We start from the raw sequence: 288,358 nt of genomic DNA, 5'->3' as shown, positions 1-288,358 counted from the left end.
GGAAAAAAATGTTATGCATAGCACTGACACAAATACTTTGTTAAGTGCCTGCATTACACTACCAACTAAAAAATAAAGAGTATTTAGACTGGATGTGTATTTCCTGCCATCCTGCATGCTAGCAGAAACATCCCACCCAGAAACAACAACAAGAAGCCTATCTCCATGTCTGTGAGTCTGACTTTTGTTATAAATCAGGCATCACTAGCTCTGGCTTGAACAGGAAATTCATACCTCCCAGCAATGTCTTGATTTGTGTCTTTGAACATCTCTCAAATAATCATCTCCAATCCATTGTGAATTAACCAAGAATTGATGACAGATTTACCAGGACCTTTACTGAGAGTCATCTTTCATTTTAAACTCACCATCAGTAACACACATTGTCCTATTCTAGTGTGGCTTAATATAGTTCAAGCCATGAAAGCATTTGCCCCCTAAAACACTGTGTTTAATGATTTTTTATTTTTTGTTTTGAAAATGTGATCTAAGAAATAACACACAATAACATTTTTTGTTACAACATGCACAAGCTGTCTGTCAAACACCTGCAAGATGCTACATCATTTATTAAGAAGGGACCTGGTTGTTTCCAAATTAATTTTTCCCCGTCTATTAGCCCATTTAAAAATACATATTTAGGTACTGAATATTTGGCCTGGCAGTAGGCATATGTGTTACTAATAGTTGGTCTCAATCACTGCCCCAGATTTTCATACAAAATACTGTTTTTGTAATACTGATATAGGTGTGCACGAAACACTTAGAACTGATATTTTGGGCTGGTTTGTTTGTTTTTTTCTGTTTTTAGATGTGTTTATGTAAAACTATTGATTGAGTCATATGGTCAGGGATGACAAATCTGGTGGCCTGTTTAGCCCTCACGGCTACAGCTGCCCATTGCAATAAAACAGGGGGTTTCCATAGCCCGCCCCAGCGACTTAGCGAGGCTATCTGGTTAGGCTTTTTGTCTCATACTCCTGCTTCAACACACAAGAAAAAAAGTCTGAACATGCACTGCTTTTTTTTTTTTAATTTATGACAAACACAAAGACAAAACCTGTCTGCTTGTTTGGCTGTGCTCTCCTTCTTAACTAGGTTTATTTTTATTTGATATAAGCCTATGCTTAAATCTATTTGTTACCACCGGTTTCTTCAAAAACAAAACACAATACTACCATGCAATCTCCTAGTAACCTTTGACGACAGCAAGATTTTCCAAGATTGGTCAGGCTTGGAAAAAAGCACTTACATTTTGGCGGCTAGCCGTGGGCAGCCAAAGCCTCTACTAACAGGCAGTGGAAACAAGGCATGAGTCACCTAACTGCACTACGATGCCCCTTACTGGTCAGACGTCCATTGACCTAAGACCTAAGGCAGTGAGTGACCTGCATGGCTGGCCCTTGTCTCCCAGTCTTGCTATCATCCATTGAAATGATTGATTTTCAATTCAGATGTATCCATATATTGAGGTAACTGGAATTTACTTTTAATGCAAAGCAAGAAAAAAGGGAAACAAAATGAGAATGTTAAATAAAAAAAATGAGTCGTTCAGTTCAGTTTCAAGTCTTTCTTTAAATGAATGAATGGGTGGAGAAAAGGCCCAGTGTTATCTTACTCAGTGGAGTAAGTATATATACAGTGCCTTCATGCATTTAAATGAGGATTTTTTTCCAGTTATCTAAACACCATACTCCACACTGTTAAGGGGAAAAAAGTTTTTATTGAGAAAAAAATTATATATTAAAAATACAAAACTGAAAGTTCATAATTGGATAAGTCTCCACCCCCCTGAGTTAATACTTGGTGGAAGCACCTCTGGCAGCAATTACAGCTGTGAGTCTGTTGGGATAGGTCTCTACCAACTTTGCACACCTAGATTTGGCAATATTTGACCATTCTTCTTTACAAAACTGTTCAAGCTCTGTCAAGTTCCTTGGGGAGCGTTGATGGACAGCAATCTTCAAGTCATGCCACAAATTTTCGATTGGATTTAGGTTGGGGCTCTGACTGGGCCAGTCAAGGACATTTACCTTTTTGGTCCTTAGTCACTCCAGTGTAGCTTTGGCTGTGTGCTTTGGGTCGTTGTCATGCTGAAAGGTGAACTTCCGTCCCAGTTTCAGCTTTCTGGCAGAGGCAGAAGATTTTCCTCAAGGACTTCTCTGTACTTTGCTCCATTCATTTTCCCTTCTACCCTGACAAGTGCCCCAGTCCCTGCCAATGAGAAACATCCCCATAACATGATGCTGCCACCACCATGCTTCACAGAAGGGGTAGTGTTCTCTGGGTGATGTGTTGTGTTGGGTTTGCGTTAAACATAACACTTTGCATTTAGGCCAAAAAGTTCCATTGTAATTTTGTCAGACCACAGAACTTTTTGCCACATGGCCATAGAATCTCCTGAGTGTTTTTTGGCATACTTCAAACAGAATTCAAGGTGGGCTTTCTTGAGTAATGGCTTCCTTCTTGCCACCCTACCACACAGGCCAGATTTGTGGAGTGCTTGGGATATTGTTGTCAGATGCACACTTTGATCAGTCTTGGCCATAAAAGCCTGTAGCTCTTGCAAAGTTGCCATTGGCCTCTTGGTAGCCTCTCTGATCAGTCTCCTTCTTGCTCGGTCATCCAGTTTGGAGGGACGGCCTGATCTAGGCAGGGTCTTGGTGGTGCCGTACATCTTCCACTTCTTAATAATCATCTTGACCATGCTCCAAGGGATATTCAAGGCCTTTGATTTTTTTTTTATACCAATCCCGTGATCTGTGCATTTCAACAACTTTGTCCTGGAGTTCTTTTGAAAGCACCCTGGTGCTCATGGTTGAGTCTTTGCTTTGAAATGCACTACCCAGCAGAGGGAACCTACAGGAACTGCTGAATTTATCCTGAAATTATGTGAATCTCTACAATTTAACACAGATGGAGGCCACTTAACCTGGTGTGTAATTTTGAAGGTGATTGGTTACACCTGAGATCCAATTTAGGAATACTATTACAAGGGGGTGGGGGGGGGGGGGGGGTGGACATTTATCCAACCAAGCTGTTTCAGTTTTTATTTTTTAATTCATTTTCTAATTTTAAAATTTCTAGAATTTTTTTTTCCACTTGGAAGTTGTGGAGTAGGATGTGTAGATAAATAATTAAAAAAAAAAAAAAAAGAAAAAAAAAACTGTTTTAATGCATTTTAATTCCAGGCTACAAGGCAGCAAAAGGTGAAAATGTTGAAAGGGGGTGTAGACTTTCTATGGGCACTGTATATATTTTCTAGTTTTCAGGATCATAGGCCCTTTTAATAGACCGAGACACAAGAATTTTAAGTTTTTAAGCACTTTTATACAATTTTTATTAATTATAAAAACAAAAGAACTGAAAACAAAACCCTAACTCACAAATGGAGTACTTACTAAACTTTTTTTCTTTCGGTCCCTAACTAAAATCAGATGATTAAGCCATTTAACGATTAGAACAAAACAATTTTCAATCCCGCACAACACAAAAGACAGACTACCTTTGTCCTGGATACCACACAGGTCAAACAAAAGTATGCAATGTTATTATAAGAGCGAAAAAACTGAAATGGCAGTGAGCCGCACATGTAGCAATTAGAAGAGACCATCGCTGGACCAAGGAGATACTAGACTGGATCCCAAGAGATATAAAGTGACCAAGAAGAAGGCCTCCAGGAAGGTGGCAAGATGAAATTAGGAAACACGCCAGAGCAACGTAGATGAGGGACACAGCAGACAGGCTTTGGTGGAAGAATCTTGGGGAGGCCTTCATCCAGCAATGGATTGAAAAAGGCTGATGATGATGATGATATATTATTGCGTAGCATTATAATATAATGATGTTCAGTAAAACAAAAAACACAATATTGTCTAAAGTGCACGAAAAATTTATATTTTAACCAAAACCCTAGATTCAACATTCCTGTATTAACTCCTCAGAGGAGTCAAGTCTCCATTATAAACTCTTATCTGCTATTAGCCACAGTACGAGCAGTAGCAGATCATGTGATCTGAGCACAGGTTTTAATTGGAGGGGTCCAGAGTTTTTTCATCAGAGGAGACAAGCCTCTGTTATAAACTCCTATCTCTATAACCACAGGACTAGCCCAAGTTTTAATTGGAGGAGCAACTCATACCCCCCGCCTCCTGCTAAAGTACTGCTACTGTGTGCTCAATTATGAGTGAAGTGTTGAATAATGGAAATTGCATAATTCTACTTTTTATTCTGAAGATTTTTAATAGTGACCCGAAAAAAAAATCCATCATAATGGTAGGACAAATTTAAAAACTTGACAGAAAGTTAACTATGAAACCAACAATAAGGTGCTACTGGTGCAAGGAGCTTAAGGGGACTCCTAGCCCTCTGCCTTTTTTCTGCTTCCCCATTTTTTTGGGCCACCAGCCATCACTGATCATACTGTAGTATGAGTTAACAAAAATCTCTCTTCAGTTTGGCCACACAATTTTCAAATTACAGGCAATGAAAAACATACAAGGATGCATAGAATAGCAATCTAAAACCGAAAGGCAGTAACAACACATTATTCTAACAAAAAGCAGATGTTGGAGGGAGATCATAGAACCCTTTTCTGACACTAATCAGGGTTGCACTACACTGCTACTCTAGCGTGAGCCTGTGGCATAGATTGATTGACTGAGTCTGTAATTTTGGTTGCACACAATCTAAGCCATTCACTGACGGGGTTGTAAAGGAAATGGAAGGTGACCTCTTCTCAGGATCCTCAGTTCCCTCAGCCTACACCAATACTGTTCTTCCTGGCGTAAGACTATCCCAGCCACTTTACTAAAGTGGTAGCCATTACCCATTGTCACATCTCTAAGTAATGGTGTAACAGGATAGCGTCAGGAAGGAGACTTAGTCAGGAAGCTGCAGAAAGCACTGTTGCACATGTTTATTTACAGACGAACAATAAAGCAAAACAAAGAAACAAAAAGGCACGGGCCAAAATAAAAGATTAAACAAAACAATACACTGGGCACTCAATCAGTGGTGACGGCGCCGGGCACTCAGGCAGTGGCAGCACCAGCCATGGCGCGATACACTGGCCAGGACTGATGCTAGCAACTTGACACTGGACCTTCTTGACATGCTGATGCTGGAGCCTTGGGATGTGCAGGCTGGAGGTCCGCCTTCTCATGCATTCAAGCAGGTAGCTCCTTCTCCTAATATTGGAAGGGGCAGCATACCACCAAGTGCCCAAACTCCCCGCAGCCGAGGCACCAACATGGAGCCATTTAGAGGGAGACATTCATTAGTCGACTCCACCTCGTCTCTCACGAATGTCTCCATAAATTTAGGGTCTTCGTATAGGCACACATCTCGAAGATGCCCATCCTCTCCGCAGACTCCACAACCCAACATTTTTTTCCCCACTCCAGGACGTGCTATCTCACATACATACACCACATGTAACAGGATAGCATCAGGAAGGAGACTCACATTTATTCAACATAAAAGTTTAAACAAAACAATACAATAATTGTGTTGCAATAAATGTTTCTACTTGTCCAGGCTGAGCCAGGCTTTCACAAGACCATCTCCCCTTTATATACATGTGGCCATTCCTCAATTAGCACTCAATTACCTAATTAGGGATTAGCCCCATCCCCGCCAAACTTAAATTCAAAACAATACATCTTTATTAATATAACATAGGGGGGGATTGTGAAATGAGAGTAATAGAATACAATAAGTGTATGTTGGTACCTTTTCGTTGCCATTATGACAAATATATCTGCATATGATGGATAATAGTAAGTTGACTTCACTGTTGGCTTTATTTTAACTCTTTCTTCACCAGAGTTTCCTCAAGTCACTTCTCAGTACAATTTAGAAATGAACTAATTGAGAGAGATAAGACTTATTTAAGTATGATTCACTTTATAGCCCTCTTGCTCAAAGTCCATGAGATCTCCCTACACACAACACATTAACTTAAGAGTACATTTTCAGCAATTACAAGCACTGATTTTGCACAGGTTAGATCTAGTTGTTGTGTTGTGTTTTAGCGCTGGTTCATGCTGGTTCACAAGATGGCAATGTTGTGCAAAACCCCCCCAAAAAAACAGCTAATTTAAAATGTTATGATATCAACCAAAATAAGCCCTTGTCTTTCTTTACAGATATCTTTCTGTAGAAGGCTAGCTTTAAACATCAGAAAAAATTAGATAGCATCTCAATGTCATTTCAGAGTTTAAGCCACTACAGTTACACAAATGCCATTCTCTTCATTGGAATTTGCTGTATTTCTTCAAGCTGCTGTAAACATGTGCTGGGTTTTAATAACCAGCAAGAAATCAGTAGATACCAGTAATTCAAAACCATTATAAGTCAACAGCTGCTGCAATTCCTAGTGTTAATTATCTATTTTCAAAACTGAGTGTAAAATGAGATAGCGATCACTCATAAACATTGAGCCAAGTGACATTAATAAACTAAAGAAGGTCAAAAGAATGCAATAGAGCTCTGTGCGATTATATTGAGAACCTGTAGGTTCGCATGTGGCTTTTGAAGTTTACATGTGCAGTCATATCCTCTTAACTCAACTCATGCAAGAAAACAGCTGTGAACGTTGTACAGCATAATATCAAAGCAGAAACTTTCACATATTTCTAAACAATTGGTTTACATATTACAGTACCTGCTGTCTGGTCATTCCTTAGATACCAGTAACAAGTCATACAAGAAATGAAAACTGATTTTTAAGCTTTGTTTTTAACATACAAAGGGTAATCAAGCCCAGTATTTCAGCATTAAAACCACACAGAATTGAAGAACTCTGCATCTGTAAGTTACCCAAATACTTTACAGAAATCATCAGTTAATTTGTATTAGCAGGGTTGTATGCTGGATACAACATATTGCCCTGCTTTGTGAGTTAAGCAAAGTCACTTGTATTGCTGCCCAAACACTTGATTGTGTCCTGTAGTACCTGTACTGACGCTTGCAGCTGCATTTCTAATTTCCCTGAAATGAATCCAGATCCTGACAGTTTTTGCAGCTTTAGGTTACAAGGAAAACAAAGGAAAACAAACTTGGAACAATGTAAGATAACACTGTCCCTGCTATAAAGCGCAAGGAGTTGAAAGCAGTAAATGTCATCTTATAGTTAGAACAAAGTGGGCCCCAAGGGGAACTTATAGTTGGGCTTTGTTTGAAAGCAAACGGTCAAGCCATATATCTAAGAACTCTACATTGTTGCGACTATGGGGCTGGATTCAGATCACCAGATTATGGAGCCTTCATATAAGCTGGTCCTTAGTGTGCAGCTATCTAATTAAAGACCCAAGAGAGCAAAGGCCAATCTATCCAGAGTTGCATGAAAAATACGCTCAGGCATAATCTGAGTACCCATATATTAATACAAGACAAGACAATACAATATAGCTGCCAATAACATTCAATACCACAATAAACACCATGCTTGGATTAAGATATTTCGCATCCTATAGGTTCTCAATTAATGTTTGGTTTGGACTCCCTATCTGTGCAATGTAAGTTCAGAGGTATAAGGTTTTGATACTCTATAGTGCATGTAGACTTATACAAACATTCAGATGTATTAACTCTTACGAACTTCCAGTTTTACACATATTGTACACAAGCTTTAACCCAGCAAGGCTAACAGGAGTCCATTCACCTTTGTCATCCTTTAAAATATGGCTTCAAATCAAATTACCCTTCTCCTCTGCCTTACTGGGGAGCAGTATCGTAGTTTATGTTAAATCTAGCTCCAGTTCTCTCCAACAGGGTGGGTTAGCCCTTTTATGAAAGACTACAATACACTGAGCATCTAATATGGACTACTATTATCTAGAAGCCAATAGATGCTGTGAAGGACAGTATTGGATTTGGTATTTCCTGGATACCACCCAGTTTTAATAGCAATGTCCTGCCTGAGTATTGACACTATAGGGATGAAGGCTTGAAGATGAAGACTTTTGACATTGGTCCATCAATATACACACAATCAGGGCAAACGTCAGCCCTAGAAAGCAGCCTGAAAAGCTTTTGACACATTTTTTTGTTACAGTGTTCAAATATGTACCCCAGTCTGAATCACAGAACTGGTTACAGTAGAAAGATGGCCTATGCAGTACTCTCCATGAGCCTGAAGGTACAAAAGGTACCAAAATATCCACACTGTTATTATTACATACCACATTTCTAAGGAAATTTAACCATGGTAGATTTTGGCTAGCCAACCACATTTTTATCAGCATATCTTCTTACATGACTGAATAGAGATATTTCCATAATAAACAGAGGAAATTATCTAGAAAAACCTTATTGTGTTTCCACACCAATTTATTCTTTATTACTGCCAAGGGCTTACCGATATTGGGACTGATATCAACAGTTGTTACGTGCATAAGCCTGTGCATCAACTGTGACTGGGAACTGATCTTGTCAGTTCTCAAAGATAAGCAGGGTAAGTATTTGCAAGTGTTTAGTAAGCAGTGTTAGTGGCTCAGTAAGTTGGTTTGGTAGAGTTACAAAATTCAGTACTAGATCCATATATGAACTAAGCGAGCCAGTTCTTCTTCTCCCCTACCTTCTGCCACATCTTGATGAAGTAGAGCTCTCTGGAGAAGTTGAAGTAGACGTTGGTGTCATAGGCATCGTCCCCGGCGTTGGAGATGGAGACATTGAGAGAGATGTTCTTCACGGCCCCCAGTGCCAGGTAGGGCTTGGGGTCCACGCTGTCGGGAGAAAGGGGGGATACAAGAAAAACAAGAATTGAAAGGCGTCCCCATCTGCCGTAGGTTCATTTTACATCCCAGTTAAATGATAAAAAATGTTTTGGTATGGTTTGAGCTGAATGTGCAGTTACCCAAACAGATTTCAAACAAGATTCTTTCAGTACCATTACTGCAATTGTGGGTGGACAGAAACTGGTTTTTGTTGAGTGACAACATGTGAATAAAGCAGAGGCATTTAAAAAAAAAAAATGAGACTGCAGATGGAACCCGACTTGATATTGGAACAAGCTGAAGTCTACTTTTACAGTCAATTGAAACGTGCATACTAGAATTGACTTTGACTGACTGGTCCACCACCGAAAAAACACAACTTCCCGAAAAAACTGCACCGTAACTGCATTGTATGTTTCTGCACTGCCTACTGCTTTCATTCACTTGGTAAGGAAAACATATTGAATTCTGTGAGGGATTTGTCCAGACATACTGCAAAGAAAAAAAGCACTATGAAGAATGAAAATAAATCTTACAGAATAATAAAAACAGCATCTGAAGTTGTACCCTCTGTTTTTTCTAGGTTATCTAGAGACGAACTACATCGACCATGACCAGGAAAATCCTTTTACCCATGCAGAGATGTTATTTATTCAAGCATTACGCTCCACTGCTTGATTCTGGGCACCGGGTCAAAATCTGGTTGAAATTGAGTGAAAGTTTAAAAAGAAACCATAGGCCTCCTTTTAGAAGGTAAAGCTCATTTCAAAAGGAAAACCAATCTTCCAAAACTTCTCGGAAGAATATATTCAATCTCTCCATAATATTTCATGTTACTTTTCCCCAGTCTGCAGGCTTTGGCATCGTTTTAAATTCAACAGAGGAATGTCATAAAATATGCTTTTAAATGGAAATGTAATTAAACATAGAATTGTATCAAAAATTAAAATTGTATGTATATAATATTACATGACAACTACACAAATATATATATATATATATATATATATATATATATATATATATATATATATATATATATATATATATATATATATATATACAGACACACACACACACACACACACACACACACACACACACAGTGGCTCTGAAAAGTATTCACACCCCTTGGACTTTTCCACATTTTACTGTGTTACAACATGGAATCAAAATGGATTTAATTAGGAGTTTTTGCCACTGATCAACACAAAAAAGTCCATAATGTCAAAGCGTAAAATAAAATCTACAAATTGATTTTGAAATCTACTAAATTAATTACAAATTTAAAACAGAAAATTATTGATTGCATAAGTATTCACCCCCTTTGCTATGACACACCTAAATAAGCTCTGGTGCAACCAATTGTCTTTAGAAGTCACATAATTAATTGAATGGAGTCCACCTGTGTGCAATTAAGGTGTTTCACATGATTTCAGGTTAAATACACCTGTCTCTGGGAGGTCCCACAGTTGGTTACTACATTTCCTAACAAAAACTACATCATGAAGACAAAGGATCATTCAAAGCAAATCCAGAATAAGATTCTTCAAAAGCATCAATCAGGGGTAGGATATGAGAACATTTACAAGGCATTGAATATCCCCTGGAGCACAGTATAGTCCATTATTAAGAAATGGAGAGAATATGGCACAACTGTGAATCTGTCTAGAACAGGTCGTCCTCAGAAACAGAATATCCGGGCGAGAAGGGCACTAGTCAGGGCGGCCACCAAGAGGCCTATGGCAACTCTAAAGGAGTTACAGTCTTCCACGGCTGAGCTGGGAGACACTGTGCATACAGCAACAATAGCCCGGGTGCTTCACAAAACTGGCCTTTATGGGAGAGTGACAAAAAGAAAGCCATTGTTGAAAAACACTCACATCAAATCTCAGCTAGAGTTTGCCAGAAGGCCTGTGGGAGACTCTGAGACCAAGTGGAAGAACATTCTATGGTCTGATAAGACCAAAATACAGCTTTTTAGCCTCAACACTAAGCGTTATGTTTGGCGCAAGCCTAACACTGCACATCATCCTGAGAACATCATCCCTATCGTGAAGCGTGGTGTTGGAAGCATCATGCTATGGGGATGCTTCTCTGCGTCAGGGCCTGGAAAGCTTGTGAAGATAGATGGCAAAATGGATGCAGTAAAGTGCAGAGAAATCCTGGAGGAAAACCTGCTGAAGTCTGCAAGAGACCTGGGACTTGGGAGAAGATTCATCTTCTAGCAGGACAATGACCCCAAACATACAGCCTAAGCCACACTGGAGTGGCTTAAAAACAAAAAGGTCAATGTCCTGGAGTGGCCCAGTCAAAGCCCGGACCTCAATCCAATTGAGAATATGTGGAAAGAGTTGAACATTGCTGTTCACCAAAGGTCCCCATCCAACTTGACAGAGCTTGAGCAATTTTGCAAAGAAGAATGGACAAAAATTGCAGTGTCCAGATGTGCAAAGCTGGTAGAGACTTATCCAAGTAGACTCATGGCTGTAATTGCTGCTAAAGGTGCCTCTACCAAATATTGACTGAAGGGGGTGAATACTTAAGCAATCAATTATTTTCTGTTTTGTATTTGTAATTAATTTAGAATTTATTTTTCACTTTTACATTATGGACTTTTTTGTGTTTATTAGTGGCAAAAACGTCTAATTAAATCCATTTTGATTCCATGATGTAACACAATAAAATGTGGAAAACTCCAAGGGGGTGAGAGCCACACACACACACACACACATATATATATATATATATATATATATATATATATATATATATATATATATATATATATATATATATATATATATATAGATATATATATAATACAACATAGTAACATTGATAGTCCATTGTAGTTCACCAAATGTTTCAGGAATGAATAAGACATGTGTTTTACTATTAGCATGAATACATACTCTCCCTAATCTCCCTATTTCATTTTTGTCTTTGAACAAAATGGTCCATTTACTGTATAATATAATATAAACCCATTGTAACCAGTACTGTATTTACTGATAGAGAAGAGAATTTCATTTATTGTTCTGATTTCCTTGAGGCTGGGATCATGAGCCAACCGAACTGTTTAGTCTAGTCTATCGATTGTTCTGCAGGGTGGTGATCTCAGGAAATGAGAGGTAAGGTCTTGTGATGAGTGTGTAAGTGAGGTAGCACCTGTAGTGAGAGCTGGGAGAAAGTGGGCAGCAAAGGACACGGTGGAAGACGCGAAGGCTGCCCTTCGTATCAGTGATATCATGGGGCAAGTACAATAGGGAAGAGGAGGAGATCCTGACCGGAAAAGGTGCCCACTGGCTGCCAATCAGCCAGACTATAGAGTGCAGGTGAAGCCAATTACTTTTAACTCGTGAAGGGATAAAAGGACAGTTCAATATTTGTTGAGTGAGAGGGCAACAGAGGAGAAAAACGCTGTTTGTGAAGGTTTACTTTGCTGTGCTTTATAATACTGACCAGTAAACTGTATTTTGGACTGGGTTTCCAATTCTGGTCTGTGATTCAAGCCTGATGCTTCAAAATCTTTGTTTTTAGCCGCTCAGACAATTCTTCCACCTGCTGTACCGATAATTTTCTTTGGACATCCACTTCTTTCAAGCATTTCAGTAAAATTTGTTTAGTGGTACATCTTGATTATTGCTCTGAGCGTGGATTTTGGTACTCCATGTTTCTTTGATACTGTTCTGCAACTATTTTCTTTATTATATTCTGCTACGAGTGCTTTTCTCAAATGTTAATCCAACTCCTTTATCTTGACTATCATCTGCTGTGTTACCAAAATGTTCTTCTTCAACAGATATTGGAAATAATTACATCTTTCTGGCTATTGACTTTATAATGCAACTTAGTTACCGTGTAATGGTTTTCAATCTATCTATCTATCTATCTATCTATATATATATATATATATCTATATATATATATATATATTTATATATATAATATATTTGTCGGAAAACATTTTTACAGACTAATAATGTAAAGGTGCCAATACTTTTGTCATGAACAAATATTTGAAATTGCTTAAGCACTTTTTTTTTTTTTAGAAAGATTGTAAGTTAAACTACCAGAATTGTGCATTTTGATCATACTAATTAATGGTCATATTAATTAGTGTCTAATGTTCAATACATGCTTGTGTTCAACATGTTTTCTTGGATGGTCTTATATTAAATGTAGGGTGTCAATACTTTTGTCAAATGATTGCAAGAAAATGTAATAGTAAAAACTCCCCTAACCACCCTAGTCATAAGTCAGGGTATTACTGGTTTTAAATATAAATAACTTCAGATACTGTATAGCAGGCTTTTATTTTCCTGTATTTTGTGATATATTAGTACTGTACTGTAGTATACCGCTTGTATGGCTGCAAATCCATATGGATCCCAATAAAGCCACTGCTATTTCTATGATACCCATATTCCCTGGAAGTCATATTAATTCAAACAAACTGTAGAGTGATAAAGGCACGTTTTCTGTATAACCCCATCACCATGGGATACACATCCCACGCTGTGGATAATATTATGCATTTGGGTGAATTATACTGACTGTTATACATACAGGATTTATTTTCTAGTGATTAACATTCTAACTTTATTATAATTAAACATACAAAAGCAAATCAGAGTTTCTTTTTTTTTTTGTAACAGATATCTGCCTCAGTTTGCATTCTCTGAAAACAATATGTTTTTTATTCTTTGATCAATAACATCTATTGGAGTGAGTGACTTATTTAGAATTTAATTATTCGTATTAGCTCATGTTTTCAGCTTGGATTTGGCCCAGACTTAACAAGGTGCCAAACAAACTGTAATTGTTAGCACCAGGCACCGTTAAACAAAACGGCCCCTAACAGGCGGCTGTTCATACCTTGGACTCACCACTAGGTGGCAACAGTATGTGTTACACTGATAAGCAAAAGAGGAGCAATTTGGACATAGTTACAGATAATACTTTCATTGTATAATGATTTGAGCTTTCAGGTTCGGTATGTCAGACACATTCTTTGACAGAACAGTGAAGTAATGTAAACCAAGGGTTATTGTAAATAAAGCTGAGTGCTGTAGGGTTGGGAAGTTGTGGTCCGGGAGGGTCATTCCAATCCAGGTTTAACAGGTAAACTGTATAAGATAATTAACTGCTTTAAGGTCTGGATGGAGTTTTAATTGGTTCAATTAAACAATTTAGAACAGGGCTGGAACAAAGACAGAAAGAAAGTACAGACTTTGGCCATCATTCCTTTAATGCATGTGTGGCAAATATGTGGTGACGCCCATCTGCTACAAAATGAACTTACCCAGGCAGCAATAACCATCCACGGAGCCTCAGGTCTGCAGCACAGTCGTCTGATAGGCAGTTCCTCTCAAACACTGTCTGAAAAGATAAAGGAATTAAATGTGCCATTAGACTATAGAAGCTCTAGGTTGTGGTATTTGATATATTAGTTACAAGGTAAGGAAACATGGTCATGAAAATGTTACATGTGTTATTAGGACAAGACCAAGAGATTTGATGAACATACTTTATATCGCCACAGAAGTCTTGGACCATTGATGCTGACACTTATCAATGTAAGAAATGTACCATTCTCATGCAATGGAGCACTTAAATCGCAACTTGGTACTGGTTTAAATATCAGTTATCTTAACTAAAGTAATGTTATTGTTTAGATGCACTTTATGTATTATTTTCTTCTTCAGTCATCACCCATTTGGCCTTAAATGGCTTTCTAAATATGTCCAGCAAATGCAAGAAATATCACATTTGCTTTATGTGGTATTTCTTACTTAAGTGATTTTTATATCCACTAAGGGCAGTTCCTATGCATTATTATCTGTATTAATCAGCATTATCACATTCTCAAACTTGGGGGGGGGGGGGGGGGGGAGCCTTTGCATCAAATTATAGCACACAATTAAATATGTATAGCCCTGCACAAACCTGGATCAAATCTGCTTTAACTTAACCCAGTTGACCCTGGCTCACATCTAGTTTGTTTGAAGCAAAATGCAATCACCCATGACATTCAATGGTACATTTATATTATGTAATGAGGCACAACCTATTTAACAGTATGCTTGTTATTAGCTTGTTAAAATGTTGTTACTTACACCACATTTTCCCTGTAATAAATTAGCTATTAAAGAGTGGTGAGGGTAGTAGCCAGTTTGCAGACTAAGGGCCTGTCCACACTATGCCTTTAAACCATATTATTTGCTTTTACGGTATTAAACAGTGTTTAATACTGTACTCGAGACCACCTCGGGAGGTAATCTAGAGTCCGGTTCTAATTAGATCGCAACAGGTAGTACAGTTTGTCAGAAATGCGGATGCTGTAATACCAAACTAAATTTTTTGTGTATCTTCTAATATCCCAAAATGCTTTGTGATATGCTTTGTGGTATGTTGAAATACTCAAAGCAGGCTCCTGAAGGACTTGCTAACAGTGTACAATCCGCACTAGGTATTTATTTTTATGCTTAAAAGGATATTTCTGTCAAACTAGTGGGAAAAATAACAAAAGCACAACGTTAAATTAGGCGACTGCAAAAGTGAAATGCAAGTTAAAAGTAGGATCTGGGATGAACAATTTACGTAATTTGTCAGCCGTTTGAAATAAAATTAAGGGGACCAGAATTAGGCTCAGGCAAGATATGAAGGTAAAAACAAAGATTGTTTTGTAATTAACAGCTTTTTCTGAGTTTAATTATGAAACAGAATCAGCTCAATTTGTTTAAAGGGACATCACCTGATTAAAAATAAAAACTGAACACGTACGAGCCCTATGTGTGTGTGTGTGTGTGTGTGTGTGTGCGCGCGTGCATGTGTGTATATGTGTGTTGGCATTTACTTTTTCCAAATATGGACCTCTATTAATATGGGTCATAACACATTATTTTAAAATAAAATACAGAGCATGGTGGAATACTATTGTACTCATTTCCACTGCTCATAGCGCTACTGGGAATTGTAACCAAACTACTTTAATAGTGTGTGTACGCATTAAGCCCAACTAAACATGAAACAGTGCTTCAGTGTGGATGCTTTGAGCTGAATTAATTAGAACGGTTTCGAGTACGGTTCTCGAGATCGGTTATGTAGTGTGGACAGGGCCTAAGCAATTCTAGTAGTTGTAAATGTGTCTCTCTGAAAGTGAACACCTGAACCTGTTAGTTACCATTTATTAAGATGTATTCCATACTGTCTTAATCATACTAGATTGTAATAGGATTTGCAATAAAAACTGAAGCAGTTTTACAATGCTGAAAAAATGTCTCTAAGAATGGCAATGAGGCAATATCTGCATATCCTGTTTATACAGTTTGCCATGGTTACGGTTAGAGACAGCTTACTTATAAGACTGGATTCTCCTGGATTGCCAAGAATTCTAGAATTAGTTCATTGTTCTGTTTTTAAGTAACTTTTAATGTACTAAGAACCACATTTATCAAGGTCTGTGTGCCAAAATGCAATTTGCACCATTTTTTTGTGAAAGGAAAATAAAGCAGGATGTGTGTTAAAAGAGCCACAATAAAAGCATGCACTGTAAAGTACATACAGTATTTAACTCACAGTGATTGTATTATTTTTAATAAACGTTTAGAGTAGGAGCTGTAGGTTTAATTAAATTAACTTTACAAGCCCAGGGTCAGATCCATCCTCATCACCCTCTATTCCCTGCTGAGTTGAGTTTTACAACAGGGCTATTCTATTAATAGACTCATTAGGTACTAGCCACAGAGTGCAAATGATCTTTTCCTCTCGGCTGTTTGTTAATCACCTCAATACAATGCAGCACTGTTTCATGCCCTCAAGGGGGTATAAAGCCGTTTAATTAGTTTCCCTGGACGAATAACATTACATACAAATTAAAATAATGAAGAGAAAAAAAAAGTTTACACTGCCTCTTATTTGGATAGTTTTGCAGTAAAACAGCCCTTCCCATTACATACCTTGGTAAAGATTTAAAAACTTTGAACTTCAGACTTTTTACACAGTACGTTTTAAATAACAGTTTGCTCAATACTTGTGTGAATTAATTGCTTTAGTTATTATTCAAGAAGGGGCCACTTGGAAATTGGCGAAAATCCATCTTGTGTAACTCCTGTACCTGTTTGCATTTGGTGTTATAGTGGACATGACTGACACCTTTCTGATGTCTCTGCAGCCATAGTCTTCCCCTATCAGTAACCATGTAGGCTTTTGTGACGACAATCTGATCACTAGATATTTTCTATGTTTTTTGGCATTATTTAAAAGCCTCCCCAATCCACCATTACATTTTAGTACTGCATTAATCATTTTTAGCATTTCAAAATAATTTTATCCCGAAACACTACAGGACCTGATTCGTAGAAGTCAGCATGGGTTTTAGAAACATTTTTAATTAAAACCAACACAATTTCACAACCCACTTACTAAAAGAAAAAAAGCTGCTGACCAATATAAGGCACTTTGCACTTTAAAGAATGTCTCCACAAAGAGAATAAAGAAAACACTTTTTTTTTTTAATTTGCTATGTGTCAAAAAGTCTGAAAAAAAAAAGTGTTTTTTTTCTTTGTTCTGTTTCAGTCAAAATGTTTTTATGCAAACAACGTTGCACAACGTCAGTGGTCATGTAGAACTGATTTTTTGAGTGTGCGACCATTCCCATCTACACAAATATCAACATGAAGCAGGTATGTGCATGGATAGTTGGTTTGCTACTGATAAATCAACCAAATACTTTATGAGAAATGCCGAAATACCTAAATATATATATATTATTATATATTCATATATATTCAGCACAGGTAACAACAGTTTTGCTTGTCACACACGTAACAAAAGTTTTGCTTTTGTGGATGAGAAAAAAAGTTGTAAGAAATAGATGTCTACAATTATTAATTTCAGCAATTTCTTTGCAAAACTCCAGAAATGCTAATTCAAAAGTATTCATACCCTTTGATGCTATGATAGTATTGTCTACAAGGTGCTAGAAATTTCAATATGATAATACATTCCTCTAATGACACAGGAAATTTAGTTCCAATACATGTCAAAATGGATTCCACAGCATACCAAAAGATATTGGCCAATCAAACCCACTGCTACAAAACTTGGTTTAAAGCACAACTGAACGTTCCAACACAACAATGATCCAAAGCACACATCAAAATCTACTTCAGAATGATTAAAGAAGAATAAAATCAAGGTTCTGGAATGGCCTAGTCAAAGTCCCAATCTAAATCCGATTGAGAACATTTGGTATGAGTTGAAGAAGGCTGTGCACAAGAGAAGTCCTTAGAATTTGAATGAACTAGAAAAATTTTGCATTGAAGAATGGCCAAAAATCACTAAAGAATCATACCAAAAGCTCATTGACAAATATTATAATTGTTTAAAAGAAGTTATTATTGCTAAAGTTGCTTTAAACTATGTATTAATTTAATTTTCCTGTCAGGGTATGAAGACTTTTGAATTAGCATTTTTGGAGTTTTACAAAAAAGAAATGCTGAAATAAATAATTGTAGACATCTATTTCTTGTAGCTTTTTTTCCTCATCCACAAAAGCAAAACTTTTGCTACAAAAGATTTTTCCTATGATTCTTTGTTTTTGAGAAATTTCAAGAAATGATAAATTTCCATTGGGGTATGTAAACTTGACAACAACTGTGTGTGTGTGTGTGTGTGTGTGTGTGTGTGTGTGTGTGTGTGTGTGTATGTATGGTATATATATATATATATATATATATATATAATATATATATGGGCATATTATTTTTCATCAATTACATTGATACTAATGAGAGCATAAAAAGTACAAAAGAAAAATGAGGGAAATGCAGATCTTTCAAGAAAGCTGGGGGACTTTGTATAAATGGATTTGAATATGTCGAGGATCGCCTTTAGGTATAGTTTTATTTTCTGGTATGCCATTAAAAAGTGGTATGCAGCGCACTATGCCTGCTCACACATTCCTAAACAACTTCCACTAACAAATCACGGAAGTGCCCATTCAAATCCGATACGTTATACTGTTTTTGGTCTTTTAGATATTTTTTATGTAATTTATCACATTTTTCCACCATTAAGAAAATGGTATGCGAATATTTATCATATGCAATACATTTTTTTTTCTTTTACTTCTGCAGCTTCGCGGTGGACTTCTCATGTTGTCTTGATCGTCGTGAATTGTTTTTTCTTTTCAGAGAAATTGATTGTCTGTTTCCAGTTTTAGTTTGCAAAAAAAGTATGTATAATTCATGGTCTGCAAAAAATTATGTATAATTGATGGAAAATGTGCCACTGTTTGACAATAGGAAAATACTTCACATCGCAATTGATTGCAACTGTATCAAAAAATCTCACAGTACACTACTTTCTAACATTACATGGGTATATTGCAAGTCATTCCCTTTCATATGTTTTAAGTAAGCAGGTATTAATTAAAAAAAGAAAGAAACTAACTTGAATGATTTTCCCATCATTTTTAATCTACACATTATTAAGGACCAATCGATTATACTATATTATATTATGTAATGGATAAATAACAATCAGTGTTGAATCAGTAAAAATAATGCATTGTTTTGAGTACTGTTAATTATTTTTGATTATTTTCTTAGCAATTCAACAATTTGAGTTTGACTTAAAAAATGTCTTCCTAATTTATCCTTTGCTTAATTAGACCGTTTTACTTGTTTTCAGCTCTTAAACAGTTGCAGTTAAAGTTACTTATAAAATGTTACAGCTAACTTTAAATATGCAACTGTTCAAGAGCTGAAAACAAGTAAAAATATCTAAGCAAATTATTTGTTCAATTATGGGACTAGTTAAGTAATTAAGAGCTTGTTTGGAATGAAAACCAGCAGCCACAGGGGGTAGAATATGGAGTCAAATTGTAAAATACAGGGGGTAGAATATGGAGTCAAATTGTAAAAGGGAGATACACAGGACCTCAAATAGTATGTCGTTTTTACCCTGGAATCTAGGTAGCCATTACAAAAATGGGGTGAAAAAAATAAATGTAGTTCTAGCTGTTTAAATGAGGAATGAAAAACTACATCTCCCAGAATGCCATAACTATCAAAGAACACTGAATGACTGGCAATCAGTTAAGCTTATACATCTGTTTGTAATTTAACAAGCCAGGCATGTATAAAAGGCCAGGTTTCAAAGACAACAGCTGTGTGTGTGTGTGAAGGTAAGGAACTGTGTATAGATCTAAATAGTATGTATGTATGTATGTATGTAATGGCGTAACGTCGTTAATACGCATGCGACCGTTATGCTCGCCCTCACCAATTTAAGTGGGCAGCCCGCCGCCGCGGTTTAACTTCATTATAAAGTATATATATATATATATATATATATATATATATATATATAATATATATATATATATAAACGCACCCTCAAATAAATGCTGCTATCAATAAAGAAACATTAAGGTATTTTTTTTTTCTCCACCTATTAAAAAAACAAACATAGTAAGCAAATAAACCAGCAAGACAGACTATGTACATGTAACGTCCCCGAAGAAACAGGATCCTTAATCTAGCACGTACTTTACAAACTAATGTACACACACACATAGTAAGCACATTTTATTTTATGGTAGTACAGTTCTGAAAAAATATCCAAGATAAACTACGTACAGAACAGCAGTCCTTCTGAAGTTCTTCTAGGTGGTTCTGTTGTTAGTTCAATTGTAATTCCCGCACTCAATCCCTTACAAATAAAAACAATGTGCTTACGATCTGAGAAGATTTAGTTTCGGTTTCTCATGCAGAGAAGTTACAAACAAGCAAGTTACAGTGATAAAAAAATAACCGAGTAGAATATATTGGACGTACTGGATTTAACTGCCACACCAGCATTGTTCCGCTCCTTGACAACCAATACACACTCCCGATTCGCTGGTGTATTCCTCCCCTGGCTTTCCAACACACACCTAATGAGCTCTCGGTAACTGTCACCGATAAATGTACTGAAGTCAAAGAAGGTTAGCCACATACACTGCTACATACAGATAGGCTACCGTATTACAGAAAATAAGCAGACGCGATACTTCTAAATATGTCATAAAACACGTAATAAAATATTGCAGCGTTTTAAAATCGTAGAATTCTTAATAAAGGTCGCCCTCGTATAAAGGCCTAACTCTTTTAAGCGTCGTAGTAATTTTCAACAATTTAAAATAAGCGCCGCGGCCCCAGATTGAAGTGATATGGTATGTCTAGAAATCTGTGATTAGCGGTCTGACTTAAAGTTAGGGATCCTGTTAAGAGTTAGCGGTCCAAAACAGGAGCTGGGATTTATTTTAGTTTGGCTAGTTCCGTCCTGTTTAAACCCATCCTTTGTTGACGAGAGTACTTTATCCACCAAAGACGAGTTTGGAACCCAGAACTGTGTTCAGTTATACTGTACATAAATAATTTTTTTTTATTGTTAATGTATAATTGTATTACTTGTAGCAAACAAGCAATATTGCCCTTTTTCTAAGTATTACGTTTGAAATTTGTAATACTATAACTAACTAATCGGTGAAATTATTGTTGCATAATAAAATGGTATTTGCTTTTCTGTTGATTGTTCTGATTCAGGTTTTGTTGACGAATCAACAGTTTTCTGTGGATCCCTTCATCAGCACTTTATCTGCGCTGCACTCCCCCCTTCTCTTCAAAGTCACACAGACACATTTAGTTAGATTTGTAGAATTAACCAATTAAAAGGGTCACAGAAATGTTTTAAATTATATATTATATTATAACACTTCTTCTGGCAGTATGATTTTATTTTAAATGTTTGATAGCTTGTCAGAACCTAATCTATAAAAAAATAGGATATGAAATATTTTTATTAATAAACAATTATTTGTCTAAACTTTGTTTCAAATTTTTTTGTTTGATAAACAGATATATATATAATACAATATTAATTAACTATATGTTATATATATATATATTTCTAATAACACCATTAAAACCCATCGCTTTTAATTAGTGTCCTATTATTCAGAAGTTGCAGTAATCAGCACTTGTGACAGTTAACTTCCTTGTTCAGTGATTAAAAAGCCAGTCATTCAAAATGTACTTGAGGACAAAAATCTAAATTTGTTTAGCAAATACAGATTCACGTCATTATGGACTGTAAACAGTGTAAACAGAACAAGGGCTGAGATGGGAGAAGTGACATGGAGTGCGAACAAACAAGAACTCAAGGTAGGCAACTGGTTGACACTTTCCATTCACATGTTCTGTGTCCCTCCTACCTAACTTAAAGTTTATAAACTCCAGTTAAGGAGTTCTAGTTCTGTACCATTAACAGATAGTTTTCTTTTTTTAGGAAAAAGCCACACAATGTCGGTCCTGGATGAAAAGATAAAACATGTACAGTAGCATCAGAAACACAGGCCTTTCAATAACCTGTGCTCTTTGAGTTGTGTCTTGAAGCACTTACTGTAAAGCCAAAAAGGGTTATTAAACTAAATAAATATTTTATTTGTTATATTTAACAAGGAGCTTTTATAAAAGGTTGTCTGCGAAAATCCCAATACATTTGCAAATCTGTGCGTCTCAGGGTTCTGACTTCTCTTCTCCAGTGGCGAGCTCTGCTTGTTTAAAATCCACTGTACCAGATTGGTTTGGATTTATGATGTAACCGTAACGGTTAAGTGAGTAGCACTACCAGGGAATTCTTGGAGCACACATGAGTGAAAGTTTCACATTGAAACCTGAAGCACTGTAGCCATTCCAGTACAAACATAGAAAACACAGTCTCTGAACCTGGAGAGACCAAATGGCATCTGGAAGGCATCTGGAAGTAGTATCAATAAATTTACTTTGTATTCCTAGCCTGACTAAGAAACCATGCCAGACAAAAAAAAAACAGCTCTTGAGAGGTGTCTCTTTCTAAACAAGTAACTGTTAAAGCATTGCTGCTTGAGGTAAACTAAGCTCCATTACGTGGGCCAGTAAACTAAATGAAATTACATCTCCATATTGATGTAGACAACCTGATACCTACTTGTGTTAGGAGCCAGTCTTTAAATGCTGATGCAACCTGGCCCACTGCTACATGCTATAAAAACAATTCCAAGATCGGGTGTTGATTTTTCATAACAAACACATTGGGGGTTATTTTCAAAGGAGATCCGCTGGAGGATCGCATTATTTTGACCGTTTATTTTTTTTTTTTTTGCACCTCTGTTTTTCCCATAGATCTGGTATTTTCTAAAGCTGCGTAAAACACGACGGGACTCTATCCGCTAGTTCAGTTCATTAGTTACTCTGATGGTTTCTTTTGGTGAAATACGTAATGATCTAAGAATCTGTGTCTATTTTCTAAAGACCAAAGTGGTGGACAATGTAAACTACCAGTTAGCTTGCTGTACGACTATCTGCCAGTAAAAAAACTGTGACAGCAAGTCAGACCAAGTATCCCTGGCATTCAACGTGGATCCTATGTGTGAAGCAGCTGTGTGTGTGTGTATATATACTACAACAGACCTGAACAAGAAAATCTAAATTTAACAAAACAATCTGGAGGAAACTTTGAGGTCTATAAATATACTACGGAACTAAAATATTACTTAGGGGAGATTGATGTTCAACAGTGATACAGTGCACACATTGCTTTGCACTTCAGATACATGTTGGGCTTACCTTTGAAAAGTAGAAATAAAAAAACAACAAGGAAAACATGTTTTCTGTATGGTGCAGAATAAAGTAGTAAACTTGGACAGGTGACTTTACAACAGAATGGTTTGTTAAATTGACTTTTTCTCGTTCAGATCTGTGTGAGTATTCTATATCAAATGGGAAAAGCACGAAACTTAAAAATGGATTATTAGACAAGATAACAAAGGAAAGCAAATTCCATGTTAGACAGGGAAGAATCCAATGGATCACGCACAGGGTTTCCACTTCTGGATACCTGCTTTGAAATGTTGCACTAAACCCGATATTCTCTGTGTGCCATGTTGCCCTCTGTTCTTGTACCAAATTCCATTATGGTAAGGCCAGGAATTTCACACCCCTGTGGAATTCTACTAGTAAAGTTTGTTATCTAAACAGCTCTTTTTTTCAATATGGAGGGGACAGTCAATGAGTAAATGGTCCTAGACATTTAGTTACCTGTTTTGTGATGAGCTATGTACAACTGAAAAAACTTTCCTAATGTAGATTTTGAGAAAATACATTAGCTTTGAGAATCTAGCCCTTGGTACTATCAGCTTCCATCCCCTCTTCTCACCTCCTAATATCCCCAAAAGGCCAGCACGTCTGTGGTACTGGTACCAAGAACATTTTATTGTTAATATCTGTAGCATTTTAACCATTGGTCTCACATCAGAGCAACCTGTATGGGAAACGACAGCTTTGATTCTCAAACTCCAAAACAATATGAGTATTTTCTGTTTCCGAAAGGAAAACCATACCCAATAAAGCTCATTCGATTTAATTAAGGGACATGTAAATGGTGAAACATGGTGTAAAAATTTAAAACATGGTGGTATTTCATTTTTTCAAACATTGTCTTTGGGTTTACTGCTGAGTTAAGGCATTTTGTAAAAGTGCAAAGTATACTGCTTGTGTAAATCAATTTGGTTGGGGCAGACCCCAGTGGCAGGGGTGATCAGCCTAGCTCTCACCTGGTTTCTCTGAGCTATCTTGCCTCCTTTCTTCCAGCGTAGGATTGGCTTCAGTGCCGGCAGCTCCTTGTCATCTTTGCTGTCAATCACATGTTCACCCAGGCTGTAAGCAGCTTCAAATATGATCGGGGAAAAGACGTCCTTCACCTCTTTCTGCAGGAAAATGAAGACAGCAACCATTAGGAAACAACGCTGAGGAACTAGTGGCTGTGCAAACTTAGCCAGGAAATGTATGCTGGTGCAGTCAGTTAATACACTAGCCGTTCAGTTTAGGAATCAAATGAAACACAATCTACAGTCGATAGCAGTTAAAGGGTTACTTCATATCATCTGCATGTTCTCGTGTTAATTTTTCTTAGATCATTCTTAACATGCTTACTAACTATTCCAGCATGGTAAATAATGATCTAAAAAGAAACAGCAACTGAAAAGTGCACAAAACATGCACATGACATTAAACAAGTACGAACATTCAATACAGTAGAATCTCCCTAATGTGAACGAATCGGGACCACACCCTGTTTAAAGGAATGATTTGGTTGGAGTACTAATCGTAATCTGTAGCATACTTAAAAATATTTTCCAAGTTCTTGTTTTATGTTAGTTACATTTCATCAAAAATCAGTAGTAACCATTTAAATACAAATACAGAGTCAACTGTAGATGTCACATATTATAAAATGAGGATTTTGATTTTTTATACAGTAGCTGCTAGGTCAGTTCAGGTAACTGGGATTCAGATTGGTGACAGTCTACTGTATTCAGAAAAAGTATCCCTTTATCCAAGTCAACACCACATAGTTTGGCACATTACTGTCACAACCTCAGCCACCTCAGCTCTGGAGATCCTGTGGGCTAAGAAGCAGGGGTAGTCATTCATATCATAGCCTGGGTGAAATTACTTCCACTGTGACTCACTGTAAGCCTCACTATTGGTCACTCACTTTACTTTACATCCACAAATAAATTACAACAACAACAATTTACTACAGCTAAGGTAAATTTACACTTAAGTCAAACTGTAGTCAAACTACTGTACACTCAGCACTATCTAAAAATACGTCCAAGCATACCAGGGGTGCGAGAACAATACCAGAAACAAAGAACTTCAAGGTCTTAAGTCTCATTCTTTCAGGTTTTTTTTCCAGTCTGTAAGGGCTTGATCACAGCCACATCTGTCAGGCGTAGGCGGGAGTAAATGAGTCAAGAACAATGAACCCCTCTAGCAACCTTGCAGTCTCAATTAAAGCATGGCAGAGTGAGAAACTTATTGGTTTTGGCCAGGGGTGGGAAATAGGATCCAACAAAACAATGCAAAAATGAGCCATCCTAAAAAACTGAGGGCATAACAATATGTCTCAATATGCTCACCACTGTATGTCAATTAACAGTGAAATCACCTGTTGATTTGTTTAACCCAGGAGCCTACACCACATTCTTAGGCAGTAGCCACTGTTATTAGTGCAGGAAACACACATCAGGGTGCCTGTTCTAAATCCAAGCTAGATGACCGATTCCTGTCTCAGTCCACTATGAAAAAACTGCAAGCTCAGTGCCACGGCCCTCTTTACAAACACTTGCCCATTACCGTTATTTCCATTTCAAATACACCCAGCACCCCCACTTTCTTCTTTTTCTTTTGTAAGTGCTTTCCTGTGTCCACCCATCCCCTTCCTTTTTTCCCTGTATAAAGTAATACTGTATATTAATATTAACTGCGATGTATCATATTTTCTGTTTAGGATTACATCACTGGAAAAAAACAACTTAATCATCCTCTCACAGCAGGATTTTATTTAAAGGGCCTAATAAATACATTCATTTACATCTTGATTTTGAAAAATATGTAGCCAACCAAATAAAATCTATTGAAAGGAAGATAAAGATGTAATGAAAAAGTGATTCATAATACTATTCTCAATATTTTTTTTTGGTTTGTTTATTGTCCTATAACATTTTACTGTTTCAGAAAAGACTTGTGATAACTGCACTTCAAAAGACTACTAGAGGTGTGCAGCTGTTTCTGTCCTCTCTGAAACAGTGATTTTGTATTGAGATTTTTCATTTGCTAACTCACAGTTGCACACCCCTTAGTGGGCACTTCTAAAACCTCAATTCATAAAAACAGTATACTGTATTTTTTATTTTATTTTTATTTTATTTTAATTAAGCTATTATAATATCCTGCTGCCGGAGACAGGAACTGGTAAAATACAATTAGAATTAAAGAGGAAATTATTTTGTCCATAATATTATTTTATTTAAATGTTTTGTTGCTAAGCCCTACAGGAAAATGGCCAATGCGTTAACCTACAAGTTGTGACAGGACAACCATAACATGTGAACTTGACTTATTTTATTGAACAGTAATACATATTTATCCCCACCCCGTTTCCCCTTTTTAAATCTGCATACACACTACATACCGCCTGCATTTATAGGCTTTGAAAGTCCCAATGCTCCAGTTGAGTCTAGACTTACTGGTGTTGTTTGCCTGTAACTCCTAATTGAGGCTGTGGTATGGAAAGCAATGCAACCCTGCAATGCATATCTTTAGTAGCAACTGGAAGCCCAGGAGCACTGCTAATTATGGCAGAGGGGGTATGTTATAAAGATAATCGCTACGTAAGGAGCAACACATGACGCCAATTAAGGGTGTTAACCGGTCAGTATTTGTTAAGGCATTTTTATATTTGACTGCCAAAGTCAAACCCTATTTCAGATCAGTCTCAGGTCATTCCTGTATACTGAGCCGGGAGGAAAAGACTTTGCAGCTTTGTATTGACAATGTTTTTTCTCATTCATAAAAATATAAATTTTACAGAATATGATTCAAAGGCCGTAGCCACTAGCTGATAGCATCTTGAGTCACACCTCTTTGAAGGTTGTATCTTTGTCTAAGAGCCTTTGGGACATCACAGTAGTCAGTCAACTTACTGACGGAAATGAAACTGCAATTTGATGGTGTTGTGGATAGCTACAAGGAACAAGAGGGACAGTGTCCTGAACCAAAGCCTTGTCTTTTAGCTTGAATCCCAGCTCTGCTACTCACAGGGTCATGAAATGTATGGGGCATAGTACTGAAGTCACACAACATCAATTAGACAGCGGTAGGAAACGGCAAGTGTCACCAAGTCATACGGTTCAAATCATAAAAAACATAAATAAAGCTGGATTGATTGGGGGTTCGATCTTTCTAATGTAAACACACACAAACTCTGTTTTGCAACAATAACCTAAGACAATTCTTGACCAAATGAATTCATGCCGCCCGTTCCATCTGCAGCCTACAATCAGATCTCCAAACGGACATTGGACACAAGTCTAAGATCACCTACATGTACCATGTTTTTGTATAATTACAGTAAGGCTAAATGTTTGATACTGGTAAAGGTAACTGATATGGGCACACAGAATAATACTTTTTTATGACAAATAGAAAGGGAATTGGGAGGTAACTGGCTCTCAGTTTAAGGCTTAAGTCATTCCACTTCTTGTAACAACACAATGAGAATAATAAGATAATTAAAAATGAATCAAATAAGTTAAAAATACAACCCTGCTTTATTGAGCTTGAGCCTATTATAAACCGTATTGCAAAATTATTTCTATATCTCCTGGATTCCCTTTTAAGGAGAAAGCTGGTAAGAGCTATTCCTTGGGCACAAACAGTTCTTACTAATGTGATCAGACCCATGATTTATTGAGCCCTTCAAGAAAATCTCACCTACACCTGTTTATTGAGCATTAAACTTGTGTAGAAACAAAGCTAATCATGCCTCTAGAGGATTACGCATAAACCTTTTTTGAGTGCCTCTTTCAGCAACTGAAATGGGAAACATTTTGTACACTGATATACTGGATTACTGCTGCACACAAATGTATGACATAGGAACACAGCACAGTTATTTTTGCTCATTTTGTCATGCTATAACACTAATGTCTTAGGAGGCTGTGTGGTCTAGCATTTAAAGAAACAGGCTTGTAAGCAGAAGGTACCTGGTTCAAATCCCAGCTCAGCCACTGACTCATTGTGCAACTTCAAAAAAGTCACTTGTGCTCTATCTTTCAGGTGAGATGTTGTTGTAAGTGACTCTGCAGCTGATGCATAGTTCACACATCCTAGTCTTGTATCTCGTAAAGCACTTTGTGATGGTGGTCCACTATGAAAGGCCCTATATAAAGATTATTATTAATAAAGAAACCCCTCTGTCAGGTATTAAATGTCTAGAAAGATTCAATGTGTTGGCTAATTTCATTTTCCAACATGGGCAGTATACTGTACGTAGCATTTACAGGTTTGCTTCACAGATGTGTCTGGGGAATGTTCTGTCATTAGATCATTAAAACAGACCCAGTTAGCTTAAAAGGCATTGTAATTAACAAAATAATTTCAGGCATTTGTGCTATTTTGCAGTTGCGCACAGGTCTCAAATGTGCATTTTTGAAAGAGATACAAGTTATACCTTCAGGATAGTCTTCAGGATCAAAGCATGTTGCTGGATGAAAGTTTGTTAGTCAGTAGGGGAAGCAGCTGACTGGTTATTGACAGGAAAGTAGCCAGTGACTGGGTGGGGACAATTTCACTCTCTAGGTGAAATGATCCAGGAGGAGCACGACTGTCTAGAGATTTCTTAAACGAGTGTAGTACCAGAATAATGTTTTGAAATGACGTGTTTCTTTAAAACTGCACATTTCTAAGCCTCCTCAGAAAGACACCACACCAAAGCAATGATCTTATTAAAACCATGTGGCTGTGCATGGTTGTTTCTCTATCCCTGAGCCAAGATGGCTGTCATCCATGTTCTAATGTGCAGAGCCTCTGCCCTGCCACACGTATCTTCTGTACAATTTACAGTGGATAATGGTGCTCCGATACTACCTTGTGCTGCATATAGAAACAGGCTTGTAACCAAGAGGTCCCTGGTTCAAATCCAAGCTCAGCCACTGGCTCACTGTGTGACTCTGAGCAAGTCACTTAACTGTGCTCTGTTTTTCGGGTGAGATGTTGTTGTAAATGACTCTGCAACTGATGCATAGTTCACACACCCTAGTCTCATATCTTGTAAAGCGCTTTGTGATGGTGGTCCACTATGAAAGGCGCTATATAAAGATTATTATTATATTAGGCACTCTCCACAAAGATGTCAAAGGGGTATTAATGAAAAGGCCCTATTGCTAAAAGAAAAAAAGGATCTCAACATATGGAACCAATAAGAGCCTTGAAAGGATAGAAGTGAGCAGAGAGTTAGACAGAGAGATGAGTAATAATCATAAAAACTACAAGACATTATGAAGAAATTTCTGGCCAGGCACATGCCAGGTTTTGTTACACTAGGGAGCTGTGCATAATTTTATGTTGGCTTATAAACTGTCATTATTTGAGAGGTCTGTTGCTATAAGCTTATATCTCTGTCATTGCTATGTGAACTTTCCGTCCATCATGTGTTCATTTTACCAGGTCTTAAAGACACAGAAGAACACAGATTGTACTGGGCAATACAGAGCTGGACAAAAAATGATGCTGGATTAGACTTACTTTAAAAAATCTAATACTGTACATAAAAACAAAACACACAAAAAAAAAACATGTTATTACTATACATACCATACACAGTACAATAAACAATAGTAATTTTGAAGTAAACTTTAAACACAGTCATTTTTCACTATGCTCTTTTTGGGTTGGTTTTGGTAAACGTTCATCTTTTTTGTTAAGTGCAAGTTTTCTTTCAAGCAATACAGTAGCTTATTATTCAACAACTGCACAATTCAAAATGGTGCAGGCAGGACAAGTATAGTATATTCCCAACATATTGGTTTTGTTCAAATGCAACATTCCTATAGCAACAGCAGTTGTGGCTCCTCCTTACAGGAGGCAAGGCTTCGGTATCAACTTCTCTGCTATTAACCACAGTACTTGCAGTAGAAGATCACGTGATCTGAGCACAGGTTTTAATTGGAGGAGCAACTCAAGACCTCCCACCCCCTGCTGAAGCACTGCTTTATTGAGTATGTGCGACCATGAGTGAAGGTGAAGGAGATTTTGACCAGAAAAAAAAGAAATCCACCGTAACGTCAGGAAAAAAAAACAAAAAAACATCTGGGATGGTAGACAAAAAATAAATTGCGTCACTGCCCGATGCGTGGAAAATTCCTTGACTGTTTAGTCCTATTAAACCAAAGTTAAAAAGTGAAGCCAGTGTGGTTGACATGCGTGGATTATTGGAATTGTAGTTTTCCTCTGCATTTCTGTGGATTGTAAACACTTTTCAGCATGTACAAGGTAAACTATTATTCCCAGAAGACACTGCATATTTTCCCAAGCACAGGCAAACTTGATCTACCCCTACTACTATGCACTGGACTTCCCTGACCTAAGCAGGATCCTCAGCTGATGCAATATCCTTGCATTGTTGCACTATAAATATGTCATAGTAGATGTAACTTTTTGTAATCCTAACTTGTTGCATTGTGGTTCATATTGTATTTTAGTAGTATTATTTGCTTTTACTGTAAACTATACTTACTGTAAACTGTACTTAAATATTGACCTTGCATTGTAACCATATACAGTACTGCCCTGTAACTCACCTTAGATAAAGGCATCTGCCAAATAAATAAATAAATTATATGAAAAGTGTTGTCAATCTACTGTTGCCGGGGGCTTAATAGGACCTCCAGGCTCTCTGACTTTTTTCTGTTTCCATTTTTTTGGCCACCAGCTGCCACTGTAATGCCGGTGCTTTCTAATCCTGCACAAGCTTAGAAGTTGACATAATGTCGATAGTCTGGAATAGTTAATACTAAAAGCTGACCAGCAGAATACTCTGAATTCAGTAAGATCGTACACCAAGCCAACTTCTCGTAATATAAAATCCACCAATTTCAATGAATAATCACAGTTTGGGTTTCATGTGTGTGACAGTCTGAGCTCACCTGCAGTCTAAAGCCCCTTTCACACTGGCACTCCTACCTGGGTCCGGACCCGGGTTTTGGCTACTTGGGTCACAATCTTGCGTAGTGTGAAATCACATACCTGGATCATACCCGGGTTAACCCGGGTCCCATCGATCCACCTCAGGATGTGGGTCAACATGGTCAACAGACAAAATGCTTGACGGTGGACTGTCACAAAGACGGCTGTAGTGGGTGACGTCAGACCAGAAATGAATACACAGCACCACGAGTAAAATAATGAATGAATGCGCTGCTGCATGGTTTATTATTACCAGAAAATAAAACAGTTGTACAAAAACACTGACACCAAAACAAGACACGGCACTTGCAGCCAAAATAAACAGACAAACAAAACGAGTAGACACTAATAAAACAGGGTGGACTAACGCTATACAAAACAAGTATGGTGCTGGTCCTTACAGCACTCGTAGCAATTGATATCATTTACTTTACGTTTCTCCTCTCGCTCTCTCCAATTCTCCACTCCCGAACACACAACCCTGAGTGAGGGAAAGCATGCTGCTTTTATGCAGCTGTACCAAGACTCAATTGCTAATCAATCATTCAATTGGAGTCTCGATACAACTGCACGTGAATTAATAAAAGTGCAATTCCCCGTGCTCGCATATTATTACATTTTACCTGCACGTGAAGTGCTATGCAATCCTCGTGTCTAAAACAAATATACATTTTAAACCACTCGTGTTACACAGACCCATTTATATCCCGTGTACCAATGACTATACACCAACATTAACACACTACACGTAACATACAACACAAACAAATAGCCTGGGGGCGGGGCACTTTGCCACATGGACGAAATAACAAACAGCCACGCCTGCGTGAAGGTTCCTTCTGCAAGGAACGTTTTTGTTTATTCTGTTTAGCCATATTTGTGTTGCTTGAGACAAATCGTAAGCCAGATTGCAGCAGGGATGAAAAAACTTTACTCTACTCAACATTTGGGCTGACGGTTCAATCTAGAGAAGCCTGGAGCGAAGCATCTGTAACAAGCTGCTTCCGGGGCATTGATAGGTGCATTGTTTACTTGCGTCTGTCCCCCAGGTCAACCCTGCTTTATCAAAAGCAGTATGAAATCGAGTCGCCAACCCGCATGACACCAGGTCCTGACCCGGGTAGATTCCGACCAGAGTACAGAATGCCAGTGTGAAAGGGGCTTAAGATATAATCTAATCACTGTTTCTTTCACAACTTCTTGTCCTCCCCCATTCCAAAGAATGTGGTCACTCCTACACTGGACTTTGACTGACTTTTGAGAAAACAGACAACGGAAAAAGGGGGATCCTAAATCTTTACTGCAGATGAAAAGAAAAAAAAAAAAAAAACATTTACACAGATTTGCTCTCCATGGAGGCTATAACCTGAATCTGTAATTTACTACCAGTGCAGAGATGATTGTTTTTCATGTTACACAATGCGTTTGTGCAGAACTGCTACAGAGTGACAGAGAGGCAAGCAGGTTTCAAGGAGGTACAAGAGTGTGCCCGTACAGCTAAAATTGCCTTTGGGAAATGGAAACAAAGCGATAAAAATATCTGCTTGGGTAAACTTGACTAGACAAAAACACCATCGTACAGTAGAAGCTAAAAGTTGCAAACCCCACATTTGAAAAATGACTGGTCAATCAAACACGGCTCACTTGAAACCAGAAACAGGGTTCATGGCAATTCTGAGAAGATCCAACACTGGTAATAATACAAGTTTCAGATTTAAACACCTTTACAGTGGGATGTTTGTCACTTTGAGGTTCTACTATATATTATACATGGCTTAGAGGACACTGTATCTTTAAACTAACTGGTTCCACGGGAACAGTCAAATTCTTCTCCAATGTCTAGATGTAGTGCACCCCCAATGCACTTCAAATGCTCTTTGCTTAGATTGAATGCAGATGTGGTTTACAAACTGCTCATCTAGCAGTTTACCCCTGAAGAAGTCTCAAAATATCCCCCATCTGCTTATGTTCCCTGTTAAGCTATTGCTACTTGTATTTTCTTGTAACAACTAAACTGCCGAAGTACAGAAAGGCAGTTTCATCCACTCCGGCTAATGAAGCCAAAATGTCCCTGCAGTTGATAGAAATCAAAATGAACTTACACACTCGCTACACAAATTCATTTAAGCAATTGGGTTTACCAGAAATGCTAGTTTTATACAATTTAATATATTTTATTCTTCCTTAAAAATTTACTGTTGCCCTTCAAAGGACAATTGTCTTAATAAAACAGATGACCGGGGCATCAGAAGCCTTCATTGCAAGTTAGAGTTAACTCTCTTAACCGGAGTTGAGATTCACAGCTACAATGCAATCAAGTGCCAAGGAATCCTGGTTTGATGGAATCTGTTAAACACTGCCAAGGAATGTTAATGCTGATTGAGAGTGAAGGGTGACTTCAAATAATCTTTACCAAGGTTTACCATGATTCATTTGTATTGTAACTTTTACCAAGCTTTTTCAATGCGATACTACAGTATTTACATGGTTCACATCTTGATTTATCATGTCATTAGTGACTGTTTTAGCTGGTGCTGTACTAAACTGCTATGTTTTATAACCGTGGTAAATGTTTAAATTGGACTATGAAGGTGCAGCTAATTTCTTACTGCTTTCTTATTTTACACACTGGCACAGCACATACTGTACAGCAGACATAACCCCCAACCTGTAGTGAAACATAATTCAAACCCTTACAATGGCACTCAACACCACCTTCTTCAGACAGCTAGTGGGTCTGCAAAACATAACTGTTTTCTTTTTTATTCAATACATTATACAGTCCATACTCAGTTCTACGGGAACTATATGCTGTAACACATCTCTCAGCATACACAAAATTAGAACCCATAAAGATCATTTTATAATGTTGGGAAACTTCTGAATTCGTCTACAACGTACAGTTCTCACTGATGTAAAAACATGTTAAAAAATACTCAGGGCATTCAGAAACAAATGAGCTGTTTGAATATAAAGGGGTTGGAATCGTTCAGGGGTGCACAGTCCATTTTCGAGCAAAATTACTTGTTACTTCTGGCATCAGTTCTGTGCTTGATATGTTATAAAGACTTTTTTGTTATTTAATATTTGGTGAACTCTAATTTTATAGATTTCAACCCACTGTTCGAATGAGTCAGAGTGTGTGCCAATTTACAAATTCTTCATACATATTTGGAGTCCCTTTGAATCTTCTGTTCTTGGTGTTATTCTGTTTCCTTTTTCATAAAAAATGACCACTGAGTTGTTCAAGTTTTAGATGTTAACACATATTCCTGTTTAAACAATTACTGCTTTATTGTTTATTAGATTTGTAACTTTTAAATGCTAAAGACAAAAGCTAACAAAATGCAAATTTGGTTCAGGGGTGCTACTGCTATTATTGCTATTAAAAAGGTTCACCTATTTTAAAACCTGTCTATTTTAAAAACACTTGAGGTAACTACTACAGTATAATGGCATGATACTACAAATCTAAACATCATTACTGATCTGTGTGGACAAAAATCATTCTTCCTCTAGCAGCGAGACAATGGGAAACATCGATTCTTCTTGTAGCTGGGGAACACTGCTTATAATCGTGCACCCTCGCCATGGAAACTTCAAAACATACCGTCTTTCAAGACGACACTGTTAGCAAAGGAACGGTATAAACACACATGCATTAGCAGATGATGTATAACCTGTGAAAAACTATAAAAACCTGGGCAGATGTTATAAGGACACATTGTAAAGGTTGAAATAAAGGAATCAACAATAACATGAAACTATCCAAACCCCCCATGTGGTTCCACCAGTAAGCTGGGGTGAAAGCTAAAAAGAATAAAGACAAAGTGCATCTGGTATTGCCCTGTACAAGGGTCATCGTGGGTAAAAGTGCAACAGCTTCTAACAGTCAGACCTTCTCTCACTGGATCATGCACACTACTTTCTAGCTATGTTTCCATAAAACTAACCCCAGTAATTAGGGGTGTGGATAGTTTAGGGTTTAAGTGTTAGTTTGTTTTAAATGTTAAAAACATTTCCCAAACACTTACAAAATATCCAACCTTAAGCTGAAGCTCCAGGCATAAAACTAACAGGGGTCAAGCAGTGCCCTATTACCTGTACCACAGGAAGTACAAAGGGGGAGGAAACCAGATACAGCACTAAAACATATAATGAGTTTTATCAAAGTAAAAGGAAGTAAAAGTAAAAACAACCTTGTGGGAATGTTGTTATGCAAGCAAGAGGTAAGATTTGTTTTTAAACATGATTATTACCCCTTTAGTATATTATTGCTAAATAAATTTGAAATTGAGGGAAAGGGAGGTGCTGAGTTTATTGTTTTTAAAAGAGTTTAACAATAGCACCGTTAAACATCACTTTTATTGAATTTGAAAGGGCTGGAAACTTTTTTTAAATTTATTTTTCAATTACTGAGCATGGTCTGAAGAGATGCCGAACTCTAACCACAAAATCAGGTTTTAAATTTTCCCAACTTTGGGTTGTGGCCTTCAGGAATTTGTAAAAATGACAAGCCCACAAATGAAGCATTGTCAAAAAAGGAGTGGACTAAAAGTTATTACAGAATACTTTAATTTAAAATGGTCCTCTATTTTGATACCCAAAGGCTGCTGAAGCAGAAAAGGCTAGATAGTAATCCTTCTGAAACACTGGGCCCTAGCATAAAACTTGTTTTATGGAATGTTTTGTTAAGTACTGTTTTGTTCAGATCCTGTTTTCATTTCAAATAGAATCAAGCTTGCAGTACGTGAAACCGGGTTTCAACTGTTTTTCATTGACATTTTTCAAAGCACTGTTTAATCTAAGGGAATGTTTATAGCTTTAAAAAAACAGTTCTTAAAATAATATTTAATGTGAATAGGAACCACTAATAAATATATTCTTTAACTATTCCTCACTAACAGGTTGATCTGGTCGATTTTGTAGATAAGCATTTGACGGCACCTTGACTGCATCAACCACTTATCTTAAGGGGTAATCCTGGTTTAACCACAGATAGGTGGCTGATGCTAGCTACGGAGATTCCCCAGTGAGTATAAGATTAGTATACAGGTTCATTCTGTTGGGTGAAGTTATCTGTCCAATACAACTAGAATGGTCTGCAGTTTGTGGAGTTATGTATCCTGAACCTGAACAGAGGTCTGCAGTGTGGATACAGTTAGTAAAGAAATACCCCAAAAAAACTATTCAGCATAATCACTGTTGACTACAACTTGAATATTTAAATAAATCCATTCTCCAAATTCCAAAACAATTCCTTCAGTGTTAGCCTCCTCCTTAAATCAGAGCTGTTGTTGCTAAATCGAACTGGCACTTTCCAGGCACACATAAGGGAAAGAGCTAGAGTTAAGCTGGAGACGACCAAGGTTAATGTGTTCTGTTCTTGATAAGCCTTAAAAACTGTCATCTGTAACTTGTGCAAAAGCATCTGAGGAAAACCTTGCATGGAAACAGTTGGCTGCGCATGCCGTTTGTACACCAGCGACCAGGGTGAAAGGGCACATGTCCTTTTATGGCGTCAACTTTGGAAGTTCACAGTGCACTGCGCTAATTCACTGTTTTCTCATCAGATACAAATCTAAATATGTAAATATTTTATGTTTTATAATAATAACAGAATAAATAAAGTGGTGACAGATCCACTACGGTTAATCTTTTCAGTGCTTTGGTGTAATTTCTGTCCTGTGAGTAAAGTGCTCTGTAAATCCACACATTGTACTATACATTTATTCATGTCATTCACAATATAGGCTTTTGCATCATCGTACAGAACCTAATCTACACGCATGTTAAGCAGAAGCATGACACCATTGCACTGAACTCAATGTGTTTCCAACCAACAAATACATATTTAGTTTAGTCCAGATAACTGTTATTCATATGCAAAACTGCAGAGACTAGCAGTCAGCTCTTACAATGACTCATGCAAACTGCCTTGAATGTTCCAGTCTTTGGACTTGACAAATAAATAACCAGATAGATTTGTCATCAGCTGCCTCTCATCACTTCCGCCCCAATTCAGTTTCCTATTTCCTCAAAAAGGAGAAAGATCTTTTAGTTTTCCAAACATTGTCAGATTTTACAGGGGTTTAAAATGTATTGGCATAAACCACAGAGATAGCGTTCTGCTGACAGTACCTCTGGATTAATGTATTCTTATTGGTGTATTGGCAGAGTCTGTTTAAAAAAGCAGTTATACTTTCAGTGAACTTTAAAAAACAGTCACTTCTCAATTTTCCAAATTGCTTAAATTACTGTACTGTCAAACAACAGAAGATTGTTGTAGAGCATTTGGAACGATAGCTTAAATGTATCTACTACCTTTCGAATAACTGAAAGGGATTCTGGTGAACTAACTATTTTGGTATATAGCTGGTTATGGGTACCAACATTGTGCCAAAAGCTGATGTCATTTAGTCTACCAGTTATAAAAAAAGATAAAGGTTGGGAGTTGTTATTGATAGTCACTGAGCAACTGTGTCCTCTCAATGTCTGCTGGATGACAGTGAAACAATCCAGCTGGAAAACAACTGGAAAGGCACATACAAAGAAATCTTTCGCTCAAGAGCTTAACCCAAACAGTTTATTTCATCAAACATTAAATGATCCAGTTGACCTTTCCCTTCCTGTGCTCCATGTCTGGCAGTCAGGATTCGTAAACAGTTTGTACAGCTTGAAACTAGCCATAACAAAGTAAACAAGTAGAGTCTGCCTGCAGTACATGGGTTATCTATGGATTGTTGCCTTTCATTTTGTATTGTATCATTAACTACACAAAATTAAACTCTTCTTTGGCCCAGTAGTTGCAGGATACAGATAAGTGTTTTAAAATTAAGAAACTAAATTGATTATGGTGGATATACTGCTAATACTTACTTATTTTTAATTTTTACAGCATATATTTTTTGAAATCCTTATAAAAAATAGCACTTTCTCATATTATGTTACATATGCTAGCAAAATACATGAATCCCAGACTTTAATACTGCATAATCTTAATTAAGTGTTATGGAATATACATGTATGTATGTATGTATTTATGTATGTATGTGTGTATGTATGTATGTACTTGTGCACTGCACATAGGACAATCATTAGGCAGTGTGAGGGTAGACTAGGAAATAAAAACTATGGGTGATGGAATACCACCAAAACACACAAACATGTAATGGTCAGATTTATATATACCGTGGTTACCACTGGCTCAACTAAAGGAAATCCTGGTATACCAAAAGCCCACTCTAAACTTGGTAGACTCTGGTTTTAACTGTTGGCTCGATGCTAATCATAGCTCTAATCAGACTCACTTTCTTTCTTTTTCTCAATTTCTCTCACTCTCAATTTTAATTTCAAATGGGCTTCGTTGGCATGGCAAGATTATTCTTTTTTCCCCCCAAAGTAGAGATTACAGCCAAAAAAAAGGTAACTTAATGCAAGCATTCATGTTAGTAGGAATATTGTCACAATACAAAAAACAGTACAAACAGAAAGTACAGTGTTTCTAAATTGTGTCTCTCAGTAGGTGGCGGTTGAGTTCTGCTCTTTTCTCTAACTCACTACCTCTCCCATCCCATATTTGTTTGTATCATGTTTCACAAAGTCATTAATCTGATTACACAATCTGGAGAAGCCTTCTCTACAGAACAGAACAAAATGTAGTTTCTGTCTTTCACATTTAACACTGGTTACATAGCCTTCTCTCCGGCAAAACAGAGGCTAAAAATGGAATTACACACAGGTACTGTTCACATAAAACAGTATACATTAGTAGGCATTACAATTTAAATGAATAACAATATCTCCTATGTACAGGGTTGAAGTATCGCAATATGCTCCTTTTGTGAAAAAAGCACTTCTAACCAATTCTGCTGTTCTAAATATTCTCTTGATTAAGGAATCCTTCATTGACATCAGGTCCTTCAATATGCATAACATAGCCCAAGAATTTTGTTGCCCATCATTTGATGCTTGCATCTGTCAAGTTTCTTTCTTGCCAAGTGTCTTTGCTCAGTGGTCAACGTTTGTTCCATAGCATTGGAAAGTGGCATACTAACTTTGTAACAACCCTGTACTGTACATTCCAACTATTAATAGTTTGGCTCATTAGAAGCCATGTCTCATTATAGCATGGACTCCACACAGGATTCCAGGCTTGTTGTGACAGTGTTATAATGAGGACCAAATATTTTTTATAGGCTATAGACAGATCATAACACAGTTTAACAGTCCTGGCAACAACCCCACGTGTGTAATATTATTTTCCACTCACAAAGCAGACTTTCTGCGATTGTCGTACACGAGAAACAACCAGATATGAAATACTGCCCACCATAATGTATTCAATTATAGGGCCTATATACAAATTGTCAAATCTGTTTTGAGGGACTTAATACTATTTTGTAAACATGAAACTTTTAATGACTCGCAATTAAAATAAATCTAGACCAGTTTATATGAATATCAAACAAATTTAAAACTGTATTTATACTTGTTAGCTTTCTTATCAAGATAGCTTTTTTTATTTGTTTTCATAATAAAATCATTCTGACTGGATGGCAACTTGTTAACGTTTCTTTTCCGCATTGACTCTGGAGCATAAACATCATCATCTAAGCATGTGGGACGTGAGCTGAGTGACTCAAAGCAGAGTCAAAGCAGAGACTTTTTATTGTTCCCAAACAAACATTATTCACAAACACAGATATGAAAAAAAAAAATGAATGAATTGCTGATTGGTACCTGATATTTTATTTTTCACATAAAATATTAAAACAAAATCTGTGGAAACAATCCAGAATTTCACCAGGAAAAACAAAAATATAAAAGCAAGTATATTTGTCAGCTTAACAACCAGGTTTAGCAACACACACGCTATGATGGTCCTTAAAATGCATACCGGTACATTGGATAAATATGTTGGTATTTGGTCTTGATATATTTTGAGTGGTTTATAGAATTACCTGCATGGTTAATCATTAGAGTGCTTGTTTATCCCAGGTTTCAAAGCTTGCAACCGCCACATCAAAGAAAACCTGCTCCTACAGTTTGTGTATGCGTCCCTGAAAATATGTCCTTGTCCCAGAAGTTCCTACAGTAAGACTCTGGGATGCAAACAGAAAGAGTTGGCAGCACTGTATAGTGTCATGTGAAATATTACAGATGTAACCACTTAACATAATAATACTGATCAATCTGTACCATACCAATGTCTAGTCTTTGTTTTATGTTTCAGATACTTCCATTTTGCATGTGTACTAACCATTTGAATAAAACATACAGATACAACTGTAAATGTTATACACATTCCCCACAGAATTTTGCTAATGAAGTTTGGTTTCTACAGCAGCTACCTACATGCATTCATCATGACTGGCTTCAGACAACTGGGTTCTGATTAGCATGATTCACATGTAGTGAAATATCAAATGCAACACAGCAACAATGTAAGGATATCTAAACATTCCTTCTCAAGACTTAAGAGTTATCTAATTTTGCTTCATAACATCGAATGAAACAGGAATAATGTTACGTTAACTTACTGAATTACATACCGCTTGTACTTTTCCATATACTTAGCAACAAGTTGAAAAATGTGACATTTTTAAATCTAACATGAAATATTGTACTACTATTATGGCTTCCAGTAGACTTTTGCAAAATAATTTTGCTGTTTCTTTGATTATACAATGTTAAATAAAAGATCTAAATTATGTTTATATAGTTTTTTTGTTTTAAAAGATGTCACAATCCTAAAATTTTAGGTAATAGATGGCCAAACCGTGTCTCCTGGGCAGTTCAATCGCAGCTCCTGGTAAAACGCTGGGTTTATTATTTTTGTTCTCTGTATTCATTCATGTTTATTATATTCTTTCTTATCCCCCCTTCTCTATCTTCAGTTTTGTTTAACCTGCATGTTCACTACAAGGACATTTCATCACTTGATGACCTTCGACACTGTGCGCTGGCGCATGCGTATTTCGACCACCTCGAGTGAAAGCTGGATGTGCAGTTGAAAGTGAATTTCATAATTTTGAATGAAGTGCTCATTCGTTTTGTTGAGGCAACGGCATTGAGCAAACCCTCCACGAGTAATAAACTAAAGTATGAGGCCTTAAGCCAGAATGGGAAGAACAGTTTGCTTTCACTGAAAACAGTGGTAAACCTGTTTATGAAACAAATCAGAACACATTTTCATCTGAATATCCTCCTGGATCAGACTTGAGGAGAAACAAGCTATCCTCTTTTAAAAGCATGCCTCAGCAGTCACCTCCTTTTGGTGGACATTTAGTAAAGAAACTGACGTAACGACGCAAGCGATACAGAATATTGCTTGTGACAAACGTCCTTATTGAGATGAATGAATCTTTTTATAAAACTGGAGTGTTGGCACTAGACTAGAGAATGCATGTTTACATGTTATATAGCAGGTCTAAAATGAATGTTATATTTACATATCTTGCATCTCGTCATGAGCAGGTACTCTAATCCCTTTCAAAAAATATACACTGCATTTGTCATCCACAAACCTTTCAAAGGTATTTAATACACACAGCAGTCATACAAAGAAATCTGTTTTTTAAAAACTGACCATTCTGATATTCAAAGAAGAATCCACACAAAAATGTGGTGTTTCTGTTGAATTGAATTTATTTTAAAGTGTATAATATCGTAGCGAGCTGTGCTACAACACATACAGTATACACAGAAATAAATAATGGAAAAACACATTTCAATTTGAATACACTGTACAATAACAACTACACAAACTGTAAGGCTCTGCAATGCTGTCCCTTTTTATTTTTTATTTTGCTGCCATCAAGAGATAACAACTACTGCACTGCATAGAGTAAGTGCAATACTTTGTTATAATATTCGAGACAAATAAAAAAATGTTTTAAACAATGCTAGTATTTAAAATACCTTGCTCGCAGACATTTCATGTTTTACAGTATGTGTCTTGCGGCTCTCTGCCATATGAAAATGTTGCTATGCGGCTCATAGGGTCAGGAAGTTTGGCCACCCCTTTTTAGGTGATACAAAACCTTTGGCCGTAGCTGTAAACACAATTTGATCGGCTCTGTTTCAAAGACCCAGGCATCTACACACTCCATCCTTCACATTTCTATTTAACGTGTAGCTGTGGAGTCTGGCAGTACAGCCGCTCTCAGGTGGTCTGCAGGTGTTCCTGCCTGTGCAAGTCTAGCCTTCAGCACTGTCCCTCTCCCACTGCCATAGCCAACCAGAGTGGTACACTAGGCCAAGCCATGTGCTGAAGATTTGTTTAATTTTACTTAAGGTTACTGCATATGTTAATGGGGAACCTTAAGATGTAGAATTTAATGAGAAACATCCAACTGTTATTGCAGTATTTGAAGGTGATTGCATTCACTTTCTGGGCTTCCTTTAAATGAAAACAGAAAGTAAAAGAGGTGTAAGTATGTTAATACTGTACCATAAAAAAACCACAAGGTCAAGACGTTTCCACGTTTTACTCTTCAGTGACTTTGAATAACTGCAGCAGCAGTTGAGAAACACAATGAAAACAACAGGCTACATACACATGGAATTATGTGCAGCTTGTTTTGATTAATTAAATTAAGTCTGGTATTCATTAAACTACTACAAATGCCAATGTTTTCTTTAGCAGCTGTCTAATTCATAAGGCTTTGCAAATCTGGTCCAGTGAAACAGTGTCACCAAACAGAAACACAGACCAGTGCTATAAATATATACTGAGAGGTTATAAGAAAGTATGCCACTTAGCTGAAAATTAAAACATAAAAGTATATTTCTGAAAAAAGCCTGCTTTGCACTGTTTAGATGTTATCATGACATACTGTATAAAGTGTGCAGGTACAAAGAAGTGCAATTATTCTTGTAGGTGTCAGATACAGGGCCATGATGAGAGCTCTAGAAAGTTGTTGCTGTCATTTGTGTATATTAACTGAACCCATGAAAGGGTTAAGTTTCAGCCTTGATTTAAATAAAGTACCATTTCCATGTAAGAATGTTGGCCTTGATTGGTGGTCCAATTAATAAAATTATTCAATTTGGCTCAAAACGATGCAGGTGTGTATACAAGGCTGCAACAAGCCTGTACTGTATGTTCAGTCTTGAGGAGGCTGGGGCTTAAGAATGAGCTCCAGTGGGTGACTAAATTGTTATTATTACCTGCCTTATTGCCTGATTACTTTTGCCTAAAACTCCTCTCTCTCTCTCTCTCTCTCTCTCTCGCAGTCCCAAATCAAATGAATTATTAAAGGTTGCAACAGATTCAAACACACAAAGGTGCAAAGGGGATCTTTCTATTAGATCACCCCAGAGACCGCTTTCCTGTCAAGGTCATTGAGCTGCACCATATGGTGTGAAGACAAGTCCTGCCATCAAATTGAGGATGCCGTCGCAACCATTAATAAGCAGAGCTATGCCAGTGGCAGTGCCATAAACTGATTGAATTCAGGCTAGGGATTAAAATGGAATGTAATAATATAATAATGTTTTAATATTGACACATTATTGATAGTAATTCATCGACTTAAAGTTGAAGGGGTAAGCATTTAATATTTTTTTATGTAGATTATAGCGGTAATTCAATAGGAATGTACACACACATTGAGAGAGGATTAGCACAAATATTGAGTGAGTTAAGTATTTTTTCTTATGAGTTTGCCTTTTCCATTCCATTCCACATTATGAGTTACATGTGTGTCAGAATATCTTTTTCATATTTTTCTGGGATGCCATTTGAAGGGAATAGTTTCAACAATTGGAAAAGGTGCATTATCAAGAAGTTGTAAATATTATCCAACATAGTACACATTGGGAACAAATTAAAGGTGTAATACCTTGAAAGTATCCCTAAAGTTATCATAGACTATTCATGTGGTGATGTCAGACCAGGAACTAAATGACATATACAGTAGTTGTGCAGTGAATGAGCTGCTTGCGCCAGTTTATTAAATGAACAAATAAAAGGTTTAAACAAAACACTGAACAAAACAAATGGCACGTTGGCCAAAATAAATAGAAAGACAAAACAGACAGTGGACGAACCCCAAGCAAGTCTCCTCTCTTTCTCCTGCACAGTGAACACACCAACCCTGAGTGAGTGATTCGTGCATCTATATACACAGCTGTGCCGGGATTCAATTACTAATTAATCATTCACTTGAATCCCAGCACTTAATCTAATCTGTGCATTCCCTGTGCTCACATACTAATACATATTTTATCTGCACGTGAAGTGATTGTGCAATCCCCTTACCTAAATACAAATGGGTGCACCCCGCCACACAGACCAACAGCCAAACCTGTCAAGTCAGTTTTAGACATAAGCCTGGCAGCTCTACAAATTGTATTTGAATGTTCATAGCCCCAAATAAAAATAAACAAACAAACAAATAAATAAATAAATAAATAAAAAGAGAATGTGAAAAATATTTTTCCACTGCTGTCCATACACTTTCCCAGATAGGCATTACAAATCAATGAGGTGTGTCTATCATTTTTACATGCCTCTACTGCATTCCTAGTAGAAGTGATTTGTGAATCCTGACTAAGTCCTCTGGGAAATGACTTTTCTGTTCCCAGTGTGTTTTGGCAGATGTTTACAGGTTTACTAAAACAAAGAGTAGGACTGGGTTTGAAACCAAGCCAATAAACAAATACAGTCCCATTTAGAGCTGGCCGGCTTGCTTCATGGATGGTTGAAAATAGTAAAAATAAAACAGAGTTGCTCTAAGTGGGCTTTAGACACAATGTAGCTAAATCACCTAATTTCGAAATCTCCTTTGATGGGAATCTTTTGACTCCATATAGTACTGTGGGACATCTGTGAATCACTATGGATCCAGAAACATGACTGCATACCCACATTAGCTCAGTATAAAGGCCTAATTTTATAATTTGAGGAACACTGTCAAACAGACCCATTCTATCTGTTTTGTTTGCTGGCCTTCGCGATTCTCAATGATACTGGCTCCAATTTGTTCAAAATGTTGCAGCCAGAGTGCTTCCTTGCTCTCACCATCGTTCACAACACATTACTCCGATACTTAAATCACTACATTGGCTCCCTGTTACATTCAGAATCAATTAAAAAAATTACCGTACTACTTATAAGGCCCTTAATGGCTTAGGTCTTAGTATTTGCAGGAACTGTTGGCATCTTATGCCCCTAGTCATACCCTGAGATCAGCTAATGCTGGACTTCTGGTTGCTCCTAGAAGTTGGCTGAGATGAGGAGGGGCAGGGGTGTTTAGTTATGCTCCCCGCCTCTGGAACTCTATCCCAAATCATATCAGGAACGCTGGCACAGTTTGAACTTTTAAATCATTTTTAAAAACATAGCTGTTTGAGTTGGTTTTATTGTAAAGTGCCCTAGGATGCTTTCCATAAAGAGTGCTATATAAAAGTAAATAGTATTGTATTGTATTGTATGTCTATGCCATCCACAAGGAGACATTATCCTGTCTCAATCCTTTTTTTTTTAAGAAGTGTTGCCTTGGGATGTATACGTACAGGCCAGAGGTATAGCGCTATCCATCAACTTTATAATTCCCCACACAAACGCTACAAAATGATTGCAGTTTTTTTCAAGCTTTTAGCAGTAACATACAGTACATATATAACTAGCACTCATTTAAGTTATTAAGTTGTAAAACATGGTATACAAAGGCATGGTAACAGTTTTATATTTGTTTTGGAACAATTTTCCATTTTTGTTAAGACGGCCATATGTTCTTTAAGACATTCCAATGTGCCATATCATCAGTACTTCAGCCAGGGAACAGGGGGTTGGCACAGTTTAACTCCAAAAAGATGCCAGCTTTGATCGGGTTCCCACTCTCAGACGTACCTGAAAAATGCACCCACCACAAATGGGTGTCTGGAACATGGTGTCTGCTCCCACTCCCCATTCAACACACTCACCTCATTTATAGAGAAAATAAATCTCCGCTTTATAGAGAGTAGCTGCACAGATCTTGGCAGGGAAGATCAGTAGATGAATCGACAAAGAAAGAAAGCCTCAGATTGTTCCTAATTTACCAATTTTCCTTAGAAGTTTTCTCACAAACATTCAACTTCTATCATGCTCTCTATATGGGGCATAGGCTGCATCAGAACAGCTAGATACGTATATGAAATTAGGTGAATTTAAAAAAGTTAAATTACGCAGGCGTCTCACAGGTCTAACTTTCATAATTGATAGTCCCCTCCCAAACGAAACCTCACATTAAAGAAAGATTTAAGGGAATTAAAGACATTTTAATTGAAGGGCATGAGTAAAATAGTGTCTATTATAATCAGAACTGTCAGAAGCAAGAAAATTGCTATAACTAACCCAGGAAAAAGACTGAAAATTAGAATCACAAACCATTGGGAGATTTGACAAGTCTGATCATGTACAGTGTGTTTAAAAAATCAGTCACACAACCAAGGGATAGATTAACTTCACCGACCTTTAAAAGCCCTGGTCACCTTTCAAAATGCAATCCTACTTCCACAAGCTAACCTCACAAGCAACCAATTACACAGACTTATGCCACTGGTGAAATTGACATAGATGCCTAACATAGTCATTCTAGTGGAATGCTATATGCTATATTCAGTCCCAGGGTCCCTATATATAAAGGTACCCGGGAGGACCCTTCTCATTTCAACAGCTGGTTTCCATTAGCATTCCAGGGATTAGGAATAAAATACACTCTAGTAAGACAAATGACTGGACAGAGGACTTGCTCTGCACTCTTTTTCATCAGCCAGATTTCATGTAATTACTCATAATTTCATCTAACCACATGAGTCTGAGTTTACACTGCTCCTACTTTAAATATATATATACACACACACACACACATACACACACACACATACACAGAGTATATACTGTATATATACCGTATATATATAGAAACACACACACACACACACATATGAGTGTGTGTGCGCGAGTGTATGGAGTGTGTGTGCACGAGTATATGGAGCGTGTGTGCGTGTGCGTATGGAGTGTGTGTGCGCGAGTGTATGGAGTGTGTGTGTGCGTGGGCGTATGGAGTGTGTGTGCGTGTGCATATGGAGCGTGTGTGCGCGAGCGTATGGAGTGTGTGTGTGCGTGGGCGTATGGAGTGTGTGTGCGTGTGCGTATGGAGCATGTGTCGCGAGCGTATGGAGTGTGTGTGCGTGTGCATGTGGTGGGCGGACCCTATCCCGAGGTTATAAGTAGAGGGGGCGAGCTGTGAGCAGGAGAATGCGTAGATCGAGACTGGAGCGGTTGTTATGTATGTGAGGGACAGAGTTTGAGGATGAAAGAGAGGACCTACCCTAAGAAACAGAAACAAGTGCCCAAGAATGGAAAGAAAGAAGAAGCAAGTGCGTGTGAGAGAAAGACGAGTAGAAGTGAGTGAAAGAGTAGGGAGTAAGGAGATAGTTTTATTATTTTGCCGTGAACCCCGACCCGAACAGGGATTCACTGTTTATTTATTTAATTTAGTTCACAATATAGGAGAAAATAATTAGTGATTACTAGATTTTTAAAAGGAAAAAAAAAGAAGATTGCTTATCAGGAAAAGCTACATTGAGATCCTGTTTCTAAGAACAAAGGCCTTCAATCACACATGACCTGATGGTTTCATTAATTTACAATGATGTACTTTGAGCTCAGCAAGTTAAATAAAAACAAACTGAAAACAGAAAGTTAAGAGGCATTTTTCATTCTTAAATGTGTGGAACAGTCTACAGAGTGGTGCCACAGAGGTAAAAACACGCAGGGCAATTCAAGAAGAATCAGTCGTAACCTTGGAGAAATGATGCACGAAAACAACACAAATGCTGATGGGCAATACATCCATTCAAACTCAACATGTCCTGAAGCACACAGGTGTATTTGGTGAATGAACATATTGCAATGGAACTTGGGGCTTTGGAGGGCCATTTGTTTACTTTAACACAAAAATAAATGTAAGATTATTGACCTGCTCTGTCCAAAATAACCTCTTCTAAAATTACAGCAGATTTCCTTATTCCCTAAAGTTGCATTAACAACAGCCAGGCAGTGGAGCTTCATTCCTGGAGATATGACACAAAATCTTGGTCCGATATTAACCTAAAAAATATAAAATACAGTCTTCACATACTAAATAAAATAAAAAATCTGTATTCTTCGCCATATGGGAAAAAAACTTATGGGACTTATTCCACAGTTCAGTACACAGAGACAACTACCTTCAAGGATTTAAGACAGTGACAATGATTTCCCTTTTTCCTACAGAATGTACACTCAAGCTGGCTTTGCGTCACACTGAAAACCTTTCTGCCATTCACATTTTTCTGTAAATCATGAGAAAGAAACATAAATATGTCACGTTTCCTAGGCACTTTAAACCAATTATGAACAAAAAGATTAAACAAGTACAGTAAATAAATACACACAGGCCAAAGTTTCATTTGCAAATAGCCATTGCAAGCCTTAAAATAAGTCCCCCCGCCCCCGGTCCAGATAAGCTGCATACCTGCTGTTTTTATGCATTAAAATTCGAAACATGCATTAAATTTAAATTTAATGCGTAAAAATATGCGTAGCAATTTTGCTGCACAGCTTGTCTGCATCCCCTCCCGCCTCCCCTAAAACTACCATTAACAACTACATCTCCCAGAATGAAATGTCTTCAGTTACTAGGAAACCGCACACAAGAAAAACAAACCCAACAAACATGATCCAGTCTCTGGCTAGCCCTGTTGTCTTTGCAGCCAATCACAGTAAGAATAAGAAAAATTCGAAGCTACACAGGTTGAAGTGTAAACACCGCAGTCCAGCTACAAATCCAACTGGAACCATCGTCAGAGCCAATCACTAAAAAAAGGTGCCAATAATATGAAACAAACTGTTTTATAACTTATGCATTTCCTTATTTTATTTATCTGTATGGCTTTATATAGAAGCTTAAACATGTTCACTGAGTTTTTAATGTTAAAATAGAAGTTCTGTTTCTGTGCTTATCTTCACATATATGTTCTGTTTCTGTGCTTTTCCAAAGTCTGTGGTCAATAAAGTGAATAAGAATGGTGTCTCTGATTTTATTTTAATACTAAGTTGTTCTACAGGATTTCAAAGTAACATTGCAGTTACAATGGAAGGCTCTTTTTTAATGCCTACCCGATTACCATTAAAGATTGCGTAGTATTTATCGAGATTACTCATGACTTCAGGGTAATGTTGCATTTTACCCCCTGAAAATACATTTTACTCTCTCAGTGTTAAAATTAGAGGGTAAGTTACTCCCAGACCCAAAATCTTATCTGGAGCGTAATCATTTTGTCAATTTCAATGTGCTTTTTTTCTACTGTTTACTTACGAGCTTAGTGAATTAGATGAACTGCCATATAAAAATAGTCAGTGGTACAGTTGTACATAACATTTAGGAAAATTCCACAGTGATTTACACTCTAATGGTCAATGTTCAGTTCCCATGGGAAGGTCCATTTTTCCATGGAAATTTGGCATCTGTAGATTTCTAATAAAATGACCCTCTAAAAATAGCAGGGTTTGTTTAGTCCAATAGTGCATTACTGTTCTATAAATGAAACTCAACAAACCCATGGCTCTGATCAAACGTTAGCTAAAGCTGTCCCATACAGCTAAACACTTTGTGTAAGGAAAACTATTACTTATGGAATTTTTAAAAGGTTATGCTTTCAAATCCCAGATAAACAATCTTTTGGCATTCCTGAATCTGGTAGGTAAAAATGTGTTTGGCTTAACAGCTCCCTATCAATTTAACCAGTTTAGATTGCAGATTTCAGAGCTATCAGTGATCAAAATGTCAGTGTGTTTAAACAACAGCAACCGAATTATTAGCAATTATTCTGCTGTGCAACTATCTGAAACTATCTGAACTGCTGAAAACATAAAATTAGTGAAGGGCCGGGGCTGCCGAGTGGAGCATCCAGTAAAGGCGCTCTGCGTGGAATGCAGGATGTGCCCCATAGCCTGGAGATCGCCGGTTCGGGTCTAGGCTATTATTGGATATTCTAAATTGGGAGAAAATAATAAAAACAAACAAATGGTGACTAACTAAATTAAAAAAAAAAACAAAAAAAAAACTTACTGTCAACATGGGCTAATTGCGAATTAACATATACATGAATTATTAAATTGTGAAATAACAAAGGAGCACACAATAAAAAAACATATATATTCTTTCTGAGACAGCAAAATCTATCTCATACTGTTCTCTCAAGACTACAAGTCAGGAAAACATTATTATCATAACCCTAATTCCCTGAAATATAAATGTAACCATTACCGCATGGGTATTTAGCTCCTAAAGAAATTGAAACCTCGATATATTGTATACCACAGCTGCTCAGCAAATCTGTGATGGCTGCCCCAAGGGCATAAAAGGACTGCGCTCACACATCTCAGCAGGGAAGATGTTTTGAGTAATGAAAAATTAATCTCAACAGAATATAAGGGCTCAAATGGAGGCTTCATGAGTGCATTAAGCACCATGTTTAGCCTCCAGCTAGGAACAATGTCCTTCATAGGTTGCCAAAGCCGCCAAGCCCCTTTCAAAAACTGCCATGCCTGGAAGTAAACTCCTGGGGAGGCCAAGTCAATTTTGACACGGCAAGTGGAAATGGCTGCCAGATAGACCTTAACATGGATGGGGATTTCCCCTTGTTAAAAAAGTCCTGCAAAAATTGAAGTATGGGTATTTACAGCGGGTGGCAATGTACAGGGATGCAGGGATACAGTCAGTACCACACACAAGACTGATGGAAGCCTGCTTGTTAGAATGGACTAACAGCTGTCGCAAAGGTGATGAGAAATAGCTGTCACCTGCATGGCTTCAAGATACTGTGGTTGAAATTGCTTAAAGCAACAACAACCGTTGCAGACAGATCTGTGTGTAGAATTTCTAAAATAACAGAAAACATACAAAGAGAACATACTTTCTAAACCAAAAAAACCATAAATTAAACAATTACATAAATAATACAAAACGTCTCATATGGTGTTCGTATGTAAGATTGCTGTAATGTTACTGAAAGAGGACGCTGCAAATGTTTGTGCAGAGGAAGGTGTTAGCCTTATTATAAAAGTTACGCATAGGTCTTTATTTATGTATTTATGTATTTATTTGTTTGTAGTTGAGTCTTATACTGAAAAAAAGATCAGCTCTACAGCATTTCCAGAAAAATATTTATATACTTTTAGGGAATGCAAACCGACTGGGACAACAACAAGGCCCGAAACAGGTAGGTTCTGATAAAAAAAAAAAAAGTGGAAAAAATACTAGACAATGGAAGAGTGTATTGAATAGACACCAGGGAGTTATAGTTTAGTGCACAATAAACTAGACCGTCAGCAAGTTCTGCTTTCTAACTTCTGATACAGTAGTGTGTACTGAAGGCTGAACTGTGGTAGAATGTGATGAACAGATGCAAATGAATGATATTTTACAGTAAAATGTAACTTAGTTGAGGGATCCTGCTGTTTGTAAATAAATAAAATCCATGCTTCAACGTATATCTTTCACTCTTGTAGAAGAACCTGACACTGTTTCTCAACCTTCATATATCTTAACTTTAAGTCTATTATACAAAACCTTTTTTTCAACAAACACATATTTAAAAAAAAAAAAAAATTGCATCCTCAACACGTGATTGCCTGCTTTGTAAGGCAAATGCATATTTTGCTCCACTACAGTAATACATACACTAATTAACAGTACAATGTTGTCTGGTCTTCAAAAATAAAGAATGACAAACAATTATAATGTCAAAGCAATATTGTTATACTGGTCAGTATATTGCACATTGTTATTCTAGTTGTCATTTGCAATATGCATAATTGTGCTGGAGTCGCTATTTGGCAGGGACTGGCTCATTTCTAGTGTGGATGAAGGACTGTTTTGTATTTGGATGGTTCGTTGTCTCTGACAGTAAGGATAAGTGACCATGTGTTTCTTTCTTCATGGCTCGCTTGCCAGTTACTTCTGATGTATGCCTTATTTATTGTGACCTGTTGTGGATACCAGCTATGGTGATATTGTGAAATGGTTCAATTGGTGGAATGTTGTGATTAAGCAATCGGAGAGCAGCATCTCTGCCTGCTATTTTTATAAATTGGAATAACATACAGGTGTTATAGATATTATGGTGTTATTGGTTTAGGATATTTAGGCCTACATGTACAGTACCGGTAGTATAACGAACTGTACACAATCACTCAAAAACGTTTGGTCATAGAACTTGATACTCTCATGATGAAAGAAAACTAATGAAAAGAAATTCTAACAGGTATGCAAAGAAGCATCAAACTGAAACATAACAAAAACAAATGACTCAAAAATGATGCATAAATAAATACCTTCTTAATTATTCACTACCAAGGACACTGTCCATGCTGCCCTTATACAGGGTAAAGACCACACAGCACATTTCTGAAGCAGCATCTTCCAATTATGTCACAGCCATGTATGCGTCTAACTCTAGGAGTTCATTGATACAGGATCAGGCATGATAATTTGTACTTTCATTATAATTACACCACAGACCACAGGTGTACAATAAAACAGTCGCCTTACTTTGAATTTTTGCTACAGTAATATCTATAGCAATGTTATCAGCCAGCGCAACAGTCCACACATTTTCAACACATACTATTACAAAAGGTCTCTGTCTTCCCCGCTGTGGGTACCAGCTGCTTGGCTACCCTCCCACAACAAGCTTCAGGAAATCCCCATGGCCTCCACTGTGGATACTGCAGCCCACAAGGAGACCCTAAAACACAAGAGTCAAGCTGTGTATCATGACAAGCATTGCATCTCCTAATTAACCCTAGAGGTCAATTAAACAGGCCCGTTTCACCATCAAAGTGGCCAGGTGCTCTCCCACTAAGTCTTTCAGATTTAAACTAACAACTGCAGTCAGTAGGATCACAATTAAAAGACTGAAATGTGAAGAGTTGGCGTCTGCCTCACCCAGGGACAAGCTCCAATATGAACTCTTCCTATTTGTTACCATTGCTTAAACTGTTCAAGTACATTTCCAGGGTTTCCACTACCCAATTTACTCCTACAATTTCTTCTTGTGTGAAATAATCCTTTTAAAAAGAGATTTTAGTTAAAATAAAATAAAAATATTGTATTTAAAGTGGTTTACATGTAGTTAAAAAGATTTGATGTGAATCGTATTATTTTTTTCCATTTGACTCAGTACCACATGGAAATAACAGATGGTTTCAGGAATGCTGTTAGATCAGTGGTTCCCAATCTTTTTCAAGGTACGGACCACCCTGTTGTTTGGATTTTGGAAAGAAGTTTGAATGCAATATAAGATACACGTGTTTGCAGGTTTGTACACTGTTAGTTTTAAAAGGAGATTATCAGAGGAGGTATAGTAACTGGTAAATGTGAGATTGCAAGATTTAATTTCATTGCACTGACGACGACCGTCTCGCTGCTGGAATAAACACCATTGCACATTGCTGGAGGAACCGATGCCCTCAAGAGATAACATAGGTTAAGCACAAAAGATCAAAGGGCCACAGCAAGATAACACCATCTTGGGCAGTGTGAGCTAGAACCAGTTTTCTTTACGACACGCATATGAGACTCCACAGGGGGTTGCCAGGGGTGATTGAACCCACAAAGAGAAGGAAGGACGGTGGGGCTGAGGTCAGTGGCTACTTAATCAAGGTGCAGCTCAGCTCACTTCTCTCTTTCATTAAGACTAGTATTGGAGACTTGTCGATTGAGAAGTCCTGGAAGATCAAACCTACAGTATTGAATTATATTATTTTGTTCTGTTATGTTTTGTTTTGAACTTAAGTTTTGCACCGTGCAGTTTGCATATGAAATTGTGATCTGTACTGTTTTGCTTTGAGCATTCTGTGGTTTTAATGTTTTATTTTTTTAGTTTTTAATTTAATTATTCCAACCGAGTGTGGAATATTCAATGCAGTACACTGCTTTTATGTGGAGCAAAAATGCTGGGACAGCCAGACTCCATTTTAGTTTCTTTAAATTCAGTGAACACAAGCAGTAGAAGGAGCACAGATTAGAAAGCAGTGCATTTACTTGAATGCTAGATTTTTTTTTTTTTAAATAATGCTGGCTAAAAAAAACAAGTCAAAGTTTTGCAAAGACAAATGTGCCTTCATAATGTGTAAGTTATTTACTTAGCATTTGCTTCACATTAAGCTGTTTCAGTTAATGGCGGCATTGAAGGCGATGCTTGGTATTGCATAAAAGGGAGCAGTAATGTACATTAATTTATAAACACACCCATAATAAAAGAAAACAGATAAAGTTATATATAATGTGGTTGAAGCGGTTTGTTGTGTTGCTTAGAAATACATATTGTAGTAGCACAACGTGTGATTGTGTACAACTGTGTAACCGAATTTTGGGAGTTGTTTGCGGACCACCTGGAGTTTACTCACGGACCACATGTGGTCCGTGAACCACTGGTTGGGAACCACTGTGTTAGATAGTTTGTGATAAGATTTACAAGTGCAGTTTTTTTAGTAGTCTCTGAACTACATACATACTACAAGCTTCAAATCATGAGTACATTTTGGAATATCAGAATTTTCAATCTGTGTATTCAACATTTGCAGAACATACTGGATCAATTTTAGGCACAGAATCCTCCACATTAGGAGGCTGAAACTTTAGCAAATGCTAGGCCAATGCTCTTTATTGTCTTTGTACACATTAGACCTGGCCTGCTAGAACATTAATCAATTATTGTGAAATGATTGGTTATTTGATGAATGTTTATTATTTAATTTACTGAAAAATGATTATTGATTATTACCACTAATACTGTCTCTGAAAGTCATCCAAAGCTAAAATCATTGTTTGCAAAGGTAGAGCTGTGTTCCTCTCTCTGCCTGCAGACATCTTATTTGTCATTAAAGGGAAGTGCCAAATAATTAAACTGAGCATCGGAACATTCCTTTAATTCAGTCTCCCATGTCTTGTGTGAGAGAGTACTTGTATGAGTACATGTGAAAAAGCCAAAAAGATGCTAAACAGGCAGAGGAGAAAAAACAAGGAAACGTGTGTGAGAGAGAAAGAATATGGGATAGTTGCAATGAATTGGAGTTAAAGCATGATTTGAGGTACTAATCATCATTATCATGGCTATGTAGCCAATAAACAATAAATTAAAGTGTCACTAATGTCCAACATTACATCCATACTATTACACTAGAAATCACTTAATATGAGTTAAAGCAATCTTTGAGGAAATGCCATCCCACCAGCATAAATGTGTGGGAAGCTTCTAATCCATTACTATGACAAAGGACAGCATACAATAGAAGTTGATGGAGTCATACCATCTCCACTAGTGTAGCCACCTAAGCCGCTCAATACAAGTTGTACTGGTTGAGAAATGTCTGTCACTGGATTACAAGGACAGAATTCTGCTAGGTCTGGAACCAATTATTCAGATTACTATTCTTTTCTATATTTCCAATATATGTACGGCAGGGAAGCTTAACGTCTAACTAAATAAACATTTACAGGGAATTATACGCACAAATATCAAAACAATTTAGTTCTATCATCTCTGTTTAAAAATAATGCTATACTTGATGAAAATAAATGACCCCGCTGTCACCTCCAATCAGTATCATCTTTCTCATACCCTGCAACAGCTGAAAACAGTTATGCTCTGCAGATATTTAAAGCACAATACAAGGGGCCCAATAAGCCACAGGTTATGTCCTGCCCAATCCACTCACCCGGACGTAAGCCACGTAGTGCCGGCACTTCTCCTCGTTGTAAGAGAGCTGGATCTGCTCGTTCAGGTGACTCGTCAGCTCCCCGTTCAGCACGAAGACCACTCGGGACTGCTGCCCCTTCTCTCTCTTTGTCACATCTGCTGTCAGGTTGTAAACCAGCCCTATGGGAAGTGATGTAATACGTTAGCATAGAAGGCCAGATCACTAATGTGCACAAAAAGTATAAATCAGGTATTACCAATGGAGTCCTGGGGGAACCCTTCTGAAAAATTGTTGTACCAGAAAACTGTAGTACCCTTTATTAAATATTGCTGGAAGTTAACAGTGTACTGTACAGTCATTTAAAGGGAAATTCACTTTACTCATTTTACATTAATGAATGTGTTTCAATAAAATAATCCTCAATTATTGATAAACTGATAAAGGCAACTGATCGGAGGGGGCTTGTTTGTGTTGCAGTAGTTGCCAAGGGGCAATAGTTAATGCAGGCTCTTACTAAGGCTCTAATACATGTATACTCAGGCAGTGTTTACACAGTCCTCTACAGGAGGTCACAGACGACGGTAAGTATCCTCCAAAAACAACAGGGCTCATTAGGATTCAGGATTTTCTGAATCACATTCCCCCACATGCAATTCAGTTCTGAGCTGCCCCTAGTTTAATGAATGCAAAGTGCTTTCAGATGACTCATGGAGAAGCCCAACACTTGGTTTCAAACTGAAGTCTTGCACTACACACACACACACACACACACACACACACACACACACACAGTCTGAAATGATACCCGAGAGTATATAAACAATGTGCCATTGACAGCATAGCATGGAATCCACAATATTCCAAAAATTAAAAGGAAATCAGACTTTAGATGTTGACAGCAACCCTTAGTCAATTCTACAGTGTGTTATTTAAAAAAATACACAGGATTTGAAGAGTAAGTAACAAAAGGTGTAGTGGTGTTTGCAGGAATGCCAGCGTATTGGATTAGGACATTTTAATTTTAATGAATTTTTACAATCTTTACTCTATTTCATTGGGTTGCTGTAATTTACTATGGGTAATTATTGTCTCCCCCTATGCTTTGTCACTGTTTCGCTGTCCTTTACAAAACTCTTACCATGGCATTCGGTATCGTTTAAAATTTCATGTGCTCTCTGTGATGTCCAAAATAGAACTCGGCAGCCCTGAAAATAACTCAAGCTCTCACATGGACTGTTCTAGGAGGAATGTGCATTGTGTCATATTAAGAAACAACATTCAGAGTGATTTAGTGCATGCTCTGGAACCCATAATGATCTCATTAAATGTAATAGTATAATGTATAATGAATAATGTGCAGTTGTAAAGTACTGTATCACTGTTGGATACCATGGTCAAACCAAAGTTAAAATGTTTCTGAACAGGCTATATGGTTTAAAACACAATGCATTACTTTCCTTATTTTCCTGCTTTGTTGCATGCATTGCTGCATTCTCTTTTTCGAAATAACTGCGATTGTTTTCATATTTTTATTAACATATTCCTGGTCATGAATCAGTTTTGACCCATTATTTTTGTTTCGCATTAGGGTCTTCCCGTCAAAATGTCTTCTGAATGTCTTCTGAACATCAGTGGTTTCAATCCAGCTTGTTCAATCAGAAACATTTCACTGGTTTCTAAAGTTCAGCGTTTTGATTCATCTGTCCTACCTCCTCACTCTGGCACAGGTTCAGAGGGGCAGGAACAGTTCTATGAATATGCATGGCAATCCCTGTATAATCACAAAACCCGTTCTCCAGACCCCAGCCCGGTTACAGTGAAGCTGCAAGTTGTACAGGCATACCTCCAACCATATCAATACTTATGTTTGTACTCAAAACATGCAATAGGTCATTGTTGTCCAATAGAAATCGCTGACAACACACAGGTGTGGATACAGTGAATACATTTTAGCCACATACTCTAATTTTAGTAGAACATGCCTTACATACGCTTACAAGATACAGGTAAATGTACTTCAACACTGTAAAAACATGTGCTACATATAACACAAACATGGTGTTCAAACAGGGACAACACAAGTTTGTGGCAAAATCAACAAACACCACAATGTGTTTTTTTAACACAAGTCTATGTTAGTGGTTAAATCATCAAAAAATAACACAATAATGTTTTGGGTTTTTTTTAACACAAGTTTACATGTTTATTTACTGAATAAATATCTACTTAACAAACAGCTACCATCATTCAGTCTTTTTCTTTCACCAGTTTGGAATTCAACTGAATTTAATCAACATGCTGATAAAATGCAGCAATAAAGTATAACTGTACCGATGATACACTAATCCAAATAAATAGTACTCCTTATTGATCACCTTGCTATAGCAATATAAAGCTTCCTGACTCTCTCCACACAGAATATTGTATTTATTATATAGATTTACCTCCCAGGTAAATTGGTAGGTTAGGCTGAAGGGTACTAAATTGGCACTAGGAAATCCTGCAGATGAAGAATCCAGTCGCTTACTCACTAGTCACAAACACGCATTGCAAGTAAGTGGATTCAACAATATTTTCCTTCTTTTTTTCTCTTTTTTTAATTGAAAACCCAGTACTACAATTACCTGTCCTGGCATTTCTATGGCCCATTCTCTAGCTACTGCATATAGTGTATTCACAATTGACCACAGAGACACCGGGAACCAACAAAATACAAGAAGCTTGACAAAATGTTTCTGACTTGACAGGTTGGAAAGAAGCCGTCGATGTTGTGAATTCAGAAGACATTTTGGCGGAAAATCTGGTGCATAAATGATGCTAAATGAAAACGACTAGTCAAACTGAAAGAGATTTATAAAAGTATCAAAACAATCACAATTGCGTTGATAAAAGCAATAGAAAGCTAGCTGAAGTAATGCTTTGGTCCATATTCATAAATCATGCCAGTAATAGTGTTGAACATGACAGCATTCATCGGGTGATGCAGAAACAGCATTTACCATCCAGAAACATCACTTGTGTTGACTGTAAATACTGGCCGGTATTTTTGTTTAATGGTCAGAAATTACAGCCATCTTTTAAGAATATGACCCCTGGTGTATTAAATATATATATATTTTTTAATTATTATTATTTTGCAGCATTGCTCTTGGTTATTGCAAATGTCTGCCAACAAAAAGAGAGATTCCATCAAGGAAGCCTTCAGGAAGGGAACTCCTTTGGCACTGCAGTGCAGAGGTGTGTTTGTCAAGGTACAGTACAAGGTAATACATACAGTTGACAATGTGTGCAGCTGTGTGACCCCTACTCTAATGAGCTGCAATGAATGTTTCCTGCAGTTCCATCAAATCCTGTCAGCAGAAGCTTTGTTACTGTGAGTTACGGACACTGTCTGAACTCAGCAGTGTGTGTAAACAGTGCAAGCTGCTTCCTGTTCACTGGGAGAGTGATGCCTGCCCCCACATGATAGCGGTTCCAGCTCTGCCAAACTGCGTCCGTGTGTTCATACGGTCATTTTTGGCTATATCTATGCTATATAATCATACTTATTTGTGATTTACCTTGCTCGCTTTGCATACTTTCACTATGCTTTCATATTACCCTTCGATATATTTTTACGATGGTATACTGCTGTAAACATCTCAAATCCAGTCAATCTAAACTTTGAACCATTACATTATGAGCCATCAATTTAGTAAAGGCTAACTTCAGCGCAGTGCTAGTTCCTATTCTTGAGAACGTTTTTTTTTTTTTTTTTTAATTGGCAGTGCTTTAGATTACAGGGCATAAATAGCTGTCTAATTACATTGTAATAAGTGGATAATAAAAAATGACTCTTACGCTTACATCGTAACTACTGTGTAATTACAAGGAGATGACCATGGCACAGATCATTCCCTTGTTATGTAGTTTCACATGGTAGAACAATGCTGGTAACCATGTTATTACCATGTTATTACATGGCTATGTATGACCTGTAGTCTAAAGTGGTTTCAGGAATATGATTTACACTGATATTCTAGTTGCCACTCACAGGGGACACAGCAATTGGAAGGGCTATTTCACATCTGTTAAGGGATCTTCCTTTAATGTGACTATATAAAAAAATACAAATAATGTGTATTGGTTCATATTAATGTCATATTTGGTATGTCAAATTCTGAAACATTTACCACAGATGTAACATTCTGAAAATGGCAGCCATACCATTGCCAGTGCCCTGTAATACAGAAGTGTTTCCATTGTGGTGCCAGTGAAGATCTTTTGATAAGGGCTTACCTATCTGTCCGGGCACTTGTTTTCCTCTGAAGCGCAGGCAGGCTGACACGTTGAGGCAGTTGAGGTGCTGGGAGCCATCGTGACACTGAGGAGCTGTGATGTTGATGGAGACGGGGAGGAATATCAAGATGTCAATCGTGATGACTGGCCGGGCCCTGCAGGGGAGGAGAAGCACATATGTGGAGAATCTATAGACACAAAGCAGTACCAGTAATGCTACAACAATAATCCCATGATTGCAGTATAATGGCTAAAAAACAACCCTGTCATTTCCTAATTCTCTGGTAATTCAGTGTAATATATTGCATCCCATAGGCTCCTTTCAAAAAGTGATGCATGTGTAATTTTCCATTCCACAAAACGAGGCTAGGAGGGATAAAAAAAAAGTAAACATAGATGGCGTGTCCTGACGAATAATTGCCAACAAACAAAAAATATGTCTTGACTACACTGTTGATGCTGCGTGTTCAGTGCCAGGCTGCACCAACAGTGGTTACAAAAATCCTTGTATTATCTTTGTGGACCAATTTAACAAGAGTTATTGTGAGTGACATGTTTTTTGAGATACTGCATGTGTAAAACATACAGGAAATTACTATAGTAAGTGAAGGTGTCCACCTTGCGGGCACATTAAATTCACATAAAGGTTAATTGTTTGTTGATTTTTTATTAAACTTAAGAGAAAGCGATTAACTGTAGTCAAGCTAATTGTTTTGACTTTGTAGCTGCAATGAGCCTTTGATGATGATGAAGATAAAAAATACATCAAATTCAAGCCTAAGTTTATATTTACATTTGACTTGGGGTAAAAAGCCGGACCTGGAATGGCATTATAATTAATTATATTGCATTTAAAAACAGCAGAGTAAGTTGTTTATTTTGGGAATGAGAACCAATTAATTATTAATTGGTTGTCATCCTTAAAATATTATTCTCAAGGGGGGGCGCGTCCGGTAAAGGCACTCCGTGTGGAGTGCAGGATATGCCCTATAGCCTGGACATCGCCGGTTCGAGTCCAGGCTATTCCACTGTCGACCATTGGTGGGAGCTCCCAGGGGGCGACGCACAGCTGGCTGAGCGCCGCCTAGGTAGGGGAGGGCTTAGGTCGGCCAGGGTGTCCTCAGCTCACCACGCACCAGCGACCCCTGTAGTCTGGCCAGGTGCCTGTGGGCTTGCTGTAAGCTGCCCAGAGCTGCACTGTCCTCCGATGCTGTAGCTCTTAGGTGGCTGCATGGTGAGTCTGCAATGTGAAAAGAAGCGGTCGGTTGACGGCACACACTTCGGAGGACAGCGTGTGTTCGTCTTCGCCGCTCCTGAGTCTCCCGGGGGTGGTAGTGGTGAGCTGAGCATAAAAATTATTGGATATTCTAAATTGGGAGAAAATACTAAATAATTACTGAGAATATTGATCAAATATTGATTTCTGAACTCTTCCTAAGTTAAAACATTAGTATTGTGTTGTTTAAAAATGAATATGAACTTATTTTCTTTGCATTATTCGAGGTCTGACAACACTGCATCTTTTTTGTTATTTTGACCAGTTGTCATTTTCTGCAAATAAATGCTCTAAATGACAATATTTTTATTTGGAATTTGGGAGAAATGTTGTCAGTAGTTTATAGAATAATTAAAAAATGTTCATTTTACCCAAACACATATCTATAAATAGTAAAACCAGAGAAACTGATAATTTTGCAGTGGTCTCTTAATTTTTTCCAGAGCTGTATATATATATATATATATATATATATATATATATATATATATATATATATATATAGTGCCTTGCAAAAGTATTCAGACCCCTGACCAATTCTCTCATATTACTGAATTACAAATGGTACATTGAAATTTCGTTCTGTTCGATATTTTATTTTAAAACACTTAAACTCAAAATCAATTATTGTAAGGTGACATTGGTTTTATGTTGGGAAATATTTTTAAGAAAAATAAAAAACTGAAATATCTTGCTTGCATAAGTATTCAACCCCCACACATTAATATTTGGTAGAGCCACCTTTCGCTGCAATAACAGCTTTAAGTCTTTTGGGGTAAGTATGTACCAGCTTTGCACACAGTGTCGGAGTGATTTTGGCCCATTCTTCTTGGCAGATTTGCTCCAGGTTGTTCAGGTTGGTTGGACGACGCTTGTGGACCGCAATTTTCAAATAGTGCCACAGATTCTCAATGGGATTGAGATCAGGACTTTGACTGGGCCACTGTAGGACATTCACCTTTTTGTTCTTGAGCCACTCCAGTGTTGCTTTGGCCTTGTGCTTGGGATCATTGTCCTGCTGAAAGGTGAATTTCCTCCCAAGCTTCAGTTTTTTAGCGGACTGAAGCAGATTCTCTTGCAGTATTTTCCTGTATTTTGCTCCATCCATTCTTCCTTCAATTGTAACAAGATGCCCAGTCCCTGCTGATGAGAAGCATCCCCACAGCATGATGCTGCCACCACCATACTTCACTGTAGGGATGGTGTGTCTTGAGGCATGGGCAGTGTTAGGTTTGAGCCACACATAGCGCTTTGAGTTTTGGCCAAAAAGCTCTATCTTGGTCTCATCTGACCACAAAACCTTTTCCCACATCGCAGCTGGGTCACTCTCATGCTTTCTGGCAAACTCCAGACGTGCTTTCAGATAGTATTTTTTGAGTAATGGCTTCTTTCGTGTCACCCTCCCATACAGGCCAGTGTTATGCAGAGCTCTTGATATGGTTGACTGGTGCTGCACCATTACTCCACTCCCAGCCACTGAACTCTGTAGCTCCTTCAAAGTCATTGTTGGCCTCTCTGTGGCTTCTCTCACAAGTCTCCTTCTTGTTTGAGCACTGAGTTTTGAGGGACAGCCTTTTCTTGGCAGTGCCTGGGTGGTGTGATGCAGCTTCCACTTCCTGATTATTGATCCAACTGTGCTCACTGGGATATCCAAACACTTGGATATTATTTTGTACCCTTTCCCTAATCTATGCATTTGTATTACTTTATCTCTAACTTCTGTAGAATGATCTTTGGTCTTCATTTTCCTTCAGATTCACAGCCTTACCAATGACCCTTCAACAGTGGGGTTTCTATTAGGGCAATGTCTTTCATTGTTGCAAACTGGGAGCTTCCACAGCACAGGGGTTGAATACTTATGTAAGCAAGATATTTCAGTTTTTTTATTTTTCTTAAAAATATTTCCCAACATAAAACTAATGTCACCTTACAATAATTGATTCTGAGTTTCAGTGTTTAAAAAATAAAATATCAAACAGAACGAAATTTCAATGTACCATTTGTAATTCGGTAATATGAGAGAATTGGTCAGGGGTCTGAATACTTTTGCAAGGCACTGTGTATATATATATATATATATATATATATATATATATATATATATATATATATATATATATATATATATATATATGTAGGTTTATGTTGTGATTCAGCTGTTTTTTGCGTGTCACTTTCTCAGCTGTTTTTTTTTTTGTTTTGTTTTTTTAATGCCATTAGTATTTTATTAAGTAAAATGTGATTCCGGGCAATTTCGTCTTGTTCCTGTTTTTACACCATCCCAACATAAACTCTTTCCGCTATTAATATACTGTTATACTAATATATTAATGGCCTATCCATCCCAGTACAATCACTGTGCTTACAACAAACTAGCACATAAAATCTTTTCACCAGGAATCGGCAAAACTGTAAAGAAACCAGCCAGATGGCAACTCTAGCAGAACACTGGATTCAAACTTACTATTCTCTGCCAATATACAGTTGTTGCCGATTCAATCAAACTGTCCCTGAGTGAAGACAGAAGGGGGAATGTCTTGATAAAAATGTCGATGCAGGGGGAGGGAGCCATAAAATGTATTCTATCTGTGTAGTTCCCCTTGTTAAAAGATTACAATTCGAGCGCTCTTTATCGCATGTGAATACTGTCTACATTGTAGTGTCTACACAAACCGTAACCAAGTGTGAGAAATTAATGCTGCTCAGATGTGTTATAAATTGCATATTAACTCACCACAGAGCACATGCACATAGGCCTCCTTGTAAAACTGTACACCCTTGGAAACAAGCTTTTGTCCAGAGTTCTTAGATTTAGTTTTAATGTAAGTTTCCACTATTAAAAATGTTAATTCTGGGACAAAAGACACATCACGATCGCTGTAACTAAATTAAGAGTGGCCTATTGTCAAGACACTTAGCCACCCAGCTACACTGTTGACGAGATTCTTTTCAAAAGATGTGAAAATATCAAGATGATACAAATTACACAGGCGTGGCTGGGGCTTTAGTTAGCTCAGGACATTTGTTCACTGTTAATGTAAACTCCCTTCTTGGCTCCAGTACATGAACATAACATGACTGTGATTCTCCTGTTTGAAGCAGAGATTACAGCAGTGGCTTAGACTATATGTTGTTAGCTTAAAGCATGGCATGTTGTATGTGTTTTCGAATATAATCCTTAACTTGCTTAAAACAGCTTCAAATGTAATTTTTATTGGATTTTGTTCCTTACTATTGTATGGTGTTTGCAATTGTTCTTAGAGGTTCTGGAATATATTGCTCCAATACAGAATTAGTATTATTTTCTTCAGCCATTACCTTGTCTTCAGAACACTGGGACTAAACAGCCTTCCTCATCCCATTGATTCACATGACAATGTAACGCTGCCTGTTTTTTACCTGAGTTCAGAAGCTGTCTGCTCTTCAGTTATAGTTGCTTGCAATAGATATACGCTCAGCTTTTTTGAGAATTTCTCATAGTATTAATGGCAAAGCACTGCTGAGCACTACATCTGCTAGTGTTTACTAATAAGACACTTTGGCTGGTCTAGCCCAGATAACATATGTCTATGACAGGCAACAAAAACTGAAGAGTAGCTCATACACTCACAGTCAAAACACCTTAAAACAGACTGGCTATGTAAAAACAAACAAAAAAAAAAACAGTATTTGAGTAATTCCATTGAAAACCACATCATAAAAAGGTATGGGGACAGTATACAAAAACAATTCAAACTTATTTTGAAGATACTTACTGCACTGCACTGTTTAAACTTACTCCAGTGAGCAATCCAATTTTCAACGTGGAATAACAAAAACAAAAAAACTAAACCAAAAAAAAAAAAAAAAAGCCCATGTAGCTTCTATAGTAAGTTAATAACTGCATGAAAGCTCACCTCAGCAGCACCACATTATCTGACATAAAGGCTCCAATGGTGACATCTGGAAAGGAAGGTACAGGACAGATCAGAAAATACTGCATCACAGTAAACTAATATGCTGTTTTCTATATTCCTTGGTATTAAATGAAAATGTGGGCCTTATTCACAAAACTTTAAGGAATGTTTTAAGGAATATTTTGTTAAACACTGCTACAGTTCATTTCTGTAAATCGCTGATACTGAATCAACTTCAACTGCACTAAGTCTGTTTCTGTAGAAGTCTCCTGGGCGCTTTTAAGGGAAAGGTGACCCTGGGGTTATGAAAATAAAACTACCCAAATACGAGATCAAAAAGCACCATCTACTCAAAGAAATACAGAACATTTTTCTGAAGGCTGTCACTTATGAAGCTGTTCTGGCAAAAGACTGAAACTGAAACGTAGTGGAACAGGTATTCTTGTGGAGCCAACAACTGTTCTACTATTCTCTTTCTCTCTGTTGTCATCTGTTTTCAATTTGAAATGCTTCTGATGGTCTCCTGGTAGAGGGACGGAGGCCAGGAGGAGAGGACAGGAACTTTTCAGAGACTAAGAAACCAAAACCAAAACTATGATGTGATCTTACAGCAAAGTAATCAAGGAGATAATCAGTGCTGTAGTAGGTAAATGTCATGTTGTCTGAGGCCAGTTCAAGCACTTACCTGGATAACCATTTCCATCCATGTCCACATTCCCCGATATAGACTGACCGAACATCTGCAGCGCTGGGTTGATGTTTTGTCCCGACAGCCTCTGAAGTTAAAAACAGAAGATAGGAGTTAAAGAAAACAACCATCTTTTTGGAACTTTATAAATCTTTTGAAAATTATTCTTTGGAAAATCTTACCTGTTCTTCACTTACACTTGCAACTGTATATACAGCAGGTCTCAAATGTATAGTTTTGAAAGACGTTATAGCAAACTTGTATTTTCATTTTAAGACCTGGTATATGGTATTACACCTGGTTACATAAATCTCTTTTGGTATTCAGGTAGTGTTACACCTCCTTGGTCATTTCACTTGTATTAAAATGAAAATACATGTCTGCTGTAGTGTGTGTTTCTTTCAAAACTGCACATTTCAGACCTATGTAGCAAACGGAAGTGCTGACCAGTAAGACTGATGGAATTATTTTGTTCACTCCAACCCCTGTAAGAGTATTTACCATGGAATATGTTGCTACAATCCCGCGGGCGTCACCGTGATAGATATAGACAGCTCCCGCAAAATCCTCCTCTTTGGGGGCTCCAATGGCAACATCTGTAAATGAATACAATGTTGAAATGTCTGAACTGCATACACACAAGCCCAATAAAACCATGTTTCTTCTCAGTTAAAGTAATGGTCGAGTAACTCCCTGTTAATTGACTTCATAGTCACTTTACAGCAATCAGCTCCTGTGTAAGACCTGTAATAAAACCTGATTCACTGCTTAACATTAGCAGGGCCTGTAAACATTTGTCTATTAAACAACTGACCCAAGATGGACTCATGTTTTGTATTTCAATTGACAGTATACTGGACCATGTTTATCAATGTCTTAACAGCAAAATGCAATTTGCTAAAATTTTTGTTTAAGTAAAACAAGTAACAAGCAACTAGTAAGTATATCGTATACTGTTTAGGCACTGATTGTTATGTATAACATCTTATACATTCTCAACAATTTATATTTTATTAAAAAAATTTCACGTAAAAATATAACCAACAATTTTTATAGAATCATACGTTGTCTAGATTTCGACAGCTAAATTGTAACACTATATATATATATATATATATATATATATATATATATATATATATATATATATATATATATATATATATATAATATAATGTGTGTGTAGGAGTCTGTAACAAATCTGTAAAATTGTATTGTTAGATTAAATTATATTAAATAAACACTAGAAAAAAGTAAGCACTCACATGAAAATCATCTAAAAACAATGAATGCATTTTGGTACAGCTGTCTTTGTCCTGGTACTTTTAAGCTAAATGTCAATGTAAAAGTAGACTATTACTACTATTCTCTTTCATACACTTAAAAGAACAAAAGCACATAAAAAATCAACTGGAGGCTTCTCAAACCCTCAATGCTTCTCCAGATCACAGAATAATTCTGCATCAACAACATAAGTAGCTAGGAAACCCATTCTATACCCTACCACTCTGTGTAACGAAATGTTTCCTACCTTCCTGTCCTAAGTCTGCATTCATGTCTATTATTTGTGTTTTGCTGTACCAATGGCAACTTATAATACAGTACCATATAATCTGTGTCGGTGTCAATGGCCTTTAAACAAGACCATTGTGTCCAGCTTGAAATGAAGGTAAAAGTGTGCTGTTACTAAAGCTGTTAACCAAATCCGCCTGGACTGGCCTGCTATAGTAAACATAGTTTCAATAGTGAGTGGAAATAAAAACATTTCTCTCTAACACAGTGGTATTGTATGGTAGCGGGGAAATGAATGGGGGTCTGCTGAGAACAGTGTTTCCAGCCTTTTGCAGCCGTTGTTTTCATAGTTTAAATGGTCTGGGCTTTTAAACGGGGAGTTTGAACTAAGAAAAACCTGTTGTAAGAAGACCACGTTAGTAAAGGTAAACACACACATACATGCATGTGCGCCTATCGATATAAGAAGCTCATGCTTTTAAAGAACACATTACACAAGTAAAAACAAAAGCTGTGCAACACAGATATTGTGGTGATGCTTTGCTCTTAGTAATACTATACGTACTGGTTTCTTAAAGAACAGTTCTTCCTGTTACATGGGTTGTAATGACCAGTCATTAACAATACTTAGCTTTAATAATAGGGCTTCCTGTTCTGTGTATAGCAATAACCATTTGGTAAAACTGCTGTTCTGGAGCTTAAACACCCACCCGCCAAAAATAAAACAATAGGGCTCTGTATATGTTGTAGTAGATTCAGACCTACAGAGGAGCAACACTTGTTTTTGTGCTGTATATTTCTTGAATGTTATACAGTGTTAGGGTTAACTTTCCCATGTTATCATCACCCCAGCAGATGAGTGTACAGTGGAGGCGGTCGTAAGTAAAAGCACAAACACGGAAAGCACAGAGAAATATAATAAGAATGGATCGTGGCAGATCGGATTAGTTCACTAGCCTTTTGTTACTTCACCTCTGAAGGCCTGGGTTTGAGTCTCAGGTCACATGTAGAATGACATTGATAGTTTCCATACATTTACTCACTAAACAGCAAAAGCTGACTGCCAGGACTGAAAGGCTGGGTGTGTTCAGGTCATGCTTACAAAACTGTGATCTCATGGTGCCTGACTACATCCTATTCACAAGTATGAAAAATGTCACGAGAAAACTAGTACCCATGAAAAAACCATCCTAATTTTCATTAGTGAACTAGTTTGAGTGTGGAGACTGACCTGGGAAGCCGTCGTCGTCGATGTCTCCCAGCATGGCGATGCTTTCCCCAAAGTGGGCGTTGTAGGCGTTGTCCCCGTTCAGGAGCACCCTTTCCTCCAGGACCCCCTGCAATACACAAAGGAAACAGCACAGGCCAATGAAAACACAGTATGCTTTGTGAAGCTCAGACTCAGCTGGTCTGCAGGAGACAGCTGGCATCTAATCCAGTCGAGGAAACACCTGTGTGACTGCATCTCCCCTCTGGAGCTGCTACACATGAACAAGCTCACTGTGCTCCTGTGCATAGCACCGCATTAAAAATGACACGGGACTGGGTTTGTATGAAAAATGTAATAGTGGATTTATAAAGGCATATTCGGGGCCAACATGGAAATAATTTAAAGAGCAACTTCATACAGGTCTGAAATCTTGAATCCCCCTGTGTTTTATTTTCTATTCCAGTCCTGACATATTGGTGACTTTTTAAAAAGTCTAAAGCACCCCTGTGGCCCCTGCAGAGTGTCCTTACTAATACTGCGATTAACCCTGTCCCTCTGCAACACTCTGCCCTTAGTGCAGGGGTGTCCAATCCTGGACCTGGAGGGCCGGTGTCCCTGCTGGTTTTTTGTTCCAACCGTACCCTAAATTACTTAGTTGGACCAATTATGTGCTAATTAAAAGATTGCCTTAGTTAAATTAAATAAAGAAAATTAAATAACAAGTTAATCTAAACAATAAGAAATATACCTGTGTCAAGATAACTGAGATATTACGAAGTTGCTTTCTAAGCTAACAAAGTTAATTAAACGGATACATTTGATGGGTTTCAGATTACAATAAAAACCCACAACCTTGACCAAAAACAAACATTTGACCTGCTTGTGTAATATAAAAAACAAAACATGAACTGCACTTTGTTCACGTGGTCCGAAAAAGGTTTACATGTGGTCCACATACCATTCATGTTTTTGGTATTGTGTGGTTTCAAATGCTGTATTTCCACACATGAATCACACATGGTTTTCATGTGGTACTTTTGCAACGGGGAACGCGGGTTAGTCACATTGACAACGGTTTACGCAATATGCTGTTTTTAAAAGCTATGAGCTGAAAAAGATTAATTCATAGATATTACTTGTAAATAACCACAGAGAGGATAGGAAAAAGCTCTTTTGAGGTAAAGCAAAACTGCCTTATTTGTGTGAGAAGGACAACTAGTGATTCTCTAATACAGCATTAGTACTGAAATAACCTCAGTAGCAGCCTCCCAGTTGGGGACAAGATCAGAAAAAGGTATATTACTGCAAGTCATTTTTTGTACATCTGCCAGTGGATTCTTCATTGCTACTCACGTTTCCCTTGTTGATGAAGACAGCTACGTGGCCCTCGTCTCTGATCTCGCTGAACATAGGGGCCCCGACCAGCAGATCTGACAAGCCGTCCTGGTTCAGGTCAACTGCACATAAGGAGGAGCCAAAGTAAGAGCCCATCTGTAACCAAGCCGAACCACAACAGAGCATTGAGTCAGGTTACATTGCCAAGATAGACCATCAGTTTTCCCTTTTTTGGGTTTTTGCTTTTTGTTTTTCTTATGTTTTTGGTGGTTTAAGTGGTTAAAACTTCATGTCAAGTAGGCAATCATTTCAAATAATTTATTAGTGTAAATAAATAGAAGTTTCAACCAAAAAGAAAAAAAAAAAAAATCAGCCTCTCTGTGTTTCTTGGTTTAAAAAAAAAAGTGGGACTTTTCAAATACATACACAGACAGCATCAATTGTATTCCAAGGTCTACGCAACAGCTTCCAAAGGTATTTTCAACATTAGAGAATGTAAAATATTACAGGCGGTATATTTGACAAGCAAAGCAAAACTGTACATGTGTCACTTAAGCAAATACAATCTACAGAGCTCAGTTCAATCCAGGGTAAGTGACCACTAGAGCATCAGACCACTGTTTAAATAAATAAAGCGTCAGGGCTTGTTTTTTATCTTGCTATGTGTTTGTTAGGGTCAAAAACACCTTCCTAATACGATAAAAAAAAAAAAAAAGAGTTCATTCCCTTTTTGTAAAAAAAACAGAGAGCATTTTATTTATGTTCTCATATGTCCTGCAGGGATGGTAAGATTATTTCTGAAATATTTCTATTAGATTAAGAATTCCATTCCAAGTTAGCAGCTCAAACTGTCTTAAAGCTCTTTTTGATGTCAAACAAAATAAAAATAAATAAAACATAAGTTATTTTAAGGACAGTTTAGGTTATTTACAACTGACAAGCCATGGACAGTGACAAATCACTGTTCTGATATCAGTACAGTCAATTATGACAGTGACAAATCACTGTTCTGATATCAGAACGGTCAATTATGACAGTGATAAATCACTGTTCTGATATCAGAACGGTCAATTATGACAGTGATGTCAGAGCACCAAATTACTACTTCTTTACATGTGAAAGGATGCAGTTATAAGTACTATCCATGTATTATATACATGTAATGCTACAATAATAATAGCCTACTTTGGTATAGTGAGGTAAATGATTATTGTAGGAAAGACTTGCAGGAGCATAAGTGTGGCAAAGCTTTGTAAAGATCATGCTTAACCATGATAAAGCAGGCTAAAAACCTGCTATAAGCATGGAACAAAGCATTGTTAAGCTGCTGTGCAAATTAACAGTGGTTCGCAGTTATACAGAAATTCAAGGTTATATTTAATATGGTTACATATTTCAGGGTCCTATTCACATTGTTTTAGTTATTTGATTAAACAGTGCTTTGAAAAAAACAACAATATCTTTATATTGCGTCTTTACCTAGTGGACCACCATCACAAAGCGCTTTACAGAGGTAGGCTGTGAACTGTGCATTACATGCGGAGTCACTTACAATAGGACATTGATTTAACAACTCATCTACAAGGAAGTTAAGTGACTTGCTCAGGGTCACACAGTGCTAGTCAGTGGCAGTGGTGGGATTTGAACTAGTGACCTTCTAGTTACAAGCCCTGGACTTTAACCACTGGACCACACTGATTTTTATTTTATTTAGCAAAATACAGTCTTTAAAACATACCCTGGATAAGAAATACATTTTTTATACCCTCGGGTCATTTCAGTTTTTTAAGGAAAGTAAGATTTCCATCTTGTATGATTACCTTTTTCCCTGAGGCTTGAAAAATCTTCACGAGGGATCCCCTCTCTGTTTTAAAAATGTAAACCTACAAAAGACAAACATTTGTAGACAGTAATGCAGGTTTAGTAATGATGGTGTTATCATAGCCAGGACACCTAGTCACTGAAAGAGTATGACGTCAAATAAAACTTCTGTTTTAAAAATGCCTGCAAACATTCTCAGTGGTTTTGAGTTCTCAAATCTCATGGTTAATACCAAGGATTCCCTAAGCAAGCTCAGAAGTTAGTTTGAGACTGATATTGAGAACAAATCATATTCATTATTAAATATTTTGAAGATAAATATATTTAACAATATACAATACAAAGGTAGAGGCTAAAACAGTCAAAGGAAAACAAGAAAAAAAGATGTCTGCTATGTATTTTGAATGTGTATAGTATTACATATATTTTTAAATGTAAGATTTCTAAACATGTATCTTGTCTGAATACAAATTCTTACTGATTGTTAAAATAATGACAGCTAGTCCACATGAGCCTATTTGAATACTCTGATAGCTGTTTATGTACCTGAAGCTGAATCAAGTTGTCCTCTAGATGTATAACTACTTTATGTAACACTGGTATCATAAGTGTGTGACATGGTGGTGTTTATTGATGAATAAAATATGTAACAATTTACAAATAACATAGGTTACTCGAGCACTTTGGGTTAATATATATATATATATATATATATATATATATATATATATATATATATATATATATATATATATATATATATATAAAGAGTGGCCCACCTTTCCTACTCCCCCATCCTGTGGAGCACCTCCAACAACATCAGTGGCAGTGGGCAGGGAGAAGTGACCGGCCGTCACAGCATATCCTAAACAGGGAGGGGGCAGAGAGAGAGGAACAAGACTGTGAGGAACTTTCCAAGTCAGCTAAGTTGTGTTACAGCTGTAGGGCTGGTTTATAGAGACACCTCCTCTTGCTGCTCGATCAATCCAGCATCCGGAAAGGACCAGTGATATGACCTTTCACCTTTGCAAGCGCTCAATAAACACACTGGGAGAGTGACTCAGAACTGTTTTTAGCAGAAGCGATAACATAACATTTGTAAAGGGGTGTGCATCCTCAAGTTACATCATGTGCAGGATGGGATCTCATATTGTTCTGGTGCAGAGACTACAGTTCCTGCCCTATACAACACAGACATGTTCACTTTCATAATCTTCAACTGGATTGAGCACAAGATTATCGCATGTTTATTGTTTTGTACAAACTACACAAGCCCACGGTACAGTGCCATACAGTGTGGATACCATTATAAAAGTTTACCAAAGTATTTTTGCAGTATTTTAACCAGCTAGTGGTTATACTATGCATTTACCATAATTTGCCCTGGTTTGCCATGTTTATTAATATGTTTTACCATATTTACAATCCTTACCTATGCTTTATCATACATTCACTATGTCTTATCACACTTTGCTATGCTTTTATACTGTGGTAAACTTTTATCACGGTAAGGCTGCTGTTAAATGATTAACACCCAAGCTTACCAAAGACAGGAAACTGTCTCCGGAACTGTAACCAGATCACCCACTAATAGGAAACTAACTCAGATTGTTTACAGATTACCAAATATATACATACAGTGGCTTGCAAAAGTATTCAGACCCCTGACCAATTCTCTCATATTACCGAATTACAAATGGTTCATTGAAATTTTGTTGTGTTTGATATTTTATTTTTAAACACTGAAACTCAGAATCAATTATTGTAAGGTGACATTGGTTTTATGTTGGGAAATATTTTTAAGAAAAATAAAAAACTGAAATATCTTGCTTGCATAAGTATTCAACCCTGTGCTGTGGAAGCTCCCAGTTTGCACTGATGAAAGAAACTGCCCTAACGAGGATACAATTACCTTACCATTGGCCTCTACCTGTGAACCATTAAAGTTGCTGTCACATATTCTGGATAAAAACCCCACTGTTGAAGGATCATTGGTAAGGCTATGAATCTGAAGGAAAATGAAGACCAAAGAGCATTCTACAGAAGTTAGAGATAAAGTGCATAGACAAATGCATAGATTAGAGAAAGGGTACAAAATAATATCCAAGTGTTTGGATATCCCAGTGAGCACAGTTGGATCAATAATCAGGAAGTGGAAGCTGCATCACACCACCCAGGCACTGCCAAGAAAAGGCCATCCCTCAAAACTCAGCGCTCAAACAAGGAGACTTGTGAGAGAAGCCAGAGAGAGGCCAACAATCACTTTGAAGGAGCTACAGAGTTCAGTGGCTGGGAGTGGAGTAATGGTGCACCAGTCAACCATATCAGGAGCGCTGCATAACACTGGTCTGTATGGGAGGGTGGCAAGAAAGAAGCCGTTACTCAAAAAGTACCATCTGAAAGCACGTCTGGAGTTTGCCAGAAAGCATGAGAGTGACCCAGCTGCGATGTGGGAAAAGGTTTTGTGGTCAGATGAGATCAAGATAGAGCTTTTTGGCCAAAAGTCAAAGCGCTATGTGTGGCGCAAACCTAACACTGCCCATGCCTCAAGACACACCATCCCTACAGTGAAGTATGGTGGTGGCAGCATCATGCTGTGGGGATGCTTCTCATCAGCAGGGACTGGGCATCTTGTTACAATTGAAGGAAGAATGGATGGAGCAAAATACAGGAAAATACTGCAAGAGAATCTGCTTCTGTCCGCTAAAAAACTGAAGCTTGGGAGGAAATTCACCATTCAGCAGGACAATGATCCAAAGCACAAGGCCAAAGCAACATTGGAGTGGCTCAAGAACAAAAAGGTGAATGTCCTACAGTGGCCCAGTCAAAGTCCTGATCTCAATCCCATTGAGAATCTGTGGCACTATTTGAAAATTGCGGTCCACAAGCGTCGTCCAACCAACCTGAACAACCTGGAGCAAATCTGCCAAGAAGAATGGGCCAAAATCACTCCGACACTGTGTGCAAAGCTGGTACATACTTACCCCAAAAGACTTAAAGCTGTTATTGCAGCGAAAGGTGGCTCTACCAAATATTAATGTGTGGGGGTTGAATACTTATGCAAGCAAGATATTTCAGTTTTTTATTTTTCTTAAAAATATTTCCCAACATAAAACCAATGTCACCTTACAATAATTGATTTTGAGTTTAAGTGTTTTAAAATAAAATATCGAACAGAACGAAATTTCAATGTACCATTTGTAATTCAGTAATATGAGAGAATTGGTCAGGGGTCTGAATACTTTTGCAAGGCACTGTATATATATATATATATATATATATATATATATATATATATATATATATATATATATATATATATATATATATAATTACAGACACACACACACATATACACTGAACAACAATATAAACGCAACATGTAGTGTTGGTCCCATGTTTCATGAGCTAAAATAAAAGATCCCAGAAATGTTCCATACACACAAAACCCTTATTTCTCTCAAATGTTGTGCACAGATTTGTTTACATCCCTGTTAGTAAGCATTTCTCCTTTGCCAAGATAATCCATCCACCTGACAGGTGTGGCATATCAAGAAGCTGATTAAACAGCATGATCATTACACAGGGGCAACTTGTGCAGGGGACAATAAAAGTCCAACCGGCCTTACAACCGCAGACCATGTGTAACCACGCCAGCCCAGGACCTCCACATCCAGCTTCTTCACCTGCGGGATCGTCTGAGACCAGCCACCTGGACAGCTGATGAAAATGGGGGTTTGCACAACTGAAAAATTTCTGCACAAACTGTCAGAAAACGTCTCAGGAAAGCTCATCTGCGTGCTTGCCGTCCTCACCAGGGTCTTGACCTGACTGCAGTTCGGCGTCGTAACCGACTTCAGTGGGCAAATGCTCACCCTTGATGGTCACTGGCACGCTGGAGAAGTGTGCTCTTCATGGATGAATCCCGGTTTCAACTGTACCGGGCAGATGGCAGACAGCGTGTATGGCGTTGTGTGGGTGAGCGGTTTGCTGATGTCAACGTTGTGAACAGAGTGCCCCATGGTGGCGGTGGGGTTATGGTATGGGCAAGCATAAGCTACGGACAACGAACACAATTGCATTTTATTGATGGCAATTTGAATGTGACGAGATCCTGAGGTCCATTGTCGTGCCATTCATCCGCCGCCATCACCTCATGTTTCAGCATGATAATGCACGGCCCCATGTCGCAAGGATCTGTACACAATTCCTGGAAGCTGAAAATGTCCCAGTTCTTCCATGGCCTGCATACTCACCAGACATGTCGCCCATTGAGCATGTTTGGGATGCTCTGGATCGACATGTACGACAGCGTGTTCCAGTTCCCACCAATATCCAGCAACTTCGCACAGCCATTTCTGATCCGCGCCCTTACCTTCTTTTTTTTTTTTCTTTTTTTAAGGTATCTGTGACCAACAGATGTATATCTGTATTCCCAGTCATGTGAAATCCATAGGTTAGGGCTTAATGAATTTATTTCAATTAACTGATTTCCTTATATGAACTGTAACTCAGTAAAATCTTTGAAATTGTTACATGTTGTGTTTATATTTTTGTTCAGTGTGTGTATCTATATATATATATATATATATATATATATATATATATATATATATATATATATATATATATATATAATAACAAAAAGAAACAACAAAATACTGATGAAGTATAGGATTCAAATGAAAAAATAACAATTTAGAGTTTATTTACAGTGTGTTTTTGATTTGTCATTTTTCTTAGGAAGTGCTAATAGTGGGTCACAGTGCCTAATGCAGCTAAACAGCTGGGCCTCAGGTAAAAAAAAAAGGTGGGGAAGCCCTGCTCTAGCTGACTGTACCTAGATAGCTGTATCTGCTTGCTCCGATGGACCCGTCCCGCAGCTTGTAGGAGGTGTTGTCAGTCAGGTTTAACACTTTGACTGTGCCTGTCCAGTAGTATGACCCGGGGGCTCCCATCACTACCAGCTCCTGGAAACCATCAGGAAAGACAGGTGAAAACACTCCCCTATACATACACAGTCAGCCAGTATACATGAACACACTGATAAACATTTTGAAACATAAACACTATTGGCACTACAGAAATAAAAAACACCCCTTTATAATTGCAGTGTGTTACTCTGAACAAACCCTAACAGAACCACTAGCAGCATTACCCTCAATGCATGTGGAACAAATATAGCAGTGGTCTGGATATAGCAGCAAACTGGTACAGATATGAAAATAAGAACATGCGACGATAAGAAAATGCATGAGTGAGAGGCAGCCATTCAGCCCATTAGTGCTCATCCAGTTCCTAGTAGCTGATTTATCTGAAAACTTTGTCAAGCTGAGCATCAACAACATGACAAGGTTACCCATTCCATACCCTCACTACTCTATGTGTGAAGTGTTAAGTATATCTGTCTATATGGTACCATGATACTATGTGGTCCAGTGGTTAAAGAAAAAGGGCTTGTAACCAGGAGGTCTCCTGTTCAAATCCTAGCTCACTCACTGACTCACTGTGTGACGCTGAGCAAGTCACTTAACCTCCTTTTGCTCTATCTTTCAGGTGAGACATTGTTATAAGTGACTCTACAGCTGATGCATAGTTCACCCACCCTAGTCTCTGTAAGTCACCTTGGATAAAGGTGTTTGCTAAATAAACAAATAATAATAATAATAATAATAATAATACTGCAATAGATTGCCAGCACTATGTGATACCATTAATATATAAAATACTATAACATTGTAGTACCATTCAAAATCACTGGCCTTTAGTACAGAACCACTGCATTGCCACTGATGTGCCACTACTGCATTGCCATTGAAAGTACACTTTGGTAAGGAGAAAATCAGACAACATTTCACCAATAAACAATGAAAAGATTATCTCTGTCCATATCCTTGCATCATCAAAGCATTATCTCAGGCTTTAAACTTCTTTGTCTTGCGTGATTGCTTGATCTAAGCAGGATCCTTGTGCTTTATCTGCAATCATAACTTGCAATCATAAGGTGCAATTAACAGCATTTAAAATTGATCTTGCTATACCATGGCCTCAGGACATTTGCTTTAACTTTAAACAAAAAACAGATTCTGGATATAAAAAGTGGTTGCAAATGATAAGAGTACTGTTCATCATAGCAAATATGAAAAAGTTATTTGAAGCCATGTTTTTGCCATATTTTTCAATATGCTTTGCTATACCTATCTGGACTTTACATTGCTTTACATGCTTTCACTTTGTTTTATTACACTTACACACCATGCTCTTACTGTGGTAAACTTTCATAAGAGGTAGACTGCTCCCAATTAGCATGTTTGGTTACAGTAAACATGTAGTGGAAGGACTATGTTTGTTTATACTGTAGTACATAAGCCATTACGTACCTCAGTAAAGAAGCCTGCAATTCCAGCTTGGCATGAGCCATGTTCTTCTCCATATTTCTTTTTATACTCTACAAGAAAAACAATCCACAATTCATTTACTTTCAAGCTCGGCCAGCATCCCAGGCCAAGACTAATTTGAATTCTTCCTCTATCCCCAACACAGGCATTCACAGCCAGTGTCATATCCAAAGGAAATATGTGTTAAAGCAGCCATATTTAGCTAACATTAGCACTTTTTGGGTGCATTCTCACTTTACAGCAAATATTAGGCTTGGACCATTTCAGGCAACTCATTAGTATTACAAGTGAAAGTGGTGCACTTTGGAGATATCTGTCTGTCTGGGGTAATGAAGGAACTGCAAGGTTGCCTAAATGAACAGAGAGTTGGATTTCATTGAATATCTGCTGTACAAAAACTCTTGTCAGGACAAATCAATGTGTAATTTAACATATGTAACAACAGGAGGAAAATTACAGAGGTCTTTAAAAGTTGAGGTATCCCTTTTAAAAGGACCATGCCTATTTTCCCAGAGCCCAGTCTAAGTGTAGGGAAAGAAGCCAATCAGATCACTTCGGAATGTCTGTTGATTGGCAGTTATACCACTGTTATACAATAATGGCACGCCTGTGAGATACCTGATTGCTTGAAAAGTGTGTAAAACACCAATAGAATCATTTTAAAAGGCTGTGGGGGCATTATGGTCCCAGAGGTGTATATGAATGGGCCTAAAACAATAATCACAGTAAATATAAAAATAGCAAATTCATATGAGCATTATCCTCAATTTAGTGTTTAAGAGAATTTGTTTCTTTAAGCAGTCTTTTTAAATCAAGCCTTGACAATTTCAGAGAACTAAAATTAGGTTCTGACCTATTTTCACACATGCAGCCAATAAGATAAAGAATGAATTGGTCTCCAACATAAAACTTTTCTGCTTAGTAGCATCAGTGTACCACCCAGGCCAGTTAAGAGCACTGACACTCTAGGTCTTGGCACAGTTATCTATTAGTCTTATTAATTGTACTGCATTATCTGCAATAATCATGTTTCTAACAGTCATATTAAGCTAAAACTGATCAGCGCCACTACTACTGAAATGTTTATTTTCCTGAAGACAACCCCCCCACCCCCCACCCCCATGGCAAAATCACAATTGATGGGAATTGGAATGTGAAGATGTTATTATTATCCTGCCCTAACACACTCATTTACACACAGACCAGCAATGGCAGTGCTGTGTTTACCTTCGTAGCATGGAATGAGATCTCGTCCTTTGCGCTGCAGGTTGGGTGGGATGATGGAGCAGAAGCCATGTGGCAGGATGTGTTCAGACCCATAGAAGACGTTCTTCCAGCGGTGAGCACAGGCCTTCAAAACACATAGGAGGTTTCGTTAGGGAAGCGAAGCAAGTTACAGTACATTTATGAATTTATAATAAATATTCATTGATTGATTGTTAATAATAACTGAAAAATGTGTCCTTTACAAGTGCGTCCCAGATGACTAGACTAACGTTTGTTGCCTTCACAATAGGGAAATCTATCACCCACATAAAGAACATCCAGGTAACAATGCTGATACCACTTTTGTTATTTCCATATAGGCAAGCTAGTGTTTTATATAGACACAGACCAAAATAAATGCCTTTAGCTGGCTTTAGAACTTTGTATTTTGTTTTCAATGTTTAAATGTACAGTGAACGAGATTATGAAATCAGTATTAAGAAATCAGAATGTTTTGGCTAGTTGGAAAAACCTGTCCACTGGGGTCTTTGCAGGTGCTTCAGTTGTTTTTTTATTATCAAAATACAGCTATGTATTGCAAATCTTGCACAGAATTAATATAATGCATTTTGTGTTAACATATTTAATTACATATCGCTTTGCAGTTTTCCATATACAGTACTTAAAAAAAAAAACAGACAGAAATAAAAAAAGTGACATTTCGAAATCTAACATGAAATACTGTACCACTATTATGGCTTTTGCAATATCATGTTGTAGTTTCTTTGATTGCATGATGTTAAATACAATATCTAAATTATGTTCATATAGTTTGGTTTTTGTTTTTGTTTTTTTAATTATGTTTCAATCCTAATATTCTAGGTGATGCAAAATTTTGTCCATAGCTGTTTACATGTGCGCCAAAGTCTCCTGTATTCAGAGGTGGAAATGTAAAACTGAGCCAGTGGTTGGAGGTAAGATAAAGATGAAAGGCATCCCATTATGAAAGGTTAGTGAATCAGCCAGCTGTGCAACCTCTCCCCATGGGATATCTACTTTAACCTGTACTGGGCCTTTGGTCTGGACATTTTACTAATGAGCCAATGACAGGTCATAAAACTATTGTTAAACAAAAAGGTTGTAAGTGTCCAGCCTGCAAAAAAAATGTGGTCTCTTTAAAATTACACTGCCTCTATCAGGCCAGGGAGTGTTGATCTTGTTGGGAAACTGAAATCTTGTGAGATGGCACAGCTAACCAGGTTTAATGCAAGCTAAAGTTTAAAATACAGTTTAGGCCAATCTTCTTAAGAAATTACCTAAAACAGTAATTATAACCCTTAAATACTATGCATAAAACACACATTAGAAATCCTCCTTTCGTATAATGATTTGCGTTCATTTGTGTACACAATCAGTGTTTGACAGCACTGTTTCTGAATCTGTCAACAACGCAGTCAGAAACTCCCCAGTTGCTACTGATTTTTTTTCCCCGTCACTGCATTTTCTTCTAGATTACATTAACACGTTCATGTGTTTTAATAGAACGCTGCAAAAAGTGCAATTTGTTTCAGCTGAAACAGAAACATTATATTTTCATGGCAGTCAAAAACCTAAAGAGCTATATTGTTGTTTTGTGGTTTGTGTTTTTGGTCATTTATCATACTTGATGAAACAGAACTCCAGTATTGAAATGAATGCTTCTATATTGGAACCGACAGTACTGTAAAACAGAAAAAACAGGCAACATAAAAGTATTTGAAGGATGATCTACTGAATTCCTAAATTCTGCCAGAGTTCAGAACATTATCTGGTGCCAAGTTCCAGATTGGCTAGGCAGCTGAGAGTGCTGCATAAAGATCTGGGAGGAAGGTAATGTGATTTCAGGATTAACACAGCAAAAAGTTATCAACAAATAGTGCCTGGACATTACAAAATAGGTAGTAAGGTGTTTAGTGAGATTTTAGCAGGATCTGGATATACTCTTAAGAAAGTGGTCGCACCTGGTATTTAGATATGTTTGTAATAGTTCAGAGATCGGATATTTTCTGTGATATGAAAAGCCTCAATTTGAAATGGGGTATGCTGCTTCTCTTGGAGTCCTTCGTGAGCACACGCAGTACAGCACCCAGATGGAGCAAAGCAGACACACTCGTTATCCCAGGTGCATGACACACAATCCACTGTGACATCACTCCTGAGATAAAGAACGCAAACCAGTGACCACACAAAACACATGCGAGCAAAAGACAGCAGTTAACTATCAGGCTTGGCATTGCCAAAGAGAATTACATCATGGCACTGCAACAGCATTGCTGTGTAAAAAATATGAAATTATTACCACATTCCTGCATGAAAGTCACTGAGTCACAATGTAATGTTTTGGTTTTTTTTAGTTTTTTTTAAAAATGTTTTTATTATTAAGTACAACATTACAGAAACCCATTAGATGGGAAAAACTATTGCAGATACAATATTCTTTATTCAGGCTGTGGAAAAGCTCCTTGTTGGATTCCCTCTGGGGAAAGAGTAACTCCACTAAACAGAATGCTGGATTAAGTCAGAGAAGTATAGTGGGAGAGGTTCCATCTCTCTGTTGGCCAGACTGTTCACAGAATTTACAAAACGACTTTCTAAACTCTATTTATAGTTCTGTTCTTTGATGCTGCTCAACTGAAGGGGAAACCGTGGCTCTTCCCCTGGGAAAGCTTTTCTGTTTTTTTACTTGTCTATTTGTGCTGGGTTCTAAAACAGAATAATCTTTTTGCCTTCTGTTTCTAAAACAGAATAATCTTTTTTGCCTTCTCAGTAGCACTAAAATGTATATATATATATATATATATATATATATATATATATATATATATAATATATATAATATATATATACAAGTTGGGCTGTCTGGGGAAGACTGAAGAAGCAGGATAAGTTCAGTACACACTTGCTGGGCCTGATCAGTCTATATGTGCTCTGTTATACCTTTTCTAATTCCATTAAGAACGGGATCTGTTTTTAGGTAAAACATTCCTAAACGAATAATGTGAAATGTTGGCAGCCAGTTTAGATTACTGAAAACCTTTGACATAGACAATAGTCATCGATTTCGCACATTTATAATAAAATTGCTTATCCAAAACTTCAAAACTTCAAGCAAAATGTAAGGTATCCATATTCTTTATAGCATAGGCAATAGTTGGATATAAAGAAACAACAGCAAGGTGTGATACATTGTTTGCATAGGGATAGAGCATCAGAGAGAAGGGCACTTTAATGTTTGCCTGCTTTTCATTTAATACATCACTCCGAGATACCTGTTATGTGTGACTGAAGTGTATGCATTGTGAGCAGTCTGACAGGAACAGTTGTTAATATAAGGCTATGCACCCCTGACAAATGTAAGTGGCGACCGAGATCCAGGAAAAAAGTGTCTGTATTATTTAAAAGCAAATACCAATACAAAATGTTGACTTTAGGTAACAACTAAGTTACCTACCACAACAAAAATACAATCCGCCCCAGCCCCACTACACCCCTGATTTTAGCACAGCACAGGAAATGTTATGTTTACACGACAATTTATTTCACAACTGAGAAAGCAGTTCAGTACAATAGCCGTATAACTATATACCATTAGAATTTCTACCCACTTATTAGGACATCAATGGGTTGCTCAAGAACAAGCACAAATTAATAGTCATTCACTCATCTCAGCCACAAACAGTATGTTACCACATGACCTTAGTGGACAAGGGTCAAAGTAGCATCCAGAGTTTATAGCAGGTAACAGTCACAGCTTCTTCAACTGCATGTGGCCATCTTTCGTATGGCCAAGTATTTCATCAAACCCAATGTGGACCGCTGCCCAGTTTTCTAACCACTATCCAACCCGGGCCTCACTGTAAGTTTGCTCAAGTAATGAACTTGAAATACTACCACCACAGTATAATAAGCAACAAAATACAAGGGTGAACTACATGAAATGAACTCACTTAAACTTCAGTAGGCCTCAAAACATAAACCACAAAGAAAATGGCTGGTATTCCATGTTTTGTTTTGTTTTTTCTTTAAGAAACATAAATATGTTAATAAAGAAAGAACAGGATTTTAGATCCAGATTTCACCAGAGGAACATGTGGGCTACACTATTAGCGAACATAGACAAATTAGAGAACAGACAACAACATGGAGCAGATATATAATGACGTTTTCTGTTTTATTGTTCCCACCATTTTTTACATGTGCAAGCAGACCCACAAGGACAGCGGTACCTCCATAAAGGCTTTGAAAATGACTTGAACAGATGCACTTACTGCCCCTGTCACCCTAATCAGTCTCCTTTTTTCTTACTAAATACCTTGGTATACCTGAATAAATAATCATACCAGCTTCAGAAATAGGTAAAAGATTTTAATAAGCAAGATGCAGTGGTATCCCATTTACTACTGATAGACAATACAGCTGGATGATATCTTTATTCTTTATAAATGTAGAGTTTTGGTAAATACTGTGTTTATGAAACCGCTTTCTAGCTTCCCTGTTATTAAGGTCCCATTTTGGGCCTAGTAGCCAAACCACCATTTTCAAATTTGGTGCCCTCTATTAATCACCTTTTGCAGGTTTTAAGTTCAAGTTCATAAGTTTAAGTTCATAACCACAAATATATTATGGTTTTTGAGTTAATCAGTCAACATTTCTTCCAAGGTGGTCAGTTACAGTCTTTTTCTTCTCTTGCATTTTGAAGATGAAAGAACCATGACTCATTATGATAGGACTAACACCCCACTTATCAACAGCAGGCTCTCCCACTACTCCCCTGGCCTTGTCTGCAGAACTCAGGGGGCTCATTACACTGCTGCAACAGGCAAAGGAATCTGAAAGACTGTTTGTTCAATCTCTGCCTTTGAAGCAACGCAAGCTGGCAACCTTGGCACAAACTGGCTTAAAGTGAGCAGTGGATTACCTTGAGCTGGCAGAAGCCCCATCTGCTTAAAACAAGGTGCTACTCAACTTCTGAAGTTGTATGACCTACAAATTTCCACTGTAAGTGTATTGTCTTCTGTGTTTTCAATAAGGGTGTCAACAAATCTTCACTGGCAGGAAAGACAATATATCTGTATTCAAACATGCCACTGTTTAGATCATTAAATAAGTCTCAGATCTGTTGTTAGTTTGTAAGACATGTATTTTCTTCATTTTAGAAATAAAAACAATGTTATGCTAGCTAGTCCAGAGATGATGATGATGATGTTTTTATTGCGATGGAGAAAAAGTATATTAACTTTGACTGTACCGTGTATATCAATTGACAAATGAATGTATATTCTAAATGGCAACAACATCCCCTCAAACACATGTCATCATTCATAAATTGACACTAAATCAAATATTACCACAACCAAGCATACAGGGCTTGTCTTCATCCACCATTTCATCAGAATGGACATCGTGATGAGAATCAAACATTTTGAAAGCTAATCGCCAACTGAAATGGTAAATTGAACTTGTGTCATTTACTGTACATTCCCACTGTAGTCACTCACAGACTACATTACATGCATAACATTAGCTCTCATCTGTATTCTGTTTGACTATGGTCAAGTTGAGGAAGGAAAGAGATTTATTTTGTAGCACAGCCAGACTACTGTAAGAGACAAAAGCCAATGGAATGCATGGTGCTAAAGTCCTGGGACTATGTGGAATAAGCCAAGGACACATGGAAGGCCGGTGATGATCAGTAAGTGTTTGCATTGTGTTGGATATATGTTGAATAAGTTGTGTGTGTGTGTGTTATATATATGTGTGTGTGTGTGTGTGTGTGTGTGTGTGTGTGTGTGTGTGTATATATATATATGTATATATGTGTATATACACACACACACACACACACACACACACACACACATATATATATATATATAATATATATATATATATATAAAGCAAGCAAGAAAAGTCTCAAGACCAATGCCTCTCCAACGGAGCTGAAGCTTGACATAGACTCCTTGTAAATTATCAGATGACGGTATTGATGTCTATTGTGTTCTTAAAAAGTCTCTATGGTCTCTTTAGCAGAAGAAAGACCTGACTTTGCCAAAACTTATAGGAACACATGCATTTTTGAAGCAGAATATTTTATGGAGCAACAGGGCCTAAAATAAACAAAAATGTGGTAAGAAGGCTTAAAACCTTTGGATTGTTTTGCTAAGAAGGAAATAATGCTAGATTTTTCCAAGTGTTTAATAATAAGATAATGTTGCTAGTGCTTGACCAGCCATAAAGTTGGTCAATGACCAAGGCTTGTCTCTTAAGGGTTTTTATTCATTTACAGAGCTTCTTGCAATGGGTATAATATATCAGCGTTATCTTAACTAATTTATTCTTCTGTTTGTTTAGTTCACTTTGTATCATTTTCTGTTTCAGTCATGACAGCCTTGTGATGTTTTAAAACCAGTTTTAAAAAGTAACCAGTATCAATGAGTTAAACAGACAAAAGGGCGATTACAATATCTGTAACCTACAATAAAGAGGTAACTCACACTGAACTGTACAGTTATACCGTTTCCCTCTCAATCCCTCTCCTATGGTCCAAATTGTGAAACTAACAGGACTCATCTGCAGGTTGCAGCCAAATGATAGCAGGGGTGTGGAATTCCTATCGCCCGATGTCCGGAACAGGAAGAAGTTTTATGGTTATGCTTTGCACATTGGACAAATATATATTTGTTTTGTCAAGCTTATGAATCGGATACTTGTTAAATAAGTTACATATTTACAACATTTTACTAAGTTTTAAAAAACACGCTGCATCTGAGTAAGTACAATACCTTTGTGCCATGTCTGAAAAATAACACATTTACCACAGATATAATGAACAACATTATATATTTAAATGAATAGCAATTATGGAAACAATTGTGTCGTCAGTACATTCTATCTCGCTTTCTCTTTTTTTATAGGCAGAGTTGTTGAAAAAGATAGCCTAGGGGTTAACCTGTGGTAGAAAGACAGGTCCTATTTACTGATATCAATATACAGAAATAAAATGTCATTTTAAATTAACTGAATTGAATTTAATCTATCATTCGGAAGCCTTTTATGACAATACATTTCTACGGCAAACTAGTGATCCTATTTTTATAGTTTTATATATATATATATATATATATATATATAAAACTCAGCAGGGGTTCCAATTGACACAAGATGTGCCCTTTTCACTAGCAAAGAATTTTATACTACTGACTGCCAGTAATGAGACTGATTCATATACCCATATAACAGATTTTTCTCCCCAGTTTTGTATGGCCAATTATTATCTGTATTCTCGACTCACCGCTTTCAACCACCCCAACTCGGGAAACGATGTCTGGAACACACATGCTCCTGCCAATTCGTCATTTTCCACACTGCGGATTCACAGCGGGGCCACCTGACTTATAGTGCTGGAGGACAACACAGATCTGGCGGCTCCACTGCAGAACCACAGGCGCACTATCAGCCACAGGGGTCGCTGGTGCGTGGTGAACCGTGGATTCCCCTTGCCGACCTAAGCCCTCCCTATCCGGGCAGCGCTCGGCCAATTGTGTGCCACTCCGTAGGAACGCCCAGTCACGTTCGGCTGTGACATAGCCTGGAATTGAATCTGCAATCTCCAGGCTATAGGGCATATCCTGCACTCCACGCCGAGTGCTTTTACTGGATGCGCCACTTGGGGAGCCCCTAACAGATCACATTTAAATAAATCATTAGGAAATAACTGTAGTTTGAGGCAAGTAGAGTTTTCTAGCACTAGGAAAAGAAGTGTTTTTCAAATATTTCACACCCCTGTGACAAAGTGTATATCTTTATTTTCAAACACATTAAAAAAAAGAAACAACTGGGAAAATTATTGAACATCATAAATCCTTATCCTGCTATGTGTCTGTCAATTTAAATGAGGCGCCGTTCATAATTTTTTTTAATATCCACAATTACATTGGAATGCTAGCATGTTGTGATAAAGACAAACAGAATCAGAACTATAAATCTCCCGCTCAACCAGAAAGGGCGCTGTGTAAGGCTGATGGTACACTTCCCCATAGAGGGTTGACTCTATGGTGGGCGGAAACCGGAAGTCGGCCATCTTGGAGGAAGCGCGTACGCGAAACGATTCCCTTGCGATCAGCTGCGGGCCAGGCAGTGATTGAATGAACCGGGGCTACAAAGGGGACGCAGCTACATGAGTACGGCCCCTTACACTGAAAACGTAACTTACAGCCGGAGCTGTTGTTTTGTTCATTACGTGTTGTTTTCTTTTATAAAGGAAGAGTGAGAACCCAGGAGCTGTCGCCACCAAGCCAGCACAAACCCCCGAACACTTCCTTCACGGCACATCACCAACACGCACCCTGACCTCCTGGATTTTGAAAAGCACTGTTTTGTGCACCTTGGACATAGGGTTGGATTACTGTGTCTTTGTTTTTATGGGGGTTTTGCATCTTGTCCCCCTGATAACCACTGCTGGTAGTGGTGCAGCTATTTATTTTTGTATTATAATAAAACACAGACATTTTTAGGAGCCATTACTGTCTGGACCTTCACTTTATACACCGCACGACTCGCACCTGATCACATATGTGTATTAGAATTGAATTGCACAACTGTTGGCATATAGAAGTAAATGTCATTAATGCTATTTGTTTTAAAAGAATATTCAAGAACAATGTACTGATTATACAGAACATATATATTTTATGTTTTCCTGATAATTGTGTTTTTAACTGATGGACCCGGGGCTGTTTAAATCCAGCCTGCTTTTAAATTCTTTCTAGTACATTTTCACTCAGCCCAATGCAAGTAAATCAGTACAGTTTTAATTGACAGCAATACATACACCAGCTAACCAAAAGAGTTGTACATAAACCAATAGTTGCGCTACAATTCCAATACATTTTCCAGCAAAACAATAGGTTTGCAATTAAATTCCAATACACATGCCAGCATTCCAATGTAGTTGTGGATATAACAAGTTTTTCCAACAGAAATCCTTGATTTAGTCATACAATACTGCAACCCAGGCAATCAGCTGGGCAACTAAGAAACAAACAGCACTGCACACCATGATTTATGAATACAGCACGATTACAGTATTTATAAGGGTACTGCAACATGGACTGTATGCTGTTTCATTAAGGAATACATTCACACACAAAGGGTGGGTTCCACAGACTCTGGTTAGTACTAACCATGTTACCTGACTACTTTTAAACACCTTGCCCCCCCCCCCCCCCCCCCCCCCCCCCCCCCCCCTTGAATTAATTAAGCGGAGGCCCATGAGTGCAGCATGAGGAGTATTTGACACCAGTACAGTGTTAAGGGTGCTCTCTTGTATGTCAGCCTGTTTCGCAGTGAGAAGATGGGAAGGAAAAGTACCTACTTACCAGCACGCTTCCATTGGCTCTGTCCTGTCGAGCGAGGCTCACTCCCATCCACTCGTTTTCCCTGTCCCCCTTGCAGGTTTTACCACACGACGAACTCCGCTCATTACCTGGACAGACAATCAACAGAGCCACTCTTAATCTTCGACTGTCATTGGTAACACTTTATTGCAAAATGTTAGTGACTGCTATTAGTGACATTATGTATTGAAATGCATTTCAGACATGAATTATAGTGCTCTTTAACAAAGCTTTAAAAGTTGGGGTTTTTTAAGCCTATTTTTGTCTTCATAAAATAAAGTTTGATATTTATAACTGTTCTTGACCAGTGTTAATAAAATCCATCAACAGCCCAGAACAGTTTCAGGAATATTGAAATAGATTTTGTTTAAATAAAGCTTTTTGATTAGTTAAATCAATTTTGCAGATAGTTGCTTCACCACAGCTCTCTGCGCTTAACCATGCTTTCACTGTACATTCTGCTTTGCTTTTATTAATTTACTTCTTGTAAACTTTAGCTGTGCAGGGTATGAACCCTTGAGATGCCCCATCTTGGGGGTTCTGGGGTGCAGCAGCTACACACAATCCAATTATAGGTCCCATACTAAAGATTACAAATATATTTATACTCACAATTTAAAAAACAAAAGTGTACACTTAAACATACAAAAAGTGTTTTTTTAGCTTTAGAATTCTGTCGTACATTCTATGCACAGGACATCTCTACACAAGATAAAATGAACTGGAATTTTGACAAAAACAACATTATTTAGTTTATAAAATGTAGCAGATTGTATACTCTGTATACTGTTTAATAATTCTTGGCTCCAGTTCAAACAAACACATAAACCATTACAGGACATCAGGATCATATTTGACTTCTGTAACAACAGTTATGCTATGGCTGGAATAAGTTGCTGTTGCAGTTGCAAAGACAGCGGTTTCTGCACTTGTAAACAGCAGAAATATTTTTTTGAAGTCTACTAGCAACTGAACCAAACAGCCTGAAGCCTATCAAACCACTAGCAGGGTCTGCCAACTGCTGGAAACTCAAATCTGCTGCCTCTTATTTAACAGTTGTTCTCAATATTTGCCAGATATATCATGGAAATACATTTTATTGTATTTCTTATATAAAGATTTTGTTAATGTCCTTTTTTCATTTGTGTCTGCATCAAGCTTTTAAGATAATCAATAGCAGTTACCAAACATAGGGAGTTGGAAAAAAATTGCTTGGCTATAACAAAGTTTGTATGGATGTTTGTGTACACTTTTTGGCAGTTAATCGCTAAATAATTCATTTTTGTCTTGGTGTGTCTGCCGGCAATACAGCTATGCTGAGAGATAAGTGTTTTACTGATTTTATCATTAAATACAGTTCATTGTTTTCCTTGTTTAAACTAGACTGAACTTGAAATAAGGTCAAACCTGACATCCCGAAAAAAGGTTCAAGGTCCCTTTTCTTTGGCTCAGTAACATTTGATCTTGTGTTTGTGTAATGACGTAATTGAATCTGTAAAATCCATTCTGACGGTTCTTAAATGTGTCTTTGTGTTTTCATGTTAGTGTGTTTGTTTTCTTTCTTCTTTGTTTTATTATTTGTACACAACTCTTACACCCTGGAGTTTTTTTACACGTCTCAGTTGTAATTTAATAGGTTGTTTCATTGCATGTATTTATTTTTAATGGTGCACACTAGCAATACTGGGTCTATGACAAAAAAAGAAAAAAACAGCTCAACAAGGCCATGCCTTTTTATATTATGGTGGCTGCAGAACTGTACCTACTAATATTTTAAGCACAATATTAAAATAACTTAAATCAATAGTTATTTAAAATGTTTTAAAAATAATTAATTTGTAGCCTATGAGCTGAGTAATTACAGGCTTTACTGGTATCTAATGATTTTCGTTTCGTTCAAGTTGATTTAGTTCTGTTTCTGTTACCGTTTTTCTTTTAAAGTAAAGTCAATTGCTTTGTCAGATTTGGGAAATTGATCTTCATACCATTAGTCAAACATTTTTCCTTTAAAAAGACACACATTTGATTGTGGATCTGTCATTTTTAATGATAATTTACAGATATTAAACATTGCAGAATAATAGTGTATGAATTTAAATTAAAAGCTTTTGGTGATGCGTCTGCATTGAAAGGTTGTGTGGGATTAACGTATGGGTGATAGAAGGGAGCTAACCAATCAGAAAGCAGGATTTTTCCACGAAGGTTTATATTTAATGTTACAGGCATCCATTGTCAATTTTCTGCTACACAGAATTATTTTTTTAGATATACAGTTAGCCAAATATGCATGGGACTAAGAATCGCCACAGACAATGACCCGTATCTTGGTGTTTCTTTCAGATGTTGCACTGGTCTACATAAAAAAGTCAACTCTCATTAATACGAATTTTAAGGGACCAGCAAAAAAATGTATCTTAACAATAATTATTATTAACAGGAGTCTAAGCCAAATGAATACTGTCAGTGAAGCTACAGTAACACTGAAATCAAATTTCAATGATATTACAATTCAAAGTATTATACGTTTAAGTACTGTGTATTTTATTGAAAATATGGTTACAAGTGAACTTTGCAACTTGAAATCTGAATGTCCCTTTCTGATCACGGGCATTTATAAAAACAAAAAAGCAAGGCGTCCTCAACATCAGGGTGATAGCAAATAGGAAACGCTAACGACTTGCAGCCACAGTTTCGTTGTTCATGAGCCTGTATTTCTCGATCCTGGTTTTTCAGAATGGTTGGCAAAGTGTTCGCGGGAATGATTTGACATCTACAGCAAAATCTTTCTATCCCTTGTACAGTGGTGAATTATCCACACATTCAACACCTCCACTTTTGTCTATAAGGATAATACAAGTTTTTAGCTCTGGTTCACAGAAATTACAATGAAGCGTGAGCCCTATGGCAACTCGAAATGCATCACAGGATCAGTAGTCCCACAACAGCACTAAAATACAGTACAGAGGCACTAATCTGGATGCAAGTTAATATATTTCCCAATATACTTTACATTCAGCTGAACCAGCACAATGTTTTATTTTTCTGTGATACATTTTTTTTTTTAAAGTTGTAATCATGAAAAAATACAACAAATGAACAAAACTATATACAAATGAACCAGAGCTCACAGTACATAAATAAAGAACACAAGAGGAAACTACACACACCAGTCATGCCATAACAAAGTTAGCCAGGGCAGCAGAGACCGAACTCTGCGGCTTCATGCTCGCTGGTCACACCCCATTCAGCCTGGCAGTGGTCCACTCTAAGTGCACAATATCCCCTAACATACAGAGCCAAGATCGGGTCAGAGTTAAATCTCATGATATCCAAAGCTATAAAATGGATTTTTTTGCAGTTGTTAGGCCAGCAAGTCGAGTTCTACGCTGTTAAAGAGACATTTACCAATGAGCCATTATTTAGTTAAAATAAACAAGGTTCACTTGCTAACTGTGAACCAGTCAATTTAGGTAACACCAAAGCTACATAGCTCCAAGAAATGTGAATGATGGGACAGTGCCAGAACACTGTGAAAAGTGTACAGATGTTCCCTGCAGGGTCCGAGATACTTTTAATTTGGAAATGTCTTTACAAGGTTGTATAAGCTCCATGAATAAGTTTAAAATGTATTAGTTGATGGACAGGGTTTTTAGAAACCACAAATGTATTTAGCCATTAGGAATATTACGTAGACTCTCCAACTCCCAGATTTTTGTGACAGCTTGTGGCTTATACAATTTAATTAGTAAATGGTCATAAATAGTAGATAATATCCCCTGAGAAGAGCTGGTAGGATTGATCCAACCTACCAGAGGTGGGAGCATTAGAGCTGTATCCCAAGAGACACCACAGGCCTGTGTAGCTGATCTGAGCCTCAAGGACATAAAATAAGAGAAGCGGGGAAGGGTGCAGGCGTCCTTGAGGTCCTGGAACATACGAAGAGCTCAATATTTTTTGAACTAATGCCACTGAAAGAGAGGTCTTGTAGCCTATTAAGGTAGCAGAAAAGCCTCCTCCACATGTCGCCAACGAACCTGAGAATCATGATCCAGCCAAGTTCTCAATGGTCTAATTTGTAAACAGTGGTGTAGTCCTAAATCAATTTACCAATTAAATTATAGCTTTTTCTAAAACAAACTATACAAATTGACATTTTATTTGTACACTGAACTTGAGGTAACATTGAATAGGTAATGCATGCGTCTTGCATAAGACTTTTAGGCTACTCCCCCAGTAATGCCAGATTGGCATTTTTCAAGCCAAATTTGGCTTGTTTTGAAAGCATCTAGCAGGTTAATGTTGTCTTTGATGGTTTGGTTATTTTTTTGGCTATTGCTATCATACAAGTTTTTTTTTTCTATTTCTTACGATTGTCATCACCGGGGCAGAACTTCAATCACCGCGATGCCCTGTAGTATTAGTATATTAGTATACCACGTCCTCCCCCATCTTCTTTCTGGAGCTCTGCATCCAATACAATTAAGAATCACACAAACTCAGTTATTTTTTATTCGGCACCAATGTAAGAACTGTATCAGTACAATTAAAATTGTTTTTGTTTTTTAAATGTATTTTTAAAGTCAACAGTTTCTGGACAATTTAAGTGTACAATACTTTCTTTTTTTTCCTGGATCAGACAAAAAAATAAATAAAATGCGGTTCTGGTACTGTAAATTGTGAGAAAAAAACAAACAAAGCAGTAAATAAATACTTTATAACATTACTTACCAGGTTTTTTTTTTATTATAAATAAATGTTTAGCACTTATTTATGCTCTTGTAATATATTATTAAATCTTAAAAGCAAGGGCAGAATGAATGATTGCAAGGGCAGGCTTTCACTCTAGTTTCCGGGATTTTGTGACCGATGTACAAAGCAGTTTGAAACTTGTGTTTCTGGCCACAGTTGTAGAATGCACTTTTGTTGTCAGCTGTCCTTATCAGCATTTTTACAAATAAAAATATGCGCCAGTTACCAGAGACCCCGATTCGGAGTGTACCATCAAAACTGGTATGTAGGGAATCGGTCATTGATTTTTTTGTTCCTAGTGTGTATTCAGTGGAAAGACTAACCTGATTTCCCAACGGAAAATAGATTGCTTCATTGATGCCCAGGCACTGAAATTTGAGCTATCGGGCACTATATACGCATTTTCATAACAAATCAGTAAATGTTCTTAAGTTAATTCTTAAGTCAAGGTTCTGCCTATAGATAAAAGTACTAAAACGTTGTTTTGGTGCGTTCCAGCTCGACTACATCGCTCATTCGTAGAATTCCAAATTAGGCAGTGTGACAGGGTCTTGCTCATATCACGTGTGTGGGTAGCCGCTGACTAAGCACGCAGAGAGATACATAGACGTGGAGCTGAAATGCCGGCACATGCGCTCAGGTTTTATTAACACAAACATAAACGAAAGTAAATAAGGCTGGTCATGTGATGTTACCAGCGATGGTAACGCACAGAGGACTAATACAGCAAGCTGTACAAATATGCAAAATAAAACACAATACAACAAACTATAAATCAAAGGTGAAGTGAAAACGGCAGGCCTTGCAGCAGCCCCGAGCTATCTCCCATGGGGGTTTTTGAGCTGACGGACACTCGGTCAAGACGTACCGACCAGCTGATTGACGACCAGCACAGCCAATCACTTGCTGCTATTCCCCTCAACCAAACTTAGCAGGCAGCAAATCTCAATCGAGTGCCCGTCTGTAAACAATAATTCAATTACACAAATCCACTCCAAGAACACACAATAAACCCATTCCCTCATACAAAATACACCAACACTAATTACCCAATTGTGCAGGACAATCGCCCTGCCACAGGGAGAGACAGCCCATCCGATAATTTAAGCTCTTTGAAGAGTTGAAAGCTGTATTCGTGGGCGACAGCCTCCCAATATAAATTTGAAAATCAGAAAATCGGCTTCATCTAAATCTTTGGGAGGGGGTGTTTGGGGCAACATGAAGAACAAAAAAAGTATGCGTGGTAACACATTAATTTGAATTGTTGCTGTACAACCTTGCAAAGAGAATTGCAAATAGACCATCTTAAGGGATCAGCCTTGACCTGCATAAGAGTAATAAAATTGACACTACAAATCTGGCTTACAGAGGAATACATCTGTATGCCTAAATAAGTAAAACACCACTCTATAGGAACAATAGGGGGTACCCGAGCTGCAGTACTCAAGGGCATCAAAATCGATTTAGTCCAGCTGACTTTGTAACCTGACATCCTTTGAAATTTTTTGATCAGGGTGAAGACATGGGTGATAGATTCTGATATGTTAGACATATATATAAAATAATATCATCGGCACAGAGAGAAATATGTGTTTTGAGAATTTAACTTCAATTGGAGAGATAACTGTACTTTACCTAATAGTCAGTGCCAAGGGCTCCAAAGACAGAGCAAATAATAAGAGTGACAGCGGAGATCCTTGGGGTATTATACAGAGTCTGCACCATGCTAATAAAACCATAGCCAAAACCGAAGTGTTCTAAAACTAATCACAGGTTGTCCCATTCCAGATAATCTAAAGCCTTTTCAGCACCTAGAGAAAAAACTGCATCTGCTGCAGGGTGTGTCCGCTGAATGGATAATATGAAGCAAATGGAGAATGTTGTCTGATCATCCTTTCATAAAACCAGATTGGTCAAAATGGATTAGATTTCTTATAGTAGCTTCCAATCTCACAACCAGAATCTTTAGCATACAATTTGCCATCACTATTAATGAGAGATATAGGCCGATAGCGTGCACATTCAAGAGGGCCTTTGCCCCTTTTTAACAGCAGAGATAGCAATGCATTTTTTTGATCACTGTGAAAAGAGCCAGTTTTAATATAATTATTTATAGAGCCCAGTATCAAAGGGCCAACAATGTCCTAGCAATGTCCCAAATTTCAGTTCATCCAGCCTTATTGGGACATCAAGCTGCTACCTAAGTTCAGCCTCCAGTTTGGTTAAAGTCTAACTATCTAGGACATTTATGCAGGAGCAATGGTCGATTTGTATTTCAGATTCATATTGGTTGGAATAAATTAGTTGAAAGGCACTATTTACCTCCTCTGGCTTTGTATCCACAACACCTTCCTCTGTTTTGATTGCATTAATAGAGGCCAGGGAATCATTGTGCTTTTATTTCAAGGCTAATATTCTACTTGGTCTCTCCTCCCCTGAAAATAATATTTTTCTTTAGTGCGGTGCATAACAGATTCAGCTCTATTTAAAGACAAAGCATTTAATTCACCCTTTATTGCATTCAGTTCCTTTGCTCTGTCTTCAGAAAAATTTGTCTTCTGAGCCCTTTCTCACCAATATTTGCCTTTCTACATAAGTTTATTCCGAGTGGTTTAAACATGAAAAGTAGGCAGTATTAAATTGCAAAAATTCCACTCATTTGAAATAAAGTTGCACTACGAATTCTGCATTTTGCAGCAGAGAAGTACTGAAACGCAACCTAGTGGCATGAAAGGTTTTGTTAATGGGAGTACAATTACAGAGCACTGGGGAATGGTCCGATAGAACAATTGGAAGAATGTCAGTTTTCAACACAGAATTAATGAGCCCTGGAAAAATAAAAATATAATCAATTTGAGAATAACACTTGTATCTGGCAGGTGATGCACATCTACTATATTTAAATAATTTATAAACTTACATAGAGCCTGGGATGAATAAAGTGTTGAAATATCGTTATCCAAATTGGGGCTGATTATTGTGTTGAAATCACCTCCTAATAAACATGAGTATTCTGAAAAACCCAACATACTATCAGCAATCCCTGATAAAAAATAAATAAATGAGCGCCTGTGGCAATGTTGCCCCGCCTCTGTGTGTATTTAGGTGGTGTATGTTATGTGTACTGTGTTGATGTTGGTGTATAGTCTTTGGTACACGGGATATAAATGGGTCTGTGTAACACAAGTGGTTTAAAATGTATATGTGTATTTAGGCACGAGGAAATCCACAGCACTTCACGTGCAGGTAAAATGTAATAATATGCGAGCACGGGGAACTGCACTTTATTAATTCACATGCAGTTGTTCCGAGACTCCAATTGAATGATTGATTAGCAATCGAGTCTTGGTACAGCTGCATAAAAGCAGCATGTTTTCACTCACTCGGGGTTGTGTGTTCGGTGAGTGGAGAACGGGTTTGGAGATGGAGGTAACAATAATAAGAATAGTTTAAGTTAAAATATCAGCTCACTGTGTTTGTCTGTGTAGTCCGTTTTGTTTGTCTCTTTATTTTGGTGAAAGTGTCATGTCCTGTGTTTTGTTTGTCTTACAACCTTTTATTTTCTGCTTGTGTAATCATTAAATGCTGAGCGTAACCCACTACAGACGTCTTTGTGACAGCACCATATTCATTAGGGGCATAAACTGACCCAAAAACTATTTTAACATTATTTAACATGGTCAACAAACATACAAATCGATGACCCCCAAACTCTTCAACAGATCTATGCCATGTTCTATCTATAAGGAAAATAATACCCTTGGTATTGTTTGTAGCACAGGGGCTGCAATTCTAAAAAAATGTATTTTGAAAAAAGTGATTTAAGATGTGTTTCTTGCAATAAGGCTATAGATACTCATTTGTGTTGGAAAAATTCAAGGCATTTTGTACATTTAATCATAATAGAATTTCCTATGTAGTTATTAACCTTATGTGGTAAAAATTATTATTATTTTTTTTTTTATTACAGCAGCAACTATAATAAAATAACAAAGAAAGAAAAAGCAAGGGGGAGGGGGCACAATGAAAAAAAAGTATAATTTGAAAAGTAAACAGTAAATCCAGGATGATCCGTGACTATGATCCAAAACCGTGCTGGTCGAACAGCTGCCAGTCATACCACCAACATAAAAAAATAAAAAATAAAAACTACAGAAGACCATTTTAGATTTTTGGAATACAATCTCCCAGTCCAGTAGACTACTCCTCAATAAGGATCATTGAAAAAAACACAGCCGCTATCTCCATGCACGCTAGAGGCCGCTTTCTGACTAGGAACTGTCACAGATTACTACTGAAATACAGTGTTTCGCCAGGAGGTGTCACACATTGAAGCTTGTGAATATGTATTCTTACCTTCTCCTCCCTCCTCAACCCCCCCCTCCTCTATTTCCTCTGACGACTTTGCCTCTTTCTTCTCCTCTAAAATCTCTGATATCTGCAAACTCTTTAACACCACCCCCTCCCTCTCAAACCCCAACAGCCTCTGTCTCCACTACTAACTCACCCTCCTACTCCTTCTCTCCCGTCAGACTTTAACCTCTCCTACCTCCTCCAGGGCAACAAATCCGTCACGTGTGCCCTGGACCCCCTCCCCACTCACCTCTTTCAAGCTGCTGCTCCTGCTCTACCCCCCTTCATCTCCTCCCTTCTCAACACATCTCTCCTCTCTGGCCTTTTTCCCTCTGCCTTCAAACAAGTCTCTATCATCCGCCTCCTAAAAACTATCCACGACTACCTCCCTCCAGAACTACAGTCCTGTCTCCCCCTTACCCTTCCTCTCTAAAACTCTCGAGCAGGCAGTACACCGCCAGCTCTCTGCTTTCTTGTCTAACCACTCTCTGCTCGACCCTCTCCAATCTGGTTTCCGCTCTGCTCACTCCACTGAAACTGCTCTCCCGTCTGTCACTAGCTCGCTAAACTCTGCCCGTGCTGCCTCTTTCTCCTCTGTCCCTAATTCTCCTCGATCTCTTTGTTAAAGGGACCTGATGGAGAACAGCCTCTGCAGACTTTTATTTATTTACTTATTTTTATTTATTGTGCCAAATCGTTCCTGTTTTCTTCCAGATTTAGTGGTGCCTAATTCTATGTACTTCAGTTTCTCAGTCAAGCTTCCTCCTGTCAGCTTGAGGAGCCCCAGACCGCCACGGTCCTCCAAGCCACGAGACCCTAGATACTCTTTTTCCACCAGAAGACTCCAGGTGTGAGGCAGTGGTTCATAGACAATAATAATGTTTGCAGAGGTTGGCGCAGAGTAACAACATAAACTCCATCAAACCATTAGGCATCAGTATCTCTTGTTTCGGTGTGTTTGCTCCATACCGGCTAGTTTGTGTAACAGCCACCCTCTGTGCTGTACAATCAATGTGCCAGAGCAAGCATACACAGACAGGCTCTGATACTTACTATGAGCAGCAAACACATGCTTAAACTAGAGACTTCCATCAGTATGGTCCAAAATATATGCTTGAATTTTAAACAAAAACAAAAAAACTAAACATTTTATTTGTAGATCTATGATGCTGTCTGGAATCTCCTACTTAAATGCAGTACAGAAAGTTGCATGCAGTAAGTAGCTATTAAGCACTGACCTCTGCCCATGTCCATCTCTGTGCACCTCTTCTCGGGGTTGCTGTGCACTCTGCATTTGAAGATGGCTCCTGGGGAACTTACTGAGATACTGAAGGTGGAGTTTGCTTTGGGGGCTCCTACTATGACCCTGCAGAAGGGGAGAAAAATAGCACAATGGAGTTCTTTATTTAGACATAGAGTGCTATGTTCTTAGAACTAGGTTTCTTCACGCTGTGATGCGTTTCAATCTCTGCCAAGACAACGCTTTACATACAGCGTGCTTGTGGTTTCAGACCTGCATATCCCCGCCATGCGAGCGTGGTAACTGACAGGACTGGTGCTGCAAAACCCACGGAGTGTAAAAACAAAGTCAACTACTATACAGCATTTAATTAAATCAGAAGTGTCCAGACTTTTAGGATAAAATATGACTAGTGGAGCAATGGGGCATCAAGCTAAAGATACTGAAAATCATACACACAAACTGAATGAATTGTAAATACTGCTGACTGTGTCCTTAAAAAGGTGTAAATTGAAAAAAGACTTGGGTTTGAATCTGGCTCAGTTCACAAGTGATAGAAGTTTGGTGGTCTCAGTTTCCTATCTCTATCTTTATAGATAGATAGATAGATAGATACAAATATATATATATATATATATATATATATATATATATATATATATATATATATATATATATATATGTGTGTGTGTGTGTGTGTGTATCTAGGACTGAATAAATGATGAAGGGTGTACAAGTCAGGGTTTAGGTGTACTTATGTCATGGCATTAATATTTTTGTACTACCGCACTCCCTGTGTAACAGGTACAGTACACTATCAGGGACCCCATCTGAAACATGACTGATCCTTTGCTGGACTCCTAATACCTGCTGCACTGGGCACGAATCTACACTGCATGATTAGCACCACAAAAAAATGTAATGCAGTGGTCTTTATTATCTATTTCTGACTTGAACAGCAACAAAAACTGTGAAATACTAAAATCTGTGAATTACTGAACAACCTTAAACAGTATGGCACACATGCACAATTTACTGTTGGCATGGCCCACCAAATCAAACAAATGAACCAAACTGATGAATTATCCAATCGTTACATTTGAGACAGGCCCTTATCTAATAAGAAATACATTTTAAAACAGGTATTATTTGTGTTTCCTTTTGAAATTGTGGCAGTCTCTATTAATGGTTTCTAAATGTGCATTATTATTGGAGAGGAGGGCTATAGTGGAAAATTATTGTCCCCCGACATACTATTGTTACCGACAGCGGGCTATAATGCCCAAAGCCACAGGGGCATTTAATGTTCCACTATGAGCTGAGTCTGCAGCACACATTTAATATATAAATCAGTCAAAATAATAAGTGAGGATAGTAAATATGACTACATATTTTGTTTAAATATATTGATACAGCATAAGGCAATAAATAAATAACAGAAATAAATAACTGAAAATGTTTTTGAAGTTCATACCACATAGTTATCAGGTTTTTTTGGCGCACAGCTGTCAGTCTGGCTTGCTGACTGCCGCATAATTCAATTTAGTTCCCAGTCGTCATATTTGTTTACATCGTCGGGTTGAATTTGTTTGAATTTCATTTGAAAGTCAGAAAACAGTGACAGTGGTGTTTGGAGCATCTTTCTTTTAAGGCAGCAGCAGAGCTGGTAGATGACGTACTCACATACAAAGACATAAGCCGGCTCTTTTGTACAGCGGTATCCGGGCTGTGTTTCCGTGCAAGAGGTTCTCGGCATGTGTGTGGATTGTCACGCCCTGTGTGAGGCGCCTGCCTGCGGGAACCGGAATCGCTACAGTATGTTTTGCAATTCATTTTCTGTTACGTCACAGAATCGCTGTTTAACAGTTTTTTCATTCAGCCATTTTCTCTTGTTTATAGGATTGGAAGTGAAGAGTATTCCTTTGAAAAGGCGCGGACTGATAGTGACGTGAACAAATCACATGTCAGAGGGACACTATTGCCCTGTGCTGTAAAGATGTTCGGGCAATAGTTTAATCTATTTTTGCTCTTTTGATTAGGTTTTAACCAATCACAAACCAGGATTTTCGATTTTAATTCGACACCATACTTTAACTGATAAAAACTATTAAAAATACTAGTGGATAAGTCGGCACTGTAGTTTCACATGACTGAACTACCTTACACTCTTGTTTCACTTCTGACCTCTGTCTTGATGATAGGCTTAAATGGCGTAACCCAATTCGAAGGGGAAAATAAAGCATTGAAAATGAAACAAATGCAGATTTGCAAGAAAACTACAGTGCTAATGAGATCTACAATCAAAATGTAGCTTACTGATTCATCTAATTAGTTGCAATGGTTTTGGGTCACTGGTTTGCTCAGTGGTAATGTAATTCTTTATTTCAACAGCAGAGTCTGGATTTATAATGTCACATAGCCAGTATTTTAAGCTTCTGAACATTGGCGGCTTCAAGTGTATTGGTGCCTTGCCAGTATCCCTGCTGTCTGCAACACCCCTCCCTACTGCAAAGCAAGGGCCCCCAGAGCAATGGTGTGGACTTTAAACCTGTGCCTATAGGGCTGAGCTAGCAAGCTACCGCTACGGCCAAATGTTTTGCATCACCCTGTAAAATTAACTACTTTTACTTCATAAAGTCGAATGAAACCTTCTGAAGAATATTACGTCAACGTATTTAATTTTATAACGCTCTGTAGTGTTCCATATACTTGAAAACCTGACGAAAATTTAAACATTTGACATTTCAAAAATCTAACATGAAATACTGTAATACTATTGTGGCTTTCTGTAGACTTACGATATTATTTCCAAATTATGCTCGTGCGGTTTTTATTTGTATTTTTTATATTCTTGGTGATGCAAAACTTTTGGACATAGCTGTACACATTTCAAATTAATCTTCTTTACTTTCGGACACTGCCATCTGCTAAATGTGTGAAAGAGCACAACTATCACAAAATACCTTAAAAGATTCCACAGCATTCACAAAGTATACCGTTTATGAACAGGTAGGTAATGATAGGTAATTATTTTACTGTGTTTAGAAGAATAAAAAGAACTGTTAATGAAAATGACTATATATGTCTAGCTTGCTCTCAGAATATTGATTAAGAAGGATAGTCAACCTATACTTAATTTAATTTAGAACAGTAGCCTGCAATGGCTGTCCTTTAATTAAAAAATATGGTACCATCTACATAACTTTCAAGCACATCTTTGAATTAAAAATTAAGCTAAGGAGAAAGACAAAATATTTGTTTATATAAAAAATCATTAACGGGTAATGAAGTGTTATAAATATCAATGTTTTTGATATATAGTTATAGATAAGTCTTGCACAATTGCAGTCCAATCTGATTTTGCAGTATGGCACTATATGCATATAACCCTATTTATTCCACGTATCACTATCAACCCCATAAAAAGTGAAAATTAAAGTTCATACAAGATATCCATCAACTTCATAATGCTAACATGGCATTATATTGACTGGTTTTCCTACCACTTTATTTAAAAGACTAGTTTCACAGACCTAGATTAGTTCTAATCTTGTATTTACCTTGTCTAAATTAATACTTAGTGAAACCAACTGAAAGGTAATTATAGTACTGTCCAGGGTTAGTGCTCAACGTGGTCTGTGGAACCAGACAATTAATCTGAATCAAATTAAAGAGTTGATGGACCTTTTAAAAAGACGCGTTGTGTGTTTCCTACTCATTTATTGCAAAACGGTACAACCATACAATGCAGGAAGTGCCGTTATAAACTGAAAATATGAATTTCAGGCAAAAATGAAAATGACGAGATTACCTCATCACTTAATCCAACATTCAAGCTTTAATGAAAACCAAACGAAGTCTTAGTTACGAACATTTAATTCGTGGTTACTTCATATGGTACCATGTGTTATAATAATAGAATCCTAAGCCATTGGTTTAGCCTGCCCATCTGTCTTGTGTTAGTTTTAGTTTCTTGTTTATTTGAACCGGTTTGAAACAAAGTTCTCACACCTGAACACACATTTTAATAAACATACGTACAGTTGCATTACAGTAGGATCTATGAACAGCGTAAACCAGCACTGTGTAGTATCAGGGCAAAAGGATTCGGAAAGCCAATCCTGGCTGTACTAGTGTCTGGAGACTGCGTTAACGGTAACGCATTGGAACATTAGTTTGAGTAAAATTTTTGAAATTAACATGATTTCTTAAGTTTGATGTTGTGTCCCTCTACAGAATTTGTAAAGTAACTTACCATCTTGTATTGTCATGGTAGTGCTCCAGGACAGAATATCCAAAGAATGTCCCTTTGGGTCCCTGATAAACCACGGGATGGTCCAAGTCGATGTTGTAAGAATAAACCAAAGAAACAGAAAATAAAGCCACAAACATTTTTAACACGTCTCTTCTGCCTTTGGTGACCTTTCCACTCATCTTAAAACTATTCATCCCCGGGGCCAAAACCAATACAAAAACAATTCAAGAAAACAAATTTTCAGTGCAAAAAGAAATAACGCTAAAAACACATGAAAGGAGACTCTTTATATAATAAAAGACAATTTAGACCAAGAGAAAATCTTCAGAAAAAGTGAAAAATAGAGTGCTGCTGAAAGTATACTATGCGGATCCTTTTAAACCACTTTGTAAGGGATACATAAGCGGTCCAGAGTTTCACTGTGTACGTCTTTCTGCCTTCCTGAAGATGATAAAAACTGCTCTATTGCTTCTGGCAATTAGTATCCATCTACAGCCTGCAGGGAGGGGGGATCTAACTGAGAGTAGCTAGCATCACGTTACAGCCAACAAATCTAAGTTGCAGCATAATGTAATCACAGGCGCCCCCTACGGGTTCAGCAGGGTCGACACAAAACACTGCAATTTACTGTAATAGTTAACTGATTCTGTTATGGTTATCTGTCTGGTGCACGTCTCGCGGCCGTTGTTTCTCACACATATGCTGCAATAATAAACTGTAAAGTCAATGCTATGCAATGCTATTATATGATATTGTGTTGCAGTAAAACCTGTAAGTACTTGTAAAACAATACCTTACAAAATTACCTTACATCTATGCATTTTTACCAAGTTGAAGTTGGTATCTGGTTAACAGTTAAACAATTGTACTTATTGTAAATCAACATAAATTCCAATGAATGGCATTACACTGGGGACTCTTGAGAATTTGTAGTCACTGTTTAAAAATGATTAACTACTGTGATACAACAATCACTGAAAATCTGGGCTCCCAGACAGTATGTTACTAAATATTTGATAGCGCTGAATAGATAAACAACATTCAACAGTTTTGTTTAATCTAATAAATGCAAGTGTAATAGCTGAAACAAAAACACACTGGAAATGTGAAAAAAACTCCAAGTTACAAAAATGCCCAACCATTTAAAGTAGAGATATCAAAAACACAAGCCACGTTTCGTTAAACCATTGGGGCAACCTTGCCCAGCACAAAGCAAATAGGCACAACTGTCAAAGAGGTGGGGGTCAAAGTTGCCCCAATGGTTTCTATTAACTTGGCTTGTGTTTTTCATGCAAGCCAAGTTAGTTTGTTAGTTTTTGATATCTCCACTTTAAATGGCTGGGCACTTTTGCTAACTTAATGTTTTTTCACATTTCCAATGAGTTTGTTTCAGATATCACTTCTTTTTTCACTGATTGGATAATAGCACACATACATTATGGGAATAGCAAAATTGTTCAACCTATATTGAGGCAATGCATTGCCGTTTGAATAGGGTAAATCTAAATAGTAGCCTGGTCTGTTGAAAGGGTTAAAATGTGAATCTGTGTAGCATAACGGTTTTGTAGTTGGAGTGAAAGTACTGTAGGGTTCAAATCCTGCCTTTATATATAATATCAACTATTTTTTTTTATGTAAAAAATGTGTTTGTTATACATAAATAAAATACATTTAACTTTGCAATACAAACCCTGTGTAATAGAACCCAAGACATGCTTCCAATGCAAAAGCCCTAGCTTTCACGTCACGAAGTGTACTTCAATTTCACAACATTTGCACGTAGTATATCAGTAAAATTGTCAGTAAAGTTTTTTACAAGTAATGAGACGCACAATGTTTTGTAAATAATGATTATGTATTATCAGTAGTCCCCCAAATCGTGGCGGCATAGCCCCCAGTAAAAGTCCTGTTGGAGTCGCCGCAACGTCTTGTGGACTCCAAAATGGCCTGTACCAGGGGTGCCATGGTGCGCCTGCAGCATGGTAGACTGAAGGCCCCGGGGCACGATCACCTGCCAGTGAGACCGCTGACCTGTCGGAGCCTCCCATCGGCGCTGCAGCACTCCTTCTCGGACCACGATGCGGGGGCCACTGCGACCAGAGCCCCTTGGTGGTGATGTACTGCATGGAGATGGCCCCCCAACAAGGGGATGAGATCGGGATCCTGTTCCTGGAGCTGCCACCATTCCGTTGCCTTGGTGATGGTCAGCTGCCTGCAAGTAGGTCCTGAGTCGCTGCCAGATGAGCAGCTCCTTTTCCCAGTCCTCCTTCCTCTGGCAGTGCTGGCAGCCTTCCTCCACACAGGGCCTTCGCGTCGGGGAATCCGCATTGCTGTGGCAGATCCCAGCACATTGCTGCACCGCGAAGTCGAAGCAAGTCCACCGATGTGTTACTGTATCAAAATAAAACTGTTTAATTGAGAAGGGTTTGTGGATTTCCGGGTGGAGATGATCAAATTTAAAATCCAGTATATAAGTCACTTAAGAAAAAAAAGTTTCCTATGTAAGGATTTTTAGATCCTCTGCTGTTTAGATTAGTAGGTTGGGTGGGGAGTAGGTCAGAGTTCAGCAATTCCAACGATGAGGTGTGCCCAGAAAACTACCCAGAGGTTTTACTAGACCAGGAGGAGCTGGAGCTGGCAGGGGGGGTCCTGCCATTGGGGGGGGGGGGGGGGGGGGGGGGGGGGGGGGGGGGGGGGGGGGGGGGGGGGGAGTAGAGAAGGAGACCAAGTATAGCTGAGGAAGCCTAATGTAAACAGGAAGCCTCAGTTTCTCTGGAAAGAACACAAGTAGGTTAACCAGCAGATCTGTTTTGCGTTAACCAAATGATCCACTTGTCAGTAACATGTATTATATACATCATGGCTGTATTTATTTCTTGTAACGACTGACACACATTTGTGGACAACAGTAATGTAAATAGACCTACATGGATTAAAAAAACTGCCATATATTGAATATCATAAAGTGATTTACATTGAAATGCCACATCTGTTGTAAGAAATAAAGCCAACGTAAACCTTAAAAGCATGTTTAACACCTACTTGAAACATAAACAAAGCTTAAACAACCCCCAAACCTTAACATGTCGGCATTTAACAGTCCAGTCAAACCGAGTTTTATTAATGTATTGTTCTGAGGTGTCTCATGCTATTTATAAGTACGGAATTTTGATTGAATGTATTGTGTGAGTATGTAATAACCATACCGCAGGAAAAATTGACTCAGAAAGCTAATGAATTAGAACAATTTGTAGATTTTATTTTTCACTTTGACATTATGGACTTTTTTTGTGTTGATTAAAACAAAAATACCTAATTAAATCTATTTTGATTCCATGTTGTAACACAATAAAATATGGAAAAGTCCAAGGGGATGAATACTTTTGAGAGCCACTGTACTTTGACTTCAATTCAGGTATTTAGACATTGCCAGAAATGTATATACATTATACTGTGTTCTTCAATAGTACATTTAGTATGATTTTTATTATTTGTTTTGCAAAACAGAAACGTTATGTTTCATTTGCATTGCATTTGCACTTTTATTAAGTCTGTAATACAATGCATTTATCAGATTGTGCTTCAGTTCATTTGATTAGTGATAATGTATTTATCTTTTACACAAAAACATTGTAGTTTCCCTTTGTGTAGTTTCACAATGTAATAAAAAAAATGGTAAACACAGATTTCTAGGTTGACGCTGCATAGTGTATTGTTAATGTGTTTTTCCTGCATCCATAATAAATAATTTGAATTTTGGTAAATTAAGTGGTATTAAGTTATTCTGTTGCTATCAATCAGTCCTTCTGTCATATCAGTCTGATATAGCTGCCTGTTTGACGGTAGGCAATTTTGGATTTGAGACTTGCAGGGCTTCTCAAACTCAGTCCTGGAGATCCCTTGTGTCTACTGGTTTTCATTCCAACCGAGCTTTCAAAAACTTAACAAGACCCTTAATTGAACTAATAATTTGCTTAATTAGACATTTTTACTTGTTTCCAGCTCTTAAATAGTTGCAGTTCATGTTACTATCAAATGTTATAGCTAACTTGAAATATGCAACTGTTCAACAAGAGCTGAAAACAAGTAAAAATGTCTAATTAAGCAAATTATCAGTTCAATTAAGGGTCTTGTTAAGTAATTGAGAGCTCGGTTGGAATGAAAACCAGCAGACACAGGGGGTCCCCAGGACTGAGTTTGAGAAGCCCTGCTCTAGTGCTTAGTTTTACACTTACTTTGCCAGGTGAATTCATTGACGTTGCTTGCAAATAGTGGTGGCGTGTGCTGGGAATGAGTGGAGATTAGAAGCAAAGCACAGAATATTTAATCAACTCTCTGATATTAATTAAGAAGCTCTAAAAGTATGATTATAACTTATGTGGTTATTCTTTTTTCATTAATTTTTATTTTCAGTAAACTCAAAATTATTAACGTGACCAACATTCAATTGTTTTCAGTGCAAACAAATACATTCTATTCCAGAGATTCAGGGAGCTCAGCAAAACCAAACTATGCATTTTTCAAGAATGCAGTTTTAGAAATGTATTTCTATAGTGCTTAAACTTAGAACACGGTTTAAAGTAGCAAAGAGAAAGTCTCATTAAAAGTCAAACGATTACTTGTTTACCATGCTGACATTATTTATTCCTTATAAAACTTAATGCAAAAGAGGAAAGAAAACCTTAGTCTGCGATGGTTGCAGTTGGATTTGTGTGGGAGGCGTGTTTACGTTACAACCTAACATGCTTCAATTTCTTATTCTTAATATGATTGGCTGCAAATACAACAGGGCTAACCAGTGATTGGATAATGTTTTGTTGGGTAGGTTTTATTGTGCACAGTTTCCTAGTAACTGTAATATTACTTGTGTAATAGAAAATAAAAATTGACATATCCTCAATATCGCCAAGTCACGGAGCCCAAATGTTCGAGTTCGAGTCATGAAAAATGCAACTCGAGTCCTATATGAAGTGACCATGGAGGGTTTTACAGTAACATACAAAGTTAAATAGACATTATATAACATTGCAAGCATGTAATCATTTAAACCCAAATGTGAGGAATTCTATGCCTCAGACCATTGGTGGTTGTACATGCAGTACCACAAAAACCCATCCATTTGCCAAAACTTCTTCCTCTTTTCTTCATTGAGTTTCTGTTTTTTGTTTCACAATAAAGAGGGCCCCTTGTAGGAAACACAGCTGGATTTGTTAAACAGCACAGCCATCTAAAATGATCTCTTCAGAGTTGTACGGTGCTTGAAGGTTGGTTTCTGCTTCTGTACTCCATGTGTTCTGCTTGCATACTACAGACAAAACTCAAAATAGGGAACCAAACATCACAGGTCAGTGCAGCAGTGGGAAAGCAATTTATAGGAACAGAGATGCAGTATCTCACAGCCAAGCAATATTGAATGGGAAAAGCTAAAGTAATTATATACTTCATTGTTATAAGATCATTCAAGAAACATGACATGTTTAACATTAACATGACTAAGATCAACATACACAAGTTCTGGTAGTTTAACAAACAATCTTTATAAAACAACAAAAGCACTTAAGCAAGTGAATTTAGTACCTGTGATGCATTCGAGCCCGCCCCCAAAGGGCATAAAAGACTGCTGACACAAACATCATCATTTTTCCTTCAAGACTGCTGCAATATGGACGCAGCATCCTTAAAGGTTAACAGCATATGGAGCTACCGCTTCCTGTCAGACTGGAAAGGAGATGGATGAAAAGCTTCAGGCTTCTACCATCTGGTTAATGAGGAATGCCGAAATGTTTTTTTGGCAAAAAAGCAGGATTGATACGAAGAGTAAATTTCACCCTGGCTTCTGCAAAAATTAAGCAGGCTTTCACAATCAAAAATGCTTGCATTTCACCTACCCTCTTAGTGGATAAGTTCTTCAAGCACCACATTAAGCCTCCAACGAGGGACAATGTCCTTCATGGGCAGCCGAAGCCGCTGAGCTCCCTTTAAAAATTGCCCAACCAGGAAATTAGCTCCTGGGGAGACTGAATCAATATTAATATGACAAGCCAAAATGGCTGCCAAATAGACCTTTAATGTGGAGGGAGATTTCCCCTCATCAAATAGGTCCTGTAAAAATTGCAGCATAACTGCCAAGGGACAGGTCATGGGGCCAAAATCCTTAGGCAGGCACCATGTTTGGAAAACACTGGGAATTCGTGGACTGCACTCTGACATTCTGTAAGGTGTCAATGACCCTACTGAATAAACCCAGATGGCTCAAATGTTGCCGTTCAGGGGCCAGAACCAAAATTGCAGGCTTGATGGGTCGAGATACCACAATGTCCCCCACGCTGGACTGAGCAGATCACTGTTTTTTGGCAAGCTCAAGAGCTGTATCAGGGTTGAAAATCAGAGTCTCCTGGGCCAGTAAAGAGCTACTAATAGCACCCTGGCCCGGTCCCTGCCTCATCTTTCCCAGGCACAGAGGAAGCATAGCGAGTGGTGGAAAGGCATACAGCAGCTGCCTCGGCCACTGGTGCACCAAGGCATCTATTGCCAACGGGTTCCATGCTCCTATTATGGAGAACCAATGAGGACAATGAGTCAGTTCCTGGGAAGCAAATAGGTCTACATGTGCTCTCCCAAACCATTGCCAAATGAGGCTCACCACCTCTGGGTGAAGCCTCCATTTTGAGGCACTGGGGCTCCCCTTGAAAGGAAGTCCACCACCTAGTTTGTCAACTGGGGCAGATGTTCTGCTCGCAGTGAGAGGTGATTGTGCGCCCAGAGCAACAGCTTGCAGGCTACCCGATGGAGCTTGGGGGACCTGAGGCCATCCTGGTCTATATAAGCTATCACAGTAGTGTTGTAGTCTGGACAAGCACGTGTCTCCCTTGCACCTGTAAACAATTCTGCAAGGCTAGAAACACTGCCTGCAGCTCCAGAATATTTATGTGGAGACCTTGTCACAGTGTTATCAATACCCCTTGCACTCCCATGCCATTCCACATGGCACTCCAGTCGAGGTTGGACGCATCTCTGGTGATAACCTCCCTTCTGGTGACGCTGCCTAGTGCTATGCCTAAGCGCATGTGAACAGGTTGTGTCCACCAGGATAGCGCCTGCAGACAGTGCCGAGACATTGTCAACAGGCGGCCTGAGCTCAATGCGGGCTGAAAAACCCTGCTGTCTGAGGCTGAGAATTGATCTGAGGCCACCATCCCACTTGGGCACCAGGAAGTACCTGGAGTAAAACCCTTCTTCCAAATGAAGAGGATGGACCGTGCAAATAGTCTGCTTTTGTAGCAGGGCTGTTACTTCCTGAGACAACACCACCAGGTCTCGCGGGTCCGTGACTAACGTTGTAGTCACGCCCCAAAAAGGAGGAGTGTTTGAATTGTAGAGAATAGCCGATCTGTACAGTATCAAGCACCCAGGTGTCCATGGTGCATTGAAACCAGTACTCCAGGTGACTGAAAAGGTACGGTACTGTACACACGGTATGGTGCACTACTGGTATGGTAACCTCGTTCACTAAGAACGGTGGTAGATCAGTGACCTACAGTTACCGAAGAAGCAATGTACAGGGATGCCCACCAATATAGCTGTTGGCTTAACACAGCCCCGACAGCATTCGCAATGGCACTGCAAGCAGAACCAGAGCGGCAACAAAACACTGTGAGAAAGACTGCAAACAGTCGGACCCGAAACAGAGAGAAGCTCAATGACTGCTAGTGAATCGGCAGAAGGTAACCGTAATTATAGGAATGCCCACTTATAACGCTCCTGGCTAACCAACAGTCCAAACAGTGAGGAAAACCTACTGCTAGAGCCTTAACAGTCTTCACACTGATTCTGCAAGCAGAACTAATGTGGCAACAAGACACTGTGGGAAAAAAAACTGCAAGAAGCTTAACCTGAGCCTAGCAGCTGCGTTAGTACTTCTCTGGAAAAAAAAATTCTCACATAACAAAAAACTACATTTTTATTTTTAGACTTCAACAGAAGCTAGCAGCCTGAGAGAGAACTGATTTAAGGTTGTTCGATCCCGGGAAAGGGAACATTACTTGACTGATGTAAAGTTTACATAAACATGTAAATTTTTTTTTTTGTTTTTGTTTTTAAAACATAACTTTAATGATTCCTGGCACAACAATTGTAATAACCACATTTACATTGTATTTTGCCTCTGCTCTCTAATTGATGATTAAATTATTTACAATAAATAAATAAATAAATAAATAAAAGTTTGGTGAGCACTGGTACAAAATCAAGGCAGTTATTGTGTTCACAATTAAGGGTGATAGACAGCAGGAAATGTAAATGACTTATACTTACATAAGTCCTACTAGACACTATTTTATTGAACACTGATTCTAACCATGTAACACGTTCAATGAAGATGCATTGTATTGTTATTTTATAAGTATTACACATATATTTTTCCTCATTGAAATGTATTTTTCTGTACAGTGAACTACATTGTGATGTCCTCATGTCTAGACATTTTGTCTCTTTATTTCATCAATAATCAAAATATACTGTAACATCATGCAGCTGCCAACCCAATCCTTGGAGCCAATAGTTATTTGGATATGCTCCATTTTTTTTTGTAATATATGAATGTGAGGCGAGAGTGTATTAAATGGAATGTCCAGACAGTAATTTATGTGTACAGAAATAAAATAATTTATTTTTATTTTCTATACACAACAAAAGGATTAAATAACAAACGAAAAACAAAATGGTGTGAGGGAAGGAGTGCAGGGGTGGAATCCAAAACAAACTGTGATGACTCGTCTTTAATTTGTCTTCGTGGTGACCATACATAAACAAAAAAAAGACAAAAGAAATGTTAGTGTTTCAAAAAAATCCCGCTGCACAAAACCAGTCTCTCCCTCCACCCGTTACTCCTCCTACTTTACTTTCGGACCAACCCCGAACACAGTAGTACGTTCCCTTTAGTATGTAATGTCCCGCCTCTGTAGTCAGTGGAACACCAATCCCCAACCGACACGTGTCCTTATCCTTCACTTGACTCCAGTGGCTGGAATTTACATACTCGTACTTCCGCCCCTCACCAAGGTGCCGCCCCTCAAAAGATGACTTTTGCCATGGTCACGAGATCTTGGTAAGGGAAGTCCCGAGTTGGTTTGATGCCACCTACTGTCGGGAGGCTGAATCACAGACCGAAACCCCTTTGACTCATCACATATCCCACCCCTCAGAGTGGAGCCGAAGGAACACTCGGAAACCTCTAACCCTTCCCTTTTACCTCCCTCCCGGGAAAAAAAATCAGCATTTTGATGTAACTTACCCGCACGATACCTTATTTGAAAGGCGAAGGGTTGGAGCGCCAGGTACCACCGCGTAATCCTAGCGTTTGAATCCTTCATCGTGTCTAACCACTTTAAAGAAGCGTGATCTGTGATGAGTACAAAGGGTCGTCCCAGAAGATAGTATTTTAAAGATTCCACTGCCCATTTCACTGCCAGGCATTCTTTCTCCACTACCGAATACCTCTGTTCTCTGGGCAGTAACTTCCGACTGATGTATAGTATCGGGTGTTCTACACCATCTCTCTCCTGGGACAGAACCGCCCCCAGACCAGTCTGCGATGCATCTGTCTGCAGGACGAACTCTCGGCTGAAATCCGGGCTTATTAATGCTGGGGCCTGACTCAAATTAGTTTTAATAGATTCAAAGGCTGTCTGACACTCTGCACTCCACTTAATTTTATTTGGAGCGTTCTTTTTAGTGAGATCAGTGAGAGGGGCGGCTATAGTGGAAAAGTGTGGAATAAAGCGGCGGTAATAACCAGCCAACCCTAACAGTGATCTCACCTGGGTTTTCGTGGTAGGTACCGGTGAATCCAACAAAGCCTGGACTTTTGAAACCAACGGTTTCACTCTACCCTTACCCATTATGAAACCTAAATATTTAGTTTCTTCTTTTCCAATAGCGCACTTTGCCATGTTCGCTGTGAGCCCCGCCCTCCTCAGAGACTGTAAGACGGCTTCTAATCTAGTCAAATGTTCTCTCCAGGAAGAACTATAAATGACTACATCATCGATATACGCAGCTGCATACTCTCGATGAGGTTGTAAAACCCTGTCCATTAGTCTCTGAAAAGTAGCAGGCGCTCCATGAAGTCCGAACGGCATAGTACAAAATTGAAAAAGACCCTCTGGGGTTGAAAATGCCGTTTTCTCACGAGAGGCTTTCGTTAATGGAATTTGCCAATATCCTTTCGTCAGATCCAGAGTTGAAATAAACCGAGCTTGCCCCAGTTTGTCTAAGAGTTCATCTACTCGAGGCATGGGATATGCATCAAACTTGGAGATAGCATTCACCCTCCTAAAATCGATACATAATCGTAGTGACCCATCTGGCTTGTCTATTGGTACTATTGGGCTACACCACTCACTTCGGGAAGGTTCAATTACCCCAAGTTTCAACATACACTCCACCTCCCTTCGAACAGAATCTCTCCGACTCTCTGGAATGCGATACGGTCTCTGTCTAACTCTTAGACCTGGCGGAGTGATAATAGCATGTTCGATCAAATGCGTTCTTCCAGGCACGTTAGAAAACACATCACTGAACATTTTAATTAGATTGCTTACCTCTTCACGCTGATCAGGAGTTAATTGTTCCCCCATCGGGACCTCAATTGCTGACTCTGGCTCAATTGAGGGTCCAAAATCCTCTCCCTCCTGTACAGGAGATATAAAATGGACTTCCCGTTCTTTCCACGGTTTCAGGAGATTAACATGATAAATTTGACTTTCTTTCCGACGCCCAGGCTGTCGGATCTCATAATTGACTTTACCAATTGCTCGAATAACCTGAAAAGGACCCTGCCATTTAGCAAACAACTTAGATTCCGATGAGGGCAACAATAACAACACTTTATCTCCAGGTCGAAAGTTCCGAATTCTTGCATTTTTATTGTAGCTTTGTTGCTGCTTCTGCTGTGCCGCTTTGAGATTGTCATGTGCCAATCGACCGACTAATTCTAAGCGATCGCGTAACTGCAACACGTATTTTACTACATTTTTAGACTCCTTTGACTGTTCTTCCCAGCCTTCTCTTATGAGATCCAAGATACCCCGCGGCTGCCGACCGTACAAGAGCTCAAACGGGGAAAACCCCGTTGAGGATTGTGGTACCTCGCGAACTGCAAAGAGCAAGTAGGGAAGCAGTTTAGCCCAATTGCGTTTTTCTTGATCTACAAAGCGGCGCAACATATTTTTCAAAGTCTGATTAAATCGTTCAACAAGCCCATCCGTTTGTGGATGAAAAACTGAGGTTCTAATTGAACGAATTTTCAATAATTTATATAGTTGCTGAATACAGTCTGACATAAAATTAGTGCCCTGATCAGTGAGAATTTCTTTCGGGATTCCCACCCTAGAGAATATTTTTACCAATTCATTCGCTACAGCTATTGCATTCATAGAGCGTAAGGGAACAGCTTCTGGATATCTCGTTGCGTAGTCCACTACTACTAAAATATACCGATATCCTGACTCTGTTCCCTCCAGAGGGCCTACTAAATCTACACCAATCCTTTCAAACGGTACCCCAATAATTGGAAGTGGAACCAGAGGTGCGGGGCGAACTGACTTAGGGGCAGCTAATTGACATTCAGGACACTCCGATACATACTTCCGCACCAGACCATAAACCCCAGGCCAAAAAAACCGGGCCAGAATTCGTTCCTGAGTCTTTTCAGTTCCCAAATGACCTGAAAATGGAATGTCATGCGCCAATCTCATGATTTCTGACTGAAAAGGCCTAGGAACCAATAACTGTTTTACGAGCTGTCCCGTCCCGGGAGCCCGGGTTATTCTATATAATAAGTGCCCAGATACAGAAAAATGCGGAAATACCACCGGTTGTCCTTCCTGCATATCCTTCCCCTCGATATATCTAACCCGTTTCCAAGCATACTGTAACGTGGGATCATTTTGTTGTTCATATCCCAAGTCAATATCTCGGTCCCAATGGTTAGGTACACAGAGAGGAGTGTCTTTTATTACATGACCTTCCACCTCAGTAACCTCGCAGCCCCGGTTACACTGAATACCTACTCCCTTTCCTTGCCGTTTCAGCGATTGGTTTACTTTTGTGTCAGACCCCTCCCCTTGTCGTCTCAGAGTTCCCTCATATTTTTCCACCCGACGCTCTCTTTTTGTTTTTCTTGGGCGGATTTTAGGGTTAAACAGGTCGGATTGCAACGGAAAAATCTCGCCAATTGTTTTCTCCTGTTGCTTTAATTGTCCCCTGGTAGAAACTAAGACCATTTCCCGACCTAAAATACGATCAAAAAACGGCCAGTCTCTTCCCAGGAGAACAGGGTATGGTAAACATTGCGCTACAGCCACTTTAACGCAAGCTGAATAATCACCTACAATAAGTCTAACTTTAGTGGTGGGATAAACCCGAGTTTCTCCATGAATACAGGAGATAGCCACTTTACCCTGTGGCTCCCAGGCTACCCCATCCAAGAGAGCTTGCCGAATCAATGTTTGTGCACACCCAGAGTCCGCAAATGCGTAAGTACTCTTTCCCCCGACCTGTACTCTTAACTGATAAGGGCCCTCCCGACATTCCCCAGTGTTCCTACCTGTTACTGCTGACCAGGATCTTGTCGCCAGGTCCACCTTTATTACTGGACAATTCCTGGCAATGTGTCCAGGCTCATTACATTGGTAGCACACTTGGTTAGGAGGCATCAACGGAGTTAATCTGTCCTGCGAGTCCGCGACCGGCAGGTTAGGGGGATTCTCTCTCGCCCAGGATGGGGCTAACCTCGACCTCCATGGTCTGAAGGTCCGGTTACCCCCTCTGGGCTTCATTGGTTGGTTGGTCCGAGTTAGTTTAGGGGCAGGAGTGGGGTCTGACCCGGCACCTTCGTTTGCGTCTTCGTAGGCCTCCGCCAGGAGGAGGGCATCCTCGAGAGTGGTAGGTCTATTCCTCTTAATCCACTCTCGATTCCCTGGCGGTAGTATAGACGCAAACTGTTCTATAACTATTTTCTGCACCAGTTCTTGGGGTGTATGTTCTTCTGGCCGCAGCCACCGGGTGCACTGATCTAAAAGATATTGTCCCGCAACCCGGGGCCGCATCCCCTTGGACAGCTGGTATTCCCGAAAACGGCGCCGGTATGTTTCCTCCGTGATCCCGAGGCGTGAGAGAATGGCTTCTTTAACTTTAACATAGTCCCCTGCATTCGTGGCCGTCAGGGCTCGATACGCTGCCTGAGCTTCCCCTGTCAGGCAGGGTGCCAATTTCATGGCCCAGTGTTCCCTAGGCCACTCTGCAGCCTCTGCCACTCTCTCAAAAGTAATCAAGAAAGCCTCGGGATCATCTTCCGAGGTCATCTTCTGAAGATTAGGCTGAGCTGCAAACATCCGGGCAACCGCTCTCTCTGATGTTGATATTGATAGTTTTTCTACCAGCTGTCCCAAGAACTGGGCGAGCTGTTCCAGGTGCCGTGTCTCTCTCTCCTCTCGCTTCTCCTCCTGCTCCCTAAACATTGTCAAAACTGTAGCTGGATCCATTTTCACTTCTGACACCACGTGTGAGGCGAGAGTGTATTAAATGGAATGTCCAGACAGTAATTTATGTGTACAGAAATAAAATAATTTATTTTTATTTTCTATACACAACAAAAGGATTAAATAACAAACGAAAAACAAAATGGTGTGAGGGAAGGAGTGCAGGGGTGGAATCCAAAACAAACTGTGATGACTCGTCTTTAATTTGTCTTCGTGGTGACCATACATAAACAAAAAAAAGACAAAAGAAATGTTAGTGTTTCAAAAATCCCGCTGCACAAAACCAGACTCTCCCTCCACCCGTTACTCCTCCTACTTTACTTTCGGACCAACCCCGAACACAGTAGTACGTTCCCTTTAGTATGTAATGTCCCGCCTCTGTAGTCAGTGGAACACCAATCCCCAACCGACACGTGTCCTTATCCTTCACTTGACTCCAGTGGCTGGAATTTACATACTCGTACTTCCGCCCCTCACCAAGGTGCCGCCCCTCAAAAAGATGACTTTTGCCATGGTCACGAGATCTTGGTAAGGGAAGTCCCGAGTTGGTTTGATGCCACCTACTGTCGGGAGGCTGAATCACAGACCGAAAACCCCTTTGACTCATCACAATCTTAAATAGTCTTTGAATGACTATAATATTAATAATATATATATATATATATATATATATATATATATATATATATATATATATATATATATACATACACACACACACACACACAGTGCCTATAGAAAGTACACCCCTTGAACTTTTTTCACATTTTGTTGTCAGTGCCTCAGAGTTTCATGCATTTAAATGAGGATTTTCTTTCCCACTTATCTACACACCATACACAACACTGTTAAGGGGAAAAAAGTTTTATTGAGAAAAAAATTGTATATTAAAAATACAAAACTGAAAGATCATAATTGGATAAGTCTCCACCCTCCCTGAGTTAATACTTGGTGGAAGCACCTTTGGCAGCAATTACAGCTGTGAGTCTGTTGGGATAGGTCTCTACCAACTTTGCACACCTAGATTTGGCACTATTTGACCATTCTTCTTTACAAAACTGTTCAAGCTGTCAAGTTCCTTGGGGAGCGTGATGGAAAGCAATCTTCAAGTCATGCCACAAATTTTTGATTGGATTAAGGTCGGGGCTCTGACTGGGTCACTCAAGGACATTTACCTTTTTGTTCCTTAGCCACTCCAGTCTAGCTTTGGCTGTGTGTTTTGGGTCGTTGTCATGCTGAAAGGTGAACTTCCGTCCCAGTTTCAGCTTTCTTGCAGAGGGCAGCAGGTTTTCCGTAAGGACTTCTCTGACTTTGTTCCATTCATTTTCCCTTCTATTCTGACAAGTGCCCCAGTCCCTGCCGATGAGAAACATCCCCATAACATGATGCTGCCGCCACCATGCTTCACAGTAGGGATGGTGTTCTTTGGGTGATGCACTGTGTTGGGTTTGTGCCAAACATAACTGTGGCAGAGCAAAGCTCTGCCCATTTTAAATTGGTAGGGATGGTGTTAATTTCCCCTACCTGCCTGGGTTTATTATGTTCAGGTGGCTGGGGTTGATTAGTTGATTAGGTTAATTAACGATCAACCAGCGCCCAGCCACCTGACATAAAAGGAGGTCTCTGCTTCTCATTTGGGAGGACGGAGCTGAGGAAGCAGGTTGGTGTTTGTGAAGTCTACATCCAGTTAAGGCACTGCCCAGCCTGGAAACCTTTATTTTTGTAAGTTTGTTTTTTGTACTGGTCTTTTTTTTGTGTTTAAATCCCTTTATTTTGCCCTTGTGCACTTTTATTTTGTGTTTATTTATAATAAAAGTATATATTTTTTGAACTGCAGACTGTCTCTGGGCCTCTATCCACTCACCAGCCTGTCACAATAATACTTTGCATTTAGGCCAAAAAATTCCATTTCAGTTTTGTCGGACCACAAAATTTTTTGTCGCATGGGTAATGAATCTCCTGAGTGTTTATTTTGCATTCTTCAAACAGGATTCAAGGTGGGGTTTCTTGAGTAATGGCTTCCTTCTTGCCACCCTACCATACAGGCCAGATTTGTGGAGTGCTTGGGATATTGTTTTCACATGCACATTTTGACCAGTCTTGACCATAAAAGCCTATAGCTTTTCCAAAGTTGCCGTTGGCCTCTCTGATCAGTCTCCTTCTTGCTCGGTCATCCAGTTTGGAGAGAAGCCTGATCTAGGCAGGGTCTTGGTGGTGCCATACACCTTCCACTTTTTAATAATCATCTTGACTGTGCCCCAAGGGATATTAAAGACCTTTTGATATTTTTTTTTTTTTTATACCCATCCCCTGATCTGTGCCTTTCAACAACTTTGTCCTGGAGTTCTTTTTGAAAGCGCCTTGGTGCTCATGGTTGAGTCTTTGCTTTGAAATGCACTAGCCAGCAGAGGGAACCTACAGGAACTGCTGAATTTATCCTGAAATCATGTGAATCACTACAATTTAACACAGGTGGAGGACACTTAACTTGGTGTGTGATTCTGAGCTGACACCTGAGCTAATTTAGGATTGCTATTACAAGGGGGTGGAAACTTATCCAACCGAGCTATTTCAGTTTTAATCTTGTTTATTTTTAAAGTTAATAATTTTCTACAAATTTCTAGAATATTTATTCACTTTGAAGTGTTGGGTAGGATGTGTAGATAAATGGGGGGGGGGGGGGGGGGGGGACAAAACTATTTTAATTCCAGGCTATAAAGCAACAAAAGGTGACAATTTTGAAAGGGAGTGTAGACTTCCTATAGGCAGTGTGTGTGTGTGGGTCTATAAGCAGTGTGTGTGTGTGTGTCTATATATAGTATTGTGTTAAGAATATGAAGTTAAACTGTGAAGGTCTAAAAGCCAACAGCCCAAAACCTTTTCCACTGAAGGTAATAACAAGCTGTACTATGTCTTTATGTTGTTAAGTTTAAACACTTATGAACCGAGAAGCTTCTCAGAATTAAGTCAGTGCACTCTGAAGGGCAAGTCAAAGTGAAATTAGAGTCCCAATTCCACAATTAGACACTTACTACAGGACACATCTGAGATAGAAGTCTTCTGAGACAGAGTTTAGGATATTACACTGCTGAGGGGAACTGCTGTCTCCAGATACCAGTTGATTCACCCTGTAATTGTAGCTATTATATGGTGACTTGTTTGGTCAGTTAAGAACTTAAGTGGTGCTTCTGCTTAGTCAACATGCTAAGCTTTCAGTGGAGGTCTTTGTGGCCTCACTGTACATGAAAACTGCACTGTGGCTTTAATATAGGATATAACGATTTGGAATCCTACTGAAAGGCAAATATTCTATTTGTCAATGTAATAATAATAATAATAATTAAGCAACAGAACCCTGATTAGAGGACACCATCTGGTATTTGACCGTGGTGAGAAGCCACCAGCGAGAACACTCCCCTACAGGTCAACTACCAAGGTATTGCCTGCCATAGTTTTTTTTTTTACATTTTTTATTGCAGTTAGAAACTGGTAAACAGTGCCTTTATTGTTATTAACATTTTAAATCTTTCATTTATGGAATTATTTATCTTCAAGCTAGATATTTTATCTGAACATCTACTGTAGTGCTCTGCAATGGAGCTTCCTGATTGGTGGATGAACGTTCTGAAGTTTTTAATATGATTATGACACAGCAAGGACAGTATATTATATATACAGATTGTGAAGCAAAATCGAATTACCTACAATATGTGTCTAATTAGAACCCCATGGTCAAGGTATGGGTTTTTTTTACTCATAATTGTGCACAGCGATTCAAGATAAGGCAGTATTCCGATAATAATGCCCATGGTAGCAGTTTGACAGCTGAAATTTCAGGGTTACTGTTTTATAATTGTGGACACCTTCTGTTTGATCTTCTTACAGACATGTCTGTCTTTAAAACTACACTACACATACTTCCTGTGCATCACTTGTGGATTTCTATACTTCTCAATCAACATTGCTATCAATCATGACTTCGCTTCATGACTTGGCAGACTGACTGTTTTTTGTTTTTTCTTTAAAGTGCTTTGGGTTCATTAATTAACACATATTTAGTTACTTTTATGATATTCAGTAGACAATGATGTTGATGACTGTTAGCATTAAAGTATGAAGAATTTCATTCTTTTAGAGTTACATTTTTAGGGAAAGCCAGGTGTTGAATCTTTAGGAGGTACTAAGCTGCAATGTAATTGTATGATACACGCAGTATCCCGATGGTAGTATATGCTGCTCCTATACAAATCTAATTTCTGCTATAGACCTTGTCTGCTGTCGATCTTGTTTTTATTGTGTTATAAGATTTTTAACAAATCACATTAAGACTTAACTTTGATTTACCAGCATGTTTTGTTTTATTTAGTAAAAAAAAAAAAAAAAATACATATTACATACATAAGATAACAGTTGTGACTTGTGATTTGTTAAATGTCTCATTTTTGTTGTGAGGTCAGTGTTCCAAACCGATAACAAAAGCATTATATAATAAGTGGAATCTGTAATGCTGACATATAACCAAAATAATTCAATCTTCATATTGTTTATTTGGACACAAAAACAAACATTTATGAAGTCACTGGTTAATCAAACTCCTAATAGCTCTCCAGGTTGATGGAGTGTTTCTCTTCCTGTCGGCACTGGATAACTCCCCCTCTCCCTCCTTACCCCACTACACTGAACTGTGACGTCACACCCAGAACATTTAGGGACTGATGTAAGGATAGGCACAGTGCAAACAATTGCACCTGCAAAATCCAAATTGCCTACGGCTAGGCAATTAGTTTGCATTGTAAGCTTAAGAGCAATGCAAATTACTCAACACGCACAAATAATGAGCTGCAATCATGATAATGAGGGCCACAATGAATGCCGTCTGTACAGCAGGCTATTTAGCGGCCACACTTACAGCCCAGAGGCAAGGTGAGTTAGGACAGAACCGAAAACCCAAACCAAACAAAAAATGTGTGTCAGAGGAAGGGCAGCAAACTCCTCTTGGGACACAGAAAAGAAAATAAGTTTTCTTAGAAGGAGCTGAGAGTTCTTCGCATAGAATTGAGTAATTTGGAAAAGCCTCAGCCAACACCAGTTATGTTACGAAAGAGACCATATGGGCCTCTATAGTGGAGAAAGTCAGTGCTGTCGGTGTTACCGGACAGTCAACCAGGTGATGAAAAGGTGAAATTTAGCTATTAGGTCTAGGATGACCTGAGGAGTGAGACGACAGCTCCTGACGACTGCATCCTTCGGCATCCCAAACAAAGTGACCCTGGGTTTGAATATGTAAGGTCTTCTCCATCTTGCCCTTCTCCTCCAAAGGTTTTCCTGCCTGTCCTCAACAAGAGTCAAGCATCGCCGCATGAGGAAGTGTACCACAGCAGCCATCCTGAGGCCAATAACAGGTCTCTGAAGGTGTGTGATTTTATACAGCTCTTAATTACTTGCTTCTACAATGGTTTGCAGTTTGTTAGAGAAGGTGCAAAGTTTTTGGAGAGTCACCAATTGCCCAAGTGCAAAGCAAAATTCTTACATCTCATTATGTTTGTATTAGTATTAGTATTCCAGATCCCTGCCCAATTCCATGCTCATTTCATCCTTTGAATAGATTTCAATAACATTTAAATGGATTAACGATGGCACGCTGCTAATTTGACAGCGGTTACAGAACGCCAGGTGAAAACCATTCTTACATACACCGCATTTTTAGCAGCTGCTAAAGACCCACTTTATGCCAGCTAAACACAGTTTACATGTGCAAAATGACAATTCTGCGTATGCTTACATCAGCCCCCTAATGACTACATCTCTCAGCACATCACAACAAGAACCATGGTAGCATGCAGACCTGTAATCACCAGACCTTGTTTGAAATAAGTGAAAACAATTTCAAATGTGCATTTTCTGCATTTGAATTTGATGTTGGACTACCGTTAAAAAAAAAAAAAAAAAAAAAACTGTATGAAATAAATCATAATGTTTATTATATATATATATATATATATATATATATATATATATATATATATATATATATATATATATATATATATATATATAATGTAACTGGCATGTTATCCCCGTTAATCATTTCAGAATAGCTGGAATTGACAGTGACATTGTTATTTAACCATGGATCTCTTACACATTGCCTGACAGATGCATCAACTCCACCAGTATAGGAAACTATATGGTAGCCAAATGAAATATTACCAACAAATGGAAGTGTATGTGCTCAAAAATTATATTTTAGTTAAACATTTAATCATTTATTCTTACATCCATCCACCTTCCCCATCTTCACCACTGTAGCAAGGCTATGGGGTATTTTTTTATTTTGTACAACTTTACAATGGTAGACAACAATTTAAAGTAAAACGCTTTTTTAAAAACTTGTTTGTAAATGAAATATAATTTCCCACGGATAAACTGTAGAAAACAAAATTAATGGGTTTGGCTTAAATTAACACAAAACATGCTGTAAATAACATTTTATTAACTGTTCACCAATGTGCCCTATGGTACAGATATGGCCCTATGGTACAATGTGCCCTATGGTACAGATATGGACCATGTACTTACAATTTACAGTAGTTTTTTTTTTTTTTTTCCCCAGAAATGGGGAACCGATTGGAGCAGAGTAAAATGAACAAACTCTACACACACAAGTAAAATGGAAGCAGCATGATATAACAGGAAAGAAAAGGGGAATAAAAGATTACAATTATTGCACAATCCATCAACCCATACTAACCCTAAACAGAAACAAAAGGAAGAAATTGATTTCAATTAAAATGTATATAATAAACCTTTATTATTGATGGGAACTAGACTTTTTTTTTTCCTCCAATTACAGACCAATTAATTTTACAGAATCTCTGGACCGGATTTTCCACTGTGGGCAAATTTCCCATGTAGTTACACTACACTTACTATGCAGGGGGCAGTTTGTCTGCAATTTGCCAATAGTGGATAAGACGGGCCCTGGTCTTCATGTGCTGGGCTACAAGTAAATCCCAGGCTTCGGTTAAACCGTGTCTGGCAGGATTGGCCACCACCGTGTCTGGCAGGATGCTGCGATTACCACATTTTCCAATGGTCTTCAGGATGCTCATCGTAGCCAAGTCTAAAACAATGAAAGAATAAAGTGAATCTTAGTAGATTCTTTTGTACAGTATTTCACGAAACACAAAAACAAAACGGCTGATCAAACACAGATGCATAATGCAGAAAGGAACACACTGCATGCAATAAACATTTTACAGGACACCAAAAGAATGACAGATTAAAACCTGTTCATTTCACAATGAAAAAACAACAAACAATTTGGCAGTACAGTCCAACTCTGAGATATCAGTTGAATGGTACACATTTTAAAATGAATATGACAACAAAAACATTTAAAGACTTACCCAACAGTACGCGAGGCCCATTACCACATACAGCATTGTTTTCAAACTGAAACTGTGAAGCAGTCGGACACCTTTACATGAATGGTAGTGATTTGGCATTGCTAGTTGCCTAGTTTAACTACCATTACTACATACAAAATGAGAGGTATCAGTCAAATGAAAAAATAAGTTCGACAGATTGCTGTATATGACCTTAGATTAACTTAAGACTAATTTTTGAGTTTCATGACATTTGGATTTATTTGTACAATTGTAAGGGACATAAGCAACGACAGATTTAATATATCACCATAATATGATACACTCCATACCTTGTGCTTTTTTTCTGACGAGATACTACTCCCTCAGTAAGGGAATAGTAACTTTATACATAACCTGCTACTTACAGACTCTGACAAAAAGGAAATTGGGCACCCAAGTGAAATATTTCAATTTCCTGGTAATATATTGGCTCAGAAATGGAATTTGATTTAAACGTTTCCAGACTTATCTTTAATCTTTTATTCTTGCATCCATCCACCGCCCCCATCTCCAACATTGTAGCTATTCCATTAAAAAAAACCACACACATTTCATTCAACATTGGATTTGAATGCCTTTTCATGGGTTGATCAAAAAGGCATAAATGTTGGTGTTTTTCCCCAGTAGACAACAATGGAAAATATATATGTATATATGTATTTTTTTATGTAAATGTACTATTGTTTCCATGGATATCAAATTGTAGCAAACTACATGAAAGGGTTTGGAACTCTGGAGCACAGGCTCGGATAACAAAAAGTCTTCTCATAGTACAGTAGATCAAAACTTTCAAACCTGCAACTAAACTTCACCTTAAATGCTATTTTCCCCCTCGTAATATCGGAAACAAACATGAAATTGCACCTTGAAGAAAAGAGTGCCAAAAGTTATGAAAGAAAATGGATTTCTGGAAAACTTCAAGATGAAAATAATAAAATGTTTGTTTAATTATTCTGCAAGAAATAAACATTTTTGTTATTTATCCAACTCCACAACAACCCAAAGCGCATGGCAAAAAACAAAACAAAAACAAAAACAACAAAACAAACAAAAAAAGGCATTTAAAATACCAGACACGCAATAATCCGACACGGTAGTTACAAACTCCCCCAGCCCCTTCACAGTGCTTTAAGATGAAAACTTCAGCATGTATAGTGGAAACTGCTGCCACAGAGTATACAAATGTAAAATGTGGGAGAAGCAGCAGAACTCCACCGACAGCCTACCCTCGGTAAAACATACATTATCAACCATATCTTTAATTTCTTGTGCTGGAAATAAGCCTAGTTAAATATCATGGCCCATGTAGGGTAATACGAATCTGTACATACAAACTGTACACACATGTCAACACTATATAAACACTAGCTATTTTTAACTAAACAGAAAACATCTGAGTTTAAATAAACATTTTAATTGAATTTAAGTATGTATGTTGATCCAGTATGAAGATGTTTTGAGGAGATCTTTCAGGTTAGTAATGAACTTCCAGAAGCACCAAACGATGAGCAAAAAGATTTGAGGGTCCATGATTCATAGAGGGCAATGTAGCTGAAGACCGCAAATGTGATATTAAAGTGGTTCCCAAACTGGCTTTGGGGGACCCTTGTACCTCGTTTCCATGGACAGTCAACTCGACTGCGCCCGAACTGGCCTGTATTCTTCCAGAACTGGAGTTGGTGGAAAAGGAGGCGTTTCCATGCTTTTCCAAGTGATCACGTGAGTTGCAGGAAATACTACCAATTTTCCCCAGAAACAGTTGAGTAAAAGGTCAAGACGTGCATTCGCTGCAGACGGTATTACAGTCAAATTGTCAACAATTAAAAAGATATATCCTTTCGCATTTGTTTTACACAGTATATACTAGGGATGAGAATTTTAAAAGTATAAACTGTAAAGAAGTGGTTAAATGTATTTATTAATAATTTATTATCATATTCAGTAGTCCATTGTGTGTCCGACTGCTGTGGTGCTGAAGGGCAGATATTCTTAAAATGAAGGGATTTGGCAATTGCCTCAAAGTAGTTTTTGTAATTGGTGCAACAGAAAGGTTGACACTGGGGCAGGTTTTGTTCAAGGTCGATCTGGCACTGTAAATAGGTGTGATATGGTATCCAGTCCACGTGGACAAAATTACATTGTATTGTACACCCTCAAGTATAAAGTGAAAATATTATTACAATCTTTTTTATATGTACTGGTTAACAAGGATACGATATGCAAAACGTTGGAAAATGAACAAGCAGAAGTACGAATTTGTATTTAAAAACGGAATTAGATCTACAATTGTTAACAACAACAGTTAAATCCACCAAGACAGCCCTGTAGATATCAGAACACAGGCATGTAGGCTACGCTTACAGCACAATGTTAATAATAATAATAATAATAATAATGTAATAATAATAATAATAATAATAATAATAATAATAATAATAATAATAATAATAATAATAATAATTAAAAATAATAATACAAACTTCTAAAATGTTTTTAAAAACAGCAATACAAGCAATAAGTATCATTATCAAAAACAATATATTGTTTCACTTCAAACTTGTTAATACAACAAAACATGTTGTTAATACAGTTAAACTACACCAAGAGGTTTGTTTCTGGCCTACTTTCAGCACTCTTAAAATGATCAAGACTTTTAATAACATAATAACTTCATTAAACAAATATGCATTACATGTAGACCTATCTTAAATTAAGATTTTTATTATAATTATTTAATAATCCTGAGAGTCACTTTCATCACTGTCACTTATTCGCAGTTCATTACGCTCAAGCGTCTCCTCATCTTCCTCAGCTTCAATGGCAATGGCAGAAACCCGGCATTTAATAGACAGTCAGCATTTATTTACAATATCTGGCAGCAGACCCGGCGCATATTAGAGATTATCTGATTATCTGAGACCCGGCAATTATTTGTAAAGCTTTACAGTATGTAATTTGTCAATAGTAGGGGATATTTAAAAAATATAAATAAATAAATAGATAAATAAATAATTTTAAATAATAGATTTCCCGTTTGTGGCATGTATCAGAATCTGTGCATTTGACAGATTCTGTAACATATGTAAGCTGTGTTAAAAAATAAAAATTAATTTTATTATTATTATTATTATTATTATTATTATTATTATTATTATTTGTATTAATATTGGTTTTGTTTTGTTCTTTGAATATAATATACGGTAAAAAAATTAAAATAAATTAAGTTTATTTTATTCACTTTGTGCATACAGAGCCAGCACAGGTACATCTCAATAGTGCAGCACTAATACAATAAGAATAAGAATACAAATGCTTTTAAAAATACCACATTTCCATTGGACATATTTTATTTATTTTTCTTACATTATATAGATTTTTTAGTATTACTATGCAGGGCAGCTCCTATAATATTGCTATACCTTTATTAAAAATGTGCACATATTAAATCTACCAGTTAAATCAACTAATGCCCATAAATTAACAATCAAAATTTTTAATCGAGTGACAGCCCTAATTTCAATATATATACTTTGGTGTCTACATGTTTCTTTTTACTTGATAATTAAGTCTGTGCAATGTTAAAACATTATTTGCTTATTTAGGGTTTCTTTGCTTAGAAAATACTAACCAGGGCTGTCACTTGCATAGCATTTAAATGTTCATAAAAACGTATCTAAAGCATACTCCTAGTATATACCTCTGGCAAACTGGTATGCAGAACAGGGAAAGCAGCGCTGGACAAGGGAAATAATGTTTCAGATGTCAAAGTGGATATGAGAATGTATCGCAAAGTCCATAAGGGTGAAGGGTCTGGTTTAGATTTATGACTTAAAACTGATCTGCTCAAATAAGAACAGTAATACAGTATATCTATTAATCAATATCTCAAAAACCCAGCGGCACTGTAAACTGAGCCTGCTACTATAGTAAGTCTGTTTTTTTTTTTTATGGTAAGCATTTTGTGGGTTTTTTTTTTTTTTTTTTTTTTTTTTTTACAATGGTTTAATTAAGTAACAGCCAAAATTGTTTATGCTAGACTTGCTAAAGTCTGTAACAAAAATGGTTGATTAGTAATATCTACAACGTATCTACAACAAACAAAGACCCCCACCGTGCAGGTATCGCAACGTCCATAAACCAAAAATTTTGATTGACATTTAGCGATGTAAATTTCCCCCCAGCCCGAATTCAGACTTTAGAATTCAGGCCAGCCCGAGGAGTGAAATCAGACTAGGGAATTTGGGCTACTGCCCGAACTGGGAGCAAATCGAGTAAATTTAAAAACTGGGAGCCAATCGAGTAATTTAAAAACTGGGAGCCAATCGAGTAATTTAAAAACTGGGAGCCAATCCAGTAATTTGAACACACTGAAACGGAGGAGTGGACAGGGCAGCTCGAGTACGTTCCCAGAGTTCTGTGGTTCATCGAAACACGGTATTGGTGAGCCACAGCTCACTTAGAAATATTCCCTTTCAAATGATCAATTTATACGTATGAACGTCTGGTTATTTCAAATGTAACACTACCCTGACAACAGCTCTACATTTGCAATATTTATTTATAATGCCTATAATAATAAAATGTACCATTATTAAAAAAAGGGATAGGTATAAGGAGAACAAAATTGTACACTTCCATGGCTTGATTGAGTGCGAGTCCTCCTCTTTTCACAGCAGAGATGCAGAGAGACAAAGCAACTTTATAACCACCCTGTACGTTGTGGAAAGAGTAAAAAGGATGCACGCTTTAAAATCATTAGGTTTCATGCAGATTCACACTAAAAAGGTTAATGCTCAACTCACCGCCAAGCTAACCATGCACTGCCTGATCTGACTCTATTCAGAAGACACCACTGTGAGGGGAGGCAAACTACAAAGCCAGAAAAGAACAGTTTATGACTTGGGTTATTGTGTGCAGATCTTGTTAGTAAAAGGCAGACATGGTTACAAAGAGTTAGGAGAAGATACTACAAGTTAGTCAGGACACATACCATTAAGAAATTTAACATACAGGGTTCTGAACAAGCTCTATTGTAGCACGAATTTACATCTCCACCTATTTGCAGGTTGTGCAACAGGCAATCTTTTCAAATCCCAACAGCATTAATTTTACAGCCGATAACAATATCAAAGCATGTCTTGCATAGTAACCATGCCTTGTGATTTTTATTGATCGTTTCAGGGCTGTAAGTATTAATTTCGAGCTGCAAAATGCATCCAGGTGTAGAAAAAAAAAGGGAATTTTAAAATGACCTGTAGTCATAGATGCACGAATACAGACTGCAGTTACATTTATAGTTACTCAACATGGAGCCTTATTCACATTACATAACTGTATGTGTTGAGCTTGATGGCATGGCTGCATTTATAGACACTGTGTCCTACAACTATGCTTTACTGCTACAACTTGACATCTTAAAAGCTCTGTGGTAGCTCGGGATGCAAAACAGAAATAAAAAAAAAAAAGTACTTTACAAAAGGAACGCAAATAAACCCAGAGTTCATATTTTCAAAATTAGCTTATAGAGGTGTTTTTGAACCATATGGGTCACCACTGTATCGATTCAATGCATGCGACAGCTTCACATTAGCGTTTCATTTTGCTTTGGTTATGGTTAATAACACTAATGGGAATGCAGAACTGAAAAACATTAGGCTGCCCTCTTCCTAAGCTACTCTCAATCAGCTGCTGTATGCATTCTATGAAAAAAGTTTTGCAACAGAGGAAGTTTGATTAAAATGGCCTACATGTTGCATACTGCAGTGTGGACAGGTGCCAGCCTGTCAGGGAAAAGGTTGTGACACCAGGAAGAATTTACCATGCAAGGACATAACAGGCCAAGGGAAGTAATAGAAAAATACTCAAGGGCGAAGGGTCTGGTTTAGATTTATTATTTAAAACTGATCTGCTCAAATAAGAATAGTAATATAGTATAAGGAACAAATGATCAATTAATCAATATCTCATTCTGCAAATTAATTAAATTTAACCATTCCTTTTTTTTAACATTTAGCATACACGCAGGATTACATGGATAGCATAATGCTTGGTAGTACTTTATTTCATTGTAGTAAAAGGTGATATTTTTACAAAGTAGTTACTCTGTCCTTCAGTGGAAAAAAAAACATTACATGCAGATGAAGGCTCTACTACCATAGTGATGATTCACCTCAGAGGTGGTATTCTATGAAATTCTATAAAAAGAGATTGCAATAATTCAGCAAAGCTTAATTTTTCTACAGCAGCAACAAAATGGCCAAGTGATCTTTTTTGTAATACATTTTCTTCATCATACAGAGAAGTATAAAGTTAATAGATTGTGTGCAGACAAAAGTTCATGTAGTGCAATAGATCACATGCCAGCTTTTGTCAATAGTGTTCCTTTAAGTACAACATGGGAAGTAAAAAACACATGATCAAGCAGAATACTTTGCACAAGGAAATGTTATGTAATCACTAGCTGCCACTGACAAAGCAATAACTAATGGGAAGGATAATGGCACAGCCAGCAGTCTTTAAAGACTTATGTGGAAAATAGGCCACAGTTGGACGATAATATTGTTAGGGCTCTGTCTAAAGAATGCTATAAAGCTGTTTAGCTGCAGACTTAAAATCACAAGGTATTGTTTTTTTAGGTTTTTTTTTTTTTTTTAATACTGCTGGTCCAAAGGTGGAGGAATAGGAAGATGAAAAAGATCTTAGATCAAATGTTGTCTGACAATGTTTTAAGACATAGGACTGCATCATTATGCCAAGTGTGAGAAGTGCCTCAACAAGTGGCCAGCGCTAATGTTTGTTTGCACTCACCAGCGGTCGAGATTCTTCCTTTTCTAGGATCTTCTGAGCCTGGTCTACTGGGAACTTGAGTACTGTAGTGATGACCTTAGCCATGGTCTAAAGGAAAGTGAAACACACATTTACCAAGTGATAGCCACTCGGGTTTAAGTTTACTGCACAATGTATTTAAAGTGAACAGTTAGTTAAGAATACTGGGATACTACGTGTTCAACAGGCAATAAAACTATTGTAGCCAATGACAAAGCCAAATGAACAAATCTACACCATAAAAATATGACACAAAAATACAAAAAAAAAAAAACAACAGCAGCAAGCTTTCAGTAAGAGATAAATAACAACTCATTTTGTAAAAGGAAAAGCAGAAGATATGAAAGTTTAAAACAAAAATTGGACAGCAATCCACACCAAAACACCCTATAAAAGTGGAATAGCCACTCAGATACAGACCGAGCTACACTGCTGGAGCCTGCCTGTGTCAACTGTAAATTGTGGTTTCACTAACTGACCAACTAAATCAATGTGAAAATGAGTATATTCCTTAAAGATGCAACATTGTACAGGATGTCACACTAGCTGCCAGGTAAGGCGGTTTTCAATTTTTAAGCTATTTACTGCTCCCTTTGCAGCCATTTTATATGTATAACACACTAATTGACTTCCCTGTTCCATTGTGGAGTGCTGGTGCCGAGGAGAGGAGAGTGACTTATCTTCACTTCCTGGTTAAATAGCTTGGCTATTTCAGCAGCCAAAGCAATACTCAGAGGAGAAATAGAGGGAAGGATTTCATATGAGGCAGACAGTCCAGCTTCTTGCATTTAAACAGAGACATGATGAAATGCATAAGATATGCACTGTAACTCATTTTTAAAGCTGAAGAGTACCTCTGGCAACAAACACACAATAAAATACATCCCTAAGAAAAGAAAAAAAATCCTCCTACATGTGCAAGCATATACAGAATACCACAAACAAAAATAAGGGTGGAAGATGGCTATCTTGTCAGAAAGCTTCGCTTGTGGGAAACAGCCTTACACTTATTCCCCATTACTCTACATTTTCAAAGTCGGCCTGCAGGTTTTCAATTACAACACATACCCAAGGGCAGTCCTGGAATCTGAGATTGGCTGTTGGGCTAGTGTAAGTTTGTAACTAAGAACAGCTTCAAAACACAAAACAACAACTGCCATCACCTTTACAAACCATCAATATACAACAATAAACTTCTGTGACTTCAACACCAATACATTCCAGCAAGATCTAGGGATTTGTAGCTTTTTATTGCGAGTAATATCTAAAACAAGGCCTCTCAAACTCTGTCCTGGGGACCTCCTGTGTCTGCTGGTTTTCATTCCAACCAAGCTCTCAATTACTTAACTAGACCCTTAATTGAACTGATGATTTGCTTAATTCAACCTGGTCTCACCAGAAATGCGCTGACTCATTAGTGCAGTTTTACTTACAGTTTGCATTCCTGGGAGCACGCATTCTAGCTGCTATCACAATGCTTGCGGCTGTTCTTACCACGGAATCTTCCGATTTATTACGAAATGAAACGAAAAGCAGCCATATTCCCCATCACTTCTGATTTTTGGAATTGCTAGGTAGCTATATTTTACTTCTCACTCATATTCTTTTCTAACCCAGTTTCACTAGAGAAACGTTAACAGATTAACGTTTCTGTATTCTGGAGAAAAAACGTTTTCACTTTCAACCACAGTGCTTTGCAGCGGCTTTTGTCAATTCTCTTTTTATATTAATTTTCTGTGAACATTAGTGTATGGATAATCTTGTTTGCTTTTTAACCAATGAAATTGTTACAAAAAAATTAATAAAAATAGGCAGGGACGTTGAAAAGAATTGTGGGAAATAGCATTTTAAAACCTTGAAATATACCTTGCTTTTATGGACTCGAACCCACATATCCCACAATTCTATTCAACGTCCTGTCCCTGCCTATTGGCTGAGCGCCACAGAGCAAGCAGGGGTGGCACATTCAAATTTCAGACTGCACAGATAGACATGGAGCATTTAGCTTAAATGTGTTGAAGGTACTGACTGTCTCTGTTGAACCGAATACTGTTTTGTTTTCAGCCATATTTTTATTTTCATCGGCAGACATGCTCTGGATGCAAGTACAGTACTGACATGTCGTTTCCTAAAATTATATTCAGGTAAATATATAAAGAAAAAAGGCAGTGTATATTTTATCACTGCTACAACAAGACCATGTATGAAATTAAAATGAATGGACTAAAGAATTGTATTTATTTTTTTGTAACAATTTAATTGGTTTAAAAGCAAACAAGATTATCCATACGCTAATGTTCACAGAAAATAGATCTAAAAAGGGAATTTTGACAAAAGCTGCTCCGATACATTTTGGTTGAAAGTGAAAACATCCTTCCTCCATAAAGCAGTAAAGCGCAACATCGGTGATGTGTGCAGCACAAAATCCAGAATGAAAATGTTCGTACCAGACCATTTTGAAGTTGTCCTACCTTTGTCTCTCGTCCCATCATGTACTCGAACATCACTTTTCTCAGGTATTCAAATTCTGTTGGTTCTGTCAGCCCATCGCTGTGGTGTTTTCCACCTGTCAATGTGAAGAGATCCTATGAGTTACTGTCAGTACACATAATCCAGTGACTAGACTTCATGGAAACATGGACACAGACCAAATTATAAAATGATAACATTCCTATAAACCAATTCCAAATATTGTTAGTTTAATGTAAACATGAGGTTCCTGTCTTCTCTCTAAGAACTGACCTTGGATGTTGGGTTTTTCAAAAGCAGTATTACTACATAGTTAAAATAATATAATATAAATTAAAATAGACTACAGGCTTTTGCACCATTTTGGAGGAAAATATACAAAATGACTGCATTCTTGAAGAATGCTTTTCCCTCACTTCAATGTCCCATAAGACCCTTTTGCTTAGCTTGATAAATATAGCTCTATAATTAAAACCAGGGCAGACAGCCCAGCTTTCACTTCTCCAAATGTTTATTATCTGTAATCAGCAGTGTGGGTTTGTGATTGTTACATATCAAAAAGCCGATGCTTGGCAGCTCAGCCAGCATATCTGAACTGTTTAAACAAAAGGACCTATATAATAGAAGTTACCTTAGTCTGTTCGTCCTCCGTAATTGTTTTAACAAGGCACATTGTACTGTATTTATGGTGCCAGGCTACCTCTACTTAACCATGGCTCATTTTCTTTGAGGATAACCTATTCTGAAGGTTTAAGGTGAATGGTACCATAAACCTAAGGCCATTTAAATAATAAAATCTCATTGTGCTCTATTTGCTATCCCTTGTTTTGGATAAATGTGATTATAACCAGGGAAATTATTTTTAAAATCGCTTAACAATGTGATCTACACTATGTGAAACCTCACTGAAACATGCTGCACATCATAGGATCTATTAAATTGATGTCATTATATATATATATTATATAGTAGATATATTTATATATATATATATATATATATATATATATATATACACACATATATCTCATATAAGTACACACACACACACACACAGGCTCTCAACCCCCCCCCACCCCCCCCCCACCCCCCCCCTTGGACTTTTCCACATTTTATTGTGTTACAACATGGAATCAAAATTGATTTAAATTAGGAGTTTTTTTCCATAATGTCATAAGTGAAAAATAAAATTTACAAATTGTTCTAAATTAATTACAAATATAAAATCAAAAATAACTGTTTGCATAAGTATTCACCCCCTTGAGTCAATATTTGGTAGAGGCACCTTTGGCAGCAAAATTACAGTCATGAGCCTATTTAGATAAGTCTCTACCAGCTTTGCACATCTGGACACTGCAATTTTTGCCCATTCTTCTTTGCAAAATTGCTCAAGCTCCGTCAAGTTGGATGGGGACCTTTGGTGAATAGCAATTTTCAACTCTTTCCACATATTCTTAATTGGCTTGAGGTCCTGGCTTTGACTAGACCCCTCCAGGACACTGACTTTTTTGTTTTTAAGCCACTCCAGTGTGGCTTTGGCTGCCTGCCTGCCCGCACGCACACACAAAATGGTTTCAGCCTGTGTGTACCCAAAGTGGTTTAACTTGTAGATAATTTCCCTCAGGTATATAAAGACATTCAAGCTGCGACTCACATAGTGATCGAACAAAGCATCCATGAAGATAAAGGAGCTTTCGAAACAAGTCAGGGATAAAGTGGTTGCGAGGCACAGTAGAAGAGTAGGGTACAATAAAATTTCAAAAGGCGCCGGTTATCCCTCTCAGCACAGTGAAGTCCATAATTAAGAAGTGAAAGATGCATCATACCATCAACACACTACCCAGATCAGGTGGTGCTCCCAAACTGAGCACCCCGACAAGCAGGAAACTGGTCCAGGATGTTACGCAGCCAACAATGACCTTGAGAGATCTGCAAAGTTCTGAACCTGAGATGGGAGTCAGTGTTCACACATCAGCAATAAGCAGGTCCCTACACAAAGCTGGCCTGTATGGACGGGTGGCAAGAAGGACGCCATTACTGAAAAAGCCCCATCTTAAAGCACGTACGAAGTTTGTGGAAAAAGCATGTAGATGATATTGCATCCATGTGGAAAAAGGTTTTGTGGTCAGATGAGTCTAAATTCCAAGCGTTATATCTGGTGCATGCCCAACACTGCACATCACCCAGTCAACACCATCCCTGTCAAGCATAGTGGTGGCAGCATCATGTTATGGGGATGCTTTTCATTGGCAGGGAATGGGAAACTTGTCAGGGTAGAGGGGAAAATGGATGGAGCTAAATACAGGCAAATCGTTGAGGAAAACCTGATTCAGCCTGCAAAAGACCTAAGACTGGGACACAGATTCACCTTTCAGCAGGACAATGACCCCAAGCACACAGCCAAAGCGACACTGGAGTGGCTTAAAAACAAGAAAGTGAATGTCCTAGAGTGGCCCAGTCAAAGCCCGGACTTGAATCAGAGTGAGAATCTGTGGCAAGACTTGAAGATTGCTGTCCACCAACGATCCCCATCCAACTTGACAGAGCTTGAACAATTTTGCCAAGAAGAATGGGCGAATATTGCACGATCCAGATGTGCAAACCTGGTAGAGACTTACCCCAAATAGACACACAGCTGTAATTGCTGCCAAAGGATAAGTATTGAATACTAACCAAGGCATTTCAGGTTTTTTTCATTAACTGATTTCAAAGTGTTGAGTAGGTTGCGTAAATCAAAGGAAATAAAATAACATTTAAATGCATCAAGATTTCAGGTTGTAACACAACAAACTGTGAAAGCATGGTTAGTAAATCTGGAACTGGTAATGAAAAAAGAAAGCACATTAAAGTTTTAAGTGCATGGTACACATTTAAATAGTATTGTACATATATACGTAGTTCCTTCAGATCTTTGGCCTTTTTAGTACTGAAATAATAATAATAATAATACATTTCAGTTTACAAAATTAATCATGTTAAATGCTGCATAAGTGTTTGTGACATCTAGTGGCCATATCCCGCTGCTGTATTGGTTGTATCTAAACATGGCATACAAGCACAGAAGCAGCATGTGTAATTTCTTTACAAAAGCAAAAGAAAACGCAATTTGCAGTCTGGAGTATTATTTATTTTGATTGTTTTGCAACGTATGATAACTTGTTTTGGGCTACTTATTTAGCCTATGATATTTAATTTTATTTTACTGCATTTTTTTTTTCAAAATGTAATTTTTAATTTAATTGAATTTACAGTAATTTGTTTTAGGTGATCAGGGTAAGGTGAAGTACAAAGGTGTCCAGCTGATCAAGGATAAACAACTGCACAGATGAGTCTCTGCTCCCCACAGTAAAGCAGATTGTGCACCACCGAAGTCAGACTTCAATAAAATAATTGATAACACAGTGAAGTACATGGATGAGAGATTCCGGAGCTTCTCCCAGAGGCCCCTGTCTAGCTTCAGCGTGTTTGACACATCTCTGCTGCCAGAAGACGAGACAGTTGAACTAGTATAGCACTTTGAAAAAGTCCTGACAAAGGAAGAGTTTGACCTAATCCCAAAAGAATGGACTGATTTCAAAATCTGGTTGGCTGCTCATAGAGGACTGACGCTTCATCACATGTACACAGATTTGTTGCAGGTCAACCCTAGTCACCAGTCTCAGATTCTAGTTCTAGTGAATTTACTCCTGACACTCAGCCCTTCAACAGCCATCTATGAGTAATGTTGCTGTCCACAAACGGTTGTGATGTTACCAGCTTCTCTACAGACAAAGCTGTCAAATAATTAGTTCTTCTCAGGCAACGGGAGCAGGCACCTGACCCATAAAACTCCAGTTCGGAGTTGACTAGGGTTGACTGCCAGAGTGAGGATGAATCTGTGGCTACCATCATCAGGATGTGATGAATGTCATCAGCTCATTCTGTAGTCAGTTAAGATATGTCATAGAATGACAGCACAAAATTAGGATCAATAATGTTTATTGTGTTGATGACAGCAAATAATCTTTTTCAGACCATTAATGTGCAATTTAGAAGTTTTGTGCACAACTTAGAAACTGTGACTTGAAACAATGTTTCACAATGTCAATGACTTTGTACAAATCACAGTCCATGTGGTCAATTATGGGCAACTACATTTTTTTGGACAACCAAATGTCTACAACAGCCTTCCCGAATGGTGAGTGTACCAAAGCTGTTGCAAGGGTAGGACTGCAGGATGACTGGAATACTACAAGGCTTAGCTGAAAGGCTGCCTTCTGCATTACCATACGGAACCCTAGTAACAAGTAGCTGGGGTGCTTTTGAGGATCCATGACAACAAGTCTGTAGAACATAGTAAAGGTATGGGGAGAAGCCCACACCACTGCATTGCAAACATCCTTGACAGATGCACCCTGGAATAAAGGCCACAAAATTGCCATGCCCCTGGTGGAATGGGCAGTGAGCTTTTTTATAGGGGCAAGTTGGACAGCTCATAGGCAGTCCTGACCATGTCTGCTATCCACTTTGACAGCCGCTGCTTAGACAAGGCTTGACCACAAAACTTCACCATATAGCAGACAAAAAATTGTTCGGACTGCCTCCAACTTTTCGTCCTATTAACATAGTACGCCAGGTCCTGCACTGGACAGAATGTATGGAGTGGACACTCTGTGTCAGACTGGAAAGGAGGTGGATGGAAAGCCTCCAATTCCACAGATGTAATGCCAAGAACGTCTTTGGCAAAAAGGCAGCATTGGTACGTAGTGCAAACTTTGTCTGCGTAACCATCTCACTCACCCACTTTTCTGAGGCGACAGCAAGCAAAAAAGCTCCTTTGAGTGATAAAAATTTCAGTTCAGCTGAATGTATGGGCTCAAATGGAGGCTTCATGAGTACATTTAGCCTCCAGTGAGGAACAACATCCTTCATAGATGGCCAAAGCCTTCGAGCCCCTTTAAAAATTTTCCCTACAAGAAGTGTACTCCTGGGGAGACAGAGTCAATTTGAGACGGCAAGACAAAATGGTTGCCAGATAGACCTTTAACTTGGAGGGGGAGTTCCCCTTGTCAAAAAGGTCCTGCAAAAATTGCAGTATAACTGCCATGGGACCGGTGAGACAAAACACCCAACTCCACTGCTTGTTGGTAGGATCCTTGGACAGCAGTGCTAAATTAGGCACCTGGACCACAGTGACAATAGAAGACTCCATCGATGGAATATGGGCCAGGTCCAGCTTCTCTGTATCCATCTACCGGAAAACAGCAGGAGCTGTTGCCGGATGATCCTGTTAGGACTGGATTTCAAAAAGAAATTCCGGGTGCATGGGGGTGGGGATGGACACGTGAGAAATGGTAGGCTTACCATCAAACATGCATTGCCTTGTTTTGCTTTCTGTAGGCCTGGGCACTTGCAAAATTGCAGTGGCCCTCTTGATCAGTGGCAGAGGAGGACTTAACTGCAGGGGATGTGCTGTCAGACTCCAGGTCCTCAGACGGGAACGCTAGCTCCTGTTCGCCCACCTCCTCAGAGGCGGCAATGTATAGTATGTCCTCCTGTTGCCTAACTGTGCTCGTAGCTCCCTGGATCCCCAAGGGGACAGGTGGGGCAGGTGCCGCTGAACGTTCTCACAGTAATTCTGCAAGAACAGTTCCTCAGTGAGAAACAGCTGCCCACAGCTTTTCCATTTGCTCCGAGTCTGCCGATCACTTGGAACAGCACCGTCTCTTCTTCCTCGGGGGAGAAGAAGGAAAAGCAGAGGAGGATGAGAAAGACCGTGAGGACAGCCTTCTGTCTGGGCTACTTTCCTGAGTGCATCATCCGCTCTCTCTTGTCATAGAGCCATGGGGTGAGGGCGCAGCCACCTGCTCTAACAGAGGGTGATGGGGGAAGAGCACTGAGCAGGAGTAAGGGACACGGAGTACTTCATTTGGAGAAAGGTGCACAAAACTCACAGAAGCTGCGATTAGCTAGTGCCTCCTTGGCGTGCTCAGGCCCCAGGCAGGAAGACCATCTTCCGGGCTTGTCCTCAATAGGGCGGGGAGACTGGCCTTGCATGTCTCACAGGGATAAAACCCACACATGATGCAAGAACCAAGCAATGCAGTGTGGAGTATACAGTTTCTCCCTCAACCTCCTTACAGATATCTACCGGGCGGGTCAAGACCCGAGCAAGACCGGTGTGGTACCGGATTGGTGACTTGAGGAGAGGTCATTAGCAGACTGAAAATGAATCGGTACCTAAATTGGGTATCGGGCTGGTTAGTTACCAAATTGATGTATTTAACACTGGGTCGGTACTAGTTCAGGACTGGTGCGGTACTGGTTCAGAACCTGGTTGGCATCAGGCCGGTTCGGTGGCTTTTGCACAGTATAGGACTGGGTCTATACCGATTCGGTGACTGTAGCACGGGGAACTGGTAACCTCGGTCCCAATAAGGTACTGGATCAGTGACCTCAGTACTGGTACAGGTCCACCGGTTTGCATTCACCACTGGTGGCAGTATACAAGGATGCCCACCTGTACAAGCCACTGGAAAAAACAAACACTCAGCCAGTACCACACACGAGACCGAGGGAAGCCTGCTTTTCAGTAACGGTACAAGCAGCATTCGTAATAGTAGCAGGATACTGTGGAAGAGATTGTAAGCAATCACCACTGAAGCAAGTATCTTGGTCCTACGCAGTGTTGCTGAGCCCAGCAGCTGCTTCTTTGAGGACCCACGACTTATTGTCCACAGGACCTAAAAAAGTGTGCATGCTGTAAAAGGCAGACTGAATATCTGCCCTTAGCACTGGTATTAAAAAAAAAAAAAAAACAAACAAACAGGGTTTTGGGGATCTAAAACATTTAGGGCCTAATTCACTAAACTGCAGTAAATGACCAGAATTACTGCATGGCAGGAGGAAGCAGCACCTTGCGCAAAAATGAACCAGTGGTAGCTCAGTTCAGTAAGCTAATTATATGCACAAATAAAGAGAGCTAAATGATTAATTTGCAAGTTGTCACAAGATGCAGAATTCAGCATGCAGAATTATGCATGAGGTTTACACACACTGTCTTATAGTACATACATACACACACACACACATATACATATATATATATATATATATATATATATATATATATATATATATATATATATATATATATATATATATATATGGTACTATAAGGGTGCTCAAAAGAGAAGGTAAGGACAGAGTGAGGAATATAAAGTTTACAGACCAGGAGTAAATGTATTAGAAGAAGTGGTGGGGAATTATAAAATGCTTTTTGGTGCTGAATCAGTGAGAACATTAACTTCAATGAAACATTAAGGAAAAAATAAATGCGCTCCATAGGAGGAGGGCGGGGTCTTGTCCCAAATCACAGCATCCTGCGAGACAGTCAAAGCAGAGAAAGTCATTGTTAATGGAAATTAACTCTGCAAATCAAATCAATATTTGTTTGTTCAACTTGATCTCCCTTTGATTTATTCTGTAATATTAAATCCAAGTCAACAAAGCACTCACTCAGTCAATTAGAAGTTCACTATTTACATTTCAAAAGGTGTTTGGTGAAACTTCATTGTTTAACATTAGATGCCGTTTGATTGCTTGTATTTATGACTGCACCTCAACTCTCACTCTGTGCACATTCATTTATTGGACATTTACAGTTTCGTTTGTATATTTTAAAGCTATTTTAAGCATAGCTTACTTAAATATCATGGTGACTATATAAATACATTAACATAGTTGAAAGTGTTGCATATACACCTGCCTTGTAATCTTCACATATCCCAGACTGTCTAAGGACGTATGAGTCCATTATAACATTGGAACACGAGTCGCTATTGAAACTACCTTTAAAAATGAAACAAACTTTTGATTAAAAGGGACTGTGTTGGCTGCAAAAAAAAGTAATAAACATACAAAACAGATTTTTTTTTAAAACAACCTTGAATTACATATTCAGCAACATTTTTGAGTTTTGTAAACCTTTAAAATGGATGTTGACACATTAATTACAATGACTGTGCAATTCCCACAGACTATTTTGCTGCTTTTAATCCCAAAATATACAACGGAAACAGACTCAGAATCATTAATTTTTACATACAGATACTCTCCTCTGAGTGTGTCACTCTTAGGCATGGCTCCACAATTCGGGATTTTTTTTCATTTAAAAAAATTGGTAATATTTCGTTGACCAGCCATTGTAATCGGTATGTTCACTGCACTAAAGGCTTCCACTAATTCAAATGGGTTGACATTACGTGTTTCTCCACTTTCTGTGCTCTTTTTAAACAATCCTGTCATTGTGACTGGCTTGTTCTGTAATTGTTTAGCCTGAACTGCAAGATTGTTTTTCTTGTGTTTGTGTCCTTCGCTGTCAAGATGCTTGTCAATAGTACCTTTTCTTAGATGATCCAAAGACACATTATAAGTTGAGCAAAACAGAATCCCGCCATGCAGTGTCTCCTTTTCGTAGCTCTGAACGCAATCTTCTGTTGAAATGAATTTAGCTTTTTTTAATTTGTCAGCTGACTGCATTTTAATGTTAATCATACACAGCAAGCTAATAAACCAACAGACCCGAAAGTCATTGTACAGCATGAGGAATTCACCAATCATGAAGCCGGTATTTGTTTGACCCTGTTGCCCTAGTAACCAAATGCATGGCATTGTACTGTGTACAGCTACTCTAGCGCTGTTGAAATGAACAGGGGAGGTGAAGAGAAGGAAAATAAAATGCATACTTTTCACGGTAGGCAGTCATATACACTTTTTCTGTGACATTCGTGAGATTGTGGATTTCCTGGGGCCCTACATATAAGGCTAGTATGATCTGTGCTCAATCCATATACCTAGTTATTACCTCCTCCTCCTCACACAGCCCTAGTAATGTCTGCCTGATCCAAAATACCATCTCCCTGACTCTTCCCGCTCTCCTGTGCTGGTCTTCTGCTGGTTCTGTGACACCACCTGGTTTCAATAAATGGTACTTTTAACACATGCTGAGGCACCTAGTAAAGTTAGCACCCTTAAGTGAATATGGTTTACATATCAAATGCCTCCCTTGCGGTATTTTGTGATGTGATTTGCATACATTGACACATTAACATTATTCATTATACTTAAATGACTCTGATGCTGTACTTTTTTCACATGCTTTTTTCCACGCGCACTGGCTAGTGAATACAGCAGCTGTACAAAGCATGCAGTAAAGAGAGACAGATAATAATGCCCAAGAGGTTGCGAGACCTCTTGTGGATTTACCAGTGGGGGCAGGCTGGCTAGATCATAGGCAATCCAGACAGCTCCCCCCAATCCACTTTGACAGCCGCTGTTTGGACAGGTCTTGTCCAGGGAACTTAGTCTCGTAGCAGATAAAGAGATGCTCTGTTTGACGCTAACCCAGAGTCCGGTCAACATAGTACACAAATGCCTTAACTGGGGAGAGCGTGTGGAGCTTCCTCTCCCTGTCAGATTGGAAAGGTGGATGAAAAGCCTCCAACTCCATTGACTGGTTGACATGAAAAGCAGAGATGCTTTTAGGGAAGAAAGCAGGGTCGTAAGATGTGTGACTTTAGTCCTGGTCTCCATAAAAATATGCAGGCTTTAGCAATGGAAAATGTTTGCATTTCAAATACTCGCTTTGCAGAATTGATTGTGAGTAGGAAACCCCCTTCAAATATAAATATTTCACCTCTGCTGAATGCAGGGGCTCAAATGGTGATTTCATAAGCATGCTAAGCACCACTTTCAACCACCAGCGAGGGACAAGATCCTTCCTAGGAGGACGCAACTGTCAAAAACTGTTCTGCCAGGAAATGTCTATTTGAATATGGAAGCTGAAATAGCTGCTAGTTTGATCTTAAGAGGAAATGGCGATTTAAAAAAGGTCCTGCAAAAAATGTTAGTAATATAAATATTACTCTCTCACTTGGCGCTAGAGGGAGAGAAAAAGAAATACAAAGTAAATGCTCCTGAAGGAGAGCAGCAGCAAGGAGCACAGAGCTAGCCCAGGGGGGTAACTGGTCCTGGGGAAGGAGTAGCAAAACCTGCAGGCTTCCAGCGGTGCATAAGGTCGTGTGGGAAGTAACCAGAACAGCTGGCTAAAGGTGCAGAAAGCATGCTAAAGTATGAGGTAAACAAGAAGCGTGACTATTTTTCCCCAAAGGAAGAGGGAGAGAAGTGGAAAAGCTTGGCTTGTCTCACAAAACAACAATAATGTCAGCGCAGGCTCCTACTCAGGCAAGGCTGAAGAGATAATTGGTGCTGATCCCTTGCTTGTAGCACTATTCCCTCGGTGGCAGTAACTTCAGGCCTGGTGCAGAGGGGGGATCCATGAGCAGCTTTGACATATGTGCTCAGATAAATTGGGCTACACAGAGGTATATCCCCATCGGAAACGGAACAACATTCATAAGGGTTACGGTATTAATGGTTTTGCAGTGGCCTTGGTTTGGAGACAAAATCTCAGTAAAGGAATGAAAAACACAAGCCAAACCCATTCTTGGAGGTCTTCCACTATAAAGTTACAGAAAGTGCTCTCCAATCTGCCGTCAATCTGATCAGTCTGAAGTTAGTCAACAAGTTCATGACCCAAATTCTCAAGGGGCTTTGAAAGATTTTTGTTCTATCAAGCGTAATACCACCTTTAATCAAACACAAATGCTTGGCTTTCATATTCCACTTGTGGGAATTCATTCCAATCCTAAATAACAAAATAAGAAAATAAATACTGCCCTTTCTATTTTTCTATTGCTCCACAATTCTCAGGCTTAGAAATGTAACTCCACTCAGACTTGTTGCTTGACATCTAAATATTTACTTTTTAGCTTAAACAGTACATTTTGATAGTTGCGCAAGCCATTGTGGTGACTAACACGAGATACGCAATGAACTGCGGGTACCAAATCATTCTCATAATTAACATGACACTTTGAGTGTCTTATTTTTTAACTCCAAAATAGCATTTACAATAGAATCAAAATGTGTCTGTCAATCTTCTAGCTCGATGTTGCAACAACTTTACCTTTATAAATCTTTGACTTTTACCTTTTGACAGCTTTAAAAATGAGGCACGGTCACATTCTTGCAGATCAGTTTATACACCTTGTAGACTCATCACATCCAATCAGTGTTAGCTGTGCACATAAAGCATCTACACCCTATTGACAGTGTCAGGGCAGGGTTTTTTTGTATCAATAATGAGCAATATGTTTAAATGATAAAATGATATTTACATGTATGAGAAACTGGAATAAATATGTATTTTAACATTTCCTGTTATAAATCACAAAACCCCACATTTGCTTACATGAATAGTCATTTAAAAAGGGTCAAATAACATTTTAAGTATCAGAAATGCTGCACAGGTTTTATTTTTCTTTTCAAATGACTTTTCTGGAATGAATTCATTTGTTGTCAGTTAATTTAGATCTGGGTTTTACAGGGAATGGGAAACTTATCAAATTAAAAAGATGGCCAAACATACTATTAGGCACAGCTCATATCCAATCTGGTCAGCAAAGTCAGCACAGCTATAAAAAGCATCATGAAAAGTGCTGTGCTAAGAAAGCAAGTATCGATGTATTACTTTAACTGGGACTATATCCAGAATCAACTATCTCCCTTCTAAAAACCGCACATGTAGGTACAAACACCATTAATTAGATGTGCCAATCCACACTGAACATTTAAAATAAAGTCTTTACACCAATAATATTTAAAGTGTACTACATATGCAAAACTGTGGAAACAACATGTGAGCAACAGATCCAGAAGTTATTTGTTTTTAGGCCCTCTACCAGGTCAGGCTACTTGTTTCTCATTGGTTATCAAGGCCATCAACTTACATCCCTCCCAGTACCAACACTCACCCCTGTCCAGAACAAGAGGGGAGTCAACACTGCTTTACCTACCTCTGTATGGTGTTCCCAGATGTGTCACAACAGAGTTCTTAGGAAAAGTTCTTTGCTTATCTTCAAGGGAATGGACCTGAATACAAAGCAAACAGGATGGTGGTCACAAACCTGTATACAATTTACAAGTATATTTTATTGAATGTTATTGTACTGCACAGGACATAATTATCTCTTTTAGCACCAAGTAACATTTGGGGGGAAAAAAACACAATTGAAATAAGTTGTAAATATAGGGATATAACCAAGGCAAGACCACTTAACTGGTCTGCTGTGTTGACTGGATTTACCTTTCCTAGCTGCATGCCATTTTGAGTGCTGTTATTTTTGCTAGTGCATTGTTGAAAAGTTAAGACTCTCACTGCACAGCAGTTTAAGCAATTCCACATTTTAATTAGATATACTATGCATATTGTGCAAAGCTGACATTAAACTAGGCCATAGCTTCATGTTGATCTACCAGTCATTATATCACTGTTTAAGGACTAGATTTCCCAGTTTTGTGCTTTTACTCTCATACGGCTAGTGAATTTCAACTCTGCCGGTGCCGTAAAGATATTTGTATTTAAATATTTCTTCAGAAGCATGAGTACTTAATAAACCAATACAGGTTGAAAAGGTAAGGCTTATAATTTGACAAAAAAAAGCACACCAACTTACTCTTTCCTGAAACTCCTGTTCCTTTAGTTTTGCTTCGCTGAGTAGTGTTGTTTTAAAAGCGAGCTGTGCCTGCAACAATGCAAAACACGTTACAGATGTTCTACAAAAGATCTCAATATGTCAACCGGGAAAAAACAGAGAGAGAGACAAAGTGCTATTTTAAAGAATTCTAAGTGGACTTGTTTCACATTCAGGAGGCATGCCAAGATTTTTTTTAAATGAAATGTCAATGCTGTATCCCCTTGTAAAACAGGCAAAAAGGCAAACCCACTCATTTAATCTGCAGCCAAGGATAAGTAGTCTGATAAAAAATACACCACAGAATGCCATTTCACAAAAGAAGAAGTCGGCTGTAACTCTTACAAAAACCCAAAACTACTGTAGGTTTCTCATTAGTCCAGGGCAGTCATACTACAACCCCCATCCTCCCCTAGTTACAGATAATCCACCCAGAGAGAGTATCAACCCTATTCTTTCAACCTCTGTAAGCTGAAACTATGCATGTCTGAATAGAGTCTGTTGGATTTAAAGTAAACTAAAGATGGTGAGTCATGTGTAAAACAGAATTACCAAGCTAAGTGTCACAAAGACGGTTGGAGTGGGGGACGTCATACCAGAAACAGGAACCAGGAAATAAACAAAGGGATGGAGTTTTGGGGAAGCTGAGCACTTCCTTGCGCTCAGCATTTAATAAATGAACAGACAGTAAATAAAAAGGTTGTAACAAAAGCAGCACCCAGCACGTGAGGCCAAAATAAACCAACAAACAAAACGAACTAACACTTAAACAAACAGTGGACTAACAGACAAACACGGTGAGTCAAAACAACGGTTATATATTTTACTTTGTCTAGTTTTCTCGTTTTTAATTCTCCATACCCGTTCTCCACTCACCGAACACACAACCCAGAGTGAGTCAAAACATGCTGCATTTATGCAGCTGTACCGAGACTCGATTGCTAATCAATCATTCAATTGGAGTCACGGTACAACTGCATGTGAATTAATAAAGTGCAATTCCCTGTGCTCACATATTAATACATTTTACTTGCACGAGAAGTGCTGTGCAATCCTCGTGCCTAAATACAAATATACATTTTAAACACTTGTGTTACACAGACCCGTTTATAGCCTGTGTACCAATGACTATACACCAACATTAACACACAACATACAACACAAAATACACACAAGGGCAGGGCACTTTGCCAAAATAAGGTAATGGTTGGATGAATCAGACTATATGTAATGTCTGTAATTCAGTATTTGCCATAATTAATATGTATGGCATGAGGAAGTGGGGCAGGGCAGCCTAATTCATGAGATTTAAATAAAAAAAGGCACCTCTTACCTTCAGCTCAGACACAGAATCCTGTAAATGAAAGAAATACAAATGTTTGAATATATTCAATTACATTGCTCTGGAAACAATATATTTGTCAAACTGTGTTCTGGAAAACTTACATACAGTAAACTGCATCCTTGTGACCAGTGCCATATAAATTTCAGCACATCGTTAATACCATTGATATATCAGTCCCATTTCAATATAGAGAATATAAAGCTCTCCAGCTTGCTATTAAAAGAGGTTGTAGCGAACAAAAAACAAAAATAAGAACTTTCTTTTAACCTAGTGGAACACCAGATATATTTTAAAATAGATTTGTATGTTTGTTAACATTAACATATAACATTTGTCTGCATACTTTCGACAACATACGGAAGCAAACAGAAGGGCACGGCAAGTAAGATTTTAATATCAGGCTGGAGAAAGAAAAAACATATATAAATGCCACAGAACAGGAAAAAAAAATTGTATAAAATCTGAACACATCTAAGGTTCCCTATTCATACAATAAAGGTCAGAAAAATGGAAAATGATTAGAAAATTAAGACAAACTAGGTTCTGAAAAATACTGCAAAGCCTATATATTTTAAATAACTAATCTGAAATACTGTAAGGATGAAACCAAGGCAGAGTGACTCGCAAAAGCAAGCTGAATACTTGTCAGATTGTGATTATAATATTCTATGTGACCATTTTGAAGGATGCAGGATATGAGGTCATTTATATAGGATGTAGCAGACTTCATTTTTAGCTGGAGGTTAACACAGACCATGATCACGTTCTGAGAAGGCAAACAGAATACAAACTTTTTCCTAGAACATGGGTAGATTTTGTATTTTTGCAGAGTTCTACGTCGCGCCAGTAAAGTACAGCAGTACTTGCATTGTACATTTATTTATTTATTTATTTATTTTTTTAATAAGATCCCACATTGAATACAATTGCTGGATCATATTTAATAAATAGCAAATTACTCAGAACAAACTTTTATTGATAAAGTAAATTGTAAATTGATAAAGTAACATTTTAGTTGAATGGTTTAAAATAGTAATAGCACACTCACTGTCAAGCATTACACTGGTAGCTGACCTGTTCTGCTTGGTACATGTTTGATGGAGCCGCCCTTTAACCAGGGCTCTGTTGCTTGATGGTACAGTACCTGTTCACTGTTCTGATTCTTCTCGTCATTCAGCCTCTGCTGTCTCTCCGCTTGGAGCTCCTCCAGTTGTTTCTGTAGTTCTTTCACTCTGCACGACATCTCCTCCTCTCGGTTCTGAGGAACAAAAGGTTTCAGCTTTGATTCTTGCATTGCAGCCACAGACAAGTTAACAGATTCACTACTGTTACACTGTCATACAGTTCAGAATATTTCAATGTTTTTTGTATGCCTTTGTACTTGGTTTCCATGTGCTAAATTGGTTTTGAATAGAATTGGTCACTTTCTATGACACTCTCTGCAGATCGTGGCTTTAGCATGAACTCCAGCTGCCCCAAATCCTAAAAAGTCCCAATGAGAACTAATGAATTAATTTATGCTAGAGCAGAAGTTGGTCCGCACACAAGTCAAAAGAAGTTGCATGTAAATTTCATAATTTAAATTTCACCGATTGTGACCAACGCTTACTAAGGTGCACACCACACAGTATGCTGATAAACAGCATAAATTACCAGATGGCAGCGGACTTCATGGAAAACTATGCAGGCTTAATAAAAGGCGCCAGTCAGATGCACAGCGCCATCTACAGTCAAACATGCCTGGAGACGTGTCAGCATAAACATTTGTTTTAAGTTAATACATACCATATAAAAACTGGAAATTTTGGCTGGTATTAAATTTGGCGGATTTGCTACCTTGGGGGATATTTTCACAGCACGTTCACCCAAAAAAAGCCCAAATAAATGATCAGCTCTTTATACGGTAACCTAGGTTAAGATTGCGCTGTAAAAAATAAATAAATAAATAAATTGAAAATTTGAACCTTTTAACGCCCACAGACCTTGCTGGGATTCTGATTTAAACTTGAATTTTTAAAAATGATACACACACACACACAAACCACTTGAAGAAAACTTTGTCTTCCTAAGCAAGGCAACAAAAAGGACAAGCCTGTAAGAGAATAATGTACTAATCCATGAAACCAGTAAACAAAGGCAACTGTAAGTTAGATACCTCTTTGTGCTTTTAGAAAAATAAAAAAGAAACTCATTTAAAGCAATTAGAACCTATATGCATCACGTTCCAAACACTGAAGTGTCAATGCTCAATGATAGTTTGTGTGCTTTCTCAATGTGGAAAACTATTAGCTAGGTGCACTAAAGCAAGCACCAACGCAAGTGTTGTCTCTTAATATGGCATAAACCTACGAACGAGTTAGCGGCAGCCAAAAACACAACTTAATGGATACTTGAAACAAAGAGAGGCTGCACTTCCTATTTAACTTCACTAAATATCACCAGCTCATTACAGGGTAGGACAAAGTGAAAATGAAAATGAGCTCTTCCACCTAAAAAAAAAAAATGGTTTCTTTACCTCATTAAATGCCTGATTGAAAAGTATATTTGACAAACGCAAAACTTTTTTTTTTTTTTTTTTTATAGCACATCCACATGTATAACATGGTCTAGTGCTAATCTATAAAATCAGCCCCTTTAAAAACAAACAAACCGTGAACGTGTATTTTTTGGTAATGCACATATGGTGAACACATCAATGACAGGTCTCTGCTCTCTAGGATGGAGGTCAAATAACAGTCATTGGAATCCATAAGATACTAAAATTTAGGGAGAATCTGAGAAGGGATTGTATTAATTCACGTAAGTCATTTGTGACATGGAATTGTACTAACAGTCTACCCAAAATATTCAGTAAAATTAGACAAACATATATTAAAAAGACACATGGTTTCTGTGCTATTACCATTTACTTTTAAACAGATTTATACATTTGAACAACAACATAACTGAAGAACAACGTATTTTCAAATAAAAGTGCTTAAGCTCATGACACGATTATCTAAGACTATAATCTTCTTTATAACTTATTTTCCGATTTTTTTTCTGGAATTATGTGCTTCAGACACAATAAATGTAAGCACTGTGTAACGTGCAGCTACCTGTAAAATCTGCTCGTAGCTCTGGGAGGTTTGTTTCAGCTCATCCTCTTTCTGTCCGATCTTCCTGTAGAGCTGACTTGTCTCCTCCTGATAAGTATTCAACAACTCCGTCTCCACAACCTGGGCCTTACCTAGAGAAATAAAACAGGGAAACTATGAACTACTCACAACACTGTTTCCAATATGACCTAGAAAAACCCAACATGTAACTCCTTAATCCTTCTTTTAAATGCCTTCAGTAACTTTGTAATCCTTTGACACAAAGGCTGGTCAGTTGAACAATTGAAACATGTAATTTCTTAAATCGCTAGTTTCTACTGCATGCTGCTTTCTCCACATATGGGATATATTTCAGGGTCTCAGTTGACGAATTTGAAGTGCTGCTTTGTAATTGAAGTCAGTTCTTGATTACTGTTTGAAAAGACATGACCCTGTTTATGAGGCTTAAAGAATGTTTTAAACACCACTAGTCAAACAGTTCACAAATAAACGGTGGTCTTTATTCACAATGTTATTTTAAAGAAGAAAATGAAGTCTGACATTCCTGAAAAAAAAGGCTTTCATCATCAACAAGCTAAAACTTTGACTTTGTGAATAGATACCTATGTTTCATTCATTAAAACAGAATTTGAAAATACATTCTTTAAATAACGCTATTAAAAACTAAAATAAAAGCAATTTGCAGTATGTGGAAATTGTACAAGATTTCTAGTGATAAAACAGTCACCTTCAGCAGTTTCTCAACCATTTACGCAACTGCTACTGAAAGACACTTGGTTTGTAACGTATGTTAACTTTGAATGGTAAGAGACAGTTTCCCAATATGCAATATGCTTCCGAGGAAGCTTAATTATTAGACTGATGAGCTTTCACAAACTAAAAATAAGTGCTACCATCTGGCTCAATTTACCCAAACTCCTGCCATTCTGCTATAAAAATATTTTCTAGCGTTGTCCTTACCAATAGCTTCTTGCACAGCAGAATCCAGATCTTGCTCCTTTTTGGCTACCTGGGTGTTAAATTCCCTTATTATCTGTTTCAGGCTGGAGTTGTGCTTTATCGCCAGATCCTCAAGCTCTAACCTGCAATAAGACAAGCAGAGATATTAAGAAACAGATAGTCCCAGGGTTTGCTGGTGTGGAGTCTTTAACAGAATATAATTCAGTACATCAAATTAAACCAGCCTTGTCCCACAATTATTATATCAACTAAACTTCCTACCCATTTCCTATCACTTGATATACAGTAGAACCTGTCCTATTTGATCCTGGAAGATACAATACCCTGTATTAACCGATGGACCTCTGGCAGATGTCATTTACATATGCCATTACCAACTGAACAGTACAGATGTAAACTGAGCAATGAACATTTTATTGTGGGTCTAAAAAAGTTTTCAGCTCTTAGCAGGACAGAACGGATTCACTTTTTACGTGACGACACAGACGTGTAACTGCCCAGTTCAACCATGTGAAGTAAAGGAAAACAAGAAAGCCAGGAATTCATTTAATTACCTCCAAAGCCAGTCTGTGCACTCTGAGGCTGTTGTTGTTTGTGTCTTGGGTTAACACCCATGGTCCAATAAAACCTGGCAGATTACTTTGGCAGACTGAGAAAGCACGCCAAGAACTGTTTTTGGAATGCTAGTTTGTAAATTGTCAAATACTGTATGGCAGTGCTTTGTTTTACAAGAAGTTTCACTGATTTTCTCTGTGTAGTACACGTTCAGTGCCGTACTTTGGTGTTTTAGAGCCCTTTCATACCTAATTTATTTATAAAAGATTAGATTTACAATTCACTTCAAAACTAACTAAAATATTGCCATTTTGCAGACTAGTTTCACACCAGAATTCACCTCCAAGTGAATTCAAGTTAATTTGCTTTCACATTGTAATTTTTGTAATGAACCTCATTGTCTGGATATGTGCATGTGACCAAAATGCTGTCAGACTGCTGTTCAATACAGTGTACAGCGTTCAATATGTAGTATATACTGTATATAATACACATGGAAAGTTGCTGTGCTAGCTGTGTTTATTCTTTTATTTGTTCACAATCTCCCATTGGTAGAATGGCATCACGGAAGTCGGATTAGAAATATCATGGGGTAACACCAACGTTTTTATGCCAGATTATGCGCAATGAGATATTTTCAAAAGCAACATACCAGGAGCGATACTTTAATCTTTGAAGTTCTGTTGGCTACTGCATTGCCACTGGCAGTCCCTACTAATCCATGTTTGCCAGTCTTTCAGGTCTCAATATGATTGTATTTTAATGATACATAATCGCTCGTTAAACACCCCTATGTCAATGAGGAGCCATCTGAGACCAAAGTGTGTCAAGGCAGAGAGTGAGACCAAGTATGCACAGCGAGAGAGACCAAGCCATTTATATATGTAACATGTAAAAATATATCAAATATGGAGAAAGACTCTACACATATATACATTTCACACAGGCATTGGCTCTGTGGGTGCTAGAAAATTTCAAGCCCTATTTCCTGTCTCACTAAAACAAGTAAAACCATTAAGGCTTTTTACAAGTCTTTCTACATAATATATATTTCATTATTATTGTTATGTTATGTATATAAATGGCTTTGGTTTCTCTTGCTGTGCATCACTTGCTCTCTCTCTGCATTGACACCCTTGTCTGAAACATTGCCTCCTATGAGAAACAGTATATTTATGCCTACTTTCTCTTAAAAACTTTGCTCATGTGCGGTGGCTAAAATATAATAAAACAGAATAAAACACACAGCCATAAGCATGTTACGCACTGTGCGTACCATTAATTTTACAAAGTTTCTGCATCATATGTAATATTGTTTGAAATAGACTTAATTAGTTGTATTATTAAGCTTATTGAATTGTACTGTTTATTTAGTGAAAGTAATGAGCAAATGGAAGCAGATAAAATTCAGAATGGGATGATGAATTCGATCAGGCTGAAAATCAATAAAAAGCACCGAACCGTCTGTTTCTGGCGCGTTGGCAGCACTGAATGTTACAGTACTGCATTCTCTCAAGTATAGGATATTGCACACATCAGCATCAGAATTCTGCTGCTCTTCCAGGATTGAACACAGTAAGTGCACTTTTAAGTTTAATTTGTATTTAAAAACTGTATCAGTATCTTTAGTTTGCTTCTGGTAAATGATTGAACACACTGCATAAAACAATGTCAATACAGCCAAGGTAACGATTACATTGGTTGTAGTGATTGCAAGAATAATAATTAGAACTGGATCAAACATAAAACATATGTGCCACAGTTTTTCTCTCATTTCAGTCTGTATATCAAATAGGTTTTATTTTTGTACCTTTTATTGTCGTCATGGACTATTTGGTTTACTGTTCAGTTTTTCATGGCTGTTACTTTAGTTACTTTTCTATCTCAATGGCAGTGCACACTATTCATTTTCAGAAATGGAAATGGTGACGCAATTTGATTGCACAGTTGTAATTTGACAGTTTATGTGCTGCGAAACTCAGGACAGAACAAAAATGTAGCACATTTGGCATAGTGATACAGTCGTTACCGGCATGAGATGAAATGTTGAGGTGGTTCAGTTTTGGTATCATGCGAAATATTTCTGGGGGTGTCCCTGCATTACATCACCACTAATTGGTTCAGTTTCTATTTTGTTGTGACTTCTAACGCTATTGGTTTCACACTGTCTGACTGTGTGGGGAAACTAATTACAGTTACTCCTCAAAAAATTGGAAGAGACCACCTTTTCAAGTGAATCCTAACCCCCTCATTTGGTGCGCACTCTGATGTGAAAGAAATATTTCTGATGTTTCACACCTGCCAAAATGAACTTGGGTGTTAACTGAACTCTAATGCAAATTAACCTCTCCATATGAACTAAGTTTGAAAGGGCCCATAGACACACTGATGACGTTGTTAATTTATAATGTCCCGACGTTAATAAAGCAATTACAATGTAGTATAACTACTCCCTGTTAGAGAAAATATTTTTACATATCTGACAGACACCTGGAACCTATTAAAATCGACTATGCCAGAACCACAATTTACTCAAAAAGGTACATCAGAGAACTTACTTCATTTTTAATTCATTTTCTTCAGCCATCTCTTTCTTTACATACTCCAGCTCTTTCTCGTGTTCTTTACGCAAGGAGCGGATGTCCTTCTGCAGCCTTGCCATCTCTTTGTGCAGCTTCCGTTTCTCTCCATCTGCCTCCTGCAGCTTGCCATCTAGTTCTTTCTGCTTGGCTCTCATCTCTGCTAGAAGGCTCTGCAGTTCCGAATCAGACTTGTTCTTCTGTTGTGAACCTTCCTCGTAGTCTCTCAAAAGGGACCCACTCTTCTCCAGTTGCTGGCTGAGGTCTTTCAGTTCTACTTCAGACTGCTCAAACAAGGAGTGTTTTTCTACTTTAAAGCCCTCCTTGTCCTTGGCTAAACTGGCTTCCAGCTCCTTTATTTTCTGTTCCAGTGACTTCTCAGATGATTCTCTTGCCTGCATGTTTTTCTTCATTTGCTCCAAGCTGCTTTCCATTTCCTGAATCTTTCCTTCCTTGTCTTGCAGTTGCTTTTGAAGATCTGACAATGTTGCAGTCCATTCTGTCTGCTGATCAAGCAAGGTAGAATGCAGTTCACTCTGCTTCTGCCATTCTTCCTGAAGCCTGAAAACTTCTGCCTGTTGTCTGCGTTTCTCTTCCTCTGCTTGCTCCAAGCTATTCTGAAGCTCTTCATGCCTGTTCTGTGCTTCTTCAGTAGCCCCTTTTTCTGTCTCCCTCTCCTGCATCTTCTGTACCTGGAGGTCCCTATCAGCCAGATCTTTCTCAAGAACATTAAATTTCTCCTCATACATTTCCTTCAGATTCTGCAAGGTGCTTTCTTTCCCCAGCTTGCTGGCTTCCCTTAAATTCTTGACTTGCTTTTCCATCTCTTCCCTGTTGTTTGCTGAATCGTCGAGTGAATTCACTCTTTGCTGCAAGGCTTTGATGCTTTCCTCTTTCTTATCCACTGTCTGTTTCAACTCATCTAACTGGCTTTCCAAGTTCTTAACAACCTGTTCCTTCTCTTCCACTTGTGAGGTAAGCTGCTTCCTCACCATGACAATCTTCTGTTCGGCTTTCCTCTTTAGCTCGGCCAGTTTACCGGCACACTCTGCAGACCATCTTTCTTCTGCTGCCTTGAGTTCTTCTTCTTTGATCTTCAGGAGTTCTGCTTTTATCTTCTCAAAGCCCTCTTGTTTGAGCTCAAGCTCCTGCTTGAGAGTTTCAGTCTCCCTTTCTGTAGTCTGTAACCTCTCTTCAGTTTCATTGACTCTGCCGTCCTTTTCAGAGAATTGCACCTGAGCCTGCTGAAGCTGCAGCACCAGCTCTTTCTGTTCTGCATCCTTTGCTTGATTCTTCTGCTGCAGTTGTACAATAAGATGATCATGTTCCTCAGTCTTTTTGGCAAGCTGTTCTTCCAGCTCCTTAATCTTGATTATACAGCTCTGTAGCTCGGCAGTTAACTCTCCTACTTTTTTCTCTTTCTCGTTCAGCACCTGGTCCATCTCGGACTTGCTACAAAACTGTTTATCAACATCGTCTGTGAGCTTGCCTAACTGTTCATCTTTCTCATGTATTTCCTTTTCCATCTCTTCCAACTTGCCCTGCAGTGACTTGACGGTGTTCTGGTTCTGCATGAACTTGGATTCTGTCTTCTTTTTCCAGTCTGACAGCTTGCTCTTCCACTGCTCTGCCTGGTCAAGGGCAGACGACTTCTCCTGATTAACAGCCTCCATGCTCTTCGATAACTCTTGCATTTGGTTTATTAGCTTCTGGTGCTCCTCCCTGTGTTGCTGATTTAGTAACAATATGGCTTCTTCCTTGTCTGCAAGACCTACACTATTGGCAAGCTGAGTCTTCAAGTCATTTATCATACCCTCCAGGCTACAGATTTGGGCTTCCTTTTCTTTCAGGTTTTCATAAATGTTTATGTTGGTCTCTGTACTTGCAGTCAGTTCCTTTCTCAGCTGCTCAATGCAAATATCTTTCTCGGACAGACTTTCCAAGTGGATGCCTCTGTCTTTTTCTAAAGATTCCTTTTCTGTTTTAAAGGCTTTAATATGTTCTTCTTTTTCCTGCATTTGATTGGTCATCTGCAGCAATGAATTTTCTGACACCATTTTCTCCTCTGTTATTTGTTGGAGCTGTATTTCTAGTTGGCCGATTTGTTCAATCTTGGTCAGGATGACATTTTTAAGCTGTGCTGCCTGCTTCTGGTTACAGGCAATTCTATCGCTAAGGGCACCGACTCTGCTGTTCAATTTGTCAAAGAACTCATCAGCAAAAACTTCCATGTTTCTCTGAACTTCACTGCAGGAAAGAGATACATGTTCTGTTTGCAGATTAAGCTGTTTTCTGAACTCCTCCTCCTTGGACTGCATTTCAAGGACCTTTTCTTTGAGTGTCTTCTGGAGATCTTCAACTTCTTTCCAATGTGAGGCTTCCAGTGCTGTTAGTTTGCCATGGGTCTCCTCTAGCTGTTTTGCCAGCTCCTGCTCCCTTTTATTGCTATCTTCTTCAGCCTTACTGAGCTGGTTCTGGAGAGAGTTTCTTTCATTCAAAACTTGACTAAGGTTATTCTCCATTGCCTCCACCTGCTCCTTCAGCATGTTTTCCCCCTTGGACAAATTTTCTACTTGTGCTGCAGCCTCCTTTAGCTCTGCCTGTAGTTTCTGCACTGTGGTCTCCCACATCACTAGTTCCTCCCTGAGGCCCTTCACCTCCTTGAGAACATGCTCTTTCTCTTCCCTGGTGGCCCCAAGCTGCTTTCTCGCCTCATCCACCTCCTGCACTTTCTCCTGCAGCTCGACCTCATGCTTCTCCTGCATTTCCTCCTCCTGCTGGCTGAGTTTCTGTTGCCATCCTTGGATCAGCTCCTCCAGCCCTTTCCGGTGAGACTCCTTCAAACTCTCCAGCTGTTCCTTCTGGGACAGCTCTAGCTGAGAGACCGCATCACTGATCCCAGCAGAACCAGCATGGGCCATTTCCAGAATCTTCTCATTGAACTCTTTTTCCTTCTGGTTCAGCTCGTGTTGCTTTTTATCATACTGTTCCTTCAGCTTGACCTCTTGATCAGAGAGCTTTTTCTTAAATTTCTCTTGCATCTCCTTGGCCTTCTGCTTTACTTTGTCCATCTTCGCCTCATTTGCTTTAAGCTTGGTTTCACACTCTGTTCTAGCAGCATCTATTCTCTCTTCGCTTGCAGTTCGTACCTCCACTAGCTGTTTATTTAAATCATTCTCCTGCTGGAGATGTACCGCCAATTTTTCAGTCCAAGATTGTTCGCTTTCAGACAGCTCCTTTTTAATCTTCTCAATCTGTTTCTGAAGCTCTGCAATCTCTGTGGCATGCTCTGCCTGGAGAGAAGACACCTTCTCATCAGATTCCTTCTGTACCTCCTCCAGCTTCTGCTCCAGATGCTGTACCCGGCATTTACAATTCTCCAGTTCAGAGTTAACCCGAGTCAGTGTCAAGCTGGTTTCTGTCAAGCCCTCCTTTTCTGCTTCTGCCTTTTTCACATTTTCCCTTAGCTCTTCCATCTGCAGTTCAAATTTAGCAGCTGTCTCCTGCTGATGCTTCTCAGCATTTTCCTTCAGCTCCCTTTCTCTTGCCTGCAGTTCCTCCAACTGTTTTTCCTTTTCTTCCAGGACCATCTTGAGGTTATTAAGTTCCCTCTTCAGAGTATTCTCAACACCTCCAAATGACTGCTCAAGCTCCGATTTTAAGCCTTTGACTTCGTCCAGGTACCTGGCTTTCTCCTGCTCAAGCTTAATCTCATACTCCTGTTTAATAGAGTTGATGGTATAATTTAAGGCCGCCAGTTGCTCTTCTAAAAGCTTCCTTCCTTCCAGTGATTCTGCCAGCTCCGACGAGATAGTCTCCAGCTCAGTCTGATTGACATCAAGTTTTTCCAGGGTCTTTTGGTTCATGTCCTTGATATGGGAATGGAACTGGGACTCCTTTTCCTTAAGTAAGGCCTCCAACTCTTGTGTGTGTTTCTCTTTGAGCTCCTCCACAGAAGTCTGGTACTGCTTCTTTGTGGTCTGAAGTTTGTTAGACCAGAGCTCCCAAAGTTCCTTTCTGAGGTGATTTATCTCTACCCTGTGCTTTTCCTCCATTGCTTCAATTTCTGCTTGATGCTTGTTCTTCTCGGCCTCAATCTGTGCAAACAGCTCATCCGACTGGCCAGTCCCGTGCTGAGAACTCTTTGCCAGGGAACGTTCCAATTCAAGTACTTTCTGTAATAAAAGACAGTTCAATCATCAATGCATAGGCATACCCAACTTTATTAGAATAAAGTGCTCCAGAATAAAAATGGTATTCTATAAAAAAATTTAAAAAAAAAAATTTAGTGTATGACATTTAATTTAATTGCCTGAGAGAGCCTATATACAAAATGGGTCTGCTTTTACTTTTACCATTAGGATCCAACTTTTAATTCAATACATAGCATGTTCACACTGCTTTATATATTGGTAATATTCTGTCTACAAGCATTTACGCACACTAGGTTTTTGCTGAAAATATTTCCCTCTACCTATGTTAAAGACAAAACAGATTTACTCTGAAATAAAAAAAATTCCTGTCTATACATTATTCCATAGTTTAGATTAGGCTATACTTTTATCAGAAAACAGATACTACTGACAGTTGTTTTTTTACACTACCCAATAGTAGTTTTATCTGTAGAGCTATAGTCTCTTTCGTCCTCAACACAAGAACTTTAACACCCCTTGTGCATTTAACTGATGGAGAGTGGACGACTGAGAGTTCACTGTAATTTAAGAAAGCAGAAACACTGCTTTCTTCCACTGCACTTACATTGCGGAATGTTTCAAGCTCCTGCTGCAGCTCCTGTACCCGGTTCTTATTCCGAGACTGTATGGCTGCATTCTGCAGCTCCAGTTCCTCCAAGGAAAGTGCAGCTTGCTGCTCCTTCTCCTGAATCACTTGCATCTTCTCAGCCTGACATCTCTCCTGTTTCAACACACAAACACACCATTAATCTGTGACTTTTAAACAAAATAAAACTTAAAAAGAAAAGATAGACAGAAAGATACAATAAATAAATTATGAACAGCTGACTCCTTTCGATTACTTGCATCCTTTGGGACTTGATGGGTAATTAAACAAGAATGAAACTATTTAAATATGATCTCAAACAGCTGGGAAATCAATAATGAATCATGTCTCTAAATTCACTAACTTGTCAACATGGTTGCAATGCTAAAGAGAAACATTAATCTGAAGATTATTTTCACTTTAAACATCACATTCACCTTTGAGGAAGCCAAAGGAAAGAAGTGTACGTGTTTTTGTTATAAAATATAAACAATGTAAACTAGGACAATACACAACCTCTTGACTCCCTTAATGTGACAATATGCATAGAAGAGGCGAGAAGGGTGTAAATAATGCTGTCAACTTTTCTGACATGTGATTTCCACAAGGCAACGCCTTGTAATCCGTGCATGAAGCAGTATGACTCATCATCCAATGAAACTTCTTTCAGCTACATACTCCAGTTATTTACCAATTTAGAAATTTGAGGGATTGGAAGGGGATCACATTAAACATTTAAACCCTTCAAGGCAGATGTAAACATTAATGTACAGGCCAGGTACCAGACTCTGAAATAATTGTAACTGCTATTTTTTACCTCTGAAATAAAATACTATTAGATAGAAAACAAAACGATGATGTATATAACATTTCCATTAACCCCTGTGTGACAGTAAAATGTAGTAAAAGTATGTATTTTTATTATGAACAATAACATTTTTTTTTTTTTTTTAAAGAATAACAGAAACATCATACACAATAATGTGTTTTTATAAATGGCAACACATGCAATTAACAATAAAAGAAACATGTCATATAAATGGCAACACATGCAATTAACAATAAAAGAAACATGTCATTTGTAAACTGCATAATACATACAAACGAATAGATTTGTGATGAATACAAAAAGTTTTCTGAAAACAATAGCTTGCACATTATTACTACATTTTGTGTACTCCCTTGTCTGCTGTTGGTGCAAGTGCTCGGAGGAATGGGAACACCTTGAAAGTATGCAGAGAAACTAGACTTACCAAAGCGATTCTCATCTGCTCCTGTAACTGGGCCTCCCGTGTCTGCAGTCTCAGAGTTAGCTCTTGTTCTTTGCTGGCCAGGGCTTCTGCATGCATCTTCTCAGCTTTTGCTATCCTGTCTTCTGAGGACTTCTGCAATACACAGACACACTGTTTTTTTTTTTTTATGCAACTAGTCATGTCTTAGTTTGTAGACCTGTATTCAGTAATGCCGCCAAGGGGCTTGTGACATTAACATGGAGAATAGCATCTTCAGGTGTAATAATATACACATATTGACTGAAGTCTTACAGTTAAAAATGTTCCTCCTACTATTGATAAGGTGATAGACAGTGGACTCTCATGCCCGAAGTTACAGGGTGAGTTACAAAATATTAAAAAACTAACATTTAGGTTTACCGCTTATCCAGTGGCTTGCTCATTAAAATATTTAAAAAAGAACAGATAATTATCTTCATAGGGATAAAAAGATGTTTATTAATGTTTACTTTGAGTTCGGTAAACTCCAGCAGTAGTGTTCAAATATTTTTTTGGAGTCACTGCATGCATCAAATGCATAGAAATGTTAAGAGATTCACTTTCCCACAAACCAAGATCATGCAGAGAGTCTAGTTTTCGATAAAATTCCATTAAAATCTGTAAAAACAGATCTTTACACACGCTACCTTATTATTATTATATGTGTAAAATGAAAACCTCAAAAGCAGGACATGCCTGTATGAATTCAAGCTGTAACCAAGAGCTAAAATCCAGGGATTTACTAATAGAATGGAAAACATGTGGAAATGGATTGCTTAAATAAGTACACTAAGTTCAAAACTGTTGGCATTTCCATAGATAATTAAGCACCAATTAGAGAAGTTTATCTTTTTGACAAGGTTGTCTAAGTGAAAGGAAATGTCTAAATACCGAGAGGTAGTTGGGGTCACAGGAGCTTTGACATCTGTTCTTGAAGTGATCCACTATGGGGGCATCTGTAATACCCCACGGGCATGCAATGCAATTGACCCCTTGCTTCTTCCACCAACACCAAAAGATACAAATCAATATGCATGACTTTTGTAGACTCTACTGATCTTAATTGAGTGTTTTTTTTTTTTTTTTTTTTTTGCTGATCAGCAATAATCTGCCGTTGCTCTAACAGGGGCTTATTTATGTATTTAGTTAGGTTAAGGGTAAGAATGTCACAGGAGGATAATTCTTCAGAAATTACAAAAAAAAAAAAAAATCAGGCAGCACCTCCTAAAACAACACCTTTATTTATTTATTTATTTGAGTATTTGTGGAACACTACGTCCCACATCTATTACAAATTTGTATTTTATTTGAGGTTTATAACTATAACTGGTGTGTTGCTCATGCCCTCTTGCAGTTTGTTACCCTCAATATGCTCATTTTGATAACTACGGATAATCTCCACTGCAGCGGTGTTAATACGACATGCACTCTGAATATGATCTGCCAGGTGAGATTTCAAGTACAAGAATTATAACAGCAGCAACTAAATCGAAGAAGACAACCCTTCAATGCACAGCCATATTTGGAAACTCCAAAGGAGATTGGTTGGTGTGTGTAATAAATAGGAGTTTGACAGGCTGGGAACTTTTTTAATATTAAAAAAGTTGGAGGTACTTAGATCTGCAACTGTTAATATCAGCCGTGTCCAATCACTGTCCTGGAGAGCCATTTCCCTCCAGATTTAAACTGGAATAATGAAGTACTTTAAAAGGTCAGGATGGAGGTTTATCTGTTTCAATTTAAAAAATATATAACAGGAGTAGTTGGTGCAAAGACAAGGACTGGAAAAGCCAACTTTGGCCACCTCAGGTTAAGATCAATTGAAAAGACCCCATTAACTTGGCCACTAGAATCAAGTCTGATAATCCAGCCCATACTGCTAATACAGTTAGTATTAATAAAAGGAAGCTTCTTGACCAAGACCATTCACTTATAAATTCAAAATATGATGAAAAACTAAAACCGCTCTGATAAAAAAAAAAAATCAGGCTACACAAAGACATTCAGGTAAGTAGACAACATGTGGTACGCCAATTTGTAACCCTGTGTTTAGTTTGAAGAAAATTGAGAAGTATCGTGCTGTACCTTCATGATGTTGACCACTTCCTGTTTCACCCTGGAGAGTTCCTGCTGTAGGTTTTTACGCTCCTCCTCACTGGTCTTTTCCACAGTCTTGATCTGCTCCTCCATTCGGGCCTTCAGTCTCCGCTGGGCTTCTACCGCCTTCTCTAGCTCCTCAAATGCTAAAATAAAATAGACAACTCACTGATTCACAGCAGACAAATTGACAGGTGCCGAGAGCAGCTTTCACTCTATTGTTGTATTTGTGTACTGCCGATTTAAGACTTGTGGAATGAATAATAAAACTGGTGGAAATATATAAATTAAATATGTGTCACACATTCACAAGTGTGTTTGTTTGCTACGCAAACACATATATCCACACATGCAAAAATATGTATACAACTGTATATCGCTTTTTTTTTTTAGACAATGTCACAATTGCATTCATGAAGGTACAGGTATTTGTGGAATTTGTACAGTGAAAAAAATATGAAAAGATGGTTCTGGGTGACAGTATTATTAGTTCAGGTCACTCAATATGAATGGACAACATAATAAAATCAAATAATAATACTCACTATGAAGCTGAAATCAGACTACTGGTGCAATACATAATTTTTGCTTTGAACTATACTATATGTTTAAGTATCAACTGCAATGTCCATTTCAAGTGAATTTTGTGACCAGTAAACTATATATAAAATCTCATTAGTGGCAATGTTCACTTAACTAGGAGAAAGAAAATAAAACCACAAATCAACCACTATTTCTGAAGTCAGAAATTGTGCAGTACTATTTTGTATAGGGCTAGATGCAATTATGATTATTTCTTCTCTAAAAAATTAGGCAGGTTTTGGCAGCTATGTAATGCTAAACATCATATGTATTTTCTTCTTCATAAAGGGAGGACTTTTGGAGCCCTTTCTAATGAGGGAATACAAACAGGCTTTCAATGAAATATATATATATATATATATATATATATATATATATATATATATATATATATATATATATATATATATATATATACAAACAGGAGAGACTTAAAAAAAAATGGTTTAAACTAGGACTGTCCCAAATGATGTACACCGTTTGGCTAAAATTATTTTATTGATGATCAGAGGGCTCAGAGACAGAAAAAAAAAAAAAAAAAAAAAAATTACAAACAAAACTGAATAAAATGTAAACAAGTAAAACTAAAAAGCAGACCAAATTGCTGACTACTGATTGTCTTTTTGAAATTCGACAGCCTTAAATGGGGCACTTTTGTCAGGTCTGACTTACGAAGAATGCAATAGAACGTACACTCTCAACTTGATTAGAGGTAGCCACAGAATACCAATAAATGTAATATAAACCACTAAAATCTAATAAAAAAAAAAAACAGACGTAAAGCTGATATTAACGTACTTAACCTGTTTTTTAGAACCTGTGGTTTAAACGTTCTGAATGCTTTGCTGTTGAAACTGAGCGAGATCTACACTCTCAACGGTGCTGTAAGTGTAGTGGCTTCTGATAGGTTCCAATGGGGGACTTGACTTACAATCTAAATCATGACAGCCATCCGCTAGACAGCCCGGCTTTAAAAAGCAGGGCATACATTTAAATGCTTTCTTTTTTTTTATTACACAATATTTACATTCCACTTGAAGCTAAATTTGACATTGTTGAGTTATTGTCTTGCTTTTTTTTGTGTCTGTTTAAATATTTACAACCTGTCCAATCTCGTTCTATCACGTTTCATTTTAGAATTCTACAGTAATAGGCAGACTCATGTATAGTTTTGACTTTTTCAAAAGCATCTGTTGACTGTATTATAAATGGCTCAAACGTTTAAGTTCAGAATGTTCCAGAGCCTGTCTGATATCCGGCATGATTTTAATTCTCTTTTGACAAACATGTTCATTTGACTGTGCAATCTGGTAATTTGTTTGAAAGATGCAATACAGACTTTTTTCTATCCTTGGTTAGACTTGATTATCAAAAAGAGCAAAGATACATGTCATACATCAATAAAGCACACAAATTAGCATTTACAGTATTCATGCAGTAGCACAGCCACAGAACATCACAAGCACAGCACAGGTCACAGGGTAAGATGGTGCTAATGGGATAAATGGTCAGGGCTATGAGGCACAGAGAGAAACCAGGTCACAGTTATACACAACAAAAAGGCAATTTGGAGGTAAATACAATGGAGCTCAGGCAATCTCACCTCACACTGAAGCTTAGAATATTTAAAATTAAGATGGTTCACTGTCCTCACCCGCTCATGAAACATCAGGCAACCTTTGGGCAACTTAAGAAGCAACATGTTGAAGGGAACATTTGAACAGATTTCACTGTGTGAATAGATCAAGCCACAAATTCTAATCAATCTTGAGTTAAATAAATTGCTTGAAAATGTCTGCAACAACAACAAACACCACACTTGAAAAGTTGCCAAAAAAGATTGCCTGGTGTGTTACATGTGGTTGAGAATATGTATACACTGGTATACAAAAACGTGTACTTCGTCTAAATAATATTTTGTTTTGTGGCTGTTGGGATAGACAGTAGTTCTTAGTCGGTAACGCAAAAATTCAATCAATGTGTGCCCATACCCACACACAACCACCTTGTCTTCTGTTTATCATACTACAAAATGAATATGCATTTCGTTTTTTTTTTTTTTTTTAAACTGTGCCTGCTTTAACTTCATCATGAAAGACAGTATCCAAAGCGCAGATGAAACGCTCTGCCCTGGCTAGCGTTTGCGAGGTCCCTGCCAACCTTGCATTCCCCCACACACATTACTTACAGGGGCAGTGCTACAGGGATAAACAACAATAAGTGTTAAAATCGGTAAAAAAGAATTCACTCTTTCGAGTGCTGTTAGGCCCGAGAAACTGTGGATTATTTTGATACTGATTCAGCACTTTGAGTTCTTTATGCCACTTCAAACATTTCTTCCTATTTGATACTTGTTCGATAACGAGATTCAGCTGATTGTTAATTTGGTAACTGGATTTGGTTTTCACTCCACTTCGTTCAAACAGTTAATATATTAAATAAATAAGAAAAGAGAAGTGGGGCGTGTATGTCGAAATGAATTTGGTGGTAGAATATGTGGTAAATTGTAGAAGGGAGATGCACAGAACCTAGAATAGCACAGTCTTTACCCAGGAATGTACGGTAGGCATTAAAAAATGAAAAAACGTGTAACTTTGAAAACCTTTTTTTACATTGTTAATGTATAATCATATTACTTTTAGCAAACAATGTGAAATGCTAAACTGAAACCGCAAGCCCTTTTCTAAGTGTTACATTTGAAATGTGTAATACTACAATTAACAAACTGTTTAAATGATTTTGCGTAATGAGGTGGTATTCACTTCTGTTGTTGTTCGGATTGTGGTTTTGTGGACAACTCTTAAAGCCGAGAACAAAATCTCTTAGCCTTCCTTAAAACAGTTGATTAATCAAAATGGGCCAATTTTCACTAAACCTTAAAGACTGTTTGAAGAATGTTTATAAATGAATCTTTGAATAAGCATATACTTGTAAGCCTCTCAGACGCACATCTATCGTATGTACTGTATATGTAAGTTTGATATGCAGACAGACAGAAAGATGTCTCCATATAACATGCGGATATCAAAAACTTGAGCTTATTAATTTATCATCACATCTACCTTTTATAGTTTCAACTATTAAACGAACAAGAATAAAAAATAACTAATGAGTAACCATCTATTTATAATAAAGGACCATTAAACTAAAGTAATGAAAGAGAACATTTGAATAACGAGATGAAAGAATAAAAGATGATCTAGTTATCCAGTTCTAGTTCCAGAAATGTCCTTGACCGTTACTTCTTCTGCTGGTCATCTTAACTTCTTCAATTAATCTTTATTGAGCAATGCTCACATTTGTCTTTTCTTTATTAAACATCATTCTTAATGTCTAATTTTAATAATAACACAAAAATACATATAAAAAATTGCCTGAGATGCAAAGCATTTACTTTGGACAGCCTAGCGCAAGCATTCCCCTATGCTGCAGAAATAATAAAAAGCCCTTACCCCAGTCCTGTTCATACAAGGCTTGGGAAAGGCACCATGATTCACTTATTGGCATGCGAGGATGCACAAAAATAAAATGGAGTGTAAGAATAGTGCACCTCATGGCTATGAAACAATATATATACAATCAATGTGCAATTCAAATAATCAATATGACAGCATTTTTTTAATTTTTTTTTTTAAACGATTATCAAAGCAACTTATTATTTTCTTCTTTACATGTTTTAATACTATGACAGTTCACATTAATAACGAATGCTAAGGCATTAAGTTCTGCTCTGCGCCAATTTTAGGGTGTCTTGGGGTTTCATAATTCACTACAATACTGTTTTGGCTCTCCTCTTACCTTCTATTCTGTAAATCACATACATACATAAAAGACTACTTTGAAACATGCGAGATCTTCTGAATAAACTAACTAAAGTTTGCCTTGCTTTAAACCTCATTCTCTGCAGCAGCTTTGCATAAAGTCCTGTGGAAAATTATGCAATAGAATTAAAGAAAAAAAAATTTTGTTAACTTTTAGAACATAAACTGGTGTAAGAGGCGGAAATGCTAAAACAAGTAGTACATGACACACAAGTAAATGGATTAAAAGAACATTATATTTTACAAGACACATAAGACAGCTGAACTGGACAATGGAAGTGAAAGCAACAAATCAGGTGGGTGTGTTGGTATTGACAGAGGTAGAGAGTATCTTACCAGCTTTCTCTGACTCCTCCTTCTGCAACTGCAGCTCCTCGTGCAATGCTGTAGTCTGCAGGATTTTAGAGCGGAGCTGGGCAATTTCCTCCTCTTTCAACTCCAGAGTCTCGTGCATCTGCCTTTTGGTTTCTGCAATGACCATTCCCTAAGAAAGGAACGCCACGTTTGAAAACGTACAATTAATTTTGTTGAACATCAGTTTCCTTTTCTATATGTTAAATACGTTTGTGTTAGCGTCCATGTTGTTATAATAAATACCTACAGGCAAGGTGCTCTCGTAAGCTTGGTGACAGCCTGATGCAGACTGCCTTTATACAACAGTTTGGAGGAATATTAGTTCAAGACCAGGCTCATTACCTACTTCACTTGAACCTGTTTATCAGAATGAAAATGCATACTGTAAGGTGTATTCAATTGATCTAAAATAATGGCATCTATAATAAGATATAGATTTTGATTATGAAAATAAATCGAACAAAAATCGAACCGTGTATGAAATACTGTTACAAGTGCATTTCTGACTGTAGAAATTTGTATCTACAGGGAGGGTCCTATCAGTGATTTGAAGGGTAGTGGTACTTAGATCTGTCATGATTTAGATCAATTTACTTTACGTGTACATATTTAAATTGCAGTCGGCGCAGCCTAAATGGGATGCTGATAATTGTGATTTCTGCTTAAATGGGATACAGCTCCTGATACAGCTCTAGCACTCTAGCATTCTTCCCAATGCTATTTATGTAGTTTAATTGGGATGTCACTTCATTTAATTGGAATACAGTATTTTCAAATGATGAACAGAGATCGCTTTTCAGAACAAGACAGTTTCATGTAGCACAGTGCAGTGAGTACGTGATTACGCTGTGACTTGCGTAAATTAAACCACGCTGAACTCTTGAAGGAGCTGGAGTCTCCTGCGGTTTCTCAGGCTGCTGTTGCAAAGAAAGTTGGCTTGTGAACATCGCAAGTGCCTCATTTTGGGATAAGATATGAATTTATTCTTTTTCATTTCATGTAGAAATAAATTCGCTTTGTTTAGGAATAAAAAAAAGAAAGAAAATGTCTCCACAGGTGTCTCATTTACCAACTTGAGGTGTAAGTACACAGGGAATTAACTGATTTAGTACTCATTTATGAAGTCACACCAGATTACAAAAGGTGACCCTTCTGGAGGACAAAAGTTAATCTCCGCGGGTTTGCCCTTCCCTATCCCTCAACGGCTCCAAATCAGACAGGCCTATTCTCAGGGCGTGAGCAGTGGAAGATCACCTCAACCTCAGGTCTGATTGGTTCATTCCCTCCTTTAAAACAGAATAAACCCACCTTATCTTGCTCCAGCTTTTCAATCAAATGCTTAGCATCCCGGAGCTGAGTAATCAGCCTGGTTTTTTCAACATTGTCGGATTCCTTAAGAAAACAAACAAGAGCTGGTGTCAGATGAGAGGCTTTCATAATGACTTAAGTATCTGCAAGCCTTAGATTGTCTTTGTTCTTTCTTGTCTTTAAAGAGCCTCAAAGAGTTACTGTAAACGATTTCTCAGGCCGACACCAGAACTGACAGATAAACATAGTTTCACATGGGCGATGCTCTATATAGACTCTGCTTCAACACCATTAACTTTTTCTTGCATGCATTCTGTAAAAACCAGATTGTTATTGTAGGCCACACCACTGCAGTGTTTATTGAGTACAAATTCTTTTACATGAGAAACAGAAGTATTTCCCTATTTTGTAAAATATAGTATTAGGCAAATCTCCACTAAGAGAAAATTCCTTCGTGGCATTACTCATTGCTGTGGGTCACGGAACAAATGTCAATACACTTGGGAAAACAACAATCCAAACTATGTTATTGACCTTAGAATCCCTCTCTTCCATTAGCGCCCTGTTCTGTTTACGACTCTCGACAAGCAAACAAACTGCACAGTCAAGGCATATGCCTACAACAGAAGAAAAGAGAGGAGTGGGTGGGTATAAAATGAGCCCACTGGAACAGAGGGGGATAATGAAGCGTGACAGCTCACACATGGATGGGCTCTGTGAATCAACTTTTGGTAAAGTGATTTAACCCCCCACCCCCAGTCATTTATGCTTGTTTGTTTTTTTTCTATGTTAAGTTTCTTTGACTGAGACCTCTGTAGGCTGTCATTTGCACATGCAATCCAGGTTAAATCAGAACAACTCAGAATGATTGCAAACATCATAAATAAAAATACATTTAAAAAATTGGATCTACTTACACTTGACTGTTAGAGACTGTGGCAGATGGTTAGTACTTCTAGTAGTATCTACACTGACCTGAACATGCAAGTTAATTCCCTGGTTTTCAATGAGTAATGCTGCTTCATTTGCCTTACTTTACATTGCCTGGCAACAGAAAGAACCTGGGAATTTCAATTTTACATATTGATTTGTTTATACTATACTGATTAATTATGTAAATCTGTACTATTAAAAGCACATGGCCATCAGTGTTGGTAAATGTTGTTAAAAACATTATTGTCTTCCTGGCACGGAGAAAACATTTCTAAAGCTGGAGTTGTATACTTCTTGGGAATGTTTTTTGGAATGACACAAAATCAAAGCAAGCCTGTCAAGGGTTTGCTATTCATGCACATGTTTTTCTAATAAAACACAAAACCACAGCGTTTCCTGTAAAATAAAAATAATGGTGCTACGAAAAATGGAGCAAGTAAAGAACAGTCCTTATTTCTCTGTATCAGGGCTCCAGCTTCATGGCTAAACCATGCAGTAGCTAATACTAAAAGAAACAACATTTGATGACAAACATGTAACTACTGTAAAGTTCCTCAATGGCCTAGTTTCCACGTAACGTAAATAGTCAATACTCTCTTTCCACCTTCATGATTAATGCGATGTAGCAAACACATACCTCATGCAATAGGACACGTGCGTCTAAATCACTGTAAGACTTTAAAAGGGTGGGTAAATCGCCTTCTCATGCTACAAATCTGTACAATTGACCAAATACACAATTCATTTTCGCTTGAAACATGCTTACGAGATTTCAGCAGTGAAAATCCCATTTGCGACGTAACCTTGCATGACTTTCTACTATAGTAAAGGCCGTACCGACGAGAAATCCTTTATTATCTGAGAGCTGCTGAAAGTAGAACTGGCAAGATTCTCTGACCAAATAAGAAGAAAATAAGCATACAGTACAAGAGACTTTTTTTTTTATGTGACACCCTGTTGTTTATTTGTTTGTTTGTTTGCAGGTAAGCTGTAAGATTGCCACAGCCGAGACTGGTGGGTGATGTCCGGGGAGGCGGGGACATGAAAGCATATAGGGGAGGTGCCCAGATCAGCACAGGCAGGGCCGAGTGAAACAAGCTGCTTTGTGAATGTGCTGCTGTGAGTGTTGTTTTTGGTGTGGCCCAGGTAATAAATGATCCAAGCACGGGGCCAAGCACTGGGCTTCCATGTTCTTAAAGACTGTGAGAAAAAAGGGGTCTCTCAGGGGGACAGTGGGGAGGGATGAGGCTGCTGTGCCAGTGTAAGGGATGCAAAACACTCCTTACAGGGTACACGCCTGTCTTTCCAGTGTCCACATGGAAAACGGCACATGAGCTGCAAAAATCACGGTCCCTCAAAAACTCTTGTGTGTTCCATACCCAAGCAGACACACATGTTATGCTTATCCTCTTGCACAAGACTTGTGGGTCAAACCCAGTCATGGTATAGAGAGCCGTATACAGAATAGCCGTTAAGTGCGCTAATATTTTGCTATATACGGTAACATAATAACATAAAGTTTACAAAACGCAGAGAGGCCAGTCAGCTCATCTTCCTCATTTGGTTGTTGGTAGCTTATTGATCCCAGAATCTCATCAAGCAGCTTCTAGAAGAACCCCAGGGTGTCCGCTTCAGCAACATTACTGGGGAGTTGGCTCCAGATCCCACAATTCTCTGTGTAAAAAAAGTGCCTTCTATTTTTCAGTTCTGAATACACTCTTTCTAGAGCAGCAATATCCTTTTTATAGCGAGGTGACCAGAACTGAACACAATATTCTAGATGAGGCCTTACTAATGCATTGTAAAGCTTTAACATTACTTCCCTTGATTTAAATTCAACACTTTTCACTATCTATCTGAGCATCTTGTTGCCGTTTTTTATAGCTTCCCTACATTGTCTAGATGAAGACATTTTTGAGTCAACATAAACTCCTAGACCTTTCTCATAGATTCCTTCTTCAGTTTCAGTATCTCCCATATGGTATTTATTGTGGACATTTGTATTGCCTGCATGTAGTACCTTACACTTTTCTCTACTAAATGTCATTTCCCATGTGTCTGCCCAGTTCTGAATGCTGTCTGGATCATTTTGAATTGCTGCTGCAACAGTGTTTGCCATTCCTTCTATTTTTGTGTCATCTGCAAATTTAACAAGTTTGCTTACTATACCAGAATCTGAGTCATTAATGTAGATTAGGAATAGCAGAGGACCTAAATACTGATCCCTGTGGAACTCCACTGGTTATATTGCTCCATTTTGAGGTTTCTCTTCTAATCAATACTTTCGGTTTTCTACATGTTAACCACTCCCTGAACCATGGGCATGCATTTCCTTGAATCCCTACTGCATTCAGTTTGCATTCTTTTGTGTGGGACTTTTTGTCAAAACCTTTCTAGAAATCTAAATAAACCATGTCATATGCTTTGCAATTATCCACTGTCGACGTTGCATCATCAAAAAAAATCAAGCAGGTTAGTTAAACATGATCTCCCTTTCCTAAAACCATGCTCACTGTCTCCCAGGATACTGTTACCAGTTTGGTTATTATTATAGTTTCCACAAGTTTACATGTAATCGAATAAGTCAGGCTTATTGGTCCATAGTTATCTGGTTAGGTTTTGTCTCCCTTTTTGTGGATCAGTATTACGTTTGCAATTCTCCAGTCGGTACAACCCGACACAAGAGACTGTTGCATGATCTTGGTTAGTGGTTTGTAAACAACTGCTTTCATTTCTTTGAGTACTACTGGGAGGATCTCATATGGCCCAGGGGATTTGTTTATTTTAACAGTTCCTAGTCCCTTTAACACTTCTGCCTGTGTTATGTTAAAGTTATTTAAACCTGGATAGGAAAAGGTTGACATGTGGGGCATGTTGCCCATATCCTCCTTTGTAAAAACTTGTGAAAAGTAATCATTTAATATATTTGCTATTTTTTTCTCATAATCTATGATTTTGCCATTTGTATGCAACTGCGACAGATACACAGCAATCTCCATCTTTTTTTTTTTAAAACTGGCTTGGAACCTGATACAAATCACCCAACGTCCATGCAGGACTCGGCAATGACCAATGGGCTCAGCGCCAACCAGTACGGAGAAACTATCAGGGTCGGATATGTAATGCTGGCTTGATATTAAGCAATGTCGCCAAAGGTTAAACCCGATACTCTGTACAGGGCATGGAATGTGTGCGGTGGCCGGTAGCATTGGTTTGCATGCGTATACAGTGTCTGTTTCTGCACGTGACACTAAGTGGGCAAAGATTAGCGGTCAAAAGGAAAAAAAAAAAAACTGCAGCGGTGCTAGTGCATTCCTTGCAAAGATTAAACTGCATATAAGGAAGTCTGCTGCTTACAAAAATATTATATACAATTTTAGAATTATAAACATTAGGCATTTTTCCTAAATAATATACATCCTACCTTATCCTGTCTGTTAATTAGCTAATGGCCTTATTCTCTTTGTAATATTATAAGAGTGAAATGCATTTTAAATTTGGAAAACTCTCCTCATTTCCAAGCTCTCCTCATGGGGATGCATAACACCCAGGAAAGAGGCACTACCTTGATTTTCTCCAGCTCCTCGAGCTGTTCTTGCAGTGCCTCCTTTTCGCTGCCCAGCTGTGCGGAGCGCTCCTTGTGTGTGTGTAGCATCTCCTTGCACTTCTGCAACAGATTCTCCTGCCGTCTCACTCTCTGCTGCAAGGCATCCAGAGTCTTCGACGCATCTCCGGTACCATCTAGTGGAGAGAAGCTGAATGGTCACTAATGGCAGTCAGTATGCTGACACTAAGAGCTTGCTTAGCATAAACTTTTTAAAATATTGGGAATGAGCAGAGGCTGGTGCTAGCACACTAATCTACAGTAATTGGGTTTTTTTGTTTGTTTTTGCTGCAAATACAATCACTGGAAGAAACTGCCTTTTGAGAGGACTGGTTTAGAATGCCAGAACTTTTAGAATTAATTTGCATATCAAGTCTTCAATTACATCACACACATCTATTCGAGTTAAAAACATTATTCAAGCACCTATATGCATAAATCCTATTCTCATCAAGTATGTTAGATTGTATTTTACTGTACACATTTTAATTGCAAAGAAGCAGTTGTGAAATGCTGTTTCCCAAATACATTTCATTCCTAAATAAATGTTCCTATGTATCCCAATGTACTTACTTTGGATGCCTTTAGAAACTCATTCACAAATGTGGTCTACAGTGTAAAGGAGGATACATAGTCTGTGGCTAACAAGTCTGTTCCTTCTGTTCAAAAGACAGGCATAGTGCCAAAGCCCCTGTCTAGGTACGTTGTGAGAGTACCAATGTCTTCTCTGTACAATCAGACAGGTAAAGAACATGCCATCTCACTGTTGCATATCCTATGGGTACATCTTTATGTCCATTCTGTTAGAATACACTTGTTTTACATAGTAGACTTACCTTTTGACAGGTTAGTGTTTTCTGTGTTGAGCTCCTGTTTGGAGATCTGAGGCTCCGATTCCACCTGTCTTTCTGCAGCCTGAGTGGTCAGCTGGGTAAGGTCAGCACTCCCCTTATCGCTGTGTAACCTCTGCTTCAGCAAGGACACCTAAACACACAAAAATGACCATACCAATGCTGTTTACTACACTGCGGTCTAAGATATGCAAAGATATACTGTACATGTTGGAAACATCAACTGAGGCAATCCCATTTTTACAGTGTTTGAAAAACAGTAGACCTGTTTGTATCTAGTTTAATAGTGACCTTGGTAAATCCCAAGGTCCATATTAAACTTGACCCTTTTTGATCTTCAAAACCTGTGCAGTCTCTGATGTTTTTCTTGTGCATTTTCCATTCTCAGTGTTGGATCTCTCTCTTGCACCCTGATCACAAGAGACACATTCACCAACGTTTCATCAGTCTGTTTTCTTTTCTGTCCGTGTGCAGTTTGCATATGATGGCCTGATAAGACTGAGGCAATTAAACAATTACAATACATGTGTTCATTGATTCATGTCATGTATTTTATTGCTGGCTTTTCAGCTAAGTCTCTATGCTGGTCTTGCTGCAGATCGCCAAGCTAGACATGCTTCTAAATTTCACCATTTGCCATAACTCTTCCAAAAAATTGACAGCAGGCTCGCTTGCCAGCCAGGCCTTATTTTTGTAGTTAATCATTTTATTCAAATGTAAAGAGCATAACCAAGGATAAGATAAAACAATCTTTAAATATTACAAAATCAAGGATTTACAAATATCATATTGCCATAGGAGTTTAAAAACAAGTTTTGAGTCTGCAGTGTGAAAAAAAGCGGTCAGCTGACGGCACACACTTCGAAGGACAGCGTGTTTGTCTTCGTCGCTCCCAAGTCAGCGCGGGGGGTGGTAGCGGTGAGCTGAACCGAAAAAAAATTGGATATGCAAAATTGGGAGAAAATAATAAAATAATTGGCGATTACTAAATTATTTAAATTAAAAATTATACCAAAGTGGTAAAACACTCTACCTGAGTCTGGAGAACCGTGATTTGCTGATCTTTCTCCTCCAGTACAGCATCAAATTCCTCCTGTAAATGCTTCTTAGCTTGCTGGTCCATCTGCAGCTCCTACCAAGAATTTAATATGCCATCAATTACACTGTGTAACACAATTTTTGTTCCCTGGTAGTAAGTGCTATTTCCTAATTGCTTATGCCTCAAAAGTATAGAAAATGGCTATTGCTTTTGTGACCAGGACAGTGATATTTTGAAATGTACCTATTTCCAATGAGAAAACGGGCGAATTTGTGTCTTTTCGTTCACATAAAGTCAGAAAAAAAACAACATATGAATCCAAATTAACATGTATTTATACTAAAGTAATACAAAAATGACTACAAAAGATTTAGAAGTGAGTAGTCTTTCGATATTTACAATTATAATGTAAATCACTTTCACGAATCAGCCCCCAAATGTAGTCTCCCATTATGTTCTCGTTATACTGTCCTTGGTAGCGGCGTTCAAAGTCCAGTATATCCTGGTGGAAGCACTCGCCTTGCTCCTCTGAGTACGCTCCCATGTTCTCCTTGAATTTATCAAGATGAGCATCAAGGATATGGACTTTGAGGGACATCCTACAGCCCATTGTGCTGTAGTTCTTCACCAGAGTCTCAACCAGCTCCACATAGTTTTCGGCCTTGTGATTGCCCAGGAAGCCCCGAACCACTGCGACAAAGCTGTTCCAAGCCTCTTTCTCCTTACTAGTGAGCTTCTTGGGGAATTCATTGCACTCCAGGATCTTCTTTATCTGTGGTCTGAAGACGACACCGGCTTTGACCTTTGCCTCAGACAGCTTAGGGAAGAAGTCTTGAAGGTACTTGAAGGCTGCCGACTCCTTATCTAGAGCTCTGACAAATTGTTTCATAAGGCCCAATTTGATGTGCAGTGGTGGCATCAGCACCTTCCGGGGGTCCACCAGTGGCTCCCACTTGATGTTGTTCCTCCCCACAGAGAACTCGGTCCGCTGTGGCCAGTCCCGCCTGTGGTAGTGCGCTTGTGTCCCTGCTGTCCCAAAGGCAAAGATAGCAGGGAAACTTGGTAAAACCGCCTTGGAGACCCATCAGGAATGCCACCATTTTGAAGTCTCCTAAGACCGCCAAGCCGTACTCAGCATACTTCAAGGCGTCCAGCAAGGTCTTGATGCTGTTGTAATCCTCTTTGAGGTGCACAGAGTGAGCCACGGGAAGAGACGGGTACTTGTTACCATTATGGAGCAGCATGGCTTTGAGGCTCCTGGATGAGCTGTCAATAAAGAGGCGCCACTCATTCTGGTTACAGGCGATTCCGATTGCCTCAAACAGACTGGTCACATTGTGGCAGAAGCAGAGCCCATCTTGACGGGTGAAGAAGCTGGAAAAAGGTTGGTGACGCTTCCTCTGATCTGCGACTTGCACACTTTCATCCAACAAGTTCCACTGCTTGAGCCTAGACGTCAAAAGCTCGGCATTGGACTTGGTGAGACCAAGATCTCTAATCAAGTCGTTGAGGTCTTTTTGGTTGGGATAGTATGGGTTTCTCTCCTTAGCTCCACCTCTGAAATTGTCATCTGGATCTACAACGTCTTCCTTGCTCTCTGACTTGCTGCTCTCTTCTAAACGGCTGCTCTTTCTCCGGAGGAGTGGGTACGGGGAGCTCATGGCAGTGTGGCACCGGGGCGACGGATGAAGGAAGGTCTGGATACGTGATAGCAGGTGCATTATTGCCAGTCCGACGTTTGGAAGGGTCCACCATGCAGAAGTAGCAGTTGCTTGAGTGGTCAGTAGGTTCCCGCCAAATTCTTGGGATAGCGAACTTCATGGCTCTCTTTTCCCCTCTGTACCATCCTGCAAAAATACATTTATTTCACGAATGACTAATGTGTAAGAGATTCTCGCAGCATTTTTCATATATGACATATTTTTTCAATAACATTGAAAATTGTAAAACATTTTAAAATTAAAAACTTTTACAATTTTAAAAATTTTAACTAATTTTATAACATAAAATTCCGAGCAACAATTGTCCATCTTACCTTCCAGTTTTTTTGCAGTGCTCGCAGGTGAAATGAGGTGCCCAGGGTTTGTCTTGATCCCCAACAGGCATGCCGAAATATGCCTTGTAGGCCTCACACATCTTAGCAGATGCTTCCATGGAGTACTTTTTCGCTCTTGTCTTGATAAATTGGCCGCAGACATAGCAAAATGCGTCTGCCGGATGCTTGCAGCCTCTTGATGCCATCTCAGAAAAATGCAGAAATGTATCCACTTAGGCAGCTGGAACTAAACTGAACTGGTGGGCTTAAGGCCCCTGTATTTATACTACTATTTATATTACTGGAAAGTTCTAGAAGTTGCTCCAAGTTTACTCAGCACTGAATCTATCTGGAATGTTCTGGAAAATAGGTACATTTCAAAATATCACTGTCCTGGTCACAAAAGCAAAGTTTGAGGGGAATAATAGCCATTTTCTATACTTTGGAGGCATAAGTAATTAGGAAATAACACTTACTACCCAGGAACCAAAAAAAAAAAAAAAATGTGTTACACAGTGTTATTACTCCTAGCAGCGTACTCTCATACATGTTCAGTCTCCAAGCACTCATAACTAATGATTTTCTGCTACAAAAGATATGTAACTTTTTGTTTCATAATACTGAGTTTTCACACTGATGCAAGAATTAATACCCTCTATAACTATGAAAATGTACAGGTTATAAAAGGACACAACCCTGTCTGATTAACTACTACAAACACAAAACCAGCTCTGAAAAGCTCCTGCCTGACCTCAACTCTTGTTCTGGCTCATATTTATGCCTGGAGGCTTTCTCTCACATCACTGAGCAATAATCTCCCTCTGGGAACTGATGGAATTGGCATTGAAACGTGTGTATTCAAGAATGACTACGGTCTACTGCACAGAAAAATAGTGGAAAAAACTGGTTGCCCTCTGCTCTAGGTCCCCCACTGCTTTTAAAATGTACTTATGTGATGCTGGAGGCAGTACTATTGGGTACCAATTCCAGAATCTAAGGAGCCCCTAGTGCTCAGCTAATACCACAACACCTTCACTTCAAGAAAACGAGGATTACCTGTAATATGGCCACACAAAAAGTGAACTCCCAGTCTCCATGTTGTTTAGCCAGGAGAAAGAAACTGATCGATTACCCAGAGATCACTGATATAATACCTTTGACGCAAAAGCTCATGTGTGTGGAAGAAACCCCATTACAGGTAACCTTTGTCTTCCTACCTTGTATGATGAACTCCACACACAAAACGAACCAACCCAAAGGATTCAGACAAGAGGGTGGTAGGTTAAATGTTAGTCAAGGAATATGTAGATAATAAACAGAGTAAAACTAACGACAATAATACTGTTTTTATATAGAGCCTTTCACAGTGGACCACCATGACAAGGTGCTTTACAAGATACGAGACTAGGGTGTGTGAATTATGCACCAGCTACAGAGTCACTTACAACAAACTTCTCACCTGAAATACAGAGCACAAGGAGGTTAAGTGTCTTGTTCAGGGTCACACAAGTCAGTGGCTGAGCTTGGATTTGAACCAGGAACCTCCTGGTAAGGAGCCCATTTCTTCAACCACTGGACCACAAGCCTCCACAGGCTGAGTGCAAAACACATTCAAGTTACAACGCTAATAAAAGGTCTCGAAAGAGGTCAGGTAGCAGCGTGGCAAATATCTTGTTTTGAGCAGATTTTAATTTTACCCCTATGGTAGCCATACCTTACCCTGCGATTGATCCTGAAGATGGTTTCTTTATAAGGCTGCAACCTAGCTCGATGCAGGATGAGATCCAATTTGAAAGTCTTTTCTTCTTGCCGAGATCACTCACTAGAAATGCTGTTTTCTAAGTTAAGATTTGTTCTTGCATGTAGCCAAGGTTCTAACAGTGCTAACATAAGTTTGTTAAATACCAGACTAAGGCTTCATTGTGACATTCCCAGCCAGGTAGCATGTTGGAGATTGCAGCAATGTGAACATTAACGAAGGGTAGAGAGAACCCTTGTGAAACAGGTGGCTGAGTTATGAGAAGATGGAGAGATATCCAAGCAGTATAGAGATTTTGATTGGCACAAGAGAATAACTTCTTTCCATTTGCCTGTATAGGCCTGAAAAAGTGGAATGTTTTCCTTCTTTTTTGTTTTGTTATTTGGATTAAGTAGGAAGTTTTTTACTTGTTCAGGCAGGTCTTAGTTCCTCAGCAGCTGCCCTTCAATCTTCAAGCTGCTAATATTAACATAGGATTGTGGTAAACATCTTCCATTGTTCTGGGATAGCAGATCGCTGCTCATCTGTACGGCCAGGGGCCTGGCTTCTGCCATTTCCAGGATCTCCGAGATCCAGAACCTCTCGGGCCAATGAGGAGCTTTAGGGTACTGGCTTTGTCTCAACACTTTTTTTTTTGAGGGAGACCGTACTAGTCAGTCATCTAATACAGACAGATGTAGATGCCCATGCACTGCTACTTCAGCCATCACCATGCTGAACACCCTGGGGGTTGTGGAAATGCCGAAAGGGAATCTCCTTGAATTGGTACAGACAGTCCGTCATGAAGAAAAGAGGTATTTACTGCAGACGCTGTGTATATGACGGCATCCTTCAGCTACTTTGAAATCACAGTCCCCTGGTTGAAACTGCCTTGATGATGGTAGAGGGGAAATCATCTTGAATTTATCCTGCACAATGCAAGTGTTCAAACCCCTAAGGTCTATAATAGGTCAGTACTTCAAGTCTCCTTCACGAATACAAGAAACCTCGAGTAGAAACCCTGCCTCTGTAAGGATATCTGTCCTATGGCATGTAAATAAAACATGGACTAATGTCTTCTAGTAGAATAACTCCCTATGGGCGTAACCAGTCCTTAGTGTGTGAATTATGCGTGTCGTGGTGGTTGAGACCTAAACCGTACCTGTGTAGCCCTACTGTATGAACTCTAGGACAAAGATAACTGATGTTCTAGTCTGCCAGCCTGCCAGAAAATTAGATTGGTGGTAGGAATATCAGGAAGCAGAAACTTACCTAATTCCTTACTATGGTCACAGGGGGACCTATATGGCCTGGATCCTTGGCTATGCTGAAAATGGGCTTGCCTTTCCAAAAGTTGATTAAAATCGGCTATTGCCTAAAAGACAACTGTCTGTTGTAAAGCCACCACTGCAGGATGTACCTCTCACAGCTGCTGAGCAGAATCAGGGCATCAGTCTCGCCTCCTTCATATGGGACAGGGGATACTTCAGACCAGTGCAAAAGAGGAGATCCCCTTTGCATTTCATATAGCACTTGGCAAGTGGCGTCACTTAGCAATAAGCAACTCGTTAGCAATAATGCGTAGTCAATAACTCGGTAATCCACTTTAACGCCCAGTGACTGGTTAGGTAATTACACAATGACGGGTGCACAGGAAAACCAATTTTCCAAAAGAAATTGATAAAATTATATAAAATGGTTGGTCAATACAAATCTGTTCTATTTGGCAAGTTGTCTAGAAGTTTAACTAACGAAGGCAAGAAAAAAGTGGCAGATAATCAGGGATGCAGTAAATGCTCTAGAGGTGGAGCAGAGAAACAGGGGTGGAGGGTGGAGCAGAGAGTACCTGAAATGAGAACACATGGTTACATCTGGCAAGCAGAACAAAATGAAAAGAAGGGAAAATGAGGGAGATGAAAAACCTCAGATGAGGAAAAAATGGTCTAAATAATAATTGGTGAAGTAGCTGTTGCTGATATTGTGAGGGGATTTGAATAAGCACAAAAAGAAAAGCAGATAACAAAGCACTTTCTGCTGCCTTTAACCCAATGCAAGTAAAAACATATTTTGTTATCCATCTAAGTAAGCAATAATGAAAATAAATGTAGTTATATGAAGTTACACAACTTGTTAATACAATTTGTTGTTATTATTATTATTATTATTATTATTATTATTATTATTGTTATTATTATTATTATTAACACCCAGTGTATTATTATAGCTGTTTGTACTCCCGAGATATCTAATGACAGCATTTAACACAAATATTTTGGCATATGAGATGGCTTGAAAATTAACGGAATTAAAACCTTTCCTGCATATACAGGTGCTCATTCACAGCAGGAGACAAAATTTGGTATTTGAGATTCATCTATGGCAAATGTTTTTATTTGAATTGTGATGTATGTTTTTGTTTCAAATATCTTTGTTAGGTTAAAACTGATAAATAAACTCAATTTAGATTTGTTTCGGCTTAAATCTAAAAATACGTTTGACCACCCTAAGACTAATTATCTCCTTTCTTGGCAATAGGTACTTTGATATTGATTCTGAGTCTATATATGCATCAGCAGGATTTAATGGACCCGACATAATCTTTTCCTTCATATTTCTCCACCGTTTCGACGACGAACTAGTAGTATCAGCCCCACTGTATGTTCTAATAGGATCTGCAATGAAAATTGCTGCTTGCTGCTGTTGTCTGGCTGTCGCAGGTTTCTGGTAAAAATTGGAAATGTTGCAGCACTGTGAAAATTTTATAAAAACCCATGGTTTTATTTGCAAGGTGCTTATGATTGTGAATCATCACAAATCGCTTTTGTGAAACAAGGCCCAGCAGTTTGGTTTGTCTGTCAGCTGGGAGTGTGGATGTTTTATCTGAAGGCACCTCTTTGCAGTGGCAACATTCGCCACAGCCCTGGCGTTGGTGTCAATGGTATCACATGTACTTGTAGGTAAATCAAGGTCACATACTTACCCCCCCAGGGGGTGCACCCGCAGCTGGCGTAGCCAGGATGGAATTCAGCTCAAGCTGAAGTTGCCTGCTGGTACCCAACAGAATTTAACTATTCTGGGGAGACATGGCAGATTCCTCCCATATACCTCCAACAGGCCTTCACAACACCTCATGGAAGGGGAACTCTTCAGAGGCTTCTTACTTAATTTTTTTTCCCCCAAAAAGATGCTAAGGAAACTGCCATCTGTTTAGGTCTGGCTACTGATGTTGAGAGAGGATGGAATCCTTCTCAACACAGCATCAGCATATGTGTATGCTGGTGATATCTCCATATAGCCCAATTGGGCCTCTAGACTGCCTCATAGAAGGGGAACCCTTGAGAGGCTTTTTTATCCTTTGCATCAGTGATACTCTTATTCACTTCTATATAGGTCTAGGTATTGACATTTGAGAGAGGATGAAATCCTTCTCAATAGTGCGTCACCACACAGCCACTCTACCGGATCTTTCTGTTTGAAGAGGATAAATACGTGACTTTATCTGGTCGCTGAGCTGGAACAGTTGCGCCCTTCCCCTTTGTGTTGGCGTGCCTGGTCTATTGACACACATTAAAACACAGATCCCTACTACAACACGGTGAAGGTTTTTGTTTTTCTTATCTTTTTTACAAACACTAAATAAAAAAACAAAAATGCAAAACATCTATACTTACTTCATACCCAAGCAAGCACAGGAGAAGTCTGGACACTGATTAGGATATGATGTGGGGTTTTACAGAGGAGGGGCACTGGCTTTCGCTAAGAGATCAGTTTGTTTCTCCTGACAAAGCAACATGGAGACTGGGAATTCACTTTGCATGTGGAGTTCATTACTGCTACTACTGTAACATGCTAATTTCTTAATAATATAGCATTTACCTCTCGCAGCTCGCCAATCCTGCGAAGTGATTTGTCTTGACATTGACTAAGTATTGCCTAAATAGAAATAAAAAATAATAACAATGAAACATATTTTAAAATTAGTCTGAAGACAAGAGACAGCAGAATGTCTGAATTTGACATCTACCCCCCTTGACGGATGTGTGTAGTACTGGATGAGATGGATGTTTTTGTTTGATCATCATTACACAATTCAAATTTAAAATTCCCTTACAGCCCTCCAATCCCATGACCGAGCCAGCTTCCACTTTTTATACCCAGGAACACGACAGCGGACGACAGTGAGCTACTGACCTCCAGAGGACAAAGGCCAGCCCTGCAGGTGTCCACTTTTGAGCTCACTGGGCACCTGGCCAGCAGGGTTTGCTATTTTGCCTCCCTAACCCACGGAAGCGCCAGAGCCAATGCGACGTTCCCTTCGGAATCCCCAGCAAAGACCAGCTACTTCGCATAGCCAGGACACGAACCTGTGCTGTATGACTCACCTTGCACACCAAACAGCTGTGCTTTTACCAGTTGAGCCACTCAGAGACTCTGTGAATAACAGTTTTTAACCATATTTTAAAACACTGAGTTGCAAATTGGTAAGTATCTAATGCTGAAATGTTTGTTATTTGGCCAAGAGGCTGATTTGATCAACCTATATCTTGCCAGGATAAGCTACAGCTAGATTTTTAAAACATTTTATAGCACTATGGAAGCACCCTGGAATGCATTAACCACTATGGTAATTCCAGGATTATCCCTAAAAATAAATGATGTAATCCAGGTGGATTTCCCAGTACCTTAAAATGCTCAAAAATCAGCTTTGGCTTATCGGTTATAAATCAATTCAACCCCTTTCTTAAACTGCTACCTCTACAGTACAGTACGTACTTTGCAAGTTGATTGCAAACAAATCTCAGTATCAAGGTCCAAAGGAAGTGCTATACATTAAACTAATAATCAGACACATGGAGGATAAATCAGCTGTAGTATGTGCTGGAAGTGAACTCTCTGAATGCCAGAGAGTCATTTCTTCACCTTATTTTTGAGGGAACAACAACATTAGTGGGGATTTGTGCATTTAGTTATGTTAAAAGCATCACTGGGCAACTCCATGCATGGATACATCTGTGCTGGAACTGCTTTGCCGTGAATAATGCTGTTCAGAATTGAAGTGCTAACCCATCAACAAAACTAGTATTGCATGTTTTGTCTTGACTAATGTTCAGTACATGCATCTTACCTGGACTTTTTCTTTATCTCGCTGTACTGTTCGGTAGGCAGTGACTAGCTGCAAGTGAAAAAAGAAAGATATATTCTATAACATGCAGTATCACTTATAACCAGTGCTTAATTTAACAAAATATAACAGTGGCTGTATAAAAACTTATGCCAAAACCAGGTCAGCCTGCCAGACTCAAGTTAAGATGGACGCAAGTCATCTTGGGTCTGAGTGAAAAACAGACATAAATTCACTGGGATTACAGAGAAAATGAGAGGGAAATCCGGTCAGACCATTAATGAATACTAATCACAATTCTTCTTCTTCTTCTTCTTCTTCTTCTTCTTCTTCTTCTTCTTCTTCTACTACTACAGTTTTTTTTTACATTTTTAATATGCTTGAATAGTTTACATATAGGAACCGTATCTACCACATTTCAAATCATTGTACAACAGGTTAGTAGTAGACTGCACTCTACTAATACTGCAGGTAATAACCATAACACTAATAATAATAATACAGTGTGTTGTGTTTTGTAAAGCCATAGGCTGAGTTTAAAAACAACAACATAACTGGATTTCTGTATGCTTCGATAGTATTGCAATACTGTATTGCAATTTCATTACTAGTGTTACCACAGAGGAATGGTAAAAGGCTATATAAGAATTATGAAATTTGCCATTTGCTGTATTTTGAACATAAACCAATGAAAATGTCATAACTACCACATGTGTTACTCAGCCTCATGGCTTTAAGGTATAAACTGGAGTTGCACTTCAACAGTAAAATGTCTTTAAAATTTGCAAACACGAACACAGAAAGTAAAATACCAAAATAAATATTACATCATATATGGAAACTTCATATGTAAAATCTAGTAAACAATTAAAGCACACCTGTGATTCAATATAAAGTCGGATTAGGCATAGAAAAACTGCTTTTGTCTTTGTATACATAATTCATTTAAGAAGTGACAGATACGTATTTGTACATGCCCTACAACTACTGCGACTGCTATTAATATAGGTTGTGTTTTGCTGTGTGGCTTTTCAATTGACGGTATTACATAAAAATGAAACGGCAGTCAAGAATAACTTCCGTACTTGTTAATATTTGACCATTCACGAGCACACACAAGATACAATAATAGGAATAAACTTTCAATTGCCAAAAATCACCTTACTCAAACATGCTTTTTTGATGCAATATGTTTAAGAAGCACTGAGACAAATGCAACTGGTGACACTGATGAAAAAAAGAACTGCAGTGACCCCTCCTAAGTAGAAAACACCTTTACATGTACACTTATTAGACACATCTGACAGTGCTTGGGTCAACCTGGTTTTGGGACGAGTCGACTGCGAACCAAAAATTCAAGCAGACATGATAATTAGCCAAGATCAGATTTATACTCTACTGACAAATACTGTATATGTTCAAATACATCAATGTGCACTACAGTTTTGAACTACATAGCTCATCTAACTGCTTAGCTCATTATACCAAGCTGGAACATTGCTGGAATCCACGGACATGCAGCTTCTACCCATTACATGTGTTGCCCCCTGAATGCATCACTAGATTAGTGCTGCCACATGGTAATGTCTCTGAATAACCTGTAATCTTTTACCAAGGAATCTTCATTTACATGGAACATGCTTCCCTTTTATACTTGGCTTACCATTTGGAGTGCTGAGAGTCATGCGACCACGGTTTTTATCTGGATGAAGGCGTCTGCTACATAATTAAAATAATAAATCGCACCAAGTAAACGATCTTAGCAGGAGACCCACAAAGTGCTACATTGGATTCTGTGCTCTCTTGAAGCTAGTTCACTTTACTACACTCCAGGGACAACTACAGGTTAGGCAGTGGGAATGGAGGTTGAATTTCAATTCTTTTGGTGACTGGTAAGTAGATTACATTGGCGAGGCAATATTCAAATTAGACATTTTATCCAAAATATCCCATACAAGGCGAATGATTGAAACAATATGAATAGTCATTGCAGCACTACAACATAATGTACTCAGTCATTTTGTGGCCTGCTATTATTTCCTTCAAATGGGCAACAGTGCAAGTAATCCTTTTAAACCCACCTCTGAATACTTCCCCCTGTAGTTGCTCACGCTCCTCTCCATCCTGCGAAGCCTGTGATGGAGCTGCTCCTTGCTGAGGCTGTCTATGCTGCCCATGGCGTCCTCAGCCTCACTCTCAATGTCAGAGGGGGGGTCATACGTGGGGGTGGTGGCAGACTCTGGATCCCCCAGGCGGTTCAGGGACTCCCGCGAGGCGCTGCGTACCAGAGACTCCTTGGAGGGGGAGCGGAACAGACTCTCCTTAGAGGGGGAGCGGAACAGAGATTCCATGGAGGGCACTCGCAGCTGGAGCTTCTGTACAAAAGACTGCGCCTCAGGCTTCTACAGGCACAGGAAAAAGAGATTAGCCATTTCAGAAATCTCAAGCAAGGATTTCTTTACAGAAACTAACAAGTTAAGAAAGACAAGGAGACAAAAAAAATTCAGCCTGCGTACCACTTAAAAAACCTGCTCCATAAAAACACTTAAAAAAAAAAAATTTTACTTTTGTGAACAAAAACAATGCACCTTGTGACAGACTGTATATTAAAGCTAGTGTGCACCTAACATTCCAGTCTTATGTACACTTTAACTATCTATACAAAAAGGCAAAATGGTAGCCATTAGTTTTGTCACCGACCAACTTTGCCCCACCTACGTAACCCTGCAAAAATGAATTCGGTTCATCAAATACTAGAAATAGCGGATATGATGTGTTGAAAGTTTGTCAGCTGCAGAGTTAAAAAAAAAAGTTCTACAACTGCAGAAGTGGATAACAAACAAGAAGGTAAAGGTTTATAAGCCATGGCAGTTCTACAAATATCATGACATTTCCAGATAAAGATTGTTCAATGCAAGAGTCTGACCTGGTGCCTATTAAGAATGGACAAATAAAAACACCCATGATAACAATACTCAATTATTATCGCACAGTGTTGAGGAGCATACTCTGGGTATTGTGTGGATATGTTAGCATTGTGGATGCCTGTGCCTTGAGTAAATAGAGGATTTTGCTGATAAATATAAGAACCACCAGCTTTGTGACTGACCTGTGGGCTATCCGCTTCATCTCCATTAACGCTACCAGCGGGTCTTGCAGGTTCTATGGGAGGCTTATTTACATTCTGAGGAGAGATAAAAGAACAGAGTGAATAATACCTGCACTAGAACAAGGTTTTGTTTAACAACAATCGCAGCCCACTCCCAATTCTTCCAGTTAAGAATTACTAACTGAAGCTAATTAGTATTGCTTTGCACGTCACCGAGTTGGTAAGAGATGCCCTCATGCAAACTGGAACCAAGGGGGTTAAAAACTAAAAAACTAAAATCTACAACTAAGCAGCCATAAGTGGCAACAAAAATTAGTAGGGCATTAACTGAAGAAGCAGTTGGGCATTACTTCACTCCACTTTCTTACTCATGGTGTTAGACATGAAGAGGAGAAAAGTTACTCACAGGAGATTTATTATCTGTTGTAGAGGCAAATGTTCCAACTTGCCTCGTTTAATGGGAATAGCATTTTTATTTTGAAACATAAATTGACAAAAAAGCAGGTCATACTTTGAGAATTAACTTTGCTCCATAAACTAGGGCGTACATATTGAAAGCGTTAATGCCTGGTAACAGTTACAGTTCTTTCAATTGGGCTTTAAAGTTATTTTAAAGTGGTAAAACCATGGTCTCCACTCGACAGTATTTTATTTTTCTAATTTATATATATATATATATATATATATATATATATATATATATATATATATATATATATATATATATATATATATAATATAAACACACACACACACACACACACACACACACAGTGCCTTGCAAAAGTATTCAGACCCCTGACCGATTCATTCACATTACTGAATTACAAATGGTACATTGAAATTTCGTTCTGTTCGATATTTTATTTTAAAACACTTAAACTCAAAATCAATTATTGTAAGGTGACATTGGTTTTATGTTGGGAAATATTTTTAAGAAAAATAAAAAACTGAAATATCTTGCTTGCATAAGTATTCAACCCCCACACATTAATATTTGGTAGAGCCACCTTTTGCTGCAATAACAGCTTTAAGTCTTTTGGGGTAAGTATGTACCAGCTTTGCACACAGTGTTGGAGTGATTTTGGCCCATTCTTCTTGGCAGATTTGCTCCAGGTTGTTCAGGTTGGTTGGACGACGCTTGTGGACCGCAATTTTCAAATAGTGTCTCAGATTCTCAATGGGATTGAGATCAGGACTTTGACTGGGCCACTGTAGGACATTCACCTTTTTGTTCTTGAGCCACTCCGATGTTGCTTTGGCCTTGTGCTTGGGATCATTGTCCTGCTGAAAGGTGAATTTCCTTCCAAGCTTCAGTTTTTAAGTGGACTGAAGCAGATTCTCTTGCAGTATTTTCCTGTATTTTGCTCCATCCATTCTTCCTTCAATTGTAACAAGATACCCAGTCCCTGCTGATGAGAAGCATCCCCACAGCATGACGCTGCCACCACCATACCTCACTGTCGGGATGGTGTGTCTTGAGGCATGGGCAGTGTTAGGTTTGCGCTACACATAGCGCTTTGAGTTTTGGCCAAAAAGCTCTATCTTGGTCTCATCTGACCACAAAACCTTTTCCCTCATGCTTTCTGGCAAACTCCAGATGTGCTTTCAGATGGTACTTTTTGAATAACGGCTTCTTTCTTGCCACCCTCCCATACAGGCCAGTGTTATGCAGAGCTCTTGATATGGTTGACCTGTGAACCATTACTCCACTCCCAACCACTGAACTCTGTAGCTCCTTCAAAGTGATTGTTGGCCTCTCTGTGGCTTCTCTCACAAGTCTCCTTCTTTGTGCCCTGAGTTTTGAGGGATGACCTTTTTTTGTCAGTGCCCGAGTGGTGTGATGCAGCTTCTACTTCCTGATTATTGATCCAGCTGTGCTCACTGGGATATCCAAACACTTGGATATTATTTTGTACCCTTTCTCTAATCTATGCATTTGTCTATGTACTTTATCTCTAACTTCTGTAGAATGCTCTTTGGTCTTCATTTTCATTTTCCTTCAGATTCACAGCCTTACCAATGACCCTTCAACAGTGGGGTTTTTATCCAGAAAATGTGACAGCAACTTTAATGGTTCACAGGTGGAGGTCAATGGTAAGGTAATTGTGTTATAATTGATAATAATAATTGATTCTGAGTTTCAGTGTTTAAAAATAAAATATCAAACAAAACAACATTTCAATGTACCATTTGTAATTCAGTAATATGAGAGAATTGGTCAGGGGTCTGAATACTATTGCAAGGCATTGTATGTATGTATGTATGTATGTATATATATATATATATATATATATATATACATATAGATATCTTATATATATATATATATATAATATATATCAGACGGACAGAAGTCTGCCTGTACCAGGACACATTTTAGATTTATCATCCCTTACTATAAGAATACTAATTGTAGAATATGTAGTAAAACTGAGACAATTTAAAAACATAGTATAATACTTTCAAACACTAAACAGAAATTAAATAGAATAGTAAAAAACTTTAAATGATAATCAATTTCCTTGGATTTCTTGTCTTCAGAATTATTAAATCTCTTAGGCCACAGCAACAGTTCCAGTAAAAACCTGGACTGGAGTACCAAATTCAGCTGGACTGCAGACTTTAGATTGGTTGCGTTGGATCTTAATGCAAGGACTGCGCATGAAAAACAAAAAATATTTTCAAGAATATAGTATAAAAAGTTAAATGCATTACTGTAATAGCAGACATCAGTGTGTATTCTAATGCAGGTTGACTGATAGGAGCAACATTCTGCATGACTGTAGTTAAACTAGTGCTGAGAAGACATGCAGGCAGAATAAAAATTAAAGGTGCAGAGTAGAGCCCTGAAGTGCGACCGGGAAAAATGTACTTTGTTGCAGGCGGGACTGGTGGGCAAAAATTTCAGGATTGCAGAAATTTGCGGGAACAGACTAAATCTCTCATCTGTTTACCAAGAGCAGGCTAATCAGGAAATTCCCAATTCTTTTCTTTGAGCTTCTCTTTTGTATAAGTATTTAGTGTATAAGTGTTTGGAAGCAGGAACGAGAGTATTTGTATATGCCTATTTTGTACTTTGATGTTGCTATTCACATAGAACACCCAGAATGTGTACTTTTGTGTTTGTAAACATGTCTGAATCTGTTCATTTTACAGAATGTATTAAGGATTTATTCTCTGTTTTTAATAAATACATAAAAATAAAAAAAATTAAAACATTAATTGTTATTTTTGCATAAATTTAATCATCCAGAGCACTCGTACTTTCAGTTTAGGGCTGTTTCGGTATATCCCTTACAAAAAAGTAATATAGGCTACTGCAAGTAGTTATGGCCCTACTGGTACTTTATTTCTTATTTTGGCACACTTGCAATACTACTTTTGGGAACATTTTTGCAACTGATGGATGGATGGATGGATTTGTGTGTGTGTGTGTGTGTGTGTGTGTGTGTGTGTGTGTGTGTGTGTGTGTAATTTTATTTATATATTACACACAAATCCATCCAAAAATAATAATAATTCTTAAATAGGAGTAATCTCCTCATTAATTGATAGGCATAATATTTTCATTGTTATTTTATACATTACCGAAGCACGAAAGGTGAAATATTTGTGGGGGTTTAAGTTTTATGTTTAAAACACTCACACGAATATACTTTATTAAACCACCATAAATAATTCATCTTTCGTACTTCGTCTAGATCCTGTTTGTTAAACTGTTGAAAATAAATTAATAACCGACCATTGTGTCATTTTTTTTTTTTTTTGCATGGGGAAGGTTTTTGCGGGTGAGAGTGGGATAAAAATCCAAGAAAAAAATGCTGGAGTGGGAGTGGGTTTTGCGAGGCAGGACGGGAGCGCTATTAAAAAAAAAAAAAAATTCCATGCAGGGCTCTGGTACCATGTGCAATTCTGTACTAGGGAAACAGTAATTTCAAACTTCAACTACATATGTATGTATTTTTTTTTTTTTATGTATTTTTTTGTCCCTTTACAAGAAAATACATTCAAAGTACACTTTAAAAAACAACCTTGAATATCAATAAATAAATAAATAAATAAAAAGATTCTCAGGTTGGGGTTACTTATCATGACCTTATGGACAGTAGTTATTTAAAGAGCTGACACAAAATGTTTAACAACCATTGGTAATGGTGTGAAGCTTTTATTAATTTGATAGATGACATGGAGGGCCAAAGGACACCATTAGTAGAATTACAGTATACGGGCAGCCAGTCATTGGTTCAAATATAAACATGACTTATAAGTGAAAAACCATGAAAAAAATGTATTTCCCCAAGGCCAGCCTTTGTACAAGTCCTCGGCTCTGCCCATTTCTGTCTGGAAGCTCTGTGGTAAACAAACACGCTTCTGAGTAATGGAAAGCCAGAGGGGATTAAACTGAATACTTCAATGGGACAGGAGCGCACAGGGGTGGGGATGCAAATATACTGAGGGCACATAGGAAGACATTCATTCACCTAGAAAAATACACACAAAAAAAATGTAATACAGTACAAACAGCAAACTGCAAAAAAGCACACAAGCCAAAAGGTATCACAAAGTGGAACCTAGGGTTTAGTGCGGGGTTAGCGGGGTGAGATGCCTTTGTGTCAGAGAAACAGATATAGAGAGAGCAGGTTGCAAGCAGTAAGTCTTTTACTTTTTTCTACAAGGGCTCTCCTACCCTGTAAAAAGCATCGCTGGAGGGGTGGGAGCACTCACCGCACTGGCAATCTGAGCTGCTTTAGGTCGTTTGGTACGGTCCAGAGCAAAGATAGTATATTCAGAGAGAAAAGCGGGCTCTGCTATCATCCCGGCTAGCAGCTGTCTCAGTCAGTGCAATAAGCAGGGGGGAGAGGGAAACAAAGAGCAATGAGAAAAAAAAAAATGAAAACATACAACCCTCAACGGCTGATCAGATAGGATGCCTGAGAAATGAAACAAAAGATAAACCAATGGAGACCCAACAGTACCTCCCTGGGCAAGCTTTTTCTTCTCACAGTCTCCAAAGTTGTGAAGGGATGTAAGTGCTCCTCCTTTACAAAGCTGTAGTCTGGAGCTAGTTAAAAAACTGTGCTATTTGTGTTCCTCCTTTAAGAGAATGAAAGTGCAAGTGGCAGTGGAATGGGGGCCGTGATTATACTACATTATAAGTGGTTCTGCAGCAAAAAGGGCAGCTTCAGAGCACTGTACTAAAGTGGAAAGAAGCATTTTCTACTTTTTGCCGCCAGTGATGCACAAGATTGTAATATAATATTCATGAAAAAGAGGAGACGATTATCTGTTCAGGGATAACAAGATATTTAGTATTTACTACTCTCATGCAACACCTGAAGAAATTCTTTGCATATTGGAAGGAAACTTGCTAAAAAGGGTCTAACAGACAAATAATTTAGCAGCCAAGTAGTTTTTGGTTCAGGAAATGAAAGAGGACCTTTTTGTGTCATTTTTTGTCAAGTAAGGAGAAGGAAATGTGATCCTGTCCTGAACTATAGCTGTGTGGTACTGTATCTGGGGCAGGTTTGTCTGAAATGGAGAAGATGTTCCACTGCGACCGCCCTTCAGGATGTGTGTGATATGATAAAAATGTCTTTGCAATGAGACAGAGAAAAGGTGAGGCCAAAAACAAAAAAACAGGCTTAAACAAAACAGAAACCGTGATGGTAGAGTAGATGGGGCCAAAAGAAATCTGCAGAAATCATGAAACTCAGAACTAATTGACTATACTACTGCATTTGAATTAACTTTAAAAAAAAAAAAAAAAAAAAAAAAAGTCTAATCAGTACTTAAATAAATAAACAAATAAATAACCAATTAGTTGAAAATTTTTAATAATTTGCGTTTTTCTTTCCTAATATTTGTATTGAATCTTATAAAAAGACTTCAAGAAGAGTTTCTGAAGACTTCTAGTGGCCTTGCAATGAGAGCTGTAGAACGAAGAACCCCCCTGCTGTGGAAATAATTAATACCCGTAATACTTTCAAATGCTTTTGGGTTAATACAGCACAGTCCTGGGATACCAAAGTGTAATACCATTGGTAACTAGCCTGTAAAACATTGGATGAGTTCAGTCTGCCCCCAACTCTTACGCACTAACAAAGGTTGCAGTTAAAGTACAGTGTTATCACATGTAATCATTTGTATTAAATTTAATCTTTAAGAGCTGGTTGCACAGATCCCAAAGACCACTTAGTGGACTACCTAACATAATGTAACACAATTTAGTTCAGGTTTAGTGCTAATCAGGGTTTGTGAGACCAGACCAAATAGGATGTCAATAAGCACAACAATCCAAAGTTACTTTCCAATAAAAATAATGCCTTTATAATGACAATGTTATTTGGAAGGGCACTAGAAAAAAATAAATAAAAGGAATTAAACAGCATGAATTGATCATCACATGATATTCTTAGGACAAGTCTCTCGGGGATCTCCTTTACGCAAACATGACTTGTCGGGACTCTCGGGTTTGCAGTTGTCTGTGTACCCGGGGTTCGTGTCTGTCCGTCTCAAACAGGCAGCCCCACCGCGGACTACTTATTTATTTTATTTATTTATTTATTTATAAATCATGCAGGTAATAGTGTACTGTACGAGGTGCAACCTTCAGAATGTTGGAGTGCGCATACTCTGCGTTGTAGTTCCTGCTGTGGAGAACTGGAAAACATGGATTGGATAGGACTAAAAGACTGAACCTATATGGAGTTGTGTCCCTTACTGTACGGTTGCTTATTTTGCTGAAATCCATTACATGCTTTCTTGCTGACTGCTTCCAAAGCATAAACAATTGTTTGGAAGATGTTAGTGGCTGCTGACAGAAATAAATGGCTCAGAAGTTTAATAGCTTTTTTCGCTGTCTATTTGGCTGCACTGTAATTGCAATAGTGCTAAGTTTAAGGGTCTTCTGGTTACTTGTTCATTCTTGGCATAATTAATTAGTTATGTCCTGTACCAGTAATTTATTTAAATTACCGTAGCTAGATATATAGATTAAAAGAAAAAAAAGCCGTCATTTCAATGTCCCTACTTCTAAACGATCATATTAAAAATGTTTTAAAAATGTGCTCCCCTCGGGTTAAGCTTGAGATTGATTATGTTGCTGCAGTTTTATGAAATGTAACGAACGTAGGACTTCACTTTCCACTTTCCTACAGCATGGTGTTCTGGCACGGAGAGCTGAGCATGCATAGTAGGGATGGGAATTTTAAACGTTTAAAACGTATACAATCTAAAGTGGTCAAACTGAATAATATGCTAGACGTGTAACTGGTTACGTCACAAATTTCACTAAGCACATATATATTTTTTATGTATTCATTTTAGTAATTTATTATCACTGCTGTGGTGCCAGAGTAAGGGCGGACATTATAACAAGGAAGGGGTTTGGCAATTGCCTCCAAGTGCAACATAAAGTTGGTGCAGGTTTTATTCTCAGATGATCTGGCGGGTCATTGGTGCACTCTGTGTTCATGCTGTATTTATTTGTATTTATTTTTTATATAGCACCTTTCATAGTGGACCATAATCATAAAGCGCTTTACAGAGGTAGGCTGTGAACTGTGCATTACAATAGAGTCACTTACAATAGGAGAGTGATTTAACATCTCATCTGCAGGATGGAGCATAAGCAGGAGTAAGTGGCAGGGGTGGGATTTCAACCGGTGACCTTCTAGTTACAAACCCTGGACTTTAACCACTGGACCACACTGCCTCCTGCCAAACAAAATTGCCGTACTACAAAAACACAAGCTCAATGCTTCACCATTTTAAATGAAAACATTCAGAAATTACAGTGGAAAGCGTTACTGATGCCAGTAAAAATCAAACATTCAAGTAAGCAGAAGGCTGTAGATGGCGACTGCCATTTATTTAGCCCTTACACCCCTGTGAATACACATAACACGATTTTAAAAGGGCAGGCTTTTTTTTCAATATAAATTCAGAAAAAGCATAAATGTAAATAAATTGTGTAGGCTTTAAAATTACCAGGACACTTTCACGCAAACCATTTGTTCAAAAAAAATAAACGTCTTTGAGAGCTATGTAATTTGTCAACAGCAAAGTTAATATAACAACATATTGGAATCTGTGCATTTTAGATTCTGTAACATATGTAGGCTTTTATTTATTTATTTTTATTAGTTTTGTTTTGTTCTTTGAATATAACATAATTTGTTTAGTTTATTCACTTTGTGCCCACAGGGCCAGCACAGGTACATTGTAGGTAAGTCTTTTGCAATGTTAAAACGTTACTTGTTTATTTAGGGTTTCTTTGCTTAGGAAATACTAACCAGGGCTGTCAGTATACATCAGAATATAATATGAAAGAGTGTGTGTATATAGATATAGTTTAAACGCTGACACCTGCATTTAAATGTTTATAAAAATGTACCAAAAGCACATCCTAAGGCATAGTTTGCAATATTGAATAAGCAAGTTAGTTAGTTTGGGGAACTCAGAAAATAAGTCAGACCAAATTTTGTATTAAATTTAAAAACCTGAACTTCTAGAGCATTTGGTCTCCTTTTATATTAATATTATATTTATTTTGCTTTTGTGGGTTCTATGGCGATGCCTTTTTGTTCTTCGTTCTTGTAGACTAATTTTGGTTGACTCTTGGGCTACGTACACACACAGGCTAAATGTGGTTGTGAGGTCACCTTTTGCTCTTAATACGGTTTGTATACACACACAGTTCGGTTACAAAGGGCAGGTACCGCACTAGTTAATCCTTTTCAGAGGAAGTATCAACTGTGGTTACTACTTAAGCTCGGTTAGTTAATGCGCACTAACTGTGTGTGTGTGTACTACAATAAATATGGCTAAAAAATATATATACAGTGCCTTGCAAAAGTATTCAGACCCCTGACCAATTCTCTCATATTACCAAATTACAAATGGTACATTGAAATTTCGTTCTGTTTGATATTTTATTTTTAAACACTGAAACTCAGAATCAATTATTGTAAGGTGACATTGGTTTTATGTTGGGAAATAAAAAACTGAGATATCTTGCTTGCATAAGTATTCAACCCCTGTGCTGTGGAAACTCCCAGTTTGCAACAATGAAAGAAATTGCCCTAACAAGAACACAATTACCTTGCCATTGGCCTCCACCTGTGAACCATTAAAGTTACTGCCACATTTTCTGGATAAAAACCCCACTGTTGAAGGGTCATTGGTAAGGCTGTGAATCTGAAGGAAAATGAAGACCAAAGACCAAAGAGCATTCTACAGAAGTTAGAGATAAAGTAATACAAATGCATACATTAGGGAAAGGGTACAAAATAATATCCAAGTGTTTGGATATCCCAGTGAGCACAGCTGGATCAATAATCAGGAAGTGGAAGCTGCATCACACCACCCAGGCACTGACAAGAAAAGGTCATCCCTCAAAACTCAGGGCACAAAGGAGACTTGTGAGAGAAGCCACAGAGAGGCCAACAATCACTTTGAAGGAGCTACAGAGTTCAGTGGCTGGGAGTGGAGTAATGGTTCACAGGTCAACCATATCAAGAGCTCTGCATAACACTGGCCTGTATGGGAGGGTGGCAAGAAAGAAGCCGTTACTCAAAAAGTACCATCTGAAAACACGTCTGGAGTTTGCCAGAAAGCATGAGAGTGACCCAGCTGTGATGTGGGAAAAGGTTTTGTGGTCAGATGAGACCAAGATAGAGCTTTTTGGCTAAAAGTCAAAGCGCTATGGGTGGCGCAAACCTAACACTGGCCTCAAGACACACCATCCCGACAGTGAAGTATGGTGGTGGCAGCATCATGCTGTGGGGATGCTTCTCATCAGCAGGGACTGGGCATCTTGTTACAACTGAAGGAAGAATGGATGGAGCAAAATACAGGAAAATACTGCAAGAGAATCTGCTTCAGTCTGCTGAAAAACTGAAGCTTGGGAGGAAATTCACCTTTCAGCAGGACAATGAGCCCAAGCACAAGGTCAAAGCAACATTGGAGTTGTTCAAGAACAGAAAGGTGAATGTCCTACAGTGGCCCAGTCAAAGTCCTGATCTCAATCCCATTGAGAATCTGTGGCACTATTTGAAAATTGCGGTTCACAAGCATCGTCCAACCAACCTGAACAACCTGGAGCAAATCTGCCAAGAAGAATGGGCCAAAATCACTCCGACACTGTGTGCAAAGCTGGTACATACTTACCCCAAAAGACTTAAAGCTGTTATTGCAGCGAAAGGTGGCTCTACCAAATATTAATGTGTGGGGGTCGAATACTTATGCAAGCAAGATATTAAAGTTTTTTATTTTTCTTAAAAATATTTCCCAACATAAAACCAATGTCACTTTACAATAATTGATTATGAGTTTACGTGTTTTAAAATAAAGTATCGAACAGAACGAAATTTCAACGTACCATTTGTAATTCAGTAATATGAGAGAATTGGTCAAGGGTCTGAATACTTTTGCAAGCCACTGTATGTTGAGCTAAGTTGATTTTGTAATATTGATGAATAGTAAATTCATAACAATGGTAAATAGTGCATACAAATAATATACTTTTTATTAAATCAAAGTACAGTTGTATAATATTTTGTTGTAAGAAAAACATATATATATTTTGGTTTTGCAACTTAAAACAATATGGGACAATTTGTATCCCCAAATGCCACCGTGCGACTGCAACTCATTTTTCCACCGATACCTTATCTATGTCTTTTGTCACTCCAGGAAATGTCTCAATAAATGACAAAGAGGCATATGACTCCATAGACATGCATTTTTAATCATTTGGAAACCACTCAAGTTGTTCCCCTCCAGCCTTCTGGTCTGAAGAGCATCCAAATGTTTCGATCTAGCATCATTGTAATGCAGATGATTGCCAATGTATTGAGCAGTGCAGAAAAAGCAAAACAGTCTCTGCTGGTTTCGCAGAAAAGTGCATATCTGTGCTTGACGAGCATCTCAATCGATTACGTACAGTACTTTCTTCCAAAAGCATAAACAAAAGCACAACCTCCATGTTCTCTCACAAAACCTCACGATTGTAATGTAATGATGGACTGAGTTCAGTGGTTTGTTTAAACAGGGAGTGCACTCACTTCAGTAAGGAAAGGTATGTGTGTGTGTACTACAAACAACCGCAGCATGTGCCACTTGTAAATACAGTTGTCGAGCAAACAGCAGTGTGTGTGTACATAGCCTTATTGTTACAACTGATAAAACTTTAATAAATTAAGAAAAAAATGAATTTGATTTACCATAACATTAAGACTTTGTACTTTATTGGGACCCCAAAATTTCCTCTGGGACCTTCAGTTTGTTTGGTTGAGAGTCCTGAACCCTCAATGGGAAAAGGTTTTGGAGAGCCCTGTTGGATCTGCTTGAGGCAATATAGTATAACAAAAATGTACATGTGTCAATCACATAAAAAAAGACAAAAAATATTGTCTGGTTCTGCCCTGTTTCTGTAAGCATTAGAGGAATATCAACTACAAGTTTTATTCTAAACCATTTTTTGGAGTACCCCCAGTTTTCACACACCCATCTACAAGAACATGTTAGTCTACAGAAGATGGTATATTCAGTGCCGTCAAATATACCACACTGGAAAGGAAGAATTGGATGAAAAGGGATATTACTATTCATGCCTATCTGGTGGCAGTGCAGGGCACTTGACTGGGGTAAGATTTAAGCAGTGACTTTTTAGCTTCCTGTCCAGCAGCATCAATCTGAAAGAATATTACCAGAACTGGAGTGATGTTGCATTGCCAACGACACATATCAATGCTGAAAAAACAGAACAGTATCTCTGTTGTAAATCACTGTTATAAAAGCAGATATTGTACTATACAAAGTCGCCTGAAGAATACCAATTCAATCATAATATACAGTACTGTTTTTATAAGACTCTTGTATTGAATGTATAGTATCTTGATAGACTGTACTGCACTATTGTAATATTATATATATATATATATATATATATATATATATATATATATATATATATATATATATATATATATATATATATATAGATAGATAGATAGATAAAAAAGAAAAATACAAACACATCTCCAGATTCCCACTCTGAATAGGACAACAGCTTAATAAATAAATTGAAATGCATGCTACTCGACTCGTTCTGAATAATCCATAACAATTGCATTTCTCTGCTGAGCAAAGCTGAAACTTTCATGACAAACATTAAACAGATTTGTAAAAAGTCTGACAAATCTCCCTGTTAATGGTCTTTAAACAACAGTGTTGACAGATTTTGTTTTGTGCTTTAAAAGGGCAACTATGAAATACCAGTTATCTTAACTAATGTTTTCTTCTTCTAGTTTATATCACTGAAATAGAAAAATCACACAAAATCAATCTAGGCAATATTAGTGAAAATAACCGAGATTTCAACTCACAGCATGTTGCCCCTATGATTATATCACCTCTGCCATTTACATTCATTGCCATTCACTTCTAAAGGGTCCAGAGGGACAGTAGCTTTTCACCAAAATGAATGACTGTTTTGTCTAAAGAGTGAAAGCAACACAACACTGGAGTCCTAGACCTTAAAAAACAATTAGTGCAGCTTGTTATTTCTATAAAACAATTATCAGCCTCTCTCCCTGCGAATGGTATGTCAAACTGGAATGTTAACATACTATATCCCATTGTGAACTTCTGAAACAAATAGGACAAAAACACAAGGAACTCACCTCTCTATCATCTGGAGTGATTGTGCTTTCATCCTGCCGGTTAGACAGGGACGAGGATCGGCTTCTGTTACCTATAGGCGGGGTTGTGGACTTAGAAGTGGTCTATAAGGAGAGAAGAGGGTAGGGAAACTTAACAAAAAATGTCAGTGAGCAAGGGTCCTATTCAAATGCAGATAACCCCAGTATCTCAACGCTTCTCTTAGATTACGGGTCATCAGAATTGCAAACGGTCACAGCGCCATTCTGAATTAAGAACAGGTTAGCAATATTTATGGATTTCCAGTCAAACAGTATGTTGCTTGTTTCTAACTGTGGTCACAACCGATTCTGTGCTTAATCCACAAAATTAATCAAAAAGAATAAGAACACAGCAGAGACTGAATTAGTTATATGTACTGTGAAATCTTACAAAAGCCCTTTCTCACCCAGTGTTTATACTGTACAGTTAAACATGCATAAATGCATTCACTGCATGCAATTTAGTTGTGAAAAACATACTCACAAAAAATGTATCCCTGATCTGGCCAAAGAATTGAAACAAACAATGTTAGTACAAGTCCTGGATTTTTGTATTTGTTGTTTTATACAGTTTCTGGTACTGGCCATGAAGCCAGCCAGAATCCATAAAAGCTTTTATACAGAAGTGATGGACAAGTGAAAACTGTAGTGCTAAGGGAATTTCATCAGCTGAAGTACAGAGAGCAGCTCACAATGATAGAGCCGGCTGCTTTGTGTGCTCTAATTGTAGTCCATGGGGAAGAATCTTCTTGGCACAGCCTGGCAATTTGCTATAATTTATTAAAGCCTGCACTCTATGTTTTTACCAGATGGTGCATTAACTGTTCTCAAGGCTTTCTCTTTTATAAACTGCTTTTAATTGGTACTGTACTATATGCAGTGAATATAGATATTTCAATAGTATTTTATAAATTCCTATAATGTGTAGTAGGAGTTTCACATTCAGTTGAAAATACACACAGAGTTGTGTATGGGGCTCAAGCAGGCCCTTTATACAAAGATATAAAGAAAGAGAAAAGTATTGTATTTATTTTGCCCAGTTCAACTGCACATTTAACCACTTGCAAAAACGTAGGGTTGTACATCTATTAAAAGATTAAACAGTAGTTTTCACATACAATACATTGGTGTACACTGTCAAACGATATAATGCATTATTAATGCATATTGGAAAATGTAAGGCACATTTCTGTAAACTGTAAAACAATAAATAATTAAATACAAAATTAAGAGAATTCTATTTTCAATTTCAGTTTTAAACTGAGCAAAGACAAAAGCTGCAGAATGAATATGCACTTACAAACAGTAACAACCCAGCACGTGGACAATAATTCCTACAAGGTCATTGCGGTGCAAATCTAATTTATTCTTGGGAATGTGAAAAAAAAATATGATCTATTATAAATGTATTTCCAGTTTACACATACAATACCATCACTGATAAAGAATTACCAGAAACTACTGCTTTATATACAGATCTCCTCGAGCTCCAGTAGTACTGACCATCTCGGATGAAATTATAAATGTGCTGACTGTATATTCAATTCAGAAAAACAGTCATATTAAGATAAATCGATCAGACAAAGTTCATATGAGAAAAAAAATTCTAAAAGTCTGTAAAAGTCAAGTAGGCTACGACTCCAACATGCTCTTATTTTACCGATGCAAATATTATATATAGACACACACACACACACACATCGAAGGCTTGTGGAATAACTTACGTTGTAAAAGTGTGCTGGGAACGTAATTGTTGTATGTAAGGTCAGGGAGAACACAACTGGGTTGTTTCATAGAGAACACATTTTAACTCAGTTTACAAAAACCTTGTTTAGTTATACATGCGCATCTTGAGAAAACATATATAATTGTCGTAGTCGCCCACCCCACCCCCTTTTGAACAATACATGCTCAAGTGGCAGACTTCACAGACTTTCAATGCAGTACTTAATGAACATGATTTGATGTTACGCCAGTCACTCACAAGCTAACCCACAATCAGTGGCGTGCACAACAAGCAAACCCTGAAGACACTTGATTAGAATATCAGTGATGTATTTCGCTCAACCAATAGGATCTGTCGTGTCACTTGTGCACTCATGAGCCAAAGCCTGTCAAATCCTTAATGCAATACCCCTTACTTTCACAGCTTTTAATCATATTACAAGTTTTGAAACGTGACCAACTTTCAAATCAAACGAATCCGCCATATTCACTGTCAAAAATGGTACTGTTTAATTAAACAAAACAATATCATTCTGTATTAGAGCCACTTCTTTAAGACTGCGAGGAAATTACACGGTTGAAGTACGACTAAATTGGACCTTGTACTATGACGATTGCTAACAAGTAAAAAATAACTTAAAAAAAAAAACATAAACACTGTATATCGAATTCTCACATTATCGTTAACATTCGTTGGGTTTATAACTAATGCAACATACTATATTGGAAATCCTTCAATCTCCCCACATTATTACTAGTCTCTAAACCTTTACTTGCTGTACAACTGAGACCCGGGAATAAATGCTGAACATACGACGAACATCTTAACAGCTGGTGAAACAAACGTGTGTTTATCGTATTAGTTAATGCTGTATTTAATGCGGTTTAGTTACTGATGACAAATCGGTTTTTCATCCCTGACAGAACCAGCAATCAACACAAAAGTAAACTCTGTCGTACCTGGGCCTGCTGTTGCGGCTTCACGTTCTTCTGTGGCGACTGCTCCTCGTTAATTTTCTTTTTGAGTTTCTTAAACATATTTGTATGCTGTGATTGCTGTGCAGACCAAAATTATGTATACAATTATAAATGCTGATTTTCTAATAATCCGTGCCTCTGGCTTCCTGCTCGCTGTCTTTCAACCCCAGCAGATGAACGCTGACTGCGCATGTGCAGCGACGTGGAGCAATGCCTGCAATAAATAATACGGCAGTTGAAGAGGGACAGTAAAGCAGTTCACGCACGCTCGGTGAGAAGCAGATTACAGTGAATTTATATATACCTCCGAAGACAGTCCTTTACCATGCGTTCTTGTAACGACTTTCGTAAAGAATAATGTAATGTCTACGAATGAAAGACTTCATAGTTATACTGCTGTAAAGTATACTATGGGACTCGAACACATAATGTGTAGAATTGATTCAGTGTTCTCGATCAGTTCCTCCAACAAAACTGCAACGAGCCAGTGATTCAAAATCAGGTTTCAGTGCAATGCTTCCCTTTATGATTTTTTTGTGATTGAAAACAATTTGAAGGTGATCTCTGAATGTGACTTTTTGAACAGTGCCCAATGGGGGTAGTCTGAAAGGGGAGTAGTTTGCCTAGTTTTTGAGTGCTTATTGCACCAGTACGCAGGACGTTAGAAATGTTTATGATCTGGAAGCAAAACCGAATATGTACAATAAGAACAGGGTGGTTCAAAAGACACTTGAGAAGTGGGAAATGTATGCTGTAACAACTACGTCTGTACACCTTAGGTAGAACCAACCTCAATCATATAGGAGCGCCGTGTCTGCCACTTTGTGTTCAGACGACATAGTTTGAAACGTCCTCGAACCTTTGTCCCATAAAAGACTAGAACAATAATGGTATTTTTTATTATTTGTATGTCCTTTATAGTTTAGTTTATTGGCGGGGGGGACGGGGGGAGGGAGACACCCCATCTGAAAAAGCATCTTCTAGTCAGACTACACTGTGTTCCTCTGTAAACATATATTTTACCGGAAGGGGTCGCCTACACAAGCTTTGGCAGGTTTAGAACTGTAACAAAACACTGGACAGACAGAGTACGTATTTTACCATTTAAATGGTACATTTTTGGTCGATATTAAATACACACAAAAAAAAAAAACCAACATAAAATTAACACAGCACATACACTCTTTCCATGTTCTATATATATATATATATATATAGTTCCAGTAGAAAATATACTATGGCAGCAGATTTATTATTGGCGTTTCTTACCAGTAGCAGACATTCTGCCAATAAGAAACACTGATAGAGTGCTGTCAGTAGTGTAACACTACGGCTAAAGGCTTAAGATTGTGACAATTAAATGATCAACGAAAGCTCAGTGGTGTTAAGAGGAGAATGACAAGATCCTTTTGCCAAATTTTGCCGTTGTCTCCACCCCAGCGGCACACATCCGGGGACTGTGGCGTTACAGGGTCACCCCAGAGAAGCTGGCGAACTAGGAAGACAAGCAGTCTGCAGGAGCCAGAGCGGCATACTGACAGAAAGAGAAACTATTCGCTCAGACACAACCGTGGAGACGGAAAATACTGGAACAGCGTTAAGAAAGCCATTAACGGTACCGCACACAAAGTAACAGAAGCTTGAGGGAAAAGACCGCAAGGTTGCTGAATTTCTATATGAACACGGACGGGGAATCGGCTGTCAGGTTGTGCTGTCACACTGGAAACTGAGGTTACTGCACATTAAGGGTCTGGCCTTATTTCCAAATTGGAGTCACTTATATCACTGGGTGGCGGAGGACTGAATCAACCGCATTGGACTCTAAAGAAGGTAATTGTTTGCGAATAATAATAATAATAATAATAATAATAATAATAATAATAATAATGAATACGATACATTTTTTCTCTGGTAAGAAAAAACTGACAAACACGAATTCATTAACTTGTGTTATGTGGTTCCCGCTGCGCCAAAACTACAGGAGTGTCAAGGGAAACAATTGCATTACAGCAGTATCTCCTTTTATTTAGGTAGGTTACTGTTTCTAAAGTACAAATGGTTGGTTATTTTGAGTCATTAAGCGAGATCTTAGTTTTCTGTAAACTTGGGATCTGTGGTTTGGTTTAGAATGTTAAACTTGTGTGATTCAACAGAAATGTCAAGCCATGGTTATGTCAGTAACTCCCTAGTTAATATTAAGCAGATAAGGTTATGTTAAATCATAGTGGTTTCGTCTGATGGGCTAACTCTGAAAACACAAAAAATAACTTATACCATGTCTAGTCTCTGTTTTGTCTAGGTAATGTAATCAACACATTTCAGTCACAATGCTTTTTTTGGGGAAAGATTGCTCTTCATTAAAACATGTTGACTCATTACATTAACGCTGGCTCAAGGTCTGAAACCGTTTGCTGCAAGAAGACGTACCTATGTGCAACTGCAGTGGTTTGATGCAGGCCTACTCTTCTAAAGTCGTTAAAAACTGGATTGTTTTTACATTTGGTACATACAGTATCCCTGGCAAATAGATTTTATGATTATGTTTAATACGCTTTCGGCTAGGAAAGTTGTTATCATTTTCTAGTACTGAAATGCACTTTCAACTCTGTCGAAACACCCTGAAGAGATCAATTGTAGAATATTTTAAGGAGGATATAAAAAATATTAATTAAAAATAGACTTAATTATATACTATAATTCACAACTGCCTTGTACAGTTTTAATATAAATCTACTTAAGTTGTAGTGAGTTTAACATGTTTACACCGAATCTTACATAAGAATGTTAGGATTAAAACGCAGAACACGGGCACCTTTCAGTTCATGTGCAGTAGGTGTGCCTGCCTGGAAAATAAAAAGTGCTGTATACACAGATGTAAGGATTATGACATTTTTCCAAATTTTTTTTTTGTTTGTTTGTTTTTAGCTATTTGCAAGATTTTGTTTAAAGTAAACAAACAACAAAACATGAGTTATAATTATAGGACAAAGTGTTTCTGACACAAGTGATTAAGTTCATGTTTGTTTCTTTGACACATTTTATAAATTTCTATAAAAAGATAATAAATAAAACAGATTATGCTGTAAATAAGAGTGCTTCTCCCACTACTTTGCTTAGAAGGTAACTTGGTGGAATACTACCAGGTTTATTTTGTAACATGGTACTACTGGAAACATGCATGTTTTCCAACCTAATTGAATATCTGTTTGAAAAATGAAAGAATATTTTAACATGAAAAGAACCCAAACTATTTTCATTCAAGCACCTATAAAGTTAAGCCTTCTTTGACTAGATATCTATGATTTAGAAAAATAAATGTATTTGTTATATCTTATAGAGGTGTTTTCTATTGTTGCCTACAGTAAATTGGTATACAACTATGCCAGTTTAAGTGACAGGATAACAGTTCCTCATTCCAGCTTTGCAACTGTCTCTATCTTAAGATAATACTGTGTAATAGGCTTTAGTAGCAACCTGGGCAGCATGGTGGCGGGGTGGTTAGCGCTGCTACCTCACAGCGCCAGGGTCCTGGGTTTAATTCCAGCCTAAGGGTAAACCTAGGGGTTTTCTCCAGGTACTCTGGTTTCCTCCCAATGTCCAAAGACATGCTGTTCAGGTTGATTGGTCATTCTCATTCTAAATTGCCTAAATTGCCCTCTGTTTGTGTGTGGTGCCCTGCAACAGACTGGCATCCCATTCAGGGTGTAGTCCTGCCTTGCACCCTGTGTCTGCCAGGTTAGGCACTGCCTCACCGTGACCATGTAAAGTATTAAGTGGTTAATGATAATGGATGGATTTAGTAGCAACCTTCAGCACTCGCCAGTCACAAAATCCAGATGTCAGTTTGAAAAAGGTCTGATCACAGTCTCTCTGCTAGCAGGCTTTACTTACACTTGGTATAAGTTAACAGATCAATCCTGCCTTATCCTGCCACATTTATTCTTGTGTGCATGTAACAATGGGATTGTGTTTGAAATAATCATGGATTTCTTTTTTTTTATTTAGTAGTCGCCGTTTTTTCTCCCAATTTGAAATGCCCCATTGAATTTAGGCTCAGTCCACTGCTACCACCCGCGCTGACTCGGGAGCGGCGAAGACGAACACACGCTGTCCTCTGAAGCATGTGCCATCAGCAGGCCTCTTCTTTTCACTCTGCAGGCCTGCCATGCAGCCAGCCCAGACTACAATGCTAGAGGACAGTGCAGCTCTGGGCAGCTTACAGGCAAGCCTGCAGGCATCCTGCCAGTCTACAAGGGTCGCTGGTGCGTGGTGAGCTGAGGACACCCTGGCTGACCTAAGCCCTCCCTCCCCGGGCGGTGCTCATCCAAGCTATAGGGCACATTCTGCACTCCACGCGGAGTGCCTTTACCGGATCCGCCACTCAAGCCCCCAGTCATGGATTTCTAAGACACAGAGCATTAACCTGTGTGTAAAATTGAAAGTGTCAGTGACAGTGTCCTGTAATACAGAAGTAGCTGTAATAAGGTACACAAAGAAGTTCCTAATTAACCTCATGAGTAGAGTCTCGTGTTTTTCGCAAATACAAAATAAAACTGAATGTAACATATAAAACAAAATGCAAATGTAAAATGAAAAAGCATTATAAAGCAAACATAGAATGGCATTTATATACAAAAAATACTTTAGATAAATACTTGCAATAGTAGGCTCAGCTGTTACCATGGACACGGTCTGAAGGGAAACGGATGCGCTGATTAGCACTTGCGCAGATGTATAATTTGAAGCGCATAGTTTGGGAATTCAAATTGTAATAGATGAGAAGAGACGTTTGTTGTAAACTGCGCATAAAAAAATGAAACAACTGCAAATAATTTCAACATGAGGGGATGTATGCAGCTGACTTTGACAAAATAATGATGTGCAGATTTTGCAACTGTTGGCTGGAATGGGAGTTGAAAGATACTGTCGTTAAACATTAGCTGTTTATTCCTTTTGGGGAAAATATGGTTTGTTTGCTTGTATTTTGTATTACTGTCATAATTCTTTGTTTTAGTTCAAGTGGTGCAAACTTGACTTTGCACTGGAGCTAATGCTGTTTTGGTTTTGAATGGATTTGAATGAATTAATCTGCTTTGCTTTGTGTTTAAATACGGAGAAACCCCAAGCTTGTTGTATACTGCTTCAGTGCAACTGGATTTGAATACAATTCCTATCGTTTCTTGTAAAGGGTAGACTGCTGTATGTGCAATTATTATGACAGCCCCACAATAGTAGGGCAGTTTAAATCTATATTTTTCATTTGATCTTATTGTAGGACATGGGCAGTATTTACTGTAAATAGGGAGTTAATTAAAAAGTGGGGGACTGTACGTTACCATTACTGCCACTCATGAGAAATTATGGTAACTAAGTAATTTTTCTGTGCGAGGTCTGTTTGTCAAACTGTAAAAAATAAAGCAGTTTAATAAGAAATATGTATGTAGTTAAAACATGATGTATACTATACTATTATTAATATACATCTATTTGAGTTGTTTTATTAATGTGTATCTGTAATGAAACAAAATCTGTGGGGGAAAAAAAAAAGAATTTCACAGGGCTCTACTAATTTATTTGAAGCTTAAGATTAACTTTAAATTGGTTTAACTGGTGATAGATAAGTGCTTTAATATGGCCAAATTGATCAGACATGGTTTCCTGAATAGCCAGTATCATTTGTCTTTCCATGACAGTTGGTTAATAAAACCGATTTAAAATCTTTTACATATAGTATTGAATTGATTGAGTTCATTGTTATATAATATTCACTCATTTTTGTAGATTTCTTGCCTTAGTGCCAAAGCTTGCCAAAAGCTGCTACACTGTTATTATGTATTATATACTTAACAGTAATATTGGCAATAAAATCAGCACACCTTGCTTGCTGACAGAAAGTAAGTTTATTAACCTTAAAATTAATTAATTTGGTCGTTGTAAATATTTGATAAAAAGTTGATCTGATCCTGCATTTCTGTGCTTGTGTTGTATTTTGCTGATTGTTTACGTTATCCGAGGTTTCACTTAAGCGTTGTTTTAGCAAGCAATTTCCAAATGGAAAAAGTGCTTAACGGTTTAATGCCAGTGGATTTGGTTAATTTTACATTTTTTTCCCATTTACAGCTGTGACGTTTACTGGGCAAAGATTTTCTGCTTATTGCTGGACTGCAAGAAGTTGAATCAAAAGTGAACAAAGGAAATGGGGACACCTGGATCTGGAAGGAAGCGTGCTCCTATTAAAGACAGATTCTCAGCAGAGGATGAGGCCTTGGGTAGCATTGCCCGGGAGGTGAGTAGAAAACATGTTTCCTGTTCTCCTAATGTACATTTTCATAAATTAGTTTGAATGTCTCTGCATACACCCCAGTGACATTAGTTCACACATCACAAAACCAAAACGCAATTCATTACAATTGTCCTGACAGGGAAGACTCAGGTACAGTGCCAAAAGGAACCATTGATACCCAGAAAAGCGGAGTTGTGTATAACAAATCGGACATAAGAAACTCTGAATCTTTATCTTGGTTTATTATTTTACTATAAGTAATAAAGAACTCTACAGTGGAATTGTTCAATGTTTCTCTTAGAAACAAGTAGTATACCAGTATACAGAACATTTGTAGGGAAACGGATAGTAATTTTATATTTTTACAGATCACAATGCCATTTTAAGTTTGTTAGTTTTCAATTTGTGATTAAAAAACAGAGAAAGTATTGCGGTCATCAGTTTCATTGTGGTTGTGAACTTTTGCTTTTATCTGATTACCACATCTAAGGGATGATGTAAGTATAGGTGCAGTGCAATAATTGCAGATGCAAAATTCAAATTGCATTGTGGCCAGGCAATTGTTTTGCACTGCACCCTATGTAAGCTTAAGAGCCATGCAGATTACTCAGCACACACAAATAGTGATCCACAATTATGATAATAAATGTCTCAGTGAGCGCATCGGTCTATTTAGCGGCCGCAGAGTTAGGAGTACAGAGAGCAGTAGTTGCTGTATGACATTTGTGGAGCTCAAAAATACAAATCAAAAGAAAGGTCAGATGAAGAGCAGCAAAGTCCTCTTGGTGCACTGAAAAGATTTTTCTGAGAAAGCGCTGAGAGTTCTTACAGCTGAGGTCACTGCATGAAACAGAGTTGTTTGGAAAAGCTTCGGCCAACATCAATTATGCTGGTATCCTTAGAAATGATATGTATTGGCCTGCCCTTTTTAGCATGACATCCAGAAATTTGCCTCGCACTTTGGAAAAGGTGGATTGGGCTATCCCTCCAGACATTCCAACTGTGGTCTGAAAGGAACCAGCGGGTAAGAAGTGCAGAGAACACAGCACTTTTACATGTGCAGGGATAGTGGTCCCTAGATTGATGCTGGGGTCTAGCTCATCCCTCAATTCAGCTATGAGGTCAAGGATGACCTGTGGAGTGAGATGTTAACGCTTTAGCACTGCATCCCCCAGCATCCCAAACAAAGTGACCCTGGGGTTAGGGCTGCAACTAAGGGTACATTTTGACCTTTGAAGGTTCAAACTTTCAATGGTGCTAATTTTCATAATCTACTGGTGACCATAGCTACTTGTTTATATTTGATTGAAAATCCTATTATTTTACAGGTAATCCATATAAATGGAATAAAACATTCACGTGTAGTTTAAAAATACACTTCAAAAGAAACTTATTACTTTTTATATTTTGATAAAATTCACTAGATGTGATCGAAAATGACAAACTCTGTTTTAGAGCAGATGCAGTGACTTTTTATTGTGCTGATTAACAACTGACATCACGAAGATGCTGCAAAATGATCTGTTGATCTTGGGCAGGTGTGACTCTTAGTCTCCCAGTTCGTGGCCTGTCATTGACAGTGTGTGCCTGGTTATGCCATCTTGCCAGGTTTGAAATTGCTGGCTGTAAGCACCCAAGACGGTGAGCCACAATACGTTTACCACGTCCAGCCTCCAACATGCTGACTGAATGAAGGCGCTGCTCTCTTGACAAATGTGGCATTTTGTTTTTTTTTCTGTGATTTTCTTAATTGCATTTATTCAAACAATTCAACAGCTGAAATCACTTCATGTCCCGTGTCCAATCAACTGTCTCACAAATTAGGTGATTAAGTGCATATGCTTCGGTCATAGTCACTCAAGCGTGTCATGATCAAGGATGAATGATCTTGTGATTAAAAAGAAATCAAAAACATTTCGTCAATGTCCATCGCTTATATACTTTTTTTTTTTTTTTTTTTAAATAAATGTGTTATGATAGCGATAAGTTTCCTTTGATACTTTGCTTTCGAGATGGCGAATGAAGAAATTAAAGGTTTGCCTCTGGATAACACAAGCTGGAGGAGGGTGGGACAGATGGTGCTCAGTTTTTCAAAATTAAAATTATTAGTGTTAGTATATATTTTGATGTTTTAACATATTCTACTATGGCACTTCTCTTACACTGTCTTTCACACTAGGTATTCGTACATATTTTATTGAAGCACTACAACCACTATAGGCACCACTGCCACAGGGCTTTGGCATACTATACCCTGCTCATACATGGCAGTGACACCACATAGAGTTGCTACGTATAACAATTTGATAGTGGATTTTAATACAACAACTTTTGTTTACATAATATGCATTATACAAATCCAAAGGTCCAGTTTTTGCCTGTGTGCCATTTTATAGTAGAACCTAGAACCGCCATGTGGATCACTTTGACCCATACATTTTTAAACTGCTTTGTTATGAAAATGAAAGACATACTATCGGATACAATTGAAAAGTTTTATTCATGAACATCGTATGTAACATTTGCATTGCAGAAGCACCATGTTTAAATGGAAAATTAAACGTAAAAGGCTTTATTTTTAAAATGAGTGCATATACAGCACGACTACAAACAGTGAAAAATTTTGTAAAACATACATTTAAAATAGAAATGGGTATGTACATATACCTGTTTACAAAACTGTAAAACTGAAATCATTGTTTTTAACATTACATAAAAATAAAATATAACACTAATTCTGGTATGACGGCTCCATTCGTCACTCCATTGTCCTGAATGCATGACAATGCCACAAATACAGATCTCATCAACATCTATCCAAAAATACCCCCCCCCCACGTGAGTTAATTCGGCCTAAACTTGGTAGAAATACCAAAAATTATAATTTCAGAGGGGGTTAATGACCAGTGGGTGGGACTTGAAACCAAAAGTGTTTCACAAAATTTGGAAGAGTGGTCCCTAAGGTTCTTACAGCAATACTAACATTTTAGGACCCTTATCCCCTACAGGGTAGAAGGTTGGGCTGAAGTTTGAATAAAACTTGTCACTTACCCCTCATCTGGCAACTTGCCAAAAGTGAGTTAGGCGCTCCTGGTATTTTTTTCTCGAAAGCCCTATTCATTATGATGTGCTACGCGTGATGGTAGCGTCTATTGACCTGTTCACAGTAGCATTTTTATACCGGTTTCACTGTAGAACCGTACTGAAACATCTGTCCAGAGCAGGTTTCGATATGATTCAGAACAGCTTAAGTGTGGACAGGTAAACCGTCACGGTATCGATACAGTTAAGTCAATATTCTGAATCACACGCATGTCTTGCTTTACAGTTTAACTACCCCAAAAAATGCCAAAATAATCTCCACAAAATTAGTGATGATGACTATGAGGTAAAACATACTGCAGAGCAGTGCCGCTCTAAAATAAAATCCCATGTGAGGGAATATCAAAAAGCAAAACAAAAAAACATGCATTCCCAAAGCTGTGATGTAAGCCCGCTCTCTTTGCAACCTCACGCTTTTAAAGACGGCTAATTGTTTTTGCCTTTTTGTTTGTCTCATTCTTTCTTGTTTTGCTCATCTCTTAATAATGATTGAACACCAAAACACAATACTGTACATGGAAAGGACAACAACATAAATGTGGACAGGTATATCGCAACTGTATTGATACTGTACCATTGCTGAAAAGTGAGTTAGGACAGAAAGTGGTTTTGTACCAGTAAATTATATACCGAAACAAACTGTACTAGTATCATACCGATACAAGTGTGAACAGGGCTTTAGTTGAGCCCAAGGTGATTTTTCTGGTCAGGGTCATATTTTCACTTTAGGTAGACCTTTGCCAGGTCACAGCTTGATGGGGAAATTGAAGAAAAAAATAAAAGATGATTAGCATTTCTGAACTCCGTGGGCCTGAAAACCCCAGCCGAATTTTAAGACGGTCTGGCAAATGCTCTGGTTGAGTTGGTATGGAATGACCCTTTTATATGCAAAGCATTTGGTTGCCAAAATGACTACTAAAATCTGAGATACTGTGATCTTATGAACCATTCTTTGTTTCTCTTGTAGTTACAAACAATAATGTAAATTTAGCAACCACATAAACTAGGCAGAAGAAAACCAAAGACCCACACCCCAAATTCAGGCAGTGAATAAAACAACCCACTAAACAGCAATATCTCATTGGGGGCTAACAAGTAGGCCTATGTTTCACAGGCAACAGCTATTTAAGCCTACCGTATAAGGACAACTTTAGTTATATGCACAAGCTTGCAGCACAATTATGGTTTTTATAGGTTTGGATGTTTCTTTGAAAGCTTGTGATACTTATAACTATTACTTGTGAACTGATAACTGATAAACAAAATTACAGGTTGTTAAAACAATGCCCAAAAACCCGCTATTAAATCTATCACCATAATAATTTGCAAGCACACATTAGATTGATGTGCTGTTGAGGCCTTCTCAATCACAAACCTAAGAAATGTCACCTTTTTGTGCCAAAAGTTAAAAACTTCTAACCCTTATTGTAAAGTGTTTTTGAAAACATATCGTGTTACAACATAGTCTGGTAGAAACAGAAATATTAAAAGGGGGTTGAATGTTCTACCAATAGAATAGGTTTATTTAATGCATATTGTTTGGGACTTACTGTAGCATTTTAACAAATGACAAAGTATTGTTAATATCCTCTAGAAATGCCGTAGTTTACAACGTAGCAGATGACACTAAGTGGTTGCAGATAAAGAAAAGAACCAGTTAAGCTAAGCTGTTCTTTTTTAGAAGGATACATAAATTATGTAGGCCAACAGTAGCTTGTCATGATGTGCTACAAAAGCAAGAATAAAGAAAAGGAATGCCTTCCTTAAGCAGTCAATAACTGTTGGACTATTACAGTGTTCACTGGATTATTATTATTTATATATATATATATATAAAAATCAGACTCATCTGCTAGATTTCTTGAACACGTTATATATACAGTACCAGTCAAAAGTTTGAGTACACTTGCTGGAAACTAGGTTTTTTTTTCATAATTGACAATGTTTTACATCGTATACGTTTCTGTAAATAATTGAAAATGAAAGCACATGTTACATTATACAAAACAAAACATAAGGGGTATCAAAGCAATGTTCAAGAAAATTGAAAATTGTCTCAAAATCTTCAAAATTCCTTAATAACAACCTCACAAACATGAGGCATTCGGTTAACAAGTTTCAGCAAGAAATCACCCAACATGTCTTCCCAGCTCTTCTGCAGCAATTCCCAGAGATGTAGGGCACTTGTGGGTAGCTTTGCTTTGACTCTTCTGTCCAGTTCGTCCCATACAAGTTCTATTGGATTGAGGTCTGGAGCCTGGGCAGGCCAGATCATTAGATTGAGTTGTCCTTCACTTTCCTTCTTCGCCAGATAGTTCTTGCACAACTTTGAGGTGTGTTTCGGGTTATTATCTTGCAGAAGAATAAAGGACTGCCCAACTAGCCGTAATCCTGATGGAATTGCATGCCTCTGAAGTATGCTATGATAGCCATGCTGGTTGAGCTTGCCATGGACTTCGTAAAGATTAACAACTCTGTCACCAGCAAAGCAACACCAGACCATGACACTGCCTCCTCCATCCTTGACAGTGGGAACCACACATGCAGAACTCATGCGCTCACCCTCTCTGCATCTTACAAGTACTCGATGGTTGGACCCAAATATTTCAAATTTTGACAGTTAAAAGCATAGATAATCATGAAAAACCTGGTTTCAAGCAGGTGTACTCAAACTTTTGAATGGTACTATATATATATATATATATATATATATATATATATATATATATATATATATATATATATATATATATATATATATATATATATATATATATATATATATACGTGTGTATATATATATTCCAGCCTATGTAAACTGTCAGAGAGTGGAGTCTCCACCCATGCTTGTTGTGTCTAAGCAGACAGGCCTGACCAGTATTTCAAGATTATGACAGAAACAAAAAATTCCTTTCACCTTCAATGCGTACTTTATTATCCTGGCTAAATGCATATAGTTTATGGGCAGAAGGGTACTGCTGATACTGTATATAACACAGTCAGCCTTGGTTAACTAGACTGGTGGATAACTTGACACCTTTGCTTAATTCGACTGACAGTCTTGGTCCTGAATTTTTTTATTCGACAACACGCTTTACTCATAACTTGATATTTATTACCAGTACCGAAGGGATACGAACTATTAAGAAAACTAGTGGATAACTCAACATTTTCACGTGACTGATTTACGTGACACTTTTGTCTCTGACTGGAAATGTATTGTTAAATCTCCATTTCTGACCCCTGGTTGAAAAAGTCCCCTGGGTCAAGATTGTCCGTACCTTTTAGAATTTTGAATGCTTGAATCAGATCACTGCCTAGTCTTCTTTCAGTTCTTTAAGCCTGTCTGCATATAACATGCCTTTTAAACCAGGAATAATTATGGTTGCTCTTCTTTACACTCTTTCTAGAGCACCAATATCCTTTTTGTAGCAAGGTGACCAGAACGGAACACAATATTCTAGATGAGGTCTTACTAATGCATTGTAAAGTTTTAACATTACTTCCCTTGATTTAAATTTAGCACTTTTCACTATATATCCAAACATCTTGTTGGTCTTTTTTTATAGCTTCCCACATTGTCTAGATGAAGACATTTCTGAGTCAAAATAAACTTTTAAATCGTTTTCATAGATTCCTTCTTCAATTTCAGTATATCCCATTTGATGTTTATAATGCACATTTTTATTGCCTGCATGCAATACCTTACACTTTTCTCTATCAAATGTCATTTGCCATGTGCCTGCCCAGTTCTGAATGCTGTCTAACTCATTTTGAATGACCTTTACTGCTTTAACTGGGTTTGCCATTATTTTTGTGTTGTCTGCAAATTTAACAAGTTTGCTTACTATACCAGAATCTAAGTCATTAATGTAGATTAGAAACTCCATGGGTTACCTCACGCCATTTTGAGGTTTCTCCTCTAATCAGTACTTTGTTTTCTACATGTTTTCTACATGTTAACCACTCCCTGATCCATGTGCATGCATTTCCTTGAATCCCTACTGCGTTCAGTTTGAGAATTAATCTTTTATGCTGGACTTTGTCAAAAGCTTTCTGGAAATCTAAGTAAATCATGTCATATGCTTTGCAATTATCCATTGTTGATGTTGCAATACGTGCAGTCTGCAAATACCTGTTGGTCAGTTTCATTTTATACCTCCGAGTTCATTTTTAATTAATGAGTCATAAGTCGTAATTAATTGAAACAGTATTCACTACTAACGACATGACACCCCACTATTATGATTGAAAAAACATTTTGGGCAAGAGCAATAAAGCACATTATTAGTCAACGAAGTATATTCACTCGTGTACCAGTTCTCTGCGCATGGAAACCACATTTTCACAAAATTTCACTAGTAATCTTTAAAAACAGCACAAGTAGTTTATGCATAACTAATTTACATATCAACCACCACCTTTCCCAATAATTAGCATGACGTCGGGTGAAAAAAACTGTTTACTCAAGTAAAATAAACTGAATGAATGGAAACCCCAAAAAACATTTTACATAAGACATTTTTCTCAATGTCTCGAGCTAAAAAAAAACACGCATGGAAACTCCACCAATGATAAATAATTTGCTTTATTTATGGTATTAATTTAAGATTGAGTAATTTAGTTTGGTATGTAACTATTTACAAACCACCATTTCCAACATTAAAAATTATTTATTTATTTTTAATAAAAAAATTTGCCAACCCTGGTGTTTTTTTTTTTGTTTGTTTTTAATCAAACTCATTTCAAACTCCTCTTTAAACCACATTGCAATACTAATGTTCATTCACATAACTGTAACCTGCTATTCATCCACAGTGGCTGTAATCTTGAGTGACAGTTATGATCAGGATTAGAGACTATTGTGCCAATTAATTCTCTGAGATTAAATCTTTGAATTCAAATGTGGATTGCGTTAGAACCAGTGTTTTCTTCAGGTGTAAAGTTTGTTTCCATGTAAAGTGGATGTATGGTTTTGTTAAAAATGAATTCAAGCTGGGAGTGATCATGGTTGCAGTCTACTGTGAAGTATACCATAGCATTCCTATGATTTTTCTGTTTCCATAACATGTATTGCAAATACCAGGCTCAGTGACGAATTATTCAGGGCAATATTATTTGATCCTCCAAAACATAGTTTTTTCTCTGCTTCATGCACATTTTCCATATTGTATAAATAGCAATTGTAAAATTTCAAATTTTGTCGACCTTTGACAAGCCAGATGGATTTCATGCACTGCAAAGCGTTTCTGTCATTTTTGTTCTGCTTGCTGTAGAACAGAAAAGGTTGTTCACAGGAGGTGGTCATAAAAAAAATTATTTATAATTATTTCCCTACTACCGGTTGCCAGCTTTCCCAGAGCTAATCGGAATGTTTTTTTTTTTTTTTTTAATCTTTAGAAAGTAAAGACTGTTCTGACTGAAAATTATTACCGTACCTTTGTTGGATCAGTTAAACCATTCTATTTGACCATGTTTTGTGTTTTGGTGCAATTCTTCTGGAATGTTCCCCAAATACTATATAGATCCAAAACCAATAGTACAAGATATGCTTCTAAACAGATAAAAAGCTACTGTATGGTACCAAATTAAATGAATATAAATGAAATGAATATAAATTAAATTAATATCTATATCTGATATTTCCATGTACTATAGTATGGAACTGTTGTGCACATTGAAACAGGGCTCACAAATATCTTAATCTGCCAAGTTAAAGGCCACCATACACAGGGCGATTTTTGTTGCCAGTGATGTGTCGTCAGTGATTTATCGTGAAAACCTTCTCACCATACACAGGGCGATTTTTGTTGCCAGTGATGTGTCGTCAGTGATTTATCGTGAAAACCTTCTCACCATACACGGGGCGATTTTTGTCGTCCAGTGAGACAATCGCAGAAGGAGGACTGCCAGTTTTATTGGCTTCTGTAACTCTTGCTTTTGAAAAACAGCATATGGACTATAGTAGCATATACCGATCGAAAATTATAGCAGATCGGCGTACAATGTATATTGTATGTAAGACACTGTATAGTATTGTAACGACCTGGCAAGAGGACGTGTATGAGAAGTGTAGTGGAAATGACTGAGACAGAGAATAACCAAAACAAATTAAGAGAAATACAAATTAAAGGGTTTATTATTTTGTTAATAAACCGTCAATTTCATAACGTTTCGATACAAGATACGATTTATCATTACAGACAGGACGATTTTGTCAGACCAGCATCGCAGGTGACAAAATCGCCGCGTGTATGGTGGCCTTAAGAGCTAATTTTATTTGAACCCCTGGACCATAGATCCTTTAGCAACAAATATAAGACAAGATTCTGACCAATATTGGTGGAAAATGAGAAAAAACACTGGAGAGAAAATGGTTGTGTGTACAGTACTTAAATATTTAATAGCTGTGTTTTTATGTAAACACATATTTAATGTTATAATATTGGAAAAGTTAATGTTTACTTAATGATTATCTGTGTGGATTTTACTTTTTTCATGCTACTTTCTATACTTTCTGGCTTTGCAAACTATCTGGATAAACTTTCCACCAGTATGTCTTACTGTGGTTTATTGCGGTATCTACACATATATCCATGTCATTCAGACATTTATAAAAACACACAGCCCCAAGTGGTCAGTGTCTTCTGGCATGAATTACAGTATCAAAATCCAATTCCAATTTATTTGTTTAAAGGGTTTGAATTGTTTTCTTATTATGTTCATTTTCCATTACAGGGAACATAAGTAGAATATTAGATGGACAATCTGGTATCCAGGGAAATCCAAATTTCAAGGTCATTACTGTCCTGTTTTTAACATTATATGCATAATCTAGTGCATATGTTGACAATATCACAGATAAACATCAGTTACAACAGAACTGTGCCTGAAGCCGTTTTGTTTCGTGGCTGATAATTCTATGGGAAAGAAAGATTGATTCATTCCATATGCCCCATCACTGTGTTATTTCTTTCACAATTTGCTTTTTTTAATGTTAGCAATTTTACCTTATGATTTATGTTCTTATCTGAACAGATGTTAGTATATTTTTGCTATATTTTATATTTAGTTAAAATTTCTATCTAAAAATCTAAAACTACTTCTTGTCAACTTTGAGGCTCAGGTATGGTGAAACTGATTAAAAAAAAAAAAAAAAAAAAAAAAAAAAAAGGAAAAATTAATTCCAGTCTTTATTCCAAGCAGGTCCTGAATTTGTTTTTTGGCAGGTTTAAGTCAATATTTTAGAGCCTGCTTGGAGTAAAAAACCTGGACTGGACTGGATGTCAAGTGTCAGAATTGAGTGCCACTGGACTTTTGAAGTCTGTGACTGTGTACTGTATCAGGGCTCCAGACTGCAAAGGTGATAGATATATATATATAATGTTTTTTTTTTTTTTTTTTACAACAAATGGCATCTATAAAAAGAACAAGGCAAAGCCATGTTTAAAAGTATTTTGAGGAACCGGACGAGAAAACCGTGGTATACAAGGTTGTTATTAATATCCGTTATTTCAACAAAGGTGCCTTGGTCACAAAAACACGAGGTAAAAAGATTTCCACCATCTATCTAGGAATGAAAAAAAATATTTTTTCCTTAGGCTTATTTGTCAGTAAAAGCAAACCGCCATAATAAACAAAACACTAATGGCGACTGACATTTATTTAGCCCTTACACCCCTGTGAAAACGATTTTTAAAAGGAAGTTGTGTTTTTATTTATTTATTAATAGTTTTATTTTTTTATATTAATTCAGAGGAGGCATACATGGAAATAAATAATATTAAGCTTTAATTTACCAGTGCACTTTTACGCAAATCATCATTTTTAAAAAAAGGGATATTAAAAAAAAAAAAAAATATATATATATATATATATATATATATATATATATATATATATTATATATATATTATTAATATAGTATATAATAATTTTTCTAAATAGATTTCCTGTTTGTGGCACCGAGCCCTGAACAGTAGAGTTAATAAAACAATGTATTATAGTATGTGCATTTTATAAATACAATGCGACATATGTACTGTTTTCTGTTATAATTTATTATAATTAATAACAAAACCAAAAACAAGTTTTTTATATTATGTTACATTTTCATGTGCAGTACAAATACAAAGATAGGTGTTTACTGAGATAAAATTAATAGTATGTGCTAATAATTGCTTCTAAAAATACCAAATTCCCATTTTTAAATTTTTATTTATTTTTTTATTTTTTTAGATTATATAGATTTTCTAGTATTGCTATGCAGGACAGACACTATAATATTGTCACCGTTATTAAAAATGTCCATGGATTAATCTACTGGTAAATCAACTAATGCCCATAAATTAACAATCAAAAATTTTAATCAAGTGACAGCCCTAATTTCAATATATACTTTGGTGTCTACGTGTTTCGTTTTACTTTGTAGTTAAGTCTTTGCAATGTTAAAACAGTATTTGCTTATTTAGGGTTTCTTTGCTTACATCATGAAGTAATGTAAAGTGTAAGTGTGTGTAGATATGGTTTAAACGCTGACACCTACATAGCATTTAAAAGCTCATAATGTACCAAAAGCACATCCCTAACGTCTTTCCAACCATACGTTTTGTCAGATTGACACTTATACATCTGAAAAATCACTTTGTTGTTGTAGATCTGAAACTTTGTTTGGACATTCTAATATCAAAATTTTGGTTATATGGAAGCGTCTGTCTATCTGTGCATATAGGTCATGACCATCTACATATTCAGGTTACTGACAGCTCTATTTTTGTATATGAATAACATATGCATGTTATAGTGGTAATATTAATCTCCATTTTGCGTGCTTATTTGTGCTACAGCAGGTTCTAAAGCCTGGTCTTTGTTTTGTTTGTTTTTAACTGGTTGTCGCTGCTTTTTTGTATGCGTCAGTAAGACACTTTCCTTAGAAACACAAAGTGCTTGCACCTGCATTAAAGCAAAGAAGTGCAACTAGCTGACATTGTTGTCGGATGCTGCAGAGCCACCAAATGTCTTTTTTGTAGGTTGACATGCAGGTAGCCTTGCAACAGTAATGAGGGATGGTAGTGAATTAATGTGCCAGTTTGGTGTCGTACAGTACAGTAAGCTGTGCTTTGTGGCATGCACTACCTCTGTACTGTTTTTAAGGATATATAGACACGTTCAAATTGTATAAATACTGTACTAACATAAATAGTTAAGTATTTCAATTTTTATGATTTTAAGCTAGGTTCATTTTGTAGGCTGTGGTTCTGTTTGAAGTATACTGGCAGCAGCATTTGAAACTATTTGTTAGTTGTATGATTTTATAGTATGGTTGTATTGAGGCTGTATAGAAGTTACAGTTACATAAATTGTACCTTCCAAGTAGAGTACTGTAAGGGTCCAGTTGAATTATTTTCCTTTCTGAAGATTACTGCAAAGACGTACTTCAAACAGCAACTTTTATACCCAGAGTGAACTGAATAAGAAATTATATAGCACTGTAGGTACTGTAGTGTAATTTGTTCTTTGGAATTTATCTACTGGTAAGTAGGAAGTGAAAGGGTGTTGTTTTTTAATGGTTCCTGTACAAAAAAGTACTGCAGAACTGTTAATGAGAATATTGTGGAGCTGTGGCAATCAGTAATAGTGTACTGGATCATTATATTTGGATCCTTCATTTTGTGGAGAACTACTGTGTAACCTCTTTAGTTAGGCATCTGCTTTGGTTTTTAGGACCGTGTACAGCATAACATAAACAACCTAGAGGGTTGTTTAATTAACTAGTCTGTTTACAGGCTGATGGGTACATTGAGGGTGTATTCACACTGGCTCTGTTTTAGATTAACAGTAAAATTGTTAATCGTCCCGGTTTTGCTACTGTGGAAAACCGGACAGTGAGAGAAACTGAAGCTCTGACAGAAATTTGGTCAGACACCAAAATCCAAGCCGAACTTGACAAAACTCACAAAAATAGTAAAAGTCTTTTTAAATTACTTTGTTAAACGCTAATTAAATTAGCGAAGTGCTTCTCAAGTGCTTTCTTTCACAACAATTGTAAGAATCTAAAACATGACATTAAAAAGCTCTAAAGATAGAATTGATAACGGAGGGATCAGCTGTTTGGGTTTGCTGAAACACACTGCGGAGCAGGTCACACTGCTAGACAAAACTAACAGGTGCAGTGGGCCAGTTCTGTGAAGACGAGTCAGCTGCCACCCGCTATTGGTGGTTACATGAAAAGAGAACCTGGTGTTAATAAGCAGCATGGAAAACGGGTCTCGGTTAGTGGGAGATGTATGGCGGGCCACTGGTTGCCTTGACAGAACTGGGCCAGCTGGGGTTTGTGTAGTTACTGTACAGTATGTAGTAAATTGGTGTCTTACAGTGGAATGTCTGCTTAAGCTGTTTGGTCAGGAGTGTATTTTTAAGACTTAACCATTTACCTTACAGTAGCATTATTTGGGGGCTTTCCTGTACCTTAACATTAGCAGGGCTGTAAATAAGACTCCCATTTAATAGTGGTTTGAACCATTCCTGGTTTTACAAGGTGTTTAATAAGACACATCTGAGCTTGTTTCCTGCACTGTGGCTAATCAACTGTCTTAAAACCTGGAATGGATGAAACTATTATGCAGTAGGGGTCTTATTTATATCCCTCTTCTGGAATGTAACCAATCAGAAAACCCATCATATGGTGCCTACCATACAGAGTACTGCTTTTTTATGAAGATTTATGTGCATAGGACAAATTTGCTGGTAATGCTATTTTGAACATTTGTTTACTTACTTTTAGGACATTGACGATGTACTGTATTAAAAGGTGACGAAAGCTATTTTAAGTGTTGATTAGTTATTGAAGGTTTCATCAGGATTTTACATTTAACCCTGGGGTGGTCAGACACAGACAGAAGAAATGCATGCACACATCCATTTGAAAAATAATTAGTGTTGGAGTCTTATACAGTACTTGGTTCATACAGTTGTACATGTATTCTGTTATCATCCCCTTATGCCCCTTCTATTGCCATGGGAAATTGTGTCCAAAGTCTGACACTTTGAACCTGAGATCTGACACCTTGAACTTGGCTATATCTGCCCCCAGCTCTTTATATCCTGGATGTGAACACTAAAAGTCAGTAGCGGACACTGTACAGTATATTGGGTGAAGGGAGGTAACTCTGGAGCCTGGGTTTCCCTGTGAGAGATGAAGGCTTTAATTAGCCTTTGCTGCAGCGGCTGTTTACGAAATTAGCACAAGCTCAAAGTCAAACACACTTTTTATTGGGATTAAGAGAAAGCGATGTGAAGAACAGCTGGACAGCATTGTGCTGTGTACACAGTAAATAGCTCGGGTTCAAGCTGCTATAGAGGAATACTGTACTATAGCTTTATTTTTTGTTTGTTTTTTCCATCCTTTTTGCACTTTATCATTAATCAATACACTAGTGAAAAACTGGGTGAGATCTGCCCTTCACATATCTCAAAATACCCAAGATCTAAATACTCTCCAATATTAACAATATTATTACGCAGATTAATGTTTTCTACCCCTGATCTACATGAATATTGAATGCTTCATTCCTCGCCTATTCTGCAGCACTGTATGTTCCTTGCACAGCACCAACATTATTGAACTGTCAAGTCAGAACAAGCAAACTGTATAGTAGCAAGTCCTCTAGTTTTGCTGGCACAGTATTGCATAATAGTTTAAGTAAAATTACCCCCCCCCCCCACACCAAAATAAAAAAAAAAACTCCTTCCAGGGCCTTCCATCAGCCAATTGCTAGATAGTTTTTAAAAAGGTATGCCCTTGTCAAACTTGACATGAGCTGTGCATCTAGCATAATGACAGCAGTTAACAAGTGGCCTTCTTTCTGAGTCACGCTATCCAATAATAAGATTGTCCTCTGCAGGCAGTTTGTGCTGAAAGACAGAGTGAACACCTGGCTTTCATTTCTTACAATTTCTCCACTACAGTAATTGCTATAGTTGAAGTCTCTACAGTATTTTAACTGATTTAACAACATGGGGGTAGATTTTAATAGATGATTACACCAAATTGTCAGTAGCACATATTTTTCAGCAAGGACAAACAACCAATTAAAGTTATCAAAAACTAAATTAAAAACTCAGGTATTAATTTGAGGGCTTGTAAGTCCTTATTTGTTTTAGAATTGTAATTGGTGTTTTGTCCTTTCAGCCAGAACCATTTGTTTATAATGATTACATGTAGTTTTAATATGTGCAATTGTGCATTCTAACCACTTACATTACCCATAGCTACAGTGTTGGCATCACCCGCGCTTTTAAGAACACCTGTTTTTTTTTTTTTTGAGCTTTAGTAATTTAACACCATGGAACTAATGTATTTATTTAATATTTATTTATAGTAATATGTTGGGCTGCAGTAGCAGACTTAGTGTGGTTAGTGGGTTTATTCAGACCATGTATTTGTTTTGCATTATAAGATGGATTATACGATTTAGTAACTTTATTAACAATTAACAATTTTCTAATCAGTTCATTCAAATAAATGTTTGCATCTCTAGTGTGAATAGTCATGTATAAATTGAAATCACATAAATCAGTCAATGTCAAAAGAACCCCACCCGAGTCCCAGAACAAAATCAAGAGAAGCATGTTTGGCTTCCAGAGATAGTGGAAGTGTGCACTAAAATGCTTACAGTAACCATGCTCCAGATAAAACCATCAGGCTAAGAATATACTGTACAAAGGTCAGTAAGAAAACTGCAGATAGATCCGAGTTGGGGCTTCTTTATTAGTAAGGAGCAAACCACATCATCCAGGTTTGAAATGTTGATTCTTTTGGTTGTACGCGAACAACTTAATTTGAAAAGGTCATTGCTACCATTAAAATGTAATCTAAGCAACAGTTTAAGCAAACTAAGCTTTAAAAAAAAAAAAAAAAAAAAAAAAAAAAATTTAGTAGTGAGCAATTAATTTTTAACTTAGAAAAACACAGAATTTCTCTTTCCACTTAAAGCAAAGTTGAAAAAACAGACCTTTAGAGTAGGTCAGAGCAGGTCCTTAAAACAGTTAATTAAAAAAAATAAAAAGAAGAAACTGTTTTAAGATGCACTTTATCAGGTTGTAGAGGTCACAGTTCAGCTGCCATGCTATGTTTAGCATAGAGATGCGAGGAGGAATTCTTACATTTTAGATAGGCTTAAGTGTAGACTGTTACTTGACATGTCAGCAAATGCCAACTCGTGCCTAATTTTTAATTAGTTTAGATTCACAGCAGGGGAAGCAATCCCTCAGCTTCTATAAAACTGGAAAATAAAATAGAAGGATTTTATTGTTGCTGTTCAGAACACAATCTCAAAGACTTCAGTTTGCTTAGATTTGTTTTGCATTTGAAGAGACTATTACTTTTATCTTTGAGTAAAATTATTTTTGTTTTACTAATCAAAAATGTATTTACGTAATGTTATACATGTAGCTGCGCAAAATAATAAAATAGCTTTATAATTACTCTTAAATGAAAATGCTGAATTTTGCTGGCTAATTTGTTTGTGGTTAGTAGCAATCCCAGTTATAATTGAGTAGTTGATTTGCATAACTGACTTGTGACTGATGTAATCAGGAAAGTGTTGTTAGACCTACTGTAACATAAATTGATTTATTTATACTGTGCCGTCTTATTTTTAGGCAATGCACTAATCAGTCTTCAGGTTGTAGAAGTGAGGCGGCCTCACTTTTTCCATTTCATGTGACACAGTAAATGCTTGAAACAATTACAGATTAATGAATTGTAGATCTAAGGTTCAGGAAATAAAAATGTGAAAATGGTCTGATTTACAATGTTGACTATTTGTATGCTCCTCCAAAAACAGAGACTTGCATTTCTGCACAGTACTCTTTATGGTAACATCTCAAAAGGCCACAATTGCGGAATGTACATGCTTAATTTCATATCAGATGTAGTAGCTGCTTTTTTTTAAATCACACCATCAGTTTCTAGACCTAATAATCTTTATGATAAAGGACTCTAACATGATCAGTTTTAGAGTGGCATAACAAGTACTGCGTTGGTTAAAGAGAGTTACAGTCGTTGTAATTTAGTGTTCAGAAGTTAATCTGCAGCTTTAAAACACACAATCAAGACATTAACAAAGACTTGTCTTAATGTATTACTTTTATTTTAGTATTACCACTACTACAGCTGCTGCTGCTGCTGCTATAGTTTGGAGGTGGTTTGTGAGCTGTTCACACAGTGTAATTCTGCTGATTTAGTTCAGTGCAGTGTTTGTGAGTTCCCAGCTCCTCATGATGGAATGCACTGTGAGTGGTTAGTCCTGATATTGAACGGGGGAACAATATCTTCGAATGGATTCTGTAGACTTTAATTGTATTTTGAGGCACAGGCTGAATAAAGTGAAAGTTGCCGCACTATAGCTTCCATTCCATTAGTAACTATTTACAGTACACACATGAGTGTATTTTTTTATTTTTTATCTGTTTGATTTATTTTAATTGACACCGTTAATAAATATGTTAGTGTTCATAAATAAACCCAGAGATAAAATATTTGCATTACAATGCACTCTGTATGTACATTTTAACAAACACACACACACACACACACACACACACAGAATAATATTATGCACAGGAAGGGAGGTAGACACAGTAGAAATGAGTAATTTCTACAAATATAGTTAATTCTGACAAGTAAGTTTACATTTCTTGTGAATTTGTGTGCAGTTTTAATAACCACCCATGCCCAAGCAGTGTAACCACTAGGTAATTTTGGATATTTCACACCTTTGTTAATCTGGCATCTTGTGCTGATATTTTTTTTTTTTGCTTTCTGGCTCTGCAGTGAAACACAGTGATGAAAATTTTACAATAGTAAAAATACAGACTGAATAAAAGGTCTAGTAGCAACAGCTGAAGCTGTGTCCCCACAGAACCTTTGCTGTATTTTTAAATAGGCCTCTCTGGGAATTTCTTCAGCTGATCCACAGGGAGTTTTCTCTTGCCAGCCTGTTCTCAAGAAAGACCTGGTTAGCAGAGGATTACAGCAAAGAAATATGTGGTCTTCGTGTTCGGGAGTTCATAACAGCTACAGTTTTGAACAAAGATGGTGGCTTCACAGTTGTGGATGCTGTCAAAACATTTTTTGAATTTCCAAGTTTAACAGTATACGGTTTTAAACTTTTTATATCTTTTATTTGCAATACTGTGCATGGTTAAAAACCCACTCTTACAGTGTCAAGGTGCAAAGAAATGGATCAACCAGGCCCTAATAAATCTATTCTGAACTCAACACAGTTATAGCACCATGAGTAAGTCTAGACAGAGTCTGTATCTTTATTATAAGAAGTTGCTTATGCAGCTACGCGATTGCGACAGTTTATTTACCCGGCACTCCAATTACTGGCTGCTGATCATTTTAATAAAATATATATATATATATATATATATATATATATATATATATATATATATATATATATATATATAAATCTATTTATTTATTTATTTATTTATTTATTTGTTTGTGGAACCCAGAGCTGGGTGCAGGACTGTACTACTGTACTAGAAATAATGATCTGCTTTTGTTATTTTTGTTTTGTTATTTATAGGAGATTATTATTATTATTAGCAAAACTGTGAAATTTGTTTATTTACTTATTACATGTTGATTTACTTATTTGAGCAATTATATTACACTGCTGTTCTTGTTTACAAAGAGACCCTTCTCCCACAATCTTTGTGAATCTTGTCTGTGGAATCAGGAATCTGAGTGCCATTGGATCTTTAACATCCATAAAAGGATATGGGACCAGATGAAAATAATTCTACCTTTTAAAGTGCAAAACCCCCAACAACACTAGCTATGGTGCTGGCACATTATGTCCAGGTGCTGTTTAGTAAAACATACTAACTCTGTATTGAAGATTTGACTAACTCTTGTATATAAACATTTTATTGGTGCAGCAATGATAGAAGCTACTGTACTTCACATTTCAGATGTATCATTAGGGGTGTGCAATTCATATCGCCCGATTCCCGGGACAACAGGATTTGTGTGGGGGACAACAAGTTTTACCGTTCTGCTGTGTCCGTCGGACAAGTCATTTTTTCTTCTTTTGTCACAACGTTCTGTTAGAAAAACTTCCATAGATTTCTAGGGAGTTAAGAAATGTATTGAACTCACACATACAAATGAAAATTAAAAAAATGCGTAAGTCTAAACCTCAAAGCAAACATATAAGCAAACATATATACATAGTACAAATACACATATGCTTTTAATTCACAAACCCTTAGTCACACACAGCAACACACATATTTAAATTAATGTAATAAATTTACATTGCTTTGTCTGCAGTAGGAGCACAGTAAAGTTTGACTGCTAGCTATAGGAAGAAAATATAACATAATAAATTACAAAAACTAAACTTTTATATGTAATGTTTTGTCAATTTTATTTGTTTGTTTTTTTAAAAGCTACTTTAATCGGGTGGTTGGCAGTAGGTTTGTAAAGCTAGACTGACTTAGCGCAACACCCACAAAACAAAATTATTTCTCTTTTATCCAGGGGGGAAAAAACATATTAAACAAGCTTCATCGCCGATCTTCTGGGTAATGTAGTTTAGAAACCAATCCTTTAATCCATCTGCTTCGGTGAACATTCTACCTGTTTGAGGTCTGACTGACATAATGTGAATTTCAGCTTGTGTATCAGGACACTTGTCCACCAACAATATACCGTATTGTACCTTTCTAAACAGCTGAGAATCTGAAGATTCACGTTTCACGTTTTCACTATACCCTAAGATTACATACTTTTAAATGTAAAAAAAATAAGTTTGAAATTAATTTGAGTACATTTTTTCTTTAGAAATGTCTGAAAGTGTCTCCATTAGTGATCTCTTACCTAAAAAGCCACAACTCTCAGGAAATAGGATCAGAAAGAATTTTATTTATAAATACTGTCTGGTTTTGATTTTACACCAGATTATTTAATAGGTGTGTAATGTGAAGAAGTTTACCATCAGATAAGTCAAATCGTCAACATCTGTTAAAAAAAAAAACAAAAAGAAAAAATTGGGTCGGTAAGCATTCTTGGTTATGTAAAGCAGTTTAGTGTGCTCTCCGGTAATGCTGCTTTTTAAAATCATGGTATATGTGGTAATCGAAGCCAAAACCTAAGATACGGAAATGCTGCTCCTGATAATACAGGGTATCTCTATTGGTTTGGTGCGTGATGCCTGATGTAGTTTTAATCTTTTTAGTTACTTTTATTTTTATTTTTTTTAATTTAGCCATGAGTCGTAAAAAAAATTAGATGTGCACAGTTTTGGCAAGTATGTTAGGCCTGAATTGCGTTTTCTTTATTTGATTTCATGACGCAAACAATATTATTAATCGCTAATTGATTGTGTTCGTTGTTTAATAAAAGCAAAATCCTGAAAGTTATATTTTATTTGTGGGACGATGAGGGGGCAAGTACATTTTTAAGGAGGACAAGTAGGTTTTTCTAGCATTTTTTACCTTGGAGAAGGATTTTTTTTCACAGATTGCACAACGCTGATCATAATGTTACACCAGGCTGTACGGACTGGAGCGCACCAGCCCTGTAATGGTTGTCAGAAATATAAACCATAGCACCACAGGATAAACTGCTTAGGCTGTGTGCTCCCAAAGGACAGAAAAGCAAGACATGCATTCATTAGTATTATATGATTCATTGATACAGTTAGGTTATTAATCAGATAAGCTATGCAGTGTTTTAGTAGTGGAATTTATATTTGGCTTCAGCAAGTTTAAATTAGTTATCATCCACTGTTGCTGGAGTTCAGCAGTTAATTGTTTTGCTCCTTTAGTTAGGACATGAAGTGAATAATAGTGCCCAGAAGTTATACTTTGCTTGGCAACAGTTTTGGATCTCAACAAGACAGATGTATACCATTTATTGAGATATTTTGTTCCCACATATTTGTGGTTGTCAAGGTTTTGGAGATTTGGCACATACTGTGCATATACTTTTAAATTACAGTTGTGTTAGATCTTAAACCAGATATATTGCACACAAGGTAAATGTTTTGTGCTATTGATATATTTAGATTTAAGAATGTAGGCCTATATGGTTCCCTAACCAAGCACATAATAAATAGCACAGGGGAAATTGTGTGAGTTACATACAAATGCAGAGCTGTACCTTCATGTTCAATTAAATATGTAAGTTAAATAATTTTATACAGTAGAAATGTAGCAGAAAGTATAGTTCCCTTTCAAGTACGAAATGTAATCATTATCATATGGGTATGTACCTTGTATGTTCCTTGTAGAGACCCGAAACCTGAATAAGCTCATGCTCCGCAGTCATGCCCCATCCCCGAGGGCACAAAGGCACTGCACTCACAGATCTCACGCCATTTTTCATTTAAAGACTGACCTGAACGGAGAGCCTTGTTGCTGCTATATATTTCGCATTTATTGTGTTTTTACACAAATTCTGTGATATTAATATAATCGCTGTAATAGTTTTTGCTAAGGACACACATTTTGTGCACTACAGTCTGTTGCTTGTTACGTCCCACTGCGGCCTTGTGTCCCACGTGAAGACAGCGGCTAGTCGCTCTTTCCCAGGGAAACCGGCAGCATAAGTCAGCTGACTTTGTGATCTCCCTCCAAGCTGCAATAGGTCCGGCTGGACTTATTTGTTTCTCATTTAATATATTTGTCTAATTGCTTAAATTACTGTATTTGTTGAGAGAGTTAAATCTTTTGTGTGTTTTCTGTTTTTTTACAGAGACTACACAAGGCCTGTCTGCAATGTGGTGCTATAGCACACGTGCAGCAGAGGCAGCTACTGTGCTCAGCAGCACTGCACAGGACCAAAATACTTGCTTTGGTTGTGATTGCTTGCAATCTCTTCCACAGTGTCGCTGCCATTTTGGTGACAGCTTTAGCATCACCATTACGAAGGCTGTTAGTATTACCACCCGGGGTGCCTGAGAACAGGTAGACCTGTACCGTACCAGTACCTAGGTCACATGCAAACCGGGAACGAGGTTACCGCACTGGTTCCGGCACCGTCCAACCGTACCTGTACTGACCCCACCGAACCGACATTGGACCAACCCGGTTCCGACCCGGTACTGTACTCGTACCGACCTGGTGCTAAAGCCACTGAACTAACCTGGGACCGTACCGTATCAACCCAGTGCTAAAGTTACCGAACCGGTACCTACCCGGTACCGCCCCTGGGGCCAGAGCCAGCACTGTGGAGCACTTTGTGTCCATTGCTTCAGCTTATCGCGGTTCCTCTTCAACCTCTGTTAGAGGTGCTGCTTGAAACTGGCCCACGGCTGGACGCTGTGGAGGTTCTGCTGCCCTGCACAGAGACAGAAGCTGCAGGCCAATCCACAAGCTGAGCAGCAGCCCTAGGAGTTTGTTGCCACAGGCCCAGGGCCCCTTTTTAGGAGCCATCTGGACATCTGGGTGCTTACTACCGTTCAGCCTGACGTTCCTCTACAATTCAAGCACGTTCCCGTCCCCCCTGTCGTGGCGTGACTACACCAGTCACGGACCCACAAGACGCCGCTGTGGTGTCTCAGGAGGTGGGCTATCAAAAATGGGCTGTTCACATGGTAATTGTCCTCCAGTTGGAGGAAGGGTTCTACTTTAGGTATTTCCTAGTGCCCGAGCAGGATGGTGGCCTCAGACCGATCCTCGACCTCAGACAGGTCAACCTGTAGCTGAGCCTAAGGAAGTTCAAAATGTTGACGATCCAGTAGCTGTTGCAGTCAATCATGCTAGATGACTAGTTCACCATGGTGGACCTCAACGATGCCTATTTTCACAACCCCATAAAACCAGCGCACAGGAAGTACCTGCGGTTTGCCGTTCAGGGAACAACGTACGAGTTCCGTGTCTTGCCATTTGGCCTCTCCCTAGCTTCCCATGCCTTCTCAAGTGTATGGAAGCTATCTTGCCCCCATTGAGACTCAAAAGCATATAGTGCTCAATTACCTGGACCTTCCAGAAACTTCTGGTAGCAGCTTCTTAAACCCTTCCATTGGGTCTTCTGCACCCCTTTGCAGGCCTGGTTCAACAGCAGGGTTGTCAGCCTACATTGAACCTTGACTGCCTATTGACAGTGTCCTACCACTGTCTGAAGGCACTCACTTGGTTGAAATAGCCGGCACATCTATGCCTAGGCATACCGCTGGACAATGCCACCAGAAGGATGGTCGTCACCACAGACGCGTTCAGCTTGGGCTGGAGCTCTGTGTGGAATGGCAGGGGTCCTCTCAGGCTACGACTGCGTAACAGGCTCTCTGAGCAGCTTTGATATATCCTAAAATTTTGGGTCTCGACAAGGTAAATACCCATATGTTAATGGTTACAGTTCTATTTCAGGGAACCAGGGTTATGATAATAACCTAAAGTTTTTTGATTAAATAATTAGGATTGATAATTAGATCTTAGCTGTAACTGGAAAATAAATGTTCCTTAATCTAATAAATGCCACCAGCTGTTGTGTGTTGCCCTGGGCTCCTATGCGCTTTGAGTTAAATTGTGCCTGATTTTAATTATCCCTTTGAACAAACTCTTGGCACTAAAATTGGTAGATTTTGTGTGAGGGGCATTTATTAATCACAGTCTCCTCATAAGCGTTGCACTGTGAAACATCTGTTGCCTAGAGAGTTGAACTAAGAACTTGCTTGGATTCCATATCTCTGTGAATGTTGTTGTTGACTTCGTTATCAGTATCAGTCGGTGCCAGCCAACTTCCATTATTAACTTCCGGTATAATACTGTATCTTTTTGATGTAAGGTTATGATAAGCTGCTGTATTAGCATTTGCAATGGTGCAAGTAAACCTGGTGATAACCAAGATAAACCAGGAAAATCTAACGTACAACATCTATGATACATTTTCAAATCATCCTACTGATAATACTGTACATTAAATTTGCTGTGCAATATTGTAACGCATGCTATAATGTCATGACCTTTTGTCACGTGAATATCTGTTACTAAATATTAGGAAGATTTTTTTTTTTTAAATGGAAAAAATAAAAGTGATCTCACTACAGCGAACAAAACATGCTCAGGATGTCCACCAAAATCACTTAATTTGCCTTCATCTTAACTCTGAAATCTGAAATGGTGTAAGTAACACCTCTACAATAATTTCCCAGTTCTAAACGCATTTTCATATAGGTATGGTTTGTCCATTCACTAATGTAGATCTTCTTTATTTTATCTAGGCGGAGGCAAGACTAGCTGCTAAAAGGGCAGCAAGAGCAGAGGCACGGGATATCCGAATGAGAGAACTGGAGCGGCAACAGAAAGAGGTAGTGTCATTAAACAGGCAAGCAGTGTCAAAATGAATCACCTCAGTTCAAATGTGTTTTTTGTGACCACTGAGGTTGCTTTGGGTGGGTGGCTTTCTACAGTATCTATTTTACCTCCTTGCTATCTTCCTGGCTGATCTGGTAGTTGTTTCCATGACAATAGGAAACAAATACCTCACCTTCCTTTTAAACCAGCGAGAAAGCATGACGTGTTAATGAAAAATGGTAGATATATATCACTTGAAACAACCACAAACCTAAGAATGTTTCAGAAATAGATTTTCATAAGAAAACGGTAAGCCTATAGAATGAGAAAACAGTGAGTTGTGGTATGTAAACTGGACTACTAAAGATTTTTTTCTTTATTTTTTAACTTGTTTTCATTTTTTGTCACTACACTTAAACACTAAACTACAGTTCTGTTATTAGGACTGTGTGTTGCTGTTTTGGCTTGAACAGTAAATACTTCTTTATCCTCAGTAATCTGGGAATATAACATATAAAAAAGAAAGGTGCTGTAAGAAAGTCTCCTGTCTAAGTCCTGGTGTCCTTGATTGATGTACAGGAAAATATAGAGATGCACAGTGAAAAAGGACAGCGAGTTAAGTTGGAAATATACCAAAAATCTAAAACTACTGCGGAAGCAAAGTACTTTTTGGATCCAGTTAAAACCTTTTAGTTTCTGACTGCCGAAATAAAAAATAATATGGTGATAAGGTAAACTAATATTAAAATCTAGAATAATATTCATGAAAGGTTTTTTTTTGTTTGTTTGTTTTTTGCTTTGATACTATTGAGACTGAGCCAAAGTGCTGTCATTATAGGTCAGCAAGTCTAGATGTCAAAGCAATGTTTATACATTGTAAAGTTATGAATTTCATTATTAGCTGGGTATTATTTTTGATTGCTTTCCATACTTTTGGTAGATGCTTTTCTCCAACAGCCCAAGCTTGAATGGGCTGTGCTAAAGGACCAATTGTATTGCGCGTATGTTCATCCACAACGTTAAACACTCAATTTCTAAATCTCAAGTAAAACTGTAAAAAAAAACAAAAACTATGTACAATTCTACCTGTATACAATGTTTATTTAGTTTTCATCCCTTCTTGTAAAAGCGAGACAAGTTGGAATTATTCTCCAGGGTAGTCCCAATTATGTCAAATGCGGTAATCTAATAAATACATTGCAGACCTATGCTTTTACATACAATTATCAAACCATCCTATTTATTTATTTACATTTCAAAAGTACAAAAGCGGATCTTATTCTTCAGATCAGCTTCGGGTAAAGTGACTTTTCTGCATCGCGATAGGGTAATTTCCCAAGGGGAACACAAAGATTTTGGGAGTTCTAAAATGTCAATTAACCCCAAGCTGATGGGGTCATATTTCGGCTTGATTTCCTATCATAGCTCAAAACTTGTTTGTCTGTCTTACAGTGGCTGCAGTGGTCCTTGTACTCCCACAGGTTGGATTATAATATCGCTTACTGTTAGTTAACATCTTGATTCAGCGACTACTTAGTTTCATTTCTGTGGGTGTTTTGAGCTACTGCATAGTGTGCATGTATAGTATTGCATATTATTATTATGCAGAGATTCCACTAGATCTGAACTTGGCGTAACCTAATAGCTTTACACGGACTAAGAACCTACTGCTTCAGAACATTTCAAATTGCACAAGAAATGTGATACTGCATCTTTTAAAACCTATTGTCCCATTTTTACTTGTAGTTGTAAATGAAAGTTTAGCCTGCTGAAAGTAAAACCACCAGTGGACTGATGAGTAATTTTCAGCCAAGAGTCTGTGTTAAAAATGAGCACACACTTTTTCTTTGTGAGGACACATAAACCACTCATTTACAGTTTAGTAGGGAAAGAAAGTGTTGTTTCAAACAAAGTATTTATTCCTGGAATTGGATGATATCAGAACATTAAATTGCTTCACTGCACTGTGTTGTTCTTACCAAATCCTACTGCTTGTATTTCTTACTGCTGAACTGGACTTTTTGTTGCATCAGTGGTTCATACCAACGCCTGTGACTCCCACACCACACTGACACCTTTAGAGGTTTACAGCCTTAGGACAGTATACTACAAGGATTCTGTACTTGTGTTTTGGTCATAGTAAAGCACATCCAGTACTTTGATTTATTGTTGTGCACATTTTTATATTTTAAAGTTAACTTTATGCAGGATATTCTTTTTTCTACTTTTATATTTTTATTTTCTTATTTTTGAAAATACTGTTTGGGCTTTGGCTGGAACTCATTTCTATGTTATCTGTGAATCTTCCTTTCCTCTCCTTTTATGTAGCATTCTCGCCGTTCATCCGATAGAAAATGGGGACAAATCAATCAATGGATGGTATGCAGAGGAGTACTGTCTGCCTGTTGAAATGCACAATGCTAATCACTTACTCATACACAACACAGAATGGATGTGCAGAATTTCATTAACATTAGTGATCACTTTGCAAGATGAAACTGTTTTGGATATTGTTATTGAATTCAAATACTGTAACTACATTAGTATCTTGGCACCTACAATTGCATTTGAATAGACGCTGACATGTTCTTACTGAACTAAGTTGCATTTCAGAAATTACCAAGAATGAAAAGCTTAAATAACAAAGGATTTGCAGTCACTGATGATAAATGCTGTCAATCCTAATTTGTGAATGACATCAAATGTATATCTGTGCATGCATTTGTTTCCTTTATAAAATGAAATAACCATGTGGATAAGTGTATCTACTGTACTTGGTCTGACTAATATGTAATAGTTGTCATAAAGAAATTGTGTAATTCATACCAAGGGTTATATAGCTTTAGACCATAGTACACATCTAAGAAATTAATATTTGAGCTACTATTACTGAAATTAATATTTGAGCTACTATTACTATTATTTTCTTTTAATAAAAGTGTATTTCACATTTTTCGCCAGATGTTTTGAGGTGTTGCATCATTTTTCATATAAATCTTGGTGTGGACAGAAATTACTTTATAACTGCTGCACAAGCTGAAGGAAATCAAATATGGGTAGTAGAATTATCTGTTTTAATTATGTGGGTTTTTAATAAGGCTCAAATTGTGCACTTAAACTGGGCAGCCAAACCACAGTGGTTTTGCCAACAAATATCAAAATATCATTATTATTGTTGGTCTTCTCCACGTATTCCATATGTAGACTTGGACGCACTTGGTAACTAGAAACTAAGATGACCAGATATATTTTTTCTAGTGCCTTCATCAGTGTGATGACTTTTAGGTACACACAGGGGGTCCCACCGTAAATTAACATTAGAGGTTATGTTGGGAAGCAAATGCTTATTCAGTAATATAAAAATGGCAAAAACTGCAGATTACACCCAAAATCATTTTATAATTGAAAATTGTATAATATACTACACATAGGGTCATACAGCAGTATTCTTTTCAAGTCAGCCATATCTATTATGTATCATACACATCTGTTACCAACAGTGTACAACTTAACCAATCAAAATAAGGAGTGTACTAACATCCCAGAAACTCAAAGCAGACTACAAGTTTCCTCAGGCTTGCACAGTTCACTGTTTGTGTACACCATAATGCGCAACAGTTGAATGGAGTAGAAGCCGTGATATGAAATAATTTTCCAAAAAATACCAGTCTGGTCTTGCAGTCAGTGAAACAGTGGATTCATTGAAGAACACCCTCGGGCCCTGCCACCATTGACCTTTCATGAAAGCCAGATAAATTCTGGGAAGTTTTGTTCAGCTGTTTTCCAAGTACTTTAGATATCTGGAAGAAGGATGGTTCTGAACGTTGGAGTGCTATTCTTATATAAAAATAGATTTTTTGTTTATATCATTTGAGTTATATTGTCTGTCTACAAAATACTGCATGCAACTACGGTATACTCCATACAGTGAATGTACTATAGATCGTGTTGATTTTGATAGATCTGATTTGGTAAACAGCCTTGGCATGGGATGTGTGATATTAATATTCTGCTTATATCGTTCTTTATCAGCCACACTTGACCTTTAGCATGGTTGGTTCATTGCTTGTCCTTTGAATTAATAGTGTGTGTGTGTGTGTTTTAGTTAAGGTGTGGTGTACATTGCATGGTATGGAAACTGGAAACAAAACAATGACAATAAACATACTAATCTCATGCATGTTAAATTAACATTGCTTCTTATCAGCCCTGTATGTAGAAAGTTATAAAATAATGCTGCACAGATGTAAAGTATTTGTTTTTTTCATATGAAAAGGTTAGCACTGGCAGTCTACAGTCAACACATGTTTTGATTTCAATTTAAACGGCTGTATTAAAAGCACACAGGGAAATAAATGCCACTTTCCAGCTGTATGTTATTAACTTTTGAAAAAATAGTTTTCATTTGTTGCTTTATCGTTTCCAAACCCTCTTTTTAATTTTTGTTTTGCTTTTTTTTTGTTTTTGCCATCCTTCCATCCCCAGGAAGATACAGAAAAAGCTAAATATGGTCACGGGTCCAGTGGGCGTCACCACCGGGTTTGTATCATCCTGGCATCCTCTCGCCGTTCATTTGATATATGTTTTTAGATTTCTTGACTGTCTCACCCATTTATATTCATTTTTTCTTGCTTTATTCAGGGGGTCGATGATGATGTGATGTCTGTCCGCAGTGTCGGCAGCTATAGGGTTGGTACTGCATAACGGCTCCTTGTTATCTGACTGTTGAGTATTGCATTGTGTTACAAACATTTTCTTGTATGTATAATTTGAAAAAGGAAAACTGCTGTGTACCAAAAGGTGCAAAATAAAAGCGAAAAAGGTAATGAAGGAACACAAAAATGTGAATAGTATTGTATCAGGACATTTCGGACTACAAGTCCTTTTTCAGCTGGATAGAAAAAAATAGTGCTGTAAATATAGAAGTGTGTATACACGCACACACGCACGCACACTGTATCTTTTAGCATTATTTTTTCCTAGCTTGAAGCTATTCTTCATTCTCCTAATGAATTGCACATTTAGAGTCCGGGCTTTGAATCAGTAAAACTCTTATGAATGCAGCACATACAATTATACCCTGTTGAGTCCACAATAATGTATAATGATGATGATTGGTGAGTCTGAGCATAGCTGCAGAGGTTCTTTTGCATTTCCAGTGCCAGGGCTAGCAGCTGCTGCTTCTGCATTTCTCATCATGGCTGTATTAATAAATATAGTCTGGATTATTCATGTTTAAATATTCAAGCACTGTTTGTTTGAATATTCAATTTTTTGGCCCAGTGCTGTAGATAAATGCAAGCACACTTTACTGTAGAAAAAGTGGAATTAGACTGGACTTGCTAAGGAACAACCTACAATAGTCAACATGTAATGTACAGTTGGATGTGCTGTATTTTTTTTTTTTTTTGGTGTATTCAAATTACAAACACTTTTACAGTAGGTGGTTCAGTTCTAAAATGTAGATGAAAAAACATAACTGTATGGCTGTTAATGTGTTGGTGGTTCTGTAGGCATAAAGTACATAGGCACTCCTGGATCCAACTGTGTACTGATTGCTTACACTGTGGATTTATTTTATTTTATAAATAAACTGACAGCTACTATATACTGTAGTCTGTTTATTTTGTGGTAACTTGAATTTAACTGTGTCTCCAAATTATCAGCACCAGTACAGTATAGCTGGTCTGCACTGACAGTCTGCTCACAGGTCAACTACCATTCAGATATGTTTCTGAGTAGGCATGTTCTTTTCAGATTAAATTCCTAATTGGTGTCATCAGGGACGCTGTGTCTGCCCCAATTTGATCTTTTATTAGTTCATCTGTCAAAGGAGAGGTGAATTTGAAATGAAACTCAACATGTTTACTGTAATATAGCCCAATTGTTTAACATTAGGAACTTTGTTCTTACAACATGTTTACAGTGTCTTAGTATATGGGTAGTAATGTGTGTGGCTACATTACATTACATTACATTACATGCTGCTAAGTAAAGTAATTTAATTAGCCTATGTCTATCACAAGATTCATTAAAGTTTAACCACTGTGCTGCAGGTTGGGTGCCCACATGCCAGCAAACTCCACATCGTGTCAAAAACTCTTTCAACTTCTCAAATAATTTGGTTGATTTTAATTTGGCTATCCAGTAGATTTTAAGACTTGTAAAATACTGTAACAGTTACAACATCATTGAAATTAAAAAAAAAAAGGATTGTTTCACTTTTCCACGTGGGTAGTGTATGTTATCCCAGCAAGACAATGTTTCCTTAAATATATATTTGATGCATGGTACTTCCTAATACTTTATACCTGTATTAATTTTTACAAAGAAATGTAATATTTCAAAGTGGCTGGCATTTATTTGTCCCCCGCTCTCTGACAGATTAATAGAGAGGAATCATTCAATGCTATGTAGATTTCTGCTCCTTTTTATTGGCTTACTGTTAACCGTATGCATCAATCTTCTAACTAAAGTTAGAAACATTACAAATGAATACAGTAAATCCTCGTAATGTGATCACTCCTTGCTAGGTGAATATAGCTTCATTTAACTGAAAAACATACACAATATTACAGCGTTTAATTTCCATTTTTTTATATGTACCATTACGGTATTTTTTTTTTTAAGTCCAAATGTATAACATTTATATGGTACAGTATCTAGTGTAATCCATTTATTTATTTATTTATTTACTGAATCCACTCCCATGGAAGCGCACTACAAACTTGAAGTTTTGCAGAATGTATAGTAATGTGTTTCTCTGAGTTGTCTGGGTTGCTGCAGGATTTTGCTGTTGCTGACAGCTGTCCTTTCATTTTGAAGCACTCATCCTCCGCCTCCTCATTGCGAGACTCGAGTGGCTCCCACAACAGTAGAGCAAGCACTTCCCGAAGACGAGACCTTGTGGTGTGTGGTATAAAAATCAGCATGGTTTGTGTTTCCACAAATTTCACATGGTTGCCAGAACAAAAATTGCTACTAACCACGAGCCACGTGTAAATGTAATGACAGTTTTAACAACTGTTACTGTACAGCTGAGCAGGACTGTAATTGTGCAGCTGGAAAAGATTAAATCATCTTGATGGAGATGCATGCTGCTGAATCTTCATGGCTGACAGCCCATGTCACTCAACGGATTCCCTTCAAATGTCAAAGCTAGCATTCTTTCAGAATTCTTCTCATGCCTTTGTGTCAAAATTGCCAGTTGATGAATGAGAAGACACCATGTAGTCAAATCACTTATTTGTTTACAGCAGATACTATTGCTAGGCATGTACATAACATTATGGATTGTATTGGGTCTAACCTGTGGGGTCTGTGTCATTCTGGACACACTGTAAAACGCACACAGAACTGGAGCAGTCTTTGGGCCTCTGACAAAGGGCATGGACGTTCTGCTTGTTTCCTAGAACTAAATAGCTAAGGCCATGGGATCAAATTTATCATCTTTAGAATAGCATGCAGTAGATGGAGAAGAGACATTTCCATGATATTAAAAACATAGCATTTTCTGCAGACAGTTGTATTTGTAGTGTTCCACGTTTAGATTAAAGTTTTTGCCTGTTCTAATGTGTTGCTTCAAAGGGGCTTGCACTCGTTTTATAGTCCTTACTGTGTTTCTGTTTGTCCTGTCCTCTGTTGTGGTCATCACTCTTCATCTGCACTCTTTATTCTTTGGTTTTTAGTCTGACATCTTAAAGGACAAGCCATCCACAAAAAGCTCACGATCATCAGTATGTACTGTAAAGAAACATAACGCATGTGTGCTGTGTTTTTAAAAACTTACTGTAAGCCCCCTTATTTTTGCGTGTTACTAATTTTGCTATGCATTTAATCACTAGCTTAAATGGCTGTTCATTGCAATTTACTGTAAATTGCAGTAAGGAGTTCTGTTCTTATCACTATAATTTTTAGAAGTACTATACATTTTGCAGTTGAAATGCATTCCATTGACATGTTTTTACTGTAAATGGTCTACAGTAGTGACTTAATTTGGTTACCCAAAGGGAGAGATGTTTTTCAGAAAAACGAAAGCATGATTATACTTTAAAATAATTAAGCAATTTCCCTTGGATAATGATAACATGTTAACCCTAGCTAACTGATTTGGGTAGCATAAGATGTTGTCTAAGTAGACTTGCACAGTAGAGTGAAATATATTTCAAGCCATTGTTATGAATGCCCTTTTTTAATTTAATAAATAATGGCACATTACAGGTTTGTGTCCACTGATCTGAAGTACTGCCAGATGTTCTTGTTTTCAGTTATAGTAATTTAAAAAGTAACCATTTATAATGTGCATCCTACTGTACGTAATAAGATTCCACTTCCATCAAAGGTTTCTGGTGACATAAACCACGAGAGGGCTTGCTTGTGTGATTTGATAACATGACTGTTCAGTTCTGCTGTTCATAGGAAATTACATAACCCTTACTGTAATTGTGATCAAAATGTCAGGCAAGACATACTTGGACCTCTGTAATGTCTGCCATTAAAAATAAATATGCATTTACAAATTAAATGGTAATCTTAAAGTCGATTAGTCATTCTACAACAATTCAGATATGTAAATAAAAACCAAGCAACAGCTTCCTATTACTGTAGAACACCTACAACCATGTGATAAGCGAGTCTGGCACCAGAATTGTGGTACTGGTGCCCAGTGATTTTTTAATTCAGTGGAAATATTAACATTTCTACTACTGTACATTACTAACACTATAAAGAAATTCAGTTCAAAACAGCAACAAAGCTGTTAAGTTGGATTGATAGTAGAGTTTTGTTTTAATACTGCATGCTAGTTTGTGTGAGTGGTGAACCTACAGTACTGTAAATGGCTTTTCTAATACTATATAATGTATGCAGTATTTATCTAGTAATCCTCCTCTGCTTATATCTCTGATCTTTTGACTATCCTCCTTTTGCTCACAGAGCTCTTACAGTGCCTCTTCCCGTCTCACGAAGACGCCTGTTTCCAGTAACTCCAGGAAAGATCTGTTGGTTAGTTCAGTCCTGGTCTATTTGTGCGTTGGTCAGTTTGTCTTGTAAAGTTCAGGATTGTGATGACGATGCCAAGTCATTGAGGGTTTGTTACTGGCTTTACTAGTTTTTTAAAACTAAGTTGTACTTAATGAAATCAATAATATTCTGGTTTTACAGTCATGGCTTTTTTAATGTTGAACTGTATAATGTAGTCCATTATCATATTTATTTATTAATTTATTTACTAGGGCATTCTGATTCTCAAAGGCAAGATGTTTGTTGCTATACTTGTTGTTTATTAAGCGTATGCAATTCCTTGCATGTCTTTACTGTTTGAATCTGACATCAATATCTTGTAGGATATGATCTGTAGAAGTGGCTGATTTGTCATAGTCATGTGTCCAGCCGGCCACAGTAATTTTTGTTGTTTTTAAATGCCTGAGATATAGCTGCACCAGTGAAACATTTACTTCTAGGATTAATACAAAATGTTATTAGCCTTATACAGGTAAGGTAATACTGTACTGAACAAACACAGAGTGAGCAGATACTGTAGTGGGCTGCATCTGGAATCCTGCCTTTATTTCCAATTCTTGTTTATGTTTAATGCATTTAATTTGCATTATTGTATTTTGTTTTTTCTGCCTTTTGGTTTGATTATGGCTTTGCACATTGTTTACAATGTATCTGTTTTGCTTTGCCTTTTTACAGAGTGGATATTACCATGACCAAAGAAACTACAGCAGTCTAAAACACTCCAAACCTATTTCTTCTTACCATACCCGGGTTTGTCGTCTTCTTTTCTTTTCATTTCATTGTTTATGTATTGGTATTCTTTCTTTTATTCAGCCATTGCTCCTCAGTAAGTAACTTCTCACAGCCATTCTCACAATTACCTATTTAATTGTATGGTGGTATAATTTCACAGTAAATCATGTGTGGTTTACACTGTCAGTTTGTAAATCCCCTCCAAGCTCTTGGTGTATGTTGTAAGACTGTCAAATGTTCACGTTGTTCAATGTGCATAACAAAAAATTATAGAAGAATTTTCCATTTGTTTGTTTTAGACAATATGACCGTAAAATAGCTATTTATGATGTGCTGTTATCTGTCAATCAATCAATCAATCAATCAGTATATAGAGCCTTTCATAGCAGAACACCATCACAAAGCGCTTTACAAGATGCAGTAAATACAGGAAAATCCATAATACTTCAAATAGAGAAATCCATAATACATGATATACAGTGGAAAGTACATAATACATGATAGTAGCATAATACATGAAATAGTACATTAAATACAGTGGAAGGTGCAGAATACATTATGGTAACAATATGTGAAATAGTAGCAGCAGCTAATAACAAATATCAGGCTTAAGGAGCATGGAAAGCAATAGAGAAAAGATGGGTTTTGGGAGTTGATTTAAAGCGAGCTACGGTCGGAGCGTCACGCACCAAAGCTGGGAGAGAGTTCCAAAGAGTCGGAGCCATGAAGCTAAATGAGAATTGTCCAAGTGTGGTGCACTTTTGCTTGGGGATAACAAGCAGGCCAGAGTCGGAGGACCTCAGCTTGGGAGGGACATAGCGAGTCAGCAGGTTGAGGAGGTACTCGGGACCTGTGTGATGAAGGGCACTGTAGGTGGGTAGGAGAGTTTTGAACATAATTCTGAACTTTAGATCCACTGGTAAGGATCCTGCAACATTGTAAGAGAGTGGGGGGGGGGTGGGGGGGGTGGGGGGGGTGGTACTGATGATGACTGCAGGTTCATTATTGGTAATTCGGATACATGACTGTTAATTTCCACAGTTTTATTAATTTCTGTGACGTTGATGTTATAGTTGGTGACAATCTGTACTCTAATTAGTTGCCTAAACATTGAATACATGGGCTACTAGATTATAGGCATGCTGTGTACGGTTGTTTAATTTGCAGTTAATTGTTTCTCTTTGCGAGGTGGTTTGGCTGACAGCAAGTCCCGTCGGTAATCTGGTTCACGTTGACAGTTGCTGGAATGGTTGGGAGGGAAGCTGGAGGCTATGGGGTGGGGACAGAGGTGGAAGTAGGGAAGGGGAGGCTGGGATTTGGGGATTTCGGGGTAGATAGGGAGCGGAAGCAGCATGTGAGAGGGAGTACATATGTTAACTGTGGTCTGAGATTTGTGATATGTATTGTGCTACCTCTGGCTTTCTTCTTTTATTATTCAGATTTTTTTTTTTTTTAACCACACTCCCATCTCAGTTTATTTTTCTGCGTTTTTGTCATTACTATGCTGCTATCCTATGGGATATTGCTACATGATAGTCCCGAGTCGGGGACCTTCAAGTGACGTAGCTCGTTTTTAAAATAAACATTGCAAGGTAATTGCATAAGCATCCTGTGATGTTTTTCGGCTTGTGAAGTCCACTGGGATCCAAAATATATTAATCTCGGATCATGCCCCTGTGTCATGCACTTTCAATTTTTCATTCTTTTGGTATTTTAATTGGTTGTATCTTATAATGTCCTTGTTTTTGTTTTGATATTATGTTGTATTTCTCGATCTATTTATTTATTTGTTTTTAAATCTGTATTGTCTCCCCCATTTCCCTCTTCAAGGGGTGGGGAAAAGAAAGGAAACATTAATAAAAAATAAAAAATGCCAGATCACATGGAACTTCTGCTGGTTTTTACAAAAGATGTATAAATGTAAATTTACAGTAAAGCTGTTTTTCTAAGGAGATATTTCTGCTGTTTCTGAAGCCACTGACTCCCAGGAATTATAATTAACTGGTGGGAAAGTCAACCAGCTGTTTAGTGTGCTTGTTTGTGTGTCTCTTTTTTTTAATTGAATATCTTTGTGCTATCAGCATCAAACAGGGATTCAAACATACAAGTAACATACAATTGCACAGAGTGTCTTTGATTTAAGTGATTGAATCCTTAGACAGTGTACAATGTAATTCTTGTCTTGTTACAGTATCTCTGTGCCTGTGTCCACGGTTATTCTAGTGTTTTATCCCTGTGTCCAGCCAACTTTAATGGGGATGTCTGTCAAGATTACCTTGCACAAGAAAATGATGTCTCCTCCATTTCAAAACCAGGCCAGAGCTGAGGAGTGGAAAGTCAGTTAGATACTCATAACTGGAATTTCAACCTAAAGCAAGGAATTGGTTTTATTTAAAGAATCTTAAAGTGGTTGTCAGTAATGTTGCTTGTTCACCATTTACAACTAAAGCCTCAGCACTCACTTAATTTCTGTTCTTTATTCCAATGCAGTCCTCTTCATTATACAATGACTCACTCTCTACAACACCCAGGAGTTACAGGGTCAGTATTGTGTGCTGCTCGTCATCTGTTAAATGTTTATTATATATATATATATATATATATATATATATATATATATATATATATATATATATATATATATATATATATATATATATATATATATATATATATTTGCACCATTTCTCTATTCAAGTACTGTGTCATATGTTGTAAATACGCTACACTTTCCCTCTAACACAGTCATCCTCTAGTACAGACTCTCATGGTCTGACACGAAGCTACAGTGTGGTTCGTATATAACTACGAGTGTCTGCATGAGGAGTTCCAGTCTTTGTGAGGTTAAGGCAGCATGAGAACAGCGTTTTAAGCCCTAAGTGCTTGTAATGGACTAATTTAGAAATATTTGCTGTATCAAATAAATTGTTTAAAAATATTTACATTTTTACATATACGGTACAGTGGGTTTCTTTTGGCAAATTAGCTTTTGTTGTGTGTGTTTCGTTAAGAAGGAATGCTTCATCTTGTTTGTGTGAGTGCGATTGCTTGTTTTTAAAACTGTCTTCATTATTGATGACACCAACTTTTTAAACAGAACCTCAATATTTTATTTTGACAAAGTATAATTAAAAACTTAAATATTGCCATGTAATGGTCAGCTGCTGCTGTGTTTTTTATTTTTATTTTTGTGTTCCTCTACCTGCTTGTAAAGTGGTTGTTTGCATTTTGGATAAGGATTTGAAAGAACAAGTGGTATCCTAGTGATCTGTGTGCATGAGACTTTTTGATCAATTGTAAGTACAATAATACTACCAGACTATATCTCTGTTACCTTGTGGAACACTTGCTTTAGCAACTTTGGCGATGTACTGTAACCAAATTATGGCAGATTTACAATGCATCTTGTATCCATTCAAGTTTTACTGGCCTTCACTACCCTCATCTGTACTCATTGACCTAGGGCCCTGACCAGTTGCAGTGTCTTCCGTATCTTCGGACAGAGTTTAAGTACACAGTACTGTTACTATACATGATAACAGTTCAAACATTTTGATTTGTTTTTACTTTCCTCCTGCATGCAAACTGAATATTAAAGATCTAATGAATGGACCTTGATGCATGGGGAGTGCTGTAGTAGTAAGACATACTGCCCTTGGAAATGCCCTTGGCATTGCCCTTTCCAATCCATTGACTGACTTGTGATTTATTTATTTATTTATTTATCTTTTACCTTTAGGCTTCTTTGTGTGACGATGGTCTATATGGTTCATACAGTAGTTCAAGAGCTGTAAGTGTCAACAGCCTGTTGTATACTCTTACAAATGAAGTTGAAGTGCTTAGCATACAATAGTTTCCTGACTTGATGTGTACCCTAATTACCAATGCTGACCTTGTCCCCAGCCTTCAGAATACAGCTATTCTTCTTCAAGAGCAAGCTCCACTCGTAGCAGCCCTGTGGTGAGCGTCGTGGTGTTGACATGTTGTGTTTTAACCTCCAGGTTTTGTTTCCAGTGTACTAACTACAGTTTTTCCAAAAGCATGTGTACTTTCAGTTAAAGTTATTTCAATCTCTTCTATAGTCTAGTCCCCCTAAACTTTAGACATTAATATAAATAATATACGCAAAATCATTTGACGGTATCATTTAAGTACAGACTTGTACTGAAAACCAAAATAGAAATCAGACATACTGTATAGTATTTTACTTGGATAAAACATACAGACAAAAACGTACTAAAATGTTATCCAATCACCATAAAACAATATATCATTTAAAAGCTTAGAACTTGAAGAATGTTATTTTGAAACAGTTTACAGAATTCAGAACATGGTGAAAAATAAAATGGCACAGAAGAGTTTCAAAAGTTTCTTTAAAAAAAGTTTCCCCAATAACAATTTATCCTCTTACTATCCCAAATTGTGGTGCTACATATAAAGGAATGTCCCCACAAGAGATACTCTGTCCCCAATAAAGACCCCTTTTTTTCCAGTATCTATTTAAATAATTCAGGACATGTTGGAATATAAAAAGGCTATAGAATGAGACACATCCACATCCATATCAGTATTTCTCTTTCACTGTTATTAACACAGCATAAGTTTGTCAGTGCTTGCAGCAAGATTCCTTACAGCAGCCTGTGTGTATGCTTCCAGCTTCTGTGTGTACGCTGGCATCAGGTTTAGTTTAGTGTATATCATTGTTGTAAAGTCAGAAATGGCATGCTGTGCCTCAGACTCCAAGCATCCATAACTGTTTGTATAATTTTGTGTTTAATCTTCAGTCTTCTGATGATGGCACAGTGAGCACTGTCTCCCAGGATCGTGCCAGCCGTGGGCGGCGGGACAGTGTGGTGAGCTGCTTTTACATGCAACTTTGCTTAACATAAGCTATGGTTTGAAGAATTGTGTTACAATACATCCTTGAAATAGTAGTGAACAGGGGGAATCTGTGTCCAGTTTAATGAGGACCCTGAAAACCTTTTTGTTGTTTTTTTTAATACACTAAAATAACCAAAGCAGAATAGAATTCTAACATTTCATTCTTATGAATCAGACCTCTTTAGATTGAATTTAAACCAATGCCATGTGTATTTCATGTGGCAGTGTTTGCAAAATAATAAATAATTAAACTATGTAACTTGAGATTATTATTATTATTATTATTATTATTATTATTATTATTATTATTATTATTATTATTATTTTTGGCTGTAGTGTGATAAACAGTGCTTTGGAGGTGGTATTTGTTCTTCACCTGCCTGTAGAGAATTAAGCCATATGTTTTGTTGAAATGATTGTTGCATAATAAAATGGTATTTGCTTTTCTGTTGGATTGTTCTGACTGGTTTTGTTGACAAATCCACAGTTGCTTCTGGATTCCTAGCACAAACTGTGGATTTGTTCATCAACACTATATCTGCCCTACACTCCCCTTCCCTTTAAAGCCACACAGCCACTTTTAGTTAGAAGATTCATAGAATTAATCAGTCAAAGGATCAAAGGTTGACATCACAAATGTTTTACATTTGCATAGACAATGTAGGTTGTAAAAATACTTTTGCAGGAAAATCTTTTTTTTTGGGGGGGGGGGGGGGGGTGAAGTACTAAGCATCATGAGATCATGCTAGCTGTTTCAATACCTACTGTACTGCGCTTTCAGAAGGGTTCTCTAAAACAGAGCTACAATATGAATTTACTGTAGGTTTGCACATGTGTTAACACCGTTCTCCTTTCTTCCTCTCTTCCTGCTTGCTGTCTTCCTCCTCTGCGGTTCTGTAGTCCTCTGACTTCTCTGATATAAGTGAGTCAGCTGCAGATTATTTTAGCCGCTCTAACCGCAGGGGGAGCATTGTATCTGACTTGGATGATCTTAGCATCCCAGACCTGGACAGTGTGAGTTTTTGGGCAAATAGCTAAAGCATGGTTGAATTAATTTGACAGGAATGTTTACTGTCGCTGACCTTGCTTTCCGATTGCTAACATAACTTCCTACAGAGAAAGGAAGCTGTTGACTAATTTTTCTTAACAATGTAGTACACATCTAGTAGGTAATAAAAGTGACTGTGTGACCTTTTCCAGGAAAATCTGCTGCCAGACATATGTTACTGTAAGGCTATATTTTGCTCTAACAGGTGACATAGGTTTTTGCATGCTTTGAAATCAATGTGTTCTTGTCATCTGTTTATATATATACAGTACTGTGCAAAAGTTTTAGGCAGGTGTGAAAAAATGCTGTAAAGTAAGAATGCTTTCAAAAATAGACATGTTAATAGATTATATTTATCAATTAACTAAATGCAAAGTGAGTGAACAGAAGAAAAATATAAATCAAGTCCATATTTGGTGTGACCACCCTTTGCCTTCAAAACATTCTTCTAGGTACACTTACACAAAGTCAGGGATTTTGTAGGTATATAGTCAGGTGTATGATTAAACAATTATACCAAACAGGTGCTAATGATCATCAATTCAATATGTAGGTTGAAACACAATCATTAACTGAAACAGAAACAGCTGTGTAGGAGGAATAAAACTGGGTGAAGAACAGCCAAACTCAGCTAACAAGGTGAGGTTGCTGAAGACAGTTTACTGTCAAAAGTCATACACCATGGCAGTGGTCGGCCAAGGAAACTTACTGCAGCAGATGAAAGACACATCATGCTTACTTCCCTTCGCAATCAGAAGATGTCCAGCAATGCCATCAGCTCAGAATTGGCAGAAAACAATGGGACCCTGGTACAATCATCTACTCTCTGGAGAAGTCTGGTCAGAAGTGGCCTTCATGGAAGACTTGCAGCCAAAAAGCCATACCTCCGACGTGGAAACAAGGCCAAGCGACTCAAATATGCATGAAAACACAGGAACTGGGGTGCAGAAAAATGACAGCAGGTGCTCTAGACTGATGAGTCAAAATTTGAAATATTTGGCTGTAGCAGAAGGCAGTTTGTTCACTGAAGGGCTGGAGAGCAGTACACGAATGAGTGTCTGCAGGCAACAATGAAGCATGGTGGAGGTTCCTTGCAAGTTTGGGGCTGCATTTCTGCAAATGGAGTTGGGGATTTGGTCAGAATTAATGGTCTCCTCAATGCTGAGAAGTACAGGCAGATACTTATCCATCATGCAATACCATCAGGGAGGAATCTGATTGGCCCCAAATTTATTCTGCAGCATGACAACGACCCCAAACATACAGCGAAAGTCACTGAGAACTATCTTCAGCGTAAAGAAGAATAAGGAGTCCTGGAAGTGATTGTATGGCCCCCACAGAGCCCTGATCTCAACATCATCAAGTCTGTCTGGGATTACATGAAGAGAGAGAAGCAACTGAAGCTGCCTAAATCCACAGAAGAGCTGTGGTTAGTTCTCCAAGATGATTGGGCCAACCTACCTGCTGAGTTCCTTCAAAAACTGTGTGCAAGTGTACCTAGAAGAACTGATGCTGTTTTGAAGGCAAAGGGTGGTCACACCAAATATTGATTTGATGTAGATTTTTCTTCTGTTCACTCACTTTGCATTTAGTTAATTGATGAATATAATCTATTAACGTGTATAATTTTTTAAAGCATGCCTAAAACTTTTGCACAGTACTGTATGTGTGTGTGTGTGTGTGTGTGTGTGTGTGTGTGTGTGTATACACACACACACACACACACAGTAACAGTCAAAAGTTTGAGTACACTTGCTGGAAACTAGGTTTTTTTCATAATTGACAATGTTTTACGTCGTATATGTTTCTGTAAATACTTGAAAATAAAAACACGTTAGAGTATACGAAACAAAACATAAGGAGTATCAAAGCAATATTCAAGAAAATTGAAATTGTCTCTAAATGTTAGATTCCTCAAAATAGCCACCCTTTGCCTTAATAACAAACTCACAAACACAAGGCATTCGGTTTCAGCAGGAAATCACCCAACATGTCTTCCCAGCTCTTCTGCAGCAATTCCCAGAGATGTAGGGCACATATGGGTAGCTTTGCTTTGACTCTTCTGTCCAGTTCGTCCCATACAAGTTCTATTGGATTGAGGTCTGGAGAGTGGGTAGGCCAGGTCATTAGATTGAGTTGTCCTTCATTTTCCTTCTTCGCCAGATAGTTCTTGCACAACGTTGAGGTGTGTTTCGGGTCATTATCTTGCTGAAGAATGAAGGACTGCCCAGCTAGCCGTAATCCTGATGGAATGGCATGCCTCTGAAGTATGCTATGATAGCCATGCTGGTTGAGCTTGCCATGGACTTGGTAAAGATCACCAACTCAGTCACCAGCAAAGCAACCCCAGACCATGACACTGCCTCCTACATGCTTGACAGTGGGAACCACACATGCAGAACTCATGCGCTCACCCTCTCAGCATTTAGCTGAGCTTGTATTTCAGGGGCAGTTAATCACCGATTTCACAGACTTGTGACTCGAATGAACTTGTTCTCTGATTCTGAGGTCAACCTTGTCCTGCCTGACCTTGTTCAGTCCTCATGAGTGGCAGTTTCTTCAAAGTGTTTGATGGTCTTGGCCACAGCAGTTACAGACACTTGCAAAGATTTGTCTTAAAGATTGACCTTCATTTCTTAAAGTAATTACAGACTTTAACATCTTTTTTTCTTTGCTTAACTGAGCGTATTTTGTCATTTTCTGCTCCCTTACATTCAGGAATGACAAACTTGTGCTTATGCTACCTATAGTTATAGTAATCATGGACCCTCACCTGTTAACAATAATTAGCTAGTTAACTCGGAGAACATCTAACAAAGACACTTTTATACTTAGGCCAGTGTTCTAACACCGTGTTATACATATTTCAGACTTTTAACTGACTTGGGCTTCAGGCTGAAATCCCCTTGCTTTGGATGATCATTTCATTGGAATTGGCAAGATTTACATTTTCATTTAAAAATTACATTTTTTAATGCAATTCACTTATGATTATCAGCTTATATAAGTACACGTATCATATAATGAAATATTAAGTGTTTATAGACAAGTTTATACAGTTAAAAGCATAGATAATCATGAAAAACCTGGTTTCAAGCAGGTGTAAGGTTCAAACTTTTGACTACACACCACATAGTGTATCATACACACATGATACTATGTGTAATATATATTGTATATATATTAATATATAATATTATATATAATTTTTATATATATATATGTATATATATAATATTATAATTTTTTTAAAAAAACTAACAGTTTTTAGATACTGTCAAAATCTATAACAAAGTAAAAAAGCACCTTATATATTTTTCGTTGAACACTGAATTAAATAATTTAACTTGTAAAGTAGACATCATAAACAAATAAGACGTGGCTCAACTGAGAAACTTAATAACTTTCATAAATCTGAAACTATTGAAACTATTACAATTAAACACATTATGACACGGACAAGGTATTTTACAGTTAAAACCCATGATATATATATATATATATATATATATATATATATATATATATATATATATATATATATATATATATATATATGTGTGTGTGTGTGTGTGTGTGTGTGTGTGTGTGTTTTGCAAAACGCACAATGATTTAAAAAAAAAACCTTTATTAGGTGTCAAACCAGGGCCATTTATTTTCTAACAGATAATTTGGTACACTCCCTTTTGTTGTTGTTTACATTGGCATGAGTTCAGAAGTTTTGTAGAGTAGTTGTTTTTTGTATTTTGTTTTGTTTAAATAAAAGTTCTGGAATATCTTCTTGTGATTAATATTTTAAAACATGTACTGTACAGGACACAGTGGTGGTAGTATATAGCACCCACAAAAATCAAATTGCTTCTAAAGGAAGCTTGTACATGTGTGGCACTTAAATGTAACTTATATATATATATTTTTTTTAGCTGGATGAGAAGAGTGACAAGCATTTCACTGAAGCATTCACTCGGGTAAGTTTCTAAGGGATAAACAGCAATAGCAGTTGAATCTGCAGGGTGATCTGAACCATGACAAGCCAGCGGTGAAGTCCAAGGACTCTTCAATGCAGGGCAAGAGGTAGGAGTCTTTTGTGGGTAACTTCGTTTCAGCAGTCGGTAGTCCATACAAAACCGCAACTTGCCATCCTTCTTCGGACCATTACTATTGCTGGTTCCCCCGGTTTGCCCACCGCAGGAGCCAGGCCCTTCTGTTGGTGGCTGGCAGTGGCTGGGAGGTGCCACCGACTACGAATACCTCGGTGCTCCAGTCAGACGGCTTGTCTTCTCTGGCTCACCTACTCCGTCCGTTAGTGCAGTGGTGCACAAAGTGCTGCCATTTAGTGTAGATTTAACCACAACCAGTCCAATTGTTTTAAATATATAAATGTTAACAGCATTCAGAGTGTAAGCACAGCTCTGCAACATACAATGCCAAATTAAATGGACGTGGGTTTGCGTGTTAATAAAGGGTTATGCATGCCGGACGCGAGAGAGCGAATAAAACAAAATTAAAACCGTTGATTTAAATGGAGCAATGCACACCACAAGCAAATTGAGCGGTGAGGCTGCAACAAAATGTATTGTAAAAAAGGGGGACTGCATTTAAAAAGTTTGTATTAATGCTCCAAAACAGAAGCTAGGATTTGTTTTTTTGTTATGTATCGTTTGTTAAAAGAAGCTGTGTTCCCATTGAAATGAAAGCCATGTTAAAGTTAATGTATAATTATTTTACTTTTAGCAAACAATATGAAATGCTGAACTGAAATTGCAAGCCCTTTTTCTAGGTGTTACGTTTGAAATGTGTAATACTATAATGAACTAATTGTTGAAATGATTGTTTCATAATAAAATGGTATTTGATTTTATGTTAAATCGTTCTAACTGCTTTCGTTGACAAATCAACCATTTTCTGTGGATCCATAGCACAAACTGGGTTTGTTAATCAACAATAAATCTGCCCCACACTCTCCTTCTGTTCCAAGCCACACTGCCATTTTTTAGAAGATCTGTAGAATGAATCAATCAAAAGACCAAAGGGTGGCATCACGGAATGTTTTAATGAATAAAATGAATAGCCAATTCAGTTATCTACTGTAAATAATAGCTTAACAAAATGTTGCTATTCATTCTTAATAGGGTAAATTGAGGGTGATAGATGACAACGTTGGAATATTGGGTAATAATTTATATAATCTGTAACTGCAATGTATTAAGACATTGTAGCAACAAATGAATAAATTATGGTAGTTTATAGGTTTGTAAATGAACTGTATGTATTGTACACCTGGGTGTGTATTTACAATACAATTACTACATATTACAATGAAATTATAGACAAAATATCTGGAGTTTGCCATGTTTCATGTTAATGTGTATTTTATTACAATTTTTTCAGCCAGTGCCCCGTAATACTGTACCTGGTTTATCTACTGCTACCCTGGCCTCCTTGGGTGGTACGTCGTCTCGGAGAGGAAGTGGGGATACGTGCAGTATAATAGATCCAGATACTTCACTCAGTGAATTGAGGGTAAGATCTGTAATGCACTCATGTTTTGTGTACTGGTAATGATTGCAACTTTAAATACTGTATTAATATTAGTGCTGACATCCCATTCCTTTATTCATGCTGTCTGCAGGAAATGGAATGACTCTCCCACCACCCCTTCCCCATGAAATCATATTTCATGTTTCCCTTTACAAGAACATCTTTTCTCTTACCAGAATCATTTTCACGGGAATGTTTGTGCAGATTAGAAACACATTTTCTTTTAAACTGCCGTTTTCTTAACTAAAGTTACATCCCTTGTATGAGGCTGTTCTTGTATACTACACCCTTCTATAGTATATAGAGTACTATTACGTGTATACTGTGCAGTGTGTGTGTGTGTGTGTGTGTGTGTGTGTGTATATATATATATATATATATATATATATATATATATATATATATATATATATATATATATATATATATATATATATATGTATATGTATGTATGTATATATAAATAAGCAGAAAAAACACCAGGGAGGTTAACACATGCTTTACATCCTCTACTATTTGGTTTTCAATATTTACATTTTTTGATGTGTAAAAAAAGAGGGAGCACATCAAGTACCTTTACTGGAAGTACTGTTTACAACCAGCTGTCATGTCAGCATCACTAAACCCTATTTGTTCACATAACTGTGTATTGGGGTCTCTCTTTCCGTCCATTCGGGATATATGCTCATTGTCATTGTGTTGAATGTATTGGCAACCATTAATATAATTTATTTTATTTTTTTTTCATATTCTACTTTCCCCTTACTGTGTATTTGTTGCATGATCGACAGACTTGGTGATTTTATATATTGGTCTTGGTCTTGATCTTCTGAAAGCTTCACTTTCACCTTCTTTCCCCTGTTGCTGATTTTTATCCAATGGTTCGTTCCATGTGCTCAACAGGATATCTATGATCTTAAGGACCAGATACAAGATGTAGAAGGCAGATACATGCAGGGACTGAAAGAGCTCAAGGTATCTGGGCTGATGCCCCTAGCATGCCTTCTGTTTTATATGACTGATGATGGCTGTTGTTTTCATTTCTTTTCATATTAACCACACTGATGTATAACTCTTCTTTTGACTGAGCTAGAACACACTCAAAGCATGAGGTTGTTATTACTTTGATGTACATAGTTGTACTGTCCAGGTATTCCAAAACAAGTTTCAAATAAAAAATAGATAAAACAAAATTGTATGAAATTCTAATATACCTGAATACACTGGAACACTGGTTTGCTCTGATTTTCAAATGATGGTTGACAGAAAGTTGCATTTGCTTTTCAGCTTTTCAGGTAGGTTTAAGACAAAAAACTGTCAGTTTGTCCATTTGTCAATATGTCACACTTACACAGTAGATTATCACATATACTGTGGTCTTTGTCATTGTGATTACAGTTTAATAAACGCTATGATAATTGATAGATATTTTAACTGAATAAGCACTTTATGTTAAATGTTTATGTTGGTCCAATATAAATCTATGGCTGTGTCTTTTTTTATGCCATTATGCTGGATCTGAACTATTGTATCCAGATCACTGTTTTTATGTCTCCCTTGCTGAATGCTTTAGGAGGGGAGGGAGAGGAGACTCCCATCTCCCATCTGCCCATTATTTATTATATTTGTATTCCTGTTTTGTTTAGTTTGTGGTTGATAATTAAGGTTTGAATTTTTTGGTTATTTTTTGTTTTTTCGGTTATTTTTTATTATTATTTAGCAAAATCGGTTATTTTCTGTTAAAAATAAACAGGACGCAAACGCATCAATTTTCAGTTTCTATAATACATTGCAAATACGTTTTGGAACCAAGGAACCGGATACAAATATCAGGGATCCAGTTCCAGGGAATACTATTATATTTTTTTAATAAAACTGATTATTAAAAACATTTGATAACTATAATTGGCATGTTCATACTTAGAAAAAAAAGGTCTGCAGTGAGTTTATTACAGCATTAACAGGTTTTTTAAATGTTTTATTATTATATTTATTTCCCTGGAGAATAATTCAGTCTCACTTTGACATGAAGGGATGATCAGATCTTCTTCAGATTGGCTTCGTGTAAAGTGAATTTTCTGCACCTCGATTATTTGCAGGACAACTCCAAGCCTAATACGACAACATTTTGGCTATCTAAAAATGTAATTTAACCCCAAGCCGATGGGGTCGTATTTCAACTTGGGATCCTAACATATACGCTGACCTGTTTGCACATACCATGTGGTTAAAGATGTTTTTAATTGTAAGCTTTGAAATTTGCAATTAACAAGGTTCATATAAAAGCACACAATGGCATTCACTGATATAAAACTGTTATTGTTCAAATTGGAGATTATTGATTATTTTGTTGTAAATTGCACAATATTGTCAGAGTATCACAAAAGCTGCATCTTTTACTTGGTATATCCTATAAGTACTGTCTCTGTGAAATAGAGACAGTACCACCCCCCTTCTGCTCATTCATTGACATACGTTGGAACCGGAATCAGAATTGAAATACTCGGTTCAAATGACAGATACCCGGTTCGGAACCGATTCCAAAAATCTTCTGAAATGCACATCACTACATTAAAGCTTATGAATACAAGACGCTTAAATCACTTTGTACAAAGGCAAACACTAATGCACTACTGCAAATCAATACTGCAAAGCAAGCTTAAAGTTAACAGGAGAGTTTAACCAATTTACTTATTATCCTTTTAACAGAAAGTATTTTTTTTATAAACTGTAAATATATATTATATTTATTATATTTATTATTTTATTAATCGTAATACTGATACTTTTTTTTTTTTTTTTGTTCCTGGGTAGTAAGTGTTATTTCCTAATTGCTTATGCCTCAAAAGTGTAGAAAATACAAATTTTCTATACTTTTGAGGCATAAGCAATTAGGAAATAACACTTACTACCCAGGAACAAAAATTGTGTTACATAGTGTATTTAACAGAAATGTATTAATTTTGTAAATATAAATGTTAAGCTAACTTTAAAATAATTACTGGACCGGAATTTATTGGTCCTAAACAATAACAAAAATATAGAGGAGTTGTCACAAGTCACTCGAATGAGTGGTCAGTAGCAATGTCTTGGCGCATTTCTGAAAGACGTTTTCTTTATGTGGAAATAGAGTAGTGATGATTGACATTATTAAAAAATGCACTGCCGAAACACAGGTTTATCGGTTCAAAAAAATAAAAACCGAATTTTTTAAATAGGTCTTCAGGAGTATTTTTTTCTGCTATTATCGGTTAAAAACAAACACTTCAAGCCCTATTTGCTAATATTTTTAGTTTAATCCAGGCCTGCCTTTATCTGTTTGTTTATTCTCTTGTGAGATCAAGCCCGGATACAAACCCATGGAGGAAGCAGGCAGTATAGTGTGTATACAAATATCTAGCAGCATCTGGGTAATGGATTAAAGCTTAATTGAGTTTTGTCAGTGTTGTGATCATATGGAGTCTAGATTCAGCTCCCTGTGCCAGAGACCATTCTGATTGGTACTTGTTCAATAACGACATTCAATGGATTGTTAATTTGGTAATTGGATTCGGTTTTCGATCCTTTGTTACGCTTAGTTCAAACTGTTAAAATGTTTGTCACATTGAGGCAATGTTTTCATGCATTCCTCTGAGTTTAAGTTTAAAATCCCACTTATACAAACATACAGTAAGTGTTTATTGTAAGTGAAGATAGCAGCGAGGGCTACGTTTTAGATGTAGAACATGAAAGTAGCATTAAAAAAATAAAAATGCAAAAAACAAAAGAATGTGAACCAGGAACAGAGGAAAGTTATTGCCAAATCTAAAACAGACCTACAGTGGCTTGCGAAAGTATTGCCCCCCCTTGGCATTTTTCCTATTTTGTTGCCTTACAACCTGGAATTAAAATTGATTTTTTGGGGGTTTGTATCATTTGATTTACAAAACATGCCTACCACTTTGAAGATGCAAAATATTTTTTATTGTGAAACAAACAAGAAATAAGACAAAAAAACAGAAAACTTGAGCGTGCGTAAGTATTCACCCCCAAAGTCAATACTTTGTAGAGCCACCTTTTGCAGCAATTACAGCTGCAAGTCTCTTGGGGTATGTATCTATAAGCTTGGCACATCTAGCCACTGGGATTTTTGCCCATTCTTCAAGGCAAAACTGTTCCAGCTCCTTCAAGTTGGATGGGTTCCGCTGGTGTACAGCAATCTTTAAGTCATACCACAGATTCTCAATTGGATTGAGGTCTGTGCTTTGACTAGGCCATTTCAAGCCATTTAAATGTTTCCCCTTAAACCACTCGAGTGTTGCTTTAGCAGTATGCTTAGGGTCATTGTCCTGCTGGAAGGTGAACCTCTGTCCCAGTCTCAAATCTCTGGAAGACTGAAACAGGTTTCCCTCAAGAATTTCCCTGTATTTAGCGCAATCCATCATTCCTTCGATTCTGACCAGTTTCCCAGTCCCTGCCGATGAAAAACATCCCCACAGCATGATGCTGCCACCACCATGCTTCTCTGTGGGGATGGTGTTCTCGGGGTGATGACAGGTGCTGGGTTTGTGCCAGACAAAGCTCAGTTTTAGTCTCATCTGACCAGAGTACCTTCTTCCATATGTTTGGGAAGTCTCCCACATGCCTTTTGGCGAACACTAAACGTGTTTGCTTATTTTTTTCTTTAAGCAATGGCTTTTTTCTGGCCACTCTTCCATAAAGCCCAGCTCTGTGGAGTGTACGGCTTAAAGTGGTCCTATGGACAGATACATCAGTCTCCGCTGTGGAGCTTTGCAGCTCCTTCAGGGTTATCTTTGGTCTCTTTGTTGCCTCTCTGATTAATGCCCTCCTTGCCTGGTCCGTGAGTTTTGGTGGGCGGCCCTCTCTTGCCAGGTTTGTTGTGGTGCCATATTCTTTCCATTTTTTAATAATGGCTTTAATGGTGCTCCGTGGGATGTTCAAAGTTTCAGATATTTTTTTATAACCCAACCCTGATCTGTACTTTTCCACAACTTTGTCCCTGACCTGTTTGGAGAGCTCCTTGGTCTTCATGGTGCCGCTTGCTTGGTGGTGCCCCTTGCTTAGTGGTGTTGCAGACACAGGTGGACTTTATTTAACTAATTATGTGACTTCTGAAGGTAATTGGTTGCACCAGATCTTATTTAGAGGCTTAATAGCAAAGGGGGTGAATACATATGCACGCACTACTTTTCCGTTATTTATTTTTTAGAATTTTTTTCATTTCACTTCACCAATTTGGACTATTTTGTGTATGTCCATTGCATGAAATACAAATAAAAATCCATTTTAATTCCAGGTTGTAAGGCAACAAAATAGGAAAAATGCCAAGGGGGGACAATACTTTTGCAAGCCACTGTAAATAGCATTACCAGCGATTGGTTTTCGAGAGGTACGTAATTGGGCTGTAAGTTTGTTTAAACAATGGTTAAAGTCAGGAAAGCAGTGCTAAAGTTTAGTTTAAATCTAACGTGCTTGTAATTGATGGAGGTTTATAAAGTGATGATGAAATTGCTTTTGTTACTGAAAAAAAAAAGTAGTTCTTGCTGTTTTATCAAGGAATGAAAAACTATATCTCCCAGAATGCCATAGCTATCCCAGAACCCAGATCAACTGCTAATCAGTTAAACTAATACACCTGTTCATAATTTAACAAGCCAGGCAGGTATAAAAGGACAGATTTCAAAGTCAATAGTTCTCTGTGGGAAGGTAAGGAACCGTGTGTAGACCTGAGTCAGGTGTACGTTAAAACAAAGTATATTAAAGTCAGTAAACCAGATTAGCATCTGGCTAAAGTTAGGGATACTGTTAAGATTAGTTAGCGCTCCAAAACATGAGCTAGACATGTATTTGTATTGTTTCTTAAAAGAAGTTGTGTTCCCACTGGAAAAGGAACTGCAGAAAAATGAACATGCAGTTATGTTTAAACCCATCCTTTGTTGTCAAGCATGCTTTAGCCACCTGACGTGTTATGAACCCAGAACTGTGTTCATAGATATACTGTAAATAGGTGCTTTGTCACAGTTTGTGTTAATGTTTAATTGTATTGCCTAACTTCTAGCAGACAATATGAAATGCTAAATTGAAATCGCAAGCCCTTTTCTAAGTGTTATGTTTGAAATGTGTCATACTAATTAACTAACTGTTTAAGTGATTGTTGCTAATAAAATGGTATTCGCTTTTCTGTTGAATTGTTCTAACTCACTGTGGTTTCGTTAATGAAGCCACAGTATTTTGTGGATTCGTAGCACTAACTATGGATTCACAGCACAAACTGAATTTGTTCATCAACAATAGATCTGTCGTGCACTCCCCTCTTCAAAGCCACTCAGCCACGTTTAGTTAGTAGATTTGGAGAATTAATCAATCAAAAGGTCAAAGGGTATTGTCACAGTGTGGTTATTGATTCCAAGAAGTACATTTCTTTAAACTATAGCCTGACTGCCCCTGCATTTCCTGTAGCGGTGAGATGCCTTGTATGGTAGATTAAAATATTTCAAAGCCCTGTTTTCTGTTTGCAGGATTCATTGATGGAAGTGGAAGAGAAGTACAAGAAAGCAATGGTCTCCAATGCACAGCTGGACAACGAGAAAGCAAATCTGATCTATCAGGTGGACACACTCAAAGATGTTGTTGAGGAAATGGAGGAACTGATGTCAGAAATGCACCGAGAAACCGAAGAGAAATCAAAGGTAATCTAGAATGATGCACAGTCTTCAATGTAAGCAAAGCTACTGTCTGCTAAGCATCCAACAAGATAACTACTACTTATTATATCACAGTATTGGTTGTATGTGCAACACTAAAGAAAAACATTGCAGTACATTTACATTTCTTATATGATATCAACCTTTTTCTGTTTCAGGAATTAGAGCGACAAAAGCACACATGTAACATCCTTCAGCATAAAATAGAGGAACTTAAAGAAGGTGTTCGCCAAAGAGATGAACTAATCGAGGTAAGACACTAGACATTATTTTTACAGATGCATTTACATGTTGTAGGCTATTTTTGTTTCTAAGTTTCAGTGATATTTTTTTGTTGTTTTTTTATGGTGTTTGTACAATAGGTAATGGATTACAACAGTGTTTAATTCTGTTCATTGGTTTACATCTAGAAAGAACACCACCATATGTCTTATTAACTGATAATCAAAATTCAAGGATTTAGAAAAAACAAACATGTAGACACAAAGATTAACAGTGGGTCTTTCTTACTTGGCATTTTTATTTACAATGCTTATGCCAAAAAAAAAAAAAAAAAACTTTTTCTGCTCTCATTTTTGTTTTAACTTCTGCTTCAAAAATAGTAAACAAAGTCTATCTTGGCAACTAACTGTTTTTCAAAGGTTTCTTTATTACAACGCAGAACCATCTCCCAATGTCTTGGCTGTTGTGCTTAATTGATCCCTTCCCCCCTGTGCTTCCCTGCCCAGTGATTCATTTTACAGTTATTTTGTTTTCTTTTTTCCTTTCTGTTCATTTCTTTTTTTTTTTTTTCTATTCTTGTTCTTGTTTTTGTGCACACAAATATCCAGGAGAACCAAGGTATGCAGCAAAAGTTAGATTCTCGCACCAGGGAAGTGTTTGATCTGCAGGAAACGATTAACTGGAAGGACAAAAAAATTGGGGTAGGAGACCCAAGTCAGGTTAGGAATTATGACGTGCGATAGACTGATTTCCTGCAAATCTATGAAAGTCTTAGCACCATACAACTTAACCTGTGTTCCTTAAAAAACTGCTATTAGTGTTAGTGTCCTTTCTTACACCCAAAGCTTTCTACAAGGCAAGCATCACAAACACAATATGCGATATTAGGGATGCAACAGTTATGATTTTCCCAAACTGAAACCAAACCAAAACCGTCAATTTGTTAAAATTCCAAACTGAACGATACTAACAAAAGATTAAACCGAAATGAACCTGATACCGACATTTTCATACAATAAGCATTGCCATTTGTAGGACAATACCAGCGCCATTTTCAGGAGTTTGTCGCTCACTTGGCTGCATAGAGATGTTTCATATTAACACCTCTTAATAATTTTAATATAGTAAAATAAATCAAAAGTTATGACAAAACGTACCTGTTTTATTCTGACAGCCCTCATTAGGGATAACCACAGCTTCAGACATACTGTACTAGTCTGGGTGTGCAGATGTTCCGGTCTGAATTATTTTCAGGGTTTCTAATGTGGTTGTTTGAAAAATATCACATGAAGTAAAAGCTGGAGTTGGAAGTTTTTGAGTTTAAAAAAAAAAAAAGTCTCTTGCGCCTGTTAGTTACTGTGTGTAGACCTAATTTAGAGAAATAAAATAATGATGCAAAGCTGACTAAAACAACTAAATGAAAAAAGCATTGAATACAACGTTTAGTTCTTATCAAGAGTGAAACTATAATAAGCAATTAACTGGGTGAAGCTGCAAAACGAACGAAAAGGATGCTATAGACAAATGAATCCTCATCCAAAACCAACTTGCCAGTATTAATTTGAGGAAAACAGTGCTTAAAACCCTGTTCCAAAATTACCTAGATTCAAAGGGATGATGATGCCTGTTGCCTGGAGGCTTAGTGCAAACATCTAGAAGCCGCTTTACTATAAGTTAGATGATTCTGTTTATTCTTATAAGCTCTTTAATTTACAGTGTATGTATTTAAATTAATTTTGCTTGTCAGATCACTTTCCTGCATTTAGACAGTACATTGATTTAATTTAAGTGTAAGGGCCTTATCCATACCATAGAGACATCCATACTATAGAAACGGGCTATAATAAACCAGCGTACTAAACGAGAATGTGTCTGTTTTTCTTCCAGCGGGCGTCAGTACCAGCTTTCATTGTTTGTATTTATTTTTTTTATTATTTGCACGTGATTTGCGACTTCCAACCGACCACAGCAACAGTGGGGTTCCTGGAAAATAAATGCATTACTGTATTGTTTCTAAATGATGTCAAATTGTATAATGCATTAGTATGAGTGAAACAGTAACACTGTCACGTGTATCAGGCTATGTACCGTTCCTTTGGCTGCACAAATGCAGTTCACTTTTAAACTTTCATTTCGGTTTTACCAAAAAAAAAATAATAATAGTAACATTGCCCGTCAGACAGCTAAAAGAGTTGATAAGAAACGGAACTGATCAGTGATCATAACCGAGTTGCATCCCTATGAGGCATCTTAACTTGCTTAGCAGTGTTTTGCCATTTAGCTAATGGCTTAAAGTGTAAACAGTTTAGATAAAATTGTCTGGGGTCACATGCTAACTGTGTAGTTTGATGTATCATCTGCAGTGCCTGTTTATTGTGCGACATATAGGTTATGTACACCCTTGAAGAATATGTGACACCTCTGCTAGCTTGGTTACCAGACTGTCAAAGCATTTGACCATCAACTGCATTTTTAAAAAGATAATTCAACATTTTTGCAGCAGTCTATCGCAAGTTATTATTATGATACAGAGTTTTAGATGCTAGAATTTAACTTGCCAGTAATGCAAATGACAGCAGTTGCAAATATTAAAGTGCATGACAAAAATCCATATTCAACATACTGTGGGTTTTAAATGCATGTTTTGAAACACAGCTTCCATCAGTTTTTATTTAACAAAGTTTTATTTTAATTTGTAAGCTGTTGAGTTTGGAAACAAACCAATGCATCCCAGAACAGAACTTGAAATAGATACGTAGCCACTTAAAAAGCAAACTTGCATGACTCATTATTGCAGGAAGTTGGTAACAGCAGTTATTATTATTATTATTTATTTATTTATTTATTTTTTTTTTTTTTGAGAATCCATTGCCTGTATTAGATCATCAAAGCAGTGTGTTAGATCAGTTGCCAATGACAGCTCTAATAATCACATAACCTCATTCTGTATTATTAAAAGACTAGGTCTGTCAGCTTTAATTGAGGAACACAAAACATGTCCGCATGTTCAGAATGTGTGTGATTTGTTACTTGTTTTAGGTTTTTTTATATGTATTTGGTTGACTTGCGTTAAGTTTTTTGTGGGTGTATTCTAAAATGAATGGAATTAACGTGGTGTGGAGTCCGTTATAGATATATATTAATGGTTTTCCTCTTGTGTGAATCTCTTCCCACCACATTCATCACAGCCTGCTCCGGATTTTACTCTTTATCTCTTCTGCATTTGATATCCTCTTTCTCTGTGCCATTCTTTTTTCCCCTGCTTCTTGCCTTGTCTTAGGCCCTAGAGAGGCAGAAAGAGTACTTTGACTGCATTAGAAATGAGCGAGATGAGCTCAGAGATGAGCTGGCTGTCCTCAGTGGAAATATGAAGACAGGAGAGGTATGTCATAGGGGCTTCCCACAGGCTAGGAAGATCCTGCTCCTGCTTTGAAAACAAATAGTGCTTTATAGCCTGATAAGCAAACTGGCATTCTGAAGCTCTATAATTAAACGGAAAGTTTCTCAATACAAAGCTAATCCAATTTAACATTACAGCCTCCTTCAGGATCACTTGCTTCTCGTGTACTGTTTTTCCTTCTGCTCTCATTTAACCTCTGAACTATTGCTTAACTGGGTCAATTCTGAAAACAGTCAAATACAGGTGAACACCTTGGGGCTGGTAATGTAAAGATTTTGACACTGTATCAAAGGTTGTTAATGAGTTTATTTGTGGAGGGTTACCCTCTCGGCCACATGGGTTCAATAGGTGGGTTTCAGACTCATCTTAGAAATCTCTGGACTTCCATCAATCGATTAGGTAACATTCTAGCTTTAAAAAGTAAAATGGGTGGGGAGGGACAAAACTAAACATTTTAATAAATAAGTGATATTATTTGTTGAAATGTTTAAAATAGGTTATGTTTATTGATTTCTAAAGGTAAAAATACAGGCTACAGAGCAATGCCCTCTACCATCCCTACTCGGTAGATTACTGTACCAGGCATCAAGTAATGCCCATTTTAATCAGGGTATTGCGTAACAAGCTCTGCATATAAAAAACAAACCTGTAATGTGAAGTTTCATATAGGAGGAAGATGATGATCACAACAACATTTCTGAAATTTGTCAAGGTTAACAGGCGCAATTCGATTTTTCATAGGGCTACAAGATATTTTCGCAGCGACATGACCATACAGAGGCAATTCGTCAGGTTTGAAAACTGCCACATCCATACAACTATTAAAAATTGCTGTTGACCAATCTATGATCAAGACTGGTACATATTTGTCAACATGATGCGGAAATTGAGTGGCTTCTTTGATGGTATTTCAACATGTATGGAACAAGTCGTACATACCAGGCTTATCCAGTTCCTTCGAAATGGACTCCCATATATTGTCTTTCAAATCTGTGTCTTTGTAATTGCAATGACCTTTGTCATAAAGCTCTGGGTATTTATTTCAATGGCAAGTATTCTTTTTTCATTCGTCATTCTAGAGACTGCTTCACCCTGCTGGACCACCTGCATTGAAGCTGTTCTCCGATTGGTTAATTCCCTCGTTGGCGCACGACAAATCGCAAAAAATAGGATTTAATCATTTTTATTTTGTCACCCTGGTGTTGCCTGTGGTGTGAAAAATACTTCTCAAAAGTATAGGTTATATTCATTTTGTTGCATCGCTGCAGTTTCACTTGTCGCAATGCTTCCAGTTTAGTCCAGTGAATGCTGAGGGTTAAAGGAAGGCCTTTAACCTTCCTCACCATTCACTGGACTAAAGAGTGCTGCATGTGCTTTGTCTTATAATAATGAGAATTACATATACAAGTGAAATCACCTTGCAGAATAATAAGGGAGCACTCTAAAAGCTTGCATTTCAGCAGATGCTGTGAGCGTGATCTACCAAAGTAGAAACAGGTACTGTAACAATATTGGATAGTTAGCTGCTCTAATTGTCTACAAAGTAGTGGATTGATGGAAAGACTTTGTGTTAGTATGCATGTCATGCTTGGGCAATTTATATAGCTGGTACTGTCAACAAGGTTCTGAAATTGACATCACTTGTTTTGAATTGCTTTAAACCCTTATTTCAAGTACCATTATACAGTATATATTAATAAAAACTATTCTGTTATCTGTAAACTTTATACAGTCGCAGACAAAGGTATTGGCACCCTATGCTTATCATACCATAATTCAATATAACAGATACAAAGCACCCAATTTCTAGTAATTTAACTAATCATCTTCAACAAAAAACAAACTTCATTTAATGTTTCGTTCATCCCGCTTTTAATATTTTGTGTTTCCTCCTTCTGCTTTTATTACAGCTTTCAGATATGTATGATAATTCTTAACCAGCATAGTCCATCTTGTTGGTAAAATCTTGCCCATTTTGTTTTCCTTATTTACTTCAGCTCAGACTGACTGGATACACAATGCTTGGCTACAGCTTTTATTCATATCAGTCCAAAGCATTTCTGTTGGATTCAGATCTGCTGATTGGGATGGTCATTCCAGAATTTTTATCTTTTTGTTTTTTTCCAAGAATTCCAGAGTTGGCCTAACCGTATGCTTTGGGTTATTGCCATGTTCAAAGATTAACTGACTGCCAATCAGCCTACAAGCAGATGGTGTCATTGAACTTTGTAGAGTGTTTTGATGCATGGCTGCATTCATTTGGTCTTCAATCACATGGACGTCTCCCTGAACTGCTAAAACATGTGTGGCAAATTGGTTAATAGCGTGCAGTTGATTAAAAAACAGACAAACAATTGTAATCCAGGTGCAAAAGTTTGTTGAATTTATTTTATCCAGTGTCTGATGGCGAAACAAACAGTAAATAATAATGATGTTAAGTAATAAAGCAGCATGTATTACTTAAATTGTAATCCACAGGTTTCCCCGCAAATTATAGTCCAGTTTTTATTATGCACCCACACAAAACACAAAACACATACACAAGTCTGTTAGTGCGTGAATTAGCGCTAGTGGTGCAAACACAGTTTATTGTGATACAGTGCAGGAATCTGTTTAGCCGTCTAGTAATATACAACACAGGACAATTACAGACAAACAAAACCAAACACTTATGAACGTTTTTATTTCTCACAGGGTCTCTCACAGTCCTTACAGTTCAAAAAGCTTTAAACCAAAATGAAGGAACAGATATATTGCTTCAATCCCTATTTATACCGTCACTCATGACCCCTTTGTAAATGATTGTAGCCTCTCCTGTAATCCGCGGCTGCCACATTATTTCCCTTCTGGATCAATGAGTTAGTGTACTGAATGTCCGTCTTTTTTCTACATGACTGACTTCCTTTTCACCCTCGGAACAAAGTGTCAGGTCAAGTAGTCCAGAGTACTTTCTTCCCATTACTTGGCGCCCTCACAGGTCAGGAGGGAGATTTACCAGCAAAAATCATTTTCTTTCTGTCACACAGGCTTTCCCTTTTTTTTTCTCCAATACTGTGATCCATTTTTTGGGGAAAAGTTATAGTCTCATGAACACAACTTTTCTGTACAACTTTTTTGTACAGTTCATTCATACAGTATTATGCCTGATGCTTCAAGTCCTTGGCTGTTAATCTTGGATTTTTTTTTTGTTGCTACTCAATACCCGTAATTTTTTCGATGTCCACTTCTTTCAAGCATTTCACTTGAATTTGTTCTGTGTTATTATTGCCGATTGTGGATTTTGATATTCCGTATTTCTTTAATATTGTTCTGTAGCCATTTCCTTTGTTGTAGCTTGCCACGAGTGCTTTTCTGTAACATAACTGCATTTCCTTTGCCTTGACACTCATCTGCTGTGTTGCCAAAACATTCGTCTTCACAAGATGTTGGAAATAATGACCTCTTTTTCTGTCTGTTGACTCTGTAATGCAGCTTAATTACTGTGTCATGGTTTTTAAGCAATTAGTATATTTTAATTTGTTCTATTACATTTGTACAGACTTAATGTAAAGTTGCCAATACTTTTGTCACAAGCAAATATTTGAAATTGCTTAAGTGTTGTTTTTTGTTTTTTTTTGTTTTGTTTTTTTTTAAATAAAGATTGTTTGTTAAACTACCACAAATTGTGTATTTTGGGCTTTGTTGTATTAATTGGTGGCTAATGTTCACTACATTCTTGTATTTAACATGTTTTCTTGAACTATCTTATGGTAAGTGTAGGGTGGCAATACTTTTGTCTGCGACTGTTTTAGCAAATCAGAATGAGAAAGTCTCAAACATATTTAGTTGCCATTATATGTGATCTTAAACGGAGACAAATACATTTTTTCTCTTATTAAGCTGGTTTTTTTTTTGTTTTTTTAGCAGTCAAATATTTCTGTAACAAAATTAAATCAGATAAAGTTTTGCTTCTCCTGGGTTCTAATTGTATGCATGAACAAAACGTTGACTCAGTAACCTGCTGTCTTTTCCTCAGAAACATGGGCTGGTGATTATCCCAGAAGGCATTCCAAATGGTGATATAAACCATGAACCCATGGTTGGTGCAATAACTGCGGTGACACAAGCAGCTGCTCAAGTTCTTGAATCTGCAGGAGAAGGACCATTAGGTATATAGTCTACTTACCCACACTAGTGTTTTTGTATTGCTCACAACCTTTACTGAAGTACACTCTAGTAATATACAAGACTAACTGCACAGCTGCTCAATATGAATTTGGTATGTTGTTGCAGCTTTCCTACTGTGAACTTGGGGCTTGAAATGCGAAATAAAAACATTTAAATGATAGTAATGGTAATAATCATAATCAACTAAAATATTCAAGCCAATATTTAATGTTTTTTTTTTTTTTTTTTTTTGGAATTAATATTATTTTATTGGTTTATATACTCAATTTATACTTTAAGATACAAGTATTTATGCACTTGTGAATGTACCAGTATACACTTTTTTTATTGCTGTGTTCATGGAACTCCCCCTTCTGGTAGTGGAGCTGACACAACCACAACTTGCACTGCCTGGGGGTATGAGAAGATGCAGTATTCAGGAAACTGCATAATCAACCTGGAAGGATCAACATCTGTCTCTTCCTGGATTATAACACATTTTGATTGCCCTGGATTTGTGTCGTATCCAGCTTCTGTGAGATGTGCTGTAATAGAGGGTACACAAGCCATCGCTGGCCCCAGCGACCAATGGAGACATTAGCAGATGTTCCAGGAGGAATGGTCTTGTGCACCTAGAAAGCGTGCTTATGTGCATGCAGCCTGTTATCACAAAGGGGGCAGTTACATGACTTACCCATTTTGAGTGTATACCTTCTATTTGCACACACACATGTAATTCCCTTTGAAAACGTATGGAGTAGTTGTATTTTATTGTGGAAACTTTAAAATGCTTACACATTTCTTTTCATATGTACAATTATGTACATATGTATAATATAGTTTTATTTAATAAATAAAAAAAATGAAAAAACCCAAAAATATATCTACAGTCCGATTTTGAACTAAAAAACTTGCTGATGAAAAGGAAGAACTGATAGCCGGGTACTATGATTTTAAGATTTGTAAAAATTGAAATTAATAATTTTATTTATATATATATATATATATATATATATATATATATATATATATATATATATATATATATATATAATTTTTTTTTTTTAAACACAAAACCTGTTTTACAGAACATTTGAATGTGTTTTCTAACACTACTGCATGGCGCTTCTTTAATTATTTTGATGTAAACCTTTTATAATTACATAAGGAAAGCATCCAACTACTGAGTTTTTCTTTATTTGTTTTTATCACCAGATCAGGAAGCTGAAAATGCAGCTGGACGAAGAACGTCAGAAGAGCTCCAAGATCGAGAGCGTGTTAACGGACGGAGAGCGCCTTGAGAACGGCACAGACTTGCAGTTTATTGAAATGCAGAGTACGTATATGAGCAATTCTTACTGTGTTCTTCATAGTATGAGTCTGATGGCCATTACTAAATAGCCTGTAGTTCATTTAACTTGATTGTACGTAACATACACGCAGTTAAATACCCTCTGCTGGGAAGCAAATCTCTAGCCAGCAGATATAATTGAGGGACTAGAACATATTTAACAGATTTGCTTGTCCAGTTGTGTTTTGCTTAACCAGTAAGTTATAAAGAGTAACAACAGAATCTGGGGGTATTTTTGATATGCCTGTCCATTTATCTTTGTGTATGTACAATCTACATTTTCATGGATAACTCTAATTTTGTGTTTGCTGCTGTGGCGAGGGGTGTACTGTATGTTACCAGCGTACTAGTTTACCTTTCAATAAACAGTAACTATTAAATTATTTGGAAGTTGCAAAAGATAAAGTGCTGTTTTAGAGAGAAAAAAGTAATGTTATGAAAGGAAATTCATGCTCTGATCTGTTTCATTTGTGACAACTAGATTAAAGTTTTTAAAATCCATTTTCATTGTCAGGTTTCATAAACTGCTTATAAACATCACAGTTCAGCTACTGTAGTGGAATGAATGTGTTACAGTGACCCTGTAAGCTTTAAATTTCATTGTATTTGCAAGACACAGATGTAAGACTTGGGCTGGATTAACATTTTTACTAGAACATTTCATAAAGCCTTGAAGTCAAAACTGTAAATGATGTATTTATGGGGTAATCAGGCATTTAGTTTACCTTTGAGTATTACGGAGGCCATTCACTTATGTCTCAACAGTGGATCCTTGCAAACTGATAAACCACTCCAAATGAGTCAATGACTGCAGCATATTATTAATTCATTCTATATGTGTTTGCTTATTAATGTAAAGGTTTAGAGCTGCAAGGTGTTTTTTTTGTTTTTTGTTAAACCAAACAGGTCTGTGTAACATTTGTTTAATCTTCTCCTCTCAGGAGATGCCAACAGACAGATAAGTGAATACAAGTTTAAGCTATCCAAGGCAGAACAGGAAATATGTACAATGGAACAAAACGTAAGTACTTTCAAGGATGTGTGCTGTAATTTTACAGTTAGGGATATAGGCTGCTGCGGTGCAAAGAGACTTGCTTGATGTTACCATCTGATGGCACAGACTCCTGTGAGGTTGGGATACCATCCCAAACTTAATTATGGGAAAATAAAAAGAAATCCCTATAAGGATTTACTGTACTTAACTTTAATATTCACTTATGAGTTGACACTGGGTTAAGACACAGCAGCATGGCATATTTTATTCTTGTTGATGGTTACATTAAGTCACTGAGAAGAGAAAATGCCTTAATACATGATTTCTAAATCACAAAATTACTAATAATTTTGATTTGGAAGTAACAAAACTGTGATAGATTAACTGTATTATAGTTGGTTGGAATGTTGGGCTTCTGTTTCGTACCCATTAGATTCAGGTTCAAAACTGATGTCTGCAGTCACCAGAAATCTATTTTGCTTTAAATTACTTCCCGATTTCATATTTTACTTGATTTTTAATAAGTGCATTTTTTATGTGTTTTGAAGTCTTTGCCTCTCACATCTGCACTCTGTAGTTACTTGTTTATTTTTGCTGCTACTGGAAGTATTACAGCAATAAAATAATTGTCTTTATTGTTTTGCTCCTAAAGATTTAAGTTTTTTTTTTTTATAGCACTACTACATATATTTACATTTTGCAGATAAACAGACTTGAAGGGCAGGTGTCTCGGTACAAAGCAGTGAGTGAGAATTCAGAAAAAATTGAGGATGAACTAAAAGCAGAAAAGAGGAAACTTCAAAGAGAGGTATGCACACCTCAACAAGGAATTGCATTTTTATAGATACACTTACAACTGTTGTTGGATTTAAGTATTACATTGTAGGAGCCTGATTGAAACACAGTTCTCCAGATTCACATAAAGCTATTCAGTTGTTGTTCTTCATTTATCAGTAACAGATTGTGCATGTTTTCTTTCCACAAGCATAAAAAATGTGTTATTTTTATTTTTTTTTCCATTTGTTTTGCTGAAGGGCTATAGACATAGTTGCTTTGTCTACATTGCTCATTGCAATGATGAAACATGGAATGAGCATTCCATAGCACAAGTATGCATATCCACTGAGGGTCAGTGTCCCGGCTTTTACATGATTCCTGGTTTTAACATGTCCCTGCTCTATCTTTCTGAATATGTGTTCAATTCACAGACACCATATGGTGTTTCAGCTATGTACCTGACTCTTTCTTATTCCTCACTAGTTGAGAACATCCTTGGACAAAATAGAAGAGATGGAGATGACCAATAGCCACTTAGTGAAGCGGTTAGAGAAGATGAAAGCTAACCGGAACGCTATTCTGTCACAGCAGTAAGGGGTGGAGACAGAGACAGCAACCACTAAGACAGCAACGCACTACAACTTAATTAACAAGCCCTTCGTGTCAGACTTTCACATCAGCACAAACACTTTGGAACACCTTGGAACGTGTTCAAGAATAATGATCTAGTTTTATAGCAAAATACTGGCAGACTTTTTTCTTTTGTAATTTATATGAATGAAAGCATTGTCCATTCAATGCCTGTGTATGAGAATTGTGAACTTTATTACCTGACCTAGTTTAGCAGCTTGATTCTTAGATTATAGAGGTGGGGTGTTTTATTTTCTATGATTTGCTAGGGAAAATGCAAGTATTTAATTTTTTTTTTTCCCTCAGAGCGTTATACATCAAGTTGATTCATAAATGTTTATATTTTTCCCTGCTGCTTGGATGATGCTGGGTGCTTGCACTTTTTTTTTTTTTTTGGATGGCTTGCATGAATTCAAGGGGACACTATATTGCTTCTCAATTATAATATAAATAAATGGCTGCTCATACCCTGCACACATTCTGCAAGTGCCTTTTACATGGTGCAAAGGAGATTCAAAGTTCGGAAACACTGCATTTGGTATAAAATAATACTGGTACAAATTATGTAGTTAACATAGTGTGCAGCTGGAAAAAAAATAGATCCAGTAAACAATGTTAAGTTTGAATGGTTAAAACAATTTACTTTAAAAAATAAATAAATAAATAAATAAATTCTTGAGAGAAAAATGTAAAAAATGAGTAAGGACTGTATATAAATGTGGGGTTTTTTTTGTTTTTTTTTTGCATGGGTGATGGCACATCTTATAGTTTTCCGATTTCTGACAAGATATGGCCATAATTGTGGGTATGTGACAGCAAGAAAAAAAAGGAGAAAAAAAAAACATTTTGTGCTGTACTTTCTAAAACTGTATTCTTTACTGCTTGATTGTTAAGCAGGTTTAGTCTCAGGAGCACAACAAGTTTGTGACCGGGGCAGCTACAACATTAAACAGACACTTTATAAAGAAGAGGAAGGTTTTTATTTGTGTTGTGTTCACTTCCAAATATTTTTTTAAATAGTTTTTTTTTCAGCTTCCTTCTCCCTGATTTAGGATATATACAGTCGCAGACAAAAGTATTGGCACCCTTTGCTTATTATGTTATAATTCAGTGGTTTCAATATTTTTTTAAACTGTACCTTGTGTCTGAAGGTTTCAGCTCAAGTACCCCTTGAATAGTATGACAGCTGCAATAAAAGACAGAATAATCTGACTAACAATACATTTTCTCCCCCATTTTATTTAATATATAATGTATGTCACAAGAGTTTGGGACTAACAAACTGCTGGTTTAGGACAGAATACCAAACAGTAATTCAGAAAACTTGTAAGTCTTTGGATGCACTTTTCAAGACAGTATTTGGCAATCTCTTCAGAAACAAACTTATTTGCTTTCTATTCGGAAAAGTTATTTTGAAGGATTTTGATATAATTTTCTGTAGATTCTTGTGTTTTCTAACTTAGTTTTTCTTTTGCAAGTAAGGAATGTATAGATTTTTTACTCGAAATGATACACAGGATAATCTGGATGTACTCTATCAAACGCTGAAAGCAATGCCACCAGCTATTATTGTTACTAAAATGCAGCCGTGCATGAGTAACATCAGGGTGGAAACACTCAATCAAAATCACGCATGCATACAGGTGGATGATAATTTTGAATCTATAGTCGACTGTACACTTTGAGCTGCTAAACAAAAATGAAATATTTATGTACACTGGTGTAGAGATAATACATAATCCTGTTAAAAAGCCAATTTAATTATTTAATTATTTTCTTTTACTTTCATTTTTGAGTCATCCTGTGTACCCCATATGACTCTTAGAAATACCCCCAGGTATGCATACCCCCGGTTGAAAACCCCTGCCACAATTCAAGATAACAAATTAAGGACAAGCATTTAATAGACTTAAACCACTTTCTAAAAAGCAAAATACATAATTTATAGTAATTTAGAAAATAATCTTTATCAAAAAACAAATTTATTTAAAGTATTCGTTCATGACAAACGTATTGGCACCTTGTGTGTCCTCCTTTTGCTTTCATTACAGCTTTTAGATGGTTATGATAATTCTTAACCAGTATGTTACATCTCATTGGTGAAATCTTGGCCAATTTTGTCTTGCATATCCCTTCAGCTGAAATTAGAAATACAATGCTTGGCTACAACTTTTTTCAGTCAAAAACATTTCTAATAGATTAAGAACTAGTCATTCCAGAACATATCTTTGTTTTCTTCAAGAATTCCAGAGCTGACTTCACCGTATGCTTTGAATCGTTATTGTGTTGGAAGATAAATTATTTGCCAAACAGCCTACGAACAGATGGTGTCATTGTACTTTGTAAAATGTTTTGATACATTGCAGCATTCAATGTCTCCATTCTGAAATCTGCTAAAACATCCCCCTATTATGATCGAGCCACCTCCATGTTTAACTAGAAGTACAAGTTTTTCTTCATTGAAGGCTTGCCTTTTTTTTCTCCAAGCATACTGTGGTCCATTTTTCAGGAAGGGTTATATTTTAGTCTCGTTGGACCAGACTTTTGTTGACTGCTTTAGATTCTTGTTAATATTTTTTGGCACATTTTAGACGGTTTCTTTTATTAATTTTCTTTAAAAGAGGTATGCAGCAAAAGTCTGCGTACATACGTTTCTATGGTCAGGTGCGTTTGTACACTTGTCATGCACTATAGTGTCTGATGCTTCTAAATCTTTTAAGTCCTTGGTTGTTAATCTTGGATTTTTTTTGTTGCTACCCGGACAATTCTCCTACCTGCTGTACCCGTAAGTCTTTCGACGTCCTCTGTCAAGCGTTTTAGTTTAATTTGTTTTGTGGTGATACTTGATTATTGCTGATTTTGGTGTTCCATAGTTCTTTGATACTGTTCTCTAACCATTTCCTTTGTAATTTGCTAGAAGTGCTTTTCCCTAATGTGAATTCAACTCCTTTGAATTGACAGTCATCTGCTGTGTTGCCAAATTGTTCTTAACCAGATGTAGCATAGTTACTGTGTAATGGTTTTCAATCAATGAATATATTTTTTAAATAGTTATATTGCATTTATACAGACTTTTAATGTAAAAGTGCCAACACTTTTGAACACATATTTGAAACTGCTGATTGCTTGTTTTTAAAACTACCAGAAACTGTGTGTTTGGTCTTTGGAGTCATATTAAGTAGTGGCTAATGTTCACTAAATGCTTGTATTTAACATGTTTTCTTAATTATCTTATATTAAGTGCAGGGTGCCAAGACATTTGTCTGTAACCTGTAAATATTTTTTCCCCACTTCTTGATGGGATTTTTTTTTGATCCATTTAACTGCGATTTCGATGTGTGCCTTATTGACATTTTAACTTTAATTTCTCCGTTTGAGCCTCATTGGTGAAAAAATTCAAAAGACCAAGAAACAGATCTTATTCATACAGGTTCTTCATCTGTTTTTTGATCCAGATTGCAAACTAAAGTATTCAATTACACTTAACAAGGTGATTGGTGATTTTCTAATATTGTTGGCAAGGAGTACTCTAACAAAAGACAAGAGATTAGGGGTTTCCAACCTGGGGTTCAAGGATGACTGAGAAATGCAAAAATAAAAGTAAAAAAAAAATAATGATTTTGAATTGATTTTTTAAAACGGTATTATATATTGTCTCTAAACCACTATGCTTTAATTTTTTTTTTAGTAGTTTTCAGCAGTAATCTATCATGTACATACTTTCCACCTGTTCGCATGCGTGATTTCGATTGAGTGAATTTCTACTCCGATATGGGTTGGTGAAGCAGGCTTCTGGAGATTCTGCCTATGGAGAGTGCTCTGCTACTCATGGTCTTTGCTGTTTTCAATTTGTCATATAATAGAATGCAAATCAGTGAAGTGTAATCTTTCTGCATTTTTAGAAGTTATTTATTAGGCATAGCTGCATTAACAGCAGTAGCAGCTAGCTGAATTTGTTTTCGGTGTTTGAAATGGGTGCATTTCTTACCTGCAAAAGAAACAAAGGAATCGCAAAAGTTTACAGAAAGTGCAAAGTGACAAAGTTTATCAATGTTAGTTATTCTAGTTTTATCTTGATGTTTTTGATATTGTAAACATTTTAAATGACAGAATTATGCTGAAATGGGAAGTAAATTTTAATATGATAAACATTTACAGTGTAAGTATTTTGGATTATTTATAATTTTGCTGAATAGAAAACAAGATTCCCAAATACTTTTCCCAAAGTCTATTAAGTCTGTACATCCAAAGACATGCAATTAAGAATTAAGTCTGCTGTTTTGGTACTCTGTCCTAAACCAGCAGTTTGTCAGTCCCAGACTGTTATGACATCAATTATATATTAAATAAACGCATGGCTGGAGGTGGAGGTGGACTGGAGTATCAATCAGATTATTCTGTCTTTTATTGCAACTTGTACCATTCAAGAGAGTGAAAATTGTAAAGGGGTACTTGAGCTGAAACCTCCAGACCGAAGGAGTAGTTTTAAAAATATCTTTTAAAAAAGATTGAAAACCACTTCCAAAGATGATAGTGTACTAAAACTGGGCTAGAAATAAAAACCTATGCAAACTATACTTTTATTCTTTAGCAAGTACTGTAATGGCAATTTGTGAGGGCTGACTTAGTGGCACAGATCACTTCTGAACTAATGCCAGTAGTATTGCTGTGAATAAAGAGAGTTGTTATAGTGATCACTGGATGTCCACGATATTTAAATTGTGATCTCTGACTCTGTGTTATCCTGTTAACTGGCCCTTTATTAATACTTAAACCAAGTTCCAATTAAGTGAATTAAATAAACTAGCACACTCTTGAAATTTTCACTTTTATTGTTAATATTTAAACTATGTACACAGTTTGTTTTATACAAAAGAATATGCTATCACAAGTTGCATGTTTAAACTACATTGAGTATAAAAATTATCAAATCACTTTAATTTAATAGAACTATGGGTACTATTCACAAAGCTTTAATTCATAAGTTTTTGTCCCCTATTGGGGATTCATATCCCTGAAAACACCCATACTTAAAGAACAAGTTATCCAATTGTGATAAACCCTGGCACAATTTATTGTAAAATGGGCTTCAGAGGAGATGCCTATCCATCTGTCTTTACCTCCATACACGTCAAACTTACATTTTTACTCTAACTAGATAACTGCTTTTACAATTATGAGTATCAGAATCTGGGGGATACATGGAGGGACCCATTGCACATACACACAATGTATATTTTATACATGATACGCTGGATTTTAGGCATGACGTTCTACTTTTTCATGATATGACTAAGATGCACACTCAATCAAAACTGACATTGGATTAGGCTTTGTGAACAGGACCCTAAAACAGCATTCAATACCACCATATTTTCAAGAGAACACCAATCAGCACCTCTCAAAGACTTTGTAAAGATCTGGCACGTTAGCAATATGTACAATACTCCCATCTTCTGTAAAGTGTTTAGGAGGGTCAAGAAGTGTTCGGAAGGCTTTAAAAACAACATGCTCAACAGTCCACCTCCACGATGCCCCAAGCGCTTCAGTCTAGATGGAAAAACAAAAAGTGAGTAATGCTTCAGAATAAGTGACAGAAATTCAAATGCATTTACTTTAATTCAAATATATTTCCACACAGTATTCCACAAAACCACACAGTATAACCCCAAAGCCAGAATGAGAAACGAGAAAAGAATTTGACTTCAGCGACGCATATCGAGTGTGACGCATATCTGATTATTTCATGTGATTTGACGTGTATGTAAGTGAGCATGTCGTAACCTCACCCTTACCACCCAAACAACCCCCTGCCCTACACACATGCACATATTTCATACAGAAAGAAAAAATATGACTTGCGTTTGAGGAACTGTACAGGGAGACGTTGATTCTTTCATTGAAATTTGTTAGCGCATGAGTTGGGGGAATAACAGCAGTAAAAGAAGAAAAAAAGTTCAGGGAACACAAAAAACATACAATGTCAAATACACAGCTGAATGGGCTGTGTTATATAAGTAGGCTTCCATTACTGTAGTTGGTTTTGTTGGTACACTACAATATTTTCAATAGAAGTAGTATTTTAATTCAGAATGATATGATTCTGAAACATTTGCCAAAAGAGACGACTGGGGACGTGAACTGTAATACAATACAGTATATACTTTTAAATCTGGTACATATTGTAGCAGTGTACAATTTCCCATTAACAACACAACAGCAAAATGAAATCAAAATGTTACCCATGCTAAGAACTGCTTAAAATGTAGAAGTCAATGCAATTTAGCAAAAGTTTTAAAAAATAACACCAGTTTCTAGAATTAAGAGTTTCCAATGTCAGTCTTCAAAATTGCAGAATATAGCGCTAAGGTAAGGCCGATAAGGTCTTAATGTCTCAGTTCAGTTGCAAATGAAAATGCACAAAAGCCACAAAAGATCAGATTTAAAAATCAGAATGAAATGCTTTATATACATCAATAAAAGTTTTAGTGATATAGTTACAAACTCATTCATTGAATGCTTAAGTTACGAAATATTTCATTCATTGATATATTCACAGTTATATTCATTACATTTAACTGAATTACTAAAAAACAAGGGAGGTTTTGCATTTCATCGTGTACCTGTTCATTAACTGGTCAGTAGATGACATTATTTTTGCTGGAGAATAAATCTTCCAAAATTTTGCACCTTGGTAATATTCTTTTTTTTTTTTTGGTAATTGGAAAGTGAACTACCAGGACTAAATTATTATAATTATCTTACAGAAAGTCAGCCTTGCGATTCTCTCTAGACAAACTCAATATTGCAGCAACAGAACCCACAACCATTCAAAATGACTGCAAACACCATGAAGAGTTGGGAAAATGTAAAACAACCATTTAAAAGTCATTTGAAGTTAATTATCTGAACCCACTACTAAAAGTGCATTTACTCCAGGGGCGAATGTAAAAAAAAAAAAAAATGACAATAATCCCAATAATAAAATAATCCCAACTTTCATACCTCTGTGGCTAGCCGCAAGATGAACATGGGCAGTCCCTCCAAAGCAGGGATGTAATTGTCAAACAGCAATGGTAACCCAGCAAGGTTCCCCTCCTGTCAATGGGGCACACATCAACAATGCAAAAAAACATTCAGATTAAAAGCACTGCTGTGATTCTAATTTGTGGAATGCTGTGGTTTGCATTTTACTTGGCACCTTGTGGCCAAATATTGTAAAAGCACAATAATTCCAATGAGAATTACAATCCCCTATAAATGCAGTTATAGCTTATATTTGTTTCTTATCAAAGACAACTTAAGTTGGCAACATAAATATTTGTTTGGTTTGTTTCATGCTTTTGTTCTGTTTAAACAGCAATTTCTGGTCCTACTGAGGCGACCGAGCGCTGAACTGCAAAAAGTTCCCCTTTTCTGATATTTTATATATATCTTTATTTTAATATAGCGCCTTTCATAGTGGACCAGCATCACCAAGCACTTTATAGAGGTAGGCTGTGAACTGTGCATTATATGCAGTGACTTACAACCACAGGATGGAGAACAAGGAGGTTAAGTGACTTGCTCAGGGTCACACAGTGAGTCAGGCAGTGGCAGGGGTGGGATTTGAACCGGTGATTGATCTTCTTGGTTCAGAGTTTAAATAAATGAATAAAAATGAATTAAAAAAACAAACAGTTACAGCAGAAACTGTTTTTTTTATTTATTTTTTTCCCTCCACTGACCTCATCAATTTCCGTTGAAAAATAATCATACAACATTTCAGACTTTTTCTTGAGAAACTCAACAATATACTGTGCCAACCCCTCTTGGGAACCGTCCTCCTCAGACCAGCCACTATCAGGGCTCTCCAGTGCCAACACGGCCAGATCATACAAGGGAGCAGGGGTCTGTCATTTACAAAAAAATAATAAGAATAAGAATGCTAAAACTAAATAAATAAATAAATAAATAAATCTTTTTAAAAAGTTACAAAAATGGCTTCAGTATACCACAAATTTAAGTATTTTGCAATATATCTAAAGAAATGCCTGGTTTTAACAGAAGTAATCTCAGTGGGGTATCAGTCAACTGGAGTTAAAATACCAAAGTACTGTACAATTTGCACAGAGCACTATAGTATGGATATATAAAACAAAAAAAAACAGTGAAGCATCTAAATACTGCTGTAATGTACAGCACATAAAAATCTGGTTCCAGGATTTAAACTGTGGGAAGGTATGTGTGCCTGAGCTTGGTGGTGTTGAGAAGGTAGAGTTTGGTCTGGTGCTGTATCAGTGCCCATTGTGGATTGACACAGCCCATGTAGGAGTGATTCTGGAGCATCTCCTGGAGGCCTGCAGAAAGAAATACACAGGTGATCAGTACACTTATAGTTGTCATTTGACAAAGATTATTTCCAGACAATCCAAAGTTTCACAAACACAATTTGTTTTCTGTATGGATCTTACTTTCATCTTGTTATGATGTGGTCTCATGAAACAAAACGTACTAAATAGATTAAACTCTTTATGTGCCTGATCACTGATTTCACTCCTCAGCTCTCTGATGCTGGTTAGCTTGATAATACACCTTTTCGGCACAGAGGCAGCACTCGTGTCGCCCACCCTCTCGTCGTCCTTCATTTCCACATCTGAACCCACCCTGTCCCGCTTCCCAGAAAACACAACAGGAACACTGTGAACCTTCCCTCCCCCAGACAACCCCTTTCCACGGTCCCAAACAAACTTTTTAAAAAGGGCTTGAGAGGGGAAGAGAGAGAAAGTAGAATAGGTAATAGAACTTTTAAAATTTAGTATCATTTTCTGATTATCTAGATAGATCTATCTAGATATATTATCTATATATATATATATATATATATATATATATATAATATATATATCTATAATATATACTACTTTTTTCAGTTCACAACTTTTTCTATTCTGCATGGTTCTTTGGTTTACAAGTTTGAATTATAAAGTGTTGTAAGTCAAGTCAGTATAATACATGAAAAGATTTCACTGGGGGAGGAAAAATGTATGAACTGGAATCAATTTTAAAAAAGAAAAAGATTTTGATGACTTTAAATGAGTCTACGAAATACAGTAATTGTCCATGGTGCAGCCACGTTTTTAAGGGTTTATAATTGTGTCTATGAAATTTTGGATTAAGACAGTAATACAAACATATATCCATACCGAGGAGGAGGGTTCACTAAAGAGGAGTTTTCAGAGTCTCCAGTTTCTTTAACATCGCCCATGAAGTCCTCAATATCCAGATCCTCAGATATGCCAGCTATCAAGTCTTTGTCATTCAGCTCTTCCATGTCCACATCGCGCTGCTCTGGCTGCCTGGGCGAGCCGTTCTCAGACATCGCCAGCAACGAGGGTTCTGTCTGTGTCTTATTTGCCGGCTGTAGAAATGCGTCCAGCTTCTGAGCCCGGAAATCCGTGCGCATCATCTGGTGAGCGTACACTCTGTCACTGGTGTCTGCAGCTGCGCTGGAGGAGGCTGGCTTCAGGATATCCCCAGAGGTGATGGCAGGGCCAGGCAGCAAAGTCTGCAGGGAGAACAGAAAGCAAAGCAAAACTGAGCAGTTTTTTTATTATTTATTTTTTAATGCAAGCGTGTTGTATTTTCCCTGTTAGAAATGTATGCTGAAAGTTTGGTTACATATAGTTAATAGTGTATTAGAACGACTAATTGTTTTATGTCTTTGTTTAAAACTAGGACTGTACTTCCCTAATTACATAATTTAAATTTCACTTCTATCTGCTTTGACATACCTAGCCATAAACTAACTTTTTTTGTTTTTGTGATAAATCACATATCAGAAATCAACCAATCCCAGTGAAAGATTTGCCAAAATTCCAGCACATTTTATCTTTAGATATCATTCCGTGCATATCGAAATAGCTGTAAACTTTTAAAAACACACAGTTGACTTTGGACTGAACCATTTCATGACAGGAGGAGGGAGGGGTAAAAGCTAGGTCTTAAACATTTTAATTTTTGTTTATTTTTATATCTATCCCACCCCCCTACCCCCCAGTACAATCTTCACTTCTATGATTTATAGCACGTTAATACGTTGTGTATAGTGTGTATCTTATTGTATAAGAGATGCAATTTCACACAGTTTGAGCAGCCAAAACGACTCAGCTTTGCGGTCCTCTGAAACTGCACAAGATGAGGCTGTTAGCTTTTTATGAATAGTCTCAAACAGTTTCATGGATATGAAACTTTTTTTATTCTTATAGAAGCACTTTTATTTAAATAATGAATGAGCTTTGTGAATAGGGCCCAGCGTTTTATTCTGCCATCTCCTGCTTATCTGTAACCAAATTCCACTGAAACCTAGCAGCAATCAGAAAGACATTTAATCTGCTGGGTTTTAAAGGTGATCGGCTGACATGTTGTATTGTACCCAAGTACTGGCTGTCCTAAGTCCTATAGACTTGCAGGTGTACCTGAGTGAAGTATGTGCGGGAGGAGCTGGACCCCAGCAGATTGCTCTCAATATGCTTCTGCACACTCTCTACGATGCTGTCCTCATGCAGGAAATGCACTTCGTGTTTAGTGGAGTGCACATTCACATCAATGTTGTGAGGGGCAATCTCCAGAACAACAGTGGCCACGTGGCTTACGCTGGCAAGTGCCTGCAAACAATGTAATGCTGCAATTAATACAAGAACCTGTGCTATGTTAGACATTTCACATCCAACTGCTTACTACTTAAATTGTTTTTTTTAAAGCCCCTTTCACACTGGCATACTCTACCCGGGTCAGACCCTACCCATGTCACGACCAGGTGTCATGCAGGTCGGAGACCGGATTTCACACTGCTTTTGATCAAGCAGGGTCAACCTGGGTGACAGAAGCAGGTACACAATGTGTACACAGTGCCCCGGGTGCAGCAGAGTTCACCTGACCACCCTTTCAGCTGTTCAGGCTTGAACAAGGTGGCAGGCTTGTTATATGGCTAAACAAAACAAATAGAAGTGGCCATACGGAAGTGAAACCGTCACGCAGGTGTGGCTGTTTGTTCCTTCACCCAGTTACGATCACCCATCATGCATTTTGTCTCTCAACCTGGAACAAAGCTCATAGTAAAACATGGAATGGGTGAAACTACTATGCAATAGGAGTCCTATTTCATTCCCTGAGATACAGAAAATTATTTTGGAGATTTCCACTGATACTTAGTCAGATATCTGTGCCATTGTCCTGGTTCTGAATTAGCTTCAGTCCACCATCCTTAACCGTCACATGCATACTGGTAGATTTGACATCTAAACTGAAATGAAAACAAACTATGCTGTATAAAAGAGGCGGAAGTTCTAAAAAGAAAAGCATACTACCAAATTACGATTTGGGGAAAACACTACATACATGCTGTAAATGCAACTCAACTCCACGTCCATTTAGTAAAACCTGGAATGGTCAAGTCAAGTACACATTCTAAGGACATGCTATTGCACAAAGAAACTGTCAGGCAGGTGCTGAACAACTAAAACGTGGTGGCCTGGTCTATTTATTAATGCCTTGACATAACAAAATAGTCAACAGCCACAGTATGGACCGGTTTATAAAAATAAATAAATAAATAAAAAGTGCATTCGTATTGTTCTGACAGGTTTAGTGACAACAAAAACAACTGTATGGTTACTTAAAAAACACAAACACGCAGTTTAAACTTTTAATACTGCAATAAGACGAGAAGTTTTGGATTGTGAATCGTTGGTCTTATGGTTCAATTTTCATTCTATACTAAATAGTTTGAATTAACGGACACGGTGATTTTGTTTCTCTGTTCTACAAGAGAACGGTTTGTTATCACTTCACTCACCAGTTTTCCGTCATCTTTTTGATGGCATTTGCAGGCCGCTGGATAACCTCTCCAGCAGCAATACAACAACCTCGTCAAGCCTCCGGATCGTCCCCACCATCACACAATCAGTAATACAACCAGACAATAGATACAGGTTAGGGTTATTGATGGGCAGTAATATCTTAGCAAAAAGAAAATATCACCGCTTTGCTACAAGTACACAACACACACCTCTCTGTTCAACTCCCTACGCGGGGAAAACGTGAGACCACACCCCCTCGAACAACAACAGTTTGAACGTCAGGAAGAATAAATGGCAGAAGCCTTGAATTTAACTACCACTGAGAAAAGCCAGGAGCTTTTATTTACTTACAGTTGCGCATTTGGTGCGCCTCTTCCAGTAGTTATACCACTCTGCACTTGTCTCAAAGTATGGCAAGCCAAATGATCATTTCGGGATCTACATTCATTTATAGATATCTGGAAATATTTAGACATCTCTAAATCATTTTAAGATACCTACAAACATTTAGAGATATCGGAAAATGATTTCCAGATGGAACTGAGATATCTAAAATTCATTTTGAGATGTCATTAAATCATTTTCGGATATCTGAAATTAAATTCCTGACTTCCTGTTCATTTAGAGATATCTCGATCATTTAAAGATACCTCTAAATAACTTTCTGTTCATTTCGAAATATCTCAAACTAACGTCATTTAGAGAGATCTCCAAATTCAATTTAAGATATCTCAAAAAGACTCCATGTTCATACAGTATCTAAATGAACAGGAATTTACTTGGTGATATCTTTTTTACAGCTTAGAATATGATGTACTTACGCACCCTATTTTATTAATATACAAAATTAATACATGTGTATGATTATATGTAAAGTATTTGTGATTTGCAGTAGAGGAGAACGGGGCTAGTTGAGACACCACCCATAATGATGCCACACTTCCTTGACAACAAACATATATATATATATATATATATATATATATATATATATATATATATATATATATATATATATTCGTTGTAGTAGCATAGCCATGTGATTAACCCAGCCTGTGTGTAGAAGCTTTTTAGGTATGTCATTTCAAGTTGTCAAACTTGTATTGTTCATCACATCCTTTCTCAACCTGAAGTCATTTTTCAGGTATTGGACATTTTGACTCATAGCCATAGAAATAAAGCACATACTAAGTGAACTGATGTGTTTCTGTACAGCGTAATTTGTTTATAAAAAGGTAAAATCTGTTTTTACCTTCAAAAGCTTTTTTTGCCCTACAAAAATAACCAAAAAATTGTGAGGGACGGGTATCAGGGGTAAGTTGAGTCATTGTTAGTGGGGTTATCTTTTCCTGTGGTAGTGTTGTTCCCTTTCAATTCAAAGATGACCACCAAAACATTGTTATGGGATACACTCCTGCCTATTGGTAGGTGACACTGAGCTCTTTCTATCAAAGCTGCCGACGGGCCCTCTCCCCTCTGTGACCCTCTTGGTCCCGCCTTCCGAGGGTACTTAACCGTCATGCAGGGGAGACTCATTCTCTTTTCGCCTCTCAAGATTGGTACGGGAAGGCCTCTCTGTGTTGCATTGAGCCTTTTTCTTCTAAAAAGTGCTGCGTAAGCTACTGCTAGTTCCCCTGCACTTTGTGCTAAAACCTGTCCTTCACCTCCTATCAGCACCTGCTCATGTCAGGCTGCTTCTCTCTGTCTGTCAGTCTTAGTACGATAAGTATTATTGTTAAGAATTGTGTGTGTTTTCACCCTTTCTTGCTTCAGAAAGCTCTGTTACTCCATGGGGCTGAGCTTGCCTTGTCCCTATTGTCGGGTTAGCCCACCAGCCGCCTGCGGGCCGCAGGTTGGGCCTTGTTTTGATTGTAGCTGCAAGACCCCATGCTGGCGCAGAGGACTAGCCGGGCCAGCCGTATACTCACCGAGGCTTCCCTCGTTGTTGGGTTGAGATGTACGCAGGCTGCGTGGGCCTTCACCTCTGGTGTGGGTCTCTCAATCAATAGACAGTGTGCTCTCCCCCATCTGTCCTGTAATATTTTAATAGTTTTTTGTAATTAAAAACTGTTTTGTATTACTGTATGTGAAAGTCAATCGCCCACCGTGGCTTCGGCCCTATCCCCCTGTTGTACTCTACATGCTGCTCAGGTGTGTGAACAAGCGGTCAGGGTAGGCACAATGCATAGCTGTCCTGGTGTTTTTTAATACCGTGGTGCGTAAGACTCTGCTCGTGCTACTTCGGTACCATGGTGCGCACGGTGCTCACTGACTTGCTTTACCGATACAGGCTAGCGTGCCGGTGCAGTGCACGTGGTGCCTGGTGCTGCACGGTACTCGGTGCACTCCTCTTGGAACCACCCAGCCACAGCGCCGGCGCAGTTGAGACTTAGTTCTCCTCTGGGCTTACGTGGCGGGAGCCCAAAGTACCCACTTAGCAAACACATCCAGTATGCTGGTTGCGTACTTGGATGGGATTTTGCGTGATGCCCCACTCCCAGAGCCGGTGGCCACAGAGTTGCTATTGCTATCGCATATGTTGCTCCAGATCTCCGGCCTGCAGGGTCAGACCCTGGGCTGGAGTCTAGCGGGACCAGTGGTCGCATGCAGACTGCTGTGGCTGTTGCAGGCGCAGGTGCCTGATGCTGACAAGGCCGCGCTGTTGGACGTGCCCATATCACCAGACCACACCTTTGACCCAACAGTGGAGGAGATCCTGCAGTGGTCTCTTCGGGAACACGAGGCGTCGAGACAGGTAGCCGCTTTGCTCCCTTCCCCCGCTCCGGTGCGGGGCAGGTCGAGCCGCTGGCACTCTACCCCTACGTGAACAGTCACCTGGACAGTGCCAGTTCGCATAGCCCCACCAGGTGACCTTAGGCATCGCCTACAGGCCTCATCTCAGGCGAGAGGCAGGACCCTCCTTTAGCGTGGTGTACATGGCCGTAGCCAGCCCACGCAGCAACAAGCTAGAAGGCAGTTCCAGGGTTTCTGCCCTAGGAAATATTTTCAAGATTGGTGCCATACTAATGGTCATGATCCACTCTCCTGTCCCATGCCTGTCATCTTGCAGTTTCTGCAAGATCTGCTTGAGGCTGGTAGCTCACCTTCCACACTGAAGGTTTACCTAGCGGCTATTTCTGCTTGCCATGCCCCCGTTGACTCAATGTCCCCGTGCGCACATTTTCTGGCTACCCGGT

At 37.7% G+C, this 288,358-nt stretch overlaps 3 protein-coding genes and 1 pseudogene across 6 annotated transcripts in view; 1 reads left to right on the top strand and 3 right to left on the bottom strand.

Moving 5' to 3' along the window:
* LOC121312946 (integrin alpha-9-like) overlaps window positions 1-104,205 on the bottom strand; it is a 134,930-nt gene extending 30,725 nt beyond the window's left edge. Inside the window, exons 1-18 of the mRNA XM_041244931.1 lie at window positions 103,742-104,205; window positions 99,485-99,612; window positions 89,127-89,233; window positions 79,732-79,855; window positions 78,487-78,554; window positions 76,947-77,076; window positions 72,886-72,971; window positions 72,106-72,168; window positions 70,304-70,441; window positions 68,972-69,077; window positions 66,730-66,824; window positions 66,226-66,316; window positions 65,541-65,586; window positions 60,369-60,523; window positions 56,109-56,269; window positions 24,367-24,519; window positions 14,029-14,105; window positions 8,582-8,729 (exon numbers count right to left, since the gene is read on the bottom strand). Of these exons, the coding sequence (XP_041100865.1) occupies window positions 8,582-8,729; window positions 14,029-14,105; window positions 24,367-24,519; window positions 56,109-56,269; window positions 60,369-60,523; window positions 65,541-65,586; window positions 66,226-66,316; window positions 66,730-66,824; window positions 68,972-69,077; window positions 70,304-70,441; window positions 72,106-72,168; window positions 72,886-72,971; window positions 76,947-77,076; window positions 78,487-78,554; window positions 79,732-79,855; window positions 89,127-89,233; window positions 99,485-99,612; window positions 103,742-103,935 (2,070 nt within the window). The 5' untranslated portion in view covers window positions 103,936-104,205. The remainder of the gene's footprint in view (window positions 1-8,581; window positions 8,730-14,028; window positions 14,106-24,366; window positions 24,520-56,108; window positions 56,270-60,368; window positions 60,524-65,540; window positions 65,587-66,225; window positions 66,317-66,729; window positions 66,825-68,971; window positions 69,078-70,303; window positions 70,442-72,105; window positions 72,169-72,885; window positions 72,972-76,946; window positions 77,077-78,486; window positions 78,555-79,731; window positions 79,856-89,126; window positions 89,234-99,484; window positions 99,613-103,741) is intronic.
* A 19,082-nt stretch (window positions 104,206-123,287) lies between these two features.
* Window positions 123,288-203,354, bottom strand: LOC121312945 (golgin subfamily A member 4-like). Of its 4 annotated transcripts, XM_041244927.1 has the most exons (26): window positions 203,154-203,354; window positions 200,953-200,970; window positions 200,451-200,552; window positions 192,490-192,591; window positions 187,762-187,836; window positions 186,734-187,054; window positions 184,656-184,703; window positions 183,407-183,463; window positions 175,752-175,850; window positions 174,704-174,851; window positions 173,829-174,004; window positions 169,331-169,414; window positions 168,005-168,152; window positions 163,254-163,411; window positions 161,151-161,282; window positions 159,877-160,032; window positions 155,098-159,293; window positions 151,985-152,106; window positions 151,025-151,155; window positions 149,071-149,184; window positions 147,915-147,935; window positions 146,564-146,632; window positions 145,904-145,979; window positions 134,009-134,103; window positions 131,520-131,606; window positions 123,288-124,405 (listed from the first exon to the last, which is right to left on the bottom strand). In XM_041244927.1, the coding sequence occupies exons 1-26, from the start codon at window positions 203,229-203,231 to the stop codon at window positions 124,391-124,393; spliced, it is 6,828 nt and encodes a 2,275-aa protein (XP_041100861.1). In that variant the 5' UTR covers window positions 203,232-203,354; the 3' UTR covers window positions 123,288-124,390. The 4 variants fall into 4 exon arrangements, with proteins under 4 accessions (XP_041100861.1, XP_041100863.1, XP_041100864.1 ...); XM_041244929.1 differs by lacking the exon at window positions 183,407-183,463; XM_041244930.1 differs by lacking the exon at window positions 192,490-192,591.
* A 1,199-nt stretch (window positions 203,355-204,553) lies between these two features.
* On the top strand, window positions 204,554-274,368 carry LOC121312944 (annotated as a pseudogene).
* A 6,617-nt stretch (window positions 274,369-280,985) lies between these two features.
* On the bottom strand, window positions 280,986-285,253 carry LOC121308922 (DNA mismatch repair protein Mlh1-like; the record flags this gene model as incomplete). Its single annotated transcript, XM_041241646.1, has 4 exons — window positions 280,986-281,660; window positions 282,507-282,868; window positions 283,779-283,967; window positions 285,158-285,253. Coding segments are annotated over 4 exons (828 nt in total), but the record flags the coding sequence as incomplete, so codon positions are not given.
* Between the last annotated feature and the right edge of the window lie 3,105 nt (window positions 285,254-288,358).

This window comes from Polyodon spathula, chromosome 3 (genome assembly GCF_017654505.1).
Source record: "Polyodon spathula isolate WHYD16114869_AA chromosome 3, ASM1765450v1, whole genome shotgun sequence".
NCBI classification, from domain to species: domain Eukaryota; kingdom Metazoa; phylum Chordata; class Actinopteri; order Acipenseriformes; family Polyodontidae; genus Polyodon; species Polyodon spathula.
This window is presented reverse-complemented; position numbering and strand designations above follow the sequence as displayed.

What these genes read in the sequence shown, in the direction of transcription:
- LOC121312945 (XM_041244927.1), bottom strand. Translation starts at nt 203,231, where the DNA reads ATGTTTAAGAAACTCAAAAAGAAAATTAACGAGGAGCAGTCGCCACAG. An exon ending in AACAGGAGTTTCAGGAAAGA is followed by an intron (nt 145,980 to 146,563) that starts GTAAGTTGGTGT and finishes CTTTGTATTCAG; the next exon opens with GTCCATTCCCTTGAAGATAA. An exon ending in TGATGGGACGAGAGACAAAG is followed by an intron (nt 131,607 to 134,008) that starts GTAGGACAACTT and finishes ACTTTCCTTTAG; the next exon opens with ACCATGGCTAAGGTCATCAC.